Source organism: Labeo rohita, chromosome 19, assembly GCF_022985175.1.
Source record: "Labeo rohita strain BAU-BD-2019 chromosome 19, IGBB_LRoh.1.0, whole genome shotgun sequence".
In the NCBI taxonomy this organism is placed as follows: domain Eukaryota; kingdom Metazoa; phylum Chordata; class Actinopteri; order Cypriniformes; family Cyprinidae; genus Labeo; species Labeo rohita.
Genome location: NC_066887.1, coordinates 29,143,127 through 29,431,484, shown reverse-complemented (window position 1 = coordinate 29,431,484; position 288,358 = coordinate 29,143,127). Strand labels below are relative to the sequence as shown.

The 288,358-nt window shown below is 34.8% G+C and overlaps 4 protein-coding genes and 1 long non-coding RNA gene across 13 annotated transcripts; 3 read left to right on the top strand and 2 right to left on the bottom strand.

Annotated features, from left to right (window-relative positions):
• Window positions 1-10,643: 10,643 nt before the first annotated feature.
• Window positions 10,644-21,683, bottom strand: LOC127181972 (CMP-N-acetylneuraminate-beta-galactosamide-alpha-2,3-sialyltransferase 1-like). 2 transcript variants are annotated; one of them, XM_051137028.1, is made up of 7 exons: window positions 21,583-21,683; window positions 18,895-19,158; window positions 18,312-18,505; window positions 16,059-16,238; window positions 15,199-15,244; window positions 12,551-12,760; window positions 10,644-10,743 (listed from the first exon to the last, which is right to left on the bottom strand). In XM_051137028.1, the coding sequence occupies exons 2-7, from the start codon at window positions 19,138-19,140 to the stop codon at window positions 10,702-10,704; spliced, it is 918 nt and encodes a 305-aa protein (XP_050992985.1). In that variant the 5' UTR covers window positions 19,141-19,158; window positions 21,583-21,683; the 3' UTR covers window positions 10,644-10,701. The 2 variants fall into 2 exon arrangements, with proteins under 2 accessions (XP_050992985.1, XP_050992984.1); XM_051137027.1 differs by lacking the exon at window positions 10,644-10,743 and having other exon boundaries at window positions 12,208-12,564; window positions 12,641-12,760.
• Window positions 21,684-21,992: 309 nt separating this feature from the next.
• On the bottom strand, window positions 21,993-26,348 carry LOC127182397 (CMP-N-acetylneuraminate-beta-galactosamide-alpha-2,3-sialyltransferase 1-like). The gene is made up of 7 exons (XM_051137698.1): window positions 26,176-26,348; window positions 25,186-25,472; window positions 24,133-24,326; window positions 23,869-24,048; window positions 23,736-23,781; window positions 23,504-23,623; window positions 21,993-22,576 (listed from the first exon to the last, which is right to left on the bottom strand). The coding sequence occupies exons 2-7, from the start codon at window positions 25,450-25,452 to the stop codon at window positions 22,409-22,411; spliced, it is 975 nt and encodes a 324-aa protein (XP_050993655.1). The 5' UTR covers window positions 25,453-25,472; window positions 26,176-26,348; the 3' UTR covers window positions 21,993-22,408.
• Window positions 26,349-26,525: 177 nt separating this feature from the next.
• Window positions 26,526-40,328, top strand: LOC127182396 (CMP-N-acetylneuraminate-beta-galactosamide-alpha-2,3-sialyltransferase 2). Of its 6 annotated transcripts, XM_051137691.1 has the most exons (8): window positions 26,620-26,650; window positions 26,983-27,068; window positions 36,558-36,908; window positions 38,320-38,510; window positions 38,624-38,803; window positions 39,170-39,215; window positions 39,601-39,726; window positions 39,809-40,328. In XM_051137691.1, the coding sequence occupies exons 3-8, from the start codon at window positions 36,630-36,632 to the stop codon at window positions 39,974-39,976; spliced, it is 990 nt and encodes a 329-aa protein (XP_050993648.1). In that variant the 5' UTR covers window positions 26,620-26,650; window positions 26,983-27,068; window positions 36,558-36,629; the 3' UTR covers window positions 39,977-40,328. The 6 variants fall into 6 exon arrangements, with proteins under 6 accessions (XP_050993654.1, XP_050993648.1, XP_050993653.1 ...); XM_051137697.1 differs by lacking the exon at window positions 36,558-36,908 and having other exon boundaries at window positions 26,526-26,650; XM_051137696.1 differs by lacking the exons at window positions 26,620-26,650; window positions 26,983-27,068 and adding an exon at window positions 30,935-30,952.
• A 24,583-nt stretch (window positions 40,329-64,911) lies between these two features.
• Window positions 64,912-72,457, top strand: LOC127182368 (uncharacterized). 2 transcript variants are annotated; one of them, XR_007829891.1, is made up of 4 exons: window positions 64,912-65,036; window positions 66,268-66,372; window positions 66,464-66,521; window positions 71,470-72,457. It is a non-coding gene; the product is annotated as an uncharacterized LOC127182368 (long non-coding RNA). The 2 variants fall into 2 exon arrangements; XR_007829892.1 differs by lacking the exon at window positions 66,464-66,521 and having other exon boundaries at window positions 66,268-66,398.
• Window positions 72,458-102,258: 29,801 nt separating this feature from the next.
• khdrbs3 (KH domain containing, RNA binding, signal transduction associated 3) lies at window positions 102,259-278,822 on the top strand. Of its 2 annotated transcripts, XR_007829869.1 has the most exons (11): window positions 102,259-102,710; window positions 195,905-196,023; window positions 213,324-213,440; window positions 220,282-220,428; window positions 223,221-223,360; window positions 225,374-225,560; window positions 246,326-246,408; window positions 266,076-266,134; window positions 271,579-273,552; window positions 273,947-274,007; window positions 277,978-278,822. XR_007829869.1 is itself a non-coding variant. In XM_051137536.1 (9 exons), the coding sequence occupies exons 1-9, from the start codon at window positions 102,620-102,622 to the stop codon at window positions 271,668-271,670; spliced, it is 1,035 nt and encodes a 344-aa protein (XP_050993493.1). In that variant the 5' UTR covers window positions 102,259-102,619; the 3' UTR covers window positions 271,671-273,754. The 2 variants fall into 2 exon arrangements, 1 of the variants encoding a protein (XP_050993493.1); XM_051137536.1 differs by lacking the exons at window positions 273,947-274,007; window positions 277,978-278,822 and having other exon boundaries at window positions 271,579-273,754.
• The last annotated feature ends 9,536 nt before the right edge of the window (window positions 278,823-288,358 follow it).

Genomic DNA, 288,358 nt, shown 5'->3' with positions numbered 1-288,358 from the left:
CCCAAAACCAGATTGAAAATTGTCTGCATTTGACTTAAACTAGCTCCAAGTTATTTTGACTCCTCTCATATTAATTTGAAAACTCCAGTGATCTTTGTACAGACACTCTCACGAAAAACAATAAATTAAAAATTTAAAAGCGAATGTATTTTGTGCCGTGTGGCATTGGCATGGCGGTTGGTGTGACGCTGAAAAGAACAATGTAGTTCTTCACAAAAATTAGATGGCAGAGATCCAGATGCCCCAGGAAACTCTTAGGAATAAATATCTTAATGTTCACACCTCTGCATCTATGTGCAAACTGATTATTTATATCTGTAACAGGAGTATTTGGTACACTCTTAAAACAATGTGTTAAAAACAACACAACAAGTGTTAAATTTGTGTTAAAACATTACACACAAATGTGTTGCTTTAATTAATACATTAATGTGATGTTTTTGGGATGAGTCTTACACAACTGTGTCTTACCGAGCAATTTTTTAAAAGTTTTAATATAACAGATAATATTCTGTTAATTTAGATACTTTAATTATGAAATCACACAAAGAACCACTGAAGCACATACACGTTCTGAGCTTGTTTTCATGTACATCAGAATGTTCTGTTACAAACAGAAATATATTTATAACAAACTTAAAACGATGTTCAAAACATGTAAATAACCAACACACACATATTTCATGCACTGACCTAATGCATTCTTATCAAAACAATTAATTCAATCAAAAACCTGAGCAAAAGACAGACAGACAGACAAAATCTCACCGATAGTTGGCATGACTGAGCTGAACTGACTTTAGGTCATGCTGGTTTACTTGAAAGCAAACACATTAACAACACATACCAGCACCAGCTCCAACAGGTAGCATTTACTGCAGGCAACGCTTCTCCCAGAAGCCATTGGATCTTTAACATAATGTAGCACAGCTCATCTTGAAGAAGTAAAAATGTAGGACACATGCAAAAGATCAATTTGAAACAAAACTCTATTTGAAATGATGTTAAATGAATGTTAAAAATTGTCATTTTTTCATGTAAACTACATCACACATAAACTATAGAAAATCATACCATCATGCTGACTGAACACTTCAATTCAACACTTCTTTCTAATGGATCCTGGGTGATACTGGCAATACACAGTTGTGGTCAAAAGTTTACATACACCTTGCAGAATCTGCAAAATGTTAATCATTTTACCTAAATAAGAGGGATCATACAAAATGCATGTTTTTATTTAGTACTGACCTGAATATTTCACAAAGATGTTTACATATAGTCCACAAGAGAAAATAATAGTTGAATTTATAAAAATGATCCCGTGATTTTTAATACTGTGTTGTTACCTGAATGACCCACAGCTGTTTTTTTGTTTAGTGATAGTTGTTCATGAGTCCCTTGTTTGTCCTGAACAGTTAAGCTGCCTGCTGTTCTTCAGAAAAATCATCCAGGTCCCACAAATTCTTTGGTTTTTTTTAGCAGTTTTGTGTATTTGAACGCTCTCCAACAATGACTGCATGATTTTGAGATCCATCTTTTCACAATGAAGACTGCTGACTACTCATATGCAACTATTACAGAAGGTTCAATCGCTCACTGATGCTTCCGAAAGAAACACATTGCATTAAGAGCTGGGGGTGAAAACTTCTTGAATTTCAAGATCAGGGTAAAATTAACTTATTTTGTTTTCTGGGAAACATGTAAGTATCTTCTGTAGCTTCTGAAGGGCAGTACTAAATAAGAAAAATATGATATTTAGGCAAAATAAGAAAAATGTACACATCTTCATTCCATTCAAAAGTTTTCACCCCTGGCTCTTAATGCATTATATTTCCTTTTGAAGCATCAGTGAGCATTTGAACCTTCTGTAATAGTTGCATATGAGTCCCTCAGTTGTCCTCAGTGTGAAAAGATGGATCTCAAAATCATACAGTCATTGTTGGAAAGGGTTCAAATACACAGAAATGCTGAAGAACAGCGGGCAGTTTAACTGTTCAGGACAAACAAGGGAATCATGAACAAATCACTAAAAAACAAACAAACAAACAAAACACAACTGTGGATCATTCAGGTAACAACACAATATTAAGAATTAAGTGTATGTAAACTTTTGCCTGATGCACTTTCATGTTGGTAAAACAATAAAAAAAGTAATGTAAAAAATAAATGTTAAATGCTTTGATTAGTGTGACTATACATTCTCTTTTTTCTGGTTGGGATTTCTAAATTGCCTAAAATGTGTGGCTTTTGTTTTTGTTTTTCATACCTGCTGAGGGTAATGACTGAAAACTAGTTTGACCAATAGCATACAGAAGGTGGGATCTACAGAGATCGGTCAAAGCAATGCAAATACATTTACATTTAGGCATTCAACAGATGCTTTTATCCAAAGTGAGTATCAAAAGTGGAACAAAGCGATTCATCAAACACAAAGCCAGGTTTATTAGACAACTAAATTAGGAAATGTAAAGAGAATATCGCTCTAGATTACTTGCGAGATGTTTTTTATCACTCACACGAATAAAAACAGAGCGTTACGCTTTCCTCCATTATCTGATACAACCAGACGTGTCAAACTGGACGTGTCAAAAAGTTCTTCACTGACTGGCTTGTGCAACAACCCCTCCTGCAAATTTTCTGCTCGAGTGGAAATTTGAACTTGCGCGTAAGATGCAATATCGTGCGTGCATAAGTGATGTAATGGGCTATATACACATATGTATAACACATATTAACATACATAGAACATACAACACTGGATACGGCCATAGCCAGGGTTTAATAATTAGTGAGGTCCATGGTGAGGTGTCAATAATTATACATAATAGTGCCAATAAATGCCATAAATCATTCAACTTTAATAAATACAATGAATAATAAAGATAGCAAAGGCTAAATACTAAATACTGTGGCTATTGTTTTTTTCAAAATGACTGGAGTAATCTCCGAGTGGGCCAGCATCAATCTGGTATGAGAGACATGCTCCTTGAAGTCGGGGTGTCAGTTTGACTGGAAATAATACAAATATCTTGAATGTATGCTGTATATGTCAGATAAAAATAATGTAATAACAACAATATATTGTAACAATCACAAATTTAACAATTATATTATAACAATCAGGCAAATCCAAAAGCAGAAAACAAAGCACCAGTAGCCTATGACAATTCACAAATCTTTATTCAACCTTTAAACCCAGACACAATCATACGACACATAAACATTACAGAATCACTACAACAGGCGGACCATGCAACGTAAACTGTGGGGCAGCCAGTCCAAGTCCAAGTGTAAATAGCAACAGTTGTGGATTCAGTAGACATTTAGATGCTATTTACTTGTAAATAGTGAGAGATAACGTTACTATTTGCTCCTCAGTATTGTTGTGCATTAAACATCCTTTAATATAACTGACAGTAAATCATTATATTTATAAAACAATATTAAAATCATGGCAACTTATTGAGATATTAAAGAGCGCTACCCCTAACCTTACCCTAAATGTAACTTTTATGAATTAAAATGAATTTTAAGTCAAATCATTTTTATTGAAAACAAATGCGTTTATTAACTGTAAAGTAATAAAAAAAGCGCTGTCAGTGGGAATAGAACCCCGGTCTCCCTTTACATGTTACGCCACAGAAACCGCTGACTAAAGAGGTGACTTTTTCCACATATAGGGTAACGTTAGACTGGCCTAGTGTATTTAGTTCTGCCAACAAGTAGGCTATTTGCAGTGGACACCTCGAATGTATTAATAAGAGGGGAAATGTGGTCGTTGGATCACAGAGACCACTCACTTTACCTACAGGACAAATTCCTTTAACGTTACAAAAGAATGTAATGTTAATTCATGCAGTCATTGAGTGTATTTAATCATTGACCCTAAATTATCACCAGTTCAACTAAAACAGAAAAATTAGTATGTCGCACATCAAATAAGACTTAGAAATATTACACGTTCAAAAATGTCATGTTTACACGACGAAAACGTTCGTCTAGAAACACGTAACAAAAATGTTACGTTAAGGCGATACAAACGATCGTGTCTTTAAATAACACGACAAAAAATTTCGTGTATAGACGTACAAAACGTTCGCGTTTACACGTACCAAAAAGACAAGTACAAACTTTGCATGTTAATGCGTCCAGATTTCACACGTTTCATATAATAGGTATTGTCCCCAATGGCGTTCCATAATAGTGTGTTTTCACGACGCGTCATCAATTGGCCAATGAGTGCCACTGTTCCAAACGAAACTTGCTTATTTTGGTTACTATTTCTGCTGAAAATGGTAAGCTGTTGTCATGTTTTGGGCTGTACTAATCGGTCGGACTGGGAAAAACATTTGGAGTAGACTGCCAAAAGGAAAAGAGAGCAACGGAACAAAAAGCATTTGTGGTTGAACCAGGATTTCCAGGGCAAGAAACCTGACAGCATTTGTGTTTGTTCTTATCATTTATGGTAAAATATTAGGCTATATCTTAATTAATACTGCTCATACGTATCTTTACCACCTATTAACTTTAGTTTGTCAAAATATTGCACCCTTTCCTGCTTAGTAAGTCCTTCTGTATATGATTTGGCAGCTTCCACATGTTTTTTCCGTGGTTTAGACAGCATAAATTAGCAGAACAACGTATTCAGTAGTACATTAACCATGCAATCCATGCTGTTGTTTACATCAGTATCAGCAATATGACCACACATCTGGGTAACTGACCAAATCATGACGTAAGTGCAAGCCCTTTATTCGTGTCTTTGCATTGACTTTCTATATAAGCTACTTGCGTGAATAAATAAATTTGCTTATGGAATTCCAAATTTGCTTATGAGGAACAAGGATCTTGTCTAGCGAAACGATCAGTTATTTTCATATATATATATATATATATATATATATATTTTTTTTTTTTTTTTTAGAAAATAACATTGTTTCATTAGATAAGAACTTTTTTTTCTCAGCTGGAATCATTTAGAGCCCTTTAAAGCTGCACTGAAACTGCATTTTGGACGTTCATACTTGTGGACACCATAGAAGTCGACTATATGGAAAAAAATCATAAAATGTTTTCCTCAAAACACATAATTTCTTTACAACTGAAGAAGGAAAGACATGAACATCTTGGATGACAAGGGGGATGAGTAAATTATCTGTAAATTTTTGTTCTGAAAGTGAACTACTCCTTTAAGTTTTACTATTAAAACAATGAACAAACATTTTAGACCTTGATCAAACTTTCCAAACGTATCCTGTCACACAGACTCCCAGACTTTCACTCTGTACATAGAACAGGACAGACCTGTGCTTCATTCACTGTCATTACACTCAAGATTTATCTCTGTTTTTAGGTTGAAGACCTAAACTGCTTTCAGGTTGACAAGACAGATAAGACTTTGTGGAATGTCCACTGAAAACACACACGAATAAAACAGAGATTGTGAGGATTCTGTTCAAATTGTTAACCTTTGAAAATGTGTAACATTGAAATATGTAAATTGTGTATAGTCTAAAATAGTTTCTTAAAAGTTTTTTTTTTCAAACGGTACAAATGTAACAGTTCCTCCCAAAGATTAAACTGCAGTTTGTTCTTAACATTTAAATAGAATATATAAAACAAAAGCCATAACCTTAAACCATCCAAAATAATGTTCTCATGAACACATAATCTTCAAAATCAGTGCTTTGTTATTTGTTATTCATCTTGCAAATGGAGCATCACTGCAGTTCCACTGGTAGCAACCGTAGCCTGCATGCTACAGGAATTTATTTCCTTATTCCTTTTTTTGTTTGCATATTAATCAGAAGTTTTGATCAAAATGTGAAAAAGTGAGATAGCTAGAAAAATTAAATAAAAATGAGCCTAATTTTCAAAAAAGTGGAGTGTTCCTTTAAACAAGATAAGAGTGTGTAAATGATAACAGAATTTCATTTTTTGATCAACTGTCCTTGTAAAAGTTTTCATACGCACTGTTAAAAAGTAAATGCATTGTCCGTGTAAGATGACACAACATTTTTTCCCCATGCAAAATAAATAAATCAGCAAACACAAATATAATACCGAGGAAGCCAGTTGATGGATATTTGCCACGTTTCAGCAACCAAATCTCATGGACGTACTTAATGAAACCTGGATGTAGAATCATCACCTGTAATAATGACACAGATTAATTATCATTATGTACGATGACTAAAGGATGTTTATGGAGCATTTTCAGTCACTACATCTAATTATAGTTCATTTTTAGTGAACAATAGGTTGCTGTAGCATTTTTACAATGGTTTACCATTAAAATTACAAACATTTTAGATGCTTAATATTTGAAACAACCCAGTAAATTCATTACATGTTACCTTCAGGGATTTAATACAAGTTATCCAAACTTTAAGAGGGTATTTACTATTATTTTTAAGAACATTCTTTTCAAAAATTCAAATTTCTAGGTTTTATCTTTAGAACTATATTTAAAAAAAAAAAAAAAAAACATTCTTAGGAGATGCTTATGGGAACATACCGTATTCTTAACTTTATTCTTAAAGGAATAATTTAATCAAAAATCTAAATTCACTCAACATTTACTCACTCTCAAGTTAAACCCGTATAACTTTCTAACTTTTGTTGAACATAAAAGAGGATATTTGGAAGAATACGTGTAACTGTAACCAAACAATAGCTGATCTCCACTGACTTCAGTAGTATGGGGAAAATGCTATGGAAGTCAATGGCGACCAGAAACCTTCTGGTTACTCACATTCTTAAAAAAAAAGATTGCTGTCTATTAGTTTTGGGTTCGAGTCCACCTAAGTCGAGTCCGAGTCTTTTACCAATCGAGTCCGAGACAAGTCCGAGTCCAAAATGGGCCAAGTCCGAGTCGAGTCCGTCCGAGTCCAAGGAAACACTACTGTTTGTCAGTATCTTAACATTGTTTCAATCCAGGGGTGCCCAAACTCGGTCCTGGAGGGAAGTGTCCTACAGATTTTAGCTCCAGCCCCAATTAAACAGACCTGAACCAGCTAATCAAGCTTATACTAGGCATACTAGAAACCCCCTGGCAAGTTGGAGCTAAACCAAGGACCAGGACCGAGTTTGGGCACCCCTGTTTTTAACCTTTACAACTAGAAAAATGCAATGTCAGTTGAAATGTAAGAAAAGCAAACCTCTAGTGGATCTTGCCATTTTGATTTTTGATTTCACAACATTTCATAATTAGTGTTCATGCTCTGCTTAGCAAACTTAAAGTCATGCAACAGAAGTTATGGCTGATCTATGTAATGTGACATATTTTAGAGTGAAACAGGTTTTAGAATGTGAACAATTACAGGGTGGGACTTGACTTTATTCATCGATGTAGTAAATGTGTAAATTCCAGGGTGGGGGTAAAGGAGTATCTTGGTGAATGGGACCTTAAGAGAAAACATGTAGCCTCTTGCAGCACCTCTTTTATTTCGGATTGTGGCTGTGTGTGTTTTGGGTTGTATATGACTTTTTTTTTGGAATGAAAATGAGGTTGTGAGGGATAAACCTAGTCTTTACAGTGGCACACACTGTGTATAAAGCCCATACTTTCCATAAGTCACAGCAAACTCACACCTGTTTTATTTTTGAATGCATTTATAGTTACATTAATTACAAGAAATTACATTATATAAGGAATAATTGATGATGGACCATTTAATTATTAGAAAATCATGCACACCCAAGATGGTTTTGGACCCATAAAAACTGTTGCTGCAAAGATGTTAGAAAAATTATCTTTCTTTCAAGCTAGAAACTGCCACCATGTTTAAATAATAATAATTTCAATACAGACAAAAATAATCAACCAATGCAAGTAAAACATTCTGGAGCTCAAGGCAAGTAAACACTCCAAGTACTTACAAGCAAAAGTATTAATACATATATTAATCAAAAATACAAATGAAATAATATTTTTTAAAATAGAATCTTTTTTAAAAATAGAATTGTAGGGGGGGGTTTTTGTAAGTTTTTTTTTTTAATGTAGGTCTATATAAAGGCTATTACAGAAATAGACTACAGACATTTCATGAAGTAATAAATGTTAAAATAAAACACTGCAAAATCTTCACTGTATACATTAAAGATAATTCTTATTACAGTTAATACGTGATTCAGTCAAGAACAGTGAGTGATTTTCTCTTTTTCTTTTGTTGTTTGATTATTGCTTGACGTGGTCGGCTGCTGCAGGTTTACGCTGCTGTAGCTTTAAGATCCGACGCACAGATCGAATATTTTGACGCATCAGTATCTCTCCCAGCTGTTCAGGTTTACTTAAGACAAAACCGACTTCATTTACATGAATAGTCTCCAATACGAGCATGTGTGTAGCAATAACAGAACCTGTTAAAAGCGAAAGAGAACTCGGCATTCGCACACTGACTGAGAGGTGTGTTCTGTGAGCGCGCTTTGAGTGTGTGCGCACTAGTGATGCGCGGATGGCGGTTATATCCGCGGGTCGGGTGGGTCGGGTAATAAAAAAAATGCATTCTGATTATTTGCGGGTGGGTCGCGGGTGGATGAGATGAATCAATAATGAGGCAAATATTAACTACATTTTCTAAAATATGAACCCGTTCTGAATTTTTTTCACGCAAACGATTTCATTTTTGTGTGTGTGTGTATGTTTGTGTGTTCACCTGTTCGAGAAGTTGTGACAGAAAAAAAATACATTCCAGATCAAGTTTGAAGGGAGTTACGCCTGTGTTAATGCTATTGAGTAGGGTAATATTTAGTGGTGTAGTGCAGTACCTGCGGATACCCATTTTTTAATCCATGGGCTTTGCGTATACCCACTTCTAAATTCCCTCTGATGCGCATCATTCAGTAGTGTCCTGCATTAGCCAAAATCATGACAGGCCACCATTTCTAATTCAATCGTATGTGAATAAATGCAAAAATTCGCTCAAAACACATAGTAAGGACGGTAGAGAATGTGTCGCCGGCTTCCTTTGAAATATGTTTGATGATTGCGCCTGACATGCGCCCGCGCCCGCTCCGTCCGCCCCAGCACCAGTAGTAAAATTAACAATTATTATTGATTAATAATTTGAGTCAGTACATTATAACGAAAACAATACCTTAAACATGAAAAGAATTAGATTTTTATGATCTAAAATTTCTTAAACTGGGTGAACCCCTGTAAACGTTTGTCCAAGGATCCAGTAGACGTTCAAACACCCAACTGATTTCATCAGATATTGCGGAGAGTCACGTCCAGATGTCAGTTAACGTTATTCTTTTTAGCGTGGTTTTGGCTTAAAAGCAGGAACGATTAAGCTTATGTAAGTGTGCAGCGATGTGCAGATCAGCTGAATTAATCTGTTGTTAAAAATGAACCATCCATTCATCATATCATCATGCAAAACTAAGAATTAGAATAATCGTAAACGACGATCGGGTGGGAGTCGGGTGCGGTTATCTAAATCAGAGAAAAATATAGGTGCGGGTGGGTGGCGGGCGGATAATTTATTTGAAGCTGCGGATTCGGGTGACATTTGAGCTCATCCGCGCATCTCCAGTGCGCACATAAACCCGTCGGGTTTCAAGTAGCCTACTGGACAAGACTTTCGTGATAATGCATCGAGTCAGTGACATTTCCGTCAATTGTCTCTGGACTCGGACGGACTCGGGATATTTTCCGAGTCCGAAAGGCTTGAGTCCGAGTCAAGTCCGAGTAAAAATGCATCCGAGTCCGTGACAAGTCCGAGTCGCCTAAAAATTGTACTCGAGACCGAGACCGGGTCGAGTCCGAGTACCCCAACTCTACTGTCTATGCAAGGTTAGAAAGCTCTTGGATTTCATCAAAAATATCTTGGTCCAAAGATGAACGAAGGTCTTACAGGTTTGGAATGACATGAGGTTGATTTTTGGGTAAACTATTCCTTTAAGAATGCATTTATGCTTTGAAAAACGTGAAACATGGCCAGTGGAATGGGGGAAAAAAAACACGATCTCAAAAAGCTTTTTTTTTTTTTTTTTTTTAAAAAAGATGAACTTATTTTACCTTGCCATGGTTTTAGAATGCTATGTCATGCATGAGAGCTGTGAGAGTTGAGCACAATGGTTATGTAATATTAATGCATTGTAGAATGTCAATTAAACACAGCTCAGAATTTCCAGTCATAAAACACTGCAGAACTGCACTGCATAAAACACGGAAACCAGAAACTATTTGGTTACCAGCATTCTTTAAAATATCTCTTTTTGTGTTTAACAGAAGAAAGGAATTCTTACAAGAAATCATAACAGAATTTCATTTTTTGATCAAATGTCCTTGTAAAAGTTTTCATACACACTGTTAAAAAGTAAATGCATTGTTCCAGTAAGATGACAGAACATTTTTTCCCCATGCGAAATAAATAAATAAATCAACAAACACCAAAAAAAGAACAAACTCAACTTTAATACAAATACAAAGCAAATGCGCAAAAATACATTATCTGTGACCAAGCATTCAGTAGTCACCTAGCAGCAAAACTTGTGGTTTGTATAACAGTGCGGTAAGTGCTTTCATAATGATGCAGACCTCGTGGCATTTGCAAAATCCTTGCATGACAAATGTCAATACCTCTAGCTATCGCCCTCTGAACACCTAAATTTTCTAAGTACAGTTGCATCATAGTGTCGAATTCAAAGCTGCCACTATGAGCGCCGGTGCAAACTTTATGTGAGGTTTTCTCAAAGTAGTGGTACCAGTTTCCATACTGGTCTGCGCCAAACCTGAACGTTGAGATCTGGACAAAAGAGAAGGCAAAAATGTCTATACAATAATATGTAAACAAAAACGAGAATGGAGGGGGTAGGATTTACCCGATCACAGACGTGCAGAGCAAATATAATACCGAGGAAGCCAGTCGATGGATATTTGCCACGTTTCAGCAACCAGATCTCATGGACGTACTTAATAAAACCTGGATGTAGAATCATCACCTGTAATAATGACACAGATTAATTACCATTATGTACAATGACTAAAGGATGTTTATGGAGCATTTTCAGTCACTACATCTAATTATAGTTAATTTTTAGTGAACAATAGATTGCTGTAGCATTTTTACAATGGTTTACCATTAAAATTACAAACATTTTAGATGCTTAATATTTGAAACAACCCAGTAAATTCATTACATCTTACCTTCAGGGATTTAATACAAGTTATCCAAACTTTAAGAGGCTATTTACTATTATTTTTAAGAACATTCTTTTCAAAAATTCTAATTCCTAGGTTTTATCTTTAGAACTGTATTTAAAAAAAAAAAAAAACATTCTTAGGAAATGCTTATGGGAGCATACCGTATTCTTAACTTTATTCTTAAAGGAATAATTTAATCAAAAATCAAAATTCACTCAACATTTACTCACCCTCAAGTTATTTTAAACCCGTATGACTTTCTAACTTTTGTTGAACATAAAAGAGGATATTTGGAAGAATATGTGTAACTGTAACCAAACAATAGCTGATCTCCACTGACTTCAGTAGTATGGGGAAAATGCTTTGGAAGTCAATGGTGACCAAAAACCTTTTGGTTACTCACATTCTTAAAAAAAAAAGATTGCTGTTTATGCAAGGTTAGAAAGCTCTTGGATTTCATCAAAAATATCTTGGTCCGAAGATGAACTAAGGTCTTACAGGTTTGGAATGACATGAGGTTGATTTTTGGGTAAACTATTCCTTTAAGAGCCGTTTACACAGAATGCATTTATGCTTTGAAAAAACGTGAAACATGGGCAGTAGAATGGGGGAAAAAAATAAGTTCTCAAAAAGCTTTTTTTTTTTTTTGTAAAAAAAAGATGAACTTATTTTACCATGCCATGGTTTTAGAATGCTATGTCATACATGAAAGCTGTAAGAATGGAGCACAATGGTTATGTAATGTTAATGCACTGTAGAATGTCAATTAAACACAGCTCAGAATTTTCAGTCATAAAACACTGCAGAACTGCACTGCATAAAACACGGAAACCAGAAACTATTTGGTTACCAGCATTCTTTAAAATATCTCCTTTTGTGTTTAACAGAAGAAAGGAATTCTTACAAGAAATGATAACAGAATTTCATTTTTGATTTACAGTCCTTGTAAAAGTTTTCATACACACTGTTAAAAAGTAAATGCATTGTCAGAGTAAGATAACAGAACATTTTTCCCCATGCAAAATAAATAAATAAATCAACAAACACCAAAAAAAGAACAAACACAACTTTTATACAAATACAAAGCAAGTGCGCAAAAATACATTATCTGTGACCAAGCATTCAATAGTCACCTATAGCAGCAAAACTTGTGGTTTGTATAACAGTAAGGTAAGTGCTTTCATAATGACACAGACCTCGTGGCATTTGCAAAATCCTTGCATGACAAATGTCAATATCTCTAGCTATCTCCCTCTGAACACCTGAATTTTGTTTTCTAAGTACAGTTGCATCATAGTGTTGAATTCAAAGCTGCCACTATGAGCGCCGGTGCGAAGTTTATGTGAGGTTTTCTCAAAGTAGTGGTACCAGTTTCCATACTGGTCTGCACCAAACCCAAACGTTGAGACCTGGACAAAAGATAAGGCAAAAATGTCTATACAATAATATGTAAACAAAAATGAGAATGGAGGGGGTAGGATTTACCCGATCACAGACGTGCAGAGCAAATATAATACTGAGGAAGCCAGTCGATGGATATTTGCCATGTTTCAGCAACCAAATCTCATGGACGTACTTAATGAAAGCTGGGTGTAGAATCATCACCTGTAATAATGACACAGATTAATTACCATTATGTACAATGACTAAAGGATGTTTATGGAGCATTTTCAGTCACTACATCTAATTATAGTTAATTTTTAGTGAACAAAAGGTTGCTATAGCATTTTCACAATGGTTTACCATTAAAATTACAAACATTTTAGATGCTTAACATTTGAAACAACCCAATAAATTCATTACCTTCATTCTTACCTTCAGGGATTTAATACAAGTTATCCAAACTTTAAGAGGTTATTTATTATTATTTTTAAGAACATCCTTTTCAAAAATTCAAATTCCTAGGTTTTATCTTCAGAACTATATATATATATATATATATATATATATATAAAAATAAAAAAATTCTTAGGAAATGCTTATGGGAACATACCGTATTCTTAACTTTATTCTTAAAAGGAATAGTTTAATCAAAAATCAAAATCCACTCAACATTTACTCACCCTCAAGTTATTTTAAACCCGTATGACTTTCTAACTTTTGTTGAACATAAGAGGATATTTGGAAGAATACGTGTAACCCAGGGGTGCCCAACCCTGTTCCTGGAGACTTACCCTCCTGCAGAGTTTAGTTCCAACCCTGATCAAACACACCTGTCTGTAATTATCAGGTGCTCCTTCAGATCCTAATTAGTTGTGTTTGATCAGGGTTGGAGCTGAACTCTGCAGGAAGGTAGATCTCCAGGAACAGGGTTGAGCACCCCTGATGTAAGCAAACAATAGCTGATCTCCACTGACTTCAGTAGTATGGGGAAAATGCCATGAAAGTCAATGGTGACCAGAAACTTTTTGGTTACTCACATTCTTAAAAAAGATTGCTGTCTATACAAGGTTAGAAAGCTCTCGGATTTCATCAAAAATATCTTAGTTTGTGGTCCGAAGATGAACGAAGGTCTTACAGGTTTGGAATGACATGAGGTTGATTTTTGGGTAAACTATTCCTTTTACACAGAATGCATTTATGCTTTGAAAAACGTGAAACATGGGCAGTGGAATGGGGGGGAAAAAACAAGATCTCAAGAAGTTTTTTTTTTTTTTTTTTTTTTAAAGATTAACTTATTTTACCTTGCTATGATTTTAGAATGCTATGTCATGCATGAGAGCTGTGAGAATGGAGCACAATGGTTATGTAATGTTAATGCATTGTAGAATGTCAATTAAACACAGCTCAGAATTTCCAGTCATAAAACACTGCAGAACTGCACTGCATAAAACACGGAAACCAGAAACTATTTGGTTACCAGCACTGTTCGAGTAAGATGACAGAACATTTTTCCCCATGCAAAATAAATAAATAAATCAACAAACACCAAAAAAAAAAAAAAAGAACAAACACAACTTTAATACAAATACAAAACAAATGCGCAAAAGAACATTATCTGTGACCAAACATTCAACAGTCACCTAGCAGCAAAACTTGTGGTTTGTATAACAGTAAGGTAAGTGCTTTCATAATGATGCAGACCTTGTGGCATTTGCAAAATCCTTGCACGACAAATGATAATACCTCTAGCTATCTCCCTCTGAACACCTGAATTTTGTTTTCGAAGTACAGTTGCATCATAGTGTCGAATTCAAAGCTGCCACTATAAGCGCAAAACACTGCGGACAACAGTAGTGAACACATAAATCACTCCCATCAGAATGACAGAAGGTTCAGTTCCATTGTTCAGTGGGAAACTTATCAAGTAGATTTTTTTTATTATGCTAATCTTTACCTGTCAGGTCAAAGGTTCAGCAAAGAGTGAACATGAAAGGGTTCTTTTTCTTCAACTTAATGAGATTTATTTGTATCTATGAATCAGCTGTAACCAACTTTATGACAACACATTGGACTCACTGAGACAGAGGTATTTTTGTCATGAGTGTGGTAAAACTTAATATTTTGATCACATTTACAACCAAATTAAAATGAATTAATATAATATATCTATTTGGATTCCAAACAAGCCAACAAGCTGACTTTGCAACTTAAAACTACAACTACATTTTTTCTTTGATGAGTTTAAAAAATTCATTTACTTACAGTTTTTTCTTTTTTTTTCTTTTTTTTGAACAATGTTCAAACCCTAAATATGAATAATATATAGGATACTGGCACTTGTTTTGTGGAATGCCATGAAAATCAATATTCTCATAAAGCACAGCATTGGCTCTGTCTAAAACATTGCAAAAGTGTAAAATGGTTCAGTTACGCTCCCCTGAATTCCAAAAATGCTTTACATTGGTGTAAGTCTTCCTTGCATGGCCTCCTTTATCTACATGACGTAAATGATAGAGTACAGATTCTAAAGGGGATTTTTTTTCAACTGATAAGGATGTGGGGTGGCAGGTTTTTGTATATACAACTGATGTGTCACATGAATGACACTGGTAATTCGAGCCCTTTGTGGTAAATGCTAAAAATGTCAAAATATCACTCACCTTACGTCTATTTGCTTTTACGCTTGGCCTCACTTTCTTGTATGTGCTATCAAAGACAAGGAAAGAGCAAAATGAAGACATGTAGGAAATAATAAGGCACCACATGATTAAGATATGATCCCCACAAAGAGAAGAATTTGTTGGTCATCTTTTGTGGTCCTGGAACAACATATCAAAATAAATAGTTTTAAGCTTATCCCCAACCCTAACCCTAAATTTATAATTTCCACACCAATAGCATTTTATTAGATCAAGGAAGTCTATAATACCTGGAGAAAGCCTTCTGTTAGCATTCTTGGGGTTCTCGTGGTCAAGCCAATGTCATAAAGATGAATGGGAATGTTAGAGATGGATCATAGACCTCAGTTATCCCTGTTAACAGTTAAGCTGCCCCAAACGCACTTGATTGGTTGAGTCAATGTTGCTTTTTCCAGTCCAGCTGGTTCACTCTAACAAGCCAGTATCCTTTGGTGCTGCTTTTAACTACACTACTTTTAACTACTGCTAACACAGAACTGGGAAACATAGGATTTATTAAATGTCAGTCGAGTCTCGATCTAAATCCTAAATATGATTGGTTGACAGGAATGTTGTTCCAGGATCAAGACGGTTAAAAAATAAAGATTCCAAAAGAGGGATTTTGGGTGTATGAATCAAAAATGAGTCGTGTTTGCTGACAGAATGATTCAGTAATTTACACAGTACACATAGTAAAGTGCAAGTGGGGGTGGTTTAAAGAACCGTTTGTGAAATGGAAAAGTTCCATGTAAAGGTTCTTAATGGAACCATCAGTAAAGAACCTAATTTTTAAAACTGTTGATCAATCGTTTGAAAAAACGTGCTTAACAATCCATTCTAACCTTGTGATGTTCTTAGTTGTGAAGGCACTGATGAGCCACTCCATATCCAAAACCTTGAATGGGGTAAGCACCAGGTATGTGGAGTTGCCCACATCTGTAGCGCTCTCAGGATAGATAAACCGATGAGTGGTCTTAGAACCCACGTCTGTCTCATAACCTTTTGTTGGGCCCATATTTATCCTAGCTTAACAAAGCATTACTGGGTCAAGAAACGTGAAATATCAGAATATACGTATATGCAGATCAGAAAATTACTATACTTTCAACCATATGTTAATGGTGCCTTTTTTAAAGCATATTAAGAGAAACTTTGCTGGGCAAACATGTGTAAGTCTCTCTAAACTAGTCTTCTGTGTGACATTTGATCAAATACAGCAAGGTTTACATATACCTTGCAGAATATGCAAAATGTTAATTATTTTACCAAAATAAGAAGGGTCATACAAAATGCTTGCTATTTTTTATTTATTACTGACCTGAGTAAGATATTTCACATAAAAGACATTTACATATAGTTCACAAGAGAAAATAATAGATGAATTTATAAAAATGGCCCCATTCTCCGTTCACCCAAAAATGAAAATTTGATGATCTACATCTGCATCCAAGATGTAGGTGACTTTATTTCTTCAGCAGAACACAAACAAAGATTTTTAACTCAAACCGTTGCAGTCTGTCGGTTATTTAATAGCAGTCAATTGGATCCACGGCTTTGAGAGTAAAAAAAAAAACATACACAGATGAAACCAAGTTAAAGCATGCAGCTTGTGATGATACACTGAGGTGTCATATACAAGAGCAAACAACCATAACTTCAGTTGCTCATGCTCAAAAGTTGGGAGTCGGTGAAAAGTCAACTCCCGGATGAGTCTGCACAAGCAAATGTAATCTTTTAGTTTTTAATTGGTTGCAACAATCAGGATAAGCACAAATAATGACCATTTGAGTCGTCGTACCTACAATCTCACTGTGTAAACAATGAGTGACGTATACACGCGACAGATCGCTTCCGCACATGCGACTACTATTCCAGAGCACGTTGTCGCGTCACGCACTGGCTGTTGTGAACGCGCTCAAGGTAGTTGGACATTGCGGTGGATCAGAGGTAAAAAATTATATAAATACCAATTGTTTTTTGTCTTAGGAAAGGAAAGGACGTGACATGTGTTCTACTGAAGAAACAAAGTCACCTACATCTTGGATGCCCTGGGGGTAAGCTGTGTTTTTTGTTTAGTGATAGTAGTTCATGAGTCTCTTTTTTGTCCTGAACAGTTAAATTGCCTGCTGTTTTCAGAAAAATCCTTCTGATCCCACAAATTCTTTGGTTTTTCAGCATTTTTGTGTATTTGGACCCTTTCCAGTAATGACGGTATGATTTTGAGATCCATCTTTTCACACTGAGGGACACATATTTAAGTATTAAAGAAGGTTCAGATGCTCACTGATGCTTCAGAAGAAAACAATGCATTGAGAGCTGGGGTGTAAAAACTTTTGGAATTTGAAGTTCAGGTATGTCTTCTGGGAAACATGTAAGCATCTTCTGTAGTTTCTGAAGGGCAGTACTAAATGAAAAAACTATGATATTTAGGCAAAATAAGAAAAATGTACACAACCTTATTCTGTTCAAAAGTTTTCACCCTTGGCTCTTAATGCATCGTTTTTCCTTCTGGAGTATCAGTGAGCGTTTGAACCTTCTGTAATCGTTGCATATGAGTCCCTCAGTTGTCCTCAGTGTGAAAAGATGAATTTCAAAACCATACAGTCATTGTTGGAAAGGGTTCAAATACACAAAAATGCTGAAAAATCAAAGAATTTGTGGGACCTGTAGGATTTTTTTGAAGAATAGCAGGCAGTTTAACTGTTCAGGACAAACAAGGGACTCTTGAACTACTCTCACTCAACAAAAAACATAACAAAACAAAAAACAAAAAAACATTCAGAAAATAATAAAAAAACAATCATTCAGGTAAGAACACAGTATAAAGAATCAAATGTATGTACATGTCTGAATGGGCTCATTTTTATAAATTCACCTATTATTTTCTCTTATGTGTAATTGTCTTTCATGTGAAATATCTTCTTGAGGTCAGCACGAAATAAAAAAAATACATGCATTTTGTATGATCTCTCTTATTTTGGTAAAATATTTAACATTTTGCAGATACTGCATGGTGCATGTAAACTTTTGACTTCAACTGTACTATCATGTCTTGGAAATCAGAAAGACAAGTTCTGTTATATCTCATTCTTTACCTAATGACAAAGTCATGAAGATCTATGAGATGTCCATAGCGGGATCCTTTAAGGTTTCCTGAGTTTCCGATCACAGCACAAGTCCTGCAGCGCTTTGGACTAGCATCTGAGTATTGTGTGTTATCTGGAAATAGAGAAAACAACTTCTCCACCACTGCTTCATAGTTGCCTTCATTCTTATTTTTCTGAAGACCCTGGAACATCATGTAAAAGAGACTCAGTTGAAGTGGTTTTGGTTTTTTGAGGTTCAAACAAATGATATTCTTGCATTGAAATTCTGTTCCAAAATCCAGTGAGCTGAACTGCGCAGGAAACTGAACTTTATTTCAATAGACTTATCTGTAAACAAAGACATGATTCTCAAAAATTAAAATATACATAGCACACACATTTGTTGGGTTAAATTCAGCTATTGAGTCCACCATCTTGGATGGATTTCTTTCACTAAGCTCATCATAATGCATTCTGGGATTGCCTTCTCCATTAAGAATATGAAGAAATAAGGAAAATGTCTTAAAATGCTGCCTATGTATCATCTCACTAGTTTTTGGGAAAGAATCAATGTCATTTTACAAATCAATACCTTCCAGTATTTGTAGATATCTTCTCTGAGGATGTAATTTTCCCGGGTGAGCAGTGGTTCAACAGAGAGATCATAGAGTTCATTGAACCACAGACTGTGGGTCTGCTGTCTGACACAGTCTTTACATGCACACATGACTTCTGAGACCTCATCCACGGGGGGATGGAATACCAGGAGCATGCAGAATATAATCACACATATGACAGCCATCTTACAGGAACCCCTATAATGCATTAACAGCGACATCTTTGCTCCTGTACTCTCCTGCAAACAAGGCATGAAGTTGTAGACTGGTATAGAACATTAAAGCCCAACAAGCCAATAAACAGTAATTATCAGTGTTGCCCCAGGCCAGCTGAACCCTTGGATTTACATTCTTGCCGTTGTACACAATGTTCCATGTTGGAATGTCTGTTTGGTTTGTGTGACTCTGCCCAGTGCCAATTTACTGAATAGTATGTTGACACCCTGTTGCCAGGTTGCAGAAAACACAGTGTACTGCAGCCATGGAATCCAGCAAACGAACTGGGTCTGTGATTGGAGATTCTGCCTGACCTAAAACAGCCTCAGCATCCATCAGCATCCATCATACAAAAGTATAAAACTACTCAGTTTATGACCAGCCAGTCATCAAACTGGCAAAATGTTGAGTCTCTCCAATAAAACTACTAGAAAACTTATGTTATTTTAAAAAATACTACATATTTTGGACTGTGGGGGGCGCCACTATTTCGATGATGTGAAATGGTTGCACTCAGTTAGCTACTGCTGCTACCTGTTGCTATTTTTTACCGCAGCACAACTCGGAATACACAACTCTGAAAATAAAATACTAATACAATGCCATATTGTTTGGCTTTGGTTGCAATTTTCAGTTGAAGGGACCAATGTAAGTCTTCAGCTCATGAGAACAGGAGAAAAGAAAGAGGAGATGCCTGTGGACAAATAAAACTTCCTAAAGACCTGCGTCTTTGTTCTCTCCACGTTTAGTTGCGATGCCTTTGAGGCTTTTAGTAGACCACAGCTCATGAAAAAGAGATGCCATGCCATCCTGGCAGGATGTAAACAAAGCTTAACATGACGCCACGGCCACCGAAGGAGATTCTCACTGCCGATTTGACACGTTTAGACCCCTTGTGGGGAAAAAACAATGGTCTGGCATTTGGTTTAAACCTGTGCTTATATCGATCACCACCTATAAGCTTATTCAGTAGCTGTCGTATCAGTATTTTATTGTCCGCGGTAAAAACAGCAACAGTTAGTGCCAGTAGCTCACCAAGTGCAACCATTTCACGTCATCAAAACAATGGCGCCCCCCGTAGTCCAAAATGTGTATAAAATGATGTGGATTTTTTAAAAATAATGCCATACAAGTCTTCATAACCTGGGTTTACTTTAATATGCCTCTGGTCTTCGTGTTCGGTGTTTGCAAACAGTGACAGAGCCTGTCTATAGCAGTCTATAGAAGCCATGGAATAAAAGATTAAAAAAGGTACATTTGAGTTTATATTTCAAAATTCTGACTTCATTCTCACAATTCCGAGATTATATCGAACAATTCTGATAAGAAAAATCAATTTCCCCTTGGGCTGAGAATAATGAGAAAATCAAGTTAAAAAGTCCAAAATACGAGATATAAACTTGCATTTGCAAGTAAAAAAAGTCGGAACTGTGAGATAAAATAGGTAGATTGTAAAATTTTATAGGTTTAAAAAATATTTTATGCTGTAACTATAGGACTAATATGAAGTGCAAATGTGAATATTATGTAGATCTACTGTTTAAATCAAATTTATGCTTTAAAAGTAGAGCACTCATAGCAGGTTTTATTAATTAGTTTGTCCATTTAAATGTCTGCGTTTAGCTTCAAATGTCGTCTTTGAGGACAGTATTCTATAAAAAAGATTTGAATTCCGATTCTGACATCCAAAGGCACCATCTATTTATTTCTCTTATTCCATGGATTTTACCTGTTTAACTTTACTTGTTACCAGTAATTTTCTGCCACCACAATGCAAGGGCAAATGCAAGTGACGTAACTGTGACTTCTATAGCAACCTGAGATAATCATAAGGTTTTGATTAAACATGAAACTCTTGGCAACAAGGAAATGATGTCATTTCCTTATCAAAGGATCACGTGGACATGACATAACGATGCCCTGACCTTGACAAAATGATCTTGTGGCCGCCCACAACATGTTATCACTTATCACTTTCACACGTTAATATGCTTTAAAATAAAATAAAATAAAAATGTTAAAAAAAAACAAAAAAACCCTGCCCCTTTAATCGCCAAAACAAAAGGGCCTTTTCGACCATTTCGCCTCTGCACGCCAATAAAAACTGATGTTTAACGACAATATAATAAGTCAACGACAGATTATATTTGATTAATTTATAGTCGTTTAATGAAACAAATTACACTCTCAACGCTGCTATTATGTAATTTAGCGTTAAAATACTTGTTTGCAAATTAGCATGGCCTCTCGTCACGTGCTGTAGCTGTGTCGATGTAATACGGATCGGTTTGATACGAAAACTTAAACTTAATCTCATCCATGTGTTTTTATCCCAGTGATGATGAGAATAAAACAAACATGTATTGTTAAATTAACGGCAGACCAAACGGGTCGCGATTCGGTTGGCTTCATGCTGTTTAAAGCAACACAGACGGATTCAAACATACCTGTTGAGATGTCGCATCTGCTATTTCCAAACCCAGGATATCTGGAAAACACCCGATCTGCGTAGCCTACCTCTCGACTGACCTTTGCTCCTGAGTTTTTTGCTTCTCTGGTTCATAGGTAAAACGTCTATCTTTACTCGTTTTATTATGCTTGTGCAAATATGTGCTTGTGGCACAGTCTTAGTGTTTTTTTTTTTGTTTTTTTTTTTAGTTATTTAACGTTATGAATGTATGAGAACTACTTAGGGCTGCTGATTTATATGTGATACTGTAAATAATATTAAAAAGAAGATTTATTTGTGTTGACGTTTCTTATTGCTTATGGAGCACAGCATTTTAAAGGGTTCATCCTTTTGTTGTTTCTTTTTAAGCAAAATAGCATTCAGAACAAGAACAACAGGTACATTTAAAGTACATTTAATATGTTTACAGTGTGTAGATACAGTAAGGCATTATAAATAAGAGTAGGACATTATACAGCATTTGCACAACTCTCAAAACATTACCATTGTTAGCTAACATTCATATTAAATATTTATTTAACTTTCTTTTTACATTCATTTTTGTACAAATGTTTTGGTAAACTTCATTTTGAGATCCTTCATTAAATGGAAGAACTTTTTAAATATTTTTTTATATTGAAATCTTGTTTCTCTGTTTAATGCGTAAACAGACCTGTGTGATCATAGCAACCTAAGGTTTGTTTACGCATCATCAAAGGAACACATCGATGCTGTGATCTTGACAAAATGTGGCCGCCCATAACATATTATCACTTTCCACAAATTAACATGTGTTGTGGCCACCCAGTCTTTTTTTTTTTTTTTTATCTAAACCCTTTGTGTATTGTAATCTTGTTTCTTTGCTGAAGCTGATGCATTGTTTTGTTTTCAAAGTCTCCACCATGAGGGCCACCTTTAAAGTGAGTGCGGGATCTGTCAAAGTAATGATGCCAGGTTCCAGTACTTGAAGCTCCAAACCCAAAGACATTCACCTGTGTAAGAGACAGAGCAGTTTTGTTATTTCAGGATGTTCCAGCTGGCAGCCAAATGGCATAACATTGGGTTGAACTGTGTTAAAAGCGAATAAAATTAGTAACAAGAATGTAGCATTGGGTTAGAAATGCTGCATTTCCAAATAAATTGATTTTAAGCCACAAATAAAAGCAAGATTCATAAAAATTAAAAATAAATTTATGAAAAATTAGAATGAGATCCACAAATATATACCAGAATTTTACAAAAAGTATTCGCAAGTAAAAATATTCACACACATTTATGTCACAAACACAACTTCATTTGTGGATCACTTCCTGATTGCTTCAAGCATTTATGGGTTTTGAAACATTTCTTTTATCAAAACGCACGCAAATCCACAAATAGGTGTACTCCACCCATCATTTACATAAGCTAATCAGATAACGGCCATATTACGCTAATCATAGCACACTGTTGCTCCAACCAATCACATTTTGCATTACAATCAGGGCGGAGTCTGTTTAACTGGCTGTATTACTATGACCAGTAAAGGACATGTTCAGTTCATTTAGATTTGTTGTGGCCACAAGATAAAAAATTAACTCACAGAAATGTGATAAATTGTCATGGGCGGGCCAAGATCGTTTTGATGACATCCTTATGTTATGGCCAGGAGTAAACAGGTAGAGCAATTTTGCTGTTATCTGATTGGCTTAAGTAGGTGGGTGGATAAGCAACTAAGACCGTGGGTGGAGTATCCATCTTCGTGGTAGACATGCTTTTTAAAATGAATACAAATTTTGTGTGCACATGCAAATGATTTCAGGGCCACTTTTAGGGAATTAATTTCCTTTATGTGTATGTTTTGTTTTCCAGTGTCATGTCTTTCACAAATGGAACCTCTGTTTATTTAATTCTAAACTGTAAAATGCAAACAGATTTACCTGATCACAGATATGCAGGGCAAATATTATTGTAATGAAGCCAGTAGATGGATATCTGCCATGTCTCAGCAGCCATTTCTCATAGACGTATTTTATGAATGCAGGATGGAGGATCATCACCTGAACAGAAACAAAAAGACTTGTGAGAGACACAGGTCTGCTTATTTTAGGGCTTAATCAGTCTCTTAATCATATATTTCATATACACTGATTTAATGACATGGATTCTCACCTTGTTCTCCTCTGCTTTGATTGAGGATTTGACTCGTGTGTAGGTGCTACGGATACAAAAATATGGCTTACTAATTATGCAGATATATGCAATTAATTTATATTTATGCAATTGTTCTATTAAAATTGCTCACCGTGTAATGTGTCCAGTGGTGAAGGTACTGATGAGCCACTGCATGTCACGGATCTTAAAGGGAAAAAGCACCAGATGGGTGGAGTCATCCAAGTCCACGGCGCTCTCGGGATACATAATCCGATGAGTCGTCTTAGACCCCACATCTTTCTCGTAACCTTTTGTCGGGCCTTTATTTATCCTGAGAGAACAACACATCTAAAGGATCACTGGTGTAGAGAACATTTATCAGATAATTCTGTGTATTTATCTGTTCTTCTAGTACCTAATGACAACATCATGGAAATCTATGAGTGACCCATAATGGGATCCCAGAAGGTTTGCAGAGTTTCCCACCACAGCACAGGTTCTACAGCGATCTGGACCGGCGTCTGCGTAGTGGTCTTTATCAGGGAAGAGAGAAAACATCTGATCCACCACTTCTGTGTAATTGACCCTGAGCGATGATGGTTGAAGACCCTGTACAAATATTTGATAAGTTAAGCATCAATGAAAATGGTCTTGTTGAAACTTGGTGAGACTTGGTGAGACTGTGCAAAGACCATCAAGATAAGAATGTTGATTTGTATTTTCATTTTCATTTTGAGAATTGCAGCATGATTCTAGGGCGATCCTCACCTGAACGCATTATTATAATAGGCTGCATCAGGATGTGATGTTATAAAGCTATATGCAGAAATCTAGAAACTAAGCTGTTATTTCGCAAAATAAAATTACTTTGGCCTATAAAAATGGTTTGAGATGCTTTCGAGGTATGACTTTGTTGTAGAACAAAACATGAAAGTGTTTTCAAGTGATGTTAAAATGCTTTATTTTACTGCCACTGTAACAAACAAAAATGAGAAGAATAACAATGTGCAGGAAATGGTAAAACTTTGCTCTACAAACCAGTGTGTTCATAATTAAGATAATACATTAAAATAATATGGTAAGACACCAATTTGCAAGCAGCAAAATGAGCTGTTTTGTACAGCTAAAAATAGCTGGGCTCAGATGAGACTTTTACAAATGGCCACGCCCATTCTTAGGAGAAAAACAAGGTGGATACCGCATACAAACACATACCATCACGATTTATTGGTTGATTATTTATGATTTACCACACTGCCATAGCCTATCTGCCTTATTTTTCCCATAAGAGTGGGCGTGGCCATTTGTAAATTTTATGGGTCTGACCATTACTTCTGCTTTGAAGAATGAGCTGGATACCAAAAACACACACACAGGCATCCATGTGTAGTTCTGTAGTTCTACATAGATTGTTGTTAATTACTTAAATACTGATAAAATATGTAGTATTTAATATTTAAAGTCTTACCCTCCACCATTTGTAGGTGTCTCGACGTAACACACTGTTTTTTCTGTTGAGCAGTGGTGAAATATTGGGATTGTATCGATAAACGAACCAGTCATCGTCCATAAATCCCATGACGCAAGTTTTACAGGAACATGAAGCTTCAAAGATTGAGTCATCAAAGGAATCTATGGTCATATCGGTTGGGGTTTGGGTGAACAAAAGAAAGACAGTCATAAAGCTCAAAAGCAGCGTGATGTAACGAGGCGTCACTCTATTGGAGATGTTCATCTTCTGCGTACACCGTGTTCCTGGTGGAAAAATACAATTTGTTTTCAAAGGTTACACATCCCTGTCTTCAAAAGACACAGTTCTGAAATCACCACCCCGCAAAAATCTCAACGTCATGTTGTAGATTATATCTTGCCACTGTAATTTCTGTCATTTCTGCTTGATTGTATTAATAGTAATTAATAGAACTGGTAAATTAATAAACAAATTAATAGAAAATTAATTACAGAGACAATACAATGTAGCTTAGACTTCGCTTTAGTTGTAGGCTACTTAAATGTAAAAATACCTTTCATTGTAAGTGAACCGAGTAAATGATTAATTTTGTGAAAATAAATATTTTATTGATTCTACGTCATTATTTTAAAAATTACTGCGCCAGACGGCTAATTAATTAGATTTTTCACTTGTTTCGATTTGATTAAATACTGAAAACATAAAATAATGTTAGAATAAAAACAAAGAGATTTAAAACAGTGTTTTACCAATAGAAGAGTTCATTTCGTTAGGGTTTGACACAAAACTCCTACGACGACTTACTCAGTTTGTCAGAACTTTTGTTAAAGTCGGTCTATAATCACAGCTACAATATATTACAAATGTTACATTTCCGAGGCAAAAACATTAAGTTGATTTCACCGATCGAATTTAATTACGTATTGATTAGTTGCCTACTAATAATTAATTCAATAATTACCCCAGCATATAAAAGGTCAAACTTACGCAGCTGATAAGAAAGTCAGAATGATGAGCTCCTTGTGTATCTTGTAGTAAGCCGGTTTTATTGAGATGTATAAATCATCACAATTAAGTAAATAAATTTACAAGACTTTATTCCTTGACTGAATTATCAAAGCATCCGAGTGCCGAAAGCTTCTGCCTCCTCAATGAAAAAAAGATTTTATGTTTGTCTCTCAACTAGTGGTACCGGTTTTACCTGTTCATACCCCCCGCGGATGGTGCCAAACCGCATTTATCAATACTGAAAAAGAGTAAAATAAATAAAAAAAGTTAAATCTCCTAAATAAACCCAAGCAATGCTGCTTGTTCTTGGTATTCAACATTTTAAAAATGTTACTCAAGAAACGATGCTGTTAACGGCTTTGATTCTGCTTTAAGGCGACTATAAAGCAGCGTCACACAATACGGTTGGTGGGAGTAATGTACCCTATGTGTCCAGTAGCATCAGCCTTTACACGTAAGCACAAGAATGGGCATTTAGAATAGATCTTTAACTGACTCATTTGCATTCATAAAATAAAGATTATTTGATGGTTTAGAGGTTCAGCGAATAAATATTTTCTTATCGTGAAACATTTTAGGTTCTGTAAAGTTCTTAAGTTGCTGCATTATTCTTTTGACAGTTAAAAAAATAATTAAATCAGTATACTGACTTCTAAATCGTTTAAAGCACCAGTGGTTTAGCGATTTATTAATTACTTTAACGAATAATGATAAGAAGCAGAATACTTCCACACCGTGTATGTGAATAGAGTTTTTTGTATGACAAGTTTAATCTGCTCTAACCAGTTGTACACCCTCCTACACAACGCTGACTGAGACGATCATGGTCCACAGACATGCACACATCGCTGGATTTAAAGATTAACGTAAATGTGAGTAAATTATTTCTTTATATCACCGTTTGCGGTTTATTTCTCAAGTGTAGTAATCAGATATTTAGTTCCTCTTTATGTCTGTTGCTTACAATATTCTGGCTGTAATTCAGACAGATATGCAATGAATAATCTGACAGTAGGCTAATCATGAAACTGTTGTGTATTTACCTTGTCTTGTTTCTTTAAATGTATCATTGTTGATATTAAAATGTGTAATATAAAGTTATGATAATATAAAGTTATCTGTAAATCGCTGTTCTGTACAAAATAGGAAGCATGTTTTACCAGCATGTTTTATTTGTGCTGCCAATGCTTTTAACCAAAAGCGACTTAGAAATGAGGAACAAAACATAAAATTCAGAAACTGCTATAGGAGCGGAAGAACATTAGGTTAATGAAAACAGAACTGTAGGGGAAGCATTTTGTGATTTATCAGCAAGTTTTTCTGGGTATCAAAAATCAAAACCGGTTGTTCTGCTTTCTTAAAAAGAAGAATGACACAACCGTACTATAATGGTATGTACCTTCAAATCAGGGCCAAATAATTAGCTAATGTTTCGCTGATTTTAGATATAGATTTATAAAGTAATACATTTTTAAAGTTTTCTTAACAGTGTATCAGTGTATCCTCCTTTTTATATATATTATTTGTTATTTGTTATTTATTTGTTATTTGTTAATTTATTTGTTGCTTTGCTTAAAACACGTGAAAAGGAATCAATAAATCTGTAACACAAAGAAGCCATGGTTTACAGTGAATTTAGGCTGTGCTCACATTAGGCGATCCGAACTGTGTGCCCCAGCCCGTTTGTCTAGTTAGTTACCGAAAGTCTAGTTAGTTTATAGTGTGAACGCTCCGTATGCTCCGGCACCGTCTTTACGACAACAAACAGCTTCTATTATTACTTAGTACACTTCTGAATTAATTTGAATATATGCAGGTTTATAACGGTTCTCACCTTATTGATAAACAGTAATTGTAGCGTCATCTGCCTCAGTAATAACATTCTGATATTTGCAGCACAATTAAAACAATAAATATCGCCGTCAGTGAGAAATCTGTTAGACAGTACATTAAGAGCTTTTCTTCCAGTTGTCTTAAAGTCAAAATGTTGCGTCTTAAAGGAAAACTCCACTTTTTTGAAAATAGGCTCATTTTCCAACTCCCCTAGAGTTAAACAGTTGAGTTTTACCGTTTTCGAATCCATTCAGCCGATCTCCGGTTCTGGCGGTAGCACTTTTAGCATAGCTTAGCATAGATCATTGAATCTGATTAGACCGTTAGCATCTCGCTCAAAAATTACCAAAGAGACATTTTTCCTATTTAAAACCCGACTCTTCTGTAGTTACGTCGTGTACAAAGACGGACGAAATTATCTTGATTATTACGCCGGAATTAGAGTATAGTTCCTAGCCATATGAGCCTAGAAAATCGAAACTTTTTTATTTTCCGTCAGTCTTAGTACACGACGTAACTCAAGAGTGAAGTTTTAAATAGGAAAAATATCGTCATTATATATGTTTGTTTGAGCGAGATGCTATTGGTCTAATCAGATTCGATTATCTATGCTAAGCTATGCTAAAAGTATATTTATTTTTAGTTATTTATTTTAACACAATATACATTTAGTCGTCATTAGACACATACACCCTGCTTATCTCTCAGCCAGGGCTGTCAACCCTCAGGCATTTAGCGTGACACTCATGCAACTGACCCTTCGCAAACATCTACACCTCTTAGTTACTGTTGCTGCGTCTGACAATATTACTGTCTTACGCCCAGTGTTGGGGAAAGTTCATTTTAAAAGTAATGCATTACAATATTTAGTTACTCCCTAAAAAAAGTAACTAATTACGTTACTTAGTACCTACTTTTTGTGGAAAGTAATGCATTGCTTTACTTTTGCGTTACTTTTTAAATCTGGGCAGGGCTTGCTTGTTTGTTTTTAATATAAAAAGTTCTATTTTTGGCAAATGTAAAAGCCTTTTCACACCAAAAGCCTCAGGCTTTGAGAAAAGTAAATTCACGTCTGTACAGTAGACCGCAGAAGAAAAAAATGTCAACTCTTCAGCAATAAAAAAAGGAAAACAAATGTTAGATCATCTTGAGTAATTTTTGCTCATTAGTATGGTTGAATTGGATCATGGAAGGTCAGCAGCAAAGACATTGGTTAATAAAATGGGATTAAATGCATAAATATTTGTATTATATAACATATATTCTGAGTTGAATTTCACTGTTTTTATTCATTTTGAGGAATACTGAATCTGTTTTTCGTGATTAATTAATGCATGTTCAGATTTATTCTAGAACTAGATCTAGATCTTACTCCCGATTTCTCTCAACATGGGGACTGGAGAGCTTTTAATCAATAAATGGAGGGAAAAATAACTGGCGTTACTTATTTGATAAAAGTAACTCAGATATTTTCTTGTCAATTAAAAAGTAATGCATTACTAGTTACTTGGAAAAAGTAATAATATTACGTAACTCACGTTACTTTTAATGCGATACCCCCAACACTGAAATTTATTTTGCTTCAACCGCGTAAGACATCAAGATACACCATCTTTCAGGTTTAAACATTGTAGATCCCAGCTGAAAACCAATCAAACAAAAAACAACAGACACCATCACAAAAAATGTGATGGTTTTACTGGTTAAAATGGGACTTGTATGGGGTTTGCACGTACGTCACGATTTGGTCAGTTACCCGGATGCACGGCATACTGGTAATGCTTGGATGTAAACAACAGTGTGGATTGCATGTACTACTGAATACATTGTTCTGCTAATTTATGCTGTCTAAACCACTGAAAAAAAAAAAAAAAAAAAAAAAAATCTGCTAAATCATATAGAGAAGGACGTAGTAAGCAGGAAAGGGTGTAATATTTTGACAAACTACAGTTAAAGGTAAATATATGTACAATATTAATTAAGATATTAGCCTAATATTTTACCTATGTGACTGGAAATTATATGTACAGACACGAATGTTGCCAAGATTAGTACAACCCAAAACATGACCATAATTGATCATTTCCAGCAGCAATAATCAGCAAAATATGCCAGTTCCATTTGGTTCAGTGGAATTGTTTATGTTCAGTGCCGCCAATATGGCCAATTGATGACGTGTCGTGAAAACACTCTGTTGGTTTTAATGGAAACTGTAATTGACCTAGTGGGTTTCTACTGGTAATTGACCATTCGCAAAAACCCGCCCTCCTTAGTTACTGTTGCTATGTCTGACAAACAATGCCTCTCTCACATTACACATCATGTTCTTGCACAGTGAAAAATACATAGCAGAACAAAGAGGAAACTGACAACAGGCCGTCAGACAAGACAGATCAGGTTACTTCTGGTAAACAAGGTATCATGCTTTAAAATGTTGTCATTTAAAAAAAAAAATTAAAAAATAAATGAAACAAATTTGTGGCTCTTTAATGTATTGTGACAGATCATTGCTTTATTAGGTCAATCGACACGTGAACCGATCATCTTTTCTACTTTACTTAAAGCACGAAGATTGGCGTTGTGATTGGTCAGATGGCCTGTCAATCAAGCTGTTTGCAAAGGGTCAGTTGGTCGTCTTCTATTGGTGGCTTGTTAAAATCACTAAATTCTAATGGAATATGTCCCAAAACACACTTTTTTTCAGCCAACAGGGATAACATCTTAAGTAACAATTTACATACACATTTCCTAAAAACTAATCCCGCGCTACTGATATGCTTCAAATTCGGCGATTTTTTTTTTGGTCAAGGTTTTATCTGTCAATCAGTTATGCTCTCTGCTGGTAGGGAATAGCAGCATGGCCGCTTGAACGCTTCCGGTGGCTTCACTGTCTAATGGCAGTTTAAAACGCAAGGAGCCATAGGTTAGTGCTTATATGAACAGTGTAACTCGGTAGACATAACGCACCTGAACCAGAAAACTTATAACTAATACAGGCCCGTAGCCAGGGGGGGTTCGGGTGGTTCGAACGACCCACCCCATCCAGCCAAAGGTCCAGAATTTATGTACGTGTTTTTTTTAAATCAACAAGTATTCTTTTAAATAACAACGAACTTTTAAAGCCATAAAAAAGTATTAAATACCTTAATTAGTATAAGAAAAGTCTAAATTATAATTTCAAGAGGTCTTAAATTTGGGGACGAAAAGACAAAAATCGCGTTATGGATTAAATGTGCTAGTCGTTTGAAGCGCGCGTTATCCGCTACAGATCACAGTTCAAACAGCAGCGGAACGCAAGTTTACTAGAGCAGATGCGTTTACTCGCGAGCACTAAACAGCGCTGTGAGATCCAGAGTGAAGCGCTTGAATTCGGTGAAGAACACAGTGACATTTAAACAGATAAAACAGCGCTGACTAACAGGAGAAACACTGTGCGCAGTGGCGGACTGGCCATGGGGAGCACCGGGAGATTTCCGGTGGCCTGGCAGCCAATTTGGTCTGCTGCCCTTCGATCTTTTTTTTTTTTTTTTTTTTTTTTTTTTAGTTGTTGTTGTTGTGGTTTTTTGCCTGTCGAATATACTAAAGTGATTATTTCGGAATTCGCCATTCAATAATAAAACTATAATGAATCATGAATCACGAATCGGTTAGTCTTGACTGGCAACGCGTTTCCCCTCGCGCGCCTTCCGCGCGTCCGCCATAAGGATGCGAGACCATGTGCGAGACTCGAGAGTGAAGTGGAAGTGCCCAGGTGGAGCAGAGAGGCAAAACTGTCCTGTTCAGCACTTAAAATGCAGGTCAGTCACATCTGTAAATAGATTATTGTAGTTTTGCCTTTGTTTACTTAGTTAAGCATTAAAATGCTGGCAGATGTTAGCAGGAGCAGTCAATTACTGCGAAAATAACATTTAATTACAATTAGTTAAATAAACAATTACAATTGTAAAGAGTAGAAATTTAAGAGAGGAGGAATTTTCACATCGTTTTAAAATGGGTTCAGAGGGAGCTAAGGCAACAACACAACCCTTATGAAACTTAACAATGGTTTTGCTAAACTATATAGGCTAGTTTCACCATGGTATTTGTAGTAACACTCTGGTTATACAAATGGTAATCAAACTGCCAAAAAAACATTGTGTTTGTACGTTTACCATAGGCCTAATAATACCATGGTTAATTTTTCTTGGGACAAAACACGACCCATGATAATGCAAAAACATATTTAGTTTTAAGATTTTTCTATAAAGATATATTCAAGATGTATTATTGAACTAATTTTGACATTTAGTCAAGCTAAAACAATAATACATGGCCCATAATACTTACATTTTTCTGAAATAAATGTAGGCTTATACTATGTGCAAACGAATGAGGTGGTTGTTTTTCAACAAGGTGGAGATGTGTTGATGAAAAAGTGACAGGTTCAAGAAAATTTGTGAAAAAAGTAAATACACATGAGAGACAGAGAGATGTCAGGGATAATAAAGAGACTAAAAAGGAAATTGGAAGTTCAAGAGATAACCTTTAATAATTTTGCATGGCCTCAGCCGATTTCAGCTTTTTTATGTGATGATGATGATGATGGTCGTCTTACAAAAAAAAAAAATGTTGCCCATGGTTTCAAAATTTGGCGTGGGGGTATGGGATGGCCTGCATGAGTGTGAGATTTCCTGGCCTAAAATTTTGTCCCAGTCCGCCCCTGACTGTGCGCAACCATAGTCAGAATAATTTAATATAATGGATTATTTTTACTGTAACACTGACTGCACTATGGTATTGCGGCAGAATTGTGGTACATATCGAATTGTGGGTCGTTCGGGTGGTTCGAACGACCCACCCCATCCAGCCAAAGGTCCAGAATTTATGTACGTGTTTTTTTTAAATCAACAAGTATTCTTTTAAATAACAACGAACTTTTAAAGCCATAAAAAAGTATTAAATACCTTAATTAGTATAAGAAAAGTCTAAATTATAATTTCAAGAGGTCTTAAATTTGGGGACGAAAAGACAAAAATCGCGTTATGGATTAAATGTGCTAGTCGTTTGAAGCGCGCGTTATCCGCTACAGATCACAGTTCAAACAGCAGCGGAACGCAAGTTTACTAGAGCAGATGCGTTTACTCGCGAGCACTAAACAGCGCTGTGAGATCCAGAGTGAAGCGCTTGAATTCGGTGAAGAACACAGTGACATTTAAACAGATAAAACAGCGCTGACTAACAGGAGAAACACTGTGCGCAGTGGCGGACTGGCCATGGGGAGCACCGGGAGATTTCCGGTGGCCTGGCAGCCAATTTGGTCTGCTGCCCTTCGATCTTTTTTTTTTTTTTTTTTTTAGTTGTTGTTGTTGTGGTTTTTGTTGCCTGTCGAATATACTAAAGTGATTATTTCGGAATTCGCCATTCAATAATAAAACTATAATGAATCATGAATCACGAATCGGTTAGTCTTGACTGGCAACGCGTTTCCCCTCGCGCGCCTTCCGCGCGTCCGCCATAAGGATGCGAGACCATGTGCGAGACTCGAGAGTGAAGTGGAAGTGCCCAGGTGGAGCAGAGAGGCAAAACTGTCCTGTTCAGCACTTAAAATGCAGGTCAGTCACATCTGTAAATAGATTATTGTAGTTTTGCCTTTGTTTACTTAGTTAAGCATTAAAATGCTGGCAGATGTTAGCAGGAGCAGTCAATTACTGCGAAAATAACATTTAATTACAATTAGTTAAATAAACAATTACAATTGTAAAGAGTAGAAATTTAAGAGAGGAGGAATTTTCACATCGTTTTAAAATGGGTTCAGAGGGAGCTAAGGCAACAACACAACCCTTATGAAACTTAACAATGGTTTTGCTAAACTATATAGGCTAGTTTCACCATGGTATTTGTAGTAACACTCTGGTTATACAAATGGTAATCAAACTGCCAAAAAAAACATTGTGTTTGTACGTTTACCATAGGCCTAATAATACCATGGTTAATTTTTCTTGGGACAAAACACGACCCATGATAATGCAAAAACATATTTAGTTTTAAGATTTTTCTATAAAGATATATTCAAGATGTATTATTGAACTAATTTTGACATTTAGTCAAGCTAAAACAATAATACATGGCCCATAATACTTACATTTTTCTGAAATAAATGTAGGCTTATACTATGTGCAAACGAATGAGGTGGTTGTTTTTCAACAAGGTGGAGATGTGTTGATGAAAAAGTGACAGGTTCAAGAAAATTTGTGAAAAAAGTAAATACACATGAGAGACAGAGAGATGTCAGGGATAATAAAGAGACTAAAAAGGAAATTGGAAGTTCAAGAGATAACCTTTAATAATTTTGCATGGCCTCAGCCGATTTCAGCTTTTTTATGTGATGATGATGATGATGGTCGTCTTACAAAAAAAAAAAATGTTGCCCATGGTTTCAAAATTTGGCGTGGGGGTATGGGATGGCCTGCATGAGTGTGAGATTTCCTGGCCTAAAATTTTGTCCCAGTCCGCCCCTGACTGTGCGCAACCATAGTCAGAATAATTTAATATAATGGATTATTTTTACTGTAACACTGACTGCACTATGGTATTGCGGCAGAATTGTGGTACATATCGAACTGTGTTATATTATTATGTAGACATGTATTAAATCTGTTAAAGAAGTAATGGAATATAATTACAGTATTTTGTGATTAACAGCGTTTGTGCATTTATACTAAGACCACTGTTCTTCATACAAATACCTAGAAGCCATGTAGTTCATTTTTATACCATGGTATTGAGGTGAATAATTATTTTTAATAATTTCATCATATCAAAATAAGGTTATTACAATTTTTACAGATGTTACTGTTTTTGATAATGAACATTATCTGAGCTGTAAATCAGGATATCAGTTTAGACATCTTGCTTATTCCATATTAATAATTCTATTTCTGCAGGTCTTTAAAAAAGTAACAAAAAGCCTTAAATTTGATTTTAAAAAACGCTGCATAAAATTCCTTTTTTGATATTTGTATTTTGAAAAGGAGGAAAGACTGCATAGGGCTCAGAGGTTGAAAGGGGCCCAGAATGGGGGCTCAGAAAACTCAGTGGAAGGGTGTAGCATGGGTCAAGGAAGAACACACTATATTCTGACCAGGGGTTGGTTCTAGAACCTTTTTTTCAGACTGTCATCAACTTTTTTGTTTGTTCAATTTGCACAATGAACATGGGTTGGATCTCTAAATTTTGAGTTCTTAAAGTGCACCAAATTAATGAATTTCACTTTAAAATGAATAAAATTTTCCCCTGGGGGGGCATGCCCCCAGACCACCCTAGAGGGACACACCTCCACCAACCATTTGTATATGAGTCAGTATAAATAATCTGTTAATTTATTGCATTAAAAACGTCACTCATTTAATTAACTTATTGCTTTAGGTATTTGTGTATATTTACTGAACAATGCGATATCTTGGTAAACAGTTTGACAACATTGTAGTAAATATTTTTGGTGAATACAAAAATCATGCTTATTAAGATGCCAGCAGACATGATAATACAGCGCAAATTGGTCCATAAGTTGTCACCAGAATGAAGTATTTGAACCTCATAGTTAAATACAAAATGGGTGGGAACTGAAAAGGTCCACTTTTTGGAAAAAAAGGACCCCCCCCCTTCGGCTAGGCCAGCTACGGGCCTGTAATATAACACTCTGCACGAAACTGTGGATTTACATACGCTTACGGACATCAGCGTTTCTCCCGCATGAAGAAAGTTCCTGTTATTGGGAAAGGACGTGATCTCAAAATTAAAGGTGAAGAAACCAGACATAACACTAATGGGGTTAATCATACTTCATTAAATAAATAATAATAAACCGTTAGATTTGTTTGTAATTTACTACGACTTCGAACGCGTCTCAGAATTAAGGACCGGAACAATCCGTTTAACTAAATGACTTTGAATTCAGAAATCGCGAAAAATTGTTTTCCAATTCAAACATCTAAACATTCGAAAATTGGATACATTTACTTGTGATAGAAAATGAATACATTAAGTCTTGTTTTCTGAGGAATGGAGTTTTTGCTAAAACAAGAACCAAATATTTTGTTTTTGTAAAATGCATTATAAAGTAAGGGAGATTGTATTGTATTATGTAAGATGTGGCGATTTCATTTATGTACACCCTGAATAGTAGGTAGTGCTTGTTCTTTGTTTTTAGGATTCTTTGATGAGTAGTTCAAAAGAAATATTTAAAATAATGAAACACATTGTGTTCCCTTCAATTTATTCCTTACATTTTCTTTACTTGGTCTTAATGAGGTTTTTAAAAAGTTTTGAATTTACCTTCATAAAACCTGCAAAAAACCTGACATTGTTTATCAGAGACTTTTCAGATCATGTTTAGAATAACTGAGTAATTCCAAAACAGTGCCACTGAGGAATGTTGAATTATAAATCTGACAGCTACTCTTACACTTACTATTCCTCATCTAACCCTTCATTCCTATAAATAAAGGCTCTTCATTAATTATCGTTCTTCATTGTCATTTATTGCTCAGGTTCTTGCTGCTGATCTCAAGATAAGGTGCTAGAGGAATCACCTGGAATCAGAGAGTCCCTAATCATTCAAAATGCGGTGGTGTAAATTCATAAAGTTCATCTTCATGGTTGTGTTAAGCACCACCATCTTTACTGTGACCGTACATAAAGCTCCGTATGCACATTTAAAAAAACTTGTGAACAATAGCATGGTGGAGCATCTCTTTCATGAAGAACCCTGTGCCTGTATGGAGCGTTGTTTGGCTGCGAGTGATGACGAGTGGTTTACTAAACGTTTCAGAAAAGATGTGCCACCAGTGCTCGCTCTCAATAACAGCGACCTCCCCAACCACATCTTTAAGTGGTGGCAAGTAAGTAGATCAGTCCAGACACTGGCTTTCTCATTTAATACTTCAGCCAAGTCCATTCATGCAGTTAAAAGAATGCTTTTAACTCAGAATGCTTTTATGATGTGAGAATAATTTAAACACAACACTGTGAACACCCTTGTAATTCGCTTCAAACTTTTAGAATTGTATGAATGATTATTTTAGGTTCAAGTGCATGTAAGGATTTGGAAACAATCAGAGCATATTTATAAAGTAAGCAGTGCCATCTTGCTGTTCAAAACTAAGCTCAGAATCGATTTGAGAAAGAATCGCGATGTGTTTGGAAAATCTCAGAATCTATGCTGAATTATTTCTCGCATTGCAACTATTTATCGTCCCATCCCTAGAAATAATATGTACTTTTCAAATATGAAATATAAATATGTATGTGTATATGTACACTGCAGTTTAAAAGTCTGGGGTCTGTAAGGGTCTGTTTTGACCAATTTGTGAATGGTTTGTGTTCTAATTAAAAGAGTGAAGACATGGATATATATGATTTTAAATGTAATTTATACCTGTGATGCAGTGCTGAATTTTCATGCTGAAGTTTCATGCTGCCTTAAAGGAAAACTCCACTTCCAGAACAACAATTTACAATAATTTACTTGCCCCCTTTCTGTCTTCAGTCATGAAGAAATTATGGTTTTTGAGGAAAGCATTTCAGGATTTTTCTCCATATAATGGACTTCATTGGTTCCCCCGATTTTGAACTTCCAAAATGTTGTTTAAATGTAGCTTCAAAGGGCTCTAAACAATCCCAGACAAGGAAGAAGGGTCTTATCTAGTGAAACTATCGTTATTTATTTTTTTTTTTTTTCCAAAAATAAAAATGTATATACTTTTTAAGCACAAAAGCTTGTGTAGCACAGGCTCTGGGATGCGCGCCCACGACACTACAAATCATGTCTAAGTTAATCGTCTGTGTACTCTGGTTCAAAAAGGTAGAGTATGGTGAAAAACTCCATCTCATTTTCTCCTACAACTTCAGAATCGTCTGACATCGTTGTACCTTTTTGTTTGTAAACAGCATTTGACTTACTTGCACTTCTTTAGTCTTTGCATGTTTGTTTGTAAACACTGGGTCTGTAGTTCTGCCTACGTTCACGTGACCTTTCGACGTGATTCAATAGTACGTAGTGTTGTGGACGTGCATCCCAGAGCCTGTGCTACACGAGCTTTTATTATTTTATTTCAACAACACATATTACTGATCCCAAACTTTTTGAAAAATATTATAACATACATCCTTTAACTAATGAGCTATTTTAATGTCATTAGTCTTTAAAATGTTCATGGTGATTTTTATTTGATTGTGATTTCATGCTGATTGTAGCAGAGTACTTTCCTGCATCACTGATTCGTCTTTTTTTTTTTTTTTATGTATCCACAGTCTTTACAATCTAAGAGCAAAGCTAATTACTCCGAAGTAATTAAGGATCTATTTTCTGTCATTCCTGGAGAGGAACGGTACAGAGACACTGGCCCGTCCAGATGCCGAACCTGTGCTGTGGTGGGGAACTCTGGGAATCTTTTAGGATCATACTATGGTCCTGTTATAGACAACCACGATTTTGTATTCAGGTAAGTTTTTTTTTTTTTTTTTTTTTTTTTTTTTTTTTTTCATGACTCGATATAATCAAGAAGCTAATTACAGTGTGATACAGACTGTAATTTTACAATTCCGCTTTCCACAGGATGAATAAGGCACCAGTTCAAGGCTATGAGAAAGACGTGGGATCCAGGACAACCCATCGAATCATGTACCCAGAAAGTGCCACCCATCTGGACAACAGCACACACCTAGTGCTGTTGCCCTTCAAAATACTGGATATCCAGTGGATCACCAGTGCTCTGACTGATGGATCTATCAAACGGTGAGGGAGTGATTAAATATCATGAAAGCAAGCTCACATTTGAGCACAAAACTGATTTTTCATATCATATATTTTATATTTATTTTGTATAAAGAAAATTAAGCCCAATTTTTACAACCATTTTTATCAGTTACACAATTTTTCCACTGAATTCTCATTAGTATAATGCATCCAGATTTTTATATATTTAAATCAGCATAACTGCTGACTGTTTACACATCATAATCATTATAGTCCTAAAATAAGCTTCATTTTCTTTAAGCAAAATGTCTTTATATTTTGAAGGATGTATAAACATATATACTGTCATCAATAATTTCTTGAATTGTTTTCAACCTTTTTTTCTGTAATTGTGTTTCTCAACAGAACACGGTTTAAAGTTATAGACAAGCTACAAGCCACCAGGGACAAAGTAAGATCAGTATCTTGAGTTTGTTTTTCAACAATAAAAAATTTCAGTCAAAGAGTTCATATAAAGACCTTTGAAATGACGTAACTGGGTGTAAGAAAGTGCACTTTGTTTCTACACACTTGCTGTGGAAACAGCTATGGAGACTAAAGTTATGATACACAGACTAGGCTTGAGACAATTATACAGTACATGCCATGGTAACCTTTTAGTGTCACCACAATACTTGATACTGCAAACAAATGTTTCTTGGTTATGCATCTTAACGTTTCTTTGTTTAAAAGGTCAGCATCCTAAAACTTGTTTATTATCCGGTTCTGAGTCCCAGATTTTCTCAGACACTTTTAGATGCCATTGTAGGCTAATAATTGTTGTCATCTTCTTTCAGGTGATGGTTATGCACCCTGTTTTCATGCATTATGTGCACAATACATGGCTGCACATTAGGTCTCGAAGATCTTATCCATCTACGGGTTTCCTTGTCCTAATATTCGCCATGCACATTTGTGATGAGGTAAAGCTTTTAGCAATCACAGGATTGTGTGCCGTGTACTAATATGTGGTACTTTTGCTGATGTGTTTTTTCCTTTGCTTAGGTCAATGTGTTTGGCTTTGGTGCAAACAGTAAAGGCACCTGGCACCATTATTTCGAAAATACACCTAAGAGATTCAAACGCACTGGTAAACACAGTGGAGGAATTGAGCGTGAGACTATCTTAGAACTTCAGGAAAGGAAGTTGATCGATCTGTACACAGGCTGGTGAAAAGGATAATGTGATTGGGTAACATGGTTATGTATTGATGTTTACTTGTATTTATGATAAATGCATGTATATTATAATAAATCCTGCCTTGGTAACCATTATTTAAACTTGTTTCGAAAACATGAAAAAAACATGTTATATGTAGACTCCTTTATTGTTATTATTATTATTTATTATTATTATTTCTTTATTTCAAATTTATTTATGACAGTTCTTGGTCTGTTGCATCTGTCAGTTGGGTGTGTTTGTGTACACAAACATGTGATATACTTTTTTTTTTTAATGTAATTTATTATAACATTTAAAAATTTTAATATACATGCAACAGTTTAAAATGAAGACTGTGATATACTGAGGGAACATGTTTTTGCATTTTCACTTTTCTGGGGGTATTGTGAAATCTGTATGATGACATGTGAGTTATGTATAAACATTTGTTTTACAATCAAGTCATCTTCATTGTTTGGTTGTCACTGAATAAAGAGGAAATAGCAGTTGTTCCAAACCTGTTTTTTTTTTCACCATCATGATGGTGGGTAATTTCCATTTTCATACTTCTACACTGTAAAAAAGAGTCATCTTAAAATAATTTGTAACCTGGCTGCCTTACATTTTCAAGTCCAGTCAACTCAAAAATAGTTTATTCAACTTGAAATGTTAAATTATACTAAGTGACAACTTAAATATTTGATTTGAATCAACTTTAAATTTAAAAGGCAGCTGTGTTAATTACCCATCTGTTAAGTGCATGAAAAAGCAAACTAATCTAAGTTGTTTTAGAACAGGTAAAGCACAACGGTGTCCACTGTTTCAAGTTGACTAAACTTATTTTAGATGACTGAACTTAAAATTTTAAGTCATTTCAGGGAAACTTAAAAAATTATTTTTATGTTGACTCAACAAACTGTGTTTTTTATTTTTTACAGTGTACTTGATATGACTCTTTGATAATCTTGCTTGTGTAAGTCAGTGACACAGTTTCACGCAAGGAGAATTTAGAAAAGAGGGACTGTTTGTCCAAAATCCAGAAAGAGCTTACTAAAACAAAACAGATAAGAACAAGGAACAGACATAGGGAAATTAGACAAACAAGACAAAGGTGGTGATAACCAGGGAATGAGGAAATTGCATGAAAAAAAAATGAAATACAAACTAAAAGATTTCAGAACAGGTAAAGCAGGCAGGGCGGTGTTCACTGTGGTTTCTCTTGAGACACTGCCACCTCAAATGATGAAGCTTGTGTGGCCACAAGCTATGCTCAAGCTTGCATAGTATTGTGTACTCACTTCCTTGGTAATCCTCTGCAGACTTTGACACTTGGATGAACTGGCTCATTCAGTTCTTTTGAGTCAGATGTGCTACTTTGACTGTGCATCTTGTGTCAACCTGTTCAAAAAGGACTTGGGAGCACCAAGCCTGGGAGCACTGAGACCACTGCATAAGAGATTGCTGGGACCAACAGACGTCAGAAAAATGGGAGATGGGACCACTGAACTAGAGCGCTGGGACCACTGGACTTGGGACACCAGACTTGGGAGGGACCACTGGACTTGGGACGCCAGCCTTGGGAATGCTGAGACCAATGGACTCGGGACCACTGAACTAGAGCACTGGGACCACTGGACTTGGGACACCAGACTTGAGAATGATGGGACCACTGGACTTGGAACCGCCAGCCTTGGGAATGCTGAGACCAACGGACTCGGGACCACTGAACTACAGATTGCTGGGACCACTGGGTTCAGGACCGCTAGACTTAGGACCACCAGACTTTGGAATGCTGGGACCAATGGACTTGGGACCACCAGATTTGGGAGTGCTGGGACCAATGGACTCAGGACTACTAAACTAGAGAGTACTGGGACCACTGGGCTTGGGACCACTATACTAAGAAGTGGTAGGACCACCAGACTTGAGAGTTCTGGGAACAATGGACTCAAGACCACTGAACTAGTGAATGCTGGGACCACTGGACTTGGGACTTAGAGGGTGCTGAGACCACTGGATTCAGGAACACTGGGCTTAGAACCACCAGACTTTGGAATGCTGGGACCGATAGACTAGGACCACCAGACTAAGAAGCGATAGGACCACTGGACTTTGGACCATCAGATTTGGGAGTGCTGGGACTAGTGGACTCAGGACCACTGAACTAGTGAGCACTGGGACCACTGGATTCAGGACCACTGGACTTAGGACCACCAGACTTGGGAATGCTGGGACCAGTGAACTTGGGACCACCAGACTTGGGAGTGCTGGGATCACTGGACTAGGGAGTACTGGGACCACTGGACTTAGGACCACCAGACTTGGGAGTTCTGGGACCACTAGACTTAGGACCACCAGACTAAGAAGCAATAGGACCATTGGTCTTGGGACTATTGGACTCGGGACCACTGAACTAGTGAGCACTGGGGCCACTGGATTCAGGACCACTGGACTTAGGACCACCAGACTTGGGAATGCTGGGACAGTGAACTTGGGACCACCAGACTTGGGAATGCTGGGACCAATGACCTCAGGACCACTGAACTAGAGAGTACTGTGACCACCAGACTTGAGAGTGCTAGGACCAATTTGCTCAGGACCACTGAACTACAGAGTACTGGGACCAATGGACTCAGGACCACCAGACTTGGGAGTACTGGGACCAATGACCTCAGGACCACTGAACTAGAGAGTACTGGGGCCACAGAGCTTGGGACCACTAGACTTGGGAGTGCTGGGACCACTAGACTTAGGACCACCAGACTAAGAAGCAATAGGACCATTGGTCTCAGGACCACTGAACTTGTGAGCACTGGGGCCACTGGATTCAGGACCACTGGACTTAGGACCACCAGACTTAGGAATGCTGGGACAGTGAACTTGGGACCACCAGACTTGGGAATGCTGGGACCAATGACCTCAGGGCCACTGAACTAGAGAGTACTGTGACCACCAGACTTGAGAGTGCTAGGACCATTTGCTCAGGACCACCAGACTTGGGAGTGCTGGGACCAATGGACTCAGGACCACCAGACTTGGGAGTGCTGGGACCAATGACCTCAGGACCAATGAACAAGAGAGTACTGGGACCAATGGACTCAGGCCACCAGACTTGGGAGTGCTGGACTGCAGGCCACCAATGGACTCGGGACCACTGAACTAATGAGCGCTGGGACCATTGAACTAGAGAGTGCTGGAACGACTGGATTCAGGACCACTGGACTTGGGACCACCAGACTTGGGTGGGCTGGGACCAATGGACTCGAGAGTACTGGGACCACTGGACTACAGGGCACTGGGGCAGCAGACTCGGAACCAGCATATTTGGGAATGCTGGAAGCCACAGAGGAGGCCGAGAAATAGCCCAAGGTGCAGGGTGAGTCCCAGAGCATAGTTTATGTATTGTTTGAGGGTAAGTGTTGGGGAAAGTAACTTTTTGAGTAATGCATTTCAAAATTGCGCCACTCCCTAAAAAAGTAGGGTTACTGCATGCCTTACTGCATTCATGACTTCTAAACTTGGCTATTGTAAGGCACTGCAAGGTGGTTGTCCTGCATCTTCAATAAACAAGTATATCTTCCAAAATGCAGCTGTTAGAGTCTTTACCAGGTCAAGAAAATGAGATCACATTACCCAAATATTGCAGTCTCTACACTACCTATTAAGATCAGTATCTATTACAAAATATGACTTATTACTTATGCTGGGTACACAAACATGAGGACCAAAAATTCTAGATTTAACCGTTTTGCTCCTATAGTGTGTGGTGTGCTGTGATGTGACAAAGACAGCACACCACACACCAACAGATTTTCAACCAGAGTCCTGACTGTGAACATGGGAAGTCTCGCAAATCTCTCGAGACTTGAGACTAAACATGGCGGATGATAGGCAGGAAGAAATTTCTATTTTTTTTTATTGCAATTTTAGAACAAAGAACAAACAAGAGCAATAACATAGAAATTATATAAAATACTATAATAAACAAAAAACAATAAATAAAATAAAAAAAGAAAACAATAAAAAAATTACATGACCTTAAAACAAGTATAAATAATTACATTTTACAAGAAAATATTTAAGGCTTTAAAGTAATGGCAGGAAGAAATTGCGATGATAGTGTCCAAATCCTTTTGTGCTGCAACACGATTGCGTTTGTTATGCTTCCGTCTTCTGTCGGCTCGCTTTCTTGGATATTTTTTCATTTCATGTGATAATCTCCAGATCATACACACTTTTCTCCTCTGGAATTTCTGATCAGAAATAATCAACGTGTTGAATATTTACAGTTCGCGATCTGGGCGCCTCCTCCGTTCTTCCAAGCAGATTCAGTTACTCTGAACACACCTCACACTACAGGAAAATCTGATAAAATAATCTTGAGCACCACATGGGACATTACCTAGGATTGTCGGAAGGGGAGAAATCGGCCTAAAATCAGCCAGATTATCTTGTGATGTGTATCCAGCATTATAAGGCCCTAAATGGTTTAACTCTAGCATACATAACTAGTCTTCTATTATGCTACAATCCATCACGCTCCCTAATGTCGCAAAACTCTTGGTAGTACCTGGCAGTACTTTTGGTAGTACCTAGGACGAGGCATAATTCACTAAAGTAGGTAGAGCTTTTTGCTTTTGGCTCCCAAACTCTGGAATAGCCTTCCTGATAACGTTTGGGGTTCAGACGCATTTTCTGTGTAAATCTAGATTAAAGACGCATCTCTTTAGCCAAGCATTCACGTAAGACATCTCATAACCTTGTACTCCAGTTATATCTGATCAAATTCACATTAGTTGCTTTGAACAGCAACTATGCAAAATTTTCTCTATTTGTCTTCTCTATCTGCCATATAGACATCACCTTGACATAGTCACCACTGATAAGATACTCCTAAATGTAATGTAGAAACTTTTATTGTCTGTGAAGCTGCTTTGAAATTTATATTGTGAAAAGCACTATACAAATAAATGTAAATTGAATTGAGTTGTTGGGTGTAACTTTGTAACGTGAGTTACGCAATCAGATTACTTTTTCAAGTAACTAGTAAAGTAACGCATTACTTTTTTAATTTACAAGAGAATATCTGAGATGGCTCTTTAAATAAGTAATGCCAGTTGAACAGGAATTTACTCGCCTCACGTGCACAAAAACCGACGTGCAAACTTAGAATATGACACAAAACTATGATAATTAGATACGTTAACACAAATACCTTTTATGTACTCAATCCCATTTTATTAACCAATGTCTTTGCTGCTGACCTTCGATCTAGAATGGCAGCACAGCTGAAATGTTTTTTTTTAGACTGTAAAGACATGAATTTAAATTTTCTTCAGCCTGAGGCTTATTCCTTTCACTTTTGATGTGAGAAAGGGCTTTTATATTTGCCCAAAATAGAACTTTCTTAAACTGAAAACAAACAAGCAAGCCCAACCCAGATGATAAAATGTAATGCAAAAGTAAATTAATACATTACAGTAGCACTTTACAATACGGGTGCACAAATATGCATAAGTATTAGATTAAGATTAATAGATTAAGTATTAGTTATTAGTTATGTGTTGTAATGTATTAATTCCCTAATAACATATTTTATAAACTAATAGTGTAAATTTATGTGTTAATTACCACAATGGGTTAAAGCCATGCATTTCCATTTGTCTGCTTTATTTAATCATTAGCTAATGATGTGTAAAGATATAATAAGATAAGATAAGATAACTTACTAATTCTATATCCATAACCACAATGACATATTACTTAACAATTAGTTCATAGCTATGTGCCTGAACACTTTATCACTTTAACACTTAAATCACTTTATCTAAAAATTTCTGTATCACTGTAGCTGGTTGTTATAGACCACCCTCTGCTCCTGCATGTGCTTTGACTGTTTTAAGTGAAACAATTACTCCTTACATCTCCTCTGAGTTTATTTTGTTAGGGGACTTGAACTGGGATATGTTCGATCCTCTGTCATCCTTACAATTGCAACTGGATGCATTAAACTTGTCCCAGATTGTGCAGGCCCCTACAAGATATAAGACTACGGAATCAGGCACATTAATTGACATCATCCTTACTAATAGGCCAGACAGGTATACTTCTGGAGTGCTCTGTCAAAGTTTTAGTGATCATTGTAATGTAGTTTGTGTTCGTAAGGGCACCACCTTAAGAAATCCTCCAGTGCTTGTTTTTAAACGTTTTTTGAAAAATTTTAATGAACAGGCTTTTTTGTACGACCTGGCTAACATGGACTGGTACAGAATTGGGCTTATTCCTGAAGTTGAAGAGGCCTGGGCATATCTTAAACTTTTGTTCAGAACTGTTTTGAACAAAAATGCCCCTCTTAAAAAAATTAGAGTAAAAAACGGTCTTAGTTCTTGGTTCAGTCCTGATTTGTCTGAGCTTGTTCACCAGAAACATACTTTATGGTGTAGAGCAAAGACATCTAATAACATATCTGACTGGCAATCATTTAGGGCTATACAAAATAAATGTACTCAGTCTATTAGACAGGCTAAATTGAGTTATTTTAAACATCATTTGACTGTTAATGGTCCTGATCCTCGAAAATTTTGGAGTACTATCAAAAAAATGGAAAATGAAAACATTTCTTCCTGTTTGCCTACTGTAATTAAACATGATGGTGTTGTTATCACAGACAAGTCCAAAATGGTGGATCAATTCAATAGACATTTTCTCAGTGTTGGCTGTGTTAACAAAAATAGTTTAATTACATCTAATTGTTCTTCTGTTAATCCGGCATCTGTTGTTCATTCACCTGCCTTAGATCCGCCCTCTTTCTCTTTTCAGTTAATACAGAAGATCGAGGTACTTGAGGAATTGCTTAACCTGGATACTTATAAATCTGCTGTATTGGATGAATTAGATCCATTATTTTTAAAGAATGCAGCTTATATTATCGCAATGCCCCTCGCTTGCATTTTTAATCTTTACCTCCAAACTGGTGTTTTCCTGAGGGACTGGAAATCTGCTGCTGTAACCCCACTTTTTAAAGGGGCGATAACTCAGATTTAAATTGTTATAGACCTATTTCCATTTTGCCCTGTCTCTCTAAAATATTAGAAAAATTGGTTAATAAGCAGCTTATGCACCATTTGGAAACTTACAACATTCTTAATCAGGTTCAGTCTGGCTTCAGATCCGGGCATAGTTGTATTACTGCTACACTTCAGGTTCTCAACGACATAATATGTGCCATTGACAAGAAGGAGTATTGTGTAGCTGCATTCGTTGATCTGGCAAAGGCTTTTGACTCTGTGGACCATGACATTTTGCTGGACAGGCTAAGAGGGATGGGACTCTCTGAGAGCTGTCTGGCCTGGTTCAAGAGTTACTGTTCCGGTCGTTTACAATCAGTGAGGGTGAAGGGGCTTTTGTTTGATCCCTTGCCCCTATTTAAAGGGGTTCCTCAAGGAAGCATATTGGGCCCTATACTTTAATATTTATGTTAATGATATTGCTCTTGCATTCAATGTGCTTTCTCTCGTCTTCGTTTAGTTTTAAATGCAAATAAAACAAAATGTATGATTTTTAATTGAAATCTTCCACATGTGGAATATCCGACTAAAATTCTCACATTGGATGGCTCTGAGATTGATTATGTTGAATGCTACAGATATCTTGGTATTTGGCTTGATAGCAAACTGTCATTTGAAACTCATATAAATGTATTGCTCACAAAGGTTAAAACACGTATTGGTTTTCTTTATTATAACAAATCTTCTTTTACACATTCTTCGAGACAGCTTTTGGTTAAAATGGCAGTGCTTCCAATTCTGGATTTTGGTGATATAGTTTACAGGTCTGCTTCAAAAGCTCTCCTTCATAAATTGGATGTTATTTACCACGCTGCAATCCGCTTTGTGACTGGAGCTGCATTTAACACTCATCATTGTCACTTGTATTCTTTATTGAACTGGCTGTCTCTTCATTCTCGTAGACAAATTTCATTGGTTTTTGTTTATTTATAAAACTATGGTGGCCGAGAGAGCTTAACGCGCTGCAACTTAAGAAAACACATGCAAACAGAAAAATATGACAACAAATTAAGAAAACATCTCCATCAGTTTGACAACGCAGGCGCTGCAAATCCTAGCAACGCAAACACAAATACGGAAACGCACTGCAAATTCTCACAACACAACCAAACACAAAAACGCACTGCAAATAGCACGGACCACAACGGAAATGTTTCAGGGGGACCTCAAAAAGTGATAAACCCAGCTGGGACGTGATTATTATTTATTTATTTATTTTTATTCAGTTTCATCATCGAACAAAAAAATAAGGCAACATTTCAAATTGCAAATTTAACTGCAAAAAAATAAATAAATAACAGCAGAAAGAGAAAACACACAAAATGAACACAAACATACTAAAAGAAAGAAGAAAAAAAAAAAGGAAATTCCAGGGCAGTTACATAAATTTGAAAAGTTTTAAAATTTGTTTTGTTTTTATGAGCTTCTTATTTTGAGATCTCATATTAGAGAGGGTTTTAAGGTAAATTTTAAGATCAGTGTTACAAAATGTAATATATAATGGTTTCTTCTGACTTACTTTTGACTCGTGAATATAAAACTTTGCTAAGATAATTAAGAGATTTACAATATAAACCTGTTTATGGTTAAACCTGTTTATGGTTTTGAAAACAAAGTAAAATATCATGAAAATCTAAATTCAGGGGTTTGCTTAATTTCTTTGTTATGTCTATTTTAAAGCCAGTCCAAAATGAAATAGCATAAGGGCTTTTTTTTTCATAATAGAAAAATAAATGTTTAATATCTGGACCTGATTATTTTGTTTAACATCCTAATCATATGATTCATTGGTCTTTTGGATATTATTAGACTAATCTGACGAATTACACACTTAACTGTGAAAAGTTATTAACTTAATTGCAAATAAATATATAAATTAAAAAAATATATGCAAATAAATATAACGTTCAAAGTTCACGAAAAAAAAAACTGCAACGCTTCATTAATGGTTAAAATCAGGTCAAAATTCAGGTCCCAGCTGGGTTCGTCACTTTTTGCGGTCCCCCTGAAACATTTCCATTGTGGTCCGTGCTATTTGCAGTGCGTTTGTGTGATTGCAGCGTGTTTGTGTGTTTGGTTGTGTTGTGAGAATTTGCAGCGCGTTTCCGTATTTGTGTTTGCGTTGCAAGGATTTGCAGCGCCTGTGTTGTCAAACTGATGAAGATGATTTCTTAATTTGTTGTTGTTTTTTTCTGTTTGCACGTGTTTTCTTAAGTTGCAGCGCATTGAGCTCTCTCGGCCACCGTATAAAACCCTTATTGGGAAAACACCATTATGTTTGCAGTCACATATTCATAGTCATACAAGTCATAATCTGCGTTCTAGTAGTTTTATTAACTTTTGTATACCTAAAGTTCGTACTTCTTTTGGTCGTTATTCTTTTCAAATGTATTTCTTTATTGTACAGATCGTAGTCAGACAGGTAGGGTCATTCTCCAACAAACAGTGATATCCAGGGCAAATCCAATCCAGCGTAATCCAATAAACAGGCAGAAGGTCAAAATACCAGAGAGCAATGCAAAGTAACAAAAGAACAAGGCAATGAAACGAGACAAAACTATGGCAATGAAACAAGGTGAAACTATGACTATGGAAAACAACAAAACAAGGCAATGAAACAGGGAAAACGCTTGGTAGAGTCCGCACAGGCAAAACAATACTTTGCTAGGCCTGTTTGGCATGGCCCTCCTTAAATGGCTGCCAAACAGGAAATAACCAAAGAAGCAGCAGAGGGAGCGGTAACAGTCAGTACATGGCCAAGGGCTCCCTCTGCTGGCGTGGCGTTACAGAATCCCCCCCTTTAGGAGCGACTCTTGGCGCTCAAGCAACAGCAGTCCAGGAGGGTGGGGGCAAAACAGGGGGTGGAATGGAGGGCTAGGTCCATGCAGAGGAGGTGGGCCTGGATCGTGGAGCAGTGACAGACAGTGAAGCACTGGAGGATGTGGGCCATGGAACAGAGGCAAACAGTGGAACACCGGAGGACCTGGGCCATGGAGCAGTGGCAGAGAGTGGAACACTGGATGACCTGTGCCGTGGAGCAGTGGTGGAGCAGGCAGAGCAGGGAGGCATGGCGGAGCAGGCAGAGCAGACAGGAGCAAAGATACCCACAGCGGAACAAATGACATCCACAGCAGAGCAGATATCCACCAACGTAAGGCTAACGAGGCAGGTGAACTCCTTAGAGCCGTGGCTGAACAATCAGAGGGTTCAGGACCGACCTTCTTGACCAGAACAGGACAGGTCGAGAGCTCATGATTGGCCTCCTTGGCTGTGACATGGCAGGCAGAGAGTTCATGATTGGCCTCCTGGGCCATGACATGGCAGGGAGACAGTTCAGAGTTGGCCTCCATGACCCTGACAGGACGGGCAGAGAGTTCAAAGGAGGACGCCGCCCCCTTAGGAGGTTCTGCAGCCAGAGCTGCCACCTCCGGGGGCACTGGCACAGACTTATGGTCAGACGAGATCTCTGGAGTGGACTCGTGGACAGACAAGATAGTGAGTTCATGAATGGACGCCGCCTCCTTGGGAGGTTCTACAGCATAAGCCGACACCACTGGAGGCACTGGCGCAAATTCGTGGACAGGAGAGGCCTCTGGCACAGACTCGTGGATAGACAAGTCCTCTGGAGCAGATTCATGGACAGATGAGGCCTCTGGATTAGAATCGTGGGCAGAAGAGGCCTCTGGAGCAGATTGTAGACAGATGAGGCCTGTGAATTGCAGTGTGCAGCCCACACACTCAAAATGGCAACCGCCATTACAGGCAGCACAGTAGACAGCAGGATGCCTGCCGGGCTTGAGGTTGTGGAGGCTGTGAGGTTAGAGAGCGCCAAGACTGCGTGGCTTGGGAGCGTGGGCTCTGCATGGCTTGGGAGATGAGACGAGACCTGGCGAGGCTCTGGTAGGTGCGATGAGACCTGGCGAGGCTCTAAGATGTCAGCTGATACTTAACAAGGCTCTGGGAGGTCAGCTGAGACGTGACAAGGTTCTGGGAGGTCAGCTGAGAAGTGACAAGGCTCTAAGAGGTCAGCTGAGACGTGACAAGGCTCTGGTTGAACAGCTGCGACGTGACATGGCTTTGGAAGGTCAGACGGGACATCTTGTGAACTGTCCTGGGGATGGCGGCCATCTTGTGAACTGGCTCTGGGAGGGCGGCCATCTTGTGAACTGGCTCTGGGAGGGCGGACCGGTGCAGACTCTGGAAGGGCGGCCAGGACAGGTGCAGACTCTGGAGCAGACGTGACGAGCGCAGGCTGTGACTTGGCAGGCGCGACGAGTACAGGCGCTGGCTTGGCAGGCGTGACGTGAGCAGGCCCTGAAGCGGCAGGCATGGCGTGAACAGGCTTTGGCTTGGCGTGAGAGGTCTCTTGCTTGCTAGACATGACGTGAGCAGGCTTGGCAGGCATGGCGTGAGACGGCTCTGAAGCAGCAGACATGGTGTGGGCAGGCTTTGAAATGGCAGCCATCTTGTGAGTAGACTGTGGGATGGCAGCCATCTTGCAATGGGGCTCTGAAGTGGCTAGCATGATGTGAACCACTCCAGACATGACGGTTGGGGTGTGAAGATGCTAAGGTGTTGTGGGTACTGTGGGATTGCAGGGTTCTTCATCCACAACCCCCACAGTAAAATGTGAATCAGCCAGTAAGAGAGTGTGATCAATATATTCCTCAAGAGTCCAGTGTTTTTTCCTCCAGGTAGCCAGGAACGAATGGGTTCATTTAATTTATTGCGGAAAATGTCCTTAAGCGCCACATCATTGAAACCCACAAGATGACACAGTCCACAAAAGTCCACAACGTAATCTTCAATACAGTGGTTACCTTGACGTAGCGAAAGAGGCGTGATACTGGGTCCATGGTTGATCTGTGTTCAGTAAGCTGCTGGATCTGTGGGTGACAAAGTATTCTGTAACAGGAATCAAGAAAAGCATGGAGAGATCCAAATGTGAGCTTTATTGTACAGATCGTTGTCAGACAGGCATGGCTGTTCTCCAACAAACAGTGATATCCAGAGCAAGACAAAAGTGTAATCCAATAAACAGGCAGAAGGTAAAAATACCAGAGAGCAGTCCAAAGTAACAAAAGAACAAGGCAATGAAACGAGACAAAACTATGGCAATGAAACAAGGTGAAACTATGACTATGGAAAACAATGAAACAGAGAAAACACTTGGTAAAGTCCACACAGGCAAAACAATACTTCGCAAGGCCTGTTTGGCATGGCCCTCCTTAAATGGCTGCCAAACAGGAAATAACCAAAGAAGAAGCAGAGGGAGTGGTAACAGTCAGTACATGGGCAAGGGCTCCCCCTGCTGGCGTGGCGTTACACGTAGCTTGCCGATGTTTCTAAGACGGAAGAATGCTGTTTTTGTAACATGCGAAATATGATTTTTAAAAGTTGCTGTCTAATATAACACCCGAATGTTTAACTGTAGAGGAAGTAACAGTACGTTCGTCTAGATGCAAATTGTATTCTAAGAGATTCAGTGTACTGTTTTTGGTCCAATAAGTAATATCTCTGTCTTGTCTAAATTTAATAGGAGACAATTATTGGTCATCCAGTCTTTTACATCTTTAACACACTCTGTTAGCTGTTGAGTATCATAAGCATAACAATGGAAACGCATCCCATAATCCTTGTAGAAGGCATGACTTGAGGGGGTTAATTTAGCCCAAAACTGAAAAACAAAAAACAAAATAAAACTTCCAAGCACTGTCTACCCAGTCCAAACAGTAGACAAGATCACAAAACTGTGCTCTGTGATCTTTTGAAGGCTGTACAAAACCAAAACATACCAGCCAACAACTTTTAAAATAAAAGGATTCATTGAAGGCTTATTAAAGGCTTTATTAAAGGCTTTTCAAAATTCAACCATAAATGTCTAATCCAGTGAACACCTGTGGCCACACATCTTTTTTGCTGCTGTAGCACACCCAGCCGCTTTATTTTTAAGATCACAAGACTGTTTGAAATACCTTGTAGTCCTTGCCAAAAGGACAAAAACGAATCAACTGGATCTGTAGCAGTTGCGGTGTTCTGTCATGCAGGGAACACTCAGTGACAAAGGACAGTTGGGTGCAAATGCAGGTAGATTTTATCAAAACAACATCACATCTATTAAAAGGATAACACCAGACCAAGAACACAGGAAACACTAGGGCAGGTTCTGAGCTTTGGGGCTCAAGACAAGTCTCCAGGGCTGTCATTCAGTTATGGCAATGGGCATATTGTTTTGTTTTTTTGGCTCAACAAATTAGAATACTTAAAAGACCAATAAAAAAAAAAAATCTGTGAATTGTTGGCCTTCTGGAAAGTATGTTAATTTACTGTATATGTACTCAATACTTGGTAGGGACTCTTTTTGCTTTAATTACTGCCTCAATTCGGCATGGCATGGAGGTGATCACTCTGTGGCACTGCTGAGGTGGTATGGACCCCCAGGTTTCTTTGACAGTCTGCATTTTTTGGTCTCTTGTTTCTCAATTTCCTCTTGACTGTACCCAATAGATTGTCTATGGGGTTCAGGTCTGGTGAGTTTCCTGGCCAGTCAAGCACACCAACACCATGGTAATTTAACCAACTTTTGGTGCTTTTGGCAGTGTGGGCAGGTGCCAAATCCTGTACCCGTAACCGTTCTCTGCAATCGTTATTTACCGAAATAGTGCTAATTCTCATGCCGTGTGTCACCGAAATCTGAGCTGGTGAAGGGCTGCTGTTCTGCTGTGCCACGTTAACTGCGAACTTCAGGCCACTGCCTTGCATTTCACTCGTAGCTGAAAGATGCCATGACTGACTCCAAAAACTGCCCAGACACAAACAGTACTGACATTAGAGGACATATTTTAAGATTAAACTCAGTACAATAATGAATAAAATCCATTATTTTATGCAAGGCAAAGGGCATTTCCATCCTTTGAAACAACCGCTGACTGACGACATCTTATGTTGCATTGCGTAAATTAATACAATGAATAATTAAGTTTTGTTCATGAGAAAATAAACTTCATAATTCTTGTGAAGGTAGGGGAGTGTCTGTCGTACCACATTGTTCCTCTTATCTGTTTTCATAATCAGTCCAATAAGTCCATATGTAAGTGTGTTAAGATAAAGTTTTAGAATGTGTTTGAAGATGAGCTGATTTTCTTACTTCGTAATTACTGTCTTTCTCTCTCCTATTTGTTTTGATTGATGTTTTACCACTGCTGAAGGATATTTGAGTTTAAATATTTAGCCTCTGAGAAATATTCATAATTGAAGAGGCTTCATATTCATCCTCAGAGGCTTTTGATGGCTTGTATGTGTAAGATTCCACAGTGGTTCTTAGGTTCAGGAAGAACCCTCATCTTACAAGGAACTCTTTGGGGTTTTGATACAGTTCTTTAGAGCTTAAAACATTTTATAATATATATATATATATATATATATATATATATATATTTTTTTTTTTTTTTTACAGAAGTACATACACTACTATTAAAGTATTAGTTACCCAAAAATGAAAATTAGCTTATGATTTACTCACCCTCAAGGCATCCTAGATGTATATGACTTTCTTCTTTCGGATGAATGCAATGGGATTTGTATTAAAAAATGTCATGGCTCTTCCAAGCTTTATTATGGCAATGGGTGGGTGTTTATGTTTAACAGTCCAAAAGAATTCCAATAAAGCGCATCCATCCATAATAAAAAGTGTTTTGCACAGCTCCAGGGGATGAATAATGGCCTCCTGTAGTGAAACGATGCATTTTTGTAAGAAAAATATCCATATTTAAAATGTTATATACACTTTTCTCTACACTCTAAAAAAAATGCTAAAAAATGGGTTAAAAACAACACAACTTGGGTTATTTGGCAACCCAGTGCTGGGTAAATATTGGACAGAACACATGCTTGGTTATTTTGACCCAGCTGTTTGGGTTAAATGTTTTTATCAAACATGCTGAGTTATTTTATTGAAGTCAACTATTGTTGAAAAATTATTATATTGCTGGCTTAAAATGGACTGGAACTTAGAAAAACACACACATAATTACCAGAGGCAACAGCAATAATCAAAAGATGAACATTTTTTATTAAGCAAGTACACATGGACAAAATACAGACAAATACAGACATAATAAAGACAAATTGAATTTATTTGGCTGAATACATTTACATTTACATACATACATTTAAACTCGTTTAACTCATTTAAGACATAAAAATGTAACATTTAAAAGTAGCATTTTATTTGAGTGTATTTAACCGTTCTCTGTAATCGCTTTTTACTGAAATAGAGCTAATTCTTGGGGTAACTGCAAACTTCAGACCGCGGTCTCATGTTTCACTTGTAGTTTATCATAAACCTGCCCATAAACAAACAGTATTAAGATTAGAGAACATATTTTAATATCAAACTAAATTAAAACTTGGTACAATGATGAATAAAATCCATTTATTTTATGCAAGGCAAAATGTTTTTATGCTGCGAAACAACTGCTGCTGACGCAGCTGACTGACATCTTGTCCTTATTTTGCATTGTGTAACGTGTTTAGAACCCGGTGTTCTGGTAATTATCATGTCACACTGTGACAGCTGTAAGAAAGAACATTTATAAATATCCATCTCTCAGAAAACAGGTTTACAAAACTGTCCCTGGGGCAGTACCCTTTTTTAAAATAAAAATAATATGTACACTTTAGGTACTCAAAGTACTAATGCGTACCATTTAGGGGTAAATAAGATATAAAAATTGGGTCCCACCCTAATATTCTGATATTCTAATGCATTATCTTGATTTAAAATTGAAAATGTAATTACTCATTTCATTTCATAGGCTAAAAAGAAAACAGTGCTGTGACATTGTTCAGGTCTTTCCACACTGTTTGACTTTTTTTGGAAGAATGTCAACAGCTCAAGTGACATGCCTTGTTTTACGCCAGGACAATGTGGCTGACAACGTGGCTGAATGTGGTGAAATTTAACATGTCAAACTTCCTTGATGCTTTTCTTTTCATTTATTGTAATGAGGTGTGGAGCTGCTGAATAGCTCTGTGTTTGAGCAATACAGGAATGCAGCTGTTGCAGTTTAAGAGGTAATTTCTGATATTTCCTGTTAAATGATTAATAGTCAAACATGTCATATTACTGTCATATGAAGGTTGTATATAGGTTGACAACCAAGCAGGACATCCTATCAGTGCATTGATTGGACTGATATTTACACCTACTACAGTATACCTGTTAATAAACTAGGTCAGCATTTCTGTGAATGCCCACAAAAACATCATACTGTATACGTCTATGCCGTGGGACAAACGTGGGGCGCATGTAGACCTTATTAAGCACTTGATCATTACTCTTTGTAATGATTATGATTGACTTTTGGGTGTTCTGCGCCTCCATTAAGTTAAAGCCCCCCGATCTTAAGTTTTATATACTTCTTCATAAACAGATGGAGCCGGCTTCACAATGAAATAAATGTTGCTCCCTGATATGTAAAACCAGAGAAAAACATGTTAGCATAAAACATAAAAATAAGAGAGATCATACAAAATAACATGATTTTTTTTATTTAGTACTGCCCTGAGTAAGATATTTTACAGGAAAAGATGTTTACATATATGTTTACACATGTTATTAAAATTATTTAATATAAAGATGGAGTGATCTGATGAAACAATGTACTGAAATGGAAATGTTTGTCAGGACCATCCTTAGGGCAGTGCAGCTGGTGCAGACCGAGTATAGGCATTTCTATAATGACACTGGTATCACTGTTTACCGTAAAACTTTTGCATAGGTAAAAAGAAGCTCATTTGCATAAGACTTGTTATGTAAACCCATATAGATATGACTGCTTCTTTTTATGGTTTCTGACGCAAGGAACAAATATGGATATATTTGTAGATGATGAGAAGTAAGATAAGCAGCAGCACTGTTCAAACTTCATGATTATTATACTGCCAATAAAGCCATATCCATTTGCACACGTCGGCGACAGGTTGCTGCTTGAATTTACAATATATATTTGCGAACTGTAAACATAAAAGTATATGGTGTCCAGAGGTCGCATTAACCGGAAACTCTCTGTCAGTGACGGAAAAATCTGAAGGCTGTCCTTCATTTTGACAGATTACACTGAGGGTGATCTATTGTAAATTGTAGCTGTAATTCCCACCCCTGTCCAATTGGTGGCGATTGCACTCCAGTCTGGCAGCAGAGCAGGGGATACAGAAAAAAAACGAAACTATCACGAATGTTTTCCTATTCCTATTCAGTGCACAGGTGGGTACACAGAAGCTACAACGATCTATCTCGCCACATTAAAGATCGCCAAAACGGTATTTAATGCTTGAATTTCCTAAGGAAATTGACAGAATTTGAAAACTGAGACTTTGGAAGACGCACTATGTACTGTCCATGCATCCACTGAAAACAGCATAGACCAACAGATGGATTGTTATTTTAAAATCAATATTGGTTCATTAAAATGAGAATCGAGAAATCGATTTTTTTAACCCAGCCCTAGCGTATTTTGTTGTTTTTAAACACTGCCCTGTAGCTAACAAAAATAAAAGCAATTAAATGTTATTTTAATTAAAATATAAAAATTACAATGACGGGTAATAATAGATTATGACAGAATTTTTAAGACCCTGTCCGTCAAAATGACGGACAATGTTGAAGTCTAGTGCAACCTCTGATGGTATCAGAACTGTTTGATAGTGTTTTTATGCCACTTGAGGTTTAGCCTTGAAACTTTATTGCGTGATTCATTTATAGACTGAATCCATTTTTTTCAAAAAGATCAACAAAGACTAAACATTTTTAATATTTACTTGGTAGATATTCATAATCATTTCCATGTTTTAAAGTCACTTGAATTGTGTAGTACTGTTATTTTTAATAAAGGGTTTGCTGAAACCATTTAGCTATTACCAAAAACTAGGGGTGCTCCGATTGATCGGCTACAGATGATTATCGGCCGATAATCTCTTGAGGATGTTTCATCGGCGATCTCTAAAAAGGCCGATCTCACAAACCGATCTAAAGCTGATGATGCGCCTGCCCTGAGAGTACGACATGCAGCGGCATGCTCAGGCGCTTTTCGGCACGGGCCAGGGGCGGGGGCTGACGGCAAGGTACAATTCATATTTCTTCATTAAATAACTTATAAAGTAATTTGAAAGCTTAATGTGAGCCGTAATTTCAGAAACAGCGCGAGTTAATGACCTCTCTCTCTTTCTCGAAAGTGCGCAAATGGCTTCCAATGGCAACATCGCCTCTGACTATAAGCGAGCTGCACAGTTGACACAGGAATTGTTACTTTCACAATAGAATAGTGTCGCATCATCGCTAAAGTTTGTAAACTGCATTTCTTTTTAATTCTTTTCAGTGTTTAACCATGTCGTGCCAAACCTCTTCTGGAGATTGGGCGCTCATGCACAATTGAAGCGTAAACACGTAACGCCACGTTCACATACCTCCGTTTGCAGTGCGTATTTTTTCCGTTCTCATGCTAACGGATTAAAGCGTTCAAGCTCAAACTGCACAGGGTTGCGGTCTAGGATTGCGTTCCAGGAGCGGTGCGTCTGCAGCAGTGTAGAGATCGTTTCCGCACTTGTGCTGCACGCGAATCAGAATTAGTGAATTAGTGAAGTGACAGCGCATTGTTTGCGGTAAATATGCTGAAAAGGTATTTTCAGTAACAATGTTTGGATTTGAAATCAAAATAATGGATAAATGTGTTTGTGGAAATAAGATTTGTGCTGTGTGTAAGCTATTGTGCAATAATTGCACAATAATGTGCACAAAAATGCACTGCATAATCAAACATTTATGTGATATATATATAATTTATTTTTTTATATTTTTTTTTAAGTCTCCCCTCCACCCCTCAAATAAAAAAAACTCCCTCTCTCGAAAAAAACAAACAAAAACAAAACAAAAACATCATGCCCTGAATAAGTGTCTAAAAATCCTGATTGGAGTATCTCTATAAATAATTCTACATGATTAATAGGAGGCTTTAAAAAAGATCGGTATTAGTGATCGGCAGATACAGCTTGCTGTGATCGGTGATCGGCCTGAAAAATCCTGATCGGAGCACCTCTACCAAAAACCATAGATATACAAAGACAGTTCACTCATACTTACTTATAAATTGGAGAAACTGTAACACGCAATAGGGTGGAATATCTCCCGCCTTCTAAATGAAAGAGCCAATCGCTGATTTTTAAAGTCATTGCGACACAGGGCCGGTTCTAGACAGGCACATATGGGGGAGCAGTCAGAAATGTGAAGGGGGCATCATGTGTACACATCATGTTCGAGCACTGTTTTTTTCCCTGTGCTTATAGTAACAGTATTTTCCTTGCTGAATTGTGTTGTTAGCTGTGTCCAAAGCCTGGAGAAGTGGATTGCACTTTGTCAGGCCTCTACCTTCAGACCTGTCCAATTTGGGTGTCCCACTTGAAGACTAAGCTCCTGCTGGTATAGCTCTTAAGGTCACTGAGGCACGCAAACCCCCTGACCACAATAAGGTGGCAATCCCTCAGGGGGGGAAACTGAAAAATAAAAATTAAATAAATAAAACAAAATAAAATATCCTTAATCCAGATTTTATCAATCAACGACATAACATTTATTTTAGCTGGGTGGTCTAATTCTCAAAAACGTTTAACCTAAAGTAAGACTTAACACTATTACTAGAATATTTACAAAACTGAAAGGTTGTCTTATGAATAATAAAAAAAAAAAAACTAAGTAAAAGCAGATGGGCTATAGAACAGATCATATTATGTTTTTTTATTCATTTTATATATATATATATATATATATATATATATATATATATTATAAAAACGCTGCAGCTTCTTCAAAGTCTTTCCACTCCGTGACCGCGCTGAAATCCGACACAACACTACGTTAGCCTGCGTCTTGACTCATTTGCATACGGACGGTGATTGGATGTTTACCGAGGGCTAAGGGGAGGAGTGTGTGTGTGTGGGCGTGTGTGCGTGCGCTGCAGCCTGTGAATGAATACACACAGCGGAGGGACAGAAACATGAGGAAAATCTAATACCGTATTATGTAGTGTCCCTTTTTCGGCGGATTTTTCCGCTACCGCAGATCATTTTGTCAACTTGTAATATATTCATTTTGTGAGTATATTAACATGTGCTTTCTCAAGTTTTCAAAATTTTGATTTGAGGGGGCAAGACATTTATTTGAGGGGGCACTGCCCCCTCTTGCCCCTGCGTAGAACCGGCCTTGTTGCGACACGTTAGAAGCTACAGCTACCATAGAAACTTTTGAACTTTTTAGCGCTACTTGTGCACAACATTTCCAAGGCAGTTCATTTCAGATTTTGTTGCTGATTCTGCAAGCACTTTTTGGGACTTTATGATTCCCCCATTCATTTACAGTGCCTTGCAAAAGTATTCATTTTTTCACGTTTTGTAGTGTTGCAGCCTTATGTAACACTGCTTTAAATTACTTTTTATCCACATCAGTCTACACTCCATACAACGTAACGACAAGGCAAAAAACAGGTATTTAACAGATTTGCAAATTTATTAAAAATAAAACACTGAAATAAGTGCATTGCATAAGTATTCATACCCTTAGCTCAGTACTTTACCTTTACAGCCTCAAGTCTTTTTGGGTTTTGCACATCTGCATTTGACAATTATCTGCCATTCTTTTCCTCACCTCTTCACCTCTTAAGCTCACCTCTCAAGCTCAGAAATGTCTGATTGGGTTCAAGGTCAGGCTCTGGCTGGACCACTCAACTACAGAAAGGATCATTGGTGTGCACCTGCCCAACCTTCAGGACTTGTACATCTCCAGAGTGAAGAAACGGGCAGGAAACATCATCCAAGACCCTTCTCACCCCAGACACAACCTGTTTGCACTTCTCCCCTCAGGCAGACGCTACAGATCTCAAAGCACTAGAACATCTAGGCATAAAAACAGCTTTTTCCCAAATGCCATCTCCAGCTTAAACAGATATAACATGAATCATTGCCTGGGTTCTACAATTCATTTCTGTATTTCTTTCTCCATTTCTAATTATTGTCTCTTTCTGTAGTATTATGTAAATACACATGCACATCTCTTATTTATACAGCTGTATATAGAGTAAATAATGCACAAATCTGTACATAAATCTTCTATTTCCAGATTTATTTAAATCACATTATTATTTATTTTAAGTTTTTATTTTATTTAAATGTTTTCTCTGTTCTCATGTCAGATAGCTGCCTGGAGGCGTTGCAAATATGGCCACCGAGTGACAAGGCTTTCCTTGAATACTACTGAGATACCATTTTCTGTATTTTAGCTGACGTACCTGGTCAGTAAAAGGTACCACACCTCAAAATTCTGTCTAACATTATATTTCTAGTAGTTTCATAGTAGTCTGAGCAGCATCAATAGTATTTGATAAAGCGGCTTCTTAAAAAAACTCTTCAGTAGCTTGTAATCACCTTCTACTTGAACTTCTCTACCATAGACATACTGAATGCAAAGCATATGAATACAATAGCAAGTTGTTTTTCAGTTTTCACATACCCATGCTGGCTATATAAGCCCTTGGAGTCTGTATGCTACTTGTATTTGATCTAGCGGTAAGACCTCTCCTATGCCTCTGGAGCTGGCATCTGCTGACAGAGTTCAAAGTTTATTGATGTCATAGTATTGTAGTATCGGTGCATTTGTTGCCATTGTTTTGAATGTTTAAAAAGGCTTTCTCTTGTTCAAGTCCCCAGTTCCTTTCTATGTTGCTCTTAAGTGGCTGTTGGAAGGGTGCACTTACTTTTGACAACAATCTGAAAACTTTAGGAAGGAACTTGGGAAGATACTGCAGCATACCCAGGAACCACTGTAGACCTTATTTGTCTTCAGTGGGAGGTAATTGGACCACAGCTCTTATTTTATTCTCATCTAGTTTCACTGCCTCTGCTGTGAGTGCATGAACAATGCACTTGATCTGTGATGTTCTGATCTGGCATTGCTTTTTGTAATATTTGAGATCGTACTGTGATCCTATGAACCCAGAGCTGGCATCTACTGACACTTTTTATTTACATCATTGTATTGTAGTGTCGGTATTTGTTGGCAGTGTTTTGAGTTTTTGATCCATTGAGTTCAAAGAAATTTTATTTGCATGGCATGAACTACTGACGGTTGGATCCACTTGTGTGTGATGATATCTTGGCTTGCATCCTAGACCACATATCTTCACATTCTTTTTGTATGTCATTGTCATGAATTTTCACATTTACTCTTTTTATAATGTTTTTATAATCTTCCTAGTTTTGCAGGAGCATCTTTATCTATGTTCTGTGCTTTTGTCCTTCATACTCACAGGTCAGCAGCTTCTGGCCTATTGGTGACATCTGGTGTTCTGAGTTTGTTGACTTGTAGGTAGGTTTATCCAGTTTCTCCTTTATGCCTATTGAGTTGCAAGTCTTTGATGACAGAACAATGCATTCTGCACCAGTGTCTAGTTTAAATGTGATTTGTGTTTTATCTTAAGTTTCTATGACCATTTCTTTTTATCCTTCTGCATTTCTGTTGCCACAGCTTGTATGTTTTTTACTTCAGTCATCTGAATTTCTGCTGCGCTCAGGAACGTACTTGAGTGAGCTTCTTTACTTTGCTCAAGTGCATGCTTCTCTCTTGGTTTTATGTTTGTTTCATTGAACTTTACTTGGCTAAATGTGAACTCTGAATTGCAATTGTCCCAGGGCAGCAGGGTGCACAAGAAAAGAAGTACAGACAAGAACGCATACTGAGAAAGGGCTAATGATATTCCATGATGTTGGCAATAATTGGCGTATAAAACTTAAATGAATTCAAATGAGAAGCCATGAGAGAAAGGTAATTAAAGACTGAAAGGGAGAACCTAAATGTTCAGAAATTATTTGTTTTTTTTTTTTTTTTTATTATTTTATTATAATAATAATAATATTTTAAGCTGTTATATGGTCATGTTACAATGTGTCCCTGATGTGTTGCATATTTAACTTCAATGCCACATATATGCACCAGACATGTTAAAATAATGTGGAAAAAATGAAATAATCTGAACCCCAAGTGGATTTACACAAACTGAGAAAGCCAAAAAGTGTTAAATTGTACCCTGCTCTCCCCCTGCTGCAAATATCATTACAAAGCATGTAAAGTGAAAAAAAGAGAAAATGATTACAGTTACAACAGCTTGAAACATAGTATAGAAAATCAAGTCAAGCAGTAACAAATATCGCCCTCTAGTGTCTGTATATGAACTCTCTTATTATTTATCTTATTGCATGAACCATCAAACATGACCTCATGTGGAATCAAATAGGAAAGAAAGTAAATAGAAACTGTATAAATATATTTAAAAGATTTTATTTGATGGTTTCCTTCTCTGCTTTGTGTTTCATACAGACAAATGTGTAACCTAATGACATCAAATACGATAATTGTAATCTGCAGCTTATATATACATGTACACTTGAAATTACAGAAAAATACAGTACATTTTAGTCACAATATATACAGTTGATCACTTTTTACAACCAATTCGGTTTGATGTAAAGAGGATAGGTGTGTGAGTGTATTTAGTCGGAGGGGGCCGCCAGCAGCAGCAAACATCGGACTGAAAGCTTAGATGGTCAGTTTTACAGCTTCCAGTCGGGAATGTTTACAGCTGCATAGAGCCATTCATGCAAGTGTTATTATTCAATGAAAATGCAGAATAATTCAATGATTTGCATTACATATGTTCATTCAAATATGGCAATTTTAAGAATGTCACTTATATGTGGCCCTGGACCACAGAACCAGTCATAAGGGTCAGATTTTTTTAATAAATAAGCTTTCCATTGATGTATGGTTTGTTAGGATACGACAATATTTGGCTAAGATAAATTTTGAAAATCTGGAATTTGAGGGTGCAAAATAAATAAAAAAAAAAAAAAAGAGAGAGAAAATCACCTTTAAAGTTTTCCAAATAGAGTTCTTAGCAATTAATAATCAAAAATTAAGTTTTTATATATTTACGGTAGGAAATTTACAAAATATCTTCATGGGCATGATTTTTACTTAATATCCTAATGATTTTTGGTATAAAAGAAAAATCGATAATTTTGACATAATAATTCAATGAATTGCATAATATGTGCTCATTCAAATATGACAATTTAAGAGTGTCGCATCAGGCAGTGGTGCAAGGTCTTATATGTGACCCTGGACCTCAAAACCATAAGGGTCATAAGGGTCAGTTTTTTGAAATTGAGATTTATACAATACATCATCTGAAAGCTGGACAATATTTGGCCGAGATACTAATTGAAAATCTGGAAAAAAAAATTGAGAAAATCACCATTAAAGTTGTCCAAATGAAGTTCTTAGCAATGCATATTACTAATCAAAAATTACGTTTTGATATATTTACGGGAAGGATTTTACAAAATACCTTAATGGAACATGATCTTTAATTAATATCCTAATGATTTTTGGCATAAAAGAAGAATCAATAATTTTAACTTATACAATGTATTGTTGGCTATTGCTACAAATATACCCGTTCTACTTAAGACTGGTTTTGTGGTCCATGGTCACGTATTATAACAATGAAAACTGATGAGCTCTTAAATTGTTACATGTAATTAAATGAGAGAAGTACGAGAGGTTAAAAACCCATCTAAGTTAAGACCAATACAACCACACTCGCATAACTATCGCCACAACTACAGATATCACAGTACTTCCTGACTTTTAGAGTAGCTACTATTCTCATGCCAGATATGCATGTATGTATGTTTGCATGAGTGTACCAAGAGCACCTTAAAAAACCAACAATTCCTTGGCGAAAACTGTGATTCTGATTCTTCTGATTTTGATACTAGGAATCACATCTAGGAATGATCTAGGAAACTCATTACCTAAACTGTCCAGATGCTGGAAGTGTCCAGTTCCCACAACCTTTGTCCTGCTCAGGGAGGGCAGAAGGGCTTCAGAGGTCACAAAGGTCAGCAGGACTGTTGTTGTGTCACAAAGAAGGTTATGTAAAACCCCCCAGTCTCCCTCTGTCTATCTGGTCTGACAGATGGGACACAGACAAATTCTAGTTAGTATTTAAAAGTCTTTAGGAATAACTTAAGGGTTAGACTTTCCACCTGAACAAATTACACAGGTCTGTCAGATTTATTTATTTATTTATTTATTCATTTATTTTTAAAGATTAAAATACATAATTGCAATGTTGATCTCTAGGTTGCTTTACTGATCAAAAACATTTGTGATGAATAGAATATTCAATGAACAGCATTTATTTGAGATTTAAATATTTTGTATCATTATAAATATCACTGTTGATCAATTTAAGGCAAACTTGTTGAATAAAAGTATTAATTTCTTTTATTAAAAAAGGAAAATAAATAAATATATTCAAGTGCTGATCACTTGATATTGGTAAAGTAAAAATATAAACCTACCATCAGACATAAACTTATTGCAATTAATATATAAATGCACTCATCTGTTTAATATGTTTAACACCCCTGTGCACAAATGACAACATGAAATGTGACCCAGGACCACAAAACCAGTCTTTTTTTTTAAATGGAGACTTACTTATACATTATCTGAAAACTGAAAAAATAAGCTTTCTATTGACGTATGGTTTCTTAGGAAAAGACAATATTTGTTCGAGATACAACTATTTGAAAATCTGGAATCTGAGGTTCAAAGTATTGAGAAAATCACATTTTGATATAACAAGTTTTGATATATTTACAGTAGCAAATGTACAAAATATCTTCATGGAACATGATCTTTACTTAATATCCTAATGATTTTTGGCGTAAAAGAAAAATAGTTAATTTTGACCAATACAATGTATTTTTGGCCGTTGCTACAAATATACTTGTGCTAATTACAACTGGTTTTGGGGTCCAAGGTCACAAATACTAATAAGGAAATAAATCATCTTTCAACATAAATCCTCATCATGCATTATCAAGTTTAACAGTGCATTATCAGACATTTACCACACAGATATGTTTAAACTCCTGCACTCCATTATTGTTTTACTGATAATGGATCTAATAATAAACCTACGCATCTGCATTACACATGTTGTTCTCATGCTTACCTCTAACTTCTGTTGGCAGGTACATCTGTGATCCAGAAAGCACAATTAACTTTCTTTGTGTTTATGTTTCTTCTCTTCTTCTCTCTATATGTCCACTTCAACCTAGTTACTCCACACTGACAATGATGTCACTGTCAAGAAACAAAGTCCCACCCACTGGATGTAGGAACGCCCCCTGATGACATCGTAGGTCAACAGTGTGGGATTGCTGGTACTTTCTCACTCTAATTTAAAGATGTAAGATGTCATCTATTTTCTTTCTAAATTTCTAAATGATTTTTTCTGTATCTGTTTGATCCCAGTACTAAGAGAGCAATGGCGTTGTAAATCCACCGGATGGCAGCAGCTGCCTTCTCCTTTGTAAGAACAGCACAACACCAAAAAAAGCACAGTGTGTTTAGTTTCACATAGGACTTCTAAAGCATTCAGACCAATCAGAACACAATTTCTGCTTGATCTGAACCACAACAATATACTAAAGCCGAATTGTACACTACCAGTCAAAAATTTTTGAACGGTAAGATTTTTTAAGAAGGCTTTTCCGTTCACCAAGCCTGCATTTATTTGATTTAAAGTACAGCAAAAAGAGTAAAAATTGTAAATATTTTTTACTATTTAAAATAACTGTTTTCTATTTGAATATATTTTAAAATGTAATTTATTCCTGTGATTTCAACGCTGAATTTTTAGCATCAAATCTTACTGTTCAAAAACTTTTGACTGGTAGTGTACACATGTACATTTGTACTTTTCATCATCTCACCATTAAATCAGTGACCCTTGTGACATGACAAGTTCTGGCTTCCTTTGTGACACGTCTCAGCCTTTTGTATTCACCTGCTCTAATCATTCATGCCAAACACAGACATCGAATAAGCTCCCTGACTAATAAAACACATCTCGCCAGCCCACTTAAGCAAGACGCAGTTTAGGAATCTATATTTGCATATTAAATTTAGTCATCTGAGCCCTGCTGCTCCTAAGTTATGCAACATCTAGTTCCTGAGCTAGCGAGAGCAGTTCAGGCCAACAGATGATTAACACTGTGTATCATCAGAGAAGGTTTGCCCATGGGAAGGTGTAGGTGGAAATATACCACACAGAGCCAATAGGGAGCAGCATCAGTCCGAGGAAAAGGGGTGTTTTTTCTTATCAGCAACTTTTTTTTTAGCAAACGCAAAGTAAACATCAAGAGTGTTCATGGTTGTGTAATCAAATATTTTTCTGAATTTAAATAAGTAATAATTAGAAAAAGTAGAGGCTGGGCAGATTTTTAATAAACAAACACTACTGTTCAAAGGTTTGCAGTCAGTACATGTAATATATTAATATATGTGAGAAATGAATACTTTTATTCAGCAAGAATGCATTCAATTCAATATCAAAAGTGACAGTAAAGACTTTGCTTTAAAAATTCTTAAAGGAAAGCTGCTAGTGAAAGTGCATTTGCTCTCTGATGTCTATTGAAGAATAGTAGTGCAATAGTCAGGTTCTGAAAAAAAAATCCCATTAATTTTCTCCATAGAAAAAATATATTTTTAAATATATTAATATATGTGAGAAATAAATCCTTTTTTTTTTTCAGCAAGAATGCATTAAATATATAATTTGCTAAAAGTGACAGTAAATACATTTAAAATGTTATGCAAATCAGCATATTAGAATGATTTCTGAAGGATCATGTGATGCTGAAGAGTGAGGTAATGATGCTGAAAATTCAGCTTTGCATCACAGGAATAAATTATATTTTAAAATATATTAAATTAGAAAACAGTTACTTTAAATAGTAATAATATTTCAGAATATTTCTATTTTTACTGTATTGTTGATTAAATAAATGCAGCCTTGATAAGCTTCTTTCAGAAACATTAAAGACACGTGCTGTGTGAACGGAACAGGACTGGAAAACTAGTTGTCTGTCAGGTTATTCAGTGCGAGTGAGCCGAACTGCTGTACAAACGCGCGTCTACCGTGTGATGTGTGCTTTAATGTGTGGTTTCGGTAACTTACAGTGACGGAGAAATGAGCTGTGTGTCATCTGAAAGTTTTATATACAGTCTCCACCGGAGCCGCTCCCTCCCGTCAGTTACTTATAAAGAATACGGCTTGATTCCTGTTGCACGTTCATACAGACAGTATTTGAAAATCGACCTGTAAGTAAACGCGGTCGTCAATCCCAAAAACTGACAGTGTGAACGTGGCCTATGATTTGTCCTTATTTCAATAAGCTCATGTGACGGGAAATGTAAGAAAAAAAATTGAGACTTTTATTACAAGATTTTACCAAAAAACAGTCAGTATAGGCTTGATATCCCCTACTAAAATTGAGTTGTCTAGTGGAATACACATAGGAGAATACATTATACTCAGACCTTTTCTTTTTTTTTTGTGAAATTAGACCCAAGAAGTTTTAGTGTCTCTTAGCAAAGAAAACGTAAAACAACAGCTGTTGTCTTTGTCTGACATGTAATTTGCAAAGTAAAAATAGATGCTTTTTGATTTAACGTTTACATACACTCTCATCAATAACATCCAGCAGCTGTATTTAATTGCTGAGTAAATAGCAGTCTTGTTGGGGTTGTTTGGATGCAGGTGTTCACACTCTTCTTGAGATGAGATAACATACATTATAGAGGATTCTGCCTTCATTTGAGCTGGGGTTACTCATGTTACTTGGCAGCATCTCACAGAAACTTTAATTTGATGGCATGATGGAGAGATAATTCATTAGATTTAAAATATTGCATGATTGACTATTTAGCACTGATCATAAATATACTCTTAAATGGCCAAACACAGTAATAAATGTAGTTTTTGTTCTACAGACATGAACTGTTACCACAACTTTAAGGAATATTAACCCAAAATTTGCTGATTTATTGATTTATTGAGTTTGTTTCTTCATCTGAGCAGATCACTTGCCCACCAACGGATCCTCTGCAGTGAATGGGTGCCATCAGAATGAGAGTCCAAACAGCTGATAAAACATCACAATAATTCACAAGTAATCCACATGACCATCATTTAAAGGAGTAGTTCACTTCCAGAACAAAACTTTACTGATAAAGTGCTCACCCCCTTGTCATCTAAGATGTACATGTCTTTCTTTAATCAGTCGTAAAGAAATTATGTTTTTTGAGGATTTCTCTCCATATAATGAACTTCTATGGTGCCCGTAAGTTTGAACTTCCAAAATGCTGTTTAAATGCAGCTTCAAAGGGCTCTAAATGATCCTAGCCGAGAAAGAAGGGCAAAACGATCGGTTATTTTGTAAAAAAAAAAAAAAAATTTACATACTTTTTAACCTTAAACGCTTGTCTTGTCTAGGTCTGCATGATCTCTGTTTTTTCAGATCAAGACAGTTGGGGTATGTTGAAAAACTCCCATTTCATTTTCTCCTCCAACTTCAAAATCATCCTAAATCGCTACAGAAGTACCGACCCAGTGTTTACAAAGTAAACATGCAAAGGTCAAACCCCCTTTACAAAAAAAGGTAAAGCAGCATTGTAGGATGATTTTGAAGTTGGAGGAGAAAATGAGATGGGAGTTTTTCAACATACTGTACTGACCTGGAAAAAACTGAGTTCACGCAGACCTAGTCACGACGAGAGTTTGAGGGTAAAAAGTACATAAATTGTTATTTTTTTTTTTTTTTTTGGAAAAAAAAAAAAAAGATTGTTTTGCTCGATAAGACCCTTCTTCCTCAGCTGGGATCGTTTAGAGCCCTTTAAAGCTGCATTTAAACTGCATTTTGGAAGTTCAAACTTGGGGGCACCTTAGAATCCTGAAATGTTTTCTGCAAAAAACATAATTTCTTCACGACTGAAGAAAGAAAGACATGAACATCTTGGATGACAAGGGGGTGAGTACATTATCTGTAAATTTTTGTTCCAGAAGTAAACTACTCATTTAATGTCTTGTGAAATGAAAAGCTATGTGTTTGTAAAAAACAATTCCATCATTAAGATGATTTAACTTCAAAACACTTTCCTCTAAAATATGAGTCCTCTATCTGTAATATTGCTTTCTCAAGTGAAAAAGTCACCTTTCTGAATCAGGAGAGTAATATGCACAGATCATTAAGGTTAACGATGGATTTGTTTATTACAGATATGCATGTTTTCACTTCACAAGATGTTTACCGATGGACTGGAGTGGTGTGGATTACTTGGGGATTATTGTGATGTTTTTATCAGCTGTTTGGACTCTCATTTTGACGGCACCCATTCACTGTGGAGGATCAGTTGGTGAGTGATTTAATGCTAAATTTCTCCAAATCTGTTAGGATGAAGAAACAAACTCATCTACATCTTGGATGACTTGAGAGTGGGTAGATTTTCAGCAATTTTTTTTTATTATTATTATTTTAATTTTTTTTTTTACTGTTACTTTTTTAAGTGATCAGACTTGGTGGATGATAAAACTTGCAAAAGCTTACATGGAAGGTCAAAGCCATTTCTGGCTGTGGAAAGTTTTACGTAGCAAAAAAAAAAAAAAAAAAAAATCTTCAGAAAAGGTACAAATAAGTTTTTATGGCTACTGTTGAATGCTGTTGAGTGCATTTGCGCTCTGATATCTATTGAAGAATAGTAGTGCAATAGTCAGTTTCTGAAAGAAAAATCCCATTAATTCTCTCTATAGAAAAATTGATTTTTTTTTTTTTAACGATCCTGTACAAACCTTTCAAGACAGATCTACTATCCTAGAGTCCGATGGTACATGTTAATCACTGGTACAGTATATGCTTCTGTTAAAGCCATCAGTAATCGTCAGCTACATTTATACATTTATTTAAAAGCTAAATTTAAAGTGCAGAACTATAAAGAATACAAATCAATAGTTATACCATTCAGTTTAATGTTATTTCGCCTGGCTTTATAGGACTGCAGTTCATTTTCTCTTTAAAGACGTTAACTAGCCTACACAATATTTTTACAGATATTCATATATTTTTGCTTCACATCAGCATTTGTAATGTTGTGATTAATCTCTTGTGGGTTTGCTCAATGGCTTGGACCTGTTTATTGAAGATTTTTATGAAAAGGAGAAAATGAATGGGAAAAACACTATTGGAACCAAGGCCACTGAAAAAGTGGGCACTCACTCTATTATGTGATTGTGATTGTTTCATCTTCAAATTATATGTGAATTAAATTTGACCTTAGTAGTTATTTTAAGCCCAAACTGTGAATTACAAATGCACAAGGTAACAAACTATTGAAGAAGGCAATGTGGCGCCAAAACAAGACATGACTCCGGTGTTCATCAAAACCGCTCACATAATGTTTCTCTTCTTTGATTACTGCAGACAGACGCTATTGGAGGAAGAATACAGTGACAGCAAAAAGATGACCCTGATATCTGCCAGCGCACAACCTGATGACATCTCTGAGGGGTAAAGCGTGCATTATTGAAAAGGAAACCATTCAGCATGGACGGATTTGAGTTTCTATCTTGTTGAGAATTTCCGATAATACAATCCATCTGCCTCCACATTTGTAACCGAATAAGTCTCCTTCGATCAAAACACTATAGACATTTTTGTTGAAGTCTGAAACTGCCACATAAATTGACGGTAATCACATGCTTTCGTATCCTGCTGTGCCTATTCATATGTTCTGGCCCGTAAAAATTGAAGGGTGTGATGTTGAAATAACAATAGCTTCCATATTGAAACTTGGCTGAGCTCATAGCTCTCCCAGGAACAGGTTAGTTGTATTAAATCACTAATGCAACTTGGTACAATTCTCATTATTGTGAAGCTTGTCAAAGTGAGATGAATTGTATATTGTAAGTTAGAAAAAAAACTGTGAAAAACAGTAAAAAAAAAAATGGAACAGTGTGAAAATAATTGTAAAAATCTATCTATTTTACTCTGGTTATTTGTCAATCTGGTGTGAGGCCATTTATATGTCATCATATCCTGTATCATGAGATGTGAAAGAGAAGGAGGGAAGGGAGGTGAGGAGAGAGAAAATATCTGAAGAGAGATCAATTTGAAATGTAATGGAGTGAAACCTTGAGATTGATTTTATTGCCATTTTGTGGTGGTCAGTAATTTTCCTGGCCGTTGAGTGAGAGCAATTTTGTGTGTGTGTGTGAGTAACGCTCTTTTCCTTCTCGGTAAAAGCTGGTCTTGTCGCTACAGGTGAGATATGAGCCAATCAACATAGCTGCAGTGAACAATCAGTGCAAAACACAAACAGGCAGCTTCCCGCTTGCTTAGAACTAAATGCTGAAACAGTTGCGTTAAACTAAATTGAAGTGCGTATTATTTCATTGGCTTCTGCAAGTATATGAGAAGATGAGAAAGTGTTTAAAGGAACAATTCACTCATAAATAGATATTCTGGCTTTTTTTCTCTCCTATGTAGATAGTATTTGTTGTAAAGCAGAAGGTAAAATGAAAATATCTTCACAGTTGTATTCCATACATGCGTGATTTGCATCCATACACAGTTGAGGTCAGAAGTTTACATACACCTTGCAGAATCTGCAAATTATTTTACCAAAATAAGAGGGATCATGCAAAATGCAATCTATTTTCTATTTAATACTGACTTGATAAGATACTTCTCATGAAAGTCGTTTATATATAGTCCAAAAGACAAAATAATAGTTGAATTTATTAAAATTACCCCATTCAAATGTTTACACTTTATTCTTAATACTGTTGTTACCTGAATGATCCACAGCTGTTTTTTTTTTTTGTTTGTTTCCATCAATGAGTGTATGATTTTGAGATCAATCTTTTCACACTGAGGACAACTGAGGGACTCATATACAGCTATTACAGAAGGTTCAAACGCTCACTGATGCTTCAGAAGGAAACACGATGCATTAAGGGCCGGGGGGCGAAAACTTTTGGAATTTAAAGATCAGGGTAAATTCGACTTTTGTCTTCTGGGAGACATGTAAGTAGCTTCTGAAGGGCAGTACTAAATGAAAAAAATATGATATTTAGGCAAAATAAGAAAACTGTACACATCTTCATTCTGTTAAAAAAGTTCACCCCTGGCTCTTGATGCATCGTTTTCCTTCTGGAGCATCAGTGAGTGTTTGAACCTTCTGTAATAGTTGCATATGAGTCCCTCAGTTGTCCTCAGTGTGAAAAGATTGATCTCAAAATCATACAGTCATTGTTGGAAAGGGTTCAAATCCACAAATAATGCTGAAAAGCAGAAGAATTTGTGGGACCTGAAGGATTTTTCTGAAGAACAGCAGGCAGTTTAACTGTTCAGGACAAACAAGGGACTCATGAACAACTATCACTAAACAAAAAAACACAGCTGTGGATCATTCAGGTAACAACACAGTATTATGAATCAAGCGTATGTAAACTTTTGAATGGGGTCATTTTTAAAAATTCAACTATAATTTTCTCTTGTGGACTATATGTAAACATCTTTTTGAAATATCATTCAGGTCAGTACTAAATTAAAAATAACATGCATTTTATATGATCGCTAAATTCCAGCCTCAGCCCAATCAGAAGTACCAGTATTTACATAGAAACCTATACAAAGTAGCCAGAGAGAAATGCTAATTTTAAAGAAATACGTCAGATGGATTTAGAGGCTTTTGCATCTGAGCTCTTCATATGTATACACACACACATATATGCTTAAAGGGGTAGTTCTTCCATGACAACTCTCTGAAGATTTTAGCATGATAATGGATGTGACAGTGTTAATGTATTTGGTCTTGGCGGAATAGATCTGCTATGCTGCTGCGAATTGCTGCTGCTGTTGGTTATTGCTGTAGTTGTAGATTATTGCTGCTGCTGCTGCTGCAAGCAAGTACAGGAACTTGCTACTGCCAAAGCATATGGGGATACGGTGCTGTGAGTATTTAAGACATACTGCTGCTGCACAATAGCATACAAAATAACCTGTAGCAGATCTATACAGGTGGAGCTGGGGAAGGTGGAGGGTTTCAGAGGAACTCAAAGTGCGCTGCTGCGAAAGGCTCAAGTGAGTGCCAACCAGCCATTTAAAGGTAAAGGTTCAAACTCATTGGTTGCGTACGCGACATGAACCAATCAGCTTGTGCCAAGTGGTATAAGGCTGTGAATATCATCAGTTACGTTAACACCCATCAGTCTGCGCCATCTAGAGTTTCATGAAAGAACTGGAACTACAAAATGAAAATTCTGCCATTAATTACTCACTCATCCCGGTCGAGCCCCCACTTAATGTTACAACCCCTGGCATTATTAATATGGGAAATAACATTAACTGTAGTGGTCTGAGCAACAGACAATAAATAATTTACAATAAATTTATTAACTTGACAGATCATTTTGTTCAAAGCGACTTGAACAAAACATTTTGTAATTTTTCGCTTTCTCTGCAAGTACTCTGTAAGTTGCAAATTCTGAATTTGCTATTTAGGATGGACTCCTTTAACATTTGTAATTTTCATGCATCATCTTCGTTTTGGATTCTTAAAAAACTGTTGAAGACAGCATTCTTATTGCCATCTTTTCCATCTCAAACCTCATCCGAGTCATTTTACTGACATTTTACATGTATGCTTTTCATCCGAAGGGATTTACAATGGATTCAATGTGTGCATTTTATCAGTGCGTGCGTTCCCTGTGCTGAGATTCAAGCGCATGACCTTGGCATTATGAGTGCTGTGCTCTAGCAGTTGAGCTACAGGAACACAAAATCAATTCTTTGTCATATTCTGTTGTCATTCAAGTACGCTCAAAAGTCATTGAAAAATGTAATGGGCTTTTTGGCAAGAAAAGAAGTCAAACAAGTACCCAACAAGACAAACTTCAGCTTACTATGCGGCAGTGAATTGCAAGCATTCTGATCTTTTCCAGTGTAGATATTACAGCATTTTCTGGCCACAATCTAGAGACATTCCCCTCCCTCTGAATGAGCTCCTTGGCACTGTCCTGCCAGATTTATGTTTTGTATTAAGTAAAGGCGAAGCTACTCATGTTGTCTCACTCTATCAATAGCAGATACATTAGCGATATCTACTATGTGCGAGAACACTATTCATTTACCTCGACCTGTCCCTGCAGGGGCGCATGCAAGCTTGTAGGAGGTAAAGAGCTGTATCCACTTACTCCTCGATGGGACCTGGGCGTCAGGCTCTGGATAAATCGATGCCCATCGAGCAGAGGGAGGGAAGAGAGGGAGGGTGCAGGGACAGGAGGAGAGGAATCAGGATGAAGGCTCACAGACTTTGTTTCCGTAGACTTGCATTGTCAGATTTTTGTGAAGTCTGGCACACGTTGTGGCTTATATGCCATTGCTGTAGGTCAAATGGTTAAACACAGGGTTACAGTTGCAACACCATGGTCATGGGTTTGATTTCCAGGAAATGCATGAACTGGTAAAATATATAGCTTGAATGCAATGTAAGTTGCTTTGTTTTTCGAACGCTAAAGGAACACTTTAAATTTTGCAGACATTATGGTTATGTTACTTTTAAATGTTCCCTCAACATCAAGGCTGCATTTATTTGATTCAAAATACAGAAAAAAACTGTAATATTGTATAATATAATTGCAATTTAAAATAGTGATTTTCTAATATACTTTTTTAATATACTTTAAAATAGAATTTATTCCTGTGAATTTTCAGCATCATTACTCCAGTCTTCAGTATCACATGATCCTTCAGAAATCATTCTAATATGCTGATTTTTTTAACAATGTTGGAAACAATTGTGCTGCTTAATATTTTTTTTCGGACCCTGTGATACTTTTTTTTAAGGATTCTTTGATGAGTAAAACGTTAAGAAGAATAACATTTATTTAAAATAGAAATCTTTTGTAACACTATATACTACCGTTCAAAGTTTGGGGTCAGTAATTTTTTTCTTTCTTTCTTTGTTTGAATGAAATTAATAGTTTAATCAGCAAGGATGTGTTAAAAAGTGATAGTAAAGACTTATATTGTTGAAAAATAGTTATTTTTAAATAAATGCTTTTCTTTTTATCTTTTTATGCATCACAGAATCCTGAAAAAATGTATTACAGGTTCTAAAAAAATATTAGGCAGCACAACTGTTTCCAACATTAATAATAAATCAGCATATTAGAATTATTTATGAACTGTTATTTTAAATTGCAATAATATATCATAATATTAGTTTTTTCTGTATTTTTGAGAATCTAATAAAAATTGTAAGATTATTAAAATAACTTTATGCACTCTATGAAAACTGTCAGTGCAAGCTTGCAGTTTGCATAAATGGTCTGTGAGTGGTTTGATAGCATGCCCTCTGAGATTTTCATGCTTTTAAGGGCCTCAAAAAAAGAAAACAAAAGAAGGAAAGAAAAGAAAAGCAGCACAACAATTTTCAACACTAATCTTGAGCAGCAAATCACATTCGAATGATTTCTGAAGGATCATGTAACAATAAAGACTGGAAGTAATGCTGCTCAAAATTCAGCTTTACATCACAGAAATAAACTACATTTTAAAATATATACAAATAGAAAATAGATATTTTAAACTGTAATAATATTTCACAACATTACTGTTTTTAATGTATTTTAAATCAAATAATTAGAGGCTTCTTTCAAAACCATTAAAAAATCTTACAGACTCAACACTTTTGAACGATAGTCTAAGTGTTGCTTGCAAAAAATTGAATTTCATCAGCATACACTAAGATCGATACAATTAGAGACAAAATTGTCACTATGCAGCCGTCAATTACAGTGTTGCATCAGATAGTGCGCTATAGATCTCCTGGGGAACAATTCAACTCATTCTTTACTATAGGTCAGGAAGAATTGTATAAACTTGTTAAATCATCTAAACCAACAACTTGTATGCTAGACCCTATTCCATCTAGGCTACTAAAAGAGATGCTTCCAGATCTCATAGATCCTCTGCTAAATATTATTAATTTATCACTGTCATTAGGATATGTCCCCAAAACCTTCAAACTGGCTGCTATTAAGCCTCTAATTAAAAAACCACAACTTGACCCCAACGAATTAACTAATTACAGACCTATCTCGAATCTCCCATTTCTGTCAAAGATATTAGAAAAGGTTGTATCCTCACAGTTGTCTTCCTTCCTACAGAAATATGATATCTGTGAGGATTTTCAGTCAGACATAGGTGTTAGTTATTGGGCCTAAAACCTCAGCGTGTAATAACCTAAAACACTGTCTAATACTTGATGGCTGTTCTGTCAATTCTTCGTCATCAGTTAGGAACCTAGGTGTGCTATTTGATGGTAATCTTTCCTTTGAAAACCACATCTCTAGTATTTGCAAAACTGCATTTTTCCATCTCAAAAATATATCTAAACTACGACCTATGCTATCAATGTCAAATGCTGAAACATTAATTCATGCGTTTATGACCTCACGGTTAGATTATTGTAATGCTTTATTGGGTGGTTGTTCTGCTCGCTTAATAAACAAACTCCAGCTGGTCCAAAATGCAGCAGCTAGAGTTCTTACTAGAACCAAAAAGTATGATCATATTAGCCCGGTTCTGTCTACACTGCACTGGCTCCCTATTAAACATCGTATAGATTTTAAAATCTTGCTAATTACTTATAAAGCCCTGAATGGTTTAGCTCCCCAGTACCTGAGTGAGCTCTTATCGCATTATAGTCCCTCACGTCCGCTGCGTTCTCAAAACTCTGGCAATTTGATAATACCGAGAATATCAAAATCAACCGCGGGCGGCAGATCTTTTTCTTATTTAGCACCCAAACTCTGGAACAATCTACCCTACAATGTTCGGGACGCAGACACACTCTGTCAGTTTAAATCTAGATTAAAGACCCATCTCTTTAACCTTGCTTACACATAACAAATCCACATTCTTATAATTCAAATCCGTTAAAGGATTGTTAGGCTGCACTAATTAGGTCAACCGGAACCGGGAACACTTCCCATAACACCCGATGTACTCGGTGCATCGTCAGAAGAATGGCATCTACGCTAATATTAGTCTGTTTCTCTCTTATTCCGAGGTCACATTAACCACCAGATCCAGTCCGTATCCAGATCAGATGGTCACTGCAGTCCCCCGGATCCAGTCCGAACCCAGCCCAGACGGTGGATCAGCACCTAGAGACGACCTCTACAGCCCTGAATGTCAGCGGAGTCCACATCAACTAGATGAGCCCCAGAGACGGATCCACATTAAAGACCACATCACCTAGACGGCTGTCGGCACAAGACCACGGGAACTTTGGCCAGAGGAGAACTGGCCCCCCCGACTGAGCCTGGTTTCTCCCAAGGTTTTTTTCTCCATTTGTCACCGATGGAGTTTTGGTTCCTTGCCGCTGTCGCCTCTGGCTTGCTTAGTTGGGGACACTTTCTCTTAACACAATATTGCATTTTATTTTATTGTTTTTGATTAACTACCTTTACCTATAATGTGAGTGTTTAATGTTGCCTTTGGTTTGCCTTGATGTACTGTTTCCTATTTAATACTGTACAGCCGCCTTGTCACAATTCTGTATTGTTAAAGGCGGTATATAAATAAAGGTGACTTGACTTGACTTGACACTGATTAATATTTTTGTATGGCTGTCAGTGGGTCAAGTTGGGTCTAAAAGGGCTGTTCAAACCAACAATTTGAGTACAAATGAAGAACACCAAGGTACACAACATTACAACCCAATGAACCGAATGTACTGTATATTTATCCATTGCTTCACTTGTTTCAATTGCATAAAATTTAAAATATCAATGGACTATTTCCCAGGGTGTGTCTGTTAGTCTAGAGGCCTCTAGTGGACAGTCTAGGAAAGAGAAGATGGAAAGATTTTGAAGGCTAGAAAAGACTCAGGGGCAAAAAAGTGGGTAGGTGTTCTCTGCCTTTTCACTCTCTGTATCGCACGGCATGGCCACAATGAAAGGCCCCAGTAATAATGGAGTCTGCAGGTTTCTGCCAGCACCAAAGTGAAGCCGTGACCTCTATTAGAGTTAACACTCGTGTCCAGTGAAGTCTTGAGCGACTGGGAGTGGTGTTCTAACATCCAAACCGCCTCTGTGTATATGTGTGGTTGTGTATACATGAGGAATAACAGGCTCTTGAGTTGTTGTGTAAGTCTGGCTAAAGGTCATTGTGTGGGATCTGTCAGTGAGGGAAGCCTTGGCATTTATAACCTGCAACTTCAAGCAGCAATGTGCAGAAAACACACACACACAAACTCAGTTTACTGCATATCATTGCAATTATGAAGTGCAGGCTTCCGAAACAAGTTTATGAATATATTACATGCAGGGAATATTCAAAAATGATGTCTGGGCAAAGACAAATAATAATTCATTTAATTCTTTTTTTTTTTTAACAGAAAAGCATGGTGTACAATATTAAAGGGCACCTATTATGCCCTTTTTACAAGATGTAAATTTCTTATGCGCGCTGTTTTACCAGTTTCACTTTCGCTTTCGAAATCTATCACGTTTAGCAAGGAGTGGAGAGGATGGAGAGGGAGGCACGGCCCGCGAATGCCCCCTACTTTGGCGCGACACCTGTCCTGCTTGATGTAGACGCAAAGTAATCTGTCTAACGTGTTTACATGGCAGAATTTAAATTTTATTCGGTTTATAGAAAGGTTTATCATCACCCCTCTCAAAGCGATTACAATTTCATTCGGTTTGAGCATTTTTATTCCGATTGAGGTGTTTATATGGAGCATTTACTTTTGGATTGGACATGTAAACGCACCTAGTGAGGGCCAATGAATAGAATATAACTGCAGTAGCCTGTTAGATGATCTTACAAAACTTTTAGCTTCACGTTTTCCTAGTTAAATCCAATACATGTATAAATAGTCAATGAACAAGATAAACTCTGTACCTTACTGTTTTTGTTATATTCGTCAAGTAATCCATGACAACTTGCATAATTACTTTACTTTATTTACAGGTATATAAAAATATCAATGAACTTTACAAAAAACTCCTAAAAAGCCTCAATAGACATTTACAGCAGAAACACTAACATCCTTGAATGTTTTATGATCATGAAACAGAGCAAGGGTGTTCCCTGACGGGACACTGCTTTTGACGCAGCTGATCGCACACAGACAAAATGACTGAGGATATGGTAATATGCACCTGTCAGTCAATAGCGCTGGGCGGGGCTACTGAAATATGACATCATTTTGTGGACAGGCTCCAAAGTGCTTGTTTTTTGAGCCTGGTTTGATTTTATGATGTATTTTTATCATTCTAAGATGGCTGTCTACACACAGTTCCAACACACATTTCTGTCCAAACACCTTCTTAAAGTGGATTTTGCAAATTTATGACTATTTTACATTCAAGAAATATTTAAATATGACGTCTGAGTAAAAACATTTTTTTAAACAGAAAAGCATGCTGTACAATGTTGAAACAATTATACTGGAATCAGTTGTGAGTTAATTGTGCACTATTTGATGGTTTGAAGTTAAAAACGTCTTGATGGATTAAAGTGCTTTTTGGTTAACAAGACGTTAATTAATGGACTAGAGCGGTGTGGATAACTTGTGGATTATTGTGATGTTTTTATCAGCTGTTTGGACTCTCATTCTGATGGCACTCGTTGACTTCAATAGTGAGGAAGTGATGCAATGCTAAATTTCTTAAAATCTGTTCTGATGAAGAAACATGAAACACCTGAGGATGAGTACATTTTAAGCGAATTTTAATTTATGGGTGAACTGTTCCTTTAAGATGCTTCTGAAGTTGTCTTGTTTTAAGGATGTTTAGATTTGTTTGTGTTGGAAAACAGGACAAAATTATTGATTAATCAAGTAATATTTTGCAGCATGCTTAGACTTAGGGAGGTCCAAAGCGAAAGGTGGGCTTGTGCTCTGCAGATCTGGATGAATCTGTTCGGATAACCTCTGCACGTTCAGGGACAAGATGGAGAGTTCTGTGTGTCATTTTGCAGACAGAAAGCAACGTTCTGATGGAGACGTGCTGAGTTATGATAGATTGAGTGCTAGAAAGAGAGCAGGAGTCACGCAGGAGTGCAGAGAGATGATCCATATCACCAATCAATATCTACTGCACTCCTTCTCAGCAACCTGCGCTCGCGGTGAGTGTGTGCGTGACAGGAACAGTTGTAGAGATCCCTTTAACCTTGTATATGGACAGGTTGTTGGAGCCCCTGCGGTCTGATTTTAATCACATCCTCTGGTTATTCACTGTTACAAGAATGAAATACTGTTATCTGCGAGAAATTCTCTCCTACTCATTTTTTTGGACACAAACCTCTTGTACAAAGAAGAAACACACTTCTTCAGCATATAAATTCAACCCGGGAATAAACAGGCGTGTGTGTTCGCACATCTTTCAGCTGGAGTGTGTGTGTGGTCTAAACGTGCGGTTTTTATCACGCTCAGACCATCACCGGTAATGATTTTTCTATTGCTGTCATAACATGACATTGATTTGACAGATTCCATTTCAGATCCACAAGTTTAATGAGATATTTTTAGCCCGGAGCCAAACTGCGTGATCACCTTTTCTTGATGGAATTGCACCGCACTTTGATGAAATAATCACACATCACGCTAAAAGACGGTTAATTGCTTTTGCGTTAAATGTCATACTACCAGTTCTTTGATTTACCGACGCTTTAACTTAATTGGCTTGTCTGCTAAAGGACAAAATATCAAAGGCTATTTACATAAAAAATGTTTTGTTTCTCATATATTTCACAACTTTACCTTGTATTTGTTTTCTTTATTGTTCATCAGCTTCAGTTCTTGAACATTCTTCACTCTTCCAAAGAGTCTACCAAAGTGCTGTACAGTTGCATAAAACACAATCAAATACAAAGAGAGATATGCTAAAAATACGGGAAGAGCAAAATAAAATACAAATATAGCTGCAAGCAGCAATTACCAGGGTTCAAGCGCTTTAGGTATTTAAGCACATAAGGAAAAAGACATTACATTTTATTTAGCAAGCCTGTTACCACCTAAATCAATTATAAAAGCATTTTTGTCAAATCCAGGTGATTTACCATAGAAATATGATGTTTTTATATTTTTTATGACTGTTATAGCAACAGCTATGGTCCGATCTCCCTGAAACTTTGCATGCTTGTTTAGATTGCATGTGCTCAGCGGGTTTCGTGAAGTTTTGAGTTTTCATTTAGGCTTTATAGGCTTTTGGGTATATTTGGACAGGCCCCTTTTCTAAAGGACTAAAATTTTTAGTCCTTAGGAGTTTCATTCCGATCAGCCTCTATTAACTTTGTCTAATAGGTGCTCAAATTCATCTTCCAATGGCGGCCATGTTATTTTGAGATACGCAAATGTCCCTATAGGCACTTGTGGCACTTTGGACCAAGACCGTGCACAGCGATTTTCATGTTGATAGGACAAATGGTTGCCTACTTATAGCCATTTTTTCCCCTTTGATAGCGCCAACAAGTGGCCAATCACCGTGACTTTTTTTTCCCTGTGACCTCAGCTTGAACTCTTACATAAGTGTGCTGAGTTTGGCGAAGATATATAGGCACATAGGAGTTATAGGCATTTTACTAAAAGTGGCCCTGCCCCCTTCTAATGTTTTGTCACCCCTTTGCCACAGTGAGTCGAAAGTTCAATATATAGTGATAATCACTCTCCAGAGAATCTTTCTGCACTGGTTTGGTTGTGATCGGGTGAAAAACCTAAGACTAGCTGGCAAAAGTAGGCTTTGCAAAAAATGCGGAGTGCCTGAAAATTTTGCACGATCGAATCTGAGGCAGGCGTTTTTTCAGCCTGCGACTAACGGTTTAGAAGTTATGAGCGATTTCATATGTTTGATCGCTGTAGCACCCCCGTCAGGCCAATTGGGGTGAGCCTCGGTCACGTTGTCAGCGGTGTGAGCACTACCATCCCTCCATTTCAAGTGTCTACATCTTACGATTTGGTCTGCACAATCAGTTTTACGTGAAAATCGCTTATCCGTGACCACTCTAACAATTAATAAAAAAAATCTGAACTTCAACCCTGTGTCAAAAATAAAATCCAAATTCTTAACATGGGCAAACTGGTTGACAAAGGGCCTAGATTTTTGCATAGTTACTAGGGCCAAATATTTCTGTCTTTTTCTCTTTTTCTTTTTAACTAAAGAAGTTAGTATTCATCAAGCATTTTAGGAGTGATTTAACACATGTATCACATGTAGCTTTCATTATGCCACAATCGAGCGCTTCCGCTCCATCCAGTCATGCGTATATGATGTAAAATAGTACTGTTTTATCATACTAGATACATTTGAGTGTGTTAAATGTTCTGTTATAATTAGTGGTGCATTTGAAAACAAAGCCCACTAGACAGTGACCATGTGCTGATTCTCTGGATTTTTCTTCAATTGTGCCCCGGATTTTGAACTTCAAAAATGTAGTCTTAGTCTTTGCGCGTTCGCTGGGTCTGGGTCTGTGGTTCCGCCTGCGTTCGCCGTGACCTTTCAACATGATTCAATAGTACGTGAACACGCATACCAGAACCTGTGCTACACAAGCTTTTGTGCTTAAAACGTATACACATCTTTATTTTCCGAAAAAATGACCAACCGTTTCGCTAGATAAAACCCTTCTTCCTCGGCTGGGATCATTTAGAGCCCTTTGAAGCTGCATTTAAACTACATTTTGGAAGTTCAAAATCGGGGGCACAAAAGTCCATTATATGAAGAAAAATCCTGAAATGCTTTCCTCAAAAACCATAATTTCTTTACGACTGAAGACAGAAAGACATGAACATCTTGGATGACAAGGGGGTGAGTAAATTATTTGTGAATTGTTGTTCTGGAAGTCGACTTCTCCTTTAAACTGTTTCCTTATACCAGCAAAATCAACTTAAAACACTGTAATTTATTGTCTTATTAATAATACATCACTGTAAAAGGTCTTTTGTAAAATAAAGAAAACAAATAGGATGTCGCTTTCTGCCATTTGAGTGTCCTTTCTGTCACAAAAATGAACTGAAACTCAGCAAATATGGGCTACGTTACGTGTCACAGTTTTTTCCCTTGTTTATCTATTAACTAAATCAAATATGTTTCAAATTTCATGTATTTATTCCTTGTATGTATATATGTACTGCAGATTATATATATAACATTATAATTTGAAATAATTAGTATTTTCACATCTAGGTGGAAAAAAAAATGTAATTTCTACTACAGTCTGTTCAAAATAAATGAAAATAAACTTAACATAGTAGATTTGTTGTTATTTCCTGTTGTACCGAAATCGTATCGAACCGTGACCCCCAAACCGAGGTACGTACCGAACCGTGAAATCTGTGTAGCGTTACATCCCTAGTTATAATGCTACTCTATACATTTGTCATCTCTCTAACAAAATGCATGACATATAAAAATGTCTTCGGGGTTTCCATGTTTTCTACAAAATAAAACCAGAAAATTGACGGTGTACGTAGTCATTGGAAACAGCAAAATATATAACACTGTTCTAGTGGCTTTAGAACATTTTAATCAAATCTTCCATATTGTGCCTTTAAAAACTAACTAATGTGCTGTGCATTTTTAAGCTTATTGGGGCAACATGGTGATTCTAGAAAGGTGCCTTTCTTTGTGCCTGACAGGCCTATTGTTAGCTTAGCAACATGCCAATATCAAACTATTGGTATTGTATGTGGTATGTGCCATGTAGAAAACATACAGTAGGCAGCATGGAAGCTCAGTTAGTTTTTGGATAAAATAAATGTATCTTAATGGTGTCTTTAATGATGTTAATACACCTTTAATGACATTTAATTTGCTTTTAATAAGTTTCATTTGTTTTCTGATAAACATCTATATTTTTGGGAAACCTATTAAATATGTAGGAATATTCACTATCTTTATTCACCATTTTTATTTAGCTTTATTCTCAAATGCCACATGTAGTTTATTGATTATTTTCCCTGTTGCGTGTGGATTGTTGCTTACTTGTGTTGTTTCATTCATTCTTAAATGTTTAATCAGAAATACTTTGATATTGCTGAATACATCATCTTCAGAGCATTATGATTGTATGTTGAAGTGTGGTTTGTGATGTGATTGTGCAGTTGTGATTGTTACCTCCACCTTCTTTGTGCTGCTGGTTCTTTCATTCTTAAATGTTCAATCAGGAATATTTCAGTATGGCTGAATACAAGGAGTATTATTATTGTGCATTAAAGTGTTGTTTGTGTCATGATTGTGTGATTGCGTTTACGATTGCAATTCTTACCTCCACCTGAGACAGAACTGTGTGAAAGTGTGTGTGCATTTCTAAATCCACCTGCCTTTGGCGTCTATGCGTCATACTCTCCACCCCGCGACCTCCATTCGTCAACACAGCCAGCACTTACCCAGCATGCATCTGGAAGAAATTGAGGCACACTTTGTAAATGGCTTCTCCTTTTTTCCTCCTAATGCTCCTAAGTGTTCGACATGCATCAGTAAGTCCTCCGTTACCTGCCAAAAAAAAAGTCAAAGGTCAGGAAGAACGCCTGCGACTCGTACTGTGAGACTGAATGTTGAAATCAAATGCAATGCAAATTTGACAAAATTCTCCTGCTTTTAATTAATCGTGAGAGATGCTTCAGTGACTAAGCTGCTATTGAGAGCTGCTCACATCTGGTATGTAAATGATGTATGTGTTTTCTAAATGTGAATGTTTTTTATTGGACGGTAAGACCAACTGTAAACCGAAACTTGCTCTTGCTGATGGCCTGTTATTGTATATTTTTATTCAACCAGCAAAACTGGCAAAAATGGCATAAAAAGCTTTCAGAAGTACTGCGTTTGTTTTTAGCTTTCTTTTTTTTACCCCCTTGAGTGACATTTGAAACGCCCAACTGCAGGGAATCGTCACTTGGTTGACTGTGAGGACATTGCAGAATAAGTTCTATATCATTTTCCAAGACACAAAAGGCTACTGAGAGAGCAAATCTATGAGCTAAAGGTCAACGAGGGATGTCAGAAAGGTCTAGAGTGATGGAATTACGTGAATTACGACATGTGACACTGTCCATTACCCACTGTGATCAAACAGCCACTGTGTAATTATAAACTGACCCAGTGAGATTAATAAATGTGACTCTAATTTTAGCTTCTGACATTTATATTATTGCATTTAACTCTGTTAACTCTCATTTCTCTCTGTCTTCTTAGTGCAGCACTGCCCTGAGCTGTGAGATTCTGGCATGGGGTAAGTCTGTGGGAATTGTGTGTGTGTGTGTGTTTGCACGTGATAGTGGTCTTAACACAATCATGAACAATGACTGGCCTATTTAATTCTACTGGATAAGTACTAAGCCAACAAAACTTTCCTTTTTCCTTAATACAGATGATTTTTTCCTCCAAGATCTTTAAAGGGGAAGTCCACTTCCAGAACAAAAATTTACAGGTAATGTACTCACCCCCTTGTCATCCAAGATGTTCATGTCTTTCTTTCTTCAGCCGTAAAGAAATTATGTTTTTTAACGAAAACATTTCAGCATTTTTCTCCATATAGTGGACTTCTATGGTGCCCCGAGTTTGATTCCAAAATGCAGTTTAAATGCGGCTTCAAATGATCCCAAATGCGGTTGTAAACAACCCCAGCTGAGGAAGAAGGGTCTTATCTAGCGAAACGATCTGTTATTTTCATAAAAATAATACAATTTATATACTTTTTAATGTCAAGCTCTTGAGAGTAATGTCTTACTCTGCCTGAACTTTTTCCGGTTCATGACAGAGTGTGTAAAAAAACTCCCATCTCATATTCTCCCTTAACTTCAAAATCGTCCTATATCGCTGTTTTACCCTTTTTGTTAAGGGTGTTTGATCTTCTCTGCAGTATTTCTTTTGCGGTACTTCTGCAGCGACGTAGTATGATTTTGAAACTAACTGTCTTGAACCAGAATATGCAGAGTTCAGGCAGAGCAAGACAAGACGAGCATTTGAGTTTAAAAAGTATTTAAATTGTATTTTTTTTATGAAAATAACCGATCGTTTCGCTAGACAAGACCATTCGTCTTGGCTGGGATCATTTACAACTGCATTTGGGATTGTTTGAAGCCGCATTTAAACTGCATTTTGGAAGTTCAAACTCGGGGCACCATATCAGTCCATTATATGGAGAAAAATGCTGAAATGTTTTCCTCAAAAACATAATTTTTTTACGACTGAAGAAAGAAAGATATGAACATCTTGGATGACAAGGGGGTGAGTACATTATCTGTAAATTTTTGTTCTGGAAGTGGACTTCTCCTTTAAGCCAAACTTCCCTACATTCACCAATTTTAGCACAGACCTTCACCCGGTTTTGGGTTTCTGCTTGAACTTTTTCAGTTTTGAAAAATGTACAACAAATGTATGACAGACAGACAGACAAACATAGCTTAGACAAAGAGATATGTGCCCATTTAATTCAATTCCTTTTCTAGTTACAGATAGTATTGATTGTAGTACTGCTTTTAAATGTTATTTGAATTGTATTGTTTTCTCATTAGAGGCTGAGGCCGATGTCTTATGTGGAGTTCAAGCCTTCATTTTAGAGTGTTGTAACACCTCTCTCTCTCTCTTTTTCTCTCTCTTTCTGTCGTACTCTTTGTGGTCTGTTCAGTAGTTGAAATCACAGCTTCTCATTACTGATGAGTTTCACTCAGCAGCACAGAGAGAGAAGTCAGAGGTCAAATCGATATATTTGGTCTGTAGTGGCTGTTTCATTCTTCTGACCTGAAAGCGTGCGCGCACACGCACACATAATGCAGTGAGATGGACAGCATATTACTGTCTCCCTGTCTGTTACTAACTCAAGACTCCTAGAATGTAAAGGTATCTGAAGTTGAACTGAACTTAAAACTTCAGCCATCAGATTCTGTCTATCTGTCCATATCCACATCTGGAGACAGCTTTATATTAGTATTATCATTTCCATTCTAGATGCTTGGATAGTAGTATCTGGCCACTTTGCTTTGGATTTAATTTCATTTAAAATTATCTCTATTTTTTTATTGTCTCCCACACAGTGACCTGGGAGAGAATTAGTTTGACTTTGACTCAGGACAAAATAGTAATTTAAGGGTGCAAGGAACTTTTTAAATAAAAGGCCACCAGATATCTTTTTCCTTTTAGTGCTCACGCTGATTAGTTGAATTTAATATGGTTCCGTTTTTTTCCTCTCCACTAAACTGAGGTAAAGAGCCCTTGGCTCAACATATGTGAGGTCTGAATTAAAAGGGGTCATCGGATGCCCATTTTCCACAAGTTGATATGATTCCTTAGGGTCTTAATGTAAAGTCTATAATATACTTTGGTTAAAAATTCTCAATAGTTGTGTAAAACAACACCCTTTTTACTTTGCCAAAATCAGCTCTGCAAAAATCATCTCATTCTGGTCGAGGCTGCTTTAAATGCAAATGAGCTCTGATCGGCCCGCCCCTCTCTTCTCTCTGTGGAGTGACGAGCCTGTTTACTTTAGCCGCATTTAGCTGTCGCTAAACTTGCTAACTAGCACTTTATTAGGAAAGGCGATTGCAAAGATTCATTAAAAAACCCTTATACTCACTTCTGCTATAAGTGAAGCTGGATCATGAATGATTCGCGCGAACATAGATGGATATATGTAGATCGGGAGGCGCATTCCCTTCACAAACAAACGTAATCTACTGCATCTTCAGCGGCTCAGATGTCGGGAGTAAATGACGACCACTACGTTCATTATTACATCCAGCAACACAACACCTCAATCACTCAATCGGAGATATTCTTGTCTAATTTACATCCCTGCTCTGGCATCGAAACAAAGAGGGCGGACTGTTACAGCTAATCTGAGGTAAAACGCTCATGTCAATCAACTATTGTGGGAGCGGCCTCTGTCGGTGTGATGCCACGACAGGCATCTCAGAATGGCTTGATTTGAAAAAGGGAATATTATTTTTACAAATTAATTAAAAACCACTGCATGGATTTTTATCATTATAGGGTAGATTTGTACATAAACTGCCAACACACATTAATGTTCAAACAACATGAAAAAGTGAACTTAGCATCCGATGACCCCTTTAAAGAATTAAAGAGGTTTTTTCCCTACATACAGTATTAAGAGTTGGAATCCTCTATTGATAGACAGCCACTAGGTTTTGGTTGGCATCTAAATAAATGTAATTTTCTGTCTAATCTAATTAATGAGGTTTCCATGTTTATATGTTCTCTCTTTTTCATTTAAAATGCTTTTTAGGCATTTCAGCTGAAGAAAGACATGGCGCAAGAAAGTGTAAGATATTAAAACTGTGCTGGTCCGAAGACCTTTAAACACATTTTCTGATACAGTGTGTCTATGTAAGAACCTTTGCCAGCGTAAAAATTCAGTTGTTGCTGGGTAACACCATGTCAAGGTACATTCAGACTGACCACGGCTAAATTGCAGGAGTTTTTTTTTTTTGCTCTGTAGGTTGCTAGTAGGCATTTCTACTCACTTTCCAATAAGGTCTGTAATAGCTGAAGAAAGCTTTCGGAAAGTATTTTAATTAAATTCTGCCATCTTTGCCCATGGGAACCGTATTTTCAAAAAACAATTACTTAAGATGCAAATATTATTGATATACACTCTTAAAAATAAATGTTCCAAAAGTGGGGTTTCGCATGAAGCCATTGAAGAACCATTTTTGGTTCCCCAAAAACCTTTCAGTGGTAAGTTCTTGAAAGAACCATTTCCACTGTAAAATTTTAAAAACCTTTTCCACTGTAAAAAAACTTTAGTGGAATAAAAAGTTTCCATGGATGTTACAGATTCTTCATGAAACCGTCAATGCCAATAACAGACCTTTATTCTTAAGAATGTATAATTTCAATTATGTTTGCTGTTTGACCACAAAGTTTTATGAGGCATCTACAAACTATATACACTCTTAAAAATAAAGGTTCCAAAAGGTGTTTTTTTATTCCATAAAATAATCATTGGGTTCCATGAAGAACCTTTGGTCAAGCAGTTCTTAAAAGAACATTTTTTCTTGGTGTGAAGAAATTTAAAGAATCTTTTCCACTGTAAAGAAACTTTTGTGGAATTAAAAGATTCCATAGATGTTAAAGGTTCTTCATGGAACCACAGATTCCAATAAAGAACCTTTATTTTTAAGAGTGTATCTTCAGAGGAGATGCTAGAATTCAACACAACCCTTGCAATGCATTATGGGTTTGTTTGCCATAAACTTTGGTCAGGGTAGGAAACATATTTCATTTTCAATAGGGAAATGAGGCATGAGCAAAAGAAATGCTGTTTGTTCAATGGATTATTCTGTTGTTTAGACAAAATGTTTTGAAAGTTGCGATTTTTGAAAATTGCATGTGATCTAGGACCATTATACAATTATACAGTCTATCCCTCACAGTCTCTTTTTCATCTGCATTCATGGACTAGGTTTATTTGCACACTTCATATTGCTGTGCATTGTGGGATTAAATGACTGCACTACTTATTCTCCACCACAGCTTTCAGACGCCCCTACAAAAATGTGTACTATATATGGGGTAAGGGGGCGATTTTGGAGGTCGCTCCCATTATAATCAACGATGCTGACGCACACTTTCAGTTTAGACAGTTCCGTTGATTGTAATGGGAACAATCTAGTTTTGTCACGTCGTGTCGCTCGCTTTTTAGTGTAGATTGGGGGGCTGAGAAAGAGAGAGAGAATGTGAGAGATTAAGAAAAATGTGTAACATTCCACTGAATACTGATAAGCTTGTTCCGTTTATCAGGTCTTTCAGGATGCGAGTTTAACGTAAACCCATTTTATCTTCTCTGAAGCGCAGAAGTGCGGTCTCTACAGATAGGACGCTTTAGAAGAACACTAGATTTGTGTTATCAGGTGACACCTCCCGGGACAAGGTACGTACACGATGTTTCAGGTTTTTCAATGATAAATACGGCAAAAAATAAGAAGTTTGACAAAGTAGATGTGACACTGAATGAAAAACGAGAGAAAGAGGACGAAATGAGTGGGAATAGCCTGATAATGTGGGGTGAATGAGTGTTGTCAGCATTGCTGTGTTTTCTCCTTCAAACATTCTGCATCTTTAAATTTCCTTTTTTACTTGGCTCTGAGAAATAAATAACCTTTTGTTTGTTTATGTAGTCAGTTCCAGAAGTACAAATGCAAAATCCAGCATTAAAAGCATAACAGCAATTTCAAAGACTCCAGAAGTGGAGTTATTTCTGCTACACAATACATATATTGTAAACCTTTTTGTAAAGAAATCCTTTTCGTTTTCTATCTTTAAGTTTTAAATCATAACACTACTTTGGTTGGGTGCAATAACATGTAACATAATGTTTAACATGTATAATGTATAAAATACACAATCAAAACATGTTTTCTTGAGAACATCGTTTTAATTGGAGATTCAACTGGTGGACATACAGTTAAAGTTAAAAGTTTACATACACCTTGCAGAATCTGCAAAATGTTAATTATTTTACCAAACTAAGAGGGATTATACAAAATGCATGCTATTTTTTATTTAATACTGACCTGAGTAAGATATCTCACATAAAATACGTTTACATATAGTGCACAAGAGAAAATAATAGTTGAATTTAAAAAAATGATCCTGTTCAAAAGTTTACATACACTTGATTCTTAACACTGTGTTGTTACCTGAATAATCCACAGCTGTGTGTGTGTGTTTTTGTTTTGTTTTTTGAGTCCCTTGTTTGTCCTGAATAGTTAAACTGCCTGCTGTTCTTCAGAAAAATCTTTCAGGTCCCACAAATTCTTTGGTTTTTCAGCTTTTTTGTGTATTTGAACCCTATCCAACAATGACTGTATGATTCTGAGATCCATCTTTGCACGCTGAGGACAGTACGCCGGCTGTTGTGAACGCACTCAGGACAGTTGGACATTGCGGTGGATCAGAGGTACAAAATGATATAAATACTGTTTAGTTTGTTGCACAGACCAATTGTTTTGTCTCTTAACACCTGAATGTATCGTCACAAGTTGCAGGGTTTAATTTGATTTTGTCTGTGTATGTTTTTTTTTTGACTCTCAAAGCCATGGATCCCATTATATGACTGACAGATTGCAAATCTTCATTTGTGTTCTACTGAAGAAACAAAGTCACCTACATCTTGGATGTCCTGGGAGTAAGCAGATAAACGTCAAATTTTCAAAATCATCAAAGTTTGAGTGAACTATCCCTTTAAGAGCGGGGGGTGAAACCTTTTTGAATTTGAAGACCAGGGTAAATTTAACTTATTTTGTCTTCTGAGAAACATGTAAGTATACTCTGTAACTTCTGAAGAGCAGTACTAAATAAAAAAAAAAAAAGATATTTAGGCAAAATAAGAAAAATGTACACATCTTCATTGTGTTCAAAAGTTTAAACCCCTGGCTCTTAATGCATCGTTTTTCCTTCTGGAGCATCAGTAAGTGTTTGAATCTCAAATCTCAAAATCATATGTTCATTGTTGGAAAGGGTTCAAATACACAAAACGTACATCATTTTGGAGGAAAATAACACAAGTATTAGCATTAGAATTGGTGAATTTTGATATATTTTTTTTGTTTTAGTTTGTGTCGTTCTAAAACATCTGTTTTATTTTTCAATATCAAAAGATGGATAAAAAATATAAATGTGACATACAAGATAACTATCAATATAAAGTTAAAATCCATCTTGTTAATTTTCAATGTTTAAGTGCAAGAGCATGTCTAAAAATATATGATGCACTTTAATAGAAATACTTTTTAAATTTCATTTTATTTAATTTCGTACAGTTACAGAAGCCTGTACGAGAGAGAGGCAAAAACATTAGAAAGGCTCTCTGAATAAAGATGCAATATGTCTTCTTACTTTCAGAATTTATCAATACACCCCCATACTCACGCTGGAAGACTCCTCAGAGAGAAGAAGCAGGGAGAGAGAGAGAGAGAGAGAGAGAGAGAGAGAGAGAGAGAGAGAGAGAGAGAGAAAGAGGAAGGAGTTGAGGCAGAGGAGCAGGCCCTCCCTCCTACCTGCTTCCCACACAGTGAGCAGTTCCTGTAGATCTGGAGGAGGAACACTCCAACCTGAATTCTCCTTCTTTCTAAACTCTGCTAATAATCCTCTCAAGCAGACCTTCAGGACTATTTTAAGTTTGTATAAATCCCACTCCTGGCCGCCTCATGCAGTTATTCAGTACGCTTCTTAGGAAATTGCAGAATATACAGAAAATGGTACATGAAACATGATGTTTTCTTAAGCGAATGCTTAAGGTACAATGAGAATTTCATATGCTTTGACTATGTTCAAGTATTTATAATTGCTTCAACTTTGTTGCTATTTCAAAAAGCCAAGTTTTAAAGCAATTTTAAACTACTCTGGTCCAATCAACGGATGCACACCCCCTCGAAAGGGTTTTGAAGTTGAATTATTTCAGTCTTTCTTTTTTTGCTATTTCATTTTGCTGAAGCTGACGCAACCTATTAGTGTAGATTCGAGTCAAAATGCTGAGACAGATTCTCATTTCTGACGACACAAAAGATAATTACTTGCATTCAAGTGGCTCGTAATGACTAATATTAGTTCAGTCATATTTGGCTGGAGTTTTCAACCAGTTGTCATACTGATGACAACCTAAAATCACATCTGAAAGGCCTTGGAATTAAAGCAACTTTTCTAGTGATGAATTTTAGCCACAAAAAATTCAAAACATCACATAAGTAATCTCGAAGCTCACAACAACAACAGAAGAAGAATGTTGATTTGACATTGCACTTTCTAGGAGCCAGTTTTACGCGTGTCCATCACAGCAGCCACGTTCGTTCGTTAACTGTGGCAATGACTGCATGTTCCACACAGATTTCTCTCCATAATCACAGGAATTTATTGGAAGGAGTCATATCACCTTCTGCTGCCTGACAGGGATTTTTGACAGCCACCATTCGCTCTCGAAATCTCACTCTCTTTCCACTTTTTTTTCTCATTCTCCACTTCTCTCCTCACACTCTTCTTTTCCCAACATCCCCCCTCTTACAGGGTTTGATGGACGTGTGGATTTCACCGACTTTATTCTGTTGCGCTACAATCCTGACAGGCCAAGACATGCAGGTGTCGCCTCTAGCCTCCATTCAGTGCTTACAATGAGAAAAATAGGTTAATTGCATTTTGAGTCATCTCTGGTTAGGCTGACTTATGAAAGGTTGGGATTTTGACGTTTATGCTCCAGGAGGAGACCTCCGTTTGTGTAATTTAATTAAGAACCCACTGTTTTTCAGCCTGTCTGAATCCACAAAGAGAGTATTTTTGTACTTAATTATACGCCATAAGTTGTGAAAAATGTCATGTCCTTTTTTTTTTTTTTTTAAATAGATTAGTATCATGCTATTGGATTTTTATAATGAGAGAATCAAAGCCTGATTTTTTTTTGCATTCACCAGGTTGATTAGAAACAGATAATGAATAATTATTTAACTTAAAAACAATTAGCAAATATGCACTGGGGGAAAAAACCTTAATGCATATTACTTCCTTAAAGGGGTCATCGAATGCTAAGTTCACTTTTACACGTTGTTTGAACATTAATGTGTGTTGGCAGTGTATGTACAAATCATTTTTCATATAATGAAAAAAATCCATGCAGTGGTTTTTAATTAATCTGTAAAAATAATATCCCCTTTTTCAAATCGAGCCATTCTCAGATGACTGTCGTTGTGCCGTCACACAGACAGAGGCCGCTCCCACCATAGTTGACTGACATGAGCGTTTTACCTCAGATCAGCTGTAACAGTCCGCCCTCTTCGTTTCGATGCCGAAGCAGGCATGTAAGTTAGAAAAGGATATCTCCGATTGAGCGATTGAGGTGTTGTGTTGCTGGATGTAATAATGAACGTAGTGGTCGTCATTTACTCCCGAGATCTGAGCCGCTGAAGATGCCGTAGATTGCATTTGTTTGTGAAGGGAATGCACCTCCCGATCTACATAAATGCATCTATGTTCGCGCGAATCATTCATGATCCAGCTTCACTTACAGCAGAAGTGAGTATAAGGTTTTTTTTATGAATCTGTGCGATCACCTTTCCTAATAATGTGCTAGTTAGCAAGTTTAGCAGCTAAATGCGGCTAAAGTAAACAGGCTCGTCACTCCACAGAGAGAAGAGAGGGGCGGGGCAAGCAGAGCTCATTTGCATTTAAAGCAGCCTTGACCAGAATGAGAATTTTTGCAGAGCTCATTTTGACAAGGTAAAAAGGGTGTTGTTTTACACTACCATTGAGAATTTTTAACCAAAGTATATTATAGACTTTTCATTAAGACCCTAAAGAATCATATCAACTTGTGGAAAATGGGCATCCAATGACCCCTTTATGATCCTCTGCTGTTTTTTTTAAAAATAAAAATTAAAATGTGTTTTCATAATGTTTTACAAAATTATAATAAATTGTAAACAAATGACAACTTCATTTTAGTATTAATCCCAGTCCAGTCCTGTCTTATTTTTTCCTTATAATGCAACATATTCAAAAGTAGAAGCCAAGCAAAAATAAATAAATAAAAATAAATAAATAACCCCAATCCTTCCAGACGCATCTGAAGACTTTGTGTGCTCCATCTAAGCGTCTGAAATTATGTAGAGTTTCAAGACTAATATAACCAGCCTTCAAGGCAAAATGATCATTTCAAATGCATTTGAAACCTAAAATCATCATATGGAATGTCAAATGGAGACATAAATTAACAGACAGCTGACAGGTCTTCCTGTCTGAGATTCAGAGAAGAGAAGAGGTCAGGTTAGGTCCCCGTGCAAGCAGGAACTCAGGTGGAGCTATGAAAAGGGAAAATGGAAAGGTAGAGTGAACGTGTGTGAGAGAAAGAGATCATAAACACAGAGGGAGGGTGAGAGAGACAGTTGACCTTGTGAGTGCTTCCAGTCTAGGTGCCATTGATTTGTTTACCTGGATTGAGCTGACAGCTCCTCATTACGATTTCCTTTAGAGAATGAGCGAGAGAGAAAGAGAGTAAAAGGGGGAAAGGGAGGAAGGGAGATCAATTCCTGTGATGGATCAGGGCTTGCGAGATCACTCTGTTTGAATGGCCATTTAACGGATGGGTTGTGTGTGTGCGAGCGTGTTGCAAATGTCCTTCTTTAAGTTACTCATAGAGCTACTGTGTTTCTGTAATGAATCAGTTTGGTCACTGTACCTTACAGAACTGACGCTTTACATATGGGTGTAGCAACCATTATTAAGGGAGCATCGCCATATGTGACCCTGGACCACAAAACCAGTGGTAAGTAGCACCGGTATATATGTAGCATTTGAATGTACATTGTATGGGTCAAAATTATCACATTTATGCCAAAAATCATTAGGATATTACGTAAAGATCATGTTCCATGAAGATATTTCGTAAATTTCCTTCCGTAAATATATCAAAACTTTTTTTTGATTAGTAATATGCATTGCTAAGAACTTCATTTGGACAACTTTAAAGGCGATTTTTTCAATATTTAGATTTTTTTGCACCCTCAGATTCCAGATTTTCAAATAGTTGTATCTCGGCCAAATATTGTCCTATCCTAACAAACCATACATCAATGGAAAGTGTATTTCAGATGATGTATAAATCTCAACTTCAAGAAATTGACCCTTATGACTGGTCTTGTGGTCCATGTTCACATATGTGACCATAGCCAAAAATACATTGTACGGGTCAAAATTATCGACTTTTCTTTTATGCCAAAAGTCGTTAGGATATTAAGTAAAGATAATGTTCCATTAAGATATTTTCTACGTTTCCTACCATAAATATATCAAGACTTAATTTCTGATATCATGAATTGCTAAGAACTTCATTTGGACAACTTTAAAAGCGATTTTCTCAATATTTTGATTTTTTTGCACCGATTCCAGATTTTCAAATATTGTTGTAAATAGTTGTATCTCGGCCAACTATTATCCTATCCTAACAACCATACATCAATGAAAAGCTTATTTATTCCGCTTTCAGATGATTGAATAAATCTCAATTTCAGAAAATTGACCCTTATGACTGGTTTTGTGGTCCAGGATCACATATGATAAACAATCAAATAATCATATCTGTTAGCTTTTGGGAATATTTCTCTTTAAAAAATCTTAAAATCCATTTGAATATCTTGTTTTCCTCATAGAAATTAATAAATAACCATGACCACAGCAAACAAAGTCATTTGCCTCATAAAACGGCTAAACGACCCTGCTGAAAAAAACAAACAAACAAAAAAAACAATATAAGTATCACAGGAAATTCTAACAGTTTCCACTACAAATACCATTACAAACTTTACAAACCATCAACTTTTAACCATTAAAACCATTTAAAAAATGGTTTTCTGTAGTGTGTTTTGGGACATATTCCATTAGGATTTATTGGTTTTAACAAGCCACCAATAAAAGGTGACCAATTACCAGTAGAGACCAACAGGGTCCATTACAGTTTAGACTAATACAAATCCCATTATAACCAGTAAAACCATTACAAATTTTGTGATGGTGTCTATTGGTTTTTTCAGCTGGGGAGTATTGTTTTTAAAGTTATTTCAACTGTCAACAGTCAACATTCATAATTACACCTTATAATTAACACTAATTTGGTTCTGTCTTGACTGACAAGCATAGAAAATCGACATTTTTGTGGTATTAAGGTCTCGAAGGCAGACTGGAGATCAAATAGTTACTCAGTGAAGTGTCAATCAGGTTTAAACTGACCTTTAAGTGAGCTTGACTCACCTAGTCGACCTCAAACGAGCGGAAGTACCTGTTACGGCCACACGGAGCCAGTGTTGCCACTTCCAATGCAGGCGCGCGTGTTTCTTTTCAGAACTCGCGCCTTTTTTGCACTCGTGTCATGTTTTAGCGGGCTTTGTGTGATTTCTTTTGGTGAGCGGTGGGATAGTACTGCAAGGCACGCAGGCACGCAGATCAGACACGTGTCAGTGGTAAAACTTTCAAATTAGCTGCTAAATATATGTCAGCACTCTTCATTCCTGAGGTGAGACGGAAGCTCTGTTCCTGTCAGCAGAGGAATTCATTAGTCGCGACGGCATGCATATGCTAACTGTTTTTACTTGTTAAAAACCGTATGTAGGTCTTTAAAGTTAACATCATTACTAAAATACAGGATTACAAAACGACCCAAAGTGAGAAAGTTAAAATGACAACACAGTTGTGTTTAAAACTGAGTGACTTTCTGTCACACTCTAATGGCTTTATAGTGAAAACAAATGCCTGCAGATGTTTAGCTTCTTGCTGTTAGCACAAAAAGAATCACAGCACCCTGGGGTGTCAGTCATTTCCCTTCGGCTGTGTAATTAACGTGGTATTTATGAGACAAATATTAAATGAAGAGTCTCCTGGCAGCACTGTCAAGCAGGTAACCTCCCTCAGCTATGATTAAAACCACTCTCTGTCACAGTAACGACCACTGGGATGCAATCGTTTGCCTGTGCGTCGTGAAACAACCTGCGTATCATAACCAACAAAACCACTCAGCAAAGTTTATTTATCGTTTTATGGTGTGATATATTGCAATTAGGAGCAGGATGCAAAGACAGAGCCCATTAATGGAGCAGATTTATCTTGTGCTGAAACATTGGAGAAGAACAGCACCAGATGGCAACCATATCTATAAATAAGTCATGTTTCAGAGAAGGAGATTAGTGCTTTTGAGTTCGTTTTTAATGGTCCCTCGCAGAGATTAAAACATTGCCCCTTAAGCTTTGCAGTAACCTTTTTGTTTCACAGGCAGACATGTGTAAACAGGTACCATCATTTAAAATTGCCATGATTATGTATGCAAAAATTCTTGTTTTTTCTCTCTCTTAAAGGTGCTGATGGACTATATTTTCATGCATGTGAACACTAAAGACTGGAAACACAAGCACAAGTTTCCTGCAGTCCAAAGTTTAAATTTCAACTCTGACCTGCAAATTTGCATTTGCAAAGGACATTTGAACAGTAGAAGATGTAAATATCACAGATTGTTGACCTTCTGGCTGCATGGTAGTGTGCGTGGTCTAAAGAAATTTAGTGAAACTTATGGTCCGGATAGATAGTGCTAACCTTGTTTCATCCCTTAGTTTGCATAGTGTATACTATACCAGCTAACTGTCTCCTATCTCTAACTTTAGCTGTTCCCAGAGCTAACCTCTCCATATACTCAACCCACTGGTACCTAAAAATAAACATTTCATCGATTGCTTGAAGCTTCCCATCCACACAGCAAACACACAGAGCGTCACCTCAAAGTTTGATGCGGATGAACATAAAAGTGCTGATATACATAGAACTTTTTTTTTTCGGTCTCAGAACCGTGGATCAGGGTTGGTGAAGATAGAGTGGGCTTGGCTCATCAGAACTCTGACATTTTGAGTTATGCAACTTGTTTCCGCAGCCTACAGTCCAATACGCCCACCTAAGCCTCCACCTTTTTATTTTTCCATTTCTGACAACTGAAAACTTGAGAACTACTTCTGACTTGTATAATGAGACGGCCCACTTCGCCACTAGACGACTTTGTTTCATATGGCCCTTCGGCCTCTCTTTTGGGGGGACTCTGTTGACACACGGATATAAATCATCACTGATGGTAACAGAAAATGGCCTTGAACAAAACTGTGACCTGAATGTTCCCCATGGGGCTCCTTTTTGGTGACTCTTGAGTTTGGTCATTAGCAGTGAGGTGAAAGAACCTGCTGGTAGTGTGAGTGTCTAATGGAAGATGAGATTAATCACACACTCCACATGGTGCAAAAGATCGGACGCTTTCATCTGCTCAGGGAGTCCAGTGGAAACCTGGACCAAACGTCATATGTGTCCAGTGAACTGTTATGGTGTTATTTTTTCAGATATTATAGATAGATAGTGTGCAATGCAATGCAGATCAGTCAAGACGGCATAGCATTACTGCATTACTTAAAAAAAATGACGAACATGTCCAGATGTTCCTGAATAAATTTCTGCAAAAATATTCTGAATTGCTGCGCCGATCTGCTCATGGAAGGAGATTCATGATGTGATGCACTGAAGTGACTGAACCATGCATTGATTAGGTATGAAAAAAAAAATCTCCAACATAAATTAGTTCAGATTTTTGTTAACTGTGTACGAGATGCACTTACAGTGATCTTTAACCTTTTCGCCCACTCTTTCACTCCAAACAGGAAAAAGGGCACAGCGGTGAATGGATTTTTGCTCTTCCTTTGGCTGTGTCTCTTTAGGGATAGTAATCTGAGAGTGCTTTTGCCTAAATAATCCATTATTCAGTGCCTGCATCCGGGAGACAACGAAAAGAGCAAACTATGAATTTGAACTACCACATATATGGTGCTAGCAAACATAACTCAATAGCGGGCCGATCTCTCCCCAATGAAATACTAGCAGCATCTCCTTCCAGTCTTTTGTATTACCCATGCATGACCTCATCGGTAAGTTCTGAGCTACTATTTTACACATACATGACTCGCTCTTGATTTTAGTTTAACCCTCCCCAGGCTATCTGTGGAGGTCAGGCATTACAGTAAAACAGCTTACTTTTTTCCCCTACATTTCAGCTGTTCATTTCAGAAATCTTAATTTGGGCATGTCTCTGTTGCAACTACCGGCTGTGCATGTCCCTTATGGCAACACACATCAGATTTGATTGGCGTCTAATGCGGCTGCATTTTGACATGGAGGCAGAGTAACTCTGCGGTTGGTAAGCCTGCAGTCATGAGACCGCTTTGACCTTACTTGGGTATTAATGTTGTGGGTTACACAGATATATGTGCTTTTCTGTATGTATGTATTTTGTTATATTTTATATGGTGTGTATATATCTGTCTTTTGGCTCATAAGTCATTGTGTTCTCTCTGTGTCTGTTTATCTGCAGGGAAATGGTATGGTATTTGTGCAGGTATGCACAAATCTTGTTTTGCACTCGTAGTTCCAGAGTAACACTTGAAATTATAGTATGTTTTTGGAACAGCTCTGATCTTCTCTTTTCCACAATTTAAGAGCTTTCCACAGAAGTACAGCGGGTAAGTAAGAACAAGAGAGACTCAAGATACACGTTAAAATCCGCTAAATCAGGTCTTTTAGTAACATCTCTTCCCAACATATTGCATATTCAGATCACCACTTCAAATCTAGTTAAATTAGCTAGTCATTATATTTATTCATTCGTAATCAGGACAGATTACTTTTAAAAGCATATGGAATGGTTTTCACAGCTTTAGATTACATTAAAGGTTCTCGGACATGCATTCTTCCACTGATGCAGACCGAACACTGTAGGCTACCAAAAATGACCCTTGAGTCGGTTATTTTAGTGAATCAAAACAACAGTGCAACAATCCGATTCGGCTCATTAGTGAGTCAAATACACACAGCAAAGCCAATCTTGTCCGAATCCTGAGCGAATGACAAGAACAAATTACTTTCAGCCGGTTCCTATTAGGTTTTATTCAGTTGGAGCTGAATGAACCGTTGAAAGTTCTTACTTTTGTCACTTCCGTCTCCAAATAAAAGCTGAGAACTGTCTTATGTTTTGCTTAAGGCAATAGTGAAGCTTATATTGTATTGCTACTGACTGAGTTATTATATGTGTAAAGATTTTATACAGGGGTTTGTTGTTGTTCTATAAAGATGAATGAATTATTAATTTTTTTTTTTTTTTTTTTTTGCTTAGACCAACTATATGGCCCCTTAACCCTCAAATAAAGGTACAAAAGCTGTCATTGGGGTGGTACCTTTTCGAAAGGTGCACTTCTGTACCTAAAGAGTCCATATTGGTACCTTAAAGATACATATTAGTACCTAAAAGGTAACGCCCCAGTGGCAGCTTTTGTACCTTTATTTCTGAGACTATGTAATGATTCTGTAAACACCATTTAAAATCTGAATTTATCTCATTGGCAACGGACTGATGTGGAATGTGATAACAGATGTTTTCCCAAATATTTCTTCCACAGAATGGAATCGTTTAGAACGAGGAATGGTAAAAACGATTCTGAACCAGAATCACAAGATTGCTTACGATTCTTATGTCCAATCACCACCACATTCGCGAGAAACTGCAGCACCTCGGACAATTTCACACCCGCCCCGCCCTCGGGGAATGATTGACATCTGGGTATCCGATATCTCTCCAAGCGGCACCAGCTACATCCAATCAACGGAGGATCTGGGACTTGCAGTCGTTGCCCGTGGATACAACAGGGGGAGCTTCAAAGCGGTTGTTTACAGTTGAGAGCGGCAGTCTGACTGGAGGACTCTGACTGGACGGAGGCATCGGCGAATTTCCTGCAGATGGGCTAAAGGCGAACCATCTGGGAAGCGCATGGACAGTAGTTATCACCAGCGCACCTAAAGAAAAAAAAAGCAAACTCCAGCTTCTCTTGTAGATGCTCACCGGCCGCTAATAGAATCACTGGGTTCTTTTCCTTACGACTGGTGCGCATCTTGTCTGGGTTGCTTTAGGACAACAGCAGGATCTTACATTTCACCTCTTAACAACTGACAAGCTTTTTGTCGGACCAAACGCACTGGGCGAGATGGATAACGAAAAGTACTTGCCAGAACTGATGGCGGAGAAGGATTCTCTGGACCCGTCCTTCCAGCACTCATTGCGGCTTCTTGATCAAGGTAAGTCCCGCTGTCTCCTGTCAAACTATTCGGGCACACCTCCTAAATTCTTTTACGCGATGTTGGGTGTTTGTTTTGCGTGATCACTGTTGAAAGGCTAACTAAGGAGATGATGACGATACGTTTATTTTGTTGTGCTATTGTTGCCCAATTCGCTTACTGTAACATATTACAACATACAATAAACATATGCATGTGAATTGTGGCAAGCCATTTTAACAAGAAATACTTTATTTAATTCGAGTACTAGTGATTATTTTTTACGTTTCACTAATATCAGTTCTTTAAACATTAGTTCTTGTTTCAACAGTGTCAAGCAGTTTTATCAGTTGAATTAATTGCAACATAGTATCCATTACGTAGTAGTACTTGCTATCCCATTTGTTGCTGGTAACAAATTGTATTTTATCCCCTATAAATATTCACTAGTATTTTTTCCAGTTTTCTAGGACTTATTACATAGTCACAATGTGTTCCCTTTGAGTATCCGTTTTGACTAATATTACACATGACAAGTGAAATGTAACTACGGATAGATTCTAGTGTTTCATACTAGTACTAGTCATATTCATACTAGTGTCTAACTGAATATACAGTTGCTGCCTGAATAATTACTAGTATCTAGTAAAAGTAATTAATTGTCACTACTGAATTACTTTCTTGTGATTTAAAACAAGTAGACCTGCTAGTAATGAATAATAAATACTAGTTAGAGAAATAAATGTTAAAACTTTGTACGTGCTCATTGATATACATTAAAATTAGGTAAAATGGTTACTACCAGAAAGTGCTGAACTTACCTAAAGTTGTTTCTTTAAACATACTATATGCGCAAATGTAAGTTAGATGGTTTGTTGATGTTTGCCTTTTTTACATATGTGTTTTTTCTGTTCTCTGTGAGGAATTAAGCATTTTATTTCTCAAGAGCATGAGCTCATTTGCGCTTCTCTAAAGAAGCAGAGCAGATTTGAGTCCGGAGAGAGTGCAGACTCATTAATTAATCCGTTTTAAGAACGCTGCGCAGAACCGATATTTTTGATAACGAATGTAGCAGGTGCAGTTATTCACATCTCTGGATTGGATGTGAATCTTTTGGGGCTCTCAGGCAAATCAACATCAAATGGAAAGCGTGTTTAAACGCCAGAGCGTTTCATCCAGATATTTGTTTTTGGCATTTGCATTCAGATGATTTGTTTTTAAGACATAAACAACCTGCCTCTCTACTTATCTATATGAACAGCTTGAGGCAAGTTTGAAGGTTTGGTTTGCAAAGAATCACATGACTGGTCATATTAAAAACGTTGATGTAGCATGAATGCTGTTACAGGCAAAATGGCATTATTCTGTCTTATCTTTTTTAATCCTACCAGTTAAAAAAGTTTAGCACATAGCTGTCAAAGATTTGCGCTCCATATCGTTCCTTCATCCGATTGCTCTCGGTTGCAGTGTTGCACAAGTAATTTACTCATGAAGCAACTTGATGGCAATGTGCGCCTCATCATGCGATCCAGTGAAAATATTCCACAGAATTCATTGAGCAGAATCAGCTGCAGGATCTCCAGCTAAATCCACAGAGCTTTAAATGTGGTGTACCACCGCAAAAAAAGTCAGTTTGCTGCTAGGCATGGCGCAGCCATTCTTCAATTAAATTTGCACTTATGCAATAGAATGTGTTTCCTGGCTGTTACTCTTGAGTTCATTTTGCCCAAGGGGGTGAATTAAGAGCTCTAACACACTAAGGCATATATGGTTTTATAATAAGCTCCCGCGTCAGCATAACGTGGAGCACACTCCTTTTATGCAACTGTTCATATATTAATGGGGAATGGGATTGAGGCTGTTGTTTGAGCTTAACTCTTAAAATAATAGTCGATAATCATTATTTACTCACCCTAATGTTGGTCCAAACCCACATGCTATGTATTTGAGTAACTGAAAAACATAAGTTTTGAATTTTTATGCTGCATTTGAAGTGAGAGATGTCAAGCTCCAAAAAACAAGCAAGCACCATAAAATTAGTTCAAATAAATTACTTTGTGTTGCGCAGAAAAAGAGCAACAACAGAAAAAATAGCATATTGGTTTGTAACTGGGAGTTTTGGGTGAAAAATTACTTTAAGAGACTGTATGTGCAGGGAACAGTGTAAAACTGAATCAGGAATGTGTCTTAAACCGAGGAGACTACAAAGTTTCACTTTTTATATATGGAGGTGATGCTTTTTCCTATGCAATATCCAAAAATGTCTTTTAAGGGGTCATTCCACACAAGCCTTTCAGCTCACAGATTGGGTTTGTGGCTAAACTCATATATGTCATCTGACATCAAGCCTGTCTTGCTTCTCAGCAAAAGCTGTGTGGCTCCATCTCTTTATCAAAGGCACATCAAGATGCCACGGAGGAAGATATTCAGCTGACTTCTTTTGGCAGATTTCTGCAGAGACCGGTAGGGTTTGGCATGAAGATGTCAGTGTTTTTGTCAGAGCGAAGAGCTGGGGCTATGACCAGCGTAGCGGATAACACATTTTTCACACTTTCACACTCAGCACTTTTCTGCCTTATCACTCCATCTCGCTCCTTTTCTCTGTAAGCAATTGAAAGGCCATTTAGCCGCGTGATATCTCATAGTGAGAAGCTTGATGACAGAAGGACAGAATTTAAACCTCTTTTCGGTTTCTGGACAGCAACGAAAACGAGAGAGCGAGAGAAACTGAGCAAGAAAGAGACTGCTTCATAAGTGTATTTGCTCGTTTATTAAGAAAGATGCAATTTGCAAGTAATTAGCTAACATCTCTGAATGTTTTATTGGCAGAAATCAGCATTGGCGTCCTGGGGTTTGGAGATGTTTGCGTGGCTGCCAGATCTCGCCGCTCTTATCTCCAGTATACTACAGATGGCTCATGATGTCATGTCGAGTAGCTCTCATCTTAGAATCCTTAACTAAATTATGTAATTGGCAGGAGAAAAGGAAGAAGAAAAGAAAGAAAAAGCAACAAATACGCATTCGCACATACATAGGTGTTTTGAGCTGTTTGGCGTGCTACACAGCCCGCTAAAACAATCTTTACTGGCTGAAAACAGATGCAGTGGGAGTTTCATTAAACCAGCGAACACCAACAGTCACCAAACTCCAAAATCCCACACAATCTTTTTACTTAATTGCTTTAGAAAGGCCTTTCTTAAGAGCATGTGAGGCACTAATTAGGTATTTAGTGTAATTACATTCCATTAAATGAAAAACTGATCTATAATTGTGGCTCAGAAAAGTAAAATGTAATGTTCCAGTAAAGACTTAGACCACATACCTGAGTTTACTTTAGTAGCAATGCGTATCGTATGTATTCTAGCATATAGTAAGACAAAGTCAAAATGCTATTTTTTTTATTTAGTACTGACCTGAATAAGATATTTCACATAAAAGATATTTACATATAGTCCACAAGAGAAAATAATAGTTGAGTTGACCCTGTTCATAAGTTTAAATAAGCTTGATTTTTAATACTGTGGTTTTACCTGAATGATCCACAGTTGTGTGTGTTTTTTTTAGGGTTAGTAACAGTTGTTCATGAGTCCCTTGTTTGTCCTGAACAGTTAAACTGCCTGCTGTTCTTCAGAAAAATCCTTCAAGTCCCAAAAATTCTTTGTTTGTTTTTCAGCAGTTTTGTGTATTTGAACCCTTTTCAGCAGTGACTGTATGATTTTGAGATCCATCTTTTCACACTGAGGACAAGTGATGGACTCATATACAACTATTACAGAAGGTTCAAATGCACACTGATGCTCCAGAATGAAACCTGATGCATTAAAAAGGTGGAATTTAACTTATTTTGTCTCCTGGGAAACATGTAGTATCTTCTATAGCTTCTAAAGGGCAGTACTAAATGAAAAAGAAAATTATGATATTTAGACAAAATAAGAAAAATGTACATATCTTCATTCGGTTCAGAAGTTTTCACCCCCTGGCTCTTAATGCATCAAGACTAAACCAAAAATGCAGCTCTGTATCATTCAGGTAACAACACAGTATTAAGAATCAGCTGTATGTAAACTTTTGAACAGGGTCGTTTTTACAAATTTAGCTATTATATGTAATATTATATTGACTATATGTAATCGTCTTTGATGTGAATTATCTTATTCAGATCAGTATTAAAAAAATACATGCATTTTGTATGATCCCTCTTATTTTGGTAAAATTAACATTTTGCAGATTCTGCAAGGTGTATGTAAACTTTGAAAACTGTATGAAGAGTTCAAATGCAAAACCCTTTAAAAGCTATCTCTGTGAAAAATGAGATAATGATACTTAGTGAATGCTCTCGACACATTGTACGTCCATCAAATACTTTTACTTCAAGCACGCTGAAATCCCAGCCTCAGCCCATTCAGAATTACTGAAACCTATACATCGGAGCCTGATAAAAATGCATTTTTTAAAGAAAGACATCAGATGGATTTAGAGGCTTTTGCATCTGAACTCTTCATATATTGTATTACATAATACATCACAATTGGATGCATAGTAATTTATGCCAATGCCATTATTGTATTGCAAATGAAGTGCACTAAACGCATGAGAGAGATTCAGTCACTTCACAAGTTTGCTTCACTCCTAGAGGTTGCACTATAGGAAATTAAATGAATGCATGCACATATCCAGTAAAAATACAAATGCTTCAAAACATTGAAACGGTGCAATTTTGTGAGGAAAAACAATCAGTTTTGCATTGCCAGAAATGTAGCTTTGCCACATCTTCAGCTGCTTTCCCCATGGGTCAATATTTAGCTGGTTTGCATGGTTAAGTTAACCTCTGCTGGTTTATTCTGCAAGCATACATTGAAAATATTTCATCATGTTATAGTAGATGTTTTATCAGAGACGGATTATTTGCGGTGACCTCTTCAAAGGTATGAATAAGCCAGCTGAGATGAATGGCAATGCCTGTGGATCACTTTCTCCAGGTATACCACGTTCATATCCAAACTGCTGTTTACCCATGGGAAAGAAGAATGAGAGTGAGTGATGAGGAAAAGAGCAAATCCTTTAGCCCATGTATGCTGTATCCTTTGTTGAAAAAGAGAGAAACAAATGCTTGTGCAAATTCCCAAAGCTCTGAGCACAGTATGTACTGTGTAAGATGGTCTGTAAAATTCATTTAAAATTCAGGAAGAGACATTGATTCTTGTTATGATACATAGATCTGTTTAAAAAAAAAGACGTTTTTTTTCCTCTCTGCCCCTCTGGTCTGTGGCTGTATGCCGGCTTACAAAACCACCCACCAGCAAACAGAAAGAGCGCCTGGCAGTGCATCAAATGCCTTGTAAACGGAGATAGATGGAGACAGTTAGAGAGATAAATTGCGAAGAGAATGGCACTTGATTGAGATAATCATCACTGTCTCACAGATGCCCTGGGCAGCGTTAATATATTATCATGTGTGTACGTGCATGGCTGTTGCTGCGAGTTTCTGATCTGAGATCAGGTCAGTTGGTTCTAATATTATAGTACTGGAGAAGATAGGATGAGAAAAACTGATCTGGGGTCAGTACTAAAGTGTATTCATGCTCACTGGCAGATTGAACACATTTTTAAAAACTGTTTGTATTGATGCAGGGTTATATTACATCTCTATAATTCAGTGAGCAATCTTGTTTGTCTGTGCATTTTTTTTTTTATGACAACATAACTTCAACATACTGTAGATGATACATCAAGTGCCTCTTATATTTACTACTGTCTTTTATTGCAGTGAACAGATGTGCTACTGTCTCAAAATATTCTTATTTTGAAAATGGAATAGGGTTTTATTTTGGATTTAATGGGACAGTTTCTCACCCTCATGTCGTTCCAAACCCGTCAGACCTTCGTTCATCTTCAGAAGATATTTTTGATGAAACCCTACGGCTTTCTAACCCTGTGTAGACAGCAATGTAACCGACACGTTCAAGGCCCAGAAAGGTACTAAGGACATCATTAAAATAATCCATGTGACATCAGTGGTTTAAATGTAATGTTATGAATCTATGAGACTACTTTTTGTGTGCGAAGTAAACAAAAATAACTCTTTAACATTCATTAATTTCTTCTCTTCTATATTGCTGAAGTTGGCTTAAAAACATCCATAATTTCTTTATTTTGCTTGTTTTGCTTTCTCACTGTTTGATCCTGCTTAGGCAGCTAATGACAAGCACTTATTCCAGGATGTCTTTTTAAGGAAAGGAATTTAGACATGCAGCAATGCACTTTCTCTCTTGTTCACTGTTCCTCTGTGCGAAGTGAGAACTGTTTCCTGAGAGACTCGAATTGTTCCTCATAAAATCTAATGACTGCTCGTTAACGGCAGTCAACACATATTGATTTTACCCTTAACATCTGATTAAGGTTCCTAGTTATGTCAAAGAAATGACTATCCTGTGTAATTTACTGTGAGCTCTTGTTTATGTCCTGGCGTTGCGCTGGGTGATCATCTCCAAGGGACGAATAATATTTAATGGTGAAGTATGTCATTTCTTCCACCATTAGCAGCACCAAGCAAGTTTTTCACCTTCCTCTACTTACTTCCACCTTAAACTCAATCCATTGTTTAAAGGAGAAGTCCACTTCTAAAACAAAGATTCATGTATAATGTACTCACCCAATTGTCATCCAAGATGTTCATGTTTTTCTTTCTTCAGTCGTAAAGTAAATGTTTTTTTGAGGAAAACATTTCAGCTTTTTCTCCATATAATGGACTGATATGGTGCCCCGATTTTGAACTTCCAAAATGCAGTTTAAATGCGGCTTCAAACGATCCCAAATGCAGTTGTAAACGATCCCAGCCGAGAAAGAAGGGTGTTATCTAGCATAACGATCAGTTATTTGAATAAAAATAATACAATTCATATACTTTTTAATGTCAAACGCTCGTCTTGTCTTGCTCTGCCCAGACTGTTTTTTTTTCGGTTCATGACAGTTAGGGTATATCAAAAAACTCAGATCGTTTTTTCTCCCTCAACTTCAAAATTGTCCTATATCACTGTTTTACCTTTTTTGTTAAAGGAGAAGTCCACTTCCAGAACAACAATTCACAAATAATTTACTCACCCCCTTGTCATCCAAGATGTTCAAGTCTTTCTGTCTTCAGTCGTAAATTTCAGGATTTTTCTCCATATAATGGACTTCATTGGTGCCCTGATTTTGAACTTCCAAAATGCAGTTTAAATGCAGCTTTAAAGGGCTCTAAACAGTCCCAGCTGAGGAAGAAGGGTCTTATGTAGTGAAACGATCGGTCATTTTTGTTTGAAAAATAAAAATTTGTATACTTTTTAAGCACAAAAGCTCATGCAGCACAGGCTCTGGGATGCACGTCCATGATGCTACAAATTAGTAATGGGTCGTTCTTGAACGATTCTTTCATTTTGAACGAATCTTTAATGTGACTCGGGAAGAACGAGTCGTCTTGGGGAGTGATTTGTTCAGTCGCGCATGCGCAACATCCTGTTATGTTCTGTACTGGAATTAGTTCACCTGTTTCGAGTCTTCGGGTTTTTTCGAGCTGTTCGTTCATCTTATGGGGCTGTCACGTGATGAGCGAATGGCTTAAACCCAAAAACTTGTCAGATAAGAAGTGAGGTGAGCCAACCATAGACTAAAGACCCAGGTAAACAATGAATTAATCTTTTCTGTTTCGTATAGCATTATAGTTTTGTCTTGTTTGTAGTGTGATCAATGTTTGTGTAAGCAGTAGATGTGTTAGGGAAGTAACATGTAACATTTTAATTGTATTTTGCTAAAATGAACAAAATGACTCAAAAAGATTTGTTCATTTTGCTGAATGAGACTCAAAGGTCCAAGTCAGTAAAACGATTCGAACTTCCCATCACTACTACTAATCAAGTGTAAGTTCATCATCTGTGTACTGAGTATGGCGAAAAACTCCATCTTATTTTCTCCTACAACTTGAGAGGAGGATATCGTTGTACTTTTTTGTTTGTAAACAGCGTTTACAAACTTACTTGCACTTTCTTAGTCTTTGCGCGTTCGCTTTGTAAACACTGTGTCTGTAGTTCCACCTATGTTCTGCGTGACCTTTCGACATGATTCAATAGTACGCAGTGTCGTGAACGCGCATCCCAGAGCCTGTGCTATACAAGCTTTTGTGCTTAAAAAGTACAAAAAAAAATGTTTTCTGAAAAAAACGACAGATCTTTTCGCTAGATAAAACCCTTCTTCCTTGGCTGGGATCGTTTAGAGCCCTTTGAAGCTGCATTTAAACTACATTTTGGAAGTTCAAAATCGGGGCACCAATGAAGTCCCTTATATGGAGAAAAATCCTGAAATATTTTCCTCAAAAAACATAATTTCTTCACGACTGAAGACAGAAAGACATGAACATCTTGGATGACAAGGGGGTGAGTACATTATATGTGAATCTTTGTTTTGGAAGTGGACTTCTCCTTTAGGCCAATGTCCAATCTCCTCAAACAGACTGCAGTTTCAGAAATGGCACACTTCACCTTTAACACTCAAATATATTAGTTTAAGAATCATGAATCAGGTTTACAGGTCTTTTATGAGAGGGAGTAACCAGTGTGTGTCAGGTGTGACATTGTTTTCAGAGTCTTATTTCTACGTTTGTATTTACTACAATGCAATAGATGTTTGCACGTCACCTCGGATTACGCTATCCCGCTCTCAAGCCACAGTCGTTTCGCGGCTCCTCTACAGGTGTAATCATCTCTAGCGGCCCTTGCGTGATGGGATGGGTGATTTTAAAGCATTCTCATCCCCCATAAAATGCAGCGGTGTGGAAAACGTGCCACGCTTCTCATTTTCTGTTTGAGGGTAGGAAAAACGGCACTTTTTTGTGTTTGTCAGTCTCAGCAGTTTCTGTGTGGGGGCTTTCTCAGGTCAGCTCGAAAAACAAATGAGCCTGGAATCTCAGACGCTGAGCACTGATTCGACACCACGGGTCAGGGATAATGAGCCGGAGCATGTAGCTATGAAATACTGTCTCTGCGTGTTTGAGGAAGAGAGGCGCACGGTTCCCCCTCCTTTCCGCTCCACCCTTGCCCTTGAGAACTGGAAATCCGTAATGTGATATGTAGTCTTGTGGTCTTACCAAACAACCTGTGGTGACCAATAATCCCCTCGACTGCAGTATTTCCATAGGCTATTGAGAGAGAATCTGAGTCTGTCCAGTTTACCCAAATATGAAATTTGTTTGAAACTCATTAGACTTTTTCTAAATGTATTTTGAAGAGGTTCAAAGCTGTTTGCCATTTATTTAATGCATATTGTGGTTATGAAAGTTCGAAAGTCGAGGACTCGAATCAAATTGATCAAAAGTGTCCGTGAAGACATTTATAATAAATGTCTTATCATTCATTGTTTTGAAATTTCCATTTATCAAAGAATCCTGAAAGAAACTGCATTATGGTTTGCTCCGAAATATTAAGCAACACAACTGATTTCAACATTAAAATTAAAAACACATTTTTCTTAAATACGGCAAATCAGCATATTAAAATGATTTCTGAAGGATCGTGTGACACTAAAGACTGGAGTCATGATGCTGAAAAGTTGTTTTAAATTGTAATAATATTTCAGAATATTTCTGTTTTTATTTAATGTATTTTTAATCAAATAACTGCAGCCTTGTGGTCAGGTGATCATAAGAGATGACTTTCCAAAACATTAAAACATCATATCGACCCCAAACTTTTGGGCTGTACTGTGTGTATATATATATATATATATATATATATATATATATATATCAGCAAAATCAGAATAAAATATTGCTGCAGGCATTTAGGCACATATGAAAAAAAAAAGACATTACATATTATTTAGCAAACCTGTAACCACCTAAATCTATGATTAAAAACATTTTTGTCAAATCCAGGTAATGTATCATAGAAATATGATGTTTTTTAACGTTCATGACTGTTGTAGCACCAGCTGAGGTCTGATCTCCCTAAAACTTTGCATGCTTGTCGCATGTGCTCACCAGGTTTTGGAAGTTTTGAGTTTCTTATATGTTGTTATATCTGTTATATCTGGACAGGCCCATTTTCTAAACAACCCCGTTATAGCTTCCCAAAGGGTAAACTTCAACATTTTTTTCAACATTATTGACCTAGAAAATTCAGAGAATTGCACTGCAGTGTTTTTATTCCCGATTGAGCAAAAAACCTGGGACTAGTTTGCCAAAGTAGTTTTTTTTTACAGGTTTGATTAACAGCAGTGGTTGCCTCTATTGAAATCGTATGAGAAAAATATTGTGGTATGTGTGGAAAAACTATGCAATATACAATTGTTTACGCCCTTGAAAAATGTTTTCTGAGTTTCGTTCTGATCGACCTCCGTTAAGCTTGTCAAATAAGTTCTCCCATTTTTTTGAGATACACAAATGTCCTTATAGCCACTTGTGGCACTTTGGACCAAGACATGTGTACAGATTTTCTCGTTGATAGCACAAACGGTAGCATAGTTATGGCTGCTTTTATGTTTTTTCCCCTCTTGTAGCGCCACCAAGTGGCAAAGCTTTGCAACATTTTTCATGTGACCTCAGATTCACGTTACATACGTCTTGTGAGTTTGCACAAGACGTATGTAAAAATGCAAAATATCCAAAATTTTTGAAAAATTTGTGACCGATGAATCTGAGGGATGTGTTTTGTCTAGCGTGAGCCAAGGATTCCAACGACATAAGGTCGACACTTGAGCCTGCGTCGAACAGTTTAGGACAGGGGTGCCCAACCCTGTTCCTGGAGGTCGACTTTCCTGCAGAGTTTAGTTCCGACCCTAATCAAACACACCTGTCTGTAATTATCAAGTGCTCCTTGAGATCCTAATTAGCTGGTTCAGGTGTGTTTGGTCAGGGTTGGAGCTGAACACTGCCGATCTCCAGGACCAGGAAAGTCGATCTCCAGGACCAGGGTTGAGCAACCCTGGTTTAGGAGTTATAAGCGATTTCGTACTTTTGATCGCTGTAGCTCCCCCATCAGGCTGATTGGGGCAAGCCTTGGTGACGTTGTAGACGGTCTGAGTACTACCATCCCTCCAAGTTTCAAGTCTCTACAACTTATCGTTTGGTCTATCCGATCAGTTTTATGTGGAGATTGCTTATCCTTGGCCATTCTAACTATTACAATACGGTTTCAGCACTATGCGCTTGAACCCCTAATTAGTATAAATAAAATAAATACATTAATTAATATTAATATAACACTAGGTATAAACTGAATATTCTGTTTTTGTCCCATCTGTGTATATATATATATATATATATATATATATATATATATATATATTTATATTTGACTTTACATTTGAAATTTAATACATAAAAAAAAACCCTACTAGATAGAAATTTGGCTTGTTAGTTTCAATTCTGAGACATGAAAAACAATAACGTGTGTATGTGTGTTTTTTTTTGTGTTTAAATCCATTGTGCAAATTTACCCCCAAAATCCACACAATCTGCAGTTTCGGTCTGGGTCAACTTTAGGCTTCAGAAGGCTTAATTCTGTCAAATGATGACACAGTTTTCTTTTTCGGGTGAACTGTTCCTTTAAATAATGCATGCGCTCTTTGTTTACAGCTTTAGGACGGATGTGGCATGGGTTCGATGCAGCTAAACGATCCCAATCTGTGCTCAGGAGTGTTCGGTACTTACATCAGGGAGCTCACGGTGAGGCTGTCTGGCAAACCTTCAACCCGCGGCACTCTAATGTTAATCTAGGCCACCAATCCACCCCTGTGGTGCTCCCCTCCTCATTTATACAGTATTAATCTTTTACCGCTGCAGGATGTTAATGCATCGCTCAGAAGAGCAAGGGACAGTACAACAGCAGCCCTGGATAACAGAGGATTAGAGAGACACTGAGAGAGAGAGAGACTGTTAATCAGTATGTCTTTGTGCTCCGGGCTACAGTTTGAATAAGGCCGCACTCCTCCGTGGGGAGAAAGTTATTTATGAAGGACTGCCACCAAATTAAATTTCAAAAGGCAGGGAGAAGGCAATAGGAGAACGAAATGGAAGGATGAAATTGGAATTGTAATGGGTGAAAAAATAGGAGGAGGGAAAACAAGCAGGACAGATAGGAAACAAATAAAGCTGGAATGAAAGAAAGATGAGAAATAGAATATGATAGCATGTAAATAAGACGGTTCTTCACTGTGCTTATGTTTGCTCTGAGCCTGAGGATGGCTCTCGGCTACGGACTGTGCGGCGGAGACTCTTGGACAGCGGATATCTGGCAGTGCGGCCCGGATTCGCAGGACTCTCTGGGTATCACTGGAAGGCGAGACGCACATGAGTGTGATTTCAGAGAGATCTGCGATCTTCACACTTCGATAGGTGTTTTTTGTCTCTTTTCACAACACAGGGTGTTTCTCAGATCCGGATGCTTCCACTAGGAAGCTAAAAATCTCCTGCAGTACTCACAGTATGAGTGTGATTGTGTGTGCTGAGATAAAGTGTGCATTATGTTGACACTAGCTATGGTTCCATCCACCTATTTTTATGTGAATTTTGGAGTATTGCACAAAAATGGAATGGAAGTGGCATGATGCGTATAAATTCCCTAAAATGTGCATTAAAAAAGTATGCGCTCAATTGAGTTGAATAATTGTTTTAATCCGATATGAAGACATGCATGTAAACTATGATGGAAACACATTAGATGTCTTCGACTTAACGCAGCGCTGCGCAGCTTGATCAAATTCTGACTTGAAGCAGTGCATTTGTCTGACTCGTGACGGTGCCAACGGCATGTGACTGTCACGAGTGGCATCAAAGTACCGCGAGAGCAGCCGAGAGTAGTTTCTCCAAAGCGGCTACAGGAGCTCTGGTGACGACACAGCTGTTTCACGATTGGCCAGGTTCACTGCATGACAACGATCACGTGTGTTTCGGGTTTATTCTAACATCCTCAAGTCCAATAATACTCACAAATCTTTCAATTTGTGTTTTTAAAAGGTTAAAGCTTTTATACTGAAGTCGCGATGTTATGTTGAGTCACAATTATCATAAAACGCTGATAAAAGCATATATAACCACACTTTATTAGTATTTAAATAGTATATGTTAATGTTGAACTTTATTCTTGTTCAGATGGCGCTGTATTAAAGGAGAATCCACTTTCAGAACAAAAATTAACAGATAATGTACTCACCCCTTGTCATCCAAGATGTTCATGTCTTTCAGGCATAAAGAAATTATGTTTTTTTGAGGGAAACATTTCAGCATTTTTCTCCATATAATGGACTGGTATGGTGCCCCGATTTTGAACTTCCAAAATGCAGTTTAAATGCGACTTCAAACGTTCCCAAATGCAGTTGTAAACGATGCCAGTTGAGGAAGAAGGGTTTTATCTACTGAAACAATTGGTTATTTTCATCAAAATAATACAATTTATATACTTTTTAATGTCAAGCACTCATATTGTCTTACTCTGCCTGAACAGTTTTTCCCAGTTCATGACAGTTAGGGTATGTCAAAAAATTCCCATCTCATGTTCTCCCTCAACTTCAAAATCGTCCTATATTGCTGTTTTACCTTTTTTGTTGAGGATATTTAATGATCTTTGCATGTTCACTTTTCGGTACTTCTGCAGTGATGTAGGATGATTTTGAAATGATTTTTGAAGTTGAGGGAGAAAATATGATTGGAGTTTTTCAGCATACCCTAACTGTCTTGAGGCAGAGTTCAGGGGAGCAAGATGAGACTAGCGTTTGAGATGAAAAAGTATTTAAACTGTATTTTTTGAAAGTAACAGATCGTTTCGCTAGATAAGACCCTTCTTCCTCGGCTGGGATTGTTTATAACTGCATTTGTGATTGTTTGAAGCCGCATTTAAACTGCATTTTGGAAATTCAAACTCCATATCAGTCCACTATATGAAGAAAAATGCTTAAATGTTTCCTCAAAAAACAATTTCTTTACGACTGAAGAAAGAAAGACATGAACATCTTGAATGACAAGGGGAGTGAGTACACTATCTGTAAACTGTTGTTCTGGAAGTGGTCTTCTCTTTTAAGCAGTATATAAAAAGTGTTTCTGCTGCTCATAAAAACACTTCTGAAACGTCTGTGTATTTGAGAAACATTGCATTTAATTCACTTCATCTTTGATAGAGTATGCAAACACCGCGAGAGCGTCACTAACAAGAGCAGAAAGTGTCTGACTTGACGTGTCTGTTTTAAGCTACGTCTGTAGCCGTGCTTTAAGTCAAACACACCAAACTATTGAATAAGTCACATGACTTTGCAGACATTGCAGATCATGTGATTGGATAACTGAACTAACCAGTGCACTGATCTCATCTTACACCATCTCAAATGTTAATTTAAAATGCTTCAGCCAAAGTCTGTCATCAAAATAATTTGTTATAATCACCTCCCATAACTGTCTCACATGATTGAGATCTCCATCAGGCATCTAAATGCAAGATAACATGACAGCGCATGTTGTTGCGTTTTGTCTGTGCTCAAGTACTTTTTTTATGTAGGAAAAAAGAGCCACAGGTGTCCCTGGTTGGAACAACCTTCATTGATATTATTGGTATTTTGCGCCAATTTTCAGGATTTGATGATTTTATTCACTTCAGCACATGGGATGGAAACTTTATTCGATGCGTTATTCGCAAATAGTTTATGCAGTGTTGTAATTTTAAAGTTTCAGTGTTCTAATTTTAAAGTTTAAAGTTATAACGATTTTTAATCCCATTCCTTTTCTCATCTTCCCTGTTATTTTTTCATTCCCTCTAGTGTAGCAATGAATAAAAGTGGCAAAAAGGCCCAAATAATAGATTTTCTGTATTTTAGTTTTCCTTGCTTGTGCTGACATGAAGGAATTATGTTAAGTTTTGTACAACTGGCCTTTGATTTGGGTGGAAAAAAGTGTATTGCACGCGTATGTTTAAACATAGTTCATTTCATTTCTAACAGTATACAGTCCAGCAGCACTGGGACTTTTTACAATTTGTATCTTACTTTCCTGTGCTTGTTCCAGACAAAATGTTAGTTTGTGTGTTAGTGGTGGGGATTTTACAGTGACTATGAAGATTATGCCAATAGCATGTAATTGTCTTTAATGAGTCACTGAATCATTCAAACATGTCAAATGATTCATTTAAAAACTGATTAATTCAGAAATGAAACAAGTGTTTTTTCTTATGTGAGTCGTTGATTGATTTACTCGACCATTTTTATCAAATGCATTCAAGGATGTAACATCACTAATGTGTGTTGTAGGAGACTTGCAACTGCGGATTGTCAATTTTTGCTTAAATAAATGAATTTTATAGTACTTTATATTACTTTTAGAATTTTTTCTTGTTGTTTTTTTTTTTTTTTTTTTTTTTTGTTCTTGTGCCTGTCTAATCAGATGAGGAAAGTGTCAGGATGAGATAACGCTTGTAGTGGTCAGGAAAGAGCCTTGAAAAGTCAAACCTCTCTGTCTGTCTGTCTCCTACGCTACTCTCAGCACATTACCCAATAACTTGTCTTTCTACAAAAGCCTGAAAATCCACTTAAGTTTCATTTACTGATATCCTGTTTCTTCGCCTCTGTGCTATTAAAGATTTATGCCCCTCCATAACCCGACGAGATCCTCACTTTTCCCCATTATACCCTATAACGGTGTGTGCGATGTCGTTCCTCTTCTGGGTCTAAAAGCTCTGCGAGAGAAGCTTTATGCTGTTATTTATTTTTTTATACAGTCATGCAAGGAGGAGAGGAGCTTCCTCTGTCCATTTCCAATGGCTCCTGTGGGTCTGGTTTGCTCTGCTGTAAAAACATGATTGCAGGGCATTTTTCCTCTTTATAACATGGTCAGTAAAATCCAAAATAATTATTGCAACAATTATACACTTGAATTGTTGTGCTCCATGCTGATGCAACACTTTTGAATGCTAATAAATTATGAGTCTTCCGAATACAGACCATATGTGCATGTTTTCATAGTCTGTAAAGGCCCCATTATTCTGTTTTTTTTATAGAATTTTCCCCACAAGTCTACTTATGTTAGTCAAGCGTTCTTGCCCAAAAAGTTCTAATTTTAGTTTTGCATGACCATCATCCACAAGCGCTCTGGTCCTGTATATCAGACAGGCTATTTTTAGGGGTTCAAGCGTGTAGCGCTAAAATCCTATTGTAATTGTTAGAATGGCCAAGGATCAGCAATCTCCATGTAAAACTGATTGTGCAGACCAAACCGTAAGTCGTGGAGACTTCAAACTTGGAGGGATGATAGTACTCACACCGGTGACAATGTCACCAAGGCTCACCCCAATCGGCCTGACTGGGACGCTACAGCGATTAAAAAGTACAAAATCACTTATGACTCCTAAACTGTGAGTCACAAGCTCAACTGTCTTATGTTGTTGTAACCCTTAGCTCACACCGGACAAAACGCATGCCTCAAATTCAATCATGAGCCTGGCGAAAATTTTGGGTATTTTGGATTTTTTTGAAAAGCCTACTTTTGCAAACTAGTCCTAGATTTTTCGCTCGAATGGAACCAAACCAGTGCAGAGAGATTCTCTGGAGGGTGAGTATCAGTAATTATCAAAAAACGCCAAACATTCGAAAGGGGCAAGGTCACTTTTAATAAAATGCCTATGACTCCTGAATGGAATGAGATATCTTCGCCAAACTCTGAACAGCTATGTAAGAGCTCAATCTGAAGTCATAGGAATACAATAGCAAAGGGCCAGTTGGTGGCGCTATAAGAGGGAAAAGCCTTAAAAATGGCTATAACTATGCAACCATTTGTCCTATCAACATTAGCTGTGCACGGTCATGATCCAAAGTGCTGCAAGTGTCTATAAGGACATTTGCGTATTTTGAAAAACATGGCCGGCATTGGCTGATGAAGTTGAGCACCTATTAGATAAGGTTAACGGAGGCCGATTGGAATGAAAGTTGGTGGGCCTGTTCGACTCAAGGCCCCGAAGGTCTGTGAGAAATTTAAACGAAATTGGCCATTGGGGGTGATATCGCTTTTTTTTTTCATATCATGTGATAGACCTCCTCATTCCAGACAACTTTGCCTCTAGAACCACTGCTGTCAATCAAATCGTTTGTTACATGATCAAGTTTTAAAAACTACTTTTGTATGTATATATATATATATATATATATATATATATATATATATATATATATATGTATGTATGTATGTATGTATGTATATATATACATAAAATAAATGAATAAAAATACAAAAAACTTTTTCTCATTACTTTAGAAAAAGGTAGACATTACATCCTAAAACGAATGCATAAATCAAGAAATTGAGGCATTTAGATGTAGGCCTATTTACCCACTATTTAATTCAGCTCAGAGGGACATGAATGCAGTTACAAATGCATAAATAATATTTTGTTATTTTAAACAAAACAGATATCTTGGCAGCAAGTCACTGTTGAGTAAGTGAGTCATTGCGATTGAACTGAATCATTTAACGGGTGATTCATTCAAGAACGAAACACCATTGTGTTGCTCAAAGACACAAAACAGTGCTATGGCTGTGTTTGGAATAGTTATTTGTTGGTCAAATAGAGCAAAAACAGGCAATATGCTGTCTAAAATGTAAGTCTCTTAATATTAACTTCTTGTTTATTGATGAACTGTTGCATAAAATCAGTATCACGTTTGTAATCATGCTGAGGCACTCTTCGTTTGATATTGACTAACTTTCTAACTTTCTGTGTGTAACAGAGAGAGAATGAGACAATAAATAGCACTTTCGTAGTGTCTTTCACAAAACATAGCTAACTGAGGGACATCATAACTAACCACCATTAATTTACGGTCTTAAATATGTCCAGCGTTTATCAGTCTGTGCGTCAGTAATAATGGTCCGTAGGGAAACACAGTGTTCCGTGTGTAGTAACAGTAAATGGACTAAACTTAGGTTACTCGAGGAGTCGTTTCAGCCCTAATATGGTTTATAACTCGGTTATACATATTAAGGTTTTTCTACAACAGAATGCCTCGCTCATCCTGTTCATTCATCCTGGAATATTAAACAATGCTTAATTGTTTTTATTAAATTGATAGCATATCTTAGCGTATCTTTCCATCCATTATTATATTAATGTGAAGTGATATAAAGACATGAGCTTTCAGTTTATTTTAGAGTCATGTGTAGAGCCCTTTCTACCGTAAATATGGTTTTAAAGTAGCGTTACACAGTATTGAACCTTACAGCCCCCCTGGAGTGAGCTGAAGGCGACAGTGGTGAGTAGAAAGATCACAAATAAAAGTATGTAAGGACAGGAAAGTAAGGAGGACAACTTTTGTTTTTTCCCCTCACAATGCTGTGCATTTGTTTCTTTTTTCTGACTATCAAAACCCAACTGTCAATAAAATGAAATCTCATGCTTTCCAATCATTCTTTAGGAAGTAGAAGGAAACAGTAAAGCAGTTTCTTCGACACTTTTCCCCTCTCTAAAACATGATTTTGAAAGCCTCTGGACTAAGGTATGAATTTAGGGTCAATACCGAGGTACCAGAAGCTTGTATCATAGTGAATTTTGGTATTGATCCATCCCTACTACTGTATTCTGCTGTTCGCTTTGTCTGCAATACCACGTACAAGTCGGCAGTAAAAACTCACCAGTCTTTTTCGCAGTGGGAGAGACCGAGAGAAAGGTCTCTTATATCAGTTGACATAAACAGCAGACAGATGATCATTTTGTCTTAAAGGTCACAGAACATACTAAACGGCAGCTAGCAGTGTTATTGGAGCAGCTGATTGTATTTTATTCGCATTTGCCCACTGGGTCTTCAGCGGTATTTTATGGCTGTCTTCCATTTAGCGAGGCTGTTTCTATCTTTACCTCCCTACCTGGCTCTCCTGGTTGATTTTCTCTCGCTCTCCTTCTCTCTTTTTAATGAAACTCTACTTGTTCCTCATGCTGTTTACTATTGTTCTCCATTCAAGCCGTTTGAGTCCTGACCTGCAGTTGGACTCGGAGCTCGTTAAGGTTGGCACAGGCATCGGGTCTTTTGGTTCGTTACATCTCTGACCCACGAGCAGGTTCGAGCGGTGTAGCTCATTAAAGACAGCGGCTCGCGCTCATGCACCCCTCTCCCCTCCCCTCAAAGGTTTGCTTTTCTCGCCTGGAAACTTTTCACGGCGGGCAGTCTGTTCTGTGCTCGCTCTTTCACTCCTGCTTTTGTCTGAAAGCCCATTAGCTGAGATGTCTTAGTGGTGCTGAAGCCAGCGAGGGTTTTCAGACGGGTTGCTGAGTTAAGGTGAATTAAAACCACCTGCACAAAACTCCAGACCTGCAATTATACTCCGTGTGTGTGTGTGTGTGTCTGTATGTGTGTTTTTTAATCAAAAAATGCCAGTTGATCATCATTATGGGTTATTCTGTATGCGATTCCTTGATTAAATGCTGCCTGATATGTGTGTGTGTGTGTATACATATTTATATTGAAATATATATTTAGTAGGATGTTCCACAAAAAATCATAATTAGTTTGCTGTTTTATTAGTATTTGGATACTGTTGTTTATACTATTTATTAAGGTTTATTTGATTTCAGTTTTCAGTTTAATTTTGAACTAAGCTTCTATCTATCTGTCTATCTATCTATCTAGTAAACCAAATTATTTCTATATTTTATATATATATATATATATAGTTAAAAAAAAGTTAAAAATACTGGTATCGGTATCGGGCCCAATACACTGTAAAAAATAAAAAACACAATTTGTTGAGTCGGCTTAAAATAATTTGTTACCCTGCTGCCTTAAAATTTTAAGTTCAGTCATCTAAAATAAGTTTAGTCAACTTGAAATGTTAAGTTGTACTAAGTAACAACTTAGATATTTGTGTTTGCTAAACTTAACAGATGGGTAAGTAACCTAGCGGCCTTAATATTAAGTTGATTCAACTCAAATATCTAAGTTGTCACTTAGTATAATTTAACATTTCAAGTTGAATAAACTTTTTTTTGAGTTGACTGAACTTAAAATTTTAAGGCAGCCAGGTTACAAATTATTTTAAGTTGACTCAACAAATTGTTTTTTACAGTGTACTGAGCTCCTGTACTCGTACTCATTAAAATGCCCCGATACCAAATGCTGATACCACACAGCATGTGACAAGTGCGTATTCAGGGACAAAAACACCGACAACAGAACAACAGACAGCAGAATGGAGTCATTAGAGATTAAGGATGTCTACGAAGTATATGTAATATAGTGTTAAACATTCAGTGTCAACGCTTGTATAGCTGGTGCGTGTGAGCTGATAGGCAAAGCACGCAGAATGGATTGAGCGTGCGCCGGCGAAGATGCGCGGAAAGGTCACTGGAAAGTTTGTAGTTCGGTCGGATATGTCAAAAACAAGTAAGTAAAGCAATGCACAGACTTTGTGTAACTGAATGCTAATGAGTAATAGTTCTGCTCCCTTTTTGTTAAGTTTGGTGTGTTAACTATGCAGCACTTTTAATTTCCTTTATCTGGTTATGTTTACGTTTTGTCTAAAGTGATGACATTGCCTTTTTTTGTTAAAACCAAAAAAATGTGTATATTTTTGGCTTGGAATAGCCTTCTGTTAAAGATTTTTGTATTCATCCTTACTATAGGCAAAAAATAAAACCTCCCTCCAAATTAATTGCACTTTCATTCCACTTAGCAGTGGAAGCTTTTATTTTTATTTATGAACATTTAAGCTTTTCATCAATTTTTATTTCAGCTTAATTTTAAATAACAAAAATTATTTTTTTTATAATGCCATGTACAACTTGGCAGTGTATATATATATATAAATGTAAAAGTTGTACAAATATTTATTAAATATTTATTATTCCATTTTTAGCTTTAATTAATTTTATTATTTCAGAATTAGCTTTCGGAATTTATTAATGTTTAAGTAATTGTCAATTTTTATTTTTACCTTTTTATTTTTTCCCAATTTTATCCTTTTTATTTTTATTCAGAATTAGTTTTTAGTAATTTAAGTACTATAGCCTATGCTTATTTTATTGTGGTCAGTTGCCAAGGAAATTTATTTTTATTTTATTTTATTTTATTTTATCTTATTTTATCTTATTTTATCTTATTTTATTTTTTATTTTTTTATAATCCATGTACAACTTGCCAGTGAAAGCTCACCAGTCCTTTGTTTCTATTTTTTTTTCTATTTTTGATTTTCTAGCTTTTAAATTTTAAATAACAAAAAGTTTTTTTTTTTTTTTTATAAAACCTTGTACAACTTGGCAGTGAAAGCTCACCAGTTTTTATTTATTTATTTATTTATTTATACAATTCAGCTTTAATACATTTCAGCTTAATTTTAAATAACAATATAATATATATTTTTATAATGCCATGTACAACTTGCTGGCAAACAGTGAAAGCTTGCCAGTCTTTTTTTTACAGTGGGAGAAACCAAGAGAAAAATCTCTTGTATTACATAACATAACCAGCAGACAGATGATCATTTTGTCAAAAATGTATTGTCTTAAAGGTATAAAGTGTTTTCTTTTTTAAATAGTTCATTTTGTCAGCAATCTCGGACTGTCATGAAGACATCATCGCTGAAATGATCATGCATCATGACATTCGTTTATTGATAAGCTGTGTCCACATCTACTGTAGATTTCTAAGATGCGATTAGAAAAGAACTGACAATTGCCATTGATTAGGCCTGAAGTGTCGCATCTCTCTCTCTGGAGACGTGATTATGATTATCCTGCAGACGCTGCAATACATGCATGCAGCCCAAAGCTCCTGTGAGAGCGATGTAAGTGAGAGGTTGCTGAGATAAGGGAGATAGACACCGTCTTGGTTATAGATCTGCGGTTTAGAAGTGTTGAGACACTGGTTCTAATTGCAGTGGAGGTGTGATTTCACTTTGCTGAGGTAGTGGAGAGAACAGAAGGTATTTGGACAGTAGAGAAAAGATGGTACATTAGTGCACTACCACATAAAAAAGCATGAAAGTTTAATGCCTACTGCTGTGGGTCTCATTTGGTCATTCAAGTTAGAGTTTGTGGTTAGTGGAGAAATTTAGCATTATATCACTTGCTCACCAATGGATCCTCTGCAGTGAATGGGTGCCGTCAGAATCCAAACAGCAGTAACAATAGTCTTATAGTCAGACAATGTAAGTCACTTAATATTAACTTCTTGTTTATTTAGCTGTTGTATTAAATCAATATCTCATTTACAAAGTCCCTTAAAAATCATTGAAAGCTGTCACTCAGTTCATCGCGATGAAGTTCCATTATAATCAACAAAGCTCTCTACACTGCACAATGAATCTCTTATTCACACTCTCTCTACACTTTGTTTATGAAAAGATTTGCGAAATATGTCTGTGATACATTACTCAACAATGCAAAAACGCATAGAAACCTTTGAAGCTCCCTTCAGCACAAACACAAATATGCTGATCGGGTCACTCGCAGATGGCGCTCTTAAATATTTTTTTCATAGTCACATGCATTAGCAAATGCAACTGAAATGGTACACTCTTAAAAATAAAGGTGCTTCACGATGCCTTAGAAGAACCTTTTTTGTCTTACTGGTTCCGTAAAGAACCTTTAACATCTGAAGAATCATTCTGCTTCACAAACGGTTCTTTGTGGCGAAAGAAGGTTCTTCAGATTATAAAATAGGTAAGAAAGAGATGGTTCTTTAAAGAACCTTTGACTGAATGGTTCTTTGTGGAACCAAAAATGGTTCTTCTATGGCATCGCTGTAAAAAACCTTTTAAAGCACCTTTATTTTTAAGAATGTAGCACTGTAGTGCCCTGTGGACACCATCGTACTGCGGTGGGTAACATATTGAATGTTTGGTGTGTGTATAGTTACTTGTTTAGTTTGCAAGGTGGTAGTTATATCAAATGTTCGCTGTGTTAGATGCTGTTGGAAACAGGAGATGGCTGCGATAGGAGACGGAGAAAGTTTATGTGTGTGTGCGTGTGTTGTCTTTGTTCTCCCTTCAGTAGAATCAGATAAGGGTTTCAGAGAGGAGATACGAAAGCCATTCGAGCTCATTTTACACATCCAGACACATGAGCCCAATCCACAGTGAGACACAAACACTCAGGAAGATTGAGTGTCCGGCCTCAGCCGAAGAACGGATCAAAGAATCAGTCCCGCATCTCAGACCGAGAGAAGGAAACGAGGGCCAGACGGATGAGCGTGGACCTTGTTTTGTGGCTGTGAGAGATTGAGGGAAAAAGAAGAACGAAAAGGTGAAAAAAATGACGAATCAGCTCCACGGGTGAACTCATTATAAGAAATCAACGAGGCACAGAAGTGCTCTTTTATCAACTCTGACGCCTATAAACAGGACAACAACCCACTGGGATAATGCTGTAATGAGAGGTGTGTGCGAGTGAGAGAGTGTTTATGTTGCACTCTAATAGTCTGTTCTTTGAAAAATAACACTTAAAGCCCACCGACGGGGTGCCACGGTCCCTTTAAAACACAATGTTAGCTGATCCGATAAAGAATGGATGGACCTTTCATATTTTTAGCTGTATGGATTATTAGTCATTGTTTTCAATGCACAGTGTAGATGAAAAGCTCTTTTGAGATGGGGCATTCACTAGATTTGTAAAGAATATTCTAGGCAAAGTAATATGTCTAATTGATTTAGCTTATTTATTCAGACATATATCCAGGCATATAGCTTAAGATTTACTCTTGGAAGAATTAGTTCGCTGGCGCAAAATTGCATTTAAGATTGTAAGATTGGTGTTTTAGGGCACTTTTGGTAAGTTTTAGGTTTATCTGTAAACTGTTTTACAAACTTGCTTGTGATGTCTAAGAATGCTTGTATGCTTGAATGCTTGCATCAAAAATAGTCTGAAACAAGTCACAACTAAGCCGCTGCACATCTCCATTCAAAAACAGCGGTTTCGTTTATGAATGAACATGCTTTTTTAAACGAATCTAGTGAGTCAATGATTCAATTTCCCATTCATAAAGACAGTCACTTTATTTTTAATTGAATCGGCTGTTCGAACGAATCAAATGAATGAATGATTCAGTAATTAAATCAGTGATTTGCCACCATCTACTCGCAGATTTAGTTACATTTTTAAAGTATCTTTTCAGTTATTTAAATCATTTCATATTTCTGTATTCAAAATACTGCATTTAAAACGTTATTCTCAACATGAATTTATGAATTTGACTGCACTCATGCCACCTATGAGCCTTATGAAATCTATGAAAATACACCTACAAGCCACTTTTGTGTTCTTCTGTGCCACCTCTGTAGTACAAATTAATTTTGTTAATACTGTTTTCATTTGGTTTCTTATTCTACTTGTTCTTATTGTGTTGTTTTAATTAGAAATTCTGAAAAGCTTAAAAAATGGACATAAAAGATGACAATTTTAATAAAGTTAGAAAAATGCCATTACAAAGGAAAAAACAAAATTACCCTGTAAATCACTTTAAGGAGTCAAATATCACCTTGTAATGGGAAGGCTAATTTTTGATTAGATTTTTTGATTGCTCCTAAAATTTTTACTACGCTCCTAAACTTTTTAAAGAAAAGTAAGCGTAGGGCCCTGAAGAAAAGGGTCTGGTGTAAAGGTTTTGTGTGTTATACAATCTTCAATATGTTTTATTGACATTATTTTTATTGACGGAAAAAAATGTGCAGATTTTAAATCCAAATCTGGTTTGGATCATGCCGTCAAATCCAGTGTGAAATGCACCTGACCTGCTACGCTGACTTTATATTAAGACCTGACCGCATCCCAAGTTCTAGATACTCCACCAAACTCCCAACATCTTCCAGAAAGCATTTTCAGGCTGTTGACTTTCCACATTCATTTGTGCATTCGCAGCAGGGGAGCGCAGGCACCTCCAGTACGCACACAGCTGCGTCTCTAGCAGGACTTCCATTTCCTTGTGTGTAGCAAGAAGATGCTGAACCGGAATCCCAGCGGCGTCCATCAAACAAACCTCGCTGTCGTACGGCAAATATTACCCAAGCTGTTTATCCAGGCTTTTCCCGCCTAGAATAAACAAGCACTGATTAATTAATGACAAACACACACAGAGATGAGATGCAAACAAACACACGCATGCATATCCACCGAGTTAACAGACGTGCACACGCTCACGGGGCGGCTTTGCTCTTGTGTCGTTTAGTTTGCCGCACTGCTCTCCTGTCTTGGTCTAATTTAAATTGCCGTACTTGGAAACAGCTGGGTACAGCTCTGTCAACCAAACACAAATAACAAACACCCGTCCCCATGGACAGTTGAATTATCATATTTATGGTGTCTTGTGACCCTGTGAGCTCTGTAATAAAGTACTCTGATTCTGATCGGATGGGTGTTTGATACACAGATGATGTGCGTCTAAGTGTGTGTGGAGATTTGAGAAGAAAGAAAACACTCGGGGGTTGCGGATTTGCATGTGTGTATGTGCTTTTATGCATTGTGCAGCTCAGAGAATGAAGCATATCAATGTTTTGAAACTTTTGAAAAGGGGGTTTTCACAACAAGAACCATTTTTGCTTCCTTTTCAGTGAACAGTTCTTAAAAAAAAATACATTTTATTTGTGTGAGTGTGAGCAATGTTTACAAATCGAAATAACTTTTTTCCACTTGAAAGAACCTTTTGTGGAATGCAAAGATGCCACACTTTTAAAAATGAAGGTTCTTCATTGGGATTGATAGTTCTGTGAATAGTGTTTAACATTCATGAAACATTTCCATTGCACAAATAGTTCTTTATAGTGGAAAAAGGTTCCTTAGATTATTAAACCCAATTTTGAACCTTTCAGGGAACAGTTCTTGAAGGAATAATTTTTTACTTGGTGTATAAAAAGAAAAAAATCTACAGGACTTTATCCCACTATATAGAACCTTTTATGGAATGGAAAGATTCCATACTTTTCAAAACTAAAGGTTACTTGTTGGCTTTGATGGTTCCATAAAGAACCTTTAACATCAGTGGGACATTTCCATTCCACAAAAGTGTCTTTATAGTGGAAAAAATGTTCTTTACACCAAGAAAAATGGTTGTTTTAGGAACGGTTCCCTGAAAGGTTCTTTGTGGAACTCAGAATGGTTCTTCTATAGCATCACTATGAAATATTATATAATGAAATATTTTTTTACTTGGTGTGTAAAATATTCCGTACTTTGACAAAAATAAAGGTTACTTGTTGGCATCGATGGTTCAATGAAGAACCTTTAACATCAATGCACCCTTTTCCACAAAAGTGTCTTTATAGTGGAAAAAGGTCCTTTAGATTATTAAAATATTCTTGACACCAAGAAAAATCGTTGTTTTGAAAACAACCTTTCCTGAAAGGTTCAAAATGGTTCTTCTATGGCATCACTATGAAAACACTATTTTTGAATTCATATTTTTAAGTGTGTGGATGTTAAAGGTTCTTTATTGAACCATCAATTTTTAGAAGATCCATTTTAGGTTCCCCAAAGAACCTTTCAGTGAATAGTTCTTAAAAGAATCTTTTTTTTTACTTGGTGTGTACAAGATTTGAAAAAAGTAAAGAACTTTTTTCCATTATAAAGAATCTTTGTTGAATGGAGAGATTCCACACTTTTAAAAATAAAGGTTCCTTATTGGCATTGATGGTTCAGTGATGAACTCATCCATAAAGCCTTTGCATTGCACAAAAAGTTCTTTATAGTGGTAAAAGATTCTTTAGAATAAAAGAACACTCCACTTTTTTTGAAAATAGGCTTATTGTCCAACTCCCCTAGAGTTAAACAGTTGAGTTTTACCGTTTTCGAATCCATTCAGCCGATCTTCGGGTCTGGCGGTAGCACTTTTAGCATAGCTTAGCATAGATAATGGAATCTGATTAGACCGATAGCATCTCGCTCAAAAATGACCATATATAATGACGATATTTTTCCTATTTAAAACCTGACTCTTCTGTAGTTACATTGTGTACTAAGACTGACGGAAAATGAAGTGTTGCGATTTTCTAGGCTGATATGGCTAGGAACTATACTCTCATTCCGATGTAATTATCAAGGAACTTTGCTGCTGTACCATGGGTGCAGCAGGTGCTAAGGCGCTAAGTTTGTGTAGATGCAGAGTTGCAGCCGGCAGAGTTGACGGCTGCGTAATATCATTGCGCCTGCTGCACCCATGGTACAGCAGCAAAGTTTCTTATGCCGAAATGAGAGTATAGTTTCTAGCCATATCGACCTAGAAAATTGCAACTTTTAATTTTTCGTCCGTCTTTGTACATGATGAAACTACAGAAGAGTCAAGTTTTAAATAGAAAAATATCGAAACTCTTTGGTCATTTTTGAGCGAGATGCTAACGCTCTAATCCCCTTAATGTAAATCCTTTTGAAAAACATTTTACTAGGTTTAACATTAGATTATCAGATCGGAATATATGCTAATTTGACTAGAAACACTGGAGACCAGAAATGCAAAGCATTCTTCTAGTTAAAAGTCAGACGTGACTTCTGTGTTCAGAAAAAAAAAAAAAAAATGTCTATAAAGAAACTTTTGTTGAATGGAAAGGTTTCATGGATGTTAATGGTTCACGCTCCAGTATAATACTTACTACTGTCTCTAACTGATACTGATTGTTTTCCCAGCAGCAGGAAAGTAGCACTGGGCTTTAAGCAGAACGCATGCTATTAAAGAGTGACATTACCAACACTACTGACTGTATGTCACTGTCTAGAGCATTTCCGATATGGCCGCCACCCAGCTGTGACAGGAAGGACGATCCATCAGCAGAAAAGCGTTCCGTCTTTGTGAGGCAGTATTGTATGAGAGCGCAGTTGGATGGGATTCTCTGCCTACCTTGTCTGAGCTATTGATTCGCCTCAGGTGAATTTATGGTGAATTTCCTGTAGTTTGCACAAAGGGAAAAGCATTGTTGTCTTTGAGGAAATCAATCACCAATCTTAACAGCTCGTCAATAGGCAAGAGTGACCTGTTTGGCTTGGATTTGAGGGTGTCAAAAGTTTAAAAGTGTACACACAGACATTCTTCAAAAGAACCAAAATTGGATCACTTTCAGTCGACTCATACTGTCCCTGGCCTTGAAAATGGGCCCAGACTTTTATTTAAGATTTGATGCAGGTTTTTTTTCTAGCCCATTTTCTATTTTTGTGCTTTTAAGATTCACCACTCCAGTCCATTTTTTATTCTTTTCTATGTTCCTATTCTATTTCTCTGTTGATTTCACTCTTGCCTTTATAGGATAAAGTTTTAACCAAACCCCAATGCAGATTTAAAACTGACTTAAGACTGTCCTGAGGTGGCATCCCAAGATGGTTTCACTCTGAATTGCTTTCAATAGGTTTATTTTACTTTTATTATTCACATATATGTCAAAATTCATTCAAATTGCTCTCAGATTTGCAGACAACTGTTGTAGTCACTACAGATCCAACATCTGTCTCTGAAATGCTACAACAGCATGCTAGTGGATTTTAAAGTGGATCAAACTATACGACTTTGTTGAATTCCACTAAAAGCATGGTATTGATGCATGGCTTGGATTACACTTGCTTGAGCTTTTAGGTTAACATTATTACATTGCCACAGTCTCTAGTACACATGTAATGAATAAAACAGGAACTTTTTTTTTTTCATCTCCACAATGCAATGAAAATATCCTGGAATTCATTTTTTTAAGTACATGTTTGACCAATCAGAATGACGTATATCAGAGAGCCACATGTTAATATTAATTGACAGTAGGATTTTTGTTTAATGAAAGAAGTGCACTGATCAGATTTTCTGAATTCTTCTGAGCGGACTGGTTTTGTCAGATGGTATGTGACTGAGTTGTTGATGTCCCCCGGAATGTCATGACACATTTGTGTCATCTATAGTCGAGAACTTTTATTAGAACAGCAGCTATTATCAACTCATGAGATTCTGTCACCACCTGAAGTTTCTGTCATTCCTTTGTCAACGAAATGCTCTAATTTTATCAAGGCAATTTTTTTTTTTAAAGAAGACTCTTCATTTATTGCAAAAGGCTTCAAGGCTTCATTTATTGCAACAAAAAAAAAAAAATAATAATAAAAATAAATATTATTATTTAAATATATTTAAATATATTTAAGGCCCAAGCACCAAGGTGTTAGGACCCTATTGGAATTGCTCTGTTTGTTATTATTCTTCCGTTCCAAAATGAATCGCATTTTTGAGGGCCTAAACATGCTTGAAAACTCATGAAACTTTGCACACGCATCAGAACTAGCGAAAATTTACATCTGACATAGGTTTCAAAAGTGGGTGTGGCAAAATGTCTCAATGGCGCCACCTGTTCACTTGCAAAAAAAAGTGTGCATCGAGCTACGTTTCACACACTTGTACGAAATCGGTACATATGTATATATGTAGCACAGCAGTACCTACTAAAAAGTCTCTTGGAGCAAAATCCGAAACCTAACAGGAGGTCGGTTATTTTTAATTATCTCAGGAAATTTTGTGTCATTTTTGCCATTTTTAGGCCTCATACTTTAACAAAGGAGAGATTTATTCAGATCAACACCAAGTTTGGTCAGACTAATCAAAATCCCTTTGTGATGTTAAATTGCGAAGATCTAGAGTTTTCGTTGAAGGGTGTGTCCGTGGCAGCCTGATAAATTTTTGTTGAAAAGTTGTTATAACTCAGGCATACAATGTCCGATGGGCCCCAAACTTCCCATGTTTGATAAGACTCCTGCCCTAAAGAGACCTATATGCCCATATTCAGTTATAGTCATAGCGCCACCTGCTGGCAACATGAAGTGTCATGTTTTACTCTGTAACAAACTCATCCAAGAGATTTAATGACATCAACATTATATTTTTTCAGTCTAATCTAAAGACCTTTGAGATGTTAAGATGTGAAGATCTTGAGTTTTCGCTGAAGGCCGTGTCTGTGGCGGCCTGACAGAGTTCAGTGTTTCGCCATGGGAATAGAAGTTGTTGTAACTCAGCCATATAATGTCCGATCTGCCCCAAACTTCACATGTTCGATAAGATTCTTGGCCTGAACAAATCTAAAGGCCAATATTATGTTATAATGTTATAATCATAGCGCCACCTTTTGGCAACAGGAAATGACTTGTTTTACACAAACTTAAACATGCAATGTCTGATCTTCCCCAAAATTCACATGTCTGGTAAGAGTCCTGACCTAAAGACACGTAGAGGCCAATATTCAGATATAATCATAGCATCACCTCTTGGCAGCAGGATATGTCATGTCTTACACTAACTCAAGCATACCATGGTCAATCAGCACCAAACTTCATATCGTTTCATAATAGTGCTGGCCTGGACACATCTACCTGCCAATATTCAGTTATAGGCATAGCGCCACCAGGTGGCAGCAGGAAGTTTGGCACATATAAATGACTTTAACATATTCCTCCTATATTTACTATATTAAAAGCATACTGCCCGCTGCTTGCTGTTTTCCTAAAGCCACTAGTCGGCAGTGAGCCCGGGTGCGAGGGCCCTTTCATCGCTGCTTGCAGCTTTAATTTAAATTGTAATTTATTCCTGTGATGCAAAGCTGAATTTTCAGCATCATTACTCCAGTCTTCAGTATCACATGATCCATGCTGATCCGCTGCTTTTTGTTTTTAGTTTTTTCACTGCAAATGATCTAGGTGGGCTTTCTACATAGTGAACTCACTGAAATCCAGTTTTCAATTTTTTCTTTTTTTAATAATCAGTTTCATGATTATTTTTGTCATTGCTCACAAGTCTTTTGATAATGACTGGTGTTTTTTTTTTTTTTTTTTTCATCACTGTTTTAAGTGGCACTGGGCTTGGAAAATTAATCTTTGGAACAATTTTTCTATGGTGGGAATGAATTTTCCAATTTCACATCCCTAGAGGTTGGTGCTTCTCAACTGGTATTGCTTTAGGATCAAGATTTTTTCCATTACACGTCAAGTAATGATCTAACACAGTACCATAACTGCTTATTGCACAAGATTGAAGAAGTAGTTCAATTCCAGAACAAAAATTTACAGATAATGTACTTTTTTCATCCAAGATGTTCATGTCTTTCTTTCTTCAGTCGTAAAGAAATTATGTTTTTTGAGAAAAATATTTCAGGATTTCGTTTGAACTTCGAAAAACTCCTATCTCATTTTTTCCTCCAACTTCAAAATTGGTTTCTAAAAATTAAATGGCCTATTCTTTTTTTTTTCCTGTCCTAACTATGCATGATTATTTAGTTAGTTGCATTTTGTTATTGGCATCAAGCATCATTTCCCCTTCATTGTCAGTGAGCCTATCAGAACCCACGACCTGTTTTTTGGGCCACAACCCAGCAGCTGTGAACCACTGCCTTATGTTTCACAGATACTGTGTGTTAAAATAAGAGGATATAAAACAGAGGGCCAGGGAGATAAATGGGACATAAAACCTGCGATGTTCCAGTGCTGTTCTTTAAACACATTACTCGCTTGGCAGGCGCATTGCCTCACAGTTAGAAAGCTGTTCCACTGAGGCCTGTGGGTTTAACTCCCCAGATTGGCAGAAAAAAATACAACGAGAGGGAATCAGGCTGCTCTGAGCCACCCTACAGTGATTGAGCCTTGCGAGAGTACTTAAAACATGACCATTCACACCTCTAAAGTAAGATTTATGCTTGTAAACATGTAGTATGAAGGATCAAGGAGATAAATGCGATTGATATACTGCTACATAATGACTTTTTCCCTTTTTTTCACAACTGCTGATGAGTTTGGTTCAGGGCTAATGTTAACTAAAACTAAAATCATAAAAACATGTTTGTTACCTGAAATAAAATTAATGTTAACTAAAAATACAATATAAAAAACCTTTAAATTATTTCTTATTTTCATTTAGTTTAATGATGCACTAACCAAAACTGAAATAAAAATGATTAAAAACTTTATAGACAGTATCTTTGTGATACTATAAACTAACACTGTTTTGGTTGAATTTTACCTACACTATTAGAAGCATTTTCTCCACACATTTTTCTATGAATACTGTGGCTTTTTCTTTTTTGGTATTTGATAAGTAATATATATTCTGAACCTACGCACTAAAGCTGTGTAGATATAAAAGCTTTTTAGTGTTTGACTAGGAAGTCTCAGATGTTTTTATCCTTTAGATTACCAATCATAACACACAGTCATTTCTACCTCAGACTCATTTCATTGGATCTAAATATATAATTGGAGCTTCCTAAGCTGTCTCGCATAAAAAAGTGGGTGTCTTAATCCGTAATTTATATCGTTTACTTAATTTAATTTTACATAAGAGAATTACAGCCATCCGAGTCTCAGAAAATCAACATATATGCCTCACAGAAAAGGCTCTGCAATGAAATTTGATGACAGTACTGATATTGTGAGACTTTTAGATGTCGCATGATTAGCATATCAATTTACTATGGTATTACATGGTTTTCCAAAGAACTAATACCTTTGTACAGTGGCATGCGAAAGTTTGGGAACTTGTGAATAATTTTAACAAAATAAGAGAGATCATACAAAATGCATGTTATTTTTTTTATTTAGTACAGTCCTAAGTAAGATATTTAACAAAAAATAGCTGAAATTATTCAAATAAGCCCTTTTAAAGGTTTGGTAACCCTTGGAACCTGTGCTACACAAGCTTTTATGTTTAAAAAGTATACAAATTTTTATTTTTCGAAAAAAATGACTGATCGTTTCGCTAGATAAGACCCTTCTTCCTCGGCTGGGATCGTTTAGAGCCCTTTGAAGCTGCATTTAAACTATATTTTGGAAGTTCAAAATTGGAGCACCAATCAAGTCCATTATTTGAAGAAAAATACTGAAATGTTTTCCTCAAAAACCATAATTTCTTTACGACTGAAGACAGAAAGACATGAACATTTTGGATGACAAGGGGGTGAGTAAATTATTTGTAAATTGTTGTTTTGGAAGTGGACTTCTCCTTTAAGAACCGGGGGTGAAAACTTTTGAACAGGATGAAGATGTCCAAATTTTTCTTATTTTGTTGAAATATCATTTTTTTTCCATTTAGTTCTGCCCTTCGGAAGCAATAGAAGATACTTTCATGTTCCCCAGAAGACAAATTAAGTACAGTTTACCTCGATCTTAAAATTCAAAAAGTTTTCACCCCCAGGCTCCTAATGCGTCGCGTTTCCTTCTGGAGCATCAGCGAATGTTTGCACTGATTCTGTTTTTTTTTGATTCTGCAAGGGGTTCCCAAACTTTCGCATGCCACTGTATATGTCTAATATAACATTGGTTTAATGTGAAACCATGACTAAAATGTACTATTTAGTACATTTTATTAGTAAACCCCCTTTTATTGACCATCAAGATGCTGAAATGGTTTAATTATTAGGTTGTGTGTATCATAAGAGTTACTTGTGCACCCACTCTCTCTTCTCAGACGAATCTGCGACTGTCTCATAGTTTTCATCATGACTCATGCATAAATATGTTTAGACAGATTGACTACATGAATGCTGCAATTGAAGGCTATATTGTGTTATGTCCAAAGTGAGAGCTTGTTGTATCAACAGCACTAACATGGCTTAGCCTGACACTTAGACTTCCCTTCAGAGATCTTTTTCACGTCAATGCACTATAGACCTGTGTAATGAAACTGAAAGACTGACAATCTCTTTTTTGTGTTCATTGTCAGAACTAAATCCAGCCGATTTCACTGAAAGATTAGTGCTAGTTTGATGGTTCAGACTAGCGGTGACGGCTCTGTTGGGCCGTTGCAGTCGGCTGGTTTCTTCAACTCGGGTTGTAGTCACAGGATTGGCGCACATTTGAGCCGGATAAACCATTTACCTAAAGGTTTAGGTTTTCTGTCGTTACTTAAAAAACATTTTGCGTAAGCTTCCTCTGTGACACAACTTTCACTTTTTAGCTAATGTCATCTTGGCGGTAAAGGCTATTGTTAACCAAATGTATTTTTTTCTAATTCTTATTCTTTTTTCTTTTTTCACTGCTTTAGATATTTTATCTAATTTTTGGGTAGAATACAAAGGGGCAACACAAAACTGACTTAAAAAAATTCATTTTTCAAGTACCTTTTAGTGAAGTTAAGTTAGTCTTTTTTTTTTTTTTTTGGCAGATTAAGCTGTGTATTGTAGGTGGGTATTAACCACATGTCTGTTTATAGCAGTTTTCGGTGATTTTCTTTTTGACTGCCAGCTCCACACAGGAGACATGTCAGGAAACCCAGCAGGAGAAATAACTGTCAGCTCATGGGTATTGACTGTAGATCTGATGATAAAAGATATTAAAAAATCTTATTTTGAATCCAATCTTCTGAAAGCAAATATCTCTGTGGGTTTCCTAATATCATGCAGAATAAATATTTCAGTTTGTTCTTGTGTGATTTGGAGAGTATTGTTACATAGAGTGTTTTTTTTTTTTTTTTGCCTTTGTTCCAAAACCTTGTGAGTTACCTTGCTGACTACTTCCTGCATACGCAGTGTTCATAAATATTGGGTAGAATAGGCTATTTTAAACCAGACTTGTCTAGACTTATCCAGACTAGTGTATGGAAGCCATTTTCCGCCACTGAAAAAAAAAAAATATTTGTGACATTAATTGTGACATTTTATCTCGCAATTCTGACTTTTTCTCAGAATTGTGAGATGTAAACTTGTAGTTGTGAATAATAAAGTCAGTCTTGTGTAATATAAACTCAAAATTCTGAGTAATAAAGTCAAGAATTGTGAGATATTCTCTCGTAATTAAATATTTTTCCTCAAAATTGCAATTATATCCCACAATTCTGACTTTATAACACGCAATTGTGACTTTTTATCTGTCAATTCTGAGGTTTTTTTCTTGCATTTGCAAGTTTGCATCTCACAATTCTGAATTTTTCTGAGAATTGTGAGATATAAACTCGCAATTGCAAGTTATAAAGTCAGAAGTGCAAGATACAAACTTGCAATTCAGACTTTTTTCTCAGAATTGCATGATATAAACTCGTAGTTGTGAATAATAAAGTCAGTCTTGTCTAATATAAACTCAGAACTCTGAGAAATAGTCAAGAATTGCGAGATATGTAACATTTTTTCCTCAAAATTGCAATTTTATTTCTCAGAATGTTGAGTTTGTATCTAGCAATGGTGACTTTTTTTTTCAGAATTGCAAGTTTATATCTCACAATTCTGACTTTATAACGCAATTGCTGCTTTTTATCTCACAATTCTGAGTTACAAAGTCAGACTTGAGATATAAATTCACAATTCTGTTTTTCTTCTCAAAATTGCATGATATAAACTCGCAGTAGCAAGTTTTAAAGTGAATATTGCGCATTTCTGAGAAATAAAGTCAAGAATTGCGAGATATTGTCTCATTAATTTTTCCTCAAAATTTTAATTTTATTTCTCAGAATTGTGAATTTGTATCGAGCAATGGTGACTTTTTTTTTCTTTATATCTCACAATTCTGACTTTATAACACGCAATTGTGACTTTTTATCTGCGAGTTTTTTTCTTGCAGTTGCAAGTTTGCATCTCACAATTCTGACTTTTTTCTCAGAATTGTGAGATATAAACTGTAGTTGTGAATAATAAAGTCAGTCTTGTGTAATATAAAATTCTGAGAAATAAAGTCAAGAATTTTTTTTCCTCAAAATTGCAATTTTATTTCTCAGAATTCTGACTTTCTAACACGCAGTTGCGAATTTTATCTCACAATTCTGAGTTTTTCCTCTCGCAATTGCCAGTTTTAACTTCGCAATTGTGAGTTGAATTGTGAGATATAAATTCACAATTCTGACTTTCTTCTCAAAATTGCATGATATAAACTCACAGTAGCAAGTTTTAAAGTTAATATTGCGTGATATAAACTCGCATTTCTGAGAAATAAAGTCAAGAATTGCAGGATATGGTCTTAAGTTAAATTGTTTTGCGTTTAGAGTTTTTCCCTCAGAATTAGGAGTTTATATCTCGCAATTTTGACTTTTTTCCCCAGAACTGAAAGTCTCTGAGAACATATCAGTGTTTTTTCCCCCTCAGAACTGGACTTTATAATTCTCAATTGCGACTTTTTATCGCACAATTCTTTATCCCACAAAAAAAATAGAGTCATAAAGTCACTATTGCAAGATATAAATAGACAATTCTGAGTTTTTTCCTCAAAAAAGTTTTCTCGCAATTGTGAATTTTTCTCAGATTTGCGAGTTTATATCTTGCAATTTTGACTTAATAACACATAATTCTTATTAGTCAGTATTGTGAGATATGAACTTGCAATATCTGAGAACATATCTATTTTTTTTTTCCCCTCAGAACTGGATTTTATAGCTTGCATTTGCAAGTTTATATCTCACAATTCTGAGAAAAAAGTCAGAATTGCAAGATACAAACTCATATTTGCAAGAAAAATAGTCAGATTTGCTGATTTTTATCATGCAATTCCAAGAAAAAACTGTTAGAATTACAAGATAAGAAGTCACAAAATAATTTTTTCAGTGTCGGTATTAAATTAAGATTATTCAGATATACAGTAAAGCTTGCATCTTTTCAAGTTCGTCATTTTTAATCAGTTACGCATATAAAATATTGCGCCAAAATAAGGTCACTTAGAAGCCTAATTGTTGTCTACATTTTAAAACAACATCAGCAGACATTTAATGTCTCAAAACGTTGCCTACGTTACTAGAATTTGAAACAGAGCCGTCGAATTTGATCAAATACGAATGCGCCTGAGGCTCATAGACAGCTTAAAACATGCCGCTGTGCGTAAGCGACTGAGTTAAAGAGCAAACACTCTTATTTGACAGTGTGATGCCGAGATGGGTTTACACTATTAATATGACACTTCAATTTACTATCTGCCAGTCTGTGTGTATCGGGACAATGACACACACTCACAAACATTCACAGACTTGCTTTGAATTTCAATGCACCTCTTTTCAAAGGTAATTTTTTAGGACAGCACAGATGAAAACAGTTGTGTCAGTTACGTGACATTAATATTACACAAGAAATTATAAGGAAGCACTTGATTCTGTATTATTCAGGAATTGATTAGGTTGTGGAAATTGCATGTTATGTGCTAGAATGAACAGGTTTGCTACAAACTACATTGTCTAATTAGCTATTTGATTAGCAAATCGTTCACAGTAAGATCAGGAACATGCTTTCAAGTAAATACGCTCAGTCTCCACACCTAGGGGTTGTTGAGTTCTTCCGAGTGCGTGTGTGTGTGTGTGTTTCTGTGATCCTCTTCAGTCACCAGCGTGTGGTCAATAAGGACGTCTCTGCATCAGCCCAGCTGGCTGGATGATCCAGCTTTCATCTCAATATCCTGCTCTCCTCTGGCTCCTCCAGGGATCTCAGCACAATGCCTCATTATCCGGAGAGAGATCATCCGCTGCCTGGGTACATGTCGCCTCTCACCAGCTCCAGTCAGGGTTAGGAAAGGAGATCTCCCTCTCCAAATTAAACATGGCTCCCGTAATGTAAGATCTCCAATAAAAGATGCCGAGCTAAGCAGCTTCCACAGGATTTGGGCTGAAATCAGTTAATTACTTTGTGATATGGCAATTCTTAAGCCTGTGTAATTGGAAGCCCCCGCAGCAGACAGAAAGAGAGACCGATAGAGCCGCAGGTTAGGCTTTTTACAGCGTGGCACAATGCCGGCACACAGAGGCATATTGTCCGCGTCCGTCTTTGTTCCACACACAGGCTCTGTTCCAACCTCTGGATGTGTATATGGCCAGCTGTCAGCATCCGAAACTGACATGCAGCCTCATAAGTGATCAATTTGGAATGCTCTACATAGGCAGAGAAGGTGTAAAACACTCTGTGTTGAGCTAAAGCCTAATTTATGATGCAATGCTTTGTCTGAATATTTTTGTTGGTTTAAAAAATGTAATATTGATGTAAAATAGCTTTGGAGATTTTTGTCTTCCAGTACTCATGTAATTATCTGCTAAACTTGCATGCCTGTGTCTTACATTGAAAAGCTGTCGTAGGTTGTTATCTAGATGGCCGCTGAATGAACTGACTTGCCTTAAAGGGACATGTTTTAGATTTGACTCATAATTAATATAAATAGAATTTGGTGTTAAGCTAATGAAATGGTACTGTGATAAGCATTATATTATATTAGCCCGATGATGTTGTTTGGTCATTTTTGTCTGAAAAATTTTGTTTTGCTATGTGGAAAAAAATGGACGTGATTTGAAAAGGTTAAATGGTCCTGAAAAAATAGTCACACTTGTATTGTTCACATTGGACTAGTGGGAATGTTTGGTACTGCACCCAAACAAAATCACACTCAAATTTGGAACACAACTTGTTTAGATTTACGGCTTTAATTTTCTTGCAGTTTTAGATGAAAACATATTTTGGAAAATATGGTTTCGTATAAAAATTTTAAATAGTATTTTTAAAAAATACCATAAAATTCCCTAAAAATGCAAAATATTTATTAAATAATAAATAAACACCAGAGGTTTAAATTATATTATAATCTCAAAGCTGCCTATCTTTTGTAGTGCCACAGTGATGTTGGAATCTAATTATTATTTTTATTTTTTTAATTAAAATAGGTGTATTAAGATGTTTTTATTGAAACTTTTCATATTTCATATTAAATGAAATATTTACATTAAAATTGACTTTTTTTTGGTTGGCACATTTTTTAGTAGTAAATATAATAAAATTACATTTGAAATAGTGCTGTCAAACAATTAATTGCATCCAAAATAAAAGTTTTTGTTTATGTAATATATGTGTGCATACTGCTTATATTTATGTATACATAAATACACACACAAACAGTATATATTTTGAAAATATTTCCACGTATATATTTATATTCATATTCATATTATATATAAATATATTTAATATATGAATCTAACATATTTTTCTTAAATATATACATGCATTTGTGTGTACTTATATATACATAATAAATATACACAGTACACACACATATATAAACAAAAACTTTTATTTTGGATGCAATTAATCGTTGGACAGCACTAATTTGAAAACATTTCTCTAGCTTTGTTTGCCAACTTACAATAAAAAAATAAGTTATCAAAAAAACGAGAGAAATGTTGATTTCAAATGTAATGTGATGTTATAATTCATTTAATATTGATAAAAATAATTTCAATCAAATATTTTAACCTAAATTGCTTACTTGCATCAGAATCATTGCAGTGCATTCTGGGATTTAATGTTTCCATCGCAGAGTGGCAAAGTGATTTGGCCAATGTCTGGCTAATGTCTTAAAAGTCAGGATTTGCTTTACAATGATGCTTAAAATGCATTAACATACTTTTTTCATTGATTAAAAATAGTCATTAAAAATTATGCAAAACATTTTAATTAACACGTTTTTTTGCAATTGATTTTAATTCACTTGATTGTGAAAATTATAATTTTAATTTTCAGATGAATGCCAGAATGCCAGAGAGATTGGACAGGCTAACAAAATAATAAAGGTATCTGATGCATCTTTTCATGCTGGCTAACATATCTAATAATTTTCTCAGCAAAAGAACATTGTGTGCAGTTTGTATCTTTAATGCTATGGAAATAAGTAATAAGACACTAAAGTGTACTTTTTTTTATGCGGCATGCCAGGCCCCTCGCTAGGTTTTGGAACAAAGCTACAGTCACTTTCTTTTTATCCCCGCTGATCTTGTCATTGGCAGGGTTCCTGTTCATGTCTCACTGGTGTCCCTGGTTGGTTGTGGCTTCCAGGGAATTGAGTGCATGCTGTGTGTGTGTGTGAGTGTGTGTTCATGCTCCAGTGCAGCAGTCTTGACAGCATCCATGTCTCAACACCTCTGTGCTAATTTAACCACTCATAGATGCAGAGCGGGGGAACAGGGGCCCACAGGTGAGCCTGGTTCATTTAAAAAAAAAAAAAAAGAAAAAAATCTTTCTTTCCACCCTTTAATAGATTAGACAAGATGAACCTAAGAGGAATTTGAGCGTTCTTGGAACGGCACCGTGACTCCGGCTCACTTTGGTGTATCACATGTCCTTGCCTCTTCAATGCTTACTTTTAAGCATAGTGCATTTTTACAAAAGATAAGCTGTACACTAAAAGCACTGTATGTGGACAGACGACCGTAAGATTGGATAGGCTCCAGTTTCTGAAACATCCTCTTTTATTAATTTGTTTTTTGGCAGTAGCTTTCTGAACTCTACACTCCTTCATTGGAGCGATACACTGTTCTACCTTGTCTTCTAGGCGGTATGTCAGAATTCGAATGATTGTTGTAACTTTGTGTGTGTGTGTTCAAATGCATCATATTTTATCTATTTTTATAGACAGCCAAAAGCTTTTTCTAAACCAGGAAGGATTCTTGCAGTCTACAACCTACATATGCAGCTTTCTTCTAAGGCGGCATCTTAACTGGATTGAACAAGGAACGCCCTACGTAGGTGGCAGGTCTGTTGGTAAAATGTTGCTGAGCTAATAAACAAATACTCTTATGATAAAAATACATGTGAGCAATACTGAATAATATAGCACATTTTTAATTAGTTTGAACTTTAATAATATATATTTTTTTCCCCACATTCTCCATGATTTTTTCACCAAGATGAGTACAATAAATATTGAATATTGTATATATTTTATAATATGTTTCCTTTTCTGTAAATAATACTGTAAATCAAAGAAAATACATTACCAGTCAAAAGTTTTTGAACAGTAAGATTTTTTTGTGTTTTTTTTTTTTAAAGAAGTCTCTTCTGCTCATCAAGTACAACAAAAACAGTACAATTTTGAAATATTTTGACTATTTGAAAAAACAGTTTTCTATTTGAATATATTTTAAAATGTAATTTATTCCTGTGATTTCAAAGCTGAATTTTCAGCATTGTTACTCCAGTCACACGATCCTTCGGAAATCATTCTAATATTCTGATTTGCTGCTCAAAAACATTTATTATTGTTATTATTATGTTAAAAACCGATAAGTAGATTTTTTTCAAGTTTGTTTGATAAATAGAAAGTTCAGAAGAACAGCATTTATTTGAAATAGAAATCTTTTGTAACATTATAAATGCCTTTAGCATCATTTTTGATCAATTTAAAGCATCCTTGCTAAATAAAAGTATTAATTTCTATCATTTCTAAAATACTGAGTCCAAGCTTTTGAATGGTATAGTGTATAATGTTACAAAAGCTTTTTATTTCAGAAAAATGCTGATATTTGGATCTTTCTATTTATTAAAGAATCCTGAAAAAAATGTACTCAACCGTTTAAAATACTGAAAATAATAATAATAATAAAAAAAATTTCTTTAACAGCAAATCAGCATATTAGAATGATTTCTGAAGAATCATGTGACACTGAAGTAATGGAGACTGGAGTAATGATGCTGAAAATTTTGCTTTGATCGCAGAAATAAATTACGTTTTAAAATATATTCAAACAGAAAACAGTTATTTTAAATAGTAAAAATATTTCAAAATGTTTCTGTTTTCTGCTGTAATTTGAATCAAATAAATGCAGGGTTAGTGAGCAGAATAGACTTCTTTAAAAACATCAAAAATCTTACTGTGGTAGTGTATCTTAGGAGGTTTGTGTTACATATGGTAGAAATTAGTGTTGGGATTCACAGTTTTTCTTTTAGAAGGAAAGCGATTTGATTTTTGCCCTACTGTCATCGATGTAGCTGTGCACTGTGATGTAACATTGCACAAGTGTTGCATGGCTTCACCTCAGTTTTGGTGTCAAAAATGCCATCTGTCCTCACTGTGAGTCTGTCAGGTCAGACCACTTATATTTGTGAATCCTATTATTTGGTAAAGAGCAGAAAGTCTATGGAATTCCTAAATCTGTCATGAGTCGAAATCTTGAGTATATTGATGTAAGCAGTAATAGAGCATTGACATATATCTAAAATTTGAGGTCTGATAGCCAAAATCATACTGTCCATCATGTCCTGTTCGAGCCAGTTTTAGTTTGATACCCTCATTGATTTGATCTTCTGATCTCTAGCCACCCTTGCGTTGACCAGATGTCAAATCCCATTTTGCAGAGCGTTTTCCTCCCTCTCCCCGCGGTCTCGCAGAGTAATGGCTCGTGTAGGCAGACACACGGCAGAGGAGGAAGCAAAATAAAAATATATGAAAACAATACTGCCATCGCTTCTCATAATTAGTGGGCAGCCGATCAATGGCTGACGGGATGGTCTAGCCTTTCGAATGATTTTTTTGGTTTGTTAGTGCTGGATATGCAATCGGAATCATTGAGCAGTAAGAAGAGACTCCAAAACCTTAATGAGTTATTCCTTAATGAGTACTTTTGACTTGCTTTCCGGTAAAAAAATATCTAAATATTCAAGATGAAAGAGATAGTTGACCAAAAAAAAGAAAATTACTCCATTATTTACTCAGCCTCAAGTCATCCTAGATGTATATGACTTTCTTCTTTCAGAAAAATATAATCAGAGGTTTTATTAAAAAAAGGTCCTGGCTCTTCCAAGCTTTGTAATGGCAATGAATGGGTGTTGAGATTTTGAAGCAAATTAAAGTGCATCCATCCATTGTAAAATAATAATAAAATCTGTCTGAAGTTAATCTATGCATTTGTGTAAGAATAATATCCATATTTAAAACTATATAAACTAATGTCTAGCTTCCGCTAACTATTGTACACATGGCATTCCAGTGGATGTTTTAAAGTTTTGAATATATATTTTTTATGCACACAAACACATCACTTCACTTAAGGAGGCTTTTATTAACCCTCTGGAGCCATGTGGAGCACTTTTTATGATAGATGGATGCACTTTATCGGACTTCAAAAAATCAACAGCGATTTACTGCTATTATAAAGCTTGGAAGAGCCAGGATACTTTTTAATACAACTCCGATTGTATTTGTCTGAAAGAAGAAAGTCATGTACACCTTGGATGACTTGAGGATGAGTAAATCATGGGTTAATTTTCATTTTTGGGTGAACTATTCTTTAAATTTTGAAACAATATGTAAAACAATATGTATTGTATGCATGGGCGTCGGAACCATTGAATGTGGGTGGGACAGGACTAGAGGTCGACCGATATTGGATTTTACCGATACCGATAACTAGGTTGGACCACACTGGCCGATACCGATTTATCGACCGATATTTTTTAAAATGGATACTGAACGGAAAATAAATAGTGCTCTACTATTTAAAAAAAAAGTAGCCTACTGAACCATACTTTGTAAATGAATAAAAATATTAATTATACATTGATCATTACAGTTAGTTTATTGTTCATTAATGTTAACAAAAGCAACTAAAATTTTTAGAATATATCAGTAAAATATATCAGTAAATGCTGAAATTAACACACTCTAACAAGGAACAATACTTCTATTCTACAGCTTTTATCAATCTTAATGTTACAAATGGACTCATATTGTGAAGTGCTACCATTACATCAACAATCAAGCTAAAGATGGCCATCTTTAAAAATCTACACAAAAGCCACAGTATATGGATATGGATATTGTGTACTTTCACAGTTTAACTGCTTCTATTCTACAACATTTGTGGTTATCTAATCAAAAAATAAAAATATGTTAGTCACACAACGGGCAAAAGTGCAGCGCCACGTCTAGATGAACTCGCAGCTATCCGGTATCACACACACTGAATGCGTCGCGATCAATTCAAGCGGCGGTCTGCAAGACTGTATTTGATCACCAAATGGGCAAAAGTATACTGCTGTCCTTTCTCCACTAATGCAGCATCTAGTCAACAAATTGATCGCTTAGTAATGACATGAAAACATGCACTACAGTATACTGTACACACCGTTTCGTTGTCGATGTTTTAAATCCGCCTTTGAAGTGTCCCGCTCTGTGTAGCACGCAGTGCCATGCTTCTAAACAAACGACATGTGCTATCAGTGATTTCCACCACTAGAGGCCGCTCTCGTGCTGTATAACAAAGACTATAGGGACTTTGCTGTATAATGATGACCTTCTCAGCCGCTCCAGCAACGGACCCAACCCGGAAAAAACTATCGGCATGGATTTTTGCCGATAACCGATAGTTCCGCCAATCAACTATCGGTGCCGATTAATCAGCAAAACCGATACATCGGTCGACCTCTAGACAGGACCCACCCACTTTTACCGCCTCTAATTCAGCGAATATGTCTGTGCATTTTTTAGAGCGCCATCAGTCAAATCCATTCCACATGACGAATACGCTAATAGATTAAGCTCTATGCTCACGCGTATGAACAGGCAGCATCTGGGGTGAAAGAGTGGATGGAGCAGGCGTGGGGGCAATCATCAAACATATTTCAAAGAAAGCAGGCGCCATGTTCCTGACCGAATAACTCTCTTTGCTGAGTGTGTTTAGAGAATATTTGCATTTATTGCCTAATACATTGCCTAATACAGGATACTACTGTATGATGCGCATCAGAGGGTATTTAGAATACGCAAAACCTACTGATAAAGAAGTACTTGCCGTATACTTGGGTATACCCTGCGCTACCACTGCATGTTAATTAAACTCGATTTTGTGTTTTCACTAGTTACTCACGCCTGCTGCACTCCTGAAACACAGTAAACAGAGTAAACAAAGCACCTGAGTATATCTGCTGCTCAGATACACCCAACCCTACCCGATACTTTATTCAAACCTTTCGATTATTTCCTTCATGTTTTTTTTATTGAAAACAAATGCCGTTCCGATGTAAAATTAGATGTGAAAAGAAGAATGATTTTGGCAGTAGGCGAACTCGAACTCGGGTCGTTTGCGCCAAAAAACACTATTTACTCACTTTAGCACTTACGCCACTGGAAACATGTACAAACAGCTGTCTTTTGTAATGTTGTCACGTTAGTGCACAGAAGTAATATACATAACCCCTGCCAGCAAGGCAGCCTATTCCGTTAATTAAAATGCACCAGACTACAGAAAATGGCATATGCTTCAGTAATTATTTTGGGGGGAGGACCCACCCACATTTATTTTGCTTCCTACGCCCATGATTGTATGTATAGTTGTTTTGTACTTGTTATTGAGTCTGTGAGACTGTAGGGTGTCCCATTTGTCATTTTAGGTTTCTTTTGGACTGCAAAGGCTTAGCGTAAGCTTTAGGACATATCCTATGTAGGCAGGAGACAGCAAGGCAGCTCGCCAGGTTTGGACCAGAGCTCATATGATTAGAAAAGAGATCAGTGTCCGTGGCTGCTACACGTATAAGAACGTTTCATGTGGGCTTCTCTCAGATTTCACCTTCGCTGTTTTACTCTCATCTTTCTTTCTCATCTTTCCTCATTCTTCATCCGTCCGTTCATTAGTCCTCCTTCTAATCCTCCCCGCTGGTGTCAGTAACCTTCATGTTCAGCTATTCATCAAAACCACAGTAGAGGCAGAGGTGAGATACGACACAGGTGGAGTGTCAAGTTAATTTTTATAACAACTTGCCTCTTTTTCTTTTCTTTTCTTTTCTTTTCTTTTCTTTTCTTTTCTTTTCGGCTACTGATAATCTAATCTAAAAACACTGCATTTAATGTGGTTCTTTGCCAGTAATGGCAATAATGGTGTAAAAAATAAATGGCGTTACTAACGGCGTTATTTTTTTTTTCAGTAACGAGTAATCAAACGGATTACTGTTTCCCCCGTTACAACGCTGTTACCAGTACTAATAAAATGTGTCGTTACTATTATTTAATATAATATTATTATATTATTTTATTCATTATATTATTTTATTTTTCAGTTCATCTGAATGGATGCGCCGCATACCTGTATTTGACGAACTGTAAACTGTAGTGTGAAGGCACACGACTAGCTGACGCTTTGTCTCACACACATGCAAAGAAACATACAGAGTGACGCGCTACACGTAAACAATGTTCTTTGCTGTATTTTCCTGCCAAAATAACGTTTCTTTGGAACTCTTCAGGTTTTAAGAACTGCCGGTTTCTCCGGTAGTAGGCGAAACTAATGCACAAACGGCAATCTCATTGGCTGGTGCTCGCCTATTATCGTCCCTCTTTTGATTTCACCAAATCAGTGTGAGCGAACACAGACAATGTGATTAATATTCATGAACCAGCAGCTCATTAATCCTTGGTGCATTTTATATTGTTATTAGTAGTAGAATTCGTAGTAGTTTTGCTATCTTATCAGTATTATTTTTGTTTTTTTCCCCTTTTTAATAGAAACACTAAATTACAAACAATATCTTAAGCACCACCACCAGTCCTAAGGTCAGTCAACATGACAAATATGCATTCATACATGGTTATTCTAATGACTAAAGTTCTAATTACTAAAGTTTAATGCTAAATTATCATAATGTCATATTATAATGCTTGAGTAATTGATGCTAAGTGTCAGATATTTAATATACTGTATATATATATATATGTATATTACATTTCTTTCATTACATTTAAATTTCATTTATTTCACATATTTAATATTGGGGGCATCCAAGTTATTTGACATATTTTAAGATTTTTTAAAAAAGTAACATAATAGTTACTTTCCCTGGTAATTAGTTACTTTTATAATGATGTAACTCAGTTACTATTTGTGAGAAGTAACTATAACTAATTACTTTTTTAAAAGTAACATGCCCAACACTGTTCGTTGCTGATATGCAGATGCATTATTGGTTGTTGCCTCGTGTTGTGTTCGTGATGGAGCAGTAATGCAGCAAGCCTGAAGTTAGAGAGAACAGGGATGCTCCGACAAAAAAAAACACTCTTTGCTCTAGGCAAAGTCACTCAGTTCCTGCTCTGCACCACTCACATTCTCTGGGTGATAAAACATGAGTGAAAAGAGTCCCTGAGATAGGAGTGTGGGGAATGAAAAAAATGAATGAGTAATCACTGATGACTTAATTATTTATTTTTAAGTCTTTCAGTATTTCTGAAAAAAAAAGAAAAAAAGCACAGTAAGCTAGCAAAGAGAGGACTTTAATATCTGTTGATCCCTCTTTATTTAGAAATTCTTTTCTTTACTTTGTGTCTTGCTATTTATTTATTTATTTATTTATTTATCATCATTCAGCAGAATTCAAGACAAAATTACACCAAATGGGTAAATTTTGACATCTAGTAAGTTTGTAGAACATTTTGGAATGTTATTTTTTTATTTATTTATTTTTTAGAATTTTATGATAAATAGTTCATTTTGAGATTTTTACCCTTTCTTTTTTGCAGATTTTGGTGTCTGTGTGGTTTTCAACATTGAGATCTAATGTGATCTAATCTGATGTGCAAAGAAAATTCTGAGAAGAAAGTCTCAGTTTAATCTCATTGTTCTCTTGGAGGTATTAATGAGATTGCTTTATTTGGATGAGACCAATACCATATAAGAGGTATGAATAAAATGGATGTTTTTGTCCTGAAAGTATTTGAGAATTATTTCAAAGGTAAGGTCTCTGACTTTAGTTCACTTCCAGAATAAAAATTTCCTGATAATGTGATCCAAGATGTTCAAGTCTTTTTTTCTGCAGTAGCAAAGAAATTAAGGTTTTTGAGGAAAACATTCCAGGATTTTTCTCCATATAATGGACTTCAATGGCAGTCAAAGGGTTAAAGGTCCAAACTGCAGTTTCAATGCAGCTTCAAAGGGCTCTACACATTTTTTAAAATGCTCATCTTGCTCATCTAGTTCTCCGATGTGCATGCGTATAATTACGTTAGAAACATCATGTGTGTTTAGTTCTTTGTCTGCGTGCTTCCGTTTAAAAAAGGTTGGGAAGGGCGAAAAACTCTTAAAAGTCTTATTTTCTCCTCCAACTTCAAAATCGTCCAACATTGTTAATTTATTTATTATTTTGTTAAGGGGCTTTGACTTTCTTTGCACATTGGGTCGGTATTTCTACCTACGTGATTATGTAATGCGTGAAGTCAAGCTAGTGCAAGATGAGCATTTGTGGTTAAAAAGTAGGTACATTTTTTTGGTTTTAAGAAAATTACCAATTGTTGTGCTAGACAAGACCCGTATTCCTAATCTGGGATTGTGTAGAGCCCTTCGAAACTTCACTAAAACTAAAATTTGGACCTTCATCCTGTTGATCCCCATTGAAGTCCACTATATGGAGAAAAATTCTTTCTTTTCGACTGAAGAAAGAAAGACATGAACATCTTGGATGAAATGGGGGTAAATTATGGGGGGGAAATGAGTAAATTATCAGGAAACTTTTATTCTGGAAGTAAACTTCTCCTTTAAAAGCAGGAGACCTATTAGGTAAAACCTATTTATCTAGGTCACAATTCCATTTTGTTGTCAGAGAAACAATTGAGAGATTAACAAGATGTTTATTTCTTTCCTACAAGGTAAGTGACTCAGAACAGCATACTTCATCATAAAAACCTTGTAGGTTCTTGTGGATGAGGCTACAACAATATTGGAGACAATGTTTTTGTCTTTCACCTGACAAACGGTTAGTCAGGAGATAAATGAGCCACATCCCGTGCTTGTGAATGCATAATCAGTGAGAGTCAGTTTGCTAAATGTCTATATTGGATCAGTTTCCTGGACACGAGGGCATTTACAGTCTGTGCCTCATTAAACATGAGCCGTGTCCTGTTCCTCTATGCATTCGACTCTATATTTAGAGTCATTTGTCCTGTTTCTCATTAGAGAGTGAAAAGCAAGAGAGCCAGTGAGGGAGAGAGCGAGTCAGATCGCTATTAGTGGATCTGATTCCTGATGAGAGTTTGTATATGCCGTATCTTTTGAGACGGATCGGTTTCCGTAAGAGGATCTGCGGTTAGCGGCCTCTGAGCCGGCTTATCAGAGCCAGAGCAGAACGAGGATCGAGCCAGAGGAAATGTTCACCTCATCGGTCCATTATTCATCATTTGTGCTGCTGGAGAACACCCACATCTGTCAAACGTTCAGTTGTAATGACACGTTTGAGTGAGTAATCCAGGCTCTGTCTGAATAAACATGTCTGCTGAAATGTTTCCATCACTTTAGATTTGCAAGTATTTATATGAGTTGCACTGCAAACCCGCTTTTATATTTCTGTCACTGTGTGCATTTGTATGAATGGCCTTATTTTTGATTATGCTTGAAAATTGAAAATGACATTTTTTTCCACAAGTCTGTTGTAACTTAAGGTCATATACTGTACAATTCAAACAATGTAGGATCTTAATTTGTTCAAATATTCAAAGAAAGCATTTATAATACAATATACACTAGCATTCAAAAGTGTGGAGTCTGTAATATTTTTTAAATTTTCTTTCATACTCACCCAAGCTGCTATTAATTAATCAAACACACAGTAAAAACAGTAATATTGTGAAATATTACAATATAAAATAAATGTGTTCTGTTTAAATATATTTTAAAATGTAGTTTATTTGTCATAGCAAAGTTGAATTTTTAACAGCATTACTCCAGTCTTCAGTGTCACATGATCCTTCATTCATGAAATCATTCTAATATGCTGATTTGCTGCTCAAGAAAATATTGCATATAGAGTAAATGAATGTATAATATCAAAAAAGCAGCATATGCTTTTTGTTATTGCGGATATCTATATGCATATGGTCCACAAGGCCATTTAGGCTTGCAGCCAGTACAGCGAGTACCACCAGCAGGATTTGAAGCCAGTTCCAGCGGTACTTCAAACTGGAGAGTACTTGGTTTGATGACAAAGGAAAGCACAAACACGAACACAGATCTGTATCCCTTTGTGAACAACTGGCAGTTTGTGGTGTTGATTTAATATAAAAAGCTTAATTTTAACATTGCCTGATAGGATTAACTCCTCCGTCACACTGACACTCCGCTGCAATATCTGACAGGAGATGGAGCATGTGCACTCATTTCCATTGGTAGTCAATCCCCAAAGTTACTGCTCATTTGCATAAAGTTCAACTTTTCTCAACTTCGTCTTGTCGTTTGTGTCACTGGATGTCGCCAGCTCTCATTAAAAATGAATGAGATCATGTCGCTGGCAGTGTGAAAGGAGCTTTAGAGATCGCTGACTTATGATTGAAGAATTTGTTGTTTGAAAACCGTATGAGATTTCATTGAGATAGTTCTGAAATCCTAGAGAAGACGTGATATTACAAGGGTCGTAAACTCTCAGTCTAATTGATTAACCCTAAAAATAAAGAACCATATTTTGGTCCCCAGGGAACATTTTGGTGATTAGTTCTTAAAATAACTTTTTTTTTTTTCTTAGTGTGAAGAACACTTCATAGTTTAAGAATTTTTTTTTTCCCTATAAAGAACCCTTTGACCAATGGAGTGGTTCCATCGATGTTAAAGGTTCTTCATGGAACCGTCAACGCTAGAATAGAATGTTTATTTTTAACATTTTTCTTTTTTGACATATATGGTTCCACAAAGAATAACGTCTATGGAACCTTTCCATTCCACAAAATGTTCCTTATAGTGGAAAAAGATTTTGTAGATTTTAGATGTTCTTCACAATAAACAGTCTCTTCAGGAATATTGTATATACACTTTTATGGTTGACTCTTAAAAATAAAGGTTCCAAAAGAAGAACAAGTTTTGTTTTCCAAAAGAGTGGTTAGGTGATTAGTTATTAACCATTTATAGAACCATTTATTTTTAGTATGAAGAACCTTTTGTTTAATGTAATGTATCCATCAATGTTCTTCATGGAACCATCAATGCTAAAATAGAATGTTTATTTTTTACCGTGTTCTTTTTTGACATCTATGGTTACATAGATGTCCACAAAAGGTTCTTTATAGTGGATGTTCTTCACAATAAATGGTCTCTTCAGGAAAATTGCATGTTCACTTTTATTGTTGACTTAAAAATAAAGGCTCCAAAGAAGCCTTTATTTTTGAGGGAGTTCTATTTTGACATCTATGGTTCCATGAAGAATCTTTAATGTCTATAGAACTTTTCCATTCCACAAAAGGTTCTTTATAGTAGAAAAATATTCTTTTTTTTTTTTAAAGGACATATTTTTTTTTTTTTAAAAATGTTCTTCACAATAAATGGTCTCTTCAGCTAAATTGTACATACACTTTTATGGTTGACTCTTAAAAATACAGGCTCCAAAAGAAGAACCATTTTTGGTTCCCCAAAGAATGCTTCAGTGATTAGTTCTTAAAATAACCTTTTTTTTTCTTAGTGTGAAGAACATTTCAGAACCTTTTCCACTGTAAAGATCTTTTTATCCAATAGATTGGTTCCATCAATGTTAAAGCTTCTTCATGAAACCATTAATGCTAATAGAGAATATTTATTTTTGAGAGAGTTCTGTTTTGACATCTGTGGTTCCATGAAGAATTTTTAATGTCTAAAACTTTTCCTTTTGACAAAAGATACTTTATAGTAAAAAAGTTTCTTTTGATTTTTTATTTTTTTTTAATGTTCTTCACAATAAATGATTTCTTCAAGAAAATTGAATAGCTATACACTTTTATGGTTTTATTGTTTTATTGAAAATAAAGGTTCCAAAAGAAGAACATTTTTGGTTTCCCAAAGAACGTTTCGTCGATTAGTTCTTAAAAGAACCATTTTTTTCTTGGTGTGAAGAACATTTCATACTCTAAAGAACCTTTTTCCACTATGGAATCTTTATCATCTGTTGAATGTTTCCATTCTACAAAAGATTCTTCGTTAGTGGAAAAAAGTTCTTTAGATTTTTTAAAAATGTTTATCTTTTCAGAACGGTTCACTGGAAAGTTCTTCAAAATGGTTCTTCTATGGCTTCACTATGAAACCCCCTTTTGAAACCTTTTTTTTTAAAAGAGTGTATTAGAGATCTTAGTTTTGGATTCCAGTGCACAATATCTTAGCCGTTCAGAAATGTGCCTTGTTCCTCGCTAGAATTTATCAAGGTTGCTGTCGAGAATGCAATTTAGACTATACTATACTTTAATCCTAGACTTGATTTAATCATGAAAACAAATCTCTGACATTGAACACATGAGCTCAAGTGCAGCTGCTCTCAGAAAAAAAGAGGATTGTTGTCTGTTCCACACCGACTCCTCTCATACACGGATAAAGTGCTTTTACCCAGGCAGATATGATTGTTCTTCATCTGTTGTTCTTGAAGAGCACTTGTGGTTCTATCTCCACACAGATGCTGTATCTCATAGAGGATGTGACGTCACATGCACTTAATCTGATTTTGACCACTAATGAAATGTCCTGCTCTGGCAGTGAAATTTGATTTTAAAGGGGTCAAGTGTATTTTGACGGGAGGAACCTGGGATAAATCTCCATGGCAACCAAACTTTGAGAGAGACATGAAGCCTGTGAGATGTTCCCCTTCGCATAAATATTTGATTATATTCATCTCGTATACTAATTACATTTCTGACAGCTCATTAAATACATCCTGGAATAGAAATCTGAAGATATTTCATAGGTACTTTTAGCAAGTTTTGTGCTTTAATTAAAGGGAATGTTTTTTTAATCAGAAAATTCTTCAGCTGCCACATACTGTTCAGTTACAAGTATGCGCTAGCTTTCATAAATCATATTTGTGTGTGTGTGTGTGGTTGGAAAGTTCATTTTCTGTTTTAGAGATGTATTGTATCTTCTTACATTCAGTTTTTTAGTTCTTTTAAAATATCTTGAAGTGGTTATTGATTTCTTTGAAATGTTTTGAAGCTGCTAGTTGAAAGTTTTTCAATTGAAAAGTCACTGTAAGTACACTACAGAATGAGTTCAAAGTATGCACTAAACCCCATGGAGAATATGTTGTTTGTATTTTCTGCATTTCACATTTAAAAAGCAAAGCGCAATTCAATATCTTATGACCTATTTATCTCTGAAATGTTTTATTTGCATAGACTGTATTAAAAATGTATTAAAATATTTAGAACTGGAACTGTGCATTAGCCAATCAGAACTGACATTTCAGTTAATCAGCCAGTTATCAACCAAAGCCAGTAATGTAAAATAGTCAAATTAATTGGCCTTATTATTTTTAGGTCTATCACTAATTTTTATGCATCAGTTGACATTTAATTATATTTTGTGACATTTATGTAAGATATAACTATATTGAAATCCAACTTTCTTCACAGATTAATACAGATGGGTCATAATTTACTGACTTGAATTTTGCTGTTTATATGTGAAATTCATTAAAAAAAAAAAACATCTATTCTTGGATACATCGAATTTATTCTGTATTGCGCTACTAGTGGTTCTCATCTTTCAGAAGAACTTCCAGCAACCACTTCAATATATTTAAAAAAAAATAAAGCTTTTCATTTTACAAGACGTTAATTGATGAATGACGCCATATGAATTACTTGTGGATTATTGTGATGTTTTTATATGCTGTTTGGGCTCTCATTCTGACGGCACCCATTCACTGCAGTGGATCCGTTTGGTGTGCAAGTGATACTAAATATCTCCAAACTTGTTCCCATGAAGAAACGAACTCATCTGCATCTTATTTCTTTAAAAAATCTTCCATGGCAGCCTTTATCACCATTAACTTTAATTGTATGGAAAAAAAAAAACACCACATAAAAGCAAATTATGCTATAAACATTTTCTTTTGTGTTCCACAGAAAAAGTCATCCAGGTTTGAAATGACACAAAGGTGAATAAATGATGGCAGTATTTTCATTTTGGAAGAGCTATTCCTTTAATTGCTGTTTTGCAGAAACCATTGTGACATTCAAGAGGTCTCATTGGTGATTTCTCTTTCTAGTGGAGTGTTCTAGCCTTTGATGCTAAATTATAAATCATATTTCTCATCTCTTGAATAAAAGCTGTGGGTTGAAGCAGCATCTGTTGAGCTAATTGCATTAGTGAGACAGTAGGAACAGCGAGAGCTCTTTTGCTTCTTGTTTCTATTTCTAACGCTGCACACGTTGTTTCGGTCGTGCTCCGCTCCCCAAGCAAAACGCCCTGATGTCTCTGGCTACATTTCAGATGTCTGACCCCCACTTAATCAAGATGTCTTGTTGTAGCTCTGCGCTTCTGTTTAAAGATTGTGAACACATGCTATCGTGCTCCCAAACGATTCTTTCTCTCGTTGTCTTGTTTCCTGTCTATCCCTTCATGTCTCTCTTTTATTTTTCCTGTTCTTTCTTGCTCTGTTTGAACCTGCAGACAAGTCCTTAGTTCTTGTCTGCACTCTTATTTTAACTAGATTTGAGCACTAACAAGTGCTATATTCCTACAGACAAGCAAGGTATGTCTCACGAAGCCTGTCAAGAACATGTTCTGGTTCTGTTACATCCCAAAATTAAGAAAAAGTCATTTTATTTTGGGGAAGTGTGTTATTTTTAACAAGAGGAATTACAAAAACAACCCATAAGTTAAATTTCTGAATGCATCAACATAGTGAGTTTATTTTTTTAAAAAAGGTCCTTTCTTTATTTGAAAAGTTTGGAAGGCTGTTTTAAACAGTAAAACAATAAAAAGGTAATTGTGACTTTCTTAATTGCAGCTTCATATCTCACAATTATGATTTTTTTTTTCCATAATTGTGCCTGTTATGTCTCAGAATGTAACAATTGTTCCTTATTTTAGACTCAAACTAACCTGTTTTGTTTTTACTTTAAAGCCCCATTGAGAATTTGTTGCTGGTATTGTCTGCATTTTACATTTAAAAAGTGCAAGTTAATAAATAACCAATTTATTTCAGAAATGTATCACTTGCACAGACTGTATTAAAATGTATTTGAAATATTTAGAACAACAAAGCAGATAATCTCAAAATAAGCAAAATGGCAAATGAATTGGCATATTTATTTTTAGGTCTATCACTAATTGCCTTAAGTGAAATTTATTGGTAACACTTGGCAATACGGTCACATTGTTAAAAATTAGTTAAAATAGTAACACTTTACAATAAGGTAACAATTAGTTAACTACATTAGTTAATATGAACTAAGAATAAACAATACTTCTATAGTATTAAATTAATGCATAAGTGTTAATGTTAATTTCAGCATTTACTAATGCATTATTAAAATCACAAGTTGTGTTTGTTAACATTAGTTAATGCATTTTGAACTAACATGAACAAACAATGTTTGACTATTTTTTAGCTAATATTAACAATATTAGAATAATAAATCGAGTTATAAATCTATTGTTCATTGTTCGTTCATGTTAGTTAGTGTTACCGTTAAAACATTCATTAACTATCCATTGTTAATGTTAATTCACTTCCATTAAATATTAGCAGATACAACGTTTGATTTTAATAATGTTTTACACTGTAAAAACAATTTGTTTGATTCAACCTAAAATAATGTTTTACTCCGCTGCCTTAAACTTTGGATTAAAAGTTCAGTCAACTAAAAATGTTAAATTGTACTACACTGTAAAAAAAAAAAAAAAAAAAAAAAAAAAAAAAAAAAAATTGTTGAGTCAGCTTAAAATAATTTGTTACTCTGCTGCCTTAAAATTTTAAGTTCAGTCAACTTAAATAAGTTTAGTCAGCTTGAAATGTCAGTTGTACCAAGTGACGAATTAGATATTTGAGTTGACTAAACTAAAAATTTGGTTAGTTAAACTTAGAAGCTGGACTTGGTACCCAGCTGCTTTGAATCAACGTAGATATCTAAGTTGTCACTTAGTTATTGTGACATTTCAAGTTGACTAAACATTTTTAAGTTGACAGAACTTAAAATTTTAAGGCAGCCGGGTAACAAATTATATTAAGTTGACTCAACAGATTGTTTTTATTTACAGTGACATCTTAGATATTTGAGTTTTTAGTTTAATCAACTCAAACATCTAAGTTGTCACATAGTATAACTTAACATTTCAAGTTTAAGACTAAACTTATTTGAGTTGACTGAACTTAAAATTGTAAGGCCTATTGTTTTTAAAATTTTAAAAACAATAAAACACAATTTGTTGTGTCTACCCTGCTAACAAACTATTTTAAGTTGACGCAACAAAGAGTCGGTTATGATTTACTAACTTCATATGTGAAATGTACAAAATCCATGGATGTTTTTCTTGCATGCTTTGAATTTATTCTACATTTCCTTTAGTTTTTTGTGTGAACTGTTTGGAAACCTGTTTTCACCTGAAACAATAAAAAGCTAATTGTGACTTATGTTCCCTTTAACTGCTCACAATTGCGACTTTGTTTCTTGTAATTGTGACTTTAAATCTCACTGTGTGACTCTTATTTCTTATTTTAGGCTTATAAATACCTGTTTTGTGTTTAAACAAAAACAGATTTTCACAGAAATGTGACCTAAACATCATGCAAATATCATCTCTCTCTGCTAATTGGTGAATCAGCAAACATAGTGGATGCAGGAAACGATTACTCGGAAATATAATAATAATAGCTCCAGAAACTAAAAGCCAGAGCTATAAAAACCATATTTGCAGCAGCTTTACTTAGAATTCAGTCCTTTCAAAAGGAAACCACAGGCGTTAAGGCATCGTATGGCTATATCATCATTAAGTCTGATAATGACTCATGTCGATACGGAGGACGTGCCGTCCTCACCCTCTCTTGACTTAACAGCGATTCCTTTTGTTCATTAGCCCGCTTCGACCGCCTTCATGCGTGTGTGTAACTGGAAAGACCTAATGAGCTTTTTCTCATCAAAAGTTCATCTGTTCGGCTTAGCAATCACCCGTATTGTAATATTTTCCCCGCCATCTCTCTCTTCTGATTGTCACAGGGAATCTCATTTAGGAAGACGGAAAGGCTTCGCAGCTTTAGTTCAGTCCAGTCGCTCTAAATCAAATAACCTGCTACAGTGTTTTAGTGTTTTTCTCAGTAAGCCTTTATGGTCGCAATCTTGAGAAGCCAATTGCTATGCTGGACCTTTTTGTAGGCATGAGTGTATTTGAACTCGCTGTGAGAGAGAAAAGCCTCTGAGGCTGCATATACACAAGGTATTTTCCGCCTCATATCCCCGGTCAGTGTCAGCAGATAGTCATCCGAGCATCTTTCACCTGATACCAGCGCATCTGAAGATCAAGACGGCGATGTCTGCTGAGAAACCACATTTCTTGTGATGCTTAAAACCGTGTTTTCTTGTGCGGAACGGACGGTTGTATGTGCTTCTGTAATTATGGGCAAATCGATTTTAAAGTCGGTGTTTGATATTTTTTTTTGTTCTTTTTCCCTTATGTGAGTCCCGTCGAATGTGTAGTGTTCATTTTGAGTCGGTGTGTTTTCAGTGTGGAGAGATGAGAAAGATTAACCTTCACGTATGTGGTTTTTCGTTTACATTTATGAGAGATACATCTCGCCTGTTCACGTACTCAAGGTCAAGCTGTTATTTTAGAGAAACAGAACGATGCTCAGAAACGCTGCTGTTTTTAAAGTGGTCGTCTTGTGAAAAAGATGGATTTTACTTGCTCTTATGAAAAATAAATGTAGGAATATCATGTAGACATCACAACCAGGGGTTTAACAGTGCAAATTTCTCACCAGGTTCCCACTTTCTGTACAGAAAATCTATATTAATGCAAAGTTAGTGTCAGCAATTCACTGTTAAAGTAAATATACACTACCATTCAAAAGTTTGGGGTTAGTAAGATTTTCATTGATTTCACTAATGGAAAGAAATTAATTTGATTCAGAAGACATGCATTAAATTGATCAAAAAGTGACATTTCTGAAAGATCATGTGACACTGAAGACTGGAATAATGGCTGCTAAAAATTAGTGCCACCAACAGGCCAAATTTGCACTCATGTTTCTGCTAATAACTTCTGAACTGTGAGGTCTACAAGCAAAATTCTCCTTTCCTCTGATTCCTTGGCTCATACCAAGTCATGCATACCAAAATATTAGTTTCTACAGGTCAAGATTTTTCACAAATTTGAATTTAGCCAAAAATCTACTTTTTCAAACATCATCCTAGGTGGTTTGTCTTATTTTTGAATCAAAACAATACCCAATTTATTGGGTTACTCAAAATATTCCAAATGCTTTAGCGTGTTGTTATAAATCTTATAGAACCGCTTGCGGGAAAGTTATGAAATTTGGCACACAGATAGAAGACAGTCTGAATATTAACCATAGCAAATTTGGAGTCTCTATCTCAAACTATTTAGCACTACCTATAGGCCAAATTTGCACTCGTATTTCTGCTAATAACTTTTGAACTGCAAGATCTAGACGCGAGATGCATAACAAATAATATGCATAATATGCATAATAAATGCATAATATGCATAATAAATTTCCAAAATTTTAATTTTAATTGAGCAAAAAATTTACTTTTTCAAACATCATCCTAGGTGTTTTGTCTTATTTATTTATTTATTTTTATTATTATTATTATTTTTTTTACCTAAATTGGCTCAGAGAATCTATAGAGCATTCTGGCAAGTTATCAAAAGATTTCAAAGATAGAACAAATCGTTTTTGACCAAAATGAATTTGACGAAATTTACACAAAAATGGACGAGGCTATATCTTTGCAGTGATTTAGCAGATTCTGACCAATCTTGGTAGGTGTCATACCAAGCATGACCTAAGGGCACATGAGCAGGTTCAGCACAGCGCCACCTACTAGTCAAAAGATATAAACAGTTACATTTTTGCTTATAATTCCTCAACAGTTCATCCAAAAATCATAAGATTGATCTAGTTAAACTCAAAGTGGCATATTGAATCAAACAGTACCCAATTTTGCTACGTCAGCCATTTTGAGTGTGGACCATGTTGAATTTTGTAGTAAAAACACTGTATTTTCAAAACGCTTTAGAGTATTGTTATGAATCTTATAAAACCGCTTGCAGAAAAGTTGTGAAATTTTGGCACACAGATAGAAGACAGTATGAATATTAACCATAGCAAATTTGGTATCTCTATCTTTTTCAAACATCATCCTAGTTGTTTTGTCTTTTTTATTTATTTATTTTTACCTAAATTGGCTCAGAGAATCTATAGAGCATTCTGGCAAAAAGTTATCAAAAGATTTCAAAGATAGACCAAAGATTTTGACCAAAATGAATCTAACAAAATTCACACAAAAATGGACGAGAAATATCTTATTTCTGATAATAATTTTTGAACCACAAGATCTAGAAGCGAAATTCTTTTGTTCCAATGCATAACGATTTTAATTCCCCAGGTCAAAATATTTCACAATTTTTAATTAGACCATCCTAGACAGTTCAAAGTTGGCTCAGATCATCTTCGGACAATGTTAAAATGCAAAAATGTATCAAAAGATTTCTGATAGACCAAAATGTGTTAAAAGTGCATTAATGAATTTGATGGAATTCAAGCAAAAATGGACATATATCTTCACAGCGCTTAGCGGATTCTGACCAAACTTGATACGTGTTACTCCAAGCATGACCTGAGAGCACGTGAGTAGTTTCAGCACAGCACTAATAACTTTTTGAACCGTAAGGTCTAAAAGCAAAATTCAGAACATCACACTGGATCGAATGATATATAGTTTTCCTACATTGGCCTTTTTGGGCATCTGCCATTTTGAGTTTTGTTGTGAAATGCTGTATCAACAAATGTCTAGAACAGGGGGTCTTAAACCCTGCTCTTGGAGAGCTACCATACTGCAGAGTTGTTCTTGGCCCCTTAATTGCTGCAAACAGCTAAATTATTATGTATTTTTTATACATGTGACAGGCACCTCCTTGGCAGCTATACTTTTCATTGCTAAATTAATCCTAGCTCAGGTTTGCTTTTTTTGAAGATTTTATTGGGTTTATTGGGTAAGCACACCTTCGCTTCACTGATTTATTTGGTGATTAGGTTAGTACACACCAACCAATTAAAACACAGTTGTAGGGATGCACCGAAACGTATCGGCGAAATGCTTGCGCGTTTTGTCAGTAAAGCCGGTTCTGTAATCAGCGGTAAATGCCATCAGGTGCGTGATTTCACGTTGAGCCGTATATACTACACACAGCCGTTGTTCACTGACGAGCTGCGCAAATTCACACTGATAATGAACATGGATTTGCGCAGCTCGTCAGTGAACAACGGCTGTGTGTAGTATATACGGCTCAACGTGAAATCACGCACCTGATGGCATTTACCGCTGATTACAGAACCGGCTTTACTGACAAAACGCGCAAGCATTTCGGCCGATAGGTTTCGGTGCATCCCTACACAGTTGAGAAATAACTCTAGTATTTAGTTTATTTAAACTGGTCAACTGAAAAACTCAAAATTCCTCTAAAATCAGCAAACTGACCAGTTTGACAAGGCTTGGAGAAAAACGAAGACTTGCAAACCATCTTTTGCTGTTTTTAAATATAATATATATATATATAAACTAAATACATTTCATAGTTTGTATTGCCCCTTTAAATGCAAAATGACCTCAAAATAATAAGTGCTTACACTAACATTCTCCAAAACCTCACTTTGCCTACAACATATCAGTATAGGGCGCAAAAGCCACCTGCTTTGCAGAAAGACCCCCTAAAGTTCCTCTCTCTGTGTCCCGCTTCGCTCTGCGTCTCATACAAGTGTATTATCACCCGGCCAGCCACCACTCTTCCCTTCATTTATACTATCGATCCTTGTTTTTTCTCGTTCTCAGCACTTTGTGTAATCGAATAGATCCAACACCAGCTCTCTGCCACTGTCTTATAGGACCAGCGTCGAGCAGTCGCAGTCTATTAGCGAATATGAATAATTAAGCAGGCATTGCTAGATGGGAAAAGGATACGCACATACAGAATCCATATTAATTATGATGTACTGTTTCGGCGTATTAAGGCACCGCTAGGATGACTTTCCTATAATAAGTGCACTTTGAAGTTTAGCTGCACGTCTTCAGGTGAAATGATGGCATGCATTGACAGAATGATTACTTGAGACAAAAGGACAGGAGGGAACGACCCCTGAGAGATATGAATGACAATGCAGCTGATTAAATACAGCTGTGCTTCCTCACGAACAGTGGAACAAAATAGGGTTTACAACTCTTAGACTTTTTTTGACAAATGTTTAGTAAAATTAGCTACTTAACCACCAGTGTTAATCACGGCCGTAAGTAATTGCGGCATGACAATATACAGCCATATCGCACGGCTACGAGTGTGATATTGCATTTATACAACAGTTCGATAGTACAAATGTGTAAATACATAAGAAACTACAACAGAGCATCTTTAAAAACCCTCTTTTGTGCAAACTGCTTCCTTCCGCCACGGATTCAAATCTAAGTTTGACAGTTGAACAGCTGAGCCCAAGCCTCCGTTACTAATTCAAAAACGGCACTTTAGAACTGATAATGAAGGAACGTTGAGTTGCTTCATTAAACAACGGAACAATGAAACTAATCGCCTTCACAAACCCACACAGAGTTTACCAATATTAAATACTATTATTAAAGGGGTGGTTGACTGGGTTTTTTCTTGGCTTAATTGCGTTTATGGGGTGCAGTCTAACATGTGTTAATGCTTCATTTTTAAAACACACTGAAGCTCACATCTCCAAAAATGTCGAAGCAAATTTTCAAATAGATGTTATTTTTATTAACAAATCGCACATTTCATGTCTATGACGGCATTTTAGTGCCACATTAAAAAATATAACAACGTGAATATTTTTCGAGAATTAAGTTGAAATATTACGAGATTAAAGTCGAAATTTTTCGAGAATAAAGTCAAAATGTTTAGAGGATTTAAATCGTAGAAATTAAAGTTACAGTAGTTTGAGAGTATAGCCTATATTGTGCATGCAAATGGCCTGGATTTAGAGCACCGGGAGAAGCTGCCAGGCAACCACAATTTATTTGTATATTGTTGCGTATGAGGGACCGCATCATCTTACTGAGATGAGGAAGAGTCAATCTTAGGGTCTCGCGGAAACATTTTAATATCAAGAATATGATATTTATTAACAGACTGAAAAGGAACAACTTTTTATCTTAACATCAGCTCACACACCCAATCTACATTCCTTTGGAGGGTGCTATAGCTCTCTTATTTAACCCTTTTTAATACTACAAATATATGTGGGATTATTAGGAGAAATCATACCATGTGTCATTCTCGTGGGGACAGTATGCTTGGAAATAATAATGTATTATTTGTAGTGCACCAGTTCCCCAATAATAGCATTAGTTAAGCTGTTCTTTTGGTAGTTTTAATATAAAACAAAGTCTCAGCTTTCAAAATCAGTTTTATAGCAAAATACAGACAATGTGTCGGCACCAATAGCCTTGTGGGCAGCGTACCGACACGTCGCGCAGTTGCGCTTTGGGTGTCCCGAGTTCGAAAAATGACAGTTATTAAAATAATGTGTTTTTCAAACTCTTTGATGTGATGTGACAGATCGCTGTATTCATGTGAATCAATTCATTAAATTATAGTTTTCTTTGTGAAAATTCCACCACCTACATCTGTGGCATCCAACCTTTAATTCCTCACATGTATTTAATTAAAAACAATAAAATGTTCTAAAGGTTAAAGTGGATTCCAACTCATTATATTGTTGTCTTTTCTGAGGTAGGCTATATAACGTTAAGTGACTATTCACAAACTGTACATTCACGGTATAATACAGACAATGATAGGATATAATATTTAATGTCTTTCATTCATTATTTGTAGCGTGTCAGCCACCCAGCAATCGCAATGATTTTGTACTTTGTTGCTTTTATAATATAACAGCTCAGCTTTTAAATTTCTGTCAATTTTGTCATGAAATACATGATAAAATTATCATTTATTTCAAGTTTATATCAAGATAAAAGTGAAAGGAACATTAGAAGGTAATATCTCATTAATCGGAAAGAATGACTGACATGCCGCTTAAACTGAGGCGGATATAACGATCTGTCACGCCACATTAAAGAGTGTGTAAAACACATTACTGTAATAGACCTTTTGTTTGTATTTCGCTATAAAACTGAAATAAAGCTTAGACTTATCACTGGAATATCTCCTGGTGCTCCCAATCTGGGCCATTTGCATGTGCAATATAGGCTAAAATATGAAAACTTTAATCTCGTAATTGCTACAAATTAATTCTCATAATTTTGTCTTTATTCTCAAAATATTTTGACTTTATTCTTGAAACATTTTGACTTTATTCTCATATTTTTTTTTACTTTATTTTTGAAACTTTATTCTTGTAGTATTTCAACATTATTCTCGTAATATTTCTACTTTATTCTCGTAATTTCAATTTTATTCTCAAAATGTTATGACTTTAATCTTGTAATCTTATATATATATATATATATATATATATTTATTTTAACGTGGCACTAAAACACCGTCGTACATGTCTAAACAAGTACATTATCGCCTAAAACTCTTAAAACTACAAAAAACAGTATTATTTATAAAATTACAGTGAATTGGGCTCTCATCACTCTGAGAAATACCGTAAACGGAGTGATGCAAACGGTGAAACGGTTGGAGTTCCAATATTACTAGAATATTGCACTCCTCTCAGCCAATCGGATTCGAGAACCAGAAAGAAATGTTGTATAAGTTTATGTAAAATAAACAAAAATTCAATAAAAATGACTGACAAGGAAGAAACAGTTGTGATGAATATCCTCTGCCTGTAGCATACAGTATGACTGAATAAATTATCTTTAATTTTCACATAAACGTCATCTTTATTAACAAACTCCATATTTGAGTCAGAACAAGCACATTCTCATCTAAAAATAGTCTTAAAACACCATGACATTTGCTGTGAAAAAACCTCAAGCGGAGTGATAAAAAATGGAAATAATGTTTGGAGATATGCTATTACTAGAATATCGCACTCCTCTCAGCCAATCAGATTCAAGGACCAGAAAGAACTATCATTTTTGTGACCAATTTTGATTTATTTTATAGATATAAAATGTAAAAAATCAATAAAAAAGACTGACAAGGAAGAAACCTTGTGAGGAACATCCTCCGGCTGGTGCATGCAGTATAATTTAATGAATAATTGTATGCCATGCATACATATACAAATGTTAATTTGAGCCAGTGCAATCCTGCCACATAATATTAATGGTAATTTGATGTTTAATTACATATAATGATTTTAAGGACTTTAACAAGAATCAATTTGAGCATTGGGAATTTAATTCGCTATGGGAATTTAACTATATGCCTGACTAAACAGATGATCACTCCATCTAGACTTAAACAACGAGACCGTCTGAGTCTTAGGAGCCATGGAAGAAAATGCTCTTCATCCTTTCCACATGAAGATTTTCTTGGCACTAAAGTGAGATGTTTTAAAGTGAGGTAATATGCTGATGTGTAGAGCATTAAGTGCTTTGGAAGTAGAAGCATTTCATAGTTCACACAGACAGATAAGCATTGATGATAGTAGGATTGGACAATCATATAGGATAATAGGATAGGATTGATGCAATCATATTTTCTGGTTACATCTCTGAACAAGCAGCAGCTTAATTATGGAGACGTTGGGGAATATTAGTTTTTTTTTTTTTTTTTAAGCTTAGTTTTAATATATCTCTTGAGCTGGACCGGTGAGGAGGCTTTTGTTTTATGAATAGCTAAGCTATTTTACACTTGTAAATGTATGAAGCAATTAAACGTGAAGGAATTTCATTACACATTTTATGCAGATCTAACAGTTTGCACAAAGACAGTGAATAAAAAGGCTGTGTATTTGTGCGCTTTGGTTTACACAGACCCCGCTTCACCCTACAGCAGACCTTAAAATTGCTTCCTGTAATCACGACAACTGGCAGGCCATTACAGCATGTCAACAGCAAAGGCTTTTAATGAATAACAATGCTGTCGTATCCTTCACGTTGTCACGTAGCTCCAAACACAAGGTGATTTTGGAAGCGCCGATGCCACTGGCTCAGCGATTCAAGATCCCAGAGGAAATTTTTATTGGCTTCATTTTCATCGCTCAGGAGACTTGTTTGATTTCTCAGGTATTTTTTTTTTTTTTTGAAGTAACAACTTTGAATCTCTTAGGAGAAATAAAAATAGATGAGTATAGAGATATAAAATTAACATCAGATCAGATCTTCGAAGGATATGATGATAAATTTTGGAGTTCATATCAGTTTTGATAGTATTGGGATACTATTACAGATTTTGTTAATATTTTGAATTAGAATTTTATTTTATTTTCTGCTTTTATTTTAATATTTAAAGTGTTAAAATATTTAATCTTTTTTAGTCTTATTTTGATTATGTTTTAAGTTTATTTTCTGCTTTCATTTTAATTAAAGTTTTAGTAATGTGCTGTTTTTATCATTTGTATTAGTTTTTGTTGTTTTTAATTAAGTTTTTTTTTTCAGTTTAACTTTTAGCTATTTTATTATATGTTAAACTAAAGGAAACTAAGTAATTATATCAATTACCTAAATTTAAATAAGCTTATTTTTTTTTTATAATAATAATAATAATATTTGTTGATTTTAAAAATTAATTTTAATTGTAATTAATTTTTATTTCAGTTTTTCTTTTATCTATTTTATTACACATTAAACTAAATGAAAATGAGAAATTATTACCTGAATTTTTACTTGACATGAAATGAATAATAATAATAATAATAATAATAATAATAATAATAATTAGTTGTTTTATAATTTTTTTTAATTAATTTTTATTTCAGTTTTACTTTTTATTATATTCAGTTTCAGTTTTGGATATTTTATTACATGTTAAACTAAATGAAAATTAGGAATTATTTCAATTACCTGAATTAAAATAAGTTTGTTTGTTTTCATTTAAATAGCATTAAATGAATAATAATAATAACAATAATAATAATAATAGTAGTAAGTTTTACTTTTAGCTGTTTTATTTTATTACATGTTAAACTAAATGAAAATAAGAAATTATTTCATTTTTTCATTTAAATAACATTAAATTATTATTATTTATTTCATTATTATTAATTTGTTGTTTTTAATGATTCATTTGTAATTTTTATTCATTTTTATTTTAGTTTTACCTTCAGCTATGTTATTACAAGTTAAACTAAATAAAAATAAGAAATTATTTTAATTTCCTAAAATAAAAGAAGTTTGTTTTTTTTCATGTCAATAATATTAAATGAGCAATAATAACAATAACAATAATAATATTAGTAATAATAATAATTATTATTATTATTATTATGAACATTAATAAACATTATTTAATTTTAGTTAGTGGTTTTAGTTTTACTATATTAACGCTGATTTATTTCTCAATCACTGACTTTGCAATGGTTTTGGTTTCTTAGAAAGGTTTATGATGTCACTTGAAAGTAAAGGACATGTGTGAAGTCACTAGAGTCTTCTTCCAAGGAGAAACATCTCAGACATTATCAAAAAAGTATTTGATATCCACTTAATCTTGTTGTATAGAGGAAACAGCAAAGCTGTTAAAGAGATCTCCTGTGAATTTTCCTTCCTTTGGGCTTTACCTTTAATTATTAGTGAGGAGAAGCGGCGCGGCCTGTCAGCCGGCGTCAGACGACACTGTGCGCCCGCTGGAGCTCTGCGGATTGAGGTCTGACCTTGGCGTGAAAAGCCTGCCTCTTTCTGTCTGTCTCTCTGTCTGGAGTGGCAGCTGTTCCCTGACAGGACGACGGTACTTTGCCCTACTTGACATGTACCTAGGAAGGGCACTGTACCTCTGTCCCTGTATTTTACCTCCTCTCTCTTTCTCCTTCTCTTTCTCTCTCTGTCCCCGGTTCTTTCACCTCAAAGGTCCCGTAGCGCTAGCATAAATAATGGAGAGCGGTTGGAGCGGTACGGTGTCCCTGAGAAACTCAAGCCTAGACAGAGAGCAAGTCTGGCTCCCCTCTCTGTATTTTTTTTTTCCAAGCCGCAAACTTGGAGCAGCGCTGCTCACTTTCATTCTGCTGCTTAAAAGATGAAGCTTGTACAAGCACGGAGTTGTTTTGGATAGTCTTTATTGCTCAGGGTGTTTACTGCGTCACGTCAGTTGACAGATTTCTGTCTTCGCTCCGAACAGTACGTGGGGAAATTCTGCTGTAGCGCTCAGAGAAAAGTGTGAAATACAGAGAGGGCGAGAGGATGACAGATGTTTGGAGAACACAGCATCGTTTGACTGCGAGCTTCGGCCCACACAAAGCGTTTTGTAAAAAAAAAAAAAAAGACTACAAGGAATAGCTCATCCAAAAAATAAACTTCTGTTGTCGTTTGCTCTCCCTTCAGCAAAGCAGGTTGTTTCAAATCCCTGTGATGACTAAACAATGACTTTTTTCCCGTTTTATGCAGTGTTAATTTAGTATCATGGTAACACTTTACGATACGGTTCATTGGTTAACTACATTATTTAACATGAACTAAGAATGAACAATACTTTTACAGCATTTTTTCATCTTGGTTAATTTCAGCTTTTACTAATGCTTTATTAAAATCACAAGTTGTGTTTGTTAACATCAGTTTATGCACTGTGAACTAACATGAACAATGAACGACTGTATTTTTATTAACTTACATTAACAAAGATTAACAAATACTGTAATAAATTAATTGTTTATTTTTTGTTAATGTTAGCAATACGTTAACTAATGTTAACAAATGATGTCTTGTAAAGTTTTACCAGTATCATTTTTATACTATTATAGTTTTTTTTAAAGCTTTTTAAAAAAATATTTAAAATTTAAATGTTAAGTTTTAATAATTTTGTTACATGCTTTTGACTTTTTTATTTGTTTTTACAAATATTTTCATTTAGCTTTTAATCTTTCACTTTTATTTTTAGTATTTTTATTAGCACTTCAGCGTACTTATTTCAGTTAGATGCCAAGGTAACATTTCTAGTTGTGAAAGTTTTTTTTTTTCATCTTAAGTTTATATTTTAGTATTTCAGCTTTATTTCAAAAAATGAAACCATTTCATCCATTTCAAACCATTGTTTTATTTTATTTTATTTTATTTTGTCATCCACTTTTATTGTAGATTTTATTGTAGCAGATGTTTTGTTCTTTTTCCCCTTTTTATTTCATGTTTTTTACTTCAATCTTTTTTTCATTGTTTTCACATTATTTCAAATAATGAAACCATTTTATTTTATTTTATTTTATTTTATTTTATTTTATTTTATTTTATTTTATTTTATTTTATTTTATTTTATTTTATTTTATTTTTTATTTAGTCATTCATTTTTAATCTTTTTTTCATAGTTTTCACATATTTTTATTTTATCTAGTTATTTATGGTTTCCCTTTAAAGGCCTTACAAAAATATAGTGTAACCATTATTTTAAAAAAATTGAACAATTTAATTAATAAATGAATATTATAAAGATTCATACATTATCTATTTTAAGGAGATAATGCATTTTAATATTTTTTATTTAGTTTTTTTCACTTTTATTTATAGTAATTTTAGCACTTCACCTTACTTATTTCAGTTACTTCCCAATGCAACATTTCTTTAAAACATTTTAATTATAATAAAAACATTTTTTTAAACTTATTTTTTCATCTGAAATTTATGTTTTAGTATTTATTTATTTAGTATTTAGTATTTAGTATTTATTTAGTAGCTTTATTTCAAATAATGAAACCATTTGTAATAGTTTTGATTTTAGTTTCAGTTAATGATAATACTGGGTAATGACTATTATTATATATGATTATTTTATTTTATTTTATTTTATTTTATTTTATTTTATTTTAAATCTACAATGTAACCATTATTTCTGCCAAAATACAATACTGCATTAATAAAACAGATAATTTGTTATTTGCTATCAGTTTTACAAAAAACTTGTGATTCAGAAGATTATGAATATTCATGAATTTTGTATTTTAAGGAGATAATGTACATTTTCAAATTAATTTCAAAATTAATTCTTAACTTTTCCATTAAGTAAGCATTTTGGGGTTACCATAGTACATATTTTTGTAAGGAATGCTGTTAATTTTATGTTGCTCAGCATATCTCAGGTGTTTGAGTCGTGAATTTTTTTTTCCCTCTCCCAAAGATTCCAGCTTCACATTTCTATCTCTATACTTCTGCATGTATTGTAAGTCAGAGCCCCAGGCTGGAGAGCTCAACCCTGATGAACTGGAGAGTATGAAATTTCATTCGTAACAGATGATTATGAACATTTGGATCGCTGTCGCTCAGCCAGAGTTTTTTGCTGTCTCATTCCCCTCCTTCATTTCTCTTTCAGAGAGATCCTGACTGGATTAAAATGGGATTTTTCTTCTAAGAAGTACAGGTGCAGTAACAGGTGCATTGGTGGGTGGAGCTTATAGATCAGGTGAAAACACAAGCCCCTTCCTGCTACATTAATACACTCTTTCATCCCATACTGATGCTTAAAAGTCAGTAGATCCTCAAGTAATTGATGTAAGACAAGTTCTGTTTTCAAACAGGAAGTTACTAAGCTTATTTAGATGGCTTTATACCAAGCATAACCTCACCTGTGATCTCCGTCTTTCAGAATGGCATTTTTGGTATGTTTTTATTTTCGTCTAGTGATTCAAAAAATGGCATCATACGTGTTTGAAGACTGTATGAATGTCGCTGCATTAGATTACAAAATGTCAAACCAAGTGGCATTTAATGTACTTTAAGAAAAACAAAACTTAATTAAAAAAAAAAAAAAAAAAAAAAATCATAAAATGAAAGTACACGACCATTTGACCATTTGGAGCTGGTATATATATATATATATATATATATATATATATATAGATAGATAGATAGATAGATAGATAGATATGTATAGACAGATAGATAGATAGATATTTAAAATCATTACACTATTATAGTTTTAATACATTTTTTAAATTAGCTTTTTATATATTTTCAATTAAATTTTATTTTAAGTTTTAATTATTTTGTTATGTGCTTTTGACATTTTTATTAGTTTGTTTTTGAAAATATTTTTATTTAGCTTTTACTTTTTCACTTTCATTTTATTACATTTTAACTTATTACAGTTAATTGATAACATTTATAACATTTCTAATTTTAATACATATTTATCGAAATTCTTATATGCTCACCAAGACTGCATATATTTGATCAAAAATACAGTAAAAATAGTAATATTGTGAAACATTATACACTTTAAAATAAATCATTTTTTTTAAATGGGAAAGCTGTTTTTTAAAAAATTAAAAATAATAGCATTTATTTGAAATAGAAATCTTGTGTAACATTATAATTGACATTATAATTACTGTCACTTTTGATAAATGTAATGCACCCTTGCTGAATAAAAGTATTAAAAAGGTATAAAAAATGTGTATGCTATTGCTATATAGGTTTGTGAATAAATTTCAAAGATCCTGCACCATTTGTTTGAAATTATTTTTTGTTTTGTTTTGTTTTGTTTTTTGTTTTGTTTTGTTTTTTTTTTTTTTTTTTTTGTTTTTTGTTTTGTTTTGTTTTGTCTTGTTTTATTTTATTTTATTTTATTTTATTTTATTTTATTTTATTTAGCCATTCACTTTTATTGTAGATTTTATTATAGCAGATATTTTGCAAATTGATGTCAGAATTTTCTCCCCCCTTTTCGTTCCTGTTTTTTACTTCAGTCTTTTTTTAAATTGTTTTCACACATTTTTCTTTTGTTTAATTATTTATGGTTTCCCTTCAAAGGCTTTACAAAAATATGCAGTGTATCCATTGTTTCTGCCAAATTACCATAATTACTGCAATAAATAAACAAAACCAATAATTATTCAAAATGAGGTTTGTGAATTTAGTTCTGAGAAAAGATCCTGCACCATTTGTTTCAAAGACATATAGACAAGTTTAAAGTTCTTAAATGTCCAAATACTTTTAGGCGTCACGTCAGATGATGAACTTCATATTCATGTAAAAACTTTCTTGTTAAGGCCAGTTCGCAATGCTTCTATTTAGCATTTGAAGCAATGCTGGCAATTTTGTGTGCTCCAAAACTAAAGAAATGTTTCGTGGTGCGAAGGAATGATTCAAAGAAGTCGGTGGATGCATTCTAAGTCTCATCAGCTTCTCTTCACAGCCATGACATGGTTTTCAATGCCTACTTGCCACAGACGATCTCACATGACAGACCTTTTGTAAGCTTACAAACGAAACCATCCAGAAACCTCACGCGCTCTCGCATTTTGCCGTAAACGTTTAATAATAATTGGGCCTGAAATGTTGTGACAACTGTGAATATAAAGCGCACAATCTATGTCTAAGATGACTTTCTCTTTTCTCTGTTTTGCACATCTCTCTTCAGGATGTTTACTTTCTGTCAACTCAAACTGTGCCAGGCGCGGCATGGGTCATGAATATTAATTATGTTATGCGAGATTTGCTGAAACTGATTTGCTGAAAAGCAGACGTTGGTAGGAAGGAATTGTCAAAAATGAACATTTGCGGAAGATTTACTCACCCTCAGGCCATCCAAGATGTAGATGAGTTTGTTTTTTCATCTGAACAGATTTGGAGAAATGTTGCATTACATCACTTGCTCACTAATGGATCCTCTGCAGTGAATGGGTGCCATCAGAATGAGAGTCCAAACAGCTGAGAAAAACATCACAATAATCCACAAGTAATCCACACCACTCCAGTCCATCAGTTAGCAGCTTGTGAAATGAAAAGCTGTGTGTTTCCAAGAAACAAATCCATCATTAAGACATTTTTAACTTTAAACTGCTGCTTCCACCTAAAATATTAGTCCTCTATCCATAATATTGCTAAAACAGTATCTGAATCAGAAGATGAATATGCACAGATGAGTTCTAAACTAATATGATGGTGGATTTTGATGTGAGAGCATAACAAGGGATGGATTTTTTATTTGGAGTAAGCGTAAGTATGTATTATAGATGCAGTGGTTTAAAGTTTAAATGTGTTATTCAGTGGTGGACGAAGTACACAAGTCAAGTACTTGAGTAAAAGTACAGATACATTTAATAAAATATTACTCCAGTAAAAGTAAAAGTGCTCCTCTTTCAATTTTACTCGAGTGAAAGTACAGAAGTACCTGATTTTTTATGTACTGAAGTAAAAGAGTACTGATAGATTTATTTCGCAATTTTATATAGGCTACTTAATTGAATTTTATATTAGCACATATTTTTTATAATCCTAAAATCCCAAAAATAACCACTATATGGAGTAAAAATACTTTTTTGTTGTTGATATGGACAGTGTTGACGAGAGTGATGTAGTAATATTCAATGTGTAGCTTACACTGTGATGTACCTGGGGGAAAACAGATTTGACCATCTAATTTTCACCAGTAAGAAAAAAGTGTTTTAAAGCTTGTTGTTCTGCATAGCCTCACAGTTATATGACATGAGAATAAGACCTGAAGTTAGCAAGAACATTTTAAGGAAAATATATTTATATTTTCATAATGATTCTTTCTTTTTTCCTCGAATGTAATCTATCTGGTTGAATAAAAATATTTGGACTTTATATCTAAAAATTACCTCAACTTAGCACCAGCAAGCTTATTAGCTAGACAGTTCGCATCAGCTAACATTATTTACTTATTTTCAGTATGGTTATGAATAAACATTCATCTGCCTACTCTAGTTGATCCAAACAATATAAAAACTGTTGCTAAACAATATAAAAACAGACGTCACGTAGTGCATAGCATTTTAATAAAATTGCTACCGTTACAGCAGCGAGGAATATGAACGTGCATGTGTTATTTTATTTAATCTGTTATTTAAATTTTTCGTTTTTGACCTAAAACAGAGACAGTGATGTTGATGTGTCTTAATTCAAGCATTTCAGTGGACTCTAACAGATCATCCTTTACAGCAGATGTAATTCACAAACAATGGACAGCTTTGACCTAAATATTATTTTTAGTTACGATAATTAATCCTAAAATTCAACATTAGTAACTTACTTTTCGCAGCACCAGTCACGTGTGCACAAGATCTCCCTGTTCTTACTTGTGAATTCAGTTGACTGGAGACTCACTCTAAACGGATCATTTGAATCAATGAGTTGTCGACTGAGAACAGCTGCAATCGGATCATTCCAATTCGTGAATGAATCGTTTGGTGCGATTGGTGAATCAATTTAACAGGTTCATTGAAAAGAATCAGTTTGTTCATGAATCAGACACTGCTTCTGCGTCTCAAAGCATGTGATATATTATAAGGAAGTAACGATATGTTTTATGAAATATAGTGAAGTAAAAAGTACTATCTTATGCTTTGGAATGTAGTGAAGTAAAAGTGAAAGTTACTCAACATAAATCTACTCCAGTAACGTACAGATACTTGAAAAATGTACTTAAGTACAGTAACGAAGTACAACTACTTCATTACTGCCCACCACTGGTGTTAATTATGGCTTTGTTTTTTACAAACATGCAGCATTTTACTTTATAAGACATTAATTGATGGACTGAAGTGGTGTGGATTGCTTGTGGATTATTGTGATGTTTTTATCAGCTGTTTGGACTCTCATTCTGACGGCACCCATTCACATCCATTGGTGAGCAAGTGATGTAATTCTACATTTCTCCAAATCTGTTCTGATGAAGAAACAAACATCACATCTACATCTTGGATGGCCTATTTTCAAAATATTCATTTTTGGATGAACTATTCCTTTAAATTTGTTTAGGCCATTTGTTTGATTACACCATCCACCTCTAAAGATAATTACAAAAAGAACAGCAGAGAGTGAGGATGCTGATGCAAAATTTGTGTTTTTTTGCAAGCCTCAAAAAGATAAGAGTTATGAAATATAATATGACAGACAGAAGAGGCCGTCGTCTGGTGGAGAGCAGAACAGATGCCCTATCTCATCTGGATCTGTCTCTCTCTCCGTCTGTCTCTCCACCTGCATTTTTAACAAGCGCACACACATAGACGCAGCAGGTCAAATGGAAATGAGAAGTAACCAGGATAGATGTTAAACCCTGCTTTAGCATTTAAACACACACACACACATTCAATAAGCTCAGGTAGGTAATGAAGTCCTAAAGTGTGCAGATAGAGTGCGTGCCTGTGGGACTCTGCGCCTGTCTCTCTCTGTCTTTGCTCATGTTTTGTTTTGTTGCAGAAAAGGGAATATTTGATTAAGAGACAGACTTTAATAATACATAGGGAATTCGCTTTTGCTTATATAACGCATCTCATGTTGACACACACATGCATATACTTGTGTGAGAGACCTTAGCCTTATTAAATATGAAAATAATGTTTTTGAACGTACTTATAATGCATTGCTGGTTAAAAAAAGTAACATAATTAACTAGAAAGCTTGATAAGTGAATCTCATGAAGAAATTGTTATTGCTAGCTATTTTTAGGAACATTAAGTTTTTTTTTTTTTTTGTTTCATTCTGATAGTTTAGGTTTTTATAGAAATGTTATGCTATTAAAGTTCCTAACGTGCAAAAAGTTTTTGGACAGTATTGCAGAGTTTAATTTTTTTTTTTTTTTTTTTAAAGAAGTTTCTTCTGTTTACCTAGCCTGCATTTATTATTACAAAAGCAGTAATATTGTGAAATATTTTTTGATATTTAAAATAACTGTTTTCTATTTGGATATATAGCATATATATATATATATCTATATATATATATATATATATATAGCATTAGAAATCATTCCAATGTGCGTTTTTAATTTTTTTTATTATTTATTATAATTTTTTAAATAATAAGCAATTATAGAAATTAGGGCTGTCAAACGATTAATTGTGATTAATCGCATACAAAATAAAAGTTTGAGTTTGCCTAATATTTGTGTGTGTACTGTGTGTCATTATGTATATATAAATACACACAAATGAATGTACATATTTAAGAGTAATATGTTGTTTATGTACAAATAATTTTTATTTATATATATTATAAATTATATAAAAATTATAAGAAATACATATACTTGTAAATATTTCTTAAATATATACACGTATGTTTTTGCATTAATACATACGTAGTAATCACACACAGTACATACACATACACACACATATTAGGCAAACTCAAACTTTTATTTGGTATGCCCTAATAGAAATTAATACTTTTATTTAGTTAAATGCTGTTCTTCTGAACTTTTCTATTCATCAAAGAAACCTGTAAAAATTCTACTCAGCTGTTTTCGACATCATAAAAATAATAATAAATGTTTTTTTGAACAGGAAATCAAAATATTCAAATGATTTCTGAATAATCATGTGACTGGAGTAATGATGCTAAAAATTCAGCTTTGAAGTCACAGGAATAAATTACATTTTAAAATATATTCAAATAGAAAACTGCTATTTTAAATAGTAAAAATATTTCAAAAATGTACTGTTTTTGCTGTACTTTGGATCAAATAAATGCAGGCTTGGTGAGCAAAAGAGACTTCTTTAAAAAACATTAAAAATCGTACTGTCCAGAAACTTTTGCCTGGCGTGGTATATTTAAGATTAATTCTCTTTGAGCAAAACTGTATAAGATAATATTTGTTTTTATGACCCCGTTGACAGTTTTTTTTTTTTTTTTTTTTTTTAAATCTCTCAGAATATAGTGAGGTTTCTATTTAAAAAGAGATTTTCTAAAATTGCAGTGGGGTTTGACAAATAATAGTTATTATTTATATTAGGGTAGGAATATTAGGCTATTTTAGAGTTTATATTTAGGGTGGATTTCGGATTTTTATTTAGGGATATATTTGTATTTTAAACTTTAAAAAAAAGTTTTTTTTTATTTCGGTGTATTTACTGCACTGAATGCAATTAGTGCGATTAAATGTGACTTTTAGCACATTCTTGTTGATTAACTTGACTTCAAAGAGCGTATGAAAGAATATTATTAGCCACAAAAGTTGGGGTCCCCTGTTGTTCTGTTGTTGAGATGCATATTAAATATTTCGCCCAGCCTTTGAAAAAACTTAAGCCGTTAATGATAAACCAGAAGGCAACAAAATAACAAGTGAATTTTTTTCCACCGCATAAAGAGCGAATGTTTCCCTCATGAAAATCCATTATAACGGCGGATAATTTTTTTTTTGCAACCGAATGCCTGCGGCATTATAATATTCATGAGCGAATGGCGTGTTAATGTTTGTGTTCCAAATAATTAGCATTTCTCATATTCCCACAGAGGACATTGTCTCACATTCCATCTTATTAACACGTCCGATTCCTGTCATCTCTTAAGAGTCACGGGTGGAATTGTTCGCAGATTTTTCTGCGGCGTAAATAACCTTTAAAGGACAGACAAGCTTTTGGCCGCTGCATTTTTCACTCAGTTCTGTTCTGATGAGCCGCGCTGATCCGGGAGGCGGTGGGAAGGCGAGATTACGGCCCGGGCGTCTCAGACTTCTCCCTTGGCCTCTTTATTCGGGCTCTGAATGGGACGTCTGTCAGACGCTAAAGACGTGGGGCTTAATCTTGCCAAGGCTGAAGATCAGACTAGAAATGCAAGTCGCACAAGGTCAAAGCAAATATGTTGCGCTCTAATCGCTCACTGAGAGAAGGACATTACATCTGAATAACTGGTATGAAATGTATCTGCAGCAGTTATGCCAATGCTACCATTAAATGGACTATTCATGAAAATATGTCTTTGTTGACAGAGACATACCACTGTAAGAGTTCACTTAGATCAGTCACGATGGCAAGTGAGAAGTTCTTCATTTGAGAAGCCGGTCAGTCTGCTTTTATTTTTATTTCTGGAAGGAAAAATCTGGTTGTCTGGTTCTCCAGTCAAATGTAGAGCATGTTTACAGTTCAACAATTCCTTAGGTGGAGATTGTTGAATTCTCAAACTATTACTAATTGCTATATATGTGACCCTGGACCACAAAACCGGTCATAAGTAGCATGGGTATATTTGTAGCAATAGCCAAAAATGCATTGTATAGGTCAAAATTATCCATTTTTCTTTTATGCCAAAAATCATTAGGATATTAAGTAAAGATTATGTTCCATGAAGAAATTTGGTAAATTTCCTAACATTAAAGGAGAAGTCCACTTCCAGAACAACAGTTTACAGATAATGAACTCACCCCCTTGTCATCCAAGATGTTCATGTGTTTCTTTCTTTAGTTGTAAAGAAATTGTGTCTTTTAAGGAAAACAATCTTCATATAATGGACTGCTATGGTGCCCTGAATTTAGACTTCCAAAATGCAGTTTAAATGCAGCTTCAAATGATCCCAAATGCAGTTGTAAATGATCCCAGCCGAGGAAGAAGGGTCTTATCTATTGAAACGATTGGTTATTTAAATAAAAATAATACAATTTATTTACTTTTTGATGTCAAACGCTCATCTGGTCTTACTCTCCCTGAACGCGGTGTATTCTGACTCAAGACAGTTAGGGTTTGTCGAAAAACTCAGATCGTATTTTCACCCTCAACTTCAAAAATCATTTCAAAATCATCCTACATCGCTGCAGAAGTTCCGACCCAGTCTTTGCAAAGTGAACATGCAAAGATCAAACACCCTTAACAAAAAAGGTAAAACAGCGATATAGGACGATTTTAAAGTTTAGGGAGAAAATACGGTCTGAGATTTTCAATGTACCCTAACTGTCTTGAGCTAGAATACGCAGAGTTCAGGGAGAGTAAGACAAGATGAGCGTTTGATATTAAAAAGTATATAAATTGTATTACTTTAATGAAAATAACCGATCGTTTAGCTAGATAAGACCCTTTTTCCTCAGCTGGGATTGTTTACAACTGCATTTGGGATCGTTTGAAGCCGCATTTAAACTGCATTTTGGAACTCCAAAATCAGGGCACCATAGAAGTCCATTGTATGAAGAAAAATCCTGAAATGTTTTCCTCAAAAAACATAATTTCTTTATGACTGAAGAAAGAAAGACATGAACATCTTGGGTGACAAGAGGGTGAGTACATTATTTGTAAATTGTTGTTCTTGAAGTGGACTTCTACTTTAATTTATCAATTTTGATACATCGTAACCAAATATTGTCCTATCATAACTCTTAATTCTTATGACTAGTTTTGTGGTCCAGGGTCACATATTTAAAACTAATTCTGAAGAATTCTTCATCATTATTACATCACCTTGTGACATCACACGATGTCACAATTCAATTTTGATCCACAAACTTGCGACTCAGTTCAGTTCACTTCCTGATTAGATTAAATTCAATATATATTATTTTGTATATATATGTCAGATACAGTACATGTCACATTTTCTCAAGGAAAAAACATCTACATGAGAGTCAGTTGGTACTACATTATTATAATATTGAATGTTAAAATTAACTGATTTGTATGCAAATGCTTAAATTACACTCAATTAAGTTTTTATAATAGTAGGATTACAATTACATAATTATATTTCTACTCCAGTTCATTTTTTTGAAATATAAACATTTAAATGGTGGCTGTCATAAAAACCTAGTGAAAAATAAATATGCTAAAATACATTTATCTCATACTAAGTATAATAAAATACATTTAAATATTATGTACTCAATAAAAATACCTTTCAGTTAATCTTTGAATATGCTAAAATGGTATATTTAAAGTCTGTAGTAGTGCTGAAGTCCAACTAAAGATATACTTTAGTATATTTGATTGTGCTAAAGTGGAGCTATTACAAGTATACTTTAGGTACACTTTAAATATTTTGCCTATAAAGACTTATATTATTCAAAGATCATACAATCCTCATCAATAATGTCATTAAAACACACTTTAGGCTTGATATTAAGAAATGTGCATTGTGCACAAATAGTGCTCCAAATAAATTTTATGTTAGTAATTATGTTAATAGACTTGAACTATACTTTAATATACTTTATAAAAAGTATATTAAAGTATATTTAAAAAAAAATGAAATAAATGCATTTTAAATCTATTTCTTTTTTTACTAGGGTTGACAGATTTATTCAAACATAAATTAAACACTGAAGAATAGCAAAAATTATAGTGACTATGTTATATGGTGCATATATTAGCAAAATGCTCCTGTCCAGAGTTCATTTTTTCTGGCTGACAAATGAGTTTATGGTCACCGAATATGATTTTCCTGAGGTAAATGTGAATGTACGTGATTTTGACGTCTTTGCGCGGTGACTGATTCATTACATGACACAGGATACGGATTTCAGTAAGTTGTACTCTTTCTTCTAACATGCTTTCGGATATTCATGTTTGAAATCTGAGACTTTGTTTCATAAGTAATTCATAAGTGTTTCAAAAGTAATTAAGCACAAAGCTTGTTGGATGGGAGGTGTGCTACAATGTTCTGTTCATTAACTGAAAACAGGCTAGACTAATTGATTTTGGGATTTCGGAATCAACATTGTTTTGTAAAAACGACAATCGATTAAAATCTTGAAATTTTTCAATATTATGTTACCCAGCTCTAATACATACTTGTGTACAAAACAAACCAGCTGTTGCAGAACTGTGTTCACAGCTGCAGGATTTCCCTGAACATGCTTTAGTGATCTCTACAGTTGAGTTCATTTATCATGTAGAGTACACTACTGTACAAACCCATTAAGTGGTTAGTATAAAAGGGCAGCCTGACCCCACTTAATGACATCCCAGTGCTCCGCATGTGCCGTGAATTTTAATCCGAAAGCCCAGCACGCTACAGGATCTTTATGAAAATAAGACTTTCCTGTAGACCTTTCACTAAGCAGAAATCACAGGCTATTGAAATTTCTTTTAATGTCAATACTATACCAAGAGTGGCATATACAAATGCACAAACTGCACAGTATATCCACAAAATAGCTTGTAATGATAGCTCAGGGATCACCTTTTGCAGGTTTAAACCCACAACACTTTAGTATTTAGTTTATTTTAGTGTAATGCAGAGATGATGGGAACACAGATGCATCTGATGTGTGTTTGTGGTAGGCACAGGTACATTACATGGTATTGTAATGTCATGCAAATAAGGCTTCTTGTCTGTGTTCACAGGTTATTAGTCATAATTGTGACCCTGGATCACAAAACCCGTCATAAGTAGCACAGGTATATTTGTAGCAATAGCCAACAATGCATTGTATGGGTCAAAATGATAGATTTTCCTTTTATTACAAAAATCATTAGGATATTGAGTAAAGATCATGCTCCATTAAGATATTTTGTAAATTTCCTACTGTAAATATATCAAAACCTAATGACTGATTAGTAGTATGCATTGCTAAGAACTTCATTTGGACAACTTTAATGGCGATTTTCTTAATATTTTGAATTTTTTTGCACCCTTAGATTTTAGATTTTCAAATAGTTGTATCGGCCATATATTGTCCTATCCTAAATCGTATTTATTCAACTTTCAGATTATGTATAAATCTCAATTTTAAGCGGGGCAAGCGAGAAAGACACTGGCACTGGCCCCATCTGGCCACTGCTTGTTCATTTTTAAGCCTTGTTCATTTTAAATTTAAGCGATCACAGAGAGACAGGTCTCTGACAGACAAATAACCTACAAAAGTTTGTCAAATTACCTGTCTTGACAAGTAACTTTGTAGCTTTAACAATGGTTAATCTGTATTTAATTTATACAGTAGAGTAATATTTCAGATGCACCGATCGACCGGACATATTTCAGCCAATTTCTTTTCCGGGCTTGTACAGGAACTGTATGCAGTCATTTTTCAAAATGTCATGTGTGTGGAAATATTACGAACTCTTTAAGCATCCATTAACAGAGGCCAGAGACGCTGTAGACGAACCCAAAAAGGAAAAAAATACTGTAGCAGGCGGAGCAAGACCAAGGTTCACAGTGCGCTAAATATTGGAAATATTATCCTAAGTATTGAAACAGGGGTTTATATGAATGTACACTGCCCATCCAAAAGTTTGGAAACGCCCTAGAAAAGTGGGGTTTTGGACAATATTGGCATGAATCCTTTTTAATTTTGATCATTTTGCACTGATAAGGGACAACTCAAACTATGAAAACATATTTTATTACATAAACAGTTTATACATATACACATTAGCAGCTACTACAGCTCTGCATAATCTGGGCCTAAATTCATTGTATTCTAAACTTAATTGTCAATCAGTTGTTGAAGCTATTAAGGTGTGCTGACCCAAAAATCTTTTAAAAACCTGGGCCAAGTTTAAACCAGTAACCAGGCATCACAGCTGGCAAAGGGGCATGTCTGACTTTGACATGTATATATTGCCATTATTATGTAATCAAAATGAAAATTATTATTGCTGGTCTTCAATGATAATGTCAAGTTACTTTAATGTATTTGCACCAAAAAATGATAAGGATTTATGTTGATATCGTCCAAAAGCGTTATGCGCCCCGGGCACCTTCGCGTTTTTGCCGGAGCACTCTGAGCGCCTGAAGTTGAAAAAAAAGCAACTCTGAGCAGAAAAGCTACCAACGTCATAGCGTTTTTTTCCATCGTCCAGTTGAATGAATGGAGAGACGGGCCTTCCGTTGTGGTGGCGAAAGTTTACCGTTGCTTAGAAAGTCCGGAGACTGCAGTGATGGAGGAGATACTTTTGGTGTCTATTGCGGGTTACCCGGAGCTGTATTTTTTTTTAAAGGTTTTTGCTAATATGACAGTTTACTTAACAGCAAAAACCAAAGATTTTAGAGCACTCGTGCTATAATCCTTTAATTAGACTGACTTGGCTGCTGATTTGATGGTTGCCTAGCAACATATTAAACCGCAACGCACTGCTCTTTTTAAAAGTCACCCAAAAAAGGCAGTGCGGTGCGCCTCGCGTTTGGTGTGATCGGGGCCTCAGTTTGCGTTCCTTCAGTCCGTCTGCTGTTTTCCCCTAAAGCATCTTCATTTTTAATAAACTAATAATAAAATAATTTTTGAACAAACAAATAATGTTTGAAATTTATATTTGTTAGGCTAGTATTTTTGCTGTGGTATCAAAATTGGAAACAAGAATTGTACAATTGAATTGGCATGTAAAAGTTTGGTGTCATATAAAGCTTATTTATTAAAATATAAGATAACATGGGCCAAAAACACTGATAACAGCAACTATTTTTTTCTTTTGTGTGTGTGTGTGTGTCAGGGCCAGTGAAAATTTTAACCGGGCAAGTAAAAATTTAAACCACTAGCCCGACCGGGACCAGTAGAAAAATTCAGAGCGTTGAGCCCTGACATATATACTGTAATGTTGGTCAAGGTTTCTTTCACCAAACATTAGATATTTTTCATTACCATTTTCCAAGCTCTAATCCTATAATATTTTTTGGCTAATAGTTTTTATTCCTAATAATAATACGTATCTCTAAAGTACCAGTTACAAATGTAGAATAATTAAGAGTTTTTAATATTTGTGAAAGAAGTCTGTTGTGCTCGCCAAGGCTGCATTTATGATATTGTGAAATATTGCAATTTTAAAGAATTTTTTATTTTTTTAACAAAAAAAGAAAGAAAAAAAATATATATATGTTTTGCAAGGATACATTAAATATCTTGCAGTTGACAGAACATTTGAGTAAATGCTGTTCTATTTATTTAAAAATAATAACCATTATTATTGCAATAGTTGAGCACCAATAATATTTAATAATACAGTACCAAATCAGCATATTAGAATGATTTTTGAAGGATCATTTGACACTGAAGACTGGAGCAATGATGCTGAAAATTGAGCTTTGCATCACAGAAATAAATTGCATATTAAATTTTTTTCAAATAGAAACTGGACATTTTAAATGTTAATAATATTTCATATATTAATCACAGTATTAGTACATTTGCTGTATTTTTAAACAAATACATGCAGCCTTGGCAGGAATTTGTTTTGTATTTAAAATAATCAAATAAAAGTTATTACATCTCCTTTATAAAGTATTTAATTCATATTGTTGCCAAAAAATAGGCATTTGCAAGTTTAGTATAATATAAAAGCTATTTCTTGCAGTGAATTTCCAGTGGAAATAACTACATTGTGATATGTAGTTACCACACTGTAAAATGATTCATACCATGATAGAAGATTTTGGTCATGCTGTCCATCCCCTTTGCATGTTTACTATAAAACACAGCTTTGTCTTATTATTTAGGATGGATTATATTCATGCAAACTGATTCATGGTTTTCTATTAGAAAGCAGCTGTGGAAATATCTAAATTCATAGAAAGTAGATCAACGTGCGCGCTTGTGAGCGAGACCCCCCGCCGTGGCGCCGTCACCATCTCCCTGTGACTTATCTGCTTTTCATTACAGCTTTGCCTGTAGACAGAATTGTTTCATAATGAAGAAATATATTTTCCCTCTTCCTCGTGCTCATTTGCTTTACAATCCAGGAACACGGTGTGGTGAGACACCAGAGATTATGACACAAAGAAAAGCCCTGAAGATTGCACTGATTTAGTTAAAAACGCATATGGAGAAACATTGCCACTGAAAACGGCATTGAAAGCCGTCGAGCATTTGAGCCTCGGAGGCCACACTCTCTGTCACTCCAGTCTGCGGCTTTAACACATCACATCGCAACATGCTTTTCCCGAGGGGGAGAAAAAGAAATGTGTTGGTTGTCATGGAAATCTATAGCCATTTTTCTTTCTTTCTCAGCGTTGAGCGGGTCGGAGTCCAGAGGGAGGGTTGCAGGAATGAGATGTGGGCAGGGTGACATGGGGCGATGACAGCGGGCAGCCGCTGGTATTGATCTGCGATCTGTCACGGCAGCCCACTCTTGAAAAAGCGCTCTAAAGTGTTTCGCAACACGTATCTTATTTTTCATTTTCAGCTGCTATTCTGTTACGCCGACGCTCCGCGGGCCCGGGCCGAGAACTGGACTGTGTGCAATTGTAAAAACAGAGGAAGTGGAGACTTTACAAATATATGGCAATCAATAGCTAGCCCTAAAATGTTCTGCATGCTACTTTCAGCCAATAAATATCAACATGGAGCTAAGAAAGCTTTTGTCTCTTGGTTTTAGAGTTATGTTTTGCCCTTTTAGAAGCGCCTGCCATGTCAACACATGACTATAAGCAGAGTTGTGGCTTGAATATGTTACGGTTTGGATGCTGAGATACTGGCGAGGTCCAAAACGATTTCTCGCCAAGCACTGAACGCATGTAAAAAGTGGCTGGAGTTTCTCACCAGTTGGTTGGTGTTGTTTGCAACATAATACATGGCTGCAATTTGTGTTCTTCCAGTTTTTGCCTCAGGGGAAAATTTACAGTTTATCTCGAAATCCTATAGTATTTTTCTCTTCGAACACTGCATGGAAGGAACATTATCATTTTTTTTTGTGACAGGTGTAGCTTTTTTGAGAGATGTCAACTGACTCATCTTATATATGGTGCTGTAGGTGACAAAATCACTTGTTTGTCACTAACAAAAATGTGGAAAAACGTTATTTAATTGTATTGTTATGTGTTTTACTTTATATGATAAATGAATTTGATTCATATAAAAAGTACTTCTCACTTTGAAAATAGTACAGTTTTTCTTAATGAAGTCTCTTATGCTCAACAAAGACTGTGCATTTATGTGCTTTAAAAATACAGTAAAACTGTAATATTGTTAAATATTATTACAATTTAAAACAACTATCTTCTATTGTAATATACATTAAAATGCAATTTACTCCTCTGAAGCAAAGCTGATTTTTTAGCGTTGTTACTTCAGTCTTCAGTGTCATTTGATCCTTCAGAAATTATTCTAAAATGCTGATTTGCTGCTCAGCATAAGCAAATTTTATATTCATTATACAAATAAAAATAATACTAAATACAATTTTGTGGCAGTACTCTTATAATAAAAATTCAAACACATTTTAATTAGTTTGAACTATTTTTGACAATGCTACTGTATTAAAGTTAAGAATATTTTACATTTTGCCCACATTCTCCACCATTATTTCACCAAGCTGAGTACAATGAATATTGGGATTTCCTTTTTCTAAATAATACTGTAAATCTAAGAAAATATACTACTAGTCAAAAGTTTATGAACAGTAAGATTTTTCATGTTTTTTTTTTTTTTTAAAGTCTCTTCTGCTCACCAAGCCTGCATTTTTTGAGCCAAAGTACAACAAAAACAGTAAAACAAATTTTACTGTTTAAAATAACTGTTTTCTATTTGGATATATTTTAAAATGGGATTTATTCCTGTGATTTCAAAGCTGAATTTTTAGCATCATTACTCCAGTCACATGATCATTCGTAAATCATGTCAACACATGATATTGGCAGAGTTGTGGCTTGAATATGTTATGTTTGGATGTTGAGATACTGGCAAGGTCCAAAACGATTTCTCGCCAAGCACTGAACGCATGTAAAAAGTGGCTGGAGTTTTTCACCAGTTGGTTGGTGTTGTTTGCAACATAATACATGGCTGCAATTTGTGTTCTTCCAGTTTTTGCCTCAGGGGAAAATTTACAGTTTATCTCGAAATCCTATAGTATTTTTCTCTTTGAACACTGCATGTGGCGCACATATGTGCAATATTCTCACCACCAAAATGAAAAACTAAGGAACATTATCACTTTTTTTTTTTTTTGTGACAGGTGTAGCTTTTTTGAGAGATGTCGACTGACTCATCTTGTATATGTTGCTGTAGGTGACAAAAACACTTGTTTGTCACTAACAAAAATGAGAACAAACCGCTAATTAATTGTATTGTTATGCATTTTTATTTATATTGGTGATAAATGAATTTGATTCATATAAACAGTACTTCTCAAAAGTTGAAAATATTACAGTTTTTAAATGTTCTTAATGAAGACTCTTATGCTCAACAAAGACTGTGTGCATTTATGTGCTTTAAAAATACAGTAAAAACAGTAATATTGTTACATATTATTAAAATATTATCTATTGTGATATATATTAAAATGCAATTTATTCCTTTGAAGCAAAGCTGATTTTTTAGCATCATTACTTCAGTCTTCAGTGTCACATGATCCTTCAGAAATAATTCTAAAATGCTGATTTGCTGCTCAGCATAAGCACATTTTATATTCATTACACAAATAAAAATAATACTAAATAAAATTTTGTGGCAATACTCTAATGATAAAAATACAAAGCAATACTGAATAATATAGCACATTTGAAACTGGTTTAAACTATTTTTGTCAATGCTACTGTATTAAATGTAAGAATATTTTTCATTTTGCCCACATTCTCCACCATTTTGTCACCAAGCTGAGTACAATGAATATTGGGATTTCCTTTTCTCTAAATAATACTGTAAATCAAAGAAAATACACTACTAGTCAAAAGTGTATGAACAGTAAGATTTTTCATTTTTTTTTTTTTTTTTTTTTTTTTTTTTTTAAGTCTCTTCTGCTCTTCCTGCATTTTTTGAGCCAAAGTACAACAAAAACAGTAAAACAAATTTTACTGTTTAAAATAACTGTTTTCTATTTGGATATATTTTAAAATGGGATTTATTCCTGTGATTTCAAAGCTGAATTTTTAGCATTATTACTCCAGTCACATGATCATTCAGAAATCATGTCAACACATGACTATAAGCAGAGTTGTGGCTTGAATATGTTACGTTTGGATGTTGAGATACTGGCGAGGTCCAAAACGATTTCTCGCCAAGCGCTAAACGCATGTAAAAAGTGGCTGGAGTTTCTCACCAGTTGGTTGGTGTTGTTTGCAACATAATACATGGCTGCAATTTGTGTTCTTCCAGTTTTTGCCTCAGGGGAAAATTTACAGTTTATCTCGAAATCCTATAGTATTTTTCTCTTCGAACACTGCATGTGGTGCACATATGTGCAATATTCTCACCACCAAAATGAAAAACTAAGGAACATTATCACTTTTTTTTTTTTTTTTTTTTTGTGACAGGTGTAGCTTTTTTGAGAGATGTCGACTGACTCATCTTGTATATGTTGCTGTAGGTGACAAAAACGCTTGTTTGTCACTAACAAAAATGAGAACAAACCGCTAATTAATTGTATTGTTATGCATTTTTATTTATATTGGTGATAAATGAATTTGATTCATATAAACAGTACTTCTCAAAAGTTGAAAATATTACAGTTTTTAAATGTTCTTAATGAAGACTCTTATGCTCAACAAAGACTGTGTGCATTTATGTGCTTTAAAAATACAGTAAAAACAGTAATATTGTTAAATATTATTACAATATTATCTATTGTGATATATATTAAAATGCAATTATTATTATGCAATTATTAAAGCAGATTTCTGAGCATCATTACTTCTGTCTTCAGTGTCACATGATCCTTCAGAAATAATTCTAAAATGCTGATTTGCTGCTCAGCATAAGCACATTTTATATTCATTACACAAATAAAAATAATACTAAATAGGATTTTGTGGCAATACTCTTATGATAAAAATACAAAGCAATACTGAATAATATAGCACATTTGAAACGGGTTTAAACTATTTTTGTCAATGCTACTGATGAATAAAAAGGTTCAGAAGAACAGATTTATCTGAAATAGAATTTCTTTGTAACATTTTAAATGTATTTATCATCACTTTTAATCAGTTAAACGCATCCTTGCTAATTTCTATAATGTCTTTCTCAAAAAAGTATATATATGTTGATGCACTACTTCCTATTTAATACTGTACAGCCGCTTTGTCACAATCTGTATTGTTAAAAGCGGCATATAAATAAAGGTGACTTGACTTGACTCTTTGTATTGAAGTTCTTATTAAAATAATAACTGGTTATTCTTTTTGTGATATATCAGTTGATAGCTCATTTGAAAAACATTACATTAATGCAACTCGCAGATGATTTTATCCAAAGCGACTCACATTGCATTCAAAGCACACATTTCATAATTGCTATTAATGTTGAAAAAAAATGACATAAATGCACTGCATAAAAAAGATGAAGTATTTTTACCTTGACACATGTCTTGTAACTGCCATGCTCATAGTTTGAGACACAGTGCAACAGCCAATGCACAAATTTGTACGTTTCTTTACTTGGCAGAAAAAGTCTGTCATGTTTCAGTTTTTCAAAAAAATCTGTGAAATGAATACACATATCAGTAAGAACTCATACAGTAGTTTGTCTGTCGCAAGGTTTAAACCTAAAGCTTTTTGGTTACAAGCCCAGCTCTTTAACCTCCGAGCACCGCCACTTTGCGCCAATTGGTAGAAATGGGAATTGAGCCCACACCTCCATTTAGAAACCTGAAAACTCCTCAACTGAGAAGGATGAAGCACGTTAGGCAGCCTTTTTTTGTTTTGTCTGGTTACATTCTAAAGCACTCGTTGGTTGGTGTCCATTTCAAGAAGCACAAGAGCTTTATTTATGCACCCCAGACTGAATACTGCAGACTGACACCAAATTCTCTGCCCTTTGACATGGTTTGCCATCACAAAGGTTCACGTTTTTCCTCCTCTGTGGTCGCGCTCATGCTCTGTTTGGTTTTCTGCAGGGCTGGACTACACAAACAGAAAATGAATGGCAAAGAAGCCGCAATGAAAAGAGAAGGGTGGAGAAATGTTTTGTACTTGAGAGTGTAATGTTCAACATTTGTCAGCTGTTCTGTCAAGTATGACCAGTATTAGTTTGGATGTTTGACACATCTTTTGTCTTGAGAAACGTGGATTTGTACTCTAGGCATCTGAAAATGCTTTTGTTGCTGTTTTATTAAATGCATGTGTTGTTTTTTGCGTTTGCTTTTTTCCTCAGTAAAGCTGAGGTTGTTTTGGGCCTTTTTAAATGTTTTGATTAGTGATAGGAACGTTTTAACATTATATTATGTACAAAATGTATAAAATATAATATGCTGTACTTGTGGCATAGCATTAAGCAGACATTTCTTGTTTTCAAGACCTTTATTTGTATTTGTATATGAAAAATTAATTTTTCTTCCTCTTGCTTAGGGCCAGCCGCCACATTGTATGGTCTGTTCCTGGATTGCTGAGCATTTCCCATCTCTCAGAGCTTCTGTTTGAGATGTTATTGCCAATCTCCTCTTTCTGCCATGTTTTTTGTGAGCAGGAAGTGAAATTTGAGGAGTTAATGGAGCGTTTTCTGGCTCTCCTCTCCTCTGCTGGAGTCTTATGGGGGAGTCCGCCCTAATCCCACAAATCATGCCAGCTTATGAATTTTAAATTAAAAAGCCTAAATTTCTATCGTTGTGCTATTCATTTTGCTCCACCTGTGCTCCGATACTGTGCTGCCTTGCACGCTTTTCATCACGACTGGAAATACGATGTTCGTTTATGAGTTTTGGATGGAAATTAGATTATTTTGACTTTTGATGTTCATGTCTTTTATTCTTCAGCTGTAAAGAAATTATGTTCACGCAGAGCTGGACAAGACGAGCGTTTACGGTTAAAAAGTACATAAATTGTAAATAACTGATCGTTTTGCTAGATAAGACCCTTCTTCCTCGGCTGGAATTGTTCAGAGCCATTTGAAGCTGCATTTAAACTGTATTTTGGAAGTTCAAACTCAGGGGCACCATAGAAGTCCATTATATGGAGAGAAATCCTGAAATGTTTTCAAAAACAATTTCTTTACGACTGAAGAAAGAAAGACATGAACATCTTGAATGACAAGGGGGTGAGTAAATTATCTGTAAATTTTTGTTCTGGAAATTAACTACTCCTTTAAAGAGTAAAAACTTCATTTTGCAGAAATGAGTTAAACTTCTGTTTAACTTTTATGTGTAAGGTGGAAGCTATGGTCTATTCTCCAATAAAAATGCTGGTGTTATTGTTGCAGAACTTGTTGGTAGGTCACAATGTTCTGAATGGAGATTCTGTTGCAAATGCTGTTGGTTATCTAAGGAGGGAAATTTATATTTTTCACAGTATTCTCTCGGGTGCGTTTTGTGCCCCTCGACTACAGGAATAATGATACGAAACAATGAGATGAACCACAGCCTGCTGAATCTACTGTCTCTGTGGACCTGGGAAACAGAGCGGAGAACGGCTGCAGCGTTTGTTCTCTTCCCAGCTCTCAGAGAAGCAATACGTATATATTAATTTGATATTTTATAACAACGTTTGACACACAGATCCCAGATGAGTCACGACAACATACTCTAACTAGGCGACATCAAATCCCCAGCATCAAGTACTAACTTCAAGAGAAAATGCCATTCCAAACTGTAAAATCCCAGACTTAAGTATTAGCTTTGCAGCTGTTTGATTAAAAGCAATGTCTTCTAGCAACCAAACTGTAGAGGATCATGCAATGCAATGCTAGCATATATTCAATTATGTTGTAGATTGATAACATTCGTGCATATTTATAGGAATACGTTAAAATGAAACAGTTTATGGTCATGTTGGATGATCTTATTAAGTCTTATCTGATCTAAGTAATTCATGTCTTTTACATTTTTAATAACTGTAATCCCATGTTACACAAAAGTATGTTATCGCCATAATGTGTGGTTTGTATGATGGGTCTCAGATTCAATCTAGACAGAGTGTGTTTATTTTTGATGACTCTTCATACTCTTTGAATAGAAGTGCTTTCCTGATTGGTCGAGGGAATGTAAGAAGTCTTAATTTTGCATAAACTGTTCTCACCAAAGCACAAATAATGGAGAAGAGAGTTGAATATTGAAGTGCAATAAGCATCACAAGATGACAGATTGTGAAAAAGAACATTAAAAGTGCTTTTCATATTTAAACTGTTTTGAAGTGCTCTCAATATCATTAAGAGTTAATGACTAGGGTTTGCTGGGATAAGTTTTGGAAATGTTTGTTAAGAAAGTTAGGAACTGCTGAAACCAGGTATTTCAACAATAGTGGAGCTCTTGAACAGTTTTGAACAATTTTGAAGGTTGTTAATTAATATTATAAAATGGATAGTCCTTGATTCTGATTGGTTGAGCAGCGTTCAAAGTTGTTGTAAATTACTCTACAAACATTCAGCTTTGTTTGCATTTGTGTGTTGCTCAGCAACCACTTTGTTGCAACCACAACTGTTTCTGAGGAACTACATTGTTTGGTGGAAGAATACGGTTTTTATTCACATCATTACACTTTATTTGCTCTGTTTTATTTTGTGAAACCTTACTACGTATATGGAATAATTGTTTTATAAAAGCAATAAGCCCTGTGAAGCCGTGGTTTACTGTGAATTTTTAACAGCTAAGGGGGTTAAAACGCTTTGTGTCGTGCCTAAAAACACCCCTTAGCTGTTATAAATCCACTGTAAACCACAGCTTCTTGGGGTTTATTGCTTTAGTATATGCTTTTGCTAAAGCCATCGGCTGCACCATTTCTTCATACTTTTTTAAATATTCACAGCGGCAGTATTTCTGGTAGAAAAACTACATTTCCCATTATTCTGCAGCAAAATCTCCGTCAGTCAGAGACTCATAAGCAAATCATGCCCACCAACTCCCATGAAGCACTGCGAATGCATATATTGCGATAAACGTAAAATTAATTGTTTCTATATACATAATCAGCATCTTTAATAAAGCAATAAGCCCTAAGAAGCTATGGTTTACAGTGAATTTATAACAGCTAAAGGGCGTTGTTAGGCACGATGCGAAGCTGTTAGAAATTTACTGTAAACCATGGCTTCACGGGGCTTATTGCTTTTATAAAACGGTTATTCCATATACGTAGTAAGGTTTTGCAAAAGAAAACAGAGCAAATAAAGTGTAACAAGATTAATAAAAACATTATTCTTTCTCCTAACAATGTAGTTCCTCAAAAATGGTTGCGGCCGAGCAACACACAGACGTAAACAAAGATGTATGTTTGTAGAGAAATTTACAACAGCTTTAAACGTGGCTCAACCAATCAGAATAAAGGACCGGACCTATCAATTTTATAATTTTAATTTTACTTTTTTCCACAGTGATTCATGGGATTGTAGTTCTTTACCTCATTAAACCATTACACAGTCTTGTACCTTTTTGTCAGACTTTTAAATACTTTATGCTTCAAATCAGAATTTGTAATATTATGATTTACTTCATAGTTGGTTAGTTTGGTTATTGCTTATAACTCTTAAATAAATACTTTTTTTAAAATACCTATAGGAAAAATAAGGCTGCTTAAACAGCAGACTGGCACTCTATTGGTTATTTTTCTTATTATTATTAATTAGGCCTTGTTGCATGAACTAATTAACAGAAGCCATGTTTTACCTATAAAGAGAACCGGTTTCAAATCAAGTCAAGTCAAGTAGAGCTTTATTGTCATTCCGCTACATGTGTGGACATACAGTGGAACGAAATGTTGTGTCTATTGCAATGGGATAGGAATTAAAAGGATAGTTCATCCAAAAATTAATATTACCCCATGATGTACTCACCCTCAAGCCATCCTATTTGTATATGACTTTATTTTTCTAGACAAATGCAATTGGAGTTATGTTAAAAAAAAGTCCTGGTTCTTTCTGAGATTTATAATGGCAGTGAATGGCTGTTGAAATCTGAAGCCCAAAAAAGTGCATCCATCCATCATAAAAAGTATGACACGACACATGACTCCTAGGGGTTAATAAAGACCTTCTGAAATGAATCGATGTGTTTGTGCAAGAAAAATATTGATGTTTTTTGCTACTTCTATGTCATATGTCATTTGCTGGAACGCCACTCTCTCATTAATGGGCGTCCAACCATAGAGATTACTGTTTATAAAGTTTTAAATATAGAAATTTTTCTTTACTTACACAAAGGCTTTGATTCACTTCAGACAGCCTGTATTAACCCCCAGAGCCATGTGGAGTACTTTTTATGATAGATGGATGCACTTTTTTGGGCTTCAAAATCTCAACACCCAGTCACTGCCATTATAAAGCTTGGAAGAGCCATGACATTTTTTAATATAACTCCGATTGTATTCTTCTGAAAGAAAAAAGTCATATACCACCTAGGATGGCTTGAGGTAGAGTAAATCATCGGGTATTTTTCATTTTTGGGTGAACTATCCCTTTAAGTTGTATTGCAGATGTATAACAATATATAATTGTTTAAAATTAAAACATGCAGATAAAGAAAAGAAATCTTCATATGACTGAGCAATTTAATCATTGTACTGTCCAGAGCATGTGGATGCTTAATTTGTAATGGACATTTCGAGTTTCCAATCTTCTTGCCAGTGCCTCTGAAATGACCTTTTCCATACTGTTTTCTGCTAAGTACATCAATGAGTTGCGAACCCACTCTGTCGCAGTAATGCTACGTATCACAAGTACCCACACTCATACAAGAACTCATTAATGTGACTAATATCCCAGCACCCCACTGTGTTCCACAACAACAAAGACTTCTGTGCGTGTTCGAAGAGCTCATTTGCACACTTTAATGTCTAATCAGCCAACGCTTGCCTCACCAACAGAAATATCCACCAATCACAGAGAAATGTCTATCAGATATGATTATAAGCACATCCAATTGAATTACAGTGTGGCCAATGGAAGCTATTTCACAGTCCACTGATCAGTCAAAATACGCTTGGTACAAATGACATCGGGCAAATGGCAGGACTGTTATCTCAGCTTATCTGAACCTGAAATTCACACGGATAAACCTTTATTCTACCTAGATAACGATTTGACAAACTCTCTGTCTCTGTCTCTCTTAACAGAAATAGAAAAGGTTCAGAAGGATGAAGACAAAGAGGATGAGAAGTTCATCGATGTGGTCATCAACAAGAACATGAAACTGGGACAGAAGGTTTTGATCCCTGTAAAACAGTTTCCCAAAGTAAGTACAATTGGATAAAGTAGTTAAACCCATCTAGAACAGATTTCCAGCGGATCCTCTGCAGTGAATGGGTGCTGTCAGAATGAGAGTCCAAATAGCTGATTAAAACATTACAATAATCCACAAGTAATCCACACCACTACAGTCCATCAATTTTAACGTCTTGTGAAGTGAAAAGCTGTGTGTTTGTAAGAAACAAATCCATGATTAAACTGAATGAGGAGAGAAATATGCACTGATCAAACACTGTTTACATGAAAAAAACAGTCCTTAACAAATATGTGGGTGAGGTTTTGATGTGAGAGGATAACAGGGTATAGACTTTATTACTGGAGCATTGGTATGGATTGTGGACTGGTATTTTGGCCAGAAGCAATGGTTTAAAGTTAAAACACCTTCACAAACACATAGCTTTTCACTTCACAAGATGTTAATTGATGGACTGGAGTGGTGTGGATTAGTTTGGACTAATCAGCAGTTTGGACTCTCATTCTAACAGCACCCATTCACTGCAGAGGATCCATTGGTGAGCAAGTGATGTAATGCTAAATTTCTCTCAAATTTTTTTGATGAAGAAACAAACTCATCATCTTGGATGAGGGGTTAAAGGAGAAGTCCACTTCCAGAACAAAAATTGACAGATAATGTCCTCCCCCACTTGTCATCCAAGATGTCTTTCTTTCTTCAGTCGTAAAGAAATTATGTTTTTTGAGGGAAACATTTCAGGATTTTTCTCCATATAGTGGACTTCTGTGGTGCCCCGATTTTGAACTTGCGGCTTTAAACGATCCCAAATGCAGTTGTAAACAATCCCAGCTGAGGACGATGGGTTATTCTCATAAAAATAATACAATTTATATACTTTTTAATCTCAAAGGCTCGTCTTGTCTTACTCTGCCTGAACTGTTTTTTTCCGGTTCATGGCAGTTTGGGTATGTTGAAAAATTCCTATCTCATGTTCTCCCTCAACTTCAAAATCATCTTATATCGCTGTTTTACCTTTTTTGTTGAGGGTGTTTGATCTTCTTTGCATGTTCACTTTGCAAAGACTGGGTCGGTAGGTGGTAGGATGATTTTGAAATGATTTTTGAAGTTGAGGGAGAAAATACAGTTAAAGTTTTTCGACATACCCTAACTGTCTTGAGTCAGAATACACAGAGTTCAGGGAGAGCAAGACAAGACGAGCATTGGAGATTAAAAGTATTTCAATTGTATTTTTTAAAATGAAAATAACCAATCGTTTCGCTAGATAAGACCTTTCTTCCTCAGCTGGGATTGTTTATAACTGCATTTGGGATCGTTTGAAGCCGCATTTAAACTGAATTTTGGAAGTTCAAAATTGGGGCACCATAAAAGTCCATTATATGGAGAAAAATGCTAAAACTTAAAAAACATAATTTCTTTACGGCTGAAGAAAAAAGACATGAACATCATGGATGACAAAGGGGTGAGTACATTATCTGTATATTTTTGTTCTGGAAGTTGACTTCTCTTTTAAGTATATTTTTTTGAATGACTGATTCCTTTAATATTGTTGCAGTGCTGGTGAAATCATTTACTGATCATAATATTTTATAAATATCTTTCGCTAATTTATTAAGAATCAAAATGATTTTCTATATGCAGCGTTATATTGTGGAGTAATTAGATATCGTATGTAAATTGGATGACAGAAATTCTGTCACGTCTTTTTCACAGCTGATAACCTTTGTGTCTTTCATTTGTTTAACATGTTATCACACAAGTCCACATGCCGGCACTTCACTATACATGCAGACCACAGTCATTCAAAAAGATGAAAAGCACTTCACAGCACAGCTACATGTTAATATGAACATGAGTTTGATATTGAAGCATGCACAGGGTGATTTCAGCAAATGGTCCTAATTTCCATATTGTTGCTGTTGAGTGTGTTATTTGATGATTTTTGCTCCCTTCGCAGACGTAGAGGTGAGCGTGACCTTGACGGCAGACTATCACATTATCATACCACCGAGCGCGTGTGCGTGTGTTCGTGTGACGTGTGCATATTCCCGCTGTTTTCCCAAAGGACTCACACACGAGGAGCAATTCTTTCTGTACCTCATTTAGTCTGTGCTTTGGTAGTACTCCCAACATAATTTAATGGGCTTCTTTGTTTGCGTGGTTTTTAATTCACACCGTTCCGTCCTGGGAGAGAGAAAGAGCGACAAACAGCAGGAGAAATGAGAAAAACAGAGAAACTTAAGCAGCAGGTGTAGATGTCTGACTCTTTTCAGGGAAAAGCTTTTTTAGGGCAGTGAAAGGGTATTAGATGATAATTAGAATAGCGTGTTTATATGATTGTTTGAGGAGGCATTTCAGTGACAGAAGAGATGAGCAAACGAACAGGACATGTGGAAGGAAAATGGCATGTGCCCATGTTTTTGTCAATCATAATCATCATTTCCATTTCCATTCACTTTTATTTTCATACTGAGCTACTGATATGTTCTGTATAAGTAATAAATGAATATATATATATGTATATATATATATATATATATATATATATATATCTTAGTTTGGAATATTTATATTTTTAAAATGTATTTGAAAGAAGTCTCCTATGTTCACCAATGCTGCATTTATTTAATCAAAAAATGCTGTAAAAACAGTAAAATTGTTAAATATTACAATATAACAGTTTTCTATTTGAATATTTTTTTTTAATTCTGTTTATTCCTGTGATGCAAATCTGAATTTTCAGCATCATTACTCTAGTTTTCAGTGTCACATGATCCTTCAGAAATCATGTTAATATGTTGATTTGATGCTAAATTAGTATCAGTTATTTCTGGTACTCAGTTATTGATAATCATTCTTATTGTATAATGTTGATACAGTTTTTTGCTGCTAATGCTTTTTTTTCAGGATTTTCTGATGAATAGAAAATTTAAAAAGGAGCAACGTTTATTTGAAATAGTGTGTAACATTATAAATGTCTTTACTGTCACTTTGGATCAAATTATTGCATTTTTGCTAAATAAAAGTATTAGTTTCTTTATTTTTTTTTATTTTTCTTGCCCCAAACTTTTGAATGGTAGTGTATCTCAGTTTTCACCAAAAAAAAAAAAAAAAAAAAAAAAAAAAAAAAAAAAAATATATATATATATATATATAAACTAAATAAGCAGCAAAACTGTTAATATTTCTATTTCATTGATAATATAAGAAATGCAGCCTTGATTGTTTGTAGCAATAGCCAACAAAACATTGTATGGGTCAAAATTATTGATTTAGTTTCTTTAGTTTCTATGAGTGGTTTTGTGGTCCAGGGTCACATATATTTGCAAGAACCAATGTTTTTCCCATTAATTTAGCTGACTTGAGGTTTTACTGTATAGTGGTAGCATATAAATCCAGCTACAACAAGTGAATTGGCCTCTTCATGACAAATGGATTCTGGACAGATGAACAATTCATGCTCCTAACATGAGGACAGATGGGCCGTCTGCAGCCTCATACATTTGTGCACATATACAGACTTTTGTGCAGCTATATATGATGTATTCGAGCATCCGTGTGTGTGTGCACACATTCAGAGAGTGATAATGTGCGTGTGAGCTATTTTTTGAAGAGGGTTTGTAAATGGGCTCTGGGATCCCAGAGGGAGTGTGCTGTGAAGGGTAAAATATCTCTCACACACACGCACACACACACACACACACACACACACACACACACACACTATTCTCATTTTTTACCCATAGTAGAGGTCTGATACCTAATCTGAGACTAAAAAGACCTGCATTTCTATCAGGATTGGATTTGTAATTAATGGAAAAAATATATAATTATTTTAGGTATTTATATTTAATATTTTAATTTGCAAAGATTTTATTTTATTTTATTTTATTTTATTTTATTTTATTTTATTTTATTTTTCTGGTTGGGTTTGGTCTCACTGGTTGTGTTGGGTCATAGGTTTTTTTAACTGAATCATTATGCTTCAATTGAGTCCCCTTCCAGACCTTTACACTGTCTAAATATTACTCAAACCCAAATGTCAGCTTGTGTTATTAAACACAGTTCCAGCTATACTCCAGACGCCAGCACCCACAGGAGCCCACAGTGGCCTGGAGATGTTTGTGGATCATGGAGCATGTTGGCTCTGTGCTGGACCTTATAATGACATTATTATCTATTCAGTATGAAATTTGTCACAGTGCAGTGAGTCGAATGATCTAGTTGGAGGATGCGTTTGTGCGCTGCAGTGTTGTGAATATAATTGTCTTCTGTTCCAGAGTCTCTGGCTGTAACTGGATGATCAGCAGATTGCTTTAAACACAGACTATGGTAGATTGCCTGCCAAACTCTTCCCACTGTCCATCATGGGCACAGAAGTGGTTTGATGCATTAGTTCATGAGTAATAATTAGTAAGTTCTGTGGTGGGATAATACCATGGTAACAGGTGTTAATTCTTAATGTTTTATAGTATTGAAATTCATTTACTATAGTTTTTACATGGTGCTACCATGGTACTATGCCTAAAAGACCATGGTAGTACCATACTTTTTCAAAGTGTAATGGTTTAGTACATTTACAGTACCATGGTTTTTAGACATATAACCTGGTTTTCTCTGAAGAACCTTGGAGTACCATTTAAATACTATGGTGTGTGAATATAATTACCCTTACAAAAAATATTGTAGCATTAACATAATATCATGGTGCCAAGTGCTAATACTGTAATACCTTAAAATTTACCATTGTGCTGTTATCCATGTACCATGTAGGTTTTTATATGAAATTACCATAGTAAATATACAAAATACAATGGTAGTACCATGTTTTGTAAGAGTAATCATTCCGTACATTTACCAGAAAGTACCATGGTACTATGAAGGTTTTAAACATGTAGCATGGTAGAACCATGGTATTCATTAAAGTACCTTATTGTACTATTTAAAAACCATGGTTTGTGAATATAATAACCTTGCAAAAGGTTATGTGGCAACATAACCTATGGCAACAAAACCTGGTGTCAGGTGCTAATACTGATACTGAAATTCATGTACCATGGTACATGTCCAAATACCATGGTACCTTGCCTAAAACACATGGTAGTGCTTTTTCTATGTCTAAATCTGTGTTAGTGAGCACTTCTCCTCATTAGTCAAGATAATCCATCCACCTCACAGGTGTGGCATATCAAGATGCTGATTAGACAGCATGATTATTGCACAGGTGTGCCTTAGGCTGGCCACAATAAAAGGCCACTCTAAAATGTGCAGTTTGATCACACAGCACAATGCCACAGAAGTTTTGAGGGAGTGTGCAATTGGCATGCTGACTGCAGGAATGTCCACCAGAGATGTTGCCTGTGAATTGAATGTTCTCTACCATAAGCCGTCTCCAAAGGCGTTTCAGAGAATTTGGCAGTACATCCAACCGGCCTCACAACCGCAGACCATGTGTAACCACACCAGCCCAGGACCTCCAAATCCAGCATCTTCACCTCCAAGGTCATCTGAGACCAGCCACCTGGACAGCTGCTGCAACAATTGGTTTGCATAACCAAAGAATTTCTGCACAAACTGTCAGAAACTGTCTCAGGGAAGATCCTAAGGCCCATTGCTGTGTCATTCATCCACGACCATCACCTCATTTTGCAGCATGATAATGCACGGCCCCATGTTGCAAGGATCTGTACACAATTGCTGGAAGCTGAAAACATCCCAGTTCTTGCATGGCCAGCACACTCACTGGACATGTCACCCATTGAGCATGTTTGGGATGCTCTGGATCGGCGTATACGACAGCGTGTTCCTTCCAATATCCAGCAACTTCGCACAGCCATTGAAGAGGAGTGGACCAACATTCCACAGGCCACAATCAACAACCTGATCAACTCTATGTGAAGGAGATGTGTTGCACTGCGTGAGGCAAATGGTGGTCAAACCAGATACTAACTGGTTTTCTGAGCCCGACCCCCCCGGACCTCCCCAATACAGTAAAACTGCACATTTTAGAGTGGCCTTTTATTGTGGCCAGCCTAAGGCACACCTGTGTAATAATCATGCTGTCTAATCAGCATCCTGTGAGGTGGAAGGATTATCTCCGCAAAGGAGAAGTGCTCACTAACACAGATTTAGACAGATTTGTGAACAATATTTGAGAGAAATAGGCCTTTTGTGTACATAGAAAAAGTCTTTTTTGAGTTCAGCTCATGAAAAATGGGGGCAAAAACAAATTTTGGTCATTGTAATGCTGTGGAATGCTATTAAAATTTACCATGGCACTAAAATTCACGTACCATTGCCTTTTCTATTGTAATACCATGGTACACGTCCACAATACTATGGAGGTATCATATGTTTTGTAAATGTAATCATTTTGTACTGTACATTTATCAAAAAGTGCTGTTGTGCTACTATGGTTTTTGGACATGTACCATGGTAAAACCATGGTATTTTTGGAAGTACCTTGGAGTACTATATAAATACCATGCTATGTGAATTTCTGTTTAAATTAACACAAGCTCCAACCTGCGTCTCCCACCGTTCAGTGTTGGGCGTTTGCTGTTGACTTCAGGTTTGTCATAGCGATGCGTTTTAGACTGTTGAGGGGAAAAAAAAGATGGGGACGTCAGGTCTTGTAAATGAAACTTCATCTCAGAGCTAAAAGGAATGTCAGGGTACATGAGCCCTCAGCGTTAGAGCAGTAATGATCGGCCACTTCAAATAAAGCAATTATCAGTGGCGGAGTGCGCGCGCCAGTGTAATGTCATACGGCGTGGCTACTCACGTCGCCCCGCGTCACACTAAACAGATTGCCTTTGACAGCTCTGATGACTGTAGACACTAATGCGCTGTTTAGAGCTTCAGAGAGCTACTGGAGGAAGACAAATTCAATTTGTCCAGTCTGACAGGTGGATGTAGAGAAGGAGAGCGAGAGCTTGAAGGGTGAGTGTGATGAATCTGATTGGAACAGTTTTACTCCCAGACGTCACCTCTAGCCTCGTTTATGGGACACATGTTTACAAGGCAGGGACACTTTCTTGGCTAATTTCGTCTTGTGAGGACATGGTCGCCGGTCATTGGGATTAAAGAACAGGTTTGTATTAGAGAATAATGAATATGCATTTTAAGTGTTTAATAAAGGTGAAGTGTGTCATTTTCGTGGCAGTAGTCTTAAAGGAGTAGTTCACTTCCAGAACAAAAATTCACAGATAAAGTACTCACCCGCTTGCATAAACTATAATAGTATCCTAATTATACTATGACACTGTCAAAACATTTGTTTAACCAACCTGACCAAACCTACATTTAAGTGTGAGTTTGGGGCGGGACTATCTGTTTGACTGACCAATGGAAGACTGGTTGAAAAAGGCAAAGGCAAATTTTAAGGAGTAGTTCACTTCCAGAACAAAAATTTACAGATAATTTACTCACCCCCTTGTCATCCAAGAAGTTCATGTCTTTCTTTCTTCAGTCGTAAAGAAACATTTCAGGATTCTTCACCATATAATGGACTTCTATGGTGCCCACGAGTTTAAACTTCCAAAATGCAGTTTAAATGCAGCTTCAAAGGGCTCAAAATGATCCCAGCCAGGGAAAAGGGTCTTATCTAGTGAAACTAAAAAAAAATTACAATTTATGAAGTTTTTAACCTCAAAAAACAGAGTTCATGCAAACCTAGACAAGACGAGCGTTTGAGGTTAAAAAGTATGTAAATTGTACATTTTTTTTTAGAAAATTTCGATAGATAAGACCCTTCTTCCTTGGTTGGGATTGTTCAAAGAGCCCTTTGAAGGCACTGTAAATGTCCACTACATGGAGAGAAATCCTGAAATGTTTTCCTCAAAAAACATAATTACTTTATGACTGAAGAAAGAAAGAAATGAACATCTTGGATGACAAGTAAATTATCCGTTAATTTTTGTTCTGGAAGTGAACTACTTCTTTAAATTTGCCTTCTTTTTTTTCAACCAGTCTGCCATTGGTCATCAAACAGATAGTCCCGCCCCAAATTCACACTATTGGTTGAGCTTAAATGTAGGTTTGGTCAAGTTGGTTAAACAAATGTTTTGATAGTGTCATAATATAATTCAGGTACTATTATAGTTTATGCAGTTTTTTAATAAAAAAAAGTAAGTAGTTTTATTATTCTGAGATGCTACAGTACTATTTATAAGTTTAGAAGTCATTTTTGAAGTCTTATCTGCTCATTAAGGCTGCATTTATTTGATTAAAAAATACAGTAAAAACAATAATATTGTGAAATATTATTATAATTTAAAATAATAGGTTTGCATTTGAATATGTTTTACAACACAATTTATTCCTATGATGCAAAGCTGAATTTTCAGCATCATTAGCCTTCAGTATCACATGATCCTTCAGAAATCATTCTTACAGTATATGCTGATTTGCTGCTCATTCATTATTGATATTGGAAATGGTGACTTTTATTCAGGATTCTAATGAATAAAAAGAGCAGCATTTATTTAAAAAATAAATCTTTTGGAACATTTGAAATGTCTTTAATGTCACTTTTGATCTTTTTAATGTGTCCTTATGGAATAAAAGTATTAATTTCTGAACAAAGTAAGTATATATTCCAAGTTGTTCATAGCCAATTGTGTGATCAACAAGTTATTTACTGACAATTTTCCCCTCCAAAGCCCCTCATTTGAGTTCGGTTCAGATTCGCAACATGATGTGCCAGTTTTGAGAGCTGCAAAAGAGGGAAAGATTTCCAGTGAAAAACACGCTCAATGTTGATTTATTTCTTACGCAAATCTATTGTATGACTTCAGAACTCTTACAAAGCTGTGCAGTTGTAAGATTTACTTTTCTGACACTTTTTCAATAGTGTTATGAATGAGCTGTCTTTGTAGACATGTGTAAGGTTTCTTCAGAAATCCTTTCTTTTTCTGTGGAGAAAATAACAGCATTTGGGCTCGGAATGACATGAGGTTGAGTAAATCTAAAATTTTAGATTCATTATTCCTTCAAGTGAAAGTGTTACCAAAACCTTTTTAGCCTTTTTATGTCTTTCCCACCCCGAAAACAGTAAACGTGTGTCTCTGCAGTCACTGTGCCTGTCTCTGACAGCTGCCTGTGAGGTCAGTCTCATTGTAAAAGCTGTTTAGTGAGACCCAAAGTGAAAAGCCATCCATGTGCCAACTTTCGTCTCAGACACTTCATTGTGTATCCTAAACAAACAGAGCTTTATTAGCGAGACAGATATTCCATAAAAACTAAACTGAGTGTAATAACTGACACATGGATCTCTAAGATCTTTTTGAAAGCGTTTGAGAAAAAATGGAGTGAATACCGTATGTATTTAGCGTCAGCGTCAGGACACTATCAGCCGAACAATCTGTAAATTGCCCCATTACCTGATGTAATCTGCAATTAAAATGAATTCATAATGAATGTCATGGTGGGATATCAAAATTTTGCCTGTGAGCTATTAGCCCATTTTGCCTGTGCCTTTCTTATAAGCCTACACTTATTTTCCTAAAGCCGCACACATTTTGTGCGCTTATATCAGATAACGGTTATTATCTTCCCCCCCTTTTTTTTTGAAGCTGCATTTTTGTCGCGAGACAGTAATATTTTCAAGAGGCTGGGTAGATCTTTTTAAAAACTAATAAAACTTGCCAAGTCAAGCATCACTTGTATTATTGCTTATACTTGGGGCTTTTAATTTGTAATTATTAAAATTTGCTATCCTGCACCTCAAATCGTGTGTTGATGAGGAGAGCTGTGCTGCTACCTTTCTAAGAGACTAGTTTTGCCTTGTGGATGATTAAAAAAAAAAAAAAAAATCCTGTGCATTTGCACTGAGAGACTTTTGCATGGGTGGATTCACACTCACTCATGCAAAAATGTAGCACACATTTTTCATTTTATAGATTGAAGTTGAAAACACTTGTGAAATAAGCCTTTTCTCCATCTCTTCATGTCAAACCTTTGTTAAAGGAGAAGTTCACATCCAGAACAAAAATTTACAGATAATGTACTCACCCTGTTATCATCCAAGATGTTCATGCCTTTCTTTCTTAGTCGTAATTATGTTTTTTGAGGAAAACATTTCAGGAATTATCTCCATATAGTGGACTTCAATAGTGCCTGCAAGTTTGAACATCCAAAATGCAGTTTAAATGCAGCTTCAAAAGTCTCTAAATGATCCCAGCCGAGGAATAAGGGTCTAGTAAATCAATCGATCATTTTCTAAAAAAAATAATAATAATAATAATAATTTATATACTTTTTAACCTTAAATGTTCATCTTGTCTAGCTCCGTCATGCACATGCGCACTCTGTGTAATCCAGGTCAATAAAGCTTAACGACTCAACCCCATTACATCAAATGAAGATAGAAAACTTTTACTTGTCAAAATTATCTTTGATATTTTAACAATACACAGTGTTTTCTTAATATCATGCATGTCATGTGCTCTCCTGTTATTCACTACATTTAGAGCAGTGGCCATTTAGAGCAAAAAAATCACAACCCCGTTACTTATTTGATCATAACAGGGTTGTGAGATGAAGTTATCCAGTAATTTAAATTAATTATTATATTTGATCAAGAGTCTTATACCACATGCATATGTTAAATGTAGTAATGTCCATGTTAAAGCTGTAAAAAACAACTATTTATATGTTAAGATGTATTTGTCTCTTCAGCCTCATTACGTTCTTCAACCCTGTTACCCTATTCTCAACCCTGTCACACTTACATTTTCATTAATTATTTTTTAAGTTTATGAAAAAGTTAATGTTTGTAGAACTCAGTCTGAAATGTTTAGAGCAATCTTAAAGGAGAAGTCCACTTCCAAAACAAAGGTTCACATATAATGTACTCACCCCCTTGTCATCCAAGATGTTCATGTCTTTCTTTCAGCATTTTTCTCCATATAATGGACTGATATGGTGCCCCGCATTTGAACTTCCAAAATGCAGTTTAAATGCGGCTTTGTAAACGATCCCAGCCGAGGAAGAGGGGTCTTATCTAGCTAAACGATCGGTTATTTTCATAAAAATAATACAATTTATATACTTTTTAATGTCAAACGCTTGTCTTGTCTTACTCTTCCTGAACTGTTTTTTTCTGGTTCATGACAGTTAGGGTATGTCGAAAAACTCCCATCTCATGTTCTCCCTCAACTTCAAAATGGTCCTATATCACTGTTTTACCTTTTTTGTTAAGGGTGTTTGATCTTCTTTGCATGTTTACTTTGCAAAGACTGGGTCTGTATTTCTGCAGTGTTGTAGGATGATTTTGAAATGATGTTTGAAGTTGAGGGAGAAAATACGATTGGAATTTTTCGTCTTGAGTCAGAATACAGAGTTCAGGGAGAGAAAGGCAAGACATTTGAGATTAAAAAGTATTTAAATTGTATTTTTTTAATGAAAATAACCGAACGTTTCGCTAGATAAGACCCTTGTTCCTCAGCTGGGATCATTTGCAATCGCATTTTGGATTATTTGAAGCCGCATTTAAACTGCATTTTGGAAGTTCAAAACATAGGACCATAGCATGCACCATAGCAGTCCATTATATGGAGAAAAATGTTTTCCTCAAAAAACATAATTTCTTTACGACTGAAGAAAGTTGTAAAAAAAACATTTTGGATGACAAGGGGGTGAGTACATTTTATGTGAATCTTTGTTTTGGAAGTGGACTTCTCCTTTAAGAATACTGAATTTAGTTTAAATTCTGAAGTTAAACCACTTCTTTGATCAAAAATGATGAGGTTGCACAAAATGTCAGGCTTTAGTAAAGCAAGTGTAAGATTTTCTGTAACTTTTATATTTGCAAATACTGAATTAGTATGAGGGACATCTGATTAATGGAAAATGCTGATTTCAATATAAATACATTTTATAATCATATTCAGAGAGCTCCCATAGTGTCCGTAATGGGGTTGAAGACTAATAGTGCCCATATCTTAAAATAATGACCAATAATATTAGGGATTTGATGCCTCAGATGGGAAAAATATGGTTTTCTGGAAGTTAAATATGTCATTAATGTTGTGGGGTGTTCAGAAAAGTAATACATTTTGGTAAACAATCTAAAAATGTGTAAGTCCAAAACATACTGGTTTTGTGGAATGACTCAAACACTGGGTTGGTACTTCTGCAGCGATATAGGATGAGTTTGAAGTGGTTTGAAGGAGAAAACGAGATGGGATGTATTGACCCGGACTATACAGAGTACGCATGCGCATGGCAGAGCTAGGCAAGACAAGCATTTGAGGTTATAAAGTACATACACGTTTATTTTTTTTTTTAGATAATGACAGATTGTTTTGCAAGATAAGACCCTTCCTTATTCCTCGGCTGGGATCGTTTTGAGCTCTTTGAAGCTGAATTTAAACTGCATTTTGGACGTTTTTTGGACTCGCAGGCACCACTGAAGTCCTCTTTGGAGATAATTCCTGAAATGTTTTCCTCAAAAAACATAATTTCTTTTCATCTTGGATGAACTTCTCCTTTAAAGTTTATGTATTTATTGTCTTTTCATCAGATGTTTTCCATGGCATGTAGATTTCAGCATTTCTATATTTGTGCATATCGAGGAGAGGCCAGTGTGTGTGTGTTGGGGTGTGTTTAAAAGCTTTAGAGCTTTCCGTAAATCCTCACACAGCTCAGTGTTGTGTTTAATGTCCAGATTAAGGCCCACGCTGTCATTTACAAGCCTTAATATCATCAGATTACACCATTAAAGAACAGCCAAACAAAAGCCTCTGTAAATAACAGGCATCTAATGAAAGCAAGTCCACAAACAGCCATCAGCAGCAGAACATGGCGCACTTTTAAAATCCAGCTTGTGGAATGACAATCACACCGCAGGGACACTTACGGACATGTAATGCAAATGTAAAGCAGAAATGCATCTTATGTTTGATATAGGTTATATATAGAGCTTCTTTAAAAAATATTCAAAGTATATGGATATATGGCATATGTGAATGATCTTGCAAGCATCAGAGATTTAGTAATGGTGTTTGAATGTAAGATCATGACCTCTTTGCTGTGTCCCCTGTGACATTATAGTCATCAACTCGATGCTAATTTGCATACTGTCAATGCTACAAAGAATGTGAGATGATTATGTCCCGAAGTATCAGGATTAGTCTGTTCTCAAATCATAGTTCCCACTGGAAAGAAAAATCACAAATGAGATCTTTTTAGCATCTCAGTTGTTTCTTTAGGAGATCAGTGAGATTATATATTAATAGCAAATGGAAAGGTTTGCTAAAAGTTTTCTTCTCAGACGTTTCTACTAAGAAAAATATGTCTTTTAGCTTCAGAAGACATCTCAATTGACCCCTCACAGGGAGTTTGATTGACAGGTGATCTGACCAATCATAATGCTGTATCTGCCATTTTTGTCTGACAAACAAACCAGACAGGAGAGTAGATTAACGTCGGTGGATTTGAACTTGAAAAATAGTGTGTATTGACGTCTTTCCGCAGCTGAAACAAGATTCCTTCTGGTGTTTATTCGTGTTTATTTAGTGCTATGAAGCGGAAGAGATAATCACATGTGCAGCTTGAATTGAGGCACTACAGTGATCTGTCACGACACATTAAAGAGCCACAAAACTATACTTATTGTTTGAATTTGCTAAAGAATGACTACATTTAAAAGCCAGAGATCTGCTCTGTCTTGTCTGTTGGTGCAATGTCAGTTTCCTCTTTGCTCCACAATGTATTTTTCACTGTGTGAAAACATGATGTGTGGCATGAGAGCAGCATGGCTTCTTGAACATAGCAACAGTAACAAAAGGAGCTTGAATGTCAATGGGACCTACTACTGTTTGGTTACCAACATTCTTCAAAATATAGTCCACAGATAAGAAAGTCATACAGATTTGGAATGACGTGAGGCTGAGTATACATAATGAGAGATTTTTTATTTTTTTGGGTGGACTGTCCCTATAATATTGAAGTCTGTTTCCACCACACAGTTAAAAAATAAATAAAATAGTTTTTGCAGTTCTGAGATTATATTTCACAGTGTAGACTTTTTTTTTCAGAATTGCTAAATATAAACTCAGAAATCAGACTTACTTTCTTGCAGTTCTAACTTAACATCTCACTTTTTAGCTTATGTCCTGCAATTCTGACTCTTTGCTTTTCTGTTTTTTGTTTCCAGACTTTTTTGTTTCAGACATTTTTTATTGAAATTTAAAGTTTATATCTCACAGTTCTGACTTTTTTTTCTTTTAGAATTGCAAGATAAACTCAGAAAAAGTTAATTGCAACTTTTTCTCTCACAATTCTTTTTTTTTTCCTCTCAGAATTCTTTATTCACAAGAAATTCTTAGTTTATTCACAATTCTGTAAGTTGCATGTTTTAGTATAATTTTTTCTATCCTGTGGTGGAAACAGACTTTGAACTGTTTTTAAATTCACTCAGATACCAGTCTGCGTTCAAAAGTCATAATTCTCACTCTGAACTTAAACATTTCTTCTTATTCTTATAAGAACAAATGATCTGAGCTAAATAAATACATCTTACTATACGTTACCAGTCGAAAGTGTTTGAACAGTAAGATTTTTAAACCTTATTTGTTTGTTTTTTTTGTTTTGTTTTTTTCTTTTGCTCACCAAGCCTGCATTTGTTTGATCCAAAGTACAGTTAAAAAAAAAAAAAAAAAAAAAAAAAAAAAAAATTGAAATGAAATTTCAAATGAAATTGAAATATTTGTAATATTTTTTATCTTTTTAAAATAACAGGTTTCTATTTGAATATATTTTAAAATGTACTTTATTCCTGTGATCAAAGCGGAAATTTTCAGCATCATTACTCCAGTCTTCAGTGTCACATGATCCTTCAGAAATCATTCTAATATGCTGATTTGCCGTTCAAGAAACATTTATTATTATTATTATTGTTAATATTTAAAAGAGTGAACACATTTTGTCAAGATTCTTTGATGAATATAAAGATTCTAAGCTCAGCATTTATTTGAAATAAAATTGTATTTGTTCTATTTCAGGCAATTTTTTTTTACTTTCTATTCATCAGAGAAATCTGAAAAAAATCTACTCGGCTGTTTTCAATAATAATAATAATAATAACGATTTTTTTAAGCAGCAAATCAAAATATTACAATAATTCCTGAAGGATCATGTGACTGGAGTAATGATGCTAAAAATTCAGCTTTGTAATCACAGGAATAAGTTACATTTTAAAATATATTCATATAGAAAACCATTATTTTAAATAGCAAACACATTTCAAAATTTTTCCTTTTTTTGCTGTACTTTGGATCAAATAAATCCAGGCTTGGTGAGCAGAAGAGACTTCTTTAAAAAACATTAAACATTACCGTTCAAAAACGTTCAACTGATAGTATATGTAAACAATTGTCTCTTTTGTGCTTTTTCAGTTGAATTTTAGAAGAGAAAATAGCTGCTGTATGCATCCATCCTGCCACAAAGGTTGTATAAAACCAGAACCACTCTGCTCTTTCTGCTAATTCTGGGATTCGAATTTTGCCAGATTCAGTCAAGCCTTTCTGTTTTGAAAAAGTAGCCGAGAAAGTTTGAGAATGTGTCACCTGAGCGCTGCGTTTGTGTTTGTGGCTTTCAGAGGTCTTCATGGGTGGCAGGGTTTGATCTTCCGCTGCGGGTTCAGCGGTGAGATAGCTAACAAGCCTGGACAGCATGCGCAGGTGAAGCGCTTTAACAAGAACAGCAGAGAAAGCGTCTCACCTCCTCGGCTTTTACGCTTCGCCTTTCTTTTGTCCCTTCTAGGATGATTCCTCGTCCTTTCTTTCTCTTTCTTTCTTCTGTCTTGTGTTTCTTTGATCCTTGTCATCTGTTTCCATCCGAATGTGACACAAAACAGTGTGGGTTTTAAATCTCGAGTCTCTTGTGATTCAGGAAAGCGTCTTTCACAGACGCAGTTCTGTCAAGAGGAACGTTGTGGTTTTGTCCCCTCATAGGCTGGAAATGTAGCATGTGGTTCATTTTAAAAAGTGCAATAAAAATAAATACAGTTGCTATTTGATTTAATTTGTTTGAGTGATGAAATTATATGTGACCGTAGACCTTAAGTAACATGGGTATATTTGTAGCAATAGCCAAAAATAAATTTCCTACCGTAAATATATCAAAACTTAATTCTTGATTAGTAATATGCATTGCTAAGAACTTCATTTGATCAACTTCAAAGGTGATTTTCTCAATATTTTGATTTTTCGCACCCTCAGATTCCAGATTTCGGCCATATTGTTGTATCCTAACAAATTATACATCAATAGAAAGCTTATTTATTTAGATGATGTATAAATATAAGTTTCAAAGAATTTACGTATATGACTGGTTTTATGATCGAGGGTCACATATTCAGTCATATGGAAATAAAACAAACAATATGTTGACTTTTAAAGCTACTTTCTGCCTATTGTCGATGTCTCTGAATGATCTTTTCTCAGTAAATATGGATATATGCAATTAATTGCAATTAATTTACCTGTATGTCATGTAATTCACTAAAATATGAGTCATTTAAGAATTATTTAATATTTAATAAAATAATTATTTTTATTTACCTTTTCATTTTATTTTATTTTCCTACTGTAAATCTAGAAAATTTTTATTTTTGATTAGTAATATGCTATATATATATATATATAAAGAAAGAAAGAAGATATGCATTATATACATTTATAAAATATTAATAATCACAATTAATTGCATATATCAATATTTACTGAGAAAAGATCATTCAAAGACATCGATCAATAGACAGAAAGTAGCTTTAAAGAAAATATATTGTTTGTTTTATATCCATATGACTAAATATTTGACCCTGGACCATTATATATATATATATATATATATATATATATATATATATATATATATACACAGAGTGAGTATATATAATATTTTTAGATATTTGAATAGTTTAGCTACCCATAATTAGCTAACTAAAAAAACCATGAAATGTGCCGTCCATTATATAAAAAATATTTGATGTCTCTTCTTCTTATTTAAAATTCAAATTACTAATTCAGAGTTTGGACAAAAAAGCAAGTATAGTGTCTTAGTAAAATATTTGATCATTAAAGCATGCATAACCAGAAAAAAAGAGGATCATGGGTAATGAAAATGAAAGCTGGGCCGTTTAATTGGTTGATGTGGGCAAGAAAAATGCTGTATTTAATATAGTGGTGTGTGGCTTTGATAAATGTTTAACCGCTTTTGCAGAGGAAATACTTTTGCATAACTTATGTATTAAGGAATAGTAATTAGAAGTGTAAGTAAAACTCTTTTTTTCTTTTTCTCTTTATTAGTTTAATTTCGTGGGTAAACTCCTGGGCCCTCGAGGGAACTCATTAAAGAGACTGCAAGAGGACACGCTGACCAAGATGTCCATCCTCGGCAAGGGATCCATGAGAGACAAAGAAAAGGTATTCATTCTTTCCTTATTATCAGCCTTTTTTTCCTCCGGGTTGTTAATCGGAGTATACGAGGCGGGAACTGACGTTTTTTCTGTTGCGTCTTTCAACACATAGTCTCATTGTCTCCGCTGTCACGGGTGAGAAGCGATCTGAATAGTCTCGAGTGCGTATGTCACGTTTCTGTGTGCTGCGCCACTGATTGAATCGATCGATGGTTGCTGATGGGCCGCTCCACTCCCCCACCTCACCTGGAAAGAGGGATACGATGTCATAAAGAAATGCTAACGTCAGCGTCCTGTCAGAGAGGGAGAAAGAAAGAACACAGGAGACAAAGGGACAGAGAGATATAGTCTGACAGGTTTCTGGGGTTATTGGCAAACAGCAGATTACTTCTTCCAGCGTCTCGGTAAATCAGCTTTGGCTGTCGAGGTAATTCAGAGGCGTTCTTTTAGTTAAACAGGACATTTTTCATACAATGAGGGTTTGCTTTCATGTTAACGATTATACTAAAAACTAAGTTTTTCCTTTGCAATTTTTGAAAAAAGCTTTATGTACAGACAATGTTGTCAAATTAAACCCTTATTCACACAGATCGTGTTAAATTACTAAAAACGCTGTATTATTCATACCAGGCCAGTAGTTGGTGATGTCACACACATACCTATAGACTGGACATGCAATACGCATGTGCATGACGTCACCGTTTTCAAAAATTTGTGTTTTGGAAGTTTACTTGTAAATGATGAGACAATAATGTTTTCAGTTTGTGTTTTCAGTTTGTGTCAGGCCCCTAAAATGCTGTTGTCATGTAAATGAATAACTAAAACGCGTGAAGTTTGCCATTTGTTTGTTGGAAACGGTGTCGTGTAAACACCTCTTTTAAGTATTTAAATCTTACAAGTCTATTTTATTTTATTTTATTTTATTTTATTATTTTATGTTATTTTATTTTATTATTTTATTTTATTTATTTTTAATACATTTTTATTTTATTTTATTGGTCTAGGAGCCTGTATTAGGGAAGTAAAAGTGTCAGTTTTGATTATCTAAATAATTTTTTGTATAGTATAGAACTTGGCTACAAAAAAGGCAAATTAATATTGTACAATTTTGTCATTTTTCTTGCAATTCTGAGATATAAACTTGCAATTTTGAGAAAAAAAGTCTGAATTATGAAATATAAACTTGCAATTGTGAAAAAAAATCTGATTTGTAAGACTAAAATGACTTTTTATGTTGTATAAATAAAATAAAATAGATTTGTGAGATTTCAACTCAAAATTCAGAGGGAAAAATCTGAATTACAAGACAAAAAAAAAAAAGAAATAGCAAATGAATGTCTCAGTTCTGACATCTGACAGTTCTGAGAAAAAAAGTGACATGTTAAAGGGGTCATCGGATGCTAAGTTCACTTTTTCATGTTGTTTAAACATCAATTTGTGTTGGCAGTGTATGTACAAATCTACCCTATAATGATAAAAATCCATGCAGTGGTTTGTAATTAATCTGTAAAAATAATATCCCCTTTTTCAAATCGAGCCATTCTCAGATGCCTGTCGTTGTGCCGTCACACAGACAGAGGCCGCTCCCACCATAGTTGATTGACATGAGCATTTTACCTCAGATCAGCTGTAACAGTCCAACCTCCACGTTTTGATGCCAGAGAAGGGATGTAAGTTAGACAGTAATATCTCTGATTGAGGGATTGAAGTGTTGTGTTGCTGGATGTAATAATGAACATAGTGGTCGTCATTTACTCCCGACATCTGAGCAGCTGAAGATGCAGTAGATTACGTTTGTTTGTGAAGGGAATGCGCCTCCCGATCTACATATATCCGTCTAGGTTCGCACGAATCATTCGTGATCCAGCTTCACTAACAGCAGAAGTGAGTATAAGGTTTTTTTTATGAATCTTTGCGATCGCCTTTCCTTATAACGTGGTAGTTAGGAAGTTTAGCGACTAAACGCGGCTAAAGATTTGATTTAATCAAAGTATATTAGAGACTTTTCATTAAGACCCTAAAGAATCATATCAACTTGTGGACAATGGGCATCCGATGACCCATTTAACTTGCAGTTGTGAGATATAAACTTGCAATTGTGAGAAAAAAGTCAGAAATGTAAGATTAAAAAGTTGCAATCGCCTTTTAATTATTTTGTATAAAAATAATTAAAAAATTTAAAAAAGTAAAGTAAAATAATCATGTAATTATTTTATTTAAATTTTTATACAAAATAAAAAAGGTAATTGCAACATTTTAATCTTACAATTCAGACTTTTTTTTATTTGCAATTTCTGTTTCTGTTTCTTTTCTTTTCTTTTTTTTTTGGTTTTTGTTTTTGTAGCCAAAACAAATATGACATAACTATTTTGATAATCAAAACTGACACTTTTACATCCTTAGTACAAGTTCCTGGACTTATTTTGAGAAATTAATCAGTGTATATTATTCCAAATACAAAAAAATGTAATAAAATAAAATAAAATAAAGATGTCCAAAATCTATATACAGTATTATTTTAACAAACAAAATTTATTAAACAAATTGTTTTATGTGCTTTAAGCACCAGAAACGTTCTGCAAATATTGAAAATCTAGTGAAATCAGCTTTTTTTTTTTTTTTTTTTTAATTTTTTTTTAAGGGGTCATCGGATGCCCCGCCCCTCTCTTCTGTCTGTGGAGTGACGAGCCTGTTTATTTTAACCGTGTTTAGCCGCTAAACTTGCTAACTAGCACATTATTAGGAAAGGTGATCGCAAAGATTCATAAAAAAAAAACCCCTTATACTCACTTCTGCTGTAAGTGAAGCTAGATCATGATTGATTTGTGCGAACATAGACGGATATATGTAGATCAGGAGGTGCATTCCCTTCACAAACAAACTTAATCCACTGCATCTTCAGCAGCTCAGATGTCGGGAGTAAATGACGACCACTGTGCTCATTATTACATCCAGCAACACAACACCTCAATCGCTCAATTCATATCTAACTTACATCCCTGCTCCGCCATCAAAACCTGGAGGTTGGACTGTTATGTTCAACCTCCAATGCATGGATTTTTACATGCACTGCCAACACACATTAATGTTCAAACAACATGTAAAAGTGAACTTCCGATGACCCCTTTAAAGAAATCTCTTATGCTCGCCAAGACTGCATTTATTTGATTTAAAACACAATAAAATCAGTAATATTATAAAATATTATTATAATTTAAAATGACTGTTTTCTATTTGAATATATTTTAAAATATAATTTGTTCCTGTGATGCAAATCTGAATTTTCAGCATCATCAGTCTTCAGTGTCATATGACCCTTTAAAAATCATTCTAATATCCTGCTTTGAAACATTTCTTATTGTTATAAATGTTGGAAACAGTTATGCTGATTAAAATTTTTGACAACATGATTTATTTTGTTCAGGATTCTTTGATGATTAGAAAGTTCTGAACTTTTAAAGTATTATAAATGTGTTTACTGTCACTTTTTATCAATTTAGTACTTCCTAGCTGAGTAAAAGTATTCATTAAAAAAATCACCTTAGCTTCTCACCTTATTTATTTTGAACAGGCTGTTGTTGCTACTGTGCCTTAATGAGCTGGCTGTAATTGGCTAATGTGTTGCATGCAAAATATTTTTTAAAAGGTTGAGGAAAATCGACGATATGTATCCTTTAAGTTATTGACATTTCCCCCCAGCAGAGTTTGTGCATGTAGCTCTGCTTTCTGACCGTTTGTGCACAGCTCAGCCGCAGGTGATTTTGATGTGTGTATGTATAAGCGTGCCGCAATTACATTCAGCGTTCAGCAATCTTCTCCCTTCAGACAGCTGTTCCAGAGCTCAGGGTGTTCTGGAAGGTTTTATCTACTAATTGGGCGTGTTGTTATTGACTGCTGCACTCCTCCGGTCCTGTCAGATTTTGGTGAACAAGCTCTCCGTGGAGAAAAGCGAGAGAGGGGGAATTGTGCGCCGCAAATTGGCCCGTTTGGATCTGGAACGCTCACCTGCGCGGTTTTAAGCGGTTTGGAGACTCTCCTGCAGTTCCGGCCCACAGCGGAGAGGAGAGATTTGCTTAAAGCTCATAATTCTCTTTGATGTTCTAGAATTCGCAGAAACGAATTTCACAGAATTTATCAAACGATGTTGATAGTAAACATACACGCCCCAAACCCCACAAGAGCTTGTTTTTTGGAAGCAGTTTAGAAAACTTCTTATATATCTGTGCATTCACCAATAAATGTGGAAAACATGCTCTTGCATGCACTGTTTTGCATTAAAGCTTGTTTCTGCAACAGAGAAATTTATTGTGACTTGTCTCACAAGTCTTACGTTTTTCATAGAATTCCACGTTTCCATCTTGTAATTCTATTTATTTATCTCACAAATCTGTTTTAAAATTTCATTTTATTTTATTTTAATTATTATAATTATTTACTTATTTATATTTAATTTTTAATCTGACAGTTCTTACTTTTTTTCCTCAGAATTCCAAGTTTCCATCTAATAATTCAGGGTTTAAATCTCACAAATCTCTTCTTCTTTTCTTTTCTTTTCTTTTCTTTTCTTTTCTTTTCTTTTCTTTTCTTTTCTTTTCTTTTCTTTTCTTTTCTTCATTTCATTTTATTTTTCTGCCATCTGTGTATTTTATTTTATTTTATTTTATTTTATTTATAATTATTATATATTTATTTGATTATTATTATTATTATTTAATTATTTTAATTTATTTGATTTGATTTTTTTTCTGGCACAAAATAAAAAAGGTAATTGCAACTTTTTAATCTTACAATTCTTCCTTTTTTTCTCAGAATTCCAAGTTTTAATCTTATAATTCAGATTTTTTACCTCTAAATTCTAGGTTTAAATCTCACAAATCTATACATTTCTTTTCTTTTCTTTTCTTTTCTTTTCTTTTTTTTTTTTTTTCTTTTCTTTTCTTTTCTTTTCTTTTCTTTAATTTTATATTTCTGCCACAAAATAAAGGAGGTTATTGCAACTTTTTAATACCACCATTCTTACTTTATTTCTCAGAATTCCAAGTTTCCATCTTGTATTCCTTTGAGGTTATATCTCAAAACTGTCTAATCTCACAATTCTTAACTTTTTTCTCAGAATTCCAAGTATTACGTCTTATAATTATTTTTTTTTTGTCCTCTGAATTCTAGGTTTAAATCTATTTTATTTTATTTTATTTTATTTTATTTTATTTTATTTTATTTTATTTTATTTTATTTTATTTTATTTTATTTTATTTTATTTTTTCTGCCACAAAATAAAAAAGGTAATTGCAACTTTTTAATACCACAATTCTTACTTTGTTTTGAATTTCAAGTTCCCCATCTTGTATTTTTTCCCTCTGAATTCTGTTTAAATCTCACAAATCTGTTTGTATTATTTTATTTTTTATTTTATTTTATTTTATTTTATTTTATTTTATTTTATTTTATTTTATTTTATTTTATTTTATTTTATTTTATTTTATTTTTATTTATTTATTTATTTATTTATTTATTTATTTATTTATTTATTTATTTATTTTTGTTTCTGCCACAAAATAAAAAAGGTAATTGGAACTTTCTCAGATCCCACAATACTGACTTTTTTCTCACAATTGCAAGTTTATATCTCACAGCTGCAAGTTGTCACAATTCTTGTTTTCTCAGGATTGCAAGAAAAATGTCAGAATTGTTAGACATAAATTTGCAATTTCTATTCTTTTTTTTTTTTTTTTTTTTTTAAATTTGTAGCCAAAACAAGCCTTCAAAGTTGTATACCATACAAATATGACTGATATCAAAACTGATACTTTTACTTCCTTACTATAAGTTCCTGGATTTAAAAAATTAAATAGTGCATATTATTCCAAATAAATAAAAACTACTTGCTCTGCTTCTGAAATTAATAATATTTAAATAAATAACAATACAGTATTGTTTAAATAAATAATAGTTTTAAGACACTTTTTGAAAGTGAAACGTTTTATTTGCATTTGTAAAAAATAATGGATGACACTCCATAAAAGTGCAACTAAAGTGACAATGTTTAAAAAGGCTGAGACATATATAAATCTCAAGCCTATAAAAAGTCATGTAAACATAGTAAACCTTACTAGTTGGACAACTAGTTGACTCGTCTACAATCATAACCACTGCCTACTGTCATTGCATGCACACGCACGCTCCCTTACCTCAGCATATCTGCACTAAGCTGACCTCTTTCAGTAAACAGCAGATTTGTGGATGAAATTAGCATCTCATTTGCATAACAGCCACTGTCTTAAAGAGACCAGATTAACAGCATGACATCAGAGGAAGCACAGGAGACGCACACACACGTATAACAGCTCGCTTTGCTCTCCAACGAAAAGCTGTGCTGAATGAAAATCTCACCCTGCTTTTAAAATAAAGCGGCATCATCTGTGCATCTGACAGGTGGGCTGATGTAATTCTTGCCATGTTTCTGTCTCACGGTTCCTGTTAAATTGCTCTTTTGCTTTGCGCCAGCTAACAGTGCTGGATACAAACCCCCCCTCTACACACACATGCTGCCCAGTGTTAATGTGTTTGCATATGAAATTTACATTTTAATTGAATTGAATATGCATGGAATAATTATTATGTGTGGTTTATTAATTTAGCTTATTTATTTACATCTTCAGTGTCCTGAACGTGACATTTCAAAAGTGGAAAAAGGTCAACATCTTCTCATTTTAAATTATTTATTTATTTTAATTAAAAGTATTTTCTGAAAAAGAAAAAAAAAACAACATTTCTGATTCCTGTACCTTAACTAGTGCAGCAAAAGTGTGCAAATGTGTGTAAATGTTTCTTTTCTCGTCGGTTAACAGGAAGAAGAACTGCGAAAGAGCGGAGAAGCAAAGTATCATCACCTTAACGAAGATCTCCATGTGCTGATCGAGGTGTTCGCACCGCCTGCCGAAGCGTATGCCAGAATGGGTCACGCTCTGGAGGAGATCAAAAAATTCCTTATTCCGGTGAGTCTTGTTTCATGTGTAAGGGTGTAATTGACATCATCTAAACAGACTGAGCATCAGCTTCAGCATCTTTCAAGTTCTGATTGCAGCATTTATTACCTTCAGACCAAAAGTACACATTAAACTTGACTTTTTCCAAGTTCAAATGCTATAACTGGGTCCCCAGTGCATCTACCAACCCATAAAATGTGAAAAAAACAAAAAAAAAAAACAACCCGGTAACTTTGTTTCGGTAAGCCTTTCTCTGCAACCATGTACAAAAAAAAGGAGCACGTCAGATTTCGCTGCTCCCGTGAGGGGATCTTATTATTATAATATTAACTCCCCTTAATCTGACAACAGTGTACTAGTTCTAACACCATGGCGAAAGTTCGAGTAGAGCATGCTAACTGTTCTGTGTTTGGCTGCACAGATGAGCACAAAACACTATTTGATGTCCCAGCCTTAGAGGAGACAAAAAACTGTGGATTTATTGATTTATTTACTGTATATTACCCACCTGCAACACAAATCTAATATAAACATGCGATTTCTTTCTCAGCTGTTTACTTTCACAGACATAACCAATTGTTTTTTGTAACTCATGTGTGTTTTTAACATAAACTTCTGTGTATTTGACAGCGTAAAGGAGAAGTCCACTTCCAGAACAATAATTTACAAATACTTTACTCACCCCCTTGTCATTCAAGATGTTCATGTCTTTCTGTCTTCAGTTGTTAAGAAATTATGTTTTTTGAGGAAAGCATTTCTGCATTTTTCTCCATATAATGGACTGATATGGTGCCCCGAATTTGAACTTCCAAAATGTAGTTTGAATGCAGCCTCAAAGGGCTCTAAATGATCCCAGCTGAGGAAGAAAGGTCTTATCTAGCAAAACGATCAGTCGTTTTTTTTAGAAAAATAAAAATTTGTATACTTTTTAAGCACAAAAGCTCATGTAGCACAGGCTCTAGGATGCGCGACCACGACGCTACGAATCACGTCTGAGTTCGCTTTGTAAACACTGGGTCTGTAGTTCAGCGTGACCTTTCGACATGATTCAATAGTACATAGTGTCGTGGACGCGCATCGCAGAACCTGTGCTACATGAGCTTTTGTGATTAAAAAGTATACAAATTTTTATTTTCCGAAAAAAATGATCAGTTGTTTCACTAGATAAGACCCTTCTTACCTTCTTAAAGCATTTAAACTACATTTTGGAAGTTCAAAATCGGGGCACCATAGAAGTCCATTATATGGAGAAAAATCCTGAAATGTTTTCCTCAAAAACCAAAATTTCCTTACGACTGAAGACAGAAAGACATGAACATCTTGGTGAGTAAATTTTTTGTAAATTGTTGTTGTTCTCCTTTGTGGAGTTCTATTTTAACTCACTAAAACTTAAACTAAAACTAAAATAAAAGTAAACAAAACTATATTATATCAGTGATATTAAAATAGTAGCACTTTGAATTACACTACCAGTCAAAAATGTTTTTAATGTTTTTAAAATATCAAGCCTGCATTTATTTGATCCAAAGTACAGCAAAAAACATATTTTTACTATTTAAGATCACCGTTTTCTATTTGAATATATTTTAAAATGTAATTTATTCCTGTGATTTCAAAGCTGAATTTTTAGCATCATTACTCCAGTCACATGATCATTCAGAAATCATTCTAATAATCTGATTTGCTGCACAAAAAGAAAAAAACACATTTATTATCTTGAAAACAGCTGAGTAGAATTTTTTCAGGTTTCTTTGATGAATAGAAAGTTCCCAATAACAGCATTTATCTGAAATAGAAATCTTTTGTAACATTATAAATGTCTTTATCATCAATTTTGATCAATTTAAAGCTTCCTTGCTAAATAAAAGTATTAATTTCTATCATTTCTATATATATATATATATTGGGAAAGAAGCTTTTAAATGCTTTTGAATGTATAGTGTATAATGTTACAAAAGCTTTTTATTTTAGATAAATGCTGATCCGTGGATCTTTCTATTCATCAAAGAAACCTGAAAAAATGTACTCAGCTGTTTTAAATATCAATCATAATAATAATAACAACAACAATAATAATAATAATAACAATAATAATATCTCTTGAACAGCAAATCAGCAATTTAGAATGATTTCTAAAGGATCAAGTGACACTAAAGACTGGAGTAATGATGCTGAAAATTTAGCTTTGATCACAGGAACAAATTACATTTTAAAAATGTATTCAAATAGAAAGCAGCTACTTTATATAGTAAATATATTTTACAATATTACAGCTTTTGCTGTATTTTTAATCAAATAAATGCAGGCTTTAACTTGAAAAAAACTTTAACTTGACTAGTAGTGTACGTCTGAAATTTTTTAATTATAAAAGCTGAAACAGTACTTCAACAATCTTTGTTTTATTTAGAACTTAAAAAAAAATGATTTTACAATATATGATTGCAAAAATAAAGTCCTTTTTTGTTGAATATCCTAATTTACCTAGAAATACATAAACTTGGCAAAGTTAAGCGCTTTGCAGATTCATGTAATTCTCTGGATCTTCTCTATCAAACGCTACACATATGTTCGAATTTGCGCCAGTATTGACTTTATGAATATAATATCTCACAGTCACATCTGTTATGCTAATGAAAAGCCATATTAAATGTTACTATTAATATACAGAATGCTTCCTCTCAGGGAAGAACACATGTTGGTGCGTGTTTAGGGTTGCAGGGGGCATATATTCCCCCTTGAAAAACAAGTGGACCATTATTGCATGTTACAGCTCATTAACTGTGTGTTTGTGTGTTGTACAGGACTACAATGATGAGATCAGACAGGCTCAGCTACAGGAGCTGACGTATCTGAACGGCGGCTCGGAGGACGCCAAAGTCCCAGCGGCCAGGGGCAAAAGCAGCACGCGAGCCAGAGGAACGCCAGCGCCGGGAGCGCCCAGGTACTCTAATCACATTTAGAGCGCAAACTTCAAAACTGAGAAACGACAGGAAAGTAAACAAGACAAATTAACTCCTTAATTTCACCTTTTCTGCTCGTTGAATTTTTTCTGCTGGTTAATGAGAAGAGGGTTTTAAACTCCACTGAGAGTTTAATGTGCTATAACTGGCAGATTTATTCTCACATGGACTGAAGCTAATGTCATTTCCTCAAACCGGTCTCATTTTCATCATAGTTGGAGAGGAAAATTCAATCAAACCGTCAAAGTAATCTTCCATTGGAGGATGGAATATAATTATTGTTATTTAGTAAATGATAGCCAGAAATAGACTAGATTTGTCTGTCTGTCAGTTGACGATTCATTTAAAATCATAAGATTGCAACATTCAAAAGGTTGGTGTTGGAAGGTTTTTAAAATGTGTTTAAAAGACGTCTGTCATGCTCAGCAAGGCTGCATTTATTTGAAAACCACAGTAAAAAAAATGTGAAATATTATTAAAATTTAGAAGAACTTTTTCTAATTTGATATGTTTTAAAGTTTAATTTATTTCTGTGATGCAAAACTGAATTTTCAGCATCATTACTCCAGTCTTCAGTGTCACATGATCCTTCAGAAATCATTTAAATATGCTGATTTGTCACTCATATCTCATTATCACCTTTGCAGAAAATAATAAAACTGTTGAAAACTGTTGAAAACCGAGTAATATTTTTGTTGAAACTGTGATGATTCTTCAGTTTAAAATTAACAATTTATTTGAAATGTAATTTTTTTGTAGCAATGTAAAAGGGCTTTAGTGTCACTTTTGATTGATTTTATGGAAGCTTGCTGAATATTTATTTATTTATTTATTTATTTATTATTAAATATATTACTTTTTTTCTATTTAGCCTGTTTTTTGTTTTAGTTTAGTTCTAGTAATTTTAATTATTAAAGCTTTGAAATGCTGCCTTGGCAACTAATATTAATATTTTATTAATATTATATGGTTTTTTTTCAGCTTTATTTTCAATGAACATTTTTTCATTGTATTTTTTTATTGCAGTTTTATTATTTATTCATTGTCTAATTTACTATCACCAGTGCAGATCTGTACACTTAGAGATTCATCCATAGTCTTTGCCAGTGTTATTTTTGTAGCTTTTATATAGCATAATAGTATTTAATAATATATTTAATTTGCTTTCATTTTTATATTGTAGGTTTTCAGTTTCATTTATAGCAATTTTAATATGTGGTTTTTGGATTTAATAGTTTATTTATTTTTACACTATTTACCCTGTTTTTTTTATTTTAGTTTATTTTAGCTTCAGTAATTTTAATAATTAAATCTTAGAAATGCTGCCTTGACAACTAATATTTACATATGTATTTTTCCAGTTTTATTTTTTAATTACATTTTTTTTCATTGTCTTTTCAAAACTGTTGAAAACTGTTAAAAACTGAGTAATATTTTTGTTGAGACTGTGATGATACGGGATTATTTGATAAATGGGCAGTTAAAATAATTTATTTGAAATGTAATTTTTTTCTAGCAATATAAAAGGACTTTACTGTCACTTTTGATTGATTTAATGGAAGCTTGCTAAATAAAATACAGATTTCTTTCAGAAAAATAAATAAATAAACAAAAAAATCTTACTGACCCCAAACGGTAGGGTACACCTCAGTAAAAAGTTTGAACACATTTTACTATACTACTTTAGATGAACAATAAAGTCATCAAAAGTATGATGAATTAAACAAAATGAGAAGCACAATGTTTTAGATTCTTCTTAGTTTTGGAAAGAAATTCATATGTGGGCACAATTTATATTTGTCTGCAAAATAATTTTTTAACCACTAATTCAGTCCATTTGTGTCCAGACTTCTTGTTTACAGTATATATGAAACACTACAATGTTTTTTACACTGCTGTGTGTTCATTTTTTAATGAGGAATTCTTGCTTCAGTTATAATGTTTTGTTAATTATATTTATGTAATTAATGTGAACTGATGTGTTTGTCCTACAGATGTAGAGGGGGCGTTCCTCCCCCCCAGGCTGCAGTCCCACGGGGGGTGGCGCCCAGAGGAGCTCCGCCCAGCAGGGTTCCATCCAGCAGAGTAAGGGGCGTTCCCTCACAGAGAGCACGAGGAGCTCCGCCCCCTCCTGGGTACAGACCTCCCCCTCCGGTGGTGCAGGATACATACGGTGAATATGTAAGTAACTGTAACTGTAACTTCCATTGCTGTATACATCACTCTGTTTGAAGTCTGTAACAAAGGATATTTACAGTATGCAAGGACAGAATTAACAAGCTCAAATCATGATATTAAGCCAATGGTGGGCAGATCGGTTGGATTTTCAAAAATGCATTCAAGTATGTTTTTAAAGCTAATATTGCTCACATCAACTTTTGCTATGCTGTTTAATTAGCTTTTATTTTTATATTTTCAGTTTCATTTAAAGTAATTTTGATATGCGGTTGCATTTATATATTTAATTTTTTTTTCTTTTTATTTAGTCTGTTTTGTATTTTAGTTTACTTCTAGTAATTTTAATACTTAATAATCAAAAGTTAGAAATGCTGTCTTTGCAACAACATATATATATATATATATATATATATATATATATATGTGTGTGTATTTTTCTATATATTAGTATTTATATTTAGTATTAGTATTTTTTATACAGTATACCATTATAGTATTTTTAAATATATATTTAAGTTGCTTTTATTTTTATATTTTCAGTATATATATATATATATATATATATATATTTTTTTTTTTTTTGCCAGTTTTATTTTTTAATTAACACTTTTTTTCATTGTAATTTATTATTTATTAATTGTGTACTTTACTATCACCAGTGCAGATCTACACACTTATAAAATATAGTGTTATTTTAGTATTTTTTAATATATAATTATAGTATTTAATAATATTTAAATTGCTTTTATTTTTTGTAATATATTTTATAGTAATTTTGATATGTGGCTTATATTTATTTATTTATTTATTTATTTATTTATTTATTTTACATTTCTATTTAGCCTGTTAGTTTAGTTTAGTTTAGTTTAGCTTTAGCAATTTAAATAATTAAAACTTAGAAATGCTGCCTTGGCAACTAATATTTATTATATATTTTAGTATTTTTATATATCATTATAGTATTTAATAATACTAACAATACCAAAAATTTAATTAGCTTTTTTATGTTTTCAGTTTCATTTGTAGCAATTTTGATTTTTTTTTTTATTTATTTATTTAAATTTAAGTTTAATTTTTTTTTTTTATCTAGCCTGCTTTTTATTTTAGTTTAATTTTAGTAATTTTAATAACTAAAATCTGTCTATCGATCTATCTATCTTGGTTTCTAAATTGTTCTCTGTAAATATCTATCTGTAAAAAATCTGACTTAAAAAAAAAATCTCAAAAATTTGAAATCCTAAAAGTCATTTCTTTGGCGTTAAATTATTTTTACAGTTCGGTGCCACCAGCAGTTCAAAAGCAACAGAATTCATCTTGAATAAGCAAGACACTTACTCAATTTGAGCTGTTACAGTAATTTTAGTACTCGTCTAGACGGAAGGAGTGATCTCCAATATGATATATGTCTATAATAGCCTGTGTTTTATTGTTGACATTTCTCATATCGATAAATTATATAAAACAAACTCAATAGCTCGCCATGGCTCTCTCAGAAATGAATGTTTTCCGAGCCTGATCTCATTTTTCAGTCGTAATAGAACAGTACATGTCTATCGGAGACATCCTAAATCATTTCATCTGCTTGATTTAGTTGTTTTTGTTTGCGATTATGTGGAAAAATGGTCTTATTTGCTCGCCTGCTTCTGACACTGTTATAGATTTCCTCTGCTTTGAGTTTTAATTTATCAGAGAGAGTTGCAAAACAGCCACTTCAAATACATTGAGCGTATTTGAATGTTCGCCAGCCCCTCTCGATGTTGAGCGTCTCTGAGGTCTTTTGGCTCGCTTGTGGCATATTTAACAGATGGCGGACCCGGAGAGGTGGGTGGAGTTGGCACGCTGCCCCGCAGTGCCCATATCTAACCACATCTGACAGGTTTATTTAGGGGGCGCCGTTCGAATGCGCCGGGGTCAGAGGAAACGACTCAGTCGCCAGCTGTTCCCTATCGTTTCCACGGCCTGGATACACGCGTCTGTGCAGGAGCCGAAACACTGGGAACGATCCGAACATCTGTGGGATGATGAATCTGAAGCTGTCATTGTGAATCAGTGTTTAGATGGTCCTCGTCACGATTGTACTGGAAAGAGAAAGTTCTTCTGACTGTCCTGAGAGCCAGAGGGTTTCTAGGAATTTAATGAGATCTTTATGTAAAAATAGTGAAAATGGATAAATTAAAAAAATGCGGTCATTATTTACTCACCCTCATGTCTTAAAAATTAGGGTTCTTTATTGGCATTGATGGTTCCATGAAGAACGTTCTTTTTAGTGGAAAATATTTCTTTAGATTATATCAAATGTTCTTTACACTAAGAAAAATGCTTCTTTTAAAGGGAACCCAGGGTATTAAGACTTGTATGGCTTAATATAATGTAAATGATGTATCTTACTGAAATATGTAGTAGAAAACCCATGAAAGATTTATGTTATTTAAAAAAACCACATCATTTTATACATATTTTGGACTATGGGGGGCATCATTTCGATGACATGAAACGGTTGCACTACTGGTGCTACCTGTTTGCTATTTTTACCGCAGCGCAACTTGGAAAATAAAATACTGATATGATGACCACAGCTACTGAAAGAGCTTTCAGGTGACGATAGATATAAGCGTATCCTTAAACCAAACACCGTACCATTGATTTTCCCTCATAAGTAGTCTAAATGCCTCCAGATATTGAATGTAATCCTCGCTGAAAAATTCCTTCAGTGGCTGCAGTCATGACAAGTGTAGGCATGTTTACATCCTGTCTGGATGGCATCTAGCGTTTCTTGTCTCTGCCGTTTGTAAGCTCATTCAGTAGCTGTGGTTTACTAAAAGCCTCAAAGGCATTAGGGCTAAAGTGGAGAGAACAAAGACGCAGGTCTTTAGGAAGTTTTATTCATCTGTAGGCATCTTCCCATTCTTTCCTTTTCTTATCGCTAGGAAAGTAGTGAAGACTTACGTTGCTTGTCTTCTTGTCCTTCGACTGAAAATTACAACCAAAAGCCACCGGCATTGTATCAGTATTTTATTTTCTAAATTATGTTGTTGAAAAAAATAGCAACAGGTAGCACCAGTAGCTCAACGATTGCAACCATTTCTCGGCATCGAAATAATGGCGCCCCCCATAGTCCAAAATATGTATAAAACGATGTGGATTTAATAAAAAATGTTAAGTCTTTCATGGGTTTTTTACTACATATTTCAGTAAGATACATCATTTATATTGTATTAAGCCATACAAGTCTTAATACCCAGGGTTCCCTTTGAAAAGGGAAATGGTTTTGAAAATGGTTCTTCTGCACTTTCCAAAGGCTTTTTTTGTTTTTGTTTTTTGCAGCGATGCCATAGAAGAACCATTTTGGGTTCACCAAAGAACCTTTCACTAAACAGTTCCTAAAAGACCCATGTTTTGTTAGTGTGAAGATCATTTTAATAAGCTAAATAACCTTTTTTCACTATAAAGAACCTTTTGGACAATAGAAAGGCTCTATGGATGTTGAAGGTTCTTTATGGAACCTTCATTTTAAGAGTGTATGGCATCACTGCGAAAACTCTGTGGAACCCTTAAAAATAAAGGTTCTTCATTGGCATTGATGGTTCCATGAAGAACCTTGAAGATAAATGGAACCTTTCAAATACAGAAAAGGTTCTTTAGATTAATGTTCTTCAAAATGGTTCTTTTAAGAACTGTTCACTGAAAGGTTCTTTGGGGAACCAAAAATGGTTCTTCTATGGCATCACTGCAAAAACACTCTTAATTTTTGAGAGTGTTCCATTGCACACAAGGTTTTTTATAGTAGAAAAAGGTTCTTTAGATTATTCAAATGTTCTTTACACTAAGAAAAAAATTTTATTTACTCTTTACTGGAATTTCTGTGAAAACCCCCTTTTGGAACGTGTGTATTATTATTTTTTCTTCAGTTGAACACAAAAGGAAAATTTGAAGGATCTTGACAAATATATTTTATATGCACCAACAGAAATCAGATTTAACAGAATATGTAGTTTTATGGGCTGTTTGTCCTTTTTGGTTCTTGATAGACGTGTTTACAATGAACTGTCATTGTATGTGAAATACACATGCAAGGTCTCCTGTTGTGTTCCATGGAAAAAGTAACAACGTGGGGTTTTTGAGCGACATGAGGCTGAGTAAGTAAAGATAGCATTTTCAGTTTTTCGTTGAACTATACCTTTCAGAAGATCTCTGTTGATCTTTTATTGAGAAGCCTTCATCTTTTTATGCAAGCTTTGGTTGTGTTGATCACATGCTGCTTATGGTGTTGTCACCATGTGGTTTTCTTTTATATATTGTGACAGCTTCAGACTTTAAGCACACATATTGTTGGGATGGGTGCTAAAATACATTCTTGAGCCTTTAAGCATAGTCTAGGAAGGTGATGACGTGAGTTTATCAGTGTTGGAGAAAAGACTTGGAGACATTATGCTCATATTTTTGTCTGTTTTCACAATTGAATGCCACTTTGTATTAAATTGTATTAATTCTACAGTAGTTCACTCTTATATATGAGACCCTGGACCACAAAACCAGTCTTAAAGTTGTTCACTTCCAGAACAACAATTTACAAATTTACTTGTCATCCAAGTTGTTTATGTCTTTCTGTCTTCAGTCGTAAAGAAATTATGGTTTTTGAGGAAAGCATTTCAGGATTTTTCTCCATATGGACTGCTATGGTGCCCCGATTTTGAACTTCCAAAATGCAGTTTAAATGCAGATTCGAAGGGCTCTGAACGATCCCAGCCGAGGAAGAAGGGTCTTATCTAGCGAAACGATCTGTCATTTTTTTCGAAAAATAAAAATTTGTGAATCTGCACAATGCTACGAATTAGTAATGGGTAGTTCTTGAATGATTCTTCCATTTTGAACGAATCTTTAATGTGACTCAGAGAAAACGAGTCGTCTCGGGAAGTGATTCGTTCAGTTGTGTATGCGCAACATCCTATTAGGTTCTGTACTGGAATTGGTCCACCTGTTTCAAGTCTTCTGGTTTTTCGAGTCGTTCGTTCATCTTATGTTAATTAATCTTTTCTGTGTAAAATGATCCGAACTTCCCATCACTACTACGAATCACATGTCAGTTCATCGTCTGTGCACTGAGTAAAGTGAAATACTCCATCTTATTTTCTCCTACAACTTGAGAGGAGGACATCATCTTTTTGTTTGTAAACAGCGTTTGACTTACTTGCACTTTGTTAGTCTTTGTGCAACACTGGGTCTGTAGTTCCGCGTGACCTTTTGAAGTACGTAGCGTCATGGACGCGCATCCCAGAGCCTGTGCTACATGAGGTTTTGTGCTTAAAAAGTATAAAAAATGTTATTTTCTGAAAAAAATGACCAGTCGTTTCGCTAGATAAGACCCTTCTTCCTCGGCTGGGATCTAGAGCCCTTTGAAGCTGCATTTAAACTACATTTTGGAAGTTCAAAATCAGGGCGCCAATGAAGTCCATTATATGGAGAAAAATGCTGAAATGCTTTCCTCAAAAACCATAATTTCTTCACGACTGAAAACAGAAAGACATGAACATCTTGGATGACAAGGGGTGAGTAAATTATTTGTGAATTGTTGTTCTGGAAGTGGACTTCTCCTTTAAGTAGCACAAGTATATTTGTAGCAATAGCCAATAATACATTGTGCAAGTCAAAATGATAGATTTTATCAATACTGATATTAAGTAAAGATCATGTTCCATAAAGATATTTTGTAAATTTCCTACTGTAAATATATCAAAATGTAATTTTAGATTAGTAATATGCATTGCTAAGAACTTCATTTGAACATCTTTTAAGGCGATTTTTTTTCAATATTGTCATTTTTTTCCACCCTCAGATTCCAGATATTCCAATTGTTGTATCTCGACCAAATAGTGTCCTATCCTAATAAACTATACATCAGTGGAAAGCTTTTTTAATCAGATGATTTATAAATCTCATTATCTGATTTCATCTCATTTTCAAAAAATTGACCCTAATGACTGGATTTTGTGGTCCATGGTCCAGAATTGAATAGTTTCATTCAGCAAGATGCAATAAATTGATCAAAAGTGACAGTAAAGACATTTATAATGTTTAAAAAGATTTCTGTTTCAAATAAATGCTGTTCTTTTAAGCATTCATCAGAGAATCCTGAGAAAATATATCACAGCTTCTATAAACATATTAAGCAACACAGCTGTTTTCTACATTGTTAATAATAAATATTTCTTGACCAGCAAATCAGCATATTAGAATGATTTCTGAAGTAACAGGTGACTGAAAATTCAGCTTTGCATGATAGAAATAAATTCTATTTTAAAATATTTAAGAATAGAAAAGATTTATTTTAAACTGCAATAATTTCACAATTGTACACATTTTGTCACATTTTTAATTTTCTCAACTTATTGAATGACCAATTTATATATTTATGTTTTTTATTTTATTTTATTTTTTTTAATTTCTCACAATTTGCATTATTTCTTCTTTTTACCTCCCAGTTAGTATTTTCATCTCCACCCTACATATCGTCCGATTTTGTCATCCTATGTTTTATAGGAATCAGCTAATCAACTAATCACATTTGCTTTCCCAAGTACTCTGGCAATCAAAGAAGTCTCGTATCAACCTATGATTAATGTATATGACCCAAACATGGCCACCTATCTTCATCTATCTTCATCTAGAATCATCTTAGCTCAGCGTGAACACGTGCCTTATACGATTTGAAAACATCTTGATCAGATTACCGCAAATCAATAAGCCAAAATACATTTTAAAGGCACCGAATCTGATTTCAAGCATGTTTGGAGACCATAGAGGGAGGATGCGCTCGCTCCCTCTTGTGTAAGTCATTAATATGAAGTAATTGCATCGGTCGTTTGTCTCTCTAGGGCCATTCTGATACCTGACTCACTCTCTGCGGAGAGTTGCAATAATAGTATTACAGCATGTATTATCCCGGTCTGTATCTCAGAACCTCTGTTTCCACAATCAAAACCGCTTGTCACTTCGGTTTAGCCTCATAATTACCACACTGCTTGCGGATACTGTCTCTCGTTTGGTCGAGTGCTGAAATGATTTTCTTTGTCACCGGTGTTGTGTTATGAATGCCGCGTCTAGCGTGATGTTTCTCAAAACAACACAAATCACGGGTTTGCGTTCTCAATAGGGCTGTACGGCGAGACATATGGCTTCGCCTTTGGGCTCTTTCGCAGAGGCGTTTCATTCTGTCCACGCCGCTTTTTATCACGCTGAAGTACTTCAGTGACATGCAGACCCGTGTGAGAGTTGTTACTGAGTAAGTGGCGACACTTCAAAACATATTCCTGAGCCTTGGGTCTTCAACGTTAAATGTCTCTGTTTTTAGGAGACAGTTGACATTTTTTATTTAAAGTGTAGTACACTGAAAAAAAAAGTGGTGTAGAAACAAATTCACTCAGAAATTGCTTGTAAATTTGACAAATAATTACAAAGAATCAGTAAGTAGCAGTTTTAATTAAACAGAAGAATATGCACTACCAGTCAAAAGATTCTTAATGCTTTTTAAAGAAGTCTCTTCTGCATTTATTTGATCCAAAATTCAGCAAAAGCAGTAATATTGTGAAATATTTTTACTATTTAAAATAACTGCTTTATATTTGAATAGATTTTAAACTTTAATTTATTCCTGTGATCAAAGCTAAATTTTCTGCTTCATTACCCAGTCTTCAGTGTCACATGATCCTTCAGAAATTATTCTAATATGCTAATTTTCTGATCAAGAAACATTTTTATTGTTATTATTTTCAACATTTAAAACAGTTAAGTGCATTTTTTCAGCATTCTTTGATGAATAGAAAGATCCAAAGATCAGCATTTATATGACATAAAAAGCTTTTGTAACGTTATACACTATACCGTTCAAAAGCTTGGAGTCAGTATAATGTTTTTCTGATAATTGTTTTAATGATAAAAACATTTATAATGTTACAAAAGATTTCTATTTCAGATAAATGGTAAAAATAAATAAGATACATGAATAAGCTTTGAATACATTTAAATACATTTATTCAGGAATAAATTTCATTTTAAAATATATTCAAATAGAAATTTATTTTAAATAGTAAAAATATTTTTTTAATGTACCTTTTTTGTTACTTTGAATCAAATAAATGCAGACTTGGTGAGCAGAAGAGGCTTCTTTAAAAAAATGTTTAAAATGTTTAAATTTTACAGATATGCACAGCACATGGCTATGTCGACAATATTGTCAACAGTTTAATGTTTGTAGATCGATCAGAATTATTTGTTACTGACATACAATATAACATAAAATATACCTTATTTAAAGATATATATGAAAACCTCCCTGAAATACACACTAAATTATACAAATATATGCAGTGTGTATTTTGTACTATATGAAGTCGATTTTATATCTGTAATTGAATGTGCCAATAAATACCGAAACCATTTGCTTTGAAATTATACAAATGCCGTGTTGCATTTTTGAGATGTGCAAACAGCTTGTGCATTTGCATGGATGTACTGCACAATTGGATGTGACTGGAGCATGTGGACTAACCTCTAGTCCCTGCCTCTGAAACTTGTTCATACTGAGTATTATATCTAATGAGAGAAACATTTCTTATCATATAACAAGCGAGAGACAGAGCATGAAATTCTATTAAACGGATAATGTCGTGCACACTTCCGCCTCCTAGTTTCAGTCTGACTACCCCAATACCCATAAATCAGTTCTGTTTATGCAAATTTGGCCAGAGCCCCATGATAGCTCAGTGTTTATGGCTTCCATCCTCTCTCAGTTTGATCTCCGTGGCAGAAGCCACGCGTTAATTGCGCTCGACACTAGTGTGATGTTGTTTAGTTCTGTGTGACCAGCGCAAGTTTATTAGTCCAGCAGAGCAGGATGCTCCTGAAGTGTTGGGCATCTGTCTACTTCATGAGCTGCTCTAAACCACATGTGTAGTTTGAGTTTTATGTTTAGTTTTAAAAGTGAGACGGAAGGAGTGAAGCAGCTCATCAATCTTTGAGTTTGTTAGTGCTGTTGCTGCTATAAAAGGAAAAAAAATGCTATCTATCTATCTATCTATCTATCTATCTATCTAGGCTTCATCTAGAGGAACCTTTTTTTTAGATTTTCTAATCATGATTTAATTTAATCAATTTAAGACATATTATATTAATATTATTATAATATTATATTAATTATAAATATATATCTAGACTCAATATAGGTCATACAAAAAGGTTTTTAAGATTTATTATTAATCAATTATTATTATTAACAATATAGATAAAAATAGTAATATTTTGTATTTAATATTATGTTATATTTTTGTTTTATATATATATGTGTATATATATATATATATATATATATATATACACTATAATTATATGATTATTATAAATATTAATCATAAACATACATCTAAACTTTTTAAGATTTATATTTATTATTAATCCATTAATATGATGATGATGATGATTATTATCAATATAGAAAAAATAGTAATATTTTGTGTTGAATATTATATTACATTTAATTATAATTGTAGATTATAATTATAGTATAATTATATGATTATTATAAATATTAATTATAAATATATATATCTAAAGTATATATACATCATAAAAAAGGGTATTTTAAGATATATAAATGTGTATTAGTAATTCATAATTATTATCTATCTATCTATATATATATATTTTTTATTGTCAATACAGAAAAAAATAGTAATTTTATATAGAATTTTGTTATAATATAATTATAGATTATAATTATAGTATAATTATATGATTATTATAATATTAATAAATTAATATTATTAAATATTGCAAATATAAATATGAATAAATTGAATAAATAATGAATAATTAGCTTTGGAGGCCAGGTGTTTTAAGGGGGATAATGTTTCATAATTTTGAGATAATGTGCCAAAATAAAGAGACAGTTAATTTAAGTATACCTTTTTGTATATAACATTCTTTTTAAACTATTTTTTGTAAATTTGCCAAGCTAAAAGCCAGCTCATGTTCTATTCTTTTCTCTTCTCCTAATGATTTCTTGTCTTCTCTCTGTCAATGATATGGATAGAAATGGCAACAAGACCAAAAAAAGAAAAAAGTGTCCCTTGTTGTGCTGTAAATTGCCTGTTCATATTTGTTAGGTGTTCAGTATTCTGAGAGAGTGAAGCCGCTCGGAGCATGTTGGCAGTCCTGAAGCTCTTATTCTGAGCTGTGAAGCTAAGAAATGTTCCAGAAAACCCAGCGACTGGAGCAGAAATGAGCAAGTGGGATGGAGATAGTCAGACAAACCATGCGTGTGTGTGTTTCAGAAGTTCAGAAGTACAAAAAAACACTCAAAACACCAGTTGTTTGTTAGTTTAGCTTCATTTTAAGCAGTTGAAGTCTGTAGCACGTCCTCATTTAGATGACTTGTTAAAGTGTGTCTATGTGTGCGTGAGGTGTCGTGGTGTCTAAGGGCAGGTCTTATCTTCTAACAACCTGTCTTTCATCCGATTGTGTCCGTTCTACCAGAACACTCACCTGGGGAGCTGTCAGTCTCTCATTCAGGCTGTAGTATCTGTGTGTGTGTGTGTCGATGTTCTCATTATGTCTGATGTAACGTGTGTTGTGGAGGCTCTCTAACACTGATGCGAAGCTCTGACGATAGTGGGAGATCAAAGACTTCCCTCACCCGAGACGGTGAGTTATCAGAGCGACGCCTGACATTTGTCTGTTCAGGAACACACGGCTTTTGTCAACATACTTCCACCTGAAGGACATTGTGTGATAGTGGGAGAGAGTCACCTCTTCTTCTGGATGGTTGCTACATCGTTTCTAGGCTGTTCAAATGAGTCCAACCCTGAAGTCTCTACTATATATATATTATTTTTAATTTAATTTAAATTTTATTTTTAGCACCTTATTTATTGTATTGTATGTATTAATATGTATTCATGTTAATTAAATAACAATAATAATAATAGAGAGAGAGACCATATTTTTGTTTTCTGCATTGATTAAAGAATTAATATTATAATAATTTTTATTTTTGTATTGAATAATTACTATTTATTATTATAAAATTCTTATATTATTATATAGTTTATAATATAGTATATGTACATTTTACATTTGTACTTATTAATCATTTTAAATATATATATATATTTTTTTGCATTGAAATTAATATTTATTGTTATTATTAATCTTTATATAGTGTGTTTTTTATCATATTACCGTATTTATTATTGATTTGAAATATACATTTTAATAATTCATAAATTATATATAAACAGAGAGATAATATGCATGTGTTCTGCATCGATGAAAGATTTTTATTATGTGTGAGTGTGTGTGTAATATTGTTAAAGAATTAATATTATAATAATTAATATTTAATTTTTACATTTAAAAAATAGTATTTATTAGTAGTAGTAGTATGTATTATATTACTATATTATATTATATTATTCTTATAGAATTTTTATATAATATATTAAATAATATAGTATATGTACATTTATTTTTTGTTTTTATTACTGTATTTATTATTGATCATATAAATATTTAAATATTATTTTTGCATCAAATAATTAGTATTTATTATTATGATTTTTTTATGTAAAGTGTGTGTATATATCATTTTAATTATATAGTATAATTATATAATACATGTACATTTTTTGTAACTTTTTTGGCTATTTTTTGTAGCTTTTTATTTTTATTACTGTATTTTTAATTTGAAATATTTTTCATTGAATAATTTGTTTTTATTATTATTCATCTGTATATACAGTGTGTATATATATAATTTAACTTTTTTAATTTGATTAAAGAATTAATATTCTAATAATTATAATATATTATAATTATATACAATTGTAATGTATATTGATTATAAATATTTTTTCATTGAATAATTAGTATTTATTATTATATAATGCATTGGTTAAATATTGTTATTCATATTTATAATAATAATAATAATATAGTGTGCATTTTTGCATTTCATTTTTTTTTAAAGGAAAAAATAAAACATTAAAATATAAATTATTGTTATGTCGAATTTATTTTGTTATTACTATATTTTTTTTAAATACATATATTGTGAAATACATTATTTGGGGTTATTCTGTAGTCACTATTTTTTATATATAAAGAAAGTAGTTTGTACCCTCATTGAGCTACTGTAAGTCTGTCTGTGTATGTGTGTATGTGTGTGTGTGTTTGTGTGTGTGCGTGCAAGAGAGAGGCTAAACATGATTGAGTTTGTCTGGGTCTCTCTGTGTCTCTAATGTGGCCTTGCGTTTCTGGCACTGGGCTGGAGGAGGCAAATGTAATGTGATTACATGGCTTTACTGGGCTCTAATAGAGCTCTCTCCAGCACACTGCTTACCTGAGCTCCGGCCAACAGCTCTGATAGACTCACCGCTGAGACCCCAGCTGGCAGCGCCAATAAAGATCCGCACTCTCACAGGCCACGCATTGCACCAGCAATGTCAATCGTATACACAGAATTAGAGTGCAGGTGAGATTGAAAACAGGTCACCCACTGCTGTTATAGAATTCTTTGAAACCTCTTCTGCTGATGATGTAACAATGAGGAAAAATGATACAAACCAACTCAGGAGCTTCTCTTTGTTTAAAAAAGTTGTGTGGAAACTTTGTTTGGATGGACAGATGTGGTGGTTGTGATGTCAAACAGCAGCTCATGAATTACGTAATTTTTTAAAAGCATGTTTTAATAAATGAATAATTGTGAAATATATTGTGAAATATAATTATATATATATTATTATAATATATATAAAATGTAATTTATTTCTATAATGGCAAAGCTGGAATGCAGACTTGAAAATGTTGTTACAGTATATATTATTTTTTATTTTTTATTATATATATATATATATATATGTGTGTGTGTGTGTGTGTGTGTGTGTGTGTCTGTATATAATATATAATATAGTATAGTAATATAGTATATAGTCAAGTCTATTGTAAGTCTGTTTGTAAAATTGCTTTTTTTTTCATTTTCAAAAAGCATGTTTTTTATTATGTTATCATGTTTGTATTTTGTTTTGTTTTTTGTGTTAGTTAATTGTATTATTTTATTTTTTTTATTTTTTTTTGTTATTTTTACTTAATCAAAACAACCCAACTGCAGTTTGACTGAGATTAATTGGAATGCACAATGAAAAAACATAGATATCTGTTTTTGCATATAAACTCTTCATATATTAATAATAATATGTAGTGATACTACTAATAATATATAGATAGTTTTTGGCAGAACAATAAAATATATAGTATTGTTTTGTTTTATTTGTTATTTTTATTTGCCTTGCTGAATTAAAATATTTTTTAAATTCATACATTGTGAAATGCATTATTTATAATAAATCAATTATTTAATTCATTTATTCCAATATTGGCAAAGCTTAAATGGAAACTTGAAAATGTTGTTATATTATGAAATTATTATTAATACTAGTAATATTATATTACTGTATGTTTCATTTTAAATATTTTTTTTGCATTTAATAAATAATATGTATTATTATTAATCTGTATATATACAATGTGTGTATATTTCATAAATATTTCATATTTATTTATTTATATATATATATATATATATATATATATATATATTAATTTGATTAAAGAATTAATATTATAATAATTAAATAATATTTATTTTTTATAATTAATAATTCTTTTTTGCATTGAATAATTAGTCTTTATTGTTATTATATAATGCATTGATTAAAGTTTATTATTATTATTAGTAGTAGTAGTAGTGTTAATGTAGGTCAGGGAATTAACACATAAATTAGCAATCAAATATAATTCATAAATCATTTGTTTTCACTTTTATTGTGAGGTTTTCCAGGTTAATTTATTTTAATTTTTCAACTCTTTATTTATTTATTTATTTGCATTTTGCTTAGTAATTTCCCTGGAATTGATAATGAGCTTACTGTGTGAACTGATAGTGAACTTGCTAGTGAGTGTTCATGTTGCTTTTATACTTGTTTAAAAGTTAACAAAAGACAAATCTTCTTGACATTGTACAGCGTTTTTTCCTCGTCTAATGAACCTCAAACCCGAAAGAGTCTCGGCTTCACATGCGACGTGTTTAAATGAGTTTGATCCATCTGTCTTCAGATGCTCTGCGCTCACTAATGACAGCTTCAGCTTAGCTAGAAGTTTACCAAACAAACCACGTGCAGTCTCTCATCCCGGAGACCGTGGCGCTCGACGCGACTGCAACAGCAGAGATCTGTTTTCTCTTTCATACAAAGCTGAGAGGTTTGCAAGTACAACCAAATTTGAAAAGATCTGACGTGCCACGGGAACAGAGATTTCATTTTCTCCCCCCTTGGCGTGTGATGTGTACATGTCTAATTTCAGCGTCTTGTGCAAACGTCGACAGACTTGATCAAACCTGAGCCGATCAAAATGGCACAGCGGCTGTCAGCGGCTTTGCGGCAACCTGGAAATGAGTTTTCTTTCTTCAAGAAAGTCTCATTTTCTGTCTTTTTCTCGCTCTCACACACGACCTGGCTTTGTTTTCACATTCAAGCTGACTAATTTATTTGATCAGTGCATAAAGCCGTTCATAACTAATATGCCAAAGTAACAGAGTTCGGCTCGTCAGAATACGAAAGGTTTTACCTTATGATATATTCATAACGCTGCGGATAGAGATCGCTGTCAGCCGAGACGGCACAATGGAAATATCTTCGGTTATAAATAGCTGAGTGAGTCTAGTCCTGTTTCAGCTTGGAAGGAAGATGAGTTGTTCCCCGTTGAGTGTTTTTATTTAAAGGTTCAAATGCTGCGAGTCTTTATTTTGCTTTGATTTCAACTTATTTCCTTTTGGATATGAAAGAAATGAAACTGTTTGGCTTCTCATTGAATATTTGAGCTGTAACCCGCATAGTGCAGCGGTTGAGACTCAACATCTCTGGACTCCAGTCTGGCAGAGGTGACCTATACTGGAGAGCCAATAAAATCCCTTTGAAGCACTGTGGAGCTCCAGGTTTTCCGGGGGGGATCAGTTCTCATAAATTTTCTTCAAATTCATTTCACAGTTTCCTTTTTGACCTAATTTGATTTTGTGGGCTGAGGCTGTTTTTTTATTGATAGACAATAAATTATTAGTGAAAGCCAAGGAGAAGGGTGGTGAGATCAGAACGTTACACAGGATGAATTCGAACCTGCACCTTCACATTTTGGTCGACTAAGCCTCTTCTCATCAACTAACATTTAGTTGACTTTGAGGGGGGCAGCCCTAATTAATTTATTTCAAATGTTTATTTTTTAAATGTTAGATGTAGTATAAGTCTGAGGCGTCCCCAGAATGTGTCTGTGAAGATTCAGCTCAAAATAACCCACAAATCATTTATTATATCATTTTGAAAATGCCAATTTTGAGTGAAGGCAGAAACATGCTGTTTTCGTGCATTTCTGTTTAAATGCATATGAGCTGTTGCTCCCTGCCCCCTTTCCCAGAATAGGAATGTGCTTTTATAGCTTGTTCCTCAGATACTCTGCTAAAAAAAAAAAAAGCATCTGTTTGATAGTGATTGTCATGTATATCGCACTGAAATCATGGATTTTAAACCATATTAGTTTAAACTAAAATGTAGGGTTTTCTGAGCACACACATCCAAAGCTACGATGGCGTTTTAGCGCCACGTTAAAAAAAGAATCTAAAATCACGAGATTAAAGTCGTAATATTTTAAGAATAAAGTTGAAATTATGAGAATAAATTTGAAATACTATGAAAATAAAGTCGTAATATTTTGAGAATAAAGTTGAAATTTCGAGAATAAAGTCTAAACATTTCGAGAATACAGTCGAAATACTACAAGAACAAAGTCAGAATGTTTTGAGAATAAAGTCGAAACATTTCGAGAATAAAGTCAAAATGTTTCAAGAATAAAGTCAAAATACTACAAGAATAAATTTGAAATATTTCGAGAATAAAGTCAAAATAATATAAGAATAAAGTCAGAATATTTTGAGAATAAAGTAAAAATTTCGAGAATAAAGTTGAAACATTTCGAGAATAAAGTCAAAATACTACAAGAATAAAGTTGAAACATTTTGAGAATAAAGTCGAAATTTCAAGAATAAAGATGAAATGTTACAAGAATAAAGTAAAAATACAAGAATAAAGTCAAACTATTTTGAGAATAAAGTCGAAATTTCGAGAATAAAGATGAAATGTTGCAAGAATAAAGTCAAAATACTACAAGAATAAAGTCTAAATATTTTGAGAATAAAGTTGAAACATTTTAAGAATAAAGTTGAAACATTTAGAGAATAAAGTTAAAAAATTTTGAGAATAAAGTCAAACTACAATGCCATTGTACGAACACGGAAAAAGTCTGGTTTTCATGATATGTCACCTTTAAATTTTAATTGTGCTTTAATTGGTTACATAAATATTTTGCACCACCACAATCTGGACACCAATTTGCCAGAATGTAGAAAATAATTTTACAACACAAAACAAAAAGAATCAGAGAGTGTACAAATGTTGCAAGACAGGTTCATGGATTGAATTCCCAGGGTATGCGTACGCATATTTAACTTTATTAACTATATTACTATATTTACTATATTTAGCTAAGTTTTACAAAAATTGAATGAAAATGCACTGTATACTGTATTAGAATAGAAACTGTGTGCCTAAATAAATGTAAGTGATCATGATAATGCTGAATTTTTGCGAACATTAACGACATCAGCAGTAAAACTTCTCTCTTTGTCTATTTCTCGGTTTTTTTTTTTCAAGTAAACTTCATTATAGAACTCAGTTTAAATGTCACTTTGCTTGTGGATTAAAGATGAAACAGTGAATAGAGTGCTTTGGCAGCGGCGTGCCTCTGATCGGACAGTAATGCCGCTCTAAGACTGCGGGGTGCATGATGAGAGGGTTTTCCGTCTTTGTTTTTGTAGTTGAGGAGGATTTTACGAATGTGAATTGAGGGCAGATGGATTTGGAACTGAGCTGGATATGTTGGAGCAGTCACGAGGGGTCGGAGACTTTTTGTGGAGGACGTTTATCCTAAATTAGTCGGAGAACAGCAGAACTAGGCTTTGATGTTTGACTTCTGTGAGAATATTTGAGATCATTTGACAGCGTAGGTGGGTTGAGTTTTGCTTGAAGTCAACATTTGTACTTGGTAATGTGACACAAAACATGATGTGCAAAATAAATGAAGGGCGGAGCTTAGGTTTATGATTCAGGAATTGATTGGACCGCGAAAAGCACAGGTGTTGGAGGGGTGGGGCTTGATGACATCATCTAAAAAAAATTTGTTTCAGAGGCGTATTTTAGTTTTATTTATTTATTTATTTTTATGAAAAATTACAAAACCAAAGTTTTTTTTTTCTTTGGAATAATATGGAAAATATTGTTCAGAATAAGACCAGTAACATATACAATAAGACTTTTTAATTTAATTTAATTTTATTTTATTTAATTTAATTTAATTTTATTTTATTTTGATTGACTTTTATACTTTTCAGCAAGGATGCATTCAATTAATCAAAAGTTACAATAAAACATTCGTAATGTCACAAAAAATTAAATAATTCCAAATAAATGCTGCTCTTTTGAGTTTGAATCCTGAAAAAAAATGTATCACGGTTTTCACAAAAAAATATGAAACAGCAGTGATTTCTGAAGTATCATGTGACACTGAATACTGATGCTGAAAATTCAGCATTGCATCACAGGTATAAATTACATTTCAAAATATATTCAAATAAAAAACATTTGTTTTAAATTGTAAAACTATTTCTTAATTTTACTGTTTTTACAGTATTTTTAATCAAATAAATACAGACTTGAAAGAGACTTTTAAAAACATTTAAAAACAACACCAATATTTTGAACAGTAGTGTATTATAACAGTAAATAGGTTCAAGTTTGATTTCATGTTGCTTCCATATTGTATATTGCCTATAGCAACACTGTTTAAGCCATTTACATGACCTTGCCATTAAGCTTAATTATGTACGATCATCTATTTAAACACTATTAATCTGCTATGTTTAGCACATTAACATATTTACATAAGTTAACCAAGTTTTCCCCAACAATCAGCACAGAACATATGAAAAAAACAGTGCGAAGTCTGTGTTTGGCCTACATTAAAATCCATTTCTAAAAAGTTCCAGCTTGTTTTTCTGACCTCCGGTGACATTTCATACGTCAGCCTTCATAAACATATCACTGGGCTTTGCAAGGCGATGGGCAACGAAGCCACACGTGTCATAAAGCAATCTGTGATATGTCACAATAATAGCTACATTAGATATTAACCCCCATGAAGTTTCATTATCCACTCTTAAAGGGTTATAATGCGATGTTAATTACAGTGTCAAAATCATATCAGCCATCCACTTAATGAAGCACTTTCACAACCTTTCATTTAAGTGAAGAGCTGCTTTTCAGTTTTCATGCACGGCTCTCTGTTATTTCTGCTCTAGATATATGGAGTATTAATGTCGGCCGGGGTTCAGCCGAGTAGATTAACCTCTGAGCAGAGTTTGGGAGTGTGTGTGAATTCAGGACGATGAAATGCAGTATGTCCTGTGGAGACTGTCCATTGCTCCAGACTCCAGCCCACAGTGCTGCATTATACATGCTTTTAACTCCTTTCATATCAAGGAAAAATATTTTTAAATAATCATTTCATGTGTTATGTAGACATAGTCTAAAGTTCACAATGCAAAGCTCTCTACCCAGACCATTTTTTTTGTTGAAACTCCACATGAAATCAAAATCTTTATTTTCATTGAACAACCAAAAAAAAGTTATTGTACCTAACATCACATTCTTGCATTGAAAAAAATAAAAAATAAAAATAAAAAATAAAAAAATCTATATATCTATCTATCTATCTATCTATATATATATATATATATATATATATATTGCTACAAACTGCATTGTTGTGCCAGTTGCACAAGTAACTCTCCTTTCGAGTGAGTTACTGAATCATTCAGTCAACTGATTCATTCATGATTCCAACAAGGGACTTTCTTTATGATTAAATCATTCAATCAGTGATTTGTTCAAAGTACTGACAACTGTTGTAAAAATATGGAATAGTGAATAGCTGTACTGAAAACTATTATGAAACTGTTTACTGTATTGTCTTCATGAGGGAGTCTTTGAATCATTCACTTAACCAATTTGTACAAAATACTGATTTATTCATGAACAAAATGAATGGCTTTCTTTATGAGTGAGTCATTAATTTTTTTAATCAACCGATTCATCCAAAACACTGAATCCTGCAGTAACTAAACAAGTGCCTGTCTTTATGAGTCTATGAATCATTCAGTCAGCTGATGTGTTAAAAAACAGACTCATTAGGGAATAAAACTAGTCAAAGGATGTTTCAGTTAAAGGTTTGTTAAAAATAATAATTAATTCATAAATACAGCAAGTGATTCTCTTTTTGAGTGAGTCATTGAATCTTTAAATCAACTAATTCATCCAAAACTCTGATTTCCTTAGTAGCTAAACAAGTGCCTTCATTAATGAGTGAGTCTTTAAATCATTCAGTCAGCCAATTTGTTCAAAGACACAGATTCATTAAGAAAATAAAGCTAGTCAAAGAATGCATCAATCGACTGATTTGTTAAAAACACTGATTCTTTCATAAACAAAGCAAGCAATCTTTTTTTTGAGTGAGTCATTGAATCTTCAATCAACTGATTCATCCAAAACACAGATTCATTCAGTAATCAAACAAGTGCCTGTCTTTTATGAGTGAGTCTTTAAATTATTTGTTCAACAGATTTGTTCAAACACACAGATTCATTAAGGAATTAAACTAGACAAAGATTGCTTCAGTTAACCAGTTTGTTAAAAACATTGATTCATTCATAATCAAAACAAGTGATTCTCTTTTTGAGTGAGTTATTGAATCGTTAAATCAAATGATTTGTCCAAAACACTGATTCATCCAGTAACTAAACAAGTGCCTGTCTTTATGAGTGAGTCTTTGAATCATTTGGTCAACCAATTTGTTCAAAACACTGATTCATTAAGGAATAATACTAGTCAAATTATGCTGGTTTGTTAAAAACGCTTATTCATTTATAAACAAAGCAAGTGATTCTCTTTTTGAGTGAGTAATTGAATCTTTAAATCAAAGTGAAATCTTTAAGTCTTCAATCAACCGATTCATCCAAATCACTGATTCATCCAGTAACTAAACAAGTGCCTGTCTTTATGAGTGAATCTTTGAATCATTTGGTCAACCGATTTTATAAAAACACTGATTCATTCATAAACAAAGCAAATGATTCTCTTTTTGAGTAAGTCATTGAATCTTTAAATCAACTGATTCAACCTAAACACAAATTTCTTTAGTAACTAAAAAAAGTGTCTGTCTTCATGAGTGAGTCTTTGAGTCTTTCAGTTGACCGATTCGTCCAAATCACTGATTCATTCAGTCACTAAACAAGTGCCTGTCTTTAGAAATGAGTCTTTGAATCATCAAATCAAACAATTCAAGTCAAAACAAAACATTCAGTAACTGGACAAGTAACTGTCTTTGAGTCATTCATTTAGCTGATTCTATTAAAACTCTGATTCATTCTTAAAACAAGCATTGAAACCTTGACAGCTCATTAGTTAAAAAATGAACGAAACTCCACTCCATGTGTTTTATCTTACTTTGTATTGTATAAAAGGTAATGTGAATATTTACATGCCATATTTTCTTTCCCATAGGAATACGATGATGGATATGGAACAGCCTACGATGACCAGGGATATGACTCATATGACAACAACTACAACAATCAGGCACCAAAGTAAGTTTGTGTGTGTGTGTGTGTTTTGTGGAGGCTGAAGCATCTGAGTGTGCTGTCTGTGTAAAGGGCATCTCTCAGAGCGCATGTGAAGTTATATCTGAAAGAGAGAGTTTATTCACAATGTAGGTCAGTGCTCACCTCTCTGTATCGAACCAAAGAGTTTGTGTAGGTCTTCACAGAGTTGGACTTGGAGGTTTGCTGTATTGGAAATCGTTCAGGCTAATGTAGGGGGCAGCTCTGAAAGTCCAAAAGAGAGAAGCGTCCGTCTCGCTAATGAATCACTCCTTTATCTTGCTTTTTTCTCTGCAATGAAACATTTAGTGCTGTATGTCAGGGTCAGTTGTCACTGTGTGCCAGTAAAGACCTTATAAACACCATAAAGGAGAGTTTGACTCATATTAGTGGGCGTTGACATAAGACATATACTCTTGTTTTCTAAAACAGATTATCAGAGTGCAGTAGAATAGAGTAGAATGTGTGTCTCAAGTTGGACTACTAACATTTTGACATTTATTAGCATTTATTTTAATAATACATGCATTACAACACTGGGCTAGATGATGATAAAGTAGGACTTTATAATAGCCATATTCTGGATATTAACTTTCACTTAAAGATGTGCTTTTAAATAGTTTTTTTTTATTTTTAAAATAATTTTTCAAATATTTTGTTATTGTATTTTAAGTGTATGCATTTATTTATTTATTTATTTATTTATTTATTGGGATATGATGATAAAGTAGGATATAATGAATACATTTCATCTAAAGATATGCTTTTTAAATATTTTTCTTTATTGTTAAATAAATTAAATGCTGTTTAAACCATTTAATAAATCAAATATTTTTTTAAACAAATGTAAATTATTTATGTAATTATTTATGTATTTATATATTAATTGGGCTAGATGATGATCAAGTAGGATAATAGTTGCATTCTAGATATTAAATTTAATTAATAGATTTGCTTTTGAAGTAGTTTTTCTTTATTTTTTAAATAATTTCTCAAATAAGTTTTCAAATATTTTATTTAAAATTAAATTTATGCATTTATGTATTTATATATTTATTGGTCTAGATGATGATAAATTAGGATATTATAGTAATTATATTCTGGATATTACATTTAATTTAAAGATACACCTTTTTAAAATTTATAAAATTAATTTTCAAATATTGTGTTATTTTAATTTAAATTTATGCATTTATGTATTTATTTATTGGGCAGATAATCATCAAGTATGATTTTATAATACATATTTTCTTGATAATAAAGTTTATTTATAGATATAGTTTTCTTTTTTTTTTTTTTTTTCATTTTTTAATATTTTTTATTTGAATATATACTGGTTTTGTGGTCCAGGGTCATATATATATATATATATATATGTATATGTATGTAAATATGTGACCCTGAACCACAAAACCAGTCTTAAGTCGCTGGGGTTTATTTGTAGCAATAGCCAAAAATGCAAAAATTATGGGTCAAAATTATTGACTTTCTTTTATTGCAAAAATCATTAGGAAATTAAGTAAAGATCATGTTCCATCAAGAAATTATACAAAAAATGTATACAAAGGATGTATTATTTTATTATTTCATGATTTGATTTAAATATGTTTTCATCTGTGCCTTCTGTTTAGACCACCATTTTTGATATGGGTCACATTTTAAAGGTCACAAAAACTTAATTTGAGCGGAAAATTAGAATTGGCTCTTGACACTTGGTTTGCGGTGTGTGAACATGATGCTGGATTTATGACAGCGATGACACATCACAGTAATAATCAGTGGACTTCATCACACTCTGACCAGTGCTGTTCTGTCTCTGTCAATCAACATTTTCTTCCTGAACTCCATCGCTGTTTTAGGAGCTCAAACGACAGCTAAACTGATTCGCTTTTATTAATTAATGAGGAGTCTTTTGGGGAGCCTACGTGTACTTCATTATACGGCAAGTTTCTGTGTTCTTTGATTCATAAAACATTGTCTGTGTGTTACTGAGCTCTGCTAGATTTCCTCATACCTCGTCCTGAAGCCTCTTTGATCTGTAATATGTAATCCAGGGATATGTAAACCAAATTTTCTTTTAATCATAGAATATGCAGTGATCCAGAGGTGGTTTATACTGTGTCTACTCAAATAACACTGTATTATTTAGGTTGAATTTTATATAATCTACATGTGTCTGTAATGATCTATAGTAATGTACTGAAGGCTGGGTAATGTTCCTGGATCATTTAGTGTCACCTGACAATGACTTTAAGTGGTTCATGTGCTTCCATGAGTCATATTCAGTGTACTGATGGAGACATTGTCATAATTGCCTTCAGTTGAAAAGCATCAAATAACTTACTGAATTAAAATCAAAGCAAAAGGAAGCATGTGATGCATTTCACTGATGTTTTCTAGATTAAACATCCATGATGCTAGCAATGCCAGGGTCATGGGTATGATTCCCAAAGGATGCATGAATGGCTGGAATGCAGTGCTAGTGAATCAGGAGACACTATATTGCTTAGTTAAAGTTTCAACTGTAGGTTTTCACATTGTAATACAGACATTTGTGTGTCCTCCACCTTTGTGAACAAGAATTGTTCTTATTGACTTACTCATGGTCAAATGATCCATTGATGTTGCTGGTTGAGGCAATATCACTAATATTGCCCGTCTTTAGGATTAGTAATGTGAACAAACGCTTAACTGCACTAGAAAATGTTTAAGTTTAGCAGCTGCCTTAAAAAAAGTCAAGTCAACTTAAAAGTACAGTCATTTTAACTCACTTTATTGTAGTGAGTTGAAATAACTTGTAGTTTTAAGTTGGTTCAACTTTAACTTTTGACAGTGTGGTATTAAACTTAGCTTCCTACCTTTAGAAGCAAAATTAAAAAATAAATAAAAATAAAAAAAGAGATATATATGCATGTGTATATGTATATATATATATATATATATATATATATATATATATATTTTTTTAACTTGTAAAGAAAATTAACATTGTTGTTGCAGTATGTTTTAACAGAAAATACAAGTTCAGTCTTTCTACAGTGCTTTCAATATTTTACTTGTTGTTTCTCTGTAATGATTATTTATGCAATTTAATAGCAATTTCTGAGTAATTTTCTTTTTGAAAATTGTAGGTTTTTCAGTGCAGTGTTATTTTATAAGTGTTAAGTATGATATTTATTAATATTTTAATTTAGCTTTTTTTCTTTTAATATTTTTTGTTCTTTTATTTTAATTTTAGTTTTAGCAATTTTGCTATATGTTTTTGTCAATTCTATTTGTTTTTAAAATGTATAGTTATATTTTTATATTTCTTTTTAATTTCTTTTCATTTCAGTTTTACTAATTTTAGTTTTTCACCTTAAACCTATTTTAGTTTTTAATTACCGTTTTGATTTTGTTTTTCATCTTTATTTCATATAACAATTTTTTTTGTACTTTTATCAAAATCTGATTAAATTGTATATTAAAAAGGAATATCATATCACACCTTCAATTATACAGCCAATATAGAAACAAAATGTTCAAAAACCTACAAATAATATAAAACTAAAATCATCATTAATATTAATTCAATAAACAAAAACATGAATCAATTTACATTACCAAAATAGGTTACACTTTATTAGGGCTGCATGATTAATCAAATGCAATTTCCATGCGCATTTTGTCAATAAAGCTGGTTCTGTAATCAGCAGTAAATCTCCATCACCTGCTTTCAGATGGAGCAGCAATTACTACACAGAACTGTAGTTCACTGGTAGGTTACGCAAAAAAATCGTAAACGATATTATTGCGCGATTATGAAATCGAAAGAAATCATTCACGATAATGACAGCTGTTTGCGTAGCTTCTCAGTGAACTACGGCTCTTTGTAGGTAGTATATTTGAAAGCATGTGAAAATACCACATTTAATAACGTTTTTACTCCAGACTCACTTCATAACATCAGTTGAGTGTTTGAAATAAATCCTTCAGTGAGATGATGTGGCTTCTTACGCAGAATAAGGTACACAACATATTTCATAGTATTCTAAGCAGTGATAAAGGCATTGTATTATAAATACACTTTATTATAATGAAAATTATAATAAGAAGAACTCAGATAAACCATATATTGTTGTAGTCGTGTGTTTATTATACAGTTAAATCTTCTCTTTATTCAGCTGCAGCGATCATGATTTCATGGGTGTCTTCTTCGGGCGTATTTGGCATTTCCGCACGAGAGCGCCCTCTGGTCTTCGGATGAAGATTTACTGCTGATCACAGAACCGTACTTCACTGAAAGATACGCATGACAATCACAGCTTCTGCCTAATCGCGATTATGATTTCATTTCGATTTCTCGTGCAGCCCTTCACTTTATTTTAAGTTCCAGTTCTCGCTATTAAAGGGGTCCTATTATGCTCTTTTTCAAAGTCTTGATTTTGTTTTGGGGGTGTACTAGAACATGCTTTCATGCTTGGTGGTTCGAAAAACACATTTTTATTTTTAACATAATTTACATTATTACAATACATTTCTCCCAGCCTGGCACATAAGGCTCGATTATGTCCGGGTTTAATGAAGGCCCGCCTTCCAAAAAACTAAATGTGTTGTGATTGGTTAGATGTCCCAGTGCGTTGCGATTAGCAAACAGCTTAGACAGTATTTCAGTACTGCCATGCCCCTTGTCAAAGAAACAAGTTCCGTGTACAACTGTTAGTCCAAGCTAGATTAAAGTGATCTTTACGTTTTAAATATGGATATTTTTCTTACAAAAACGCATTCAGGAGGCCTTTATTAACCCCCCAGAGCCATGTGAGGCACTTTTTATTATGGATAGATGCATATTATTGGACTTGTTTTGGACTGATGAGGAGAAACACCAGTCTATGCCATTCTAAAGCTTGGGAGTGCCAGGATGAATTTTAAAATAACTCAGATTGCATTCATCTGAAAGAAGGAAGTCATATACACCTATACATGAATGGAGGGTGAGTAAATAATACACTAGTGTTGGGTCCTGTTTTCAGCCTGCGAGATCACCAATACGTGATATTATCATGCTAATGTATTTAATTATTTACATACTTAGTTTCATTGCCCGAAACCAGCTCCAGCATAAGGCGGTACGTTACAGCTCCGACGCGGCAACCGCAGTTTGTGTTTCGACCCTCTGTACTGCACACGTCTGCGGTGCGTTACTGCTCTGAAGTGTCCACTCTAGTCAATGCTTATGTTTATACCTGCCGCACTGCATTGCTAAAGTTGAATTTTAAATTAAATTTAATGATATTATAATGGACAGCTTTGTGACATCATTGCATGCAGAAAACAAACGTTGTAGTCCAAAGGAGCCGTTCGTTGTAGTTCTTGAAAAGGGATTTTTTAAAAACGAAATATCGTCTTTTGGAGTGGTCTTTGAGATTTGTTACTTTGTACATCTTTTTTATGCCCAAAGATACACACCACACGCTGACTAAAGTTCAAAAAGTGAAAAAGCATAATAGCACCCCTTTAACAAACCATTAACTATGGCTTTTGCCCCAGTAAACTCCTAATTTGCTGCTTATTAATAATTAAATTCAGGTATTGGTTCGGATTAAGGATGTAGAATATGGTCATGCAGAATAGGCACTTTATAAATACTAATAAACAGCCAATGTGTTAATAATAGGCATGCTAATAAGTGAGAATTGCTCCCTATACTAAAGTGTTACCCAAAAATATATCCCATGTCTAAGTAATTACATAAATACATGAAACACCATAAAACAAAATTCCATAAGCACATTTTAGACATCCATATCCAAAAATGGCATTTATATATTTTGAGTAAAATCACGTCATGTAGCAGGTATAGTCATGACATCTGGTTGAGTAAAGGTTCATCATTTAATAGAATTAAGTAAATGTTCATCATTTAGTCCCATTGACAAAGGAGTCTGTAGAGTATAAATGTAAAAAAAAAAACAAAAAAAAAAACAAGTGTCATGACATGAAATTTGTCAGATATGTCAGTTATCATGGCATTTGGATGCTAGAAATAGGCCGTGTTACCTGTGTGAAAGGAAGGGGAGAGCACAGAGGTGAAATGTTCACTGAGGTGACAGGTTTATCTCACAGGAGCATTAAAAGGCTCAGAGGTCAAAAGTTATGACTTTTTCTGAAACAGCCTTCGCTGCGCGATTTTCCCAAGTATGTCACCTTCTAGTGTTGCGGTTCGGATACTCCACGTGTGTGCGGTCGCGCTCCCTGTGGAAGTGCTCAGGGGTGCGTGAGTGTGTCTGACAGCATTTAAACTGCTCGTCACCTTCTTTAGAGTGCTATAGAGCACCATATGGCCCACATAGCGCACACACACACTGAATGTCAGAGTGGCTATAGGCCTCCACAGAGCAGTTTGTTTTGGAAAATGTCAGTGCGGTGAGTTCTGAGACTGCTGCTTTTCAAAGGTTAGCACTGCTTCAGGAGACTCGACTCTGAGAGTTTAGATTTAGAGGGGAAAAGAGCAATTATAACGGCAACTGATTAGAAATTCCCTCTCAGGAGATTGATTGAGTTGGAGTTTTTCTTCACCACTGTCGCCTTTGGCTTGATCTCTGAGGGCTTTGTAAAGCCACTGTTATTTGTAAACTGCTTTGGAAAAGTATGTGCTGTACAAATAAACTGAACTGAATAATTGATGTTTGCAAACTTTGCCTTTTATTTAATTCTTTCTGTAGTAATAGCATTTAGGCAAGAATTGGACCACTTTAAGATTATTAGCACCGGCCTATAACTGTGCCTCTTGGCCAATAGAAGCATTTTTATTTACCCTTTTGTAAGTTTGAGAACTTGAAAGGTTTTGTCTGTTAGTGATAATGCAGTTTTTGTTTTCAGATCTTTATACTGATTATTCAATACATACAGTGAGATGTATGTATTGGATCATGTTTTGTCAACATAAATGATTTCAAACAGCAGAACTGTTTTGCATCTCCGAGCAACACACAACGTTTCGTTACTGAATCAGCCTTTTGAATTAATCGGATAAATGAATGACTCAATGACTCACACATACAGTGATTTGCTGCCACCTACTGGCAATTTTAGGATTATATTTTATGCATGCTTTTTTTTTTTTCCCCCAAAATCTTTTCAAATATAAATATTGAATAAATACCTGCTCAATAACATGCTTAGCCAAATGTTGTCTTATTATTGTTATTGACAAAATTCCAGATATCAATTTTGTCGTTATCGCACACCCCTAGCTCTGGTTTGGATCTGGTTGTGGTGTAGCTTTGTTATGAATCTTTGTGGCTTCTTTATAGTTTTGGTTAAGATCTTGTAGGATTCTAGTATTATTATGGATCTTTGTAGGTTCTTTTTTAGTTTTGGTTTGGATCTGGTAGAATTTGAGCATTATTGCGGATCTCTGTGGGTTGTTTTTGGTTTTGGTTTGGATCTTGAGTGATTCTTGCATTATTGTGGATCTGTGTGGGGTCTTTTGAGTTTAATCTGTATTTGGTAGTATTCTAGCGTTGGATCTTTGTGTGTTTGTGATTTTGTTTGATTCTAATGTTATTATGGTTCTTAATGGTTCTGGTAAGATTTGAGCATTATTGTGGATCTGTGTCGGTTCTGTATGTTTTTGGTTTGGATCTTGAAGGATTCTAGTGTCATTATGGTTCTTTATGATTCTGGTTTGGATCTGGTAGAATTTGAGCATTAATGTGGTTCTTTATGGCTCTGGTTTGTATCTGGTAGGGTTCTAGCATTATTATGGATCTGTGTGGGTTCTTTGTGGTTTTGGTTTGGATCTTGTAAGATTCTAGTGTTATAATGGACCTGTGTGAGTTCTTTGTGGTTTTGTTTTGGATCTGATAGGATTTAACCATTATTATGGATTTGTGCAGGTTATTATAGTTCTGGTTTGGATCTGGTAGGATTTGACTATTGTTGTGGTTCTTTATGGTTCTGGTTTGGATCTTGTATAAATGTATAAACTATTTTTAATAAATTTTTTAGAATGGTCTTTCTTTTTCCATTTGCCAAAAAGTGTCATTTGACAGTTAACTACTGGAAGCAACCAGTGAACTTTCAGCTGAATTTTAGGACACACCCCATTAGACACAGTATGACTCTCAACCTTAGATGAATGTTTTTGAATAATAGCTTTCTTCCACATTACTACTAATAGTCTTTTCTCTCTCAGTTTATTTAAAGGGGTGCTATTATGCTTTTTCACTTGAATTTTAGTCAATGTGTGGTGTGTATCTTTGGGCATAAAAAAGATCTACAAAGTTACAAATCTCAAAGTCCACTCCAAAGGGAGATATTTAGTTTTTTAAAAAAAAATCTTTTTCCAAGAACTACAACGAACGGCTCCTTTGAACTACAGCGTTTGTTTTCCGCATGCAATGATGTCACAATGCGGTCCATTAGAATATCATTAAATGAAATCCCACCTACGGAAATTCTAATTGTTGGAGGGTGTGTAGGGACGATGTGGAGGATTAGCCTAACTTTAGCGATGCAGCACGGAGAGCTGCTTCAACGAGCCGCGGCGGGTATAAACACAAGCATTGACTAGAGTGGCCGCTTCAGAGCAGTAACGCACCGCTGACGTGTGCAGTACAGGGGGTCGAAACACATGCCGAAGCCGTGATCTACTCGGTTGCCGCGTCAGAGCCGTAACGCGCTGTAGATGCAGTGTTTCCCCTAGAATTCCCATAGTGGGGGGTGGGGGACTGTACTTTTTTTTGGTAACAGTTATTTTACTCTTTACTCTCTGTACATTTATTTTAGTGAAAAAAAGTCCAAAAATCTCAATTTCAACATTTTGAATAGAGATACAATCATTTTCTTTTCTTTTTTTTAGAAATTCTTCTGTTTTAATTTTTCTGATAATTAAATTAAGGCATTAAACATTGATTTATTTTTAATGAAATTAAAATGAAACCCTTTTATTTGTTTTTCTGTTAAAATTAATACATGGAAGAAAAATTGTGTGAATATTCTGTTTAAAAAAATGTAATAATAATTGTAGATTTTTTTCTACAATTAGGTGGTTAAACTTGTTGTAATATTGTTTTTTTTTTTTTTAGCATTTAATTGTTTTATTTAAATTCGCCAGAAATAGGAATATATAAACACCTACATTATACTGTACTAAAGTAATACAAGACTAATAAATTTCTGTTTTAGCCTTATGCTGGAGCTAGTTTCGGGCAATGAAACTAAGTAAAAAAAATTTTAAAAATTATCACAATAATATCATGTATCTGCGATCTTGCAGGCTGAGGATGGGACGTATCAACACTACTGTAGCATATTATTTACTCACCCTCCATCCATCCTAGGTGTATATGACTTCCTTCTTTCAGATGAATGCAATCAGAGTCTAGTAATAAGTCTAATAAAGTGCACCCATCCATAATAAAAAGTGCCTCACACGGCTCCCGGGGGTCTCCTGTAGCGAATCAATGCTTTTTTGTTAGAAAAATATCCATATTTAAAACGTAAGATTCACTATTAATCTGCCCCCTGCTTTGACAAGGGGCGTGGCAGTACTGAAACACCACCTAAGATGTTGGCCATTCGCAATGCACTGGGATAGCTAACCAATCATAACACATTTCCTTTTCGGAAGGCGGGCCTTCATTAAACCCGGAACTAATCAAGCTAGGCTGGGAGAAAGGTATTGTAATAATGTAAATTATGTGAAAACTAATGCGTTTTTTGAACCACCAAGCATGAGAGCATGTTCTAGCACACCCCCAAAACAAAATCAAGACTTTGAAAAAGAGCATAATAGGACTCCTTTAAAAAATGGATTGATTTGAGTTGCTTATCCGATTATTATTATTATTTTTTTTTTTTGAATCAATAAATAATAAATTGATCATTTCATTCTTAGATTTTCTAGTTCTCCATGTGGCAGGCTCTTTTATCAGTAAAAAAAAATCCATCTAGAAATCTCGATTTTGACTTGTTTTTCCAGTTCTTTTGATCCTGTAAATACAGAATAGGCTGTTCCACACCTGATGAAGAGGAACATTACAGAGTTCAGCTCTGATCTCTGCAGGTCGCGATTATCACGATTGATTACTCCTCCGTTCAAAGCATCAGACTCGGCGGCTTTCTCTCTCCTCTACACCTGTCTCCCTCTCTCTTCTTTTACTCGCACGTTCTGTCCTCTGTCCCACTTTCGCTGAGCTTCCTCAGACGGACGCGCTGATATTTTTAACTTGTTTCGGCTCTATTTTAGAGGTTTGGTGTCTTCGTTCTGGTCTCTGTGGACCTTTGGTTCTGTTCATTTCTGTTGGTGAGACAAGAAGACTGTCACAAGCTAAAATTAGATTCATTTACATCTTAGAAAAGAACACAGTGAAGTCTCTTCCGTGTCTGTTGCAAAGTCACAAGCATCTGCAAACCGTGATTTCGCCCACAGCTTGTTTGAATAGACAGCAACATACTGTCATTTATGACCAACAGGATGTTCTGCTTACATTTGGGTCTAGAAAATTGCATTTCCCTTGTATATAAGGACACCGTAAAAAATGGGACACACATAATTATTTGCACATGACATATGGTGTGTACAAAACATGCTAGACATAAGAAATATATATTGAATGCCCTGGAAATTCAGCTTTGAATTGGTGCAGGACGCTCAATAGAGGACAAAGGCCTGTGGTTTTCCACTGGGCCCCTTTTTAGACTGTAAAAATGGATTTTATTTTAGTCTCATCTTGAATGAACAACCTTAATGGTCGACCATGATAAAACATGCATGCTCTATATGCGTGTTCGCTTAAAGTAGTGTCCTATTTCAATTTTAGGCTGAACTGTTCCTTTATGGTAACTTTGTGACCCATGTATGGGAAACGTAAATAGCACTGTGTGATGTTTATTCACCTTTGTGCCCTCTAAACCTCTTCCCAACTCTTTGTCTTTGAGCGTGAGCGAGCGCGAGAGAATGAGGCAGTAATTAGTGATTAGTGATAAGCCTCTCACAGTAGATTAGACCAGCGAGACTCTTCACAGACGCCCCACTGCTGATTTACCAGCTGTGAAAACAAGACGAGAGATGGAGGAAACACAGAGATCACCTGGGACATGTAGTACATCATTCAGATTTAACCCCACCATCTGTTTAACCACACGAGAGAGAGAGAAGAGAGAGAGAGCAAGGCCCTCTTATGAATGTCAAGTCAACGAGGGCCCGTCCTCAGGAAATACTTTGTCAGACATCTGGGATGTGCTTTAATTGTGATGTTTTTATTACATATTATAAACTTTTATTTTATTTATCTTTTCATTTATGTCTGGAAATAGATTTATACCTATTTTAAATATTTAAAAAATATATAATGTTTATTAAATTTTATTAGTTTTTTAAAAAAATATATTTTTTGTATAAAAAAAAAAAAAAAAAAAAATTACAATTGAATCATTTTTTGTTCATGTTAGCTCCAGTGCTGCAGTCAGAAAATCTAAATTAATAATAAAAAAAAAAAAAATTGCTGAATTGACCCCACCAGCTGAGCAACCAAAGTTGGTGTAGATTTTCCTGCAGATTATTGTTTTAATTTTACGGTTACCTGTAGTAAAACTCCCAACAAACACCTGTGCTGTGCAACATGGTTGTCAGATCTGTGTGACAGACTCAACACTGATTCTCATATATAATAAGCAATCACTAAGAGACTGAAGTGTTCCTGTACGCCATATTGAAAACCTGGTGCCTGATGTTTAAACAAGCCAATCTGTTATATAATATGTTTGGAGAACATCAGATACACACTGAGTGTTAGTACACTACACAGTGTCAGTTTTAGCTGGCTAAGCATGTCTGTGTGTGCGAGATGGAAGCACATAATGTATCTTATCAGCCTGGTCTCATTGTTTATACCTAAGTATTAATATGTAACATTTACAAGCACAAAACCTACATTTTTGTATGTTTATATTGATGCTGAAACATACAATTTAGACGTATTTCAACATTTAAAATGTACACACATTTAAAATGTACAAATAGCTACGTATTTTTAGATAAAAAAGTAAAATATTTATGTATCTTTTATATCATTTTATCAATAAGCAACTTCGATTTTTAGACCCTTTAACCTATGCCCAAACCTAAACCTACCCATTTTATAACGAATATAAAAGGATATAAAACGTAATTGACTGAAATGTGGATGGAAGTGACAATTTTAGTTACGAATATTGCATTAAAAAAAGTATAGCCACTAATCCCACTCCTACCTCTATATCTAACCATAGCTATTTCTGTACAGTATTAAAAAAAACATGACAGACAGATAAGTGCAATCACAAAAATTTATTTATAAGCGAAAAGCAGTACCAAAAGTAATTTAAATGAAGACACGTTGCAGCCGCAGTCCTCTCTGGTTGAATAATGTTACAGTAGGTTTGTGTGAGGTGCAGATCAGAATTTAATTTGTTAAGCGCTAAAAATATTATCCAGATTATTATCCCGATCTGCTCCGTTAATGCGTGCGTTTCTCATTCAAACACATTTTACCAGAAACGCAGTGAGTCGCAATCTGTGACGAAGTAGGCGAGAGCCAATGAGCGTTCGATTTTCCTGCTATAAATCCTGTTTGAATTTGTTTGGCTTCGATGCTTACAGTCGCTGGACTGGCTGCTCGGGATGGAGATGAAGAATGCCGAATAAAGGCTTGAATTTTGGTTTGTTCCTCACAATCGTATGGATTCTAAAGTTTTGGAATACAGCACACAAATAAAATTGATTCCTTTTGTAATTATGTTTAGTTTTCGGTGTATTTCATGGTTCTATTGTCAGTCACAGCATGTCGGAGAAAACACCTGTTGTGTCCCATCGTGGCAAACAAAGTAAATATTACATGGATGGTTAAACGATTGTAGAAATGTTATTCATTTTAAGGGTTTAAAGCAGGGCCTAAAACTAACTTTTTGCCAAACCTGCTAATGGCCAGTGACATGATCAAATTTACCGGCCAAATCATTTTTTTTACCGGCCATGAAACTCTTTTTGCAAAAACAGGCAGTTATTACTACTACAATGACTAAACATATTTGCTGTGTTTTTAATTTGTCCTGCTACTGGTCTCTAATAAATGCATTTCCCTCAATTTTACCTATTAATTATAGCCATTCAACATTACAGTATAATTGAAAGCTATTATTTCTTATTTTTAGGCTCTGAAATATATAACGACTTTTAATTTAAGTGATTTTAAAACAATCTTACATAAACTTGCATATGTTCTTTGATTTATATTAATGACAGACTTCAGCAGGTTTCCCTTTAAAAAACAGCGTGGCCTCTTTAAAACCTGATGCACATGACGCGGATCTGGCACATATCCCATTTTCTTCCAACTTTTTGCGGTCATTTAAGACTTTATAACTAATTTAAGACTATGTTTACGAGGTAATTCACCAAAACCGTGCATTTTGACATAGTTGTGTGCGTTTTTGTCTGTTAAAGCACTACTGGTGAGCTATCTGAAGCGGCTCAGCATATGCCTACAGCCGTAACCCTGTGTCGCCACATTCTCGGGTTATAAAGAATAAAGAAGGAAAAAGTAAAATTTCCGAAATGAAGCAGCAATTTCTTCTCAGGTAAAAATTATTAGAACCATGTCTAGGGACAAGCTTGCCATCACACTGCTCCGACTCTATCAGCCTGTTTGTATCCTATTAATTAGATTCGCTCTTGACGCTTATGACAGAACAGATGATCTTGTGTTCGGGAAAGATTATTTTATTCGCTTACGTCAGAATCCGCGAATCTCTTTAAAAACTAGCTGTTGTTTTCAACATTGCATTGTTATATTTCATAAAAGTTTTACCCACCAACTGGCAGACAATGTTACATATACTCGCCAACGCCGATTTTTACTTGCATTTGGTGCTTGGCAAGATACTTTTAGGCCCTGGTTTAAAGTGTAGTTTTTAAACATTATGTAGGCCTATTCTTGGAAACAAGCTGGCAGCAGAAATCACACAGAACAGAACGAAATGTTATTATTTCATATGAGTGAACAATTTAATAATGCAACTGAAAACATAAGTCCATTGATATGACAACTAAAAATAACAATAAAATTAATGCCATGTTTTTACTATTTATAAGGATCTTAGTTGATCTTAGTTCAGAAATTGGTTTTAACTAAAACATACATTGCTAATAGCGGGGGTGACCACCTGGCAATAGATCTGTTGTGGGACATAGATGTGATTTTGCGGGACAATGCTGGGCACGTGTGAGACAAATACATTTTCTACTGTTATGCTATGTAAATACTGATTACATCCATTGTCATATGCGCTGATTTATGTTTCTGAGTGCACACATGCAAGTGAGAGAAAGCGTGTCTTTTTTATGAGAGTAAAGAGAATCCATCTGCGAGAGAAAAGATTTGTTCTCGTGCATTTTGATGTGCCCTCACATTACAGTAATGTGCTCTGGACATTTGTCATTAAAACAAAGCCATAGAAACCGCCTTAAACGAATTATTAAAATAAGAAGAAAGTCACGTCTGAAAGCTGCATCGATTTTTATGTTTGGAGATGTTTGGAGAATATAGTTTTTTTTTACCCGTGTGCACTCGACCATTTCCATCGGTGGTGCTAGATCACTTGATGATGTCCGCAAATCAAAAAGAATGAATAAAAAGCTTATTTAAAAAGGCAAAAGAACACATGGACGTTTTCTTAATATGATCATTAAAAACCAACTGTGGGACTTTTACTCAATATGTGACGTGCAGGACAAGGGGTGAAAATGCTGTGTGGTACAATGCAAAGCGGGACGGGTGGTCACCCTAGTTGGACCTTTTGGCTCCAGAACCGTCTTAAAGGGACAGTTCACCCAAAAATGAAAATTCTGTCATTAATGACCCTCATGTTTTAAATCTGTAAGACCTTCGTTCATCTTTGGAACACAAATGAAGATATTTTCGATGAAATCCAAGAGCTTATTGACCCTGCATGGACAGCAACGCAACTGACACATTCAAGGCCCAGAAAGGTAGTAAGGACATCGTTAAAATAGTCCATGTGACATCAGTGGTTAAACTGTAATTTTATGAAGCTGTGAGAATGCAAAGAAAGCAACAATAACGACTTTATTCATGTCAGTCTCTGTCACGCGTTCATGAAAGTGAGCCTGTGTTAATTGTAGCTGCTGGTCTTCTGCTGCTGTAGCCCGTCTGCTTCAATGTTCAACATTGATGCTCTTCCGGATACTTTGGTTGTAACAAATGTTTGAGCTGTTGCTTTTCTATCAGCTGGAAGCAGCCTAGCCATTATCCTCTGACCTCTGGCATCAACAAAGCATTTACGGCCATAGAACTGCCGTTCACTGGATATTTTTTTCTTTTCAGATCATTTTTTGTAAACCCAAGGGATATGTTGTGTTTAAATCCCAGTATATCAGCAGTTCTGAAATGCTCAGACCAGCCTGTCTGGAACCAACAACTATGCCACGTTCGAAGTCACTTAAATCTCTGAGTTGCTGCCATGTGATTGGCTTATTAGATATTCGTGTTAATGAGCTGTTGAACAAGTGTACCTAATAAAGTAAGACACTTCTGTACTCTTGCAATGCATGTTAACACTCGTTTTATTTCTGTCGTTTTCTTTCTCCAAAGCAGTTCTGATGTTTGAAGTTAATACTTAAACATGGCATACCTGATAACTCCATTAAGTCTCCTCTGAGGAGTGAAATGTTCCTCTGGGTGATTGTAGTTCATTCGACAGCATGTTTGCAGTGTTTACACGTGTGTGTTGCTAATTGGAGGGAATTGGAGTGTGTGTGACTTAAATGCATCATCATTTCTGCTAACGCTCTACCTCGACTGAAGCGAGCCGAACAGGGTAATTGAGTAGAACAGAACAAACTCGGCACTGGAGGAGAGGGAGAGAGTCGAATTAAGGGAAGAAGGAATATTGACGATGTGTCAGGAAAGAAATTAAAGGTGTCTAACTAGGTTTGAACCCCAAGCTGGTGTTCAGATTGAAGAGAAGAGGTTCTTTATGGTGCGAAACACGTGGAGAGAGATGCATCTGGCAGCAGGTTGTGAAGTTGACTGATGCATTACTGAACACAAAAGCTTTAGGTCTCTTCAATTTCACCTTCATGTGCAGTGGAAATGAGGAATTTCATCACACATATGATAGAAAGCCTTTTCCCGGCTTTCACGAGCTTCCTGAGCTCGTGTGTGGGAATAGTGACCATAGTTGCTGGTCTTCACACTGCAATCCCAGTGCAACCCCTTCTCTCATTCACATCCTATCTTCTTCTCCCTGGTGTGCAGACACATTTTAAGCGTGAAACTAGCAGGAACAGCAGGCTGGCGATAGGAACCTCTGAGTGAGCTTTGACATGGGATTTCCTCTCTGCATAACAACTTATGGAAATCCAAGACACTCTTTTCTCAGCCACTTACACTGGATTGTTGTATGTGTGAGTGTCTGTTGTAATTGAAGGGAGGAGTTATAGTGTTAAGACCAGAATAGGGGGAGGAGTTTTGATAGTGTAATTAAATGGAGGAGGGGTTATGGTGTTATGATTGATTGAAAAAGATCATTTTTTATAGCGTAATTGGAATGAGGGATTATGGTTGGAAGAGGAGTATTATGATTAGAATCGGGAGGAGTTATGATAGTATAAATGGAATGAGGGGAGGAGCTATAGCATTATGATTGGAAGTTATATTCTCGTGGTTGACTGAAGAGGAGTTATAATGGCATACATGGAATGGGGAGGAGTTACAGTATGATTGGAGTAGGGGAATAGTTTTGAAATTATAATTGGAATAAGGGGAGGGGTTATGATAGAATGATTAGAATGGAGAAGTAATGGTAGTATGATTAAAATGAGGGGAGGAGTTATGATAATATGATTTGAATGAGGAGGAGTTACAGTATTGCAAATGACTGAAGAGGAGGATGAGTGGAGGAGTTATGAGGGGAGGAGTTATGATTGTATGACTGGAATGAGGGGAGGAGTTGTAAGTTATAGTATGAAAGTATAACTGGAATGAGGGGAGGAGTTATGATAAAATGATCAGAATGGAGAAGTTATGATGAGAGTATGATTAAAATGAGGGGAGGAGTTTTGTGTATTGTGATTGATTGAAGAGGAGGAGTTATGATCATATGACTGGAATGAGGGGAGTAGTTGTAGTATTATGATTGGAATGGGGAGGAGTTATAGTATTGTGGTTGATTGAAGAGGAGGAGTTAAGATGGCATAATTGCAATGGGGAGAAGTTATAGTATGAAAGTATAACTGGAATGAGGGGAGGAGTTATGATAAAATGATCAGAATGGAGAAGTTATGATGAGAGTATGATTAAAATGAGGGGAGGAGCAATGAGGGAAGGAGTTATGATAGTGTAAAGTAATGAGGGGAGGAGTTACAGTATTATGATTGGAATGGGGCGGAGTTATAGTATTGTGATTAATTGAAGATGTTATGATCATATGACTGGCATGAGGGGAGGAGCTATGAGAGGAAGTTATATTTTGATTAGAATGAGAAGAGGAGCAATTAGGAGGAGTTAGAGTTAGCATGGGGAGGGGTTTTAGTATTATGATTGGAATGGGGAGGAGTTATGATAGTATGATTAAAATGAGGGAAGGAGCTATGAGGGGGAAGAGTTATAGTGCGATTAGAACGAGGGGAGGAGTTATGATAGTATGAATGGAATGGACGAAGGGCTATAGTATCATGATTGGAATGGGGAGGAGTTATAGTATTGTAATTGATTGATCATATATAATATTGTAATTGATTGATCGTATTACTGGAATGAGGGCAGTAGTTGTAGTATTACGATTGGAATGGGGAGGAGTTATGATAGTATGATTAAAATGAGGGAAGGAGCTATGAGGGGGAAGAGTTATAGTGCAATTAGAACAAGAGAAGGAGTATGACCAGAAGAAGGGGAATAGTTTTGAGAGTATACTTAAACGGAGGAGGAGTTATGGCGCTATGATTGATTGAAAAGGAGAATTTTTGAGAGCATGATTGGAATAAGGGGAGGAATATAGTTTTATGACTAGAATAGGGAGGGATTATAGTATTGTGATTGGTTGAAGAGGAGGAGTTATGATTGTGTAATTAGAATGGGGAAGAGTTATAATCATATGACTGGCATGAATTGTATTAGGAGTTGTAGTATTAGAATGAGGGAAGGAATTATGTTGGGGGAGGAGCTAGGATATAATATTATAATTGGAGTTGGGAGGAGTTATGATCGTATGATTGGAATGAGGGGAGGGGTTATGAGAGTATAATTAGAATTGGGAGGAGTTATGATAGGACTGAGGGGAGAATTTTTGATAGCATGATTGGAATGCAGGGAGGAGTTATAGTAATATAATTAGAATCCAGGGAGGTGTTATAACAGTATGTATGGAATGAAGGGAGGAGTTTAGTATTATGATTGATTGAAGATGAGTAATAATAGTATGATTGGAGTGAGGAGGAGTTATGGTAATATAATTGGAAGCTGGGGAGGTGTTATAATAGTATAATTGGAATGGGGAGGAGTTATAGTATTATGAATGAGGGAAGGAATTACGACAGTATGAATAGAATGGGTGGAGGAGTTATCTTAGTATGATTGGACAAAAATGTTAGAAATTATGCAACTGTAAAAAATAAAGTATAACTGGTGCATGTTGCATTGGAAATGCATGTTAAACTTGAACATATGCAAATACCGAGTTTTAATTACATGAGAGCTTTTTAAGAGAGCTTTTATGTTGTTAAGACAAGTGTAAAAATATTTTTGTTCAGTATGAAACTGTAGTGGGACAGATTACACAATGGCAGGCTTCCACATTAATGAGAAACACTGAAAGGAGTAATCATGAAAATAATGGGGGGAGTTATGGAAATTAAGGAAGCTAATATAAAACACAACATGACAGAGTTGCTATAGAACAGAATGTAAACAATAGGTCTAAATCTGAAGAATCCTCAGTGGTGAAAGCTGAGACAGCTGGTGAGTGTCTTTTTTATTTTCCAGCAAGGCTTCTATTTCTCATGGCGCCATCTATACTGAGGCCAGTGGAATTATGGGAGCATGAACATTGGGATATGGTTAGCAGTCAGTTGTGATTGACACTGGACAGCTCAGCTGAGGGCCTATGGGAAAAAAACTCAATTTGGAGGCAGAAAGGGAACAGAGACCCAGGAGCAAAACTTCTGAGACGCAAGAATGAAAGGAAGGCGCGCTGCAAATCTGCTCGGAAAATAGCTTCTGCAATGGGTTACTCTGCTTCGTGTGGCTGCTGAGATGTTGCTTTGTCAATTTAAATAGGGAGCAGACAATGTCAAATAAGCAGACACATGCCTTGAACTCTCATCACCTTTTTCTCGCTTTGGTTTTCTCTGTCTGTGTATGAATGCACATACAGTGTCAACTGAAAGGTTTTATTTATTTATTTATTTTGTAGTTTTTTGACAATAGATCGTTAAAATGGAACATATTTACAATCAGTCTCAGAGCATTACTGTTATTTTGCTCAATAATGAATAGCATTTTAGTCTGAATATTTGTCTGATTTCTGAAATACAGAAATAAAATGTAACGTAATTCATGTATAGTTTAAGAAGACTGTTCTGAATATCTGTCTCTCATTTCTTTTCACAGCTCAGATGATTATTATGAATACAGCCATGGTATCAGCGGAGAAGCATATGACTCTTACGGTAAGATTTTATAATCATGTGGAATTCACAGCCTGTTTTGCTTGATTTCCACTAGTGTAGTGAAGCCGTATGCTGTCTATTTTTTATAATACTTCCAGTGCATGATCTTTGAGTCTGTCTTCTGCTGTACAGCTCTTGTTATAAATACTGCTTGCATTGCAAGGCTTTTTCTATAGAACAGCATTGTATTTACACAAACAGGCATTTACAATAAATGTTAAAGCGAGACGGGTTTGGATGCAGCAAGAGAATCAAAATGCTGTCGGACACGCGTTCTGTGAAAGGCAAACAAGTTTGCGGTTACAAACACTGTAGGTACAGAATAGCATAAATACGGCAGAGATATCTGGAGAAGAATTGCAATGCCCTGAATTTGCTGATGTAGCTGCTGTAAGCTCATTGTCCCAGCAAAAAAGATAAGAGGTGCCATTGTATTTCTCAGCAGCTAGAATATTAATGTGTGTGTGTGATTTTAGTGTGTATATACAGATATGTTTGTGGGTAGTTTTGCAGATTGAAGCATTTGTGTGCGTGTTTACAAGTGTATTATTTATAAATGATATTTGTAACAGAATTGGTTTTGTTCAGCATATAGTTTTAAAACTTTTTGTTCATAGATTTCTTTGGGTCACTTTTATGTCGTAGAAGTTTTTGTTGTATGAAGGCCACATTAAAACATTGGAAACTTTTACCATGTCCCTTTTTTCCTGCTTTCTAAATGTCTGTGTATAGATTTTATTTTTATTTTATCATTTATTTATGTTCCAGACCAAGATTTTAATTTTGAAATATGTAAATCCATCATTAAGTACAAATGAGCATAAATGTATTATACATATGAATTGTTCATTTAATACTAGTTATTATGTATTATTTCTATATTTATAATGTATATTGTATTGTAGAATTACAAATAAACTATGAAATATTATTATTTTCTTAATTATACTATATTTATGTATATATTTGTATTATATCATTATAAATAAAATATTAATTGTTATATTTTAGAAAAAATAATCTAAAAATAAAGTGATAAAATAATAATAAACAAAAATAATAATAATATTATAAATTATGAATAATTAGACGTTTACACGTCAAACAAACAAACAATAAATAAATAAATAAATAAATAATAGTTTTACCATGTCCTATTTTTTCCAGCTTTCCAAATGCCTGTCTATATATACATTTTATTTTTATTTTATGTTTTATTCTTGTTCCAAACTCAAATGAAATACGTAAATCCATCATTAAAATACAAATTATCATAAATACATTATGGACATGTATTATTATTATTTTAATATTTGTTATTATGTATTATTTATGTTTAGAATGTATATTGTATTATATAAGTATAAATAAATTATGAAATATTATTGTATTCTTAATTATATTAATTCCTCTAAAAATTCCTCTAAAAAATTACACACACACACATATATATATATGTATGTATATTTGTATTGTATCAGTAATATTTTAATAATATATTAATTATTATATTTTAGAAACTATAATCTAATAATAATAATTATAATAATATTATAATAATATTATAATTAAAATGTATAATAATATTATAATAATATAATAATAATAATAATAATAATAATTAATAAATATAATAAAAATAATTACATAAAAATAATAAAAATAATAATAATCAGATGTTTTCACCACCACACACAAAAAAAAGTTTTAAAATTTTTTCTGCTTTAAAATGCCTGTTTATTTATAGATTATATTTTTATTTTGTTTTATTCTTGTTCCAAACCCAAATTTTAATATATGTAAATCCATAATTAAAATATGAATTATCACAAAAACATTATAAACATGAATTATTATTTAATACTAGTTATGTATTATTTCTATATATATACAATGTATATTTTATTATAGAATTATTATATAATTATGAAACATTATTAGTTTCTTAATTATACTAATTATTATATAAATGATATATTTATGTATGCATTTGAATTTTATTGTTATAGATAAAATATTATATTTTAGAAAGTATAATCTAAAAATAAAACTCAAAATTATATAAAATAATAATAATAATAATAATAATAAATAATAATAATAATAAAAAATAATATTAATTAGACAAGGTTTTCACCACAAAAACAGCCCCTAATTTATGATTTTTGTTATATAAAGAACATATCAAAAATGCCTTTCTTTCTATGAATAGACTTTATTTTTATTTTATGATTTACTCTTGTTTCGGAACCACACTTTCAATTTTAAAATATGTAAATCAATCATTAAAATATGAATGATAATACTAAATTATAAACATTAATTATTGCTGTTGTAACATTTATTATGTATTTATTATGTTTATATAAATTATTATCTTTTACAACCTATGATAATCTAAAAAAAAAAACAAGTAAAAAGAAAAATATATATATATATATATTTAACCTTTCTCGGTATAAGGTCTGGCAGAAGCAATGCTTGTGTTATCAAACTCCATTCAGAAATATAACAAAGCAGAAGGAAATGAGATATAGCAGTGTTAGATGGCTTGTTTGGACATGACAGGATGTTAGATTAGACTACAGAACTGATCTGAAAAAAAATTGAAGTGGCTGTGTAATTGCATCTTAAAAGTGACTTTACCTTTTCTCTGTGTCTTTCACATTTCCTCCATGTCACTTTCCAGTCATTTGTCACTTTGCGACCACTTTTGAAACGCATAGCTCTTACACTCACTGACACATAAGCAATCCATAACACTCAACTTAACACTTTCCAGGTGGTACGACGCATAGACAGCTTGACAGTTCAAAGGAGAACTTCCTATTATCCGGCTGATACGCATCCTTGTTCTTTGTAAACGCGAGGACAGTGCACGTGAACCCTTTTCTTGAAGCTAGCGCAGGCTAACCTGAGATTGACAGCTCTCTAATTAAAGATTATTGGCTACGGCTCCCAGCCTGAAAAACGAGTGACTTTAGAGCAACGGCCTTTGTGCCTTCCTGTCCCTAAGAAGAGCTGAAAAAGAGCAAGATCACACAAAAGCTGGCGTCGATAGCGCTCTCGTTCATCGACGCGGACGCTCGTGAATGAGCTCTGCTGTTACGCTAATGGCGGCGGTAACCTCTCGCTCGAGGGCACTCCACTAAACCCCTTTCAAGTGGCTATTTGATCCTCTGCCGCAATTAAAGTTGTTTTGTTCTTTCTGAGGTGAAGGACAAAGGCAGGATGGTTTGGGGGACGTTTCTCTCTGATTGTTGGTGCTGGTTGGGCTAAATTATCAGAGATGCCATGAGCTCGGAGAGGAAGATAGTGGATGGTGTCATGACTCTTGGGCTTTGTTGTTTTAAAGATTGATGCTGTTGTGTAAAAATCACATTTGAAGGTGGTTTGGATTGCTGCATGTCCGACAACAAATCACTGTCAGGGTCCCAGTACGCAGGAAGAGCAAAGTAACACTCACAAAGAAAATTACTGGCGGACAGGTGAATCTCACAGAAACAAACTCAAAGTCGCATTACAGCTGAGACAAAAGTGTATGTATATACTATGTATATACAAATATATATATATATATATATATATATATATATATATTATAGTGATATGTGAATGCCAACCGTTTTACCGTTTGTAGCATATGACGTTTTCGGAGATGTGAGACGACTACTTGAGTGATTGCTCATATATATATATATATATATATATATTAAAGAAAAGCTTTTTGAAAAATAATGACTTGAATTATATAATTATAAGGGGCCACTGAAGAAGTCAAGTCACCAGCAAATTGATTATTACATTTTGGAAATAAGAGTAAAAGTTTTCAAATAAAATTATTAGATTTATTTAATTTATCTATTTTTTTTTTTTCATGTCATTTTTATGTCATAGAAGTTTTTGTTAAAACATTGGAAACTTTTACCATGTTCTTTTTTTAAAAATTCCAAATGCCTGTCTATTTATTGATTTTATTTTATGTTTAATTTTTATGTATAAATCCATCATTAAAATACTAATTATCATAAATACATTATTATTATGAACTATTATTATGTATTTTATATTTGTAATGTATATTTTATTATATAATTTTAAATAAATTATAAAATATTCATTTATACAATAAATGTAAAAAATCTTTTGAAATAAAAATAAAACAATAATTAATTAATATAAATACTAATTATTTGCTAATTATATATGTATGTATATATTTGTATTATATCATTATAAATAAAATAATAATTTTAAAACATTAAATAGAACAATAAAAGTAATAATAATTAGTGGCAACATTTCCGCCAAAATAAATAAATAAATAAATAAAATAAATAAAAATTGCCCCTAATTTATGATTTTTGTTACATATTTTAAATATTTATATATATTATTTTATTATATAATTATAAATAAATTATGAAATATTATTTTATTAATTATACTAATTATTATTAGTTATTAATGATATATTTATGTATATATTTGTATTATATCATTATAAATGAATAATGATTATATTTTCATGATACTAATTCATTAATTACAACAAAATAAAATAAAATAATAAAAAATTTTGCCCGTAATTTATGAGTTCTGTTATACGAAAATTACTTTAAAAATTTGGAAACTTCTACCATGTCTTAATTTTTTTCGAATGCCTTTCTATGTACAGATATTATTTTTCTTTTTATGTTTTATTCTTATTTCGGACCCAGACTTTCAATAAATATTAATTTTTGCTTTTGTAATATTATATATATATATGTAATATATATATATATATTTGAGTAAGATCTAAAGTTTTACTTTTTTTATTTGTCATTTCAATTATAAATGGTGACTGATAGTTGATTTTAATTAGATTAGTTTTTTTTAATATCATACATGATAATGTCAGCATACAAATAAATTAAAGGCATTACAACAAGTCTTGCAATGGCTTATTTTATTTGTTTCACATTGCTATTCATCACATCGCAAAAAATCTCATTATTATTATTATTATTATTATTATTATTATTATAAATCCATTTTTATTTTTTAATAATTCAGAACCTTTTTCATTTCGGAGAAATAAAATGTTGCGCTGAAATATGATCTGGGCATATTCTTGACAGGTCCCCCATTTTTCAGCATGCTACCAAAACCTGACACTTGTAATATTTTCACCTCATTTCAAAGCTTTGGTTATTCTGGTAAAAATACTGTAAGTTATCAATTTGTCAGATTTATTGACCATGCAATATACACAAGCATTACAAAAACACATTGAATTGACTAAAATATATTTGAGTATGTACCTGAACACGTCACTGTTTGCCTGTGAAGGTCGTACAAATCATTAGCAGCATTTTATGAGCATGTTTCACTAATTAAAGCATTGAGGGCCTGGATGACTAATCAGCTTTCTGACCTTTGCTCTTTGTCTCCCTCTTCAGGCCCGGAGGAATGGACAAACAACCGCAACAAGGCGCCACCAGCAAGGACAAGCAAAGGAGTGTACAGAGAGCAGCCGTACTCCCGGTTCTGACCTGCTACAGTCCTTCATGTGCCCTCCCAAGTAATGGATTTTCTATGGACTCTATTTCCTTTTTTGCAAATAAAATCAACCAAAACGACAAAAATAGCTGATGGGTAAAATTTTAAGATTCTGTGGAACTGATTCTGTTGTAACCCGGACGACCCCAACAAACGGAACATTACGGATCACTGGATTATGTAGATTAAAATCAGAGAACCAATCGGAATTCAAATAGACCTACTTATGGCGGAGGGAGGCGGGCACTAGCGGTTCAGGGGCGGAGTTATAAGAGGTGTACGATGTTTAGATTTAGCAGGTCAGTTTTTGTAGATACTTTTTTTTTGATGGGTGATCAGCTTCAATGTGTCCCTTGTAAATTCTACCTTTAACTAGACAGAAAAAAAAGTAAAAGAAGATCTCAGTGCACATGTTGTTTTCTTTCCTTTCTCTTTTCTAAATGGAAAGTTCTTCAGCGTTAAAGGGCTTATAGGAGCATGTCGTGAAGAAAAAAAAAAAAAATAATAACTGTGTGCAGTTTCAGTTGCGATAAGAAAAGCCTGCGTAGTTTTGTCTGGTTTTTGTGTTGAGCGTTTAAACCCTTTAATGAGCTCTGTGGTAATAGGTGTTTTCTTCTAGTGAGCGATCTACTTTTAGACCTTCCGAGGAGCGTCTGAATCGACATTTTTGGGCAATTAACCTGACTGACTAAAATTCCCAATTCAATTTCACAGAGAGATTCCTGACATCTAGAAGTTACTCCTGCACACTTTCCTGTGCATTTCCAATGCATTATAGCCCACAAAAGCCACTAACGTTGGCTTTCCGTTAGTATCTTGCATAGCATGGATGGGGTATAAGTAGCACCAGAGCATTTAAAAATTGCAGGAAAGACTAAAACGAAGCATTGCGATAGTCAAAGACATTTACGGGGAATCGCTTGTCCTTGAAAACAACTTGTAATGCATTTTAAGTGCACAGCAAAGTCATTGCTAAACCAAATACTGTTGACTAAAGTTTAACTAGTACTGTTTTATAAAACTATTCCAAGTCTAATCAAATGTATGCTGAAGTTTCAAAAGTGATAGTATTGAAAATTATTGTGGTACTGGTGGTGGCAGTTTTAATACTTTTCTGTTAAGAGCTATAATCTTTGTAAGCTTGTGTAAGCCCTTTAATTCTCGTCTCAGTTGATTCTAAAATAAACTTTTTGAAAGAAAAAACCTCGTTGTGTTTGAGAGCACATTTTGTCCTTGTTTACTTTGGTAAAACTTCATAATCTAAACTAACATCTGCTGTGTATTATCATCCAAAGTGTAGTGTACAGTATCTTATGATGAGATGAAAAACCCTTTAAGCCCACATAAAAGTGAAAAATAAACCAAAACCAATATTTGTCCGCCCTGACTTTCTAGTATTTCTTTCAAAAATGAATCTGATGCACGACAGTAGAGTTAAACGTAATTGCGAGCGGCACAATTAAATGTATGTGTAATATACTGTACCCAGCAGCTTGAAATAAATGTGCAATTCTAAACCTACCTTATTATCTGTGATAATGCCTTCTACTTGAAAACACACGAGACACTTCTGAAGTTAATTATCCACTAATATATCTTTAACTTCTATAACTTTGCTAGATTCTAGAGATACGGTAGTGTTGCAGATGGAAATTAACTCCACATACAGTCAATATTGTGGGTGGTTTTTTGACCTTGGTTCTTTTTGGGGATTTCTGCTTGCTGTTTTTGCTCTTTCTTCCCCCTTCCGGTCACATGACCGTCTCTATAGTCCACTAAACAGCCCGCCCCCACATGACCTCTAAATGACCCCAGCTGACCTCAGAGCTGATGAGGATGGCGGTAGCTGTATTTACAGGCCTTCGTTCTACAAGGTAAACAACCCCGTCACAATCTAATCTCATCTAAACTAGCCCTTAAACTGGATAAAACTAAAACAAACCTGTTCATTTAAAGCTGTTCTTGGCTTACGTTTTGCTGAGGAACTTAAATTAGAAGTAAAAGTGTAAAAAGCTTAATAAATAGCTGTAATATTGCTTTAACAAATCCATTATTATCACCAATTATTTGTAAGGAGGAGATAAAATCATTCATTTTTATATGTGCTGTAGCTTTAAATAAATGAATGTTTCATATTGTCTTACTATAAGCTTTGTAAATCATTGCAGATTTTTTCTGGTAAACTTGTCTGTTTGTCTCTTTTTGGTTTTGATTTTGTTTTTTTAATCAGCACGCTTTCAGTTTTAATGGTTCTCTTTTTTTTTTCAGATTGCGATAGATGGGCCCGAAGCCATGAAACGCCACTGATGCTCTTCTCAGATTGGTTGAGGTGAGCTTGATCTTTCTATGTAACTGTTGCAACAAAATGTTTAAAAAAATTAGAAAAAAAAATATTTTACAATAATAAAAATTAAAAATAATCAAACTGTTAAATTAATAAAACAAAAAAATAAATAAAACCCTGCAATTTAAATAAATAAATAAGCTTAAAATCCAACCTATTTTCTCTAGAAACAATCTGAAGAATTTTGGTATATTTTGGTATATATATATATATATCATATATAAAAGCCATTTATCAGTTGGTTTCTGCTACATCATGTTGAAATAATTTTAATAAATGTTTTGTAATAAAATATGTTTTAAACATTTTGTTGTTGTTGTTGTTGTTATTTTAATTTTTAATATTTTAAAATAATTGTACACACACACACACACACACACACACATATATATATATATATATATATATATATATATATATATATATATATATATATATATATATATATATATATATATACATACATATATATATATATATATATATATATACATATGTTCTATATATATTATGTTTTAATGTTTTAAACATATATGTTTTTATATATTAAATCTTTTCTAAATTAGTCTTAATATTTGTTGTTTTAGTTGATGATGCTCATTTTTGTATTTATATTTATGTGAGGAATTTAAATAAAATAACTGAATTAGAACAGATTAATTAGAAAATGTAGATTTATTTATTTATTTATTTATTTAGTTAGTTAGTTAGTTAGTTAGTTTTAATATTTGTTTGCTGTTTTAGTTGTTAATTTCACTTATATTCATTTAGGAGTTTAAATAATAGCCAAATAACCAAATTAGAATAGATTATATATATATGTATATTCTAAATTAGTTTTAATATTTGTTGGCTGTTTTAGTTGATTATGTTCATTTAATTTATATTCATTTAATATATATTTATATTCGTTTAGGGGTTTAAATAATAGCCAAGTAACCAAATTAGAATAGATTTTTTAGAACATGTCGATTTATTCATTTAATTATTTTAAACATTTTACGTTTGAATGTTTTTACATATTTATTTTTCAGTATTTTCTAAATTAGTTTTAATAATTGTTGGCTGTTTTAGTTGATGATGTACATTTCATTTACATTCATTTATGAGTTTAAATAATAGCCAAATAACCAAATTAGAATAGATCATTTAGAAAAATGTAAATTTTATTTATTTGTTTATTTAATTAATTATTTATTTATTTATTTTCTGTTGTTTTAAACATTTTACGTTTGAATGTCTTTAAATATATGTATTTTAAATCTTTTCTAAATTAGTTTTTATTTGTTGGCTGTTTTAGTTGATGATGTTTATTACATTTATATTTGTTTAAGAGTTTAAATAATAATTTTAAAAAAGCATGATTTCAGCTTTTTTATTTGAACAGTTAAATGAATAAAAAAATGAAATGAACAGCAGTCATAACGTCCTAAATTCAGACATAATGTCATTTGTAGACTTGCTGCGCTGGGTTTTGAAACAGATCAATGTAAACACCCTCACAACAAGTAATGACACACTTAGCAGAATTTCTTAGCAGAAATATCTATTGTAATCTGCCGTTCGGGGAACACAAACACTCGTTCCTTCCCTAGAAATACTCTTTTAGGTGTTCTCTAGTATTATTGTAATATTACGAGGCATTTGAACACAAATGAGGGGTTTAATGTGTAAACGAACTGAAGTCGTCTGACAGTGATGAAGAAAGCAAGACTTCTATTAAGTGCGTCTGCTGTTAAATCCCTGCCTGGAGAGAGCAGACATGCTTTCCTCCAGCGACTGTCAAACAACAGCTTCCACGGCATGAGAGGATAAAGAGATGAGCCGTCGGGAGAGCAGAGACAGAGAGAGAGACGCTTCGAGATCTCAGAGAGTAATCCTATCAGAACGGCTGCTCTCTGTGGCTGATTATTGCGCTGAGTGCCACCCTCTGCCATGACGCCCTGCCACTGCTTTTGCATATACCTTCACACGTATTTTCAACATATGATAATTTGGGATGCACTAATCCATGCATTAGTCTATGCAAATGTGGATGCATCTTTGAACAGAAACGCTGCAGGTCTTCTGTTTATTCCTTTTGTCTAAAAGCAAGGTACCTCTGAGAATCAGAATTTTTTAGCAGAGAACTTTTTTTAATCGATATTTTTGTTGTTGTTGTTTTTCAAAGTTTTCTTCAACGAAAACTGTTTTGTTTGCACCGCCACCAATATAACATGCTAGAGAAATGATGAAACGACAGCGTTTATCTCCATATAACAGAAGATAGACCAGGGAAACGGCTGCATAAATTGGTTTTTCCAGATTATCATCCTGGTCATACGTACACAAGAAAACAAAAGCAAACAAAAATCACACAGGAAAATACAGAGGCTCTTTTTGATAGCATACTCGGATGCATAAAACCCAAGACATTTTCTACACAAAGAAATAGATTTTTAGCATCATAAACCTTTCAAGACAGGGCTACTAGGAACTCTGAGGGTGTTACTCAATGGTCTGTGTTTCTGTACAAGCCATGTATCAGTTTGTTTCAGCTAAATCTCATTTGAAATTTATTTCAAATGTTTTAAAATTTAAACCTGCTATGTATTCTTTTAATTTAATTTAATTTAATTTTTATTTTAAATAATATTTATTAATAATTTTTATAATATTATTTTAATATGTTAAAATATTTTGTTTTTAATGTCAAAATATTTTGTTTCAGATACATTTCGTTGAATTTATTTATTTATTTGAAATTAACTTGAAAGAGATTTTATTTATTTACTTATTTATTTTGTAGTTAAGTAAATATTTTTAATTAATTTGCAATATTTTAGTAAAAATTTTTGTTGGCTGTTTCAGCTTTATTTTTTTAACATTTACATGTTAAAAACATTTTACATATAGTTAAATATATATGTTAAATTGAACACAATTTTTTATGAAGCTTTGTATTGGTATTAAATTAAATTAAATTAAATTAAATTAAATTAAATTAAATTAAATTTAATTAAATTAAATTTAATTTAATTAAATTAAATTTAATTTAATTTAATTTAATTCAGTTTTGTTGTTGTTGTTGTTGTTGTTTCCCAGCTTCTTTTTTTAAAACATTAGTTTTTTTTTTTTTTTTTGTCTGAAGCAGTTGTTTCATCTACATTTTGCTACTATTTATTTATTGATGAATAAATTTATTTGTTTACTTGTTTGTTTAAGTTTTTTTGTTAAACATTTTTTAACATTTATAGATATAGATATAGACATATATATATATATATATATATAAACTTTAATAAAATGTTTTATAAATCTTTGCTGGTAATTTAATTTAATTTATTTTTATTTGTATTTTAGATTTTTATTTTGTATTTTTTCAGCTTCTTTTTTTAAGCATTTGTTTTTTGTCTGAAACATTTACTTCAGCTACATTCTGTTTGAAATATGTATTTATTTCTGAATAAATTTATGTATTTATGTATTATGCATTTATATGTTAAAAAACATTTTACATTAAAAAAAAAAATTATATATATATATATATATATATATACATATACATATGTGTGTGTGTTTTTTTTTTTTTTTTTGTACACAGTTTTGCATCTGTAAGTGAATTTGAAGTCCTTTTGAAAATATTTTTTTTTCTAATAAAATATTTAAGATACTGAGATACTGAGATCTCTACTGAAGATTTTCTTAATGCCTACAGAGAAACAAATGTAAAATATACTTACAGAATTTGGAAACTGGAAAAGTGAGTGAAGTCCACATTATTGCGGACCCCTGGCTATATGAGACGGACCCCCAGTGATCGCAGACCCAATTTTATGATGTTACATTACAGGCTCTTCAGATCAACAGTTTTGAGGGTGTACTCTTTGACACAATCCGTCTAGCAACAACTGCCACTTGATTTTGTTTGTATGATTCATCTTTGATGTTTTTTCTGTTTTTCTCTGTGTTGTAGGGAGGACTGGCTGCATCATCTGATCTTGAAGACTAAAACTGCACAGACGCTGGCATAGAGAGCTTGTGCTCAGCCAGAAAAACACTATGAGCGGACCTAAGAAGTCCCTCGCGGCCCACAGAGGAGCACGCCGCTCCACGGGGAAGACTCAATTTCTACTGGAACTTTCTGGAAAAGGCTTCTGAACCTCTGCGAGGTCACAAAGCGCCACACTAAGAGCGTTAATGTGCCAATAACGGGCAGATGAGCGGTCCACCCTTCTCTCTGCGGTCCTCAAGGGAGACGTGCTGCTTTCACAGCTGCCTCAGACGCGCTATATAGGCTCCTACATGCATTTTGCAGCAGGCTGCACTGAGGGTGAACCCACTTCTGTCTACACACAGACTTATGGGTAATGGGGCCATGTGTCATGTGCTAACACATTAAGACGGGTTTTACTCTTCTAACAGGAGCCGGAGAGAGAAAGACAGTCGGCGATATGTGAGTGGGAAAGACAGAGTGAAATACGAAAGCTAGATCCATCACACAAAAATGAACATGAAATAGATAGAATGCACTTGTGATAAGTTCATTATGAGGATGTTGAATGAATTCATCCTAATAAAGGAACTTTAATCACAGCGTCTGGCTTCCCATTAGCTCAGTGTGTCAGATTTAACAGGGATCAACTATAGGGTTTAGCAGGTTTTTCCTGCTAGTCCAGTCAGGTCAGTTTTTAAAATTCATATTGATTTATACTTTATTCATTTCCTTAATTTAATTTATTGGTTATTTTTTATTATTACATTTTTATTATTATATATTGTTTTTATTTTTTCACACACACATGAAAAAATATTTTTTGTTTTAGTTACATTTTGTTTGAAATTCATTTTATGTGTGTGTGTGCACATTATTTTTACATATATAGAACTGTAATAAAGCCATTCTTTTATTTTAATCATTTAATTAATTTTATTATTGTTTATATATATATATATATATATATATATATATACATTATTTTTACATATATAGAACTGTAATAAAGCCATTCTTTTATTTTAATCATTTAATTAATTTTATTATTGTTTATGTATATATATATATATATATATATATATATATATACTTAAATGGTAAATTGAGTGGTAATTGATTTGTAGCAATTTATAATTTATGCATAATTTTATTTATTAATTAAATAATTGTATTAATAATTTTTTATTATTATATATTTTCATATTTTCTGACACACACACATTTATTTATTATTTATTTATTTAATTATTTATTTATTTGATTGTTTTAGCTATAATATGTTTGAAATTTATTTTAATAAAACTAATAAAATTGTTATTTTGATTATTTATTTTATTATAATGTAATTGTTATTGTTTATATTTATTTTTATTTATAGAATTTTTATGTAGATATTTTTATCATTATAATTGGTACTTAAATGGTAAATTGAGTGGTAATTGATTTGTAACAATTTATACTTTCTTTATAAATTTACTTTATTTTTTATGATTACATTTTTTATTATTATTTTTTTATTTTTTACACACACACACACACATTATTTTTTTTACAATTTGTTTGAAATTCATTTTAAACTGTAATAAAATTGTTTTTAAATTAACATATGTTGTATTATTGTTAATTTTACATGTATAGAACTAATAAAACCATTATTTTATTTTTATAATGTAATTAATTGTATTATTTTATTTATTAATTGTTTTTATATTTATATTTATTAGTTTTATATTTATTTTTATTTATATAATTTTTATAATTATAATTTTTAATTAGAATATTTTTCATATATATTTTTATATAGATATTTTTTATAATTATTATTGGTACTTAAATGGTAAATTGAGTGGTAATTGATTTGTAACAATTTATACTTTATTCATTTACTTTATTTTTCATTATTACATTTTTTATCATTATATATTTTTCATTTTTTCACACACACACACACACACACAGACACATTAATTTTTTCTTATTATTATTTATGGCTGATTTACCTACAATTTGTTTGAAATTCATTTTAATAAAACTAGTAAACATTTTCTTTCAATTACCATATTTTGTATTATTTTTAATTTTACATGTATAGAACTGCAATAAAACAATTCTATTTCAATAATTTAATTACTTTTATTATTATTAGTTATTTTTTATATTTATTTCTAGATTTTTTTAATAGACTATTATTATTATAATTATTATTATATACATATAATTACTACTCAAGTGGTAAATTGAGTGGTACTTACATACAAGTAGAAACTAAGTGACCAAGACCAACCATATTCATAGAATCGTCATAATATCAAAATGTTATACATATTATATATTCAAAATAATTGTAATATTATTAATAGTACAGTCCTTTTTGTAATGGTATCTGCGTCCTAAGAGTCATTCTTCATCTGTTCAGAAACGTGTTTTTTCTTTAATTTGTTTGCAGCTGAGTGCACAAATGAAATATATCCTGCACACTGTATGAAGATCGTATTGATCAGATTCACTTAAGTGTTGTTGGTGATGATCACATGGGGAATCTATAGTATGTTTTACTCTATGTTCACCATAAACACAAGCTCGTTTTACTCGTCCTCTGGTTTTCATTGATCAGTGTGGATGTTCTTCACTTCTTCTGAAACAGATACAGTGGATGTGTACACCTCTCAACCTGTTAATGGTTTTATGTGGTCTCATGAAACATTGAAAAGTGAATTTGAGAATCATTGGGTGCACAGAGCACACATCCACATGCCAACAAAATACATATCTGTAACATCCCGCAGTTCAAGTCTCCATTCCACTCCATTCCATTTTCATTCATCCAATCAGTTCCCGCTGGACCAAATCACGTGTTATAATTCTATTCTATTCTATTCTATTCTATTCTATTCTATTCTATTCTATTCTAATGTTACAGTCTTGTTCTTGAACTTCCAGGAAATGCTGGTCTGTGTTTATGCGTTGTCAAATATAAAAGATTTGGTTGGATCTTCCTTGTTTAAAGGTAATTTAATATATCTTTTCATGGTAGGTGAATATAAATTCATTTTCTATGCTCTGCGAAAGTACACACAGCTTTTTTTAAATTACCTTGGCAGCTTTTTTCATTGCATTTCTGCATTTCACACTTGACTTTCATTTGATAATTAACTCAACGTGTCTCTTGCTTTTCTTCTTTATTAAACCTTCGTGATTAACTTTAAAAGTTCCTTTATGTTCCTAAGAGGCTGCAATCCGCAAAGATCAATAAACCTTTAGAGCAGCGTTTGAAGTTGGTTTTCTGGCAGAGAAGCTGTTTTTCACAGCGCAGCGGTGCATATGCACATTTAGCCAGCGGGCTGTCCTCTGTTTCAGTCAGAGGTCAGGATCAGGGCTGAGTCATGGCCTCCTGTCTGTAATAGCACTGGATTTAGTCATTGCATAATTAGCTTGGTGTTTGGTAAGGCCTAAACACGCAGCGTTTAAAAGGTGTCACGAGGCCTGCGACAATTATGGAGATCGGACCGGTTTCATACGAATAATTATGATCATTTGCATAATTCAGTTAAATCATGTTAGAGACATTTCCCCCTAGATATTCTTTTTAATTTATTTGTTGTCCTGTTGAGGGGTTGTCGTCATCACGTGGTATAAACACACACACAAACTTCAGCATATTAGAATGATTTCTGAAGGATCATGTGACACTGAAGACTGGAATAATGATGCTGAAAATTCAGCTTTGCATCAAAGGAATAAATTACATTTTAAAATATATTAAAATAGTAAACAGTTATTTAAAATGGTAAAAGGATATTGCTGTTTTACTATATGTTTATCACATTTATTTATTTATTCAATCATGATACATTATTTTGTGACTCTTAATGCAAATTCTTTCAGCACCATGGACAGCGACCGTGTCTCCTCAGATCTACAGTTGGATTGATAATGTAAATCTAGCCTGATCCTATCCTAGTCTGAATGCATTTTAGTGTTCAGACCATTAATTAATTGGCTTCTAAACTGGCATTAATAGCAAACTTGCATGTCTGTTAGTTAACTTTAGGCAATCTTAGGAAGTCTTGTTTAATATTGTATGTTTCTCTCCTGCTTCTGTCTTAGCTATTTGTTTTTGTTTGTGACATTTTACTGTTTATGTACAAAATATCTCCAGTGTCTCAATTGCAATTCTTAGTTTGAAAAAGTCCATCTGTTGGTCTCTTTCTGTCTTTCTTCTTCCCTTTTTGTTCAACTTCATCACAGTGAAGCGAGCTTGAAGTGTAACTTCAGAGTGTTAATATTTTTGTAGCATATGGGCTGACAGTCCCTCATGAGTTTCTGCTCCTCATTTACTCATCACAAGAATTGAAGTGTTTGAAATATAATCAGAATTCTTTTTTTCATATGCAACGAATAAAAAACCCTTCAATACGTTCTTGCTTTGATCATTTGTGTTCCCTGATCTGCCATAAATATGCAATAATAATAAACATTTTGATATGATGTAGTATATAATCATACAATATATATATTTTTTTAAATAATTAAAAAATTTTTAATTAAAATGGCTTATAGCAACTGTTTGTATTTATGTGTATTTTTGCTACTTTGGAGCCCCCTACAGTTAAGTGAGCAGAATTCGCTGTCGTAAATACATCACTGTTGTAAGTGGATAGGTGTACATGCGCATTTGTTGCTGCCATAAATATAGTCACGATACGTCACGATTTGGTCAGTTACCCAGATGCTCGGCGATACTCGGATGTAAACAACAGCATGGATTGCATGGTTAATGTACTACTACTACTTTGTTCTGCTAATTTATGCTGTCCAAACCATGGAAAAAACGTGTGGAAGCTGCCAAATCATATAGAGAAGGACTTAGTAAACAGGAAAGGGTGCAATATTTTGACAAACTAAAGTTAAAGGTGGTACCCTGGTGAAAAAAAAACAGAATATGCTGGTAGGTACGTTTTGATGCTGGTTTAAGCTGGTCTTTTGCTGGTTTATGCTGGTCATTTGCTGGTTTATGCTGGTCCTTGACCAGCAACATGACCAGCTAAGACCATCTTAAACCAGCATCAACACATACCTACCAGCATATGCTGTTTTTTCACCACTGTAAAGATAAGTATGAGGTGTATTAATTAAGATATTAGCCTAATATTTCACCTACCTGACTGGAAATGATAAGAACAAACATGAATGTTGTCAAGATTCTTGCTTTGGAAATCCTGGTTCAGTTTGTCCAACCACAAACACCTTTGTTCCTCAGACAGTTTTTTGCACTCTTCTCCTTCATTTGTTATGAATTTTGGCAGTCTGTAGTACTCCAAATGTTTTTCCCGTTCCGACCGATTAGTACAGCCCAAAACATGATGATAATTGAGCATTTTCAACAGTAATAATCAGCCAAAAATGCAAGTTTCAGTCTGTTCAGTGGCATTGTTTACATTCAGTGCCGCCAATATGACCCACTGATGATGCCTCCTGAAAACACTCCATATCGTACCTGCTCACCAAACTCAGAACTTTCGACAATTATGTAATTTAGCTCAGTTTTCTTGTTCACAATATGTAGTGTACCTACTGTATGTCACAGTACACACTTGAACGTGAAGCACATTAAATTGCAGTGAGCCAAGGCTAGATAATCTGTCAGTCTTCCTCACGTATTTTTTGACATTTGGCTCAGCAGATTTACAGACACGGCCAAACTGACATTTCATTTCTTCCACTACTACTCCATTCTGTGTTCGTCTTCCTCATCCTCAAGAAGAGAGGTCAAAGTTTGCTTCGGTGTTTGCCAGGATTTACAACATCCTCACGGTGAACTTATCAGGAAATGACACGAACGTTCAGCCTCAAGTATTGACAAGTTCCAATCTTTTCATCTAAAGCTCTTGGCAATGGCCCAGGTCATTTGGAAAGAGCTTCATTTTAAAAGGAGATTAATTGTCTCACACGTTAAGCCATGTTGCATGATTTTAACAGACCTCAAAGAAACTAATAAGCCTGGGAGTCAGAGAATAAAGTACTCGGATATTTTGGGATCGCCTGAACCGGCTTTGTCTCAAAGAGATAACGCACAAGACAATTTATTATAGTGAGAAAGACTAAATTAAAATGTTTAGCTAGGCTTTTTTTATTTCTCTTTTTTAATCATAGAGCTTAATTTAAATAATTGAATTTGATTTTCTACTTAAAAAGAAATGAAGAGAAATGAGAAACGGTTTGATTTTTGTTTTTCGTTTTGTTTAAGAAACCGAAACAACGAAAATTTAGCTAGATTTTTCGTTATTTTTGTTAACGTAAAAATTTGATTATGCTTTACTACTTGTTCACTCATTTTTTGAATAAATAGCTTGAAATATTTTTTTTTCGACACAAAAAAAAAAAAAAAAAAAAAAAAAAACAAATACAAAAGTTCATAATCTAATTTTTCCTTTAGGGGTAGAAAAAATAAACAGCTTGAAATTTTCGATTTTTTTCCGTTTCTTAAATTAAAACAAAATTAAACATAATCTAATTTTTCATCATTTCTCTTTATTTCTTTTTAAGTAGAAAATCAAATGAAATCGTTTTTCATCAGCCTCTTTTAAGTAGAAAATCAAATGGCCAAAAGGTACAGCCTCTGTTATATGTTATATATATATATATATATATATATATATATATATTTTTTTTTTTTTAGGCCAATACCTTGAAGTTACGTCGCTTCCGTTTTGTCCTTATATGGAATGCAGGCCGCTACGCTTCCGCTTGCTAGGCAAAAAAGCCTGGCGTCGACAACGCGCCAGATTTAAATTAGGCCTACAACAAGGTTTTTGTTGAATAGCTAGTTAATTTTTTTTGTTTCCTTACACAGTGGTATCATATGACTTGGAATATAAAACACGGAGTCGTATGGATTACATATATGACGGTTTTATGATAAATTTGCTCCCTTTGGAGCTTGTCATCTCCTGTCCGCGTCCACCTGCTTCGTGTGGAAAAAATGTTGTAAACATCTCCTTTGTAAACATCAACGGAAAGAAGTCAGCCATAGTCATCCATCCTAAAGACGCGAGTGAGTAAACGATGAGAGAAATGTTATTATTCAGCCTTGCTAACTTTGTCTTTGTCTGTGTACAACTGTATAGCTTTTGTGTGGATACAAAGTTGTGTGTAATATGTTTTAGAAGGTCCTTCTGCTATTCTACATGCATAATATAAGAACAACCTATTGAGTTCACTTTAAATATGAAGGTTTGAGCACACTCAAACCTTCATATTTAATTTAGATATTCTGTTTAATTTAGTTATTCTGGCATATCCATGAATAGAAGACGACATCTTGGGTTTATTGCTTTTTTAGACGTTTACATTTCATGACCTGAAATTGTCAAACTGCCATAAAGGTGTTTAGATGTGCAGTCAACCTGTCAGGAAGATGTCAGTGTCCATCCTATGATGAGTTTATCTGCTCAGAGAAAATATATAATATGAGGACAGTTAAGTACAGAATGATGCATAATACAACAACAACAACGAAAAAAGTGAGTCTGATGTCTTAAAGCCATAAATGAACAGAGATGGCAAAAGTACCCACTTAAGTAAAAGTACAGATACTCCTGTTTAAAATTACTCTGGTAAAAGTAGAAGTACTGACTACACTTCGTTACTCAAGTTAAAGTAAAGAAGTATGGGCTCAGACATGTACCTAAGTAAAAAGTACCCATTACTACTGCCTGTTTTACTGTCATGCTGGTAACTGGACCTCACGTCATATTGACACATTAATACAAAATAACATATATTTAAAATTTTGTTAGCTAATGCATGTAGCTCACACTCATCCAGGCCGTCCCATTCACCGACAACAAGTTCTGAAATCACGGAAAACCCTGTTTTTTGTATGGCCATCACATTTTAAAAAAGGTTTAAAACCTTAGACTGGGGCCATGCAAAATAATTAAAGGTTCTCTCTTGAACTTCCATGATATCTCTCTGCATCTCACTGTGTGTATGTACTTTTTTCACATATTTTCTTGTACCTGTCCCTTTTCCCATCAGCCATCTACTGCTATGAACAGAAATGTCTCCACCTTCTTGCAAAACAGCCACCTCATTGTATTTGGTTTGCAGTAACTAGCTTTACAAAAAAAATTCTAATACTGAACATGTTGTTGCATTATCATGAGTCATATTTTTCTCTTTTTTTGGCGGATTAATTTACAATCATAATTTTACTACAAATTTCATGGTTAGTCTGCAGTTAGTGTAACAAACCCATGGTTAATTTGTGGTTACCATGGTTTAACTATAGTAACCCTGTTTTTTTTGTTTTAATTGTCATAAAGGTTGTGTTGTTATCTGCCATAGCTTACTCTAAGCATTTTATAAAACAATGTCTTATAATATGTGACCTTGGACCACAAAACCAGTCATAAGTGTAAATTTCTCAAAATTGAGATTTAAACATCATCTGAAAGCAAAATAAATACGCTTTCCGTTAATGTATGTTTTGTTAGGATAGGACAGTATTTGGTTGAGATACAACTATTTGAAAATCTGGAATCTGAGGGTGCAAAAAAATCGAAATATTGAGAAAATCACCTTTGAAGTTGTCCAAATGAAGTTCATAGCAATGCATATTACTAATCAAAAATTAAGTTTTAATATATTTACGGTAAGAAATTTACAAAATATCTTCATGGAACATGATCTTTACTTAATATCCTAATGACTTTGGGCATAAAAGAAAAATCGATCAATTTGACCCATGCAATGTATTGTTGGCTATTGCTACAAATATACTCCAGCGACTTAAGACTGGCTTTGTTGTCCAGGGTCACATATTTGTTTGCTAAATTACTACTGTAACTTTACAGTAGACAATAATGAAGTCCTTTAACATACAATATTTTGAGTGATGATAGTAATTAATTTAGTTTAGTCTACAGTAGCTGTTATTTAAGAGTTGCGAGCACTTAACTAAGCCAAAACTAAACAAAGACAAAACTACTGTAGCCTATTTACAGATTAAACTAACCTGCACTTGAAGTCCTGAAGAGGTCAGTAGTTTTGCCCCTCTGATCCACTCTATTCTCAAGTCACTCGCTTTGATTACTCTGATATAAACACTTGGTGTAGAGATGCAGAGCGTGCGCGAGTAGAATCGTGCTGCCAGTACAGACTAACCGATTCATGATTTAGAGATTTGTTATCGAATGGTGATCCACAAAATTCAGAGTGAAACTAAAGTAACGGGCCTGGTTTGAAAATGTAAGAAGTAGAAAGTACAGATATTTGTGTAAAAATGTAAAAGTAAAAATAAAAAGTAGTCAGAAAAAAAAAATAGTGAAGTAAAGTACTTGTACCATAAAAATCCACTTAAGTACAGTAACGAAGTATTTGTACTTAGCTACTTCCCATCTCTGTAACTGAAAGGTTTCTTTATCATAATGTTAACTTGTTTTTTATTTATTCTGAAGTGATATTTTCTGTCGTCCATCCTTGACTCTCACATAAGCTTTTCAGTTTTAGATTTTCATTAAGACTTTATTCAATGTGTTTCTTAAACAGTTTTCTACTCAAAGACCTCTGGCTGGTTTATATGTGTAAGTGATTTCTGTTTTAACATCCTTGTGAGGACCTATGTAGGTAAACTCCAATCTGATTGGCATTAAACAGATATCTATTAGAAAAAATGTGTTTTCTGATTACGTTAGGTATGAGAAATAGTACTTATTTTCTGTCCTGAGAGTTGTTTATTTGGAGTTTCTATACATTTTTCCAAGTTTGTCAGCATGTCGTAGTTTTCTGTGTAATAGTTTGTGGAAACTTAGATGATGAAGCTATGAAAGAAAGTTTCCACCATAGGATTTAAAAAAAAAAAAAAAAAAAAAAAAGTAATTGCAACTTTTTCTCTTGCAATTCTAAATTTTTCCTTGCAATTATGACTTTGAATTTGAACTACAAGATATAAACTGACAATTCTTAGAGGTTTGTGAGATGAACTTGCTTTTGCAAGGGGAAAAAAGTCAGAATTTTGAGATTAAAAAGGTCTAATGACCTTTAAAAAAAAAAATAATAGTGATTTGTGAACTCAGAATTGAGGGATGTAAACTTGAAATTGCAGGAAAAAAAGTCAGAATTTTGGGTTAACATCTCTCAGTTATGACCTTATTTTGCAAGTTTTTTTGCTCTCACAAGTTTGTATCTTTGCATTTTTAAAAATCTTGTGGTGGAAATAAGCTTGCAGATTGGTCAAAGATGTCCCATTGTGGCGTCTGTAGGAAATTAAATTTGCAGAAGTGATTTAATACACATATAAAACATATTAAATGCACGTACTATAATGCTTCAGTTAATTTTTGTGAAAATAAAATGT

Bases quoted from the DNA above. Each gene is read 5' to 3' on its own strand.
- LOC127182396 (XM_051137691.1), top strand. From the start codon at position 36,630: ATGCGGTGGTGTAAATTCATAAAGTTCATCTTCATGGTTGTGTTAAGC. The intron at 39,216-39,600 runs GTAAGATCAGTA...ATCTTCTTTCAG, and splicing joins TACAAGCCACCAGGGACAAA to GTGATGGTTATGCACCCTGT. The intron at 39,727-39,808 runs GTAAAGCTTTTA...TCCTTTGCTTAG, and splicing joins CCATGCACATTTGTGATGAG to GTCAATGTGTTTGGCTTTGG.
- khdrbs3 (XM_051137536.1), top strand. From the start codon at position 102,620: ATGGATAACGAAAAGTACTTGCCAGAACTGATGGCGGAGAAGGATTCT. The intron at 196,024-213,323 runs GTAAGTACAATT...TCTCTTTATTAG, and splicing joins CTGTAAAACAGTTTCCCAAA to TTTAATTTCGTGGGTAAACT. The intron at 220,429-223,220 runs GTGAGTCTTGTT...TGTGTTGTACAG, and splicing joins TCAAAAAATTCCTTATTCCG to GACTACAATGATGAGATCAG.
- LOC127181972 (XM_051137027.1), bottom strand. From the start codon at position 19,140: ATGTCGCTGTTAATGCATTATAGGGGTTCCTGTAAGATGGCTGTCATA. The intron at 18,506-18,894 runs GTATTGATTTGT...ATGATGTTCCAG, and splicing joins ATATCTACAAATACTGGAAG to GGTCTTCAGAAAAATAAGAA. The intron at 12,761-15,198 runs GTGAGTGATATT...TCATTATTACAG, and splicing joins TAAAAGCAAATAGACGTAAG to GTGATGATTCTACACCCAGC.
- LOC127182397 (XM_051137698.1), bottom strand. From the start codon at position 25,452: ATGAACATCTCCAATAGAGTGACGCCTCGTTACATCACGCTGCTTTTG. The intron at 24,049-24,132 runs GTACTAGAAGAA...TTGTTCTCTCAG, and splicing joins TTCCATGATGTTGTCATTAG to GATAAATAAAGGCCCGACAA. The intron at 22,577-23,503 runs GTAAATCTGTTT...TCTCTTACACAG, and splicing joins CCCTGCATATCTGTGATCAG to GTGAATGTCTTTGGGTTTGG.